This window comes from Talpa occidentalis, unplaced genomic scaffold, assembly GCF_014898055.3.
Source record: "Talpa occidentalis isolate TD23 unplaced genomic scaffold, MPIMG_talOcc4v2.1 talOcc4.3, whole genome shotgun sequence".
Lineage (NCBI taxonomy): Eukaryota > Metazoa > Chordata > Mammalia > Eulipotyphla > Talpidae > Talpa > Talpa occidentalis.
The window spans coordinates 55,018,260-55,306,617 of record NW_023603184.1 but is presented as its reverse complement, the minus strand read 5'-3'; the positions used below and the strand labels follow the sequence as shown (position 1 = coordinate 55,306,617).

At 41.3% G+C, this 288,358-nt stretch overlaps 2 protein-coding genes and 1 long non-coding RNA gene across 12 annotated transcripts; 1 reads left to right on the top strand and 2 right to left on the bottom strand.

The window, feature by feature from the left end:
• Nucleotides 1-74,457: 74,457 nt before the first annotated feature.
• On the bottom strand, nucleotides 74,458-223,804 carry UGGT1 (UDP-glucose glycoprotein glucosyltransferase 1). Of its 4 annotated transcripts, none has more exons than XM_037523151.2 (41): nucleotides 223,740-223,804; nucleotides 171,422-171,557; nucleotides 166,309-166,391; nucleotides 163,982-164,112; nucleotides 158,450-158,562; nucleotides 156,344-156,518; nucleotides 154,300-154,396; nucleotides 153,349-153,427; nucleotides 151,368-151,468; nucleotides 150,200-150,299; nucleotides 149,042-149,102; nucleotides 146,270-146,361; nucleotides 144,869-145,019; nucleotides 141,723-141,842; nucleotides 140,389-140,474; nucleotides 136,657-136,792; nucleotides 134,869-135,000; nucleotides 125,964-126,128; nucleotides 112,337-112,457; nucleotides 109,793-109,891; nucleotides 109,034-109,057; nucleotides 108,384-108,478; nucleotides 106,366-106,572; nucleotides 105,478-105,609; nucleotides 104,609-104,739; nucleotides 100,791-100,886; nucleotides 96,951-97,053; nucleotides 95,662-95,741; nucleotides 94,434-94,623; nucleotides 92,331-92,489; nucleotides 91,733-91,818; nucleotides 89,390-89,474; nucleotides 87,959-88,047; nucleotides 87,285-87,389; nucleotides 85,666-85,750; nucleotides 84,547-84,729; nucleotides 83,350-83,510; nucleotides 81,788-81,902; nucleotides 77,106-77,222; nucleotides 76,498-76,663; nucleotides 74,458-74,691 (listed from the first exon to the last, which is right to left on the bottom strand). In XM_037523151.2, exons 1-41 carry the CDS (start codon nucleotides 223,795-223,797, stop codon nucleotides 74,666-74,668), a joined length of 4,671 nt encoding a protein of 1,556 aa, XP_037379048.1. In that variant the 5' UTR covers nucleotides 223,798-223,804; the 3' UTR covers nucleotides 74,458-74,665. The 4 variants fall into 4 exon arrangements, with proteins under 4 accessions (XP_037379048.1, XP_037379052.1, XP_037379050.1 ...); XM_037523155.1 differs by lacking the exon at nucleotides 223,740-223,804 and adding an exon at nucleotides 176,468-176,505; XM_037523153.2 differs by lacking the exon at nucleotides 223,740-223,804 and adding an exon at nucleotides 176,458-176,495.
• Nucleotides 207,237-212,356, bottom strand: LOC129146616 (uncharacterized). Its single transcript, XR_008553522.1, has 3 exons — nucleotides 210,097-212,356; nucleotides 208,392-208,536; nucleotides 207,237-207,698 (listed from the first exon to the last, which is right to left on the bottom strand). It is a non-coding gene; the product is annotated as an uncharacterized LOC129146616 (long non-coding RNA).
• A 1,880-nt stretch (nucleotides 223,805-225,684) lies between the features above and the next one.
• Nucleotides 225,685-282,956, top strand: SAP130 (Sin3A associated protein 130). Of its 7 annotated transcripts, none has more exons than XM_037523149.2 (20): nucleotides 225,685-225,805; nucleotides 231,751-231,989; nucleotides 232,697-232,855; nucleotides 234,020-234,131; nucleotides 235,805-235,929; nucleotides 237,778-237,902; nucleotides 246,362-246,509; nucleotides 246,664-246,754; nucleotides 246,964-247,068; nucleotides 251,608-251,749; nucleotides 254,436-254,557; nucleotides 256,329-256,631; nucleotides 257,312-257,489; nucleotides 262,722-262,826; nucleotides 266,673-267,031; nucleotides 272,046-272,294; nucleotides 272,464-272,589; nucleotides 280,489-280,592; nucleotides 281,702-281,815; nucleotides 282,053-282,956. In XM_037523149.2, the coding sequence occupies exons 1-20, from the start codon at nucleotides 225,697-225,699 to the stop codon at nucleotides 282,209-282,211; spliced, it is 3,174 nt and encodes a 1,057-aa protein (XP_037379046.1). In that variant the 5' UTR covers nucleotides 225,685-225,696; the 3' UTR covers nucleotides 282,212-282,956. The 7 variants fall into 7 exon arrangements, with proteins under 7 accessions (XP_037379046.1, XP_037379047.1, XP_037379038.1 ...); XM_037523141.2 differs by having other exon boundaries at nucleotides 225,697-225,805; nucleotides 257,315-257,489; XM_037523147.2 differs by having other exon boundaries at nucleotides 225,762-225,805; nucleotides 231,751-231,854; nucleotides 232,772-232,855.
• The last annotated feature ends 5,402 nt before the right edge of the window (nucleotides 282,957-288,358 follow it).

The window sequence follows — 288,358 nt, the reverse complement described above, 5'->3', positions numbered from 1 at the left end:
CTTTCTCTCTCCTGCCTCTCTCCTGCCTCTGCTTCTCTTGGGGAATATCTCAATGCTGCTGCCATGGCCCACAGAAGGAAATAACACAACTGAATATAACAATGTCACAACTGCAGGTGCCCCATCAGGTGAGGCGATCCTAATGGCCGGAGGGCAATAAAGCCTGAAACCATTCACCCTACCCCCTTATGACATCTATGATTTGCAAATATTCTCTCCAATTACACAGGTTGCCTTTTTAACTGCTTCATGGTTTCCTTTGCTGTGCAGAAGTCCTTAGCTCGGCACAGTCCCGCTTGTTTGTTTTTGCTTTTGTTGTCTTTGCTCTTGGAGACAAATTCAAACAAATAATTGTCAAACTGATGTCAGAGAGCTTACTGCCTTTGTTTTCCTCTAGGAGTTTTATGGCTTGGAGTCATGTTCCAGACTTTAATCTCTTGAATTATTTTTTTGTATGTAGTGTAAGATAGTGGTCCAGTTTCATTCTATTTTTCTATGATGTTTTCCCAGCACAACTTATTGAAGAGACTGTCCTTGCCCTGTCGTATATTTTGGCTCCTCTGTTGTCTGTGTGTGGGTTTATTTCTGAGCTATCGATTCAGTTCCAACCATTTGTCTGTTTTTATGACAATACCATGCTTGTTTGATTACGTTAGCTTTGTGATACAGTTTGAAACTAGGAAATGCATCCAACTTTGTTCTTTCTCCATGTTGCTTTGGCAATTTAGGGTCTTTGTTGGTTCCATGAAAATCTTGGGTTTGTTCAATTTCTGTGAAAAATGCCATTGGAATCTTGCTAGGAACTGCATTTGAAAGGGACTGCTTTTGAGTAGTATGCGCATTTTAACAATATGAGCTTTTTCCAATCCATGAGCACAGAATATATTTCCATTTATGTGCATTATCTTCAATTTCTTTCATCAATATTTTGTAGTTTTCAGTGTGCAGTTCTTTCACCTTCTTGATTAAATGTATTTTAGTTATTTTATTGTTTTTGATTCAACTCTAAATGGGACCATTTTCTTAATTTCTCTATTTAATAGCTTATTAGTGTATAAAAATGCAACTAATTTTTGTATATAGATTTTCTTTCCTTTTCTTGTTGAGTCTAGCTAAATGTTTGTCATTGTTTATCTCTTCAAAGAAACAGTTGTTTTATTGCTTTCCTATTGTCTTTTTCATTTCTATTTCTGCTTTGATCTTTCTTATTTACCCCCTTGTACTAACTCTAGACTTCAGTTGTTCTTCTTTGCTCCTATTCCCTTAAGGCATAAAGTTATATTGTTTGACATTTTTCTTGTCTCTGATGTAGGCATTTATTGACATGTACGTCTTTCTTAGAACTGCTTTTGTTGCATCCCATATATTTTCATATGTTGTATTTTCACTTTTACTTGTCTCAGTGTTTTCTTTTGATTTCAATGGGTCAAAGTAGCATATTGTTTAATCTCTATATAATTGTAAAGTTTTATTTTTCTTCTTGTAAATAATTTGTTTCCTACCATTGTGGTTGGAAAAGATGCTTGATATGATTTCAGTCTTCTTAAGTGTATTAAGATTTGTTTTGTGTAACATATGGTCTATACCGTGGAATGGTCCATGTGCTCTTGAGCAGATTAGGCATTCTGTTGATTTTGGATGGGATATTTTATTTATATATATATATTTATGTATGTGTACATATATATATATATTTGTTAAATTCATCTGGTTTAATGTATTATTTAATGTGTTATTTAAAGCCAATATTCCTTGTTGGTTTTCTATCTGGATGATCTATCCATTGATGAAAGTAGAACATTAAGTTCCCTTACTATTATTGTATTTTTGTCTATTTCCCCTTGAAGTCTATTAATATTTACTTTATGTATCTAGGTGCCACAATTTTAATTCACTACAATGTCATTTCATGCAGTTCAGCTTTTTCTAAAATTTCATTGAGCACATCTGTTTGACCAATGGGTATTAGATTTTGTTTAGTTTCCACATGTTTGCAGATTTTCCTGTTATTTTTGTTATGCGTTCCTAGTTTGATTCCATATGGTCAGAGAACACAATGTGTAGAATTTAGTTTTTTAAAAATTTTCTGAAAATGTTCTGAAATTTATCACCCAGTCTGTATCATGTAATTTCCATGAATATTTGAAATGACATATATTGGGCCTCCCCGGTGGCGCAACATTTGAGCAATGCGCTGCAGCGCCAGTTTGATTCCCCGCCAGCAAGAGAGAACCCCACATGGCACAGCAGAACTCTCCTGCCTCGCCCACTGCTCCCCTCAGCAGTGTCTGCTCTGTCTGCCTGTTCTGCTCCCTGCTCTGGCTCTGGTGAATTTTCTCACCCTCCCACGCTTCTGACTGTACCCAGTGCTTATATAAAATATATAAATATATCTTTAAAAAAAAAAAAAAGACATATATTGCTATTGTTGGGTGGAATGGCTTATAACTTTGCCAGTTTTCCATTTGCCCTATCAAATTATTAGACATTGAACTCTCCAACTAATTGTGGATTTCTCTATTTCTCCTTTCTCAGTTTTGTTTCAGGTCTTTTGTCACTGTCTTGTCTGGTGGATACACATTTAAGATTGCTGTGTCTGGCTGGATGTTGACGTTTTATCATTATAGAATGTCTCTGGTAATTGTCTTTGCTCTGAAATCCACCTTTGATATTAATATAACTACCCCTGCTTTCTTTTTATTAGTATTTTCATGATACATTTTTATTCATTCTTTTACTTTTAACGTTGTTATATTTGAAACGAGTTTCTTCTAGATAGTATGTGGTTGGTTTATATTTTTCATTCATTCTGCCAATCTTTGTCTTTTAATTGGTGTCTTTGGAGCACTTAAAATTAATGTAATTATTGATATATTAGGGTATACATCTACCATTTTATTTATTTTTGTTCTCTTTTATTTTTCTGTTTTATTTTTCTTACCTTACCTTACTATGAGTTACTTGCTGTAGCATTTCTGTTTATTTTTTTTTAAGATTTATTTATACAAAAACTGGGGTACAGTCCAGGGGCATGGGAGGGTGAGAGAATTCACCAGAGACAGAGTAGGGAGCAGAACGGGTAGACAACCGAAAACACTGCTGAGGGGAGCAGCGGGCAACAGGAGAGGTCTACCGCACCATGTGGGTATTTCCCTGGCTGGCTGGGAATCAAACCCGCACTGCAGAGGCTGAGGACAGTTTCACAGCACTGCTCTCAACCCACTGCACCACCAGTGAGGCCCAGCCTTTCTGTTTATATGTAGTATTTTCTAATGTTATCTCTGTGTATATAGTTTTTGTAGTAGTTGCTCTAGTATTATATTATATATAGATAACTTATTACAGTCTACTATTGTCATTATTTACCAGTTTAAATAAAATATAGAGACCTTATGTCCCTTTCTGTTCCTTTACTTTTACCCACTTATAATTATCTTAATAAATATTTCTTCTACATACATTTAGAACAATATAAGACAGTTTTATAATTTTTATTTCAGCCATCAAAGTAAAACTTTGAAAACTCCAGAAGATATGGAAAACCCAGAGTACTTACTCTTATTTTTGCTTACCGTTTTTTTTCTTCCTGATGTTCCTTACATCATTCCTATCTATTTAGAGAATTTCCCCTAGTCATTCTTTTAGGGTAGGTTTGATCGTGAAGCTTCTCTTAGTTTTCCTTCACTGAGAATGTCTTGATTTTTCCTTTATTCCTAAAAGATATTATTGCAATACTCTGGTTTCTCTTCAGATCATATAGATCTTTTGCCTTTTACTAAAATATATTATCACACAGTACAATTCTGGGTTGGTAGTGCTTTTCTTTCAGCACTTGAAAATTATTATGCTGCTTCTTTCTGTCCCCCAGGGTTTCTAATGAAAAATCCAGTCATACAAATTATTTTCTCCCCTTTAGATAATGTGCTCCCCCCATCCACCCATCCAGCAACTTTTATGAATTTTTTTCTTTGTCTTGAGTTTTTAGAAATTTAAATTACAATGTGTCTTGGAAAGAATATTTTGTGCTTATCTTGTTGGGCATTCATTCGGCTTCTTGAATCTGTAGATTTATATCTCTTGCCAAATTTTTTTTTCTTCCACATTTTATTTAAATTTTATTTTTTATATTCCCCATACAATTACAACCCCCTTATTTTGACCCCAAGCCCTCCTTTCCCCGCCCCCACCTCCCATTGAGTGTCTCTGGTTCATAGTTGTTTGTTGATTTTGATATTTTCTTTCTTACAGACCTGAAACCATAAAATACATAGAAGGAAATATAGGCGAAACACTACGTGATTTGCACATCAAAGACATCTTTACAGACACATCACCCAAAGCAGTGATAGTGAAGGCAAAGATAAACAGCTGGGACTACATCAAATTAAAGAGCTTCTCTTGCCAAATTTGAAAGGTTTTCTTTTTTTTTTTTTTAAGATTTATTTATTTATTTATATAAGCACTGGGTACAGTCAGAAGCACGGGAGGGTGAGAGGATTCATCGGAGCCAGAGCAGGGAACAGAACAGGCAGACTGACTAAGTACACTGCTGAGGGGAGCAGCAGGCGGCAGGAGAAGTCTGCGCCCCATGTGGGATTCTCGCCAGTGGCTGGGGATTGAACCAGTGCTCCAGAGGCTGCGGGCAGCTTCACAACCCAGCACTCAACTGCTGCGCCACTGGGGAGGCCCAAATTTAAGAGGTTTTCAATCATTATTTCTTAAAGTGTTTTGTCAGCTTTGCTATCTTTCTTCTCTCCTTACAGGTCTCAGATGATATTAATGTAAATTATTCTATTGCAATTCCATAAGTCTCTGAAGCTTTTAATCCTTTAATTCCTTTTTTTTTTAATCTTTTTTTTTTTTTCCTGTGTTGGTTGGATTAGGTAATCTCTATTTTTTTGCCTTCCAGTTCACTGATTCTTTTCTCTGACCCCTCCATTCTTCTATTAAGCTCACCTATTAAGCTTTTGGTTTTAGAGATTGTGTTTTCATACCTGAGATTTTCATTTGGTTCTTATATTTCTATTTTGGGGTTGAGATTCTGTGTTTGTAAACCATGCTTCAAGAGTGTTCATACTTGTTCACGGAAGCATCTTTATTATGGCTCCTTCAAAAATCTTTGTCAGATAATTCTAATACCTCTGTCATCTCAAAGCATGATTCATGATTTTCTATTGAAACCTGGACATTTTAATGTTATATATCATCTGGATATTATTGAAACTTCCTATTTTAGCTAGCTTTCACTGACATTGCTCTGTCAGGGAATAGAATGGTGCTGCCTCATTACTGCCACATCTAGGTAGGAATCTACTTTCCCGTGTGTCTTCTGTTGACACCTGAAGTTGGGGCCTCCTCATTACTTACTCTTATAGGGAAGGAAATTTATTGGTGGCCAATGTGGATAAAAGTCATGCTCTCTAGTTGGCTTTATCTGATCCCACCCTACAGGGAGGTTAGAGTCTTTTTCTCATCTAGGATCCTCACTTGACCTTTGATAGTGGAAAATGAGGTGAGGCCATGGATTTTCTGTTGTATTTGGCTGGAGCAGGGTGGTTATTGCCAGAGTTCTTTCTATTAGACCTGACTGCCTTTTCCCCTGCTCTCTTGACTAAAAAAAAAAAAATACTTTCTTGGGAGTTTTCTGTTTATGCCCGTTGACATTTCTGCACTGTCAAATGCTTCTGCTCCAATTCTGAAATGCATGAGCAAAAAGAAAGTCCAGGAAAACATTACCATGCCATTCCTTGGTTTTCCATGTGTTTTATTTTCTTTTCTTTATCTTTTAAACTCTAGATAAATCAATAAAATATATATGACATAGAGATGTATGTTCTCTATATCTACCTCCAGATCTAGAAAATATCTAACATTTTAAGTTTTACTTAGCAGGAAGAATAGGGAAAAGATGTCTGCTCTATATTCCCAGAAGCAAAAGCTCCTATCTAGAGGAATATGTTTACCATATGTTTATGGATCATGTGAATATCTTCTCTTGTGTGAAATATGGTTTTGTTCATTTTTTAAAATTGAGTTATTTGTCTTTTCTTATTAACTTATAGGAATTCTTTAGATATCCATTATCAGAATCCTTTGTTAGATATATCTTCTACATATCTTCTCCCCATCTTTGGCCTGCCTATCTATTCTCTTGATGAGCTCTTTCATGAAAAGATATTCTCAATTTTAATAAGTCTAAATTATTAACTTTTGTTTTGTAGTTAGTGCTTTTTATGTCTTTTTAGTAAAAAAATTATAAGCAAAAATATTATTTAATACTTTCAGGAACTCTCCTTTAAAAAGATAGGGTGGGACCATCACCTTTCTTTCCTTTGTCCTGCTGCCTGGAACACATATGTGATGACTGATATATCAACAATGGTATAATCTTGGGAGTAGAAGTTACGAAGGAGACCGAGCCTGAAACCCCATGAAAACACCATATTAGCCTTAAAACTACTTCTGAACTTCTTTTCTATGAGATAGAAATAATCTTTCTCATATAAGCTTTTATTAGTCACTACTTTTTCTGAACTTTATCGTAACTGATATATAAGGAAAACTAGCAAACTTATTGATTGCCCTTCTGTTTTCACTGGTTTCAAATTTTATTCTTATGTGCAAATTCTCAGTTTCAAATTTTTCCTAAATCAGTAGGTCTTAAAATTGCCCATCAGAGTCATCTAGTGAGCTGACAAAAGTAGAATACCCATGATTTAGGAGGACCTGAGTAAGAGGCCTAGCCACCCTGTTTTTTAAATAAGATGTGGTCCCTAGGGACTTTCCACAGACTGTCAATGTTGAGAATTTGGCTTCAAATTAATACTTTGTTCTTAGCTGGAAAGTGACTGAGCTTTGGTTTCTGGTGAGAAATTGACCAATGCAAACATTCTTAGGTACAAATAGAATTGAACTCAGGAGTTTTAACTCATGCATTAACGTATAGGCAAAGTCTCCAGTCAACCAAACACATAAATTAACTTATTTAGAGCACTTGGAATCAGGAGCTAGTTGGTCTTGGCTCCTGAGGAATGACCCTGGGTCAAATAAATCATCTGTGAGCCTCAGTTTCCTCCTCTGAAATATGCCTATTAGAGGTAGACTGTCTGGCCCCCAGATTGCTGTGAGGACCAAAGAACAGAATGGATTTTTAAAGGCCTGGGATGTCTCCTCCAGGCAAGTGTCCAACATCTCCACACCACAGGCATAAACAGGTGCTGTTCTCAGTCATGCAACATCCTGAAAGACCATGCACCCAGCCCTGCTCCCTGTGGAGCTTACATTGAACCAACAGATGGAGGCCCATGCCTCCCAGATACCCAGAGCAATGGTTTTTATTTTCTTTTGGACCCAGAGGACTCAGAGAATCAGGTGAAAGCTATTGATCTACTCCTTGGAAAAAGCAGAACACACACTCACACATACACACAAAACATGCACATTGCCTGTGTGTTACGCTGTCACCAGGAAGCCTACCAAGGACTTAATGTGAGAACACTTGCTCTACAATGTGTCACCTCCACTCTGGACAAGAGAGAGTAGCCACTCCAGGCAGTGAGACAAATGCAAATAATGGAAACAGACCTTGAAGGAAGTAATAAAGGTTAAATGAGGCCCTAAGGCTGGGGCTCTAATCTTATCAGACTGATGTTCTTAGAAAAACAGAAAGAGGGGCCTCCCCGGTGGCGCAGCAGTTGAGCACTGGGTTATGAAGCTGCCCGCAGGCTCTGCGGCGCCAGTTCGATCCCTGGATGCTCCCCGGCCACTGGAGGAGGGTCCCACATGGCACACAGACCTCTCCTGCCACCCGCTGCTCCCGTCAGCAGTGTACTTCTGCCTGCTCTGCTCCCCGCTCTGGCTCTGGTGAATTCTCTCACCCTCCCGCGCTTCTGACTGTACCCAGTGCTTGTATAAATAAATAAATAAATAAATAAATAAATAAATAAATCTTTAAAAAAAAAAAAAACCAGAAAGAGACATTGGGGATACATACCCACAGAGAAAAGGCATGTGAGGGCATAGCAAGAGCGCAGCCACCTAGAAGCCAAGGAGAGAGGCCTCAGTAGAAAGCAAACCTGCCAACACCTTGATCCTGGACTTCAGCCTCCAGAACTGTGAAACATATATTTGTGTCTTTGAAGTGGCATTATGTTATGGCAGGCACAGCCAACTAAGACATGCCCGTGCAGCCAAAGGTTGGCTCTGGATAGCTGGGTTGGGGCCCAAACTCGAATGAGGTAGAGTCCCCCAAAGCAGACCTCCAAAGCAGTTGTGGGTCTGCTTAAGTCCCCCAAGAACTTAAGTCCCCCCAAAGCAGTCCCCCAAAGTAGAGTGTTTTTCTACCTCTCTACAGCAGGATCATGGCTCATGCCTTCTGGCCTGGCAGAGGAGGGTCCCTCCAGCATTGGCAACCCCAAATCCAGGCCCTTATCATTCCATCCATAACATCTACACATCTTTCATTCTCCTGCGTCCAATTTGGGACCCACAATTTCTTCCCTGGTTTTTAAAAGGTAAATTTACATGATAAGCTGCACCCAGAAGGAAATTATAACCCCCTTTTAGAAATAAACACTCAAATGAGAGCAAGTGAAGATTACTTATTCAGAGCTCACCACAGCAAACAGCAAAGAGTCAGTCACAATCACTCGCATTTTGAGAGACTCCAAGGCAGGGAGAAGAGTGAGAGAGCTTTATCATGGACTCAAGGGAAGGTTTTGGGTACGCCCCGATTGCAGCAAAGGCTAAGTGCTAAATCTAGGTAGTAAGTATATCGTTCAGCTAACAATTTTTTCGACTAGTATGCAGGTTATTAAAAATTCAAATGTTAGAGAAATACTGGCTCTTCAGTTTTATTTAAATATGGTGCTGACAGTTGTAGAACACAAATCACCAGCTTAATCAAAAAGTCTACAACTTGATTTTTATTAATATGTTCGTAGGCCTCCCTGGTGGCGCAGCGGTTGAGCGCTGGGCTGCAAACCTGCCTGCAGCCTCTGCAGCGCCGGTTCCATCCCCGGCCACCGGCAAGGGTCCCACATGGCGCGCAGACCTCTCCTGCCACCCGCTGTTCCCCTCAGCAGTGTACTTAGTCAGTCTGCCTGTTCTGTTCCCCGCTCTGGCTCTGGTGAATTCTCTCACCCTCCCGCGCTTCTGACTGTACCCAGTGCTTGTATAAATAAATAAATAAATAAATCTTTAAAAAAAATATGTTCGTATATTTCTTTTCCAAGGGTGGGGTCCAGTCAGTTGTGGCCTGTCCATGCTGGACAACCATGTCACTACACTCCAGGGGGTCCCGGATGGCCAGTCCCTCCAAGAGTGACCACCCTACTTCCTGGACCCAAGCATATATCATATTCACACACTCCACTGAGAGCCTAAGCAGTGTCCTGTTGTTCTAGCCCCAACACCCTCCTCTCTCACACATGTACACTCGGCCTCGCTGTGGGGTGGAACTGACCACCACTCCTCTGGGAGGCACCCACTCCTTCTCCAGCCACAGCTGCCCCATCACACTTGAGAGTTAACCAACTCAGCACCTGGCCCTGGGCTTTTTGACCATCATTCCAGAGTCTAGACAGTTAACCAGGCATCCTTATTTGTGTTTCTTTCTGAGTGAATTAATTCATCAACCATGACTAGCTTCAAAGCACATGCAGGGCCCAGTATACCCTCGCACCCCCATCACTACCACATCGGTCCCCTAGATCATAGCAAGGACTTCCTCCCCAGGCTACTGGCTTCCCTCTGAACGTGTGCACTCCACAGTGGTCTGAATGCCTCTGTCAAAACCGAACCAGCCAGCTTATTTCTTTGCTCAAGTTTCTCCAGTAGCACTGAAGTTCTCTCAGAGGAAAAGCCAAAGCATAATCTAAGAGGTCAGCAACTACACCCCATGAATGTAATCTAATCCACAACCTATTTTGTAAAATTTTATAAACTAGAGCACAGCCACTCCCGCTCATTCACTGTCACCTATGATTGCTTTTCTGCCTCACTGATGAAAAGTGGTTCATCAGGAACTGTTCTAGATGTTGCCAGAAATACACAAGTATTCCCATGGAGAGACCTACTTAGAAAGCAGCCAAGGCCCCCAGACAGCCAGCACTACACCGCCAGTCATCTGAGAGTGCCGCCGTGGAAGGAGGGTCCTATAGCCCACCCAGCCTTTGTGTGACTATGGCCCAGCTGACATCGACACCAAGAGGAATTGGCTGGCTGAGCCTCCCACAAGTGCCTGACCCATAGATTCTATAAACATGATCTATGGTTGGTCTATGCCACCGTGTTTGCAATAGAATTGCCTATAATTCCATTCCGCCATGTTCACATGGTAAACACATCTTTAATTACATAAAAACATCTGTACACACGTGTAAAGAGTCAATTAAACACTACAGAAATACATAAACATGGGTGTATTTTAATTTTTTTAAATCCTTTTTATTTTTCTTCTTTGCTTGGCTTTCTCCTCACCCATCTATAGCTTGTCTCCCACATGTTGTCTACTAATAACCTAGTTTGTTTTTCATATATTCTTCATATTTTCCTCCATACTTATGTGTAACAATAGTCAGGCATATATGCTTGTTAATACATATGTCCATCTATACATATGTGTAATAGTTTTGGATTTCTTTACTGCAATATGGGATCCTGTCATAATTTTTGTATCTTGGTTTCCTTACTCAGTGATGTCTCATGAAAAGCCCTGGGAGAGAGCCTCCCTGGTGGCGCAAGGGGTTAAGACGCAGCCTATGAAGCTGTCCTCAGTCACTGCAGCACGAGTTCAATCCCCAGCCAGGGAGCTACCCACATGGTGCAGCAGACCTCTCCTGCCTCGCCCGCTGCTCCCCTCAGCAGTGTATGTCTTCAGTCTGCCTGTTCTGTTTCCCACTCTGTCTCTGGTGAATCCTCTCATCCCCCACACCTCTGGCCTGGGCCTCAGTTCTTAAATGCATGGATGAATAAATCTTTAAAAAAAAAAAAAAAAAAGGGGAAGGGAGGGAGGGAGGGAGGGAGAGAGAGAGGGAGGGAGGGAGGGAGGGAGGGAGGCGGGGGAGGGAGGAAGGAAGGAAGGAAAGAAAATCTCTGGGAGCTGGGCAACGACTTTGCTCCCTCTGTGCACACAGACTTGCTAGCTATCATTTATTTCTTCAAGATGGTCCAAAGTAGCTGCTGGGTCTGGGGTTAGATATATTTTGAATTTTACACTTGATCTTAGCCAAAAGGCCGAGAAGCGATTATTTTGAATTTTAATAGTTGCTTCTCAACAGCTTTCCAGGTGGCCTGATGGACTGTCCTGGAAACACGTGAGGTTTCCGTTGCTGTGGACACAGGCCCCCTAGTGTGCAGATCTCTCACTGACAGTTGTAGAACACAAATCACAGCTTGAATGAAATAGTGGGGACCTGGGGCCTCCCCGGTGGCGCAGCGGGTTGAGCACAGTGCTGTGAAGCTGTCTGCAGCCTCTGCAGCACGGGTTCGATTCCCAGCCGGCCAGGGAGCTACTCACAGGGCACAGCAGACCTCTTCTGTCTCCCTGCTGCTCCCCTCAGCAGTGTATTTCAGTCAGTCTGCTTGTTCAGCTCCCCACTCTGCCTCTCACCCTGCCGCACATCTGGCCTGTGCCCTGGTTCTTGTATAAATAAATAAATCTTTAAAAAAAAAAAAGTGAGGACCTGTTTGCTCCAGGTCCAGACCTGCTCAACACAGCTCTCTCAAATCCACATCCCATTGATTCTCCAACTTTCCTCAGGACACTGCTACATGTGAGGGTGGGGTGGGGAATCCTCCTTAGAGTTTTGTTTTCAGAGAAGTAACACCCCCTCAGTGGTCCAAGAGACAAGGGCAGCTCAGGCCTTCACTCCCATGCTGCCCGTCCACATCCAGGTCCCTCTGGATCTTCCTTGCCCAAAGAGAATGTCCAACACACACACAGGTCACCTCACCTGAGTAGGGCTGTTCCTTTCCAGAGAACCATCCAAACCAGAGGTTCTGAAATTCAAGCTCACAAGCCCTTCAGTTCTCAGAAGTTTTTCACAGAAGAACCACCTGAGGGATCCATTTCAGCAGTAGGTTTAAGTCACTTACATGCACATGCACTGCTGATTTCATGAAAAGTCAAACATAAGTGAATAAAGTGCTGGTTTGTTTCATTCTTTTTTTTTTTTAAAGATTTATTTATTTATTTATTTATTTATTTATTTATTTATCCAAGCACTGGGTACAGTCAGAAGCGCGGGAGGGTGAGAGAATTCACCAGAGCCAGAGCGGGGAGCAGAGCAGGCAGAAGGACTGAGGTACACTGCTGAGGGGAGCAGCGGGCGGCAGGAGAGGTCTGCGCGCCATGTGGGACCCTCCTCCGGTGGCTGGGGAGCAGCCGGGGATCGAACCAGCGCTGCAGAGGCTGCGGGCAGCTTCGCAACCCAGTGCTCAACCGCTGTGCCACCGAGGAGGCCCTGGTTTGTTTCATTCTTAAAGAGCTGCTAGACTCTGCACAGTTTACTTCTCAAATCTCCATCAGACCTGAACACACCAGCCCAGGGGGGCATAACCATGTGATACCTGTACCTACCTTTCCCAAGGTAAGCTCCTCAAAAGGACTTAGTGCCTTCTAAAGGACATGCAAGGAGATTATCCAGAACCCAAGTGGGCTAGGGTTCTGCATCCCTGGAACAGAGAGCCAGCAGCCCAGCAGCTCCTCAGAGGCCCTCTTTCTAGGCCTGTCCACCATCAGCCTGTCACCCCAACCCAGAACCTGCAGGAATCAAGAAATTTGGGAAGTAGAGATGAGTCCTGGCCTGTGGTAGTGGCTACCCAGGGAAGAGCAGGGTTCTGGGGTCACCTTCACATAGATCAGGCACCGGGGTCTATGCACCAGGACCCTAAGTAGGTGTGAGAGTGTCCTCCAATGGTTGTTCTCAGGTCCCCATAGGTGATCAAAAGCTCTTAGGGAGGGCACCCACAAGTGGGAAGGGGCCTGGTAGTGGGACACCAGCAGCCACAGACCCCCACTGTTGTACTGGCTACCACGGGCACTTTAACTGCAGGAACAGAGACCAGATTCCCTCCATCATGCCCAGAAGCCATGGCTGAATCCTAGGCTATCTGTGGCCTCTGGGGCCCTGGGACTGCCGTCCCACCAGGAACAAGCTGGGGATGCAGCCAATGTACTTTAAAAGAAGGGTAAAAGCAAAATAACTCAAACAGAGAAAGACAAATAACATATGATATCACTTAAATGGGGAATACAAACAAACAAAACAAAAATAAGATCCAGAGACTGGTGTGGTCGTTGCCAGAGCAGAGGGGACTTTGGAGGTTAGGTGAAGGGGTCAAGAGGTAATCCCAGCAACATGGCGGCGAGGAGACGCTGCGAGTAAGATCTCCCATTAAAAAAAGTTAATAGGGAGGAAAAGCGGCAGGTCCCAGTGAGAACTGGGACACAGAAGATAAACGGGTGACGCCAGCGAACTGCCCGAAGAAGAAAGTGGCCATAAAAGAGGACCAGAAGGGAGGGAAGCGCAGAACCCTGCTCCCCTCCCCCGCCCACAGAGGCGGCACTCTCCGACCGGCAGAGAGGAGGAAACAACAAACCAAAACGGCCAACAAGAAAAACGGACGCAGCAAGCGGGACTGGGAGTGGAAAGGAACTATTGCAGCCACCACACCCCGTGAACGGGAGCTGTGGAGAACCCTGCAGGATCCGCCTCGGAGGTGAGCAAACGGCTCCGGGCGCCATTGAAGAGAGACCCGCCCCCGGGGAGGAGACCAGCACCAGCACACAGCCCCCGGCCGCCCCATAAGCTTGCGTGGAAAGGCGGCGCGCTGGAAAAACAGGCGCGGATCGCGGTCAGGATTGCGCGGAACAGCGGCGCGCTGGAAAACCAAGTGCGGATGGGAATCAGGATCGCGCGCGGAAAAGCAGTGCAGTTGAAAAGCAAACGCGGATCCAGATCGCAGCTGCCCAGGTCCCGCGCCTGCGACCTAGGCTTGCGGGGAGACGCGCGGAGGCCCTCACTGAGTGAGCAGGCCCAGGAGCCCAGGCACGGGAGCGGGATTCAAAAGGCGCCATTCCCGCGCCACTGAACTGGGCTACAGCCTGAGTCCTGGAACTGAGGGCTTTGGAACTGACACCCGGGGCACGAAACTAGGGGCGTGGGTTCCCCACGACGGTGGGGCACAAGGCAGACACAGCACCCCAAAGCCGTTGAGGCTTACCCTAACATTCCCGCTCTATTCCCTGTCCCACGGGGTGGAAAATCAGCTCCCCAAGGGCTCCAGGAGAGATCTCTGGCGCCACCTAGCGACTTGAAGCCAGCAGAGGCGCCTAGAGGAGCCAGTGGCCAGCTGGGGAGTTAGCCCACGCCGGGCCCCTTCCGACCAGTAGTCTGAGCCCACAGGGGGAGCGAGCACCCACAGCCGGGGCAGACCAGGCGCGCAGAAGAGTGTGCCTGAGTCCGGACGCACAGGGAGTGTGTCCCACATCACCATCTTAGAACAGGGACATTTCTTCAGTAAAGACTACCTGCAGAAGGCTTCCTCAGGAGCCAGAGGTGAGCGGGGGAAGTTCGCCCACGCCAGACCCCCTCTGGCCTGCAGTCCAAGCCCAGAGGGGGAGCAGGAACCCACCGCCGGGGTAGACCAGGTGCACAGGGGAGTGTGTCCCCACATTGACATTTTAGAACAGGGACGTTTCTCCAGTACAGACTGCTTGAAACTGACAGATGACTCCTGGAGGAACCAGAGGAGAGCAGAGAAGCTCACCCAAGATGCCGGCCAGTCCCAACTACACAGTGTCCCAACGCATACGGCAAATTAGAAAACAGACAGTAGGGAGGAGAAGAACCACACGCAACCTAGCAACTCCCCAGGGAAAAAGCACACCACAAAAAGGAAAGCAGCCCCCAGATTGCAACGACAGTAACTTGGAAGAACTTCTGAGCCTTCCAGAAAGAGAATTTAAAATTGCCGTGATTAAAAAACTGACAGAAGTCATAAAGGAAAACAATGATAAGGGAAAAATAATCAACGATCAGAAGAATGCAATTGAGTCCCTAGAGAGGGAAAACAATGGTCAGAAGAATGAAATTGAGTCCCTAAAGAGGGAAGTAAAAGAAATGCAGGAGATCAAAGAATTAATGGAAGAACTAAAGAATTCTGGGAAAAGCAATGAAAGCAGAATAGACGAAATGGAAGAACGAATAAGTAATCTTGAAGACACAGAAATAAAAAGAACCAAAACAGAAAAGGAAAGAGAAGTACGAAGGAAAAAGAACAAAGAAAGACTTCGGGAACTATCTGACTCCATGAGGAAAGGAAATATAAGAGTTATAGGAATACCAGAAGGAGAGGAGAGAGATGTAGGAACAGAGAAAATATTCAAAGAGATAATTGAAGAGAACTTCCCAAATGTGAAGAAGGAGCTGAAAATTGATATACAAGAAGCAAGAAGAACACCAAACTTCCACGACGAAAGGAAAAATACAGCAAGACACATAATAGTAAAGCTCCCAAGAATCCAGGACAAGGAAAAAATAATGAAGCTGACAAGAGGGAAGAAACAGATAACATTCAAAGGAAAGCCAATCAGGCTGACATCATACTTCTCCGAAGAAACACTACGGGCAAGGAGAGAATGGAGGGACATAGTCAACAGACTCCAAGAAAACAGATGCCAACCAAGAATTCTCTATCCCGCAAAGCTCTCCTTTCTCTTTGAAGAAAGAATATGGACCTTCCCAGACAAACAGAAACTCCGGAATTTCATTGCAACTAAACCCCCACTCCAAAAAATACTACAAGGAGTCCTAAAGCCAGAACCTCAGAGGGACGAATAACAATGAAAGAAGGCCAAAAAAAAAAAAGTTATTAAAAGAATAAATAAATAAAATCAAAGGAAAGACAAACACAATGGCAAATACAGATGCTAACATATCAATATTAACTCTAAATGTAAATGGACTAAACTCTTCAATAAAAAGACACAGAGTTGCAGCCTGGATTAAGAAACAAAACCCAACCTTTTGCTGTCTCCAGGAAACACATTTAGCTACAAAAGATAAAAATAGGCTCAAAGTTAAAGGATGGAAAACAATCCTACAAGCAAATGGACCAAAAAAGAAAGCAGGAACAGCTATACTTATATCAGATAAAACAGATTTCAAACTCAAAAAGATAAAAAGAGACCCCAATGGTCACTACATTATGATCAAGGGGACAATACTTCAAGAAGAAATAACACTCATTAACATATACTCACCAAACGAAGGAGCACCAAAATATATCAGACAACTGTTATCCTCTCTGAAAACAGACATCAGAGAAAACACATACGTAGTGGGAGACTTCAACACACCACTATCAACAATGGATAGATCAACAAGACAAAAAATAAGTAAAGAAACCAAAGCTCTAAATAAGGACCTAGAGCAATTGGGCTTAACAGACATCTATAGAACACTAAACCCCAAAAAAACAGAGTACACATTTTTCTCAAGCGCACACGGAACATTCTCCAGGATTGATCACATACTGGGGCACAAGACAAACATCAACAGATACACCAAGATTGAAATCATATCAACCATCTTTTCTGACCATGAAGGCATCAAACTAGAAATAAACCATAAAAAGAAGGCAAGGAACTTGCCTACCTCATGGAGATTAAAAACCACACTACTGGAAGACCACTGGACTAATGAGGAGATCAAAGAAGAAATTAAAAAATTCTTTGAATTGAACGACAAGGAGGACACCAATATCCTAAATGTATGGGATGCAGCAAAAGCAGTAATAAGAGGAAAATATATAGCAATAGAAGCTCACATCAAGAAACAAGAAAGAACTCAAAGAAACAACCTAATCTCGAAGCTCAAAGATCTAGAAAAAGAACAACAAAAAACCCCAAAACCAGTAGAAGAAAAGAAATAATAAAAACAAAAGCAGAAATAAATGAAATTGAAACTAAAAAAACAATCCAAAAGATCAATGAAACCAAGAGCTGGTTCTTTGAAAAAATCAATAAAATAGACAAACCCCTAGCCAGGCTCACAAAGGAAAAAAGGGAGAAAGCACAAATAAACAGGATCATCAATGAAAGAGGAGAAATCACAACGGACACAGAAGAAATCAAAAGAATAATCAGTAACTACTATGAACAGTTATATGGAAACAAGTTTAACAATCTAGAGGAGATGGACAAATTCCTACAACTCTACAATCACCCAAAGCTAGATAAAGAAGAAATAGAACACCTAAACAGACCAATTACAAGCAGCGAAATTGAAATGGTAATCAAAAACCTCCCCAAAAACAAAAGCCCGGGACCTGATGGATTTACAAATGAATTCTACCAAACATTCAGAGACGAATTAGTGCCTATCCTTCACAAACTCTTCCAAAAAATTGAGAAGGAAGGGACAATACCAAACACGTTCTATGAAGCCAACATTACACTAATACCAAAACCGAACAAGGACAACACAAAAAAGGAAAACTACAGGCCAATCTCCCTAATGAACACTGATGCAAAAATCCTCAATAAAATTTTAGCTATCAGAATCCAACAATGCATCCATAAGATAATTCACCACGACCAAGTAGGATTCATTCCAGGGACACAAGGATGGTTTAACATCCGAAAATCAATCAACGTTATCCAACACATCAACAAAAAGAAATATAAAAACCATATGATAATATCAATAGATGCTGAGAAAGCTTTCGACAAAGTGCAACACCCATTCATGATAAAAGCCCTTGAAATTCTTGGGATACAAGGAACATACCTCAACATCATAAAGGCCATCTATGACAAGCCAACAGCCAGTATCATTCTCAATGGTGAAAAGCTGAAAGCAATTCCATTAAGATCTGGAACAAGACAAGGATGTCCACTCTCACCACTGCTTTTCAATATAATACTGGAAGTCCTAGCCAGAGCAATAAGACAAGAGAAAGACATCCAAGGAATCCAAATAGGAAAAGAAGAAGTCAAACTATCACTATTTGCAGATGATATGATAATATACATAGAGAACCCCAAAAACTCCACAGAAAAACTAATTCAACTCATCAATCAGTTCAGTAAAGTGGCAGGATACAAAATCAACACGCAAAAGTCAGTAGCCTTCCTATACACAAACAATAAATCTGAAGAAGAAGAAATCAAAAAAACCATCCCTTTTTTATTGAAACAAAAAAAATCAAATATTTGGGAATAAATCTAACAAAAGAGGTAAAGGACCTATACAAAGAAAACTATAAAACACTGTTAAAAGAAATAGAAGAAGACACAAAGAAATGGAAAGACATCCCCTGCTCATGGATTGGAAGAATAAACATTATTAAAATGGCCATCCTTCCAAAAGCAATATACAGATTCAATGCTATTCCAATCAAAATTTCAATGTCATTCTTCAAAGAAATAGAACAATTATTGATGAAATTCATATGGAATCACAAAAAACCCCGAATAGCCAAAGCTCTCCTGAAAAAAAAAAGAAGGGAATGGAGGCATCACACTCCCAGACTTCAAACTCTACTACAAAGCCATAATCATCAAAACTGCATGGTATTGGAACAAGAACAGACATACAGACCAATGGAATCGAATAGAAAATCCAGAAATAAACCCACAGATTTATGGTCAACTAATCTTTGACAAAGGAGCAAAGACTATGCATTGGAGCAAAGAAAGTTTGTTCAATAAATGGTGCTGGGAAAACTGGGTCGCTACATGCAAAAGAATGAAGCTTGACCACTACCTCACACCATACACAAAAATCAACTCAAAATGGATTAAAGAACTAGACATAAGACCTGAAACCATAAAATATATAGAAGGAAATATAGGCGAAACACTACGTGATTTGCACATCAAAGACATCTTTACAGACACATCACCCAAAGCAGCGATAGTGAAGGCGAAGATAAACAGCTGGGACTACATCAAATTAAAGAGCTTCTGCACAGCAAAAGAGACAATAACAAAAACAAAGAGAAACCCACCAACTGGGAGAACATTTTTGCACCCAACACTAATGATAAAGGACTGATCACAAAATCTGCAAAGAGCTGATGAGACTCAACAACAACAAAGAAAAGAATCCAGTCAAAAAATGGGCAGAAGAGCTAAAAAGAAACTTCTCTGAAGAGGAAATGCAAATGGCCAACAGGCATATGAAAAAATGTTCAACATCACTTGTCATCAGGGAAATGCAAATCAAAACTACCATGAGATACCATCTTACACCAGTGAGAATGGCACATATTAAAAAAACTAGCAACAACAAATGTTGGCGAGGGTGTGGAGAAAAAGGAACTCTTCTGCACTGTTGGTGGGAGTGCAAACTGGTCCAACCACTGTGGAGAGCTGTGTGGAGATTTCTGGACCTACTAAACATAGAGCTTCCATATGATCCAGCAATTCCACTCCTAGGTATTTACCCAAAGGACACAGAAACATCAATTCCAAAGAACACCTGCACCCCTATATTTATAGCAGCACTGTTTACAATAGCTAAGCTTTGGAAACAACCCAAATGCCCAAAAATAGATGACTGGATCAAGAAGATGTGGTACATATATACCATGGAATATTACTCAGCATTCAAAAAAGATAAACACATGCAATTTGCAGCAACATGGATGGCGCTGGAAGGGATCATGCTCAGCGAAATAAGCCAAAAAGAAAAAGAGAAATACCGGATGGTCTCACTCATAGCAGGAATCTAGAAAACTTAAATAAGGGACCAGGAAAACGAGTAACTATAAGAAAGTGAAAATCAAAATCAACAAAAAACTACGAACCAGAGACACTTTTAGGGGGGCGGGGGTGGGAGGGGAGGGATTGGGGTCAGAATGGGGGGGCTGCAATTGTATGGGGAATATAAAAATAAAATTTATTATTAAAAAAAAAAAAAGAGGTAATCCCATGATAAATTAGTCCTGAGAGTGTCATGTACAGCAGGGCACCTCCAGTTAATAATACTGTAGAACAGGCCAAGTTATCAAGACAGTAAATCCTAAAAGTTAATTTTGTAACATAGCAGATGTTAACTAGACTTTGAGAGATCATTTTGTGATATATACAAATATCAAATCTCGATGTTGTACACCTGAAACTAATATGTTACACATCAATTATATCTCAATAGAAGATTTTTAAGTGTTCACAGCTTTTACAAAGTAAATAGTATGCTTATGTAAAAATAAGTAAGTAAAAGAATGATTAGAAAGAAGAAAAGGTAAATAACATTAACAGTATTTATTTTTGAGATAGGAGTATGGGTTCATTTATTTTTTCTGCATGTTTCAGATTTTCTCAAATCTATTGTTCATAGTATTGGAATTCCTAGCTAGAGCGGTTAGGCAAGGGAACCATATAAAAGGAATCCAACTTGGGAAAGAAGAAGTAAAGCTATCATTACGTGCAGATGATACAATAGTATACATAGAGAACCCTAAAGACTCCATGGAAAGCTAATTAACACAATAAACCAGTTCAGCAAAGTGACAGGCTACAAAATCAATCAACAAAAATCAATCGCCTTCCTATATGCAAACAATGAGCTAGAAAAAGAAGAAATAAAGTCATCCCATTTACAACTTTTTTAAATTAAATACTTAGGAATAAACCTAACAAAGAGGTGAAGGATCTATGCAAGGAAAACTATAAAACATTGTTAAAAGAAATAGAAGGCACAAAGATATTCCCTGCCGATGAATTAAAAGAATCAATGGTGTCAAAATAGCCTTCCTGCTCTGTGGGAGCCTGTATTATTGTGTGCCTCAACTATTCTGTGTCTTTGCCTTGATTATTCTTTGCTTTGACTGTTCTGTGCCTCTCAGTGTGCAGAAACAGGGAAAATTGATAAAGAATCTCTCAGGGCACAAGTCCTGGCATGAGGAGCTATACATGGTGAAAAAGCATGTGCAGAAACAGCAATAGATGTTATGGCTAGAGTAGCAAAAACACTGAGGCTTCCTTGTCTCTCTCCCTCTTTTCCCAACCTTGGCTGGGGCCAGCTGTTTCCCATTCGCCTACTTGCTTCTTTAATCTGTCTGATTCTAAATAAAAACGATACTGCCCTTGGAGCTGGGCTGCACCATCATGGTGTAGTCCCTCTAGGCTTCTCATTGTTCTGCACATGGACTCTGAGTAATCCTTTTTTCATCCCATCATCACACATAATGAGACACTACTCTGCGGCAGCCTCTGCCGCTGAACACCAGTGAACTTACTGGAAAGAGGGAGGTTTTCACTCAGACACATCCGAGTGAGTAAGACCCCCTTCCCCTGTGCGCTGGACTGGACAGTCAATGACGGGTAAGATCGGGGGCAGACTAAAGAAGGCACTGGCCAGCCTCATGTCTGTGACTCCTGACGACCTAAGACAGGCGCAGTCCCCGAGGGGCTTCATCATGATAAACTTTGGCGTTCAGATCAAACAAGGCACACATGCCTATAAGCCTAATTTAGGCAACAAGCCCGCAGTAATTAACCCCTCCTTTGATGGAAACAAGGCTGCTAAGAACGTCACCTGCAAACAAGCCTGATGGAATTACCTACAAAGCAGTTTTACCATTAATCAGATAGCCATTGTTTCAGAATAAGTAGCAACCTAGCAACCTGTCTATAATCATACTACTTTTTCACTTACTTTGCTTTTTCTTTATATGTGTACAATCAGTTTCAGGAAATGCATGATAAAGAAAATAGTGTGTGGCAATGGTAGTTTTATAATAATCATAATACTTCTCACATGAGACAACACCATAAAAATCAAAATGCTTACGTAGAGAATATATTGCTCGTGATTACTAAAAGTAGGAGGTGCCAGTAGGTAAATATTAATGCTTTTTGATCATTGTGGTTTTGGGATACAAATCAAGAAAAGCTAGCTTAAAGAATGCTGTTCGGTGTAGGCAAAAACGATTGTGTAGATTCAGTACCTGGAGATTGTTTACTGTGCCATGTCATGGAACAGCGATCACATGCACATGAATAATGAAGTAGATGTCTTATGCCTTACAAAGTATTTTATGCTGAGAAAGAATTAAATTGTATGAAATCATCTATTGTTGGAAATGGTATAAAAGTGTATGATGATTTTGAGCAAATTACATTCAGATCTTCACTCTTGAAGTGTGTCTGTCTGTCATTTGTGTGTCTGTCTGTCATTTATGCGCCGATTCCTTGAGCATCCTCACAGTTTCTCAATCCTGAGACAGTCCTGCAAGTCTACCGCTGTGTTGGCCCGCGGCACTACTCAAAGCAATTTACAGATTAAATGCAATCCCAATTAAAATTTCAATGGCATTCTTCAAAGAAATGGAACCATTATTACTTAAGTTCATGTAGAACCACAAAAGACCCCACAATAGCCAACATTCTCCTAACAAAAAAGGGGGGAAATAGTGATATTACACGTCTATACTTCAAACTATAATGCAAGGCCATAATAATTAAAACAGCATGGCATTGGAACAAAAACAAACACACAGACCAATGTAATAGAATTGAGAGCCCAGAAATAAAAACATATATGGACAGCTAATCCATGACAAAGGAGTGAAGGCTATACTGTGGAACAAGGAAAGCCTCTTCAATAAATGGATGGAAAAATTGTACTGCTGCATGCAAAGGAATGAAACTAGACCACTATCTCATACATACATGAAAATCAACTTAAAGTGAATAAAAGACTAGGGTGTAATACCTGAAACAATAAAATACATAGAAGAAAACATAGGCAAAACACTCCATGACATAAGCTCTAGAGATATTTTTGTGGATTAGTCCTCACAGCAGAGAAAACAAAAGAAAATATAAACAATTGGGATTACTGACAGACTGAAAGGCTTTTGCACAGTGAAACAAAATGTAAACAAAACAGAGATACCCTACTGAATGGGAAAAAATATTTTCACACCTGTAGCAGCAGGATGGGCTGGAGCAGGATCTCTATGACCCAAGCAGACAGGATAAGGAGGAGTCCTGGAGCCCGCATGGCTTTTGCAGGCTTTTATTGGGATTTACCAGATACACCGCAGGCAGGGATGTGGGGGGCGGGGGGGAGGGTGGTGGCAGGAGGCTGGCAGGCCTCCTAGCCCCTGGCAAATTTTCACTCTTCCTGGGCTCTCTGGCATTCTCTCGTGGCCTCTACTTCTCTGCTGGTTCTATTCCCGTTTCTCGTTTGTTCTCCTTAGAGTGGTTCTGCTGTTCCACTGGTGTCCCCATGACACCACCTTTTTTATGCCCAATCTCTCAGCCCAGGTGTATCCACCTACGCATGCCCACACCCCACTCCAGGTGCCCGCCATCAGGCATGCATTCAGGACCGCAGATCCATCATCAATCCTGACGATGGGAGGGCAAAAAAGCCTGACACTTTTTTACTTTACCCTACAACACCATACTTTGATGAGGAGCTGGAATCTACAATATAAAAAAAAAAATCATACACCTAAACAAAAAGAAAACAAATATTGAAAAAATGTGCAGAAAAGCTAACTAGGCATTTTTCCAAAGACATCCAGATGGCCAACAGGTGCATGAGAAAATGTTCATCGTCACTTATCACCAGGGGAATGCGCATCGAAACCACAGTGAGACACCACCTCACACTAGTGAGAATGTCCATATTAAAAAGAGCAGAAACAACAATTGCCAGCAAGGATGTGGAGGTTAAAAAGGAACCCTAAGAGTTTCCCATTGACGGGCATGCAGACTGATCCAACCCCTATGGAAAACAGTGTGGATGTTCCTCAAAAGACGAAAAATGGATCTGCCATGTGACCCAGCCATTCCACTCCTAGGGATCTACCCTAAGAAAACAAAAACACTAATTCAAAAGGAAATCTACACTCCTATGTTTACTGCAGCAGTATTCACAATAGTCAAGTTATGGAAACAATCTAAGTGGCCAAAAACAGATGACTGGATCAAGAAGATGTGGTACGTATACATAATGGGATACTACTCAGCATCAAAAAAGATAAACTCAGGCCATCTGAGCCATGTGGATGGAGCTAGAAGGGATATGCTAAGCAAAATAATCCAGAAAGAGAAAGATAAACACCAGATGGTTTCACTTATATGTGTAATGAAAAGAAATTAAACAAAGACAAACATTAAAGCCAACCATGGAGAGCTGAGGCATGGGGAGGGGGCGGTGAGAAGGAGGCAGGAGAGCACAAAGGACTGGGGCGCACTGGGGTCCTCTGGCGTCCTCTGGCGGTGGGAGAGCCACGGTAACCACACTTGAGGGGCAAGAAATCCAATTACCCTCAAAATCTGAACAAGGCTGTAAAACAATGGTAGGTCATTTTTAAAAATTAAGTCTAAAACAAAGGAAAAACAAAGCACATGCTTTCTCTGTAATAGCTTTTCATCAGCATAAAAATCTCTTGCTCTGAAAAAAAAAAAAAAAGTTCACTATTACCACAGCAATGATTGCCTCCCAACACCCTGCATTCCTCTTCATCTCAGAGGACAGAAGTCCAAGAAGGGGATGCTCAAAAAATCAGATGCCTCCAGATACCTGGTGAGTGGGGCAAACCGAGAGCAGAGCTGAGCACAGGGAGTGGTGGCGACTTAAGAAAACCAACCACTGTGAAAGAAGCAAGCACCGGGGCCTCCCTGGTGGCGCAGGGGTTGAGCACAGCGCTGTGAAGCTGTCCACAGCCTCTGCAGTGCCGGTTTGATCCCCAGCCCCAGGGAGCTACCGACATGGCGCCACAGACCTCTCCTGCCTCCCCCGCTGCTCCCCTCAGCAGAGTGTTTCCGTCAGTCTGCCTGCTCTGCTCCCCGCTCTGTCTCTGGTGGATCCTCTCACTTCCTGCATCTCTGGCCTGCACCCCAGCTCTTGTATGCACAAATAAATACATCTTTAAAAAAAAAAATAAGAGGGCCTCCCCGGTGGTGCAGCGGTTGAGCGCTGGGTTGCGAAGCTGCCCGCAGCCTTTGCAGCCCCGGTTCGATCCCCGGCTGCTCCCCGGCACGCAGACCTCTGCTCCCCTCAGCAGTGTACTTCGGTCCTTCTGCCTGCTCTGCTCCCCGCTCTGGCTCTGGTGAATTCTCTCACCCTCCCGCGCTTCTGACTGTACCCAGTGCTTGTATAAATAAATACACAAATAAATCTTAAAAAAAAAAAAGAAAAGGTGTGAACTTCATCACAATTAAAAAAAAATAATAAATAAACAATCACCTCCCGGCTCCAGCTGCAGCCCTGGTAAGCTTAAAGCATCATTTAAAAAAAAATAAAAATAAAACCAACCCTGGGGCGGCTTGAAGGGAGCATGGGAGGGGCCCAAGGTGAATCCGCAGCAGCACGGAGGGGCCTGGAATGAGGCCAACGGGCTGGGGTGCCCCCTGCCGGCCGTCCCACCCCCCAACCTCCCCCATCCCCCCACCCCCCTCCACCTCCCCCCACCCCCCACTCTCCCCTCCACCTGTAAGGAGAGACTCGTGGTGAACGGGGCGCCTTCAGCCCATCCATCCTGTGAGTGAGCCTGGAAGGGATCCGCATCTCAGACTCCTGCAGGCCTGCAGGTGCCCCAGCGCCTACAGCTGACCACCGCCTCATGGGACACCCAGCCAGGGGCAGCCCTAAGTGGCTCCTAAACTCCTGACCAATGTTAAAACAATAAATGTTTTTTATTTAAAGTGCCGTGTTGGGGTCATTTATTATGTAGCAACAAATAACTAACATAGCGCTCTTGCCTTGGCAAATGGCTTAAATATGACACAAAGTGCACAAAATATACCAGGGGGAAAAAAAAAATCTATAAAACGGGTTTCATCAAAATCAGAAACTTTGCTCTTTGAAAGAAGCTGCAACAGGATTCCAGACAAGATGATTGTAGGGTAAATGCTTCGGTAAATGGTTTCCAGGCTTTGCCGCCCTCCCACCATCAGGATTGCCCTGCCTGATGGGGCACCTGCACTTGTTACATTGTTATAAACTGTCTTGTTACTTCTCTGGGCCATGGAAGGGGTACTGAGAGAGTCACCAAGAGAAGCAGAGGCTGCAGAGAGGCAGGAGGGAGGAGGGGAGAAAGAAGCCAGAGAAGCCCGGGGTGAAGACTTGCCGGGGGCTTGGAGGCCCCCTCCCACCCCGCACCTCTGCCTGCCGTGTCCCTGGCTGCTGCAGTGCATGTGAAAGCTCAATAAAAGCCTGAGAAAGCCGCCAAGGGCTCCAGGACTGTCCTTTACCCATCTGCCGGATCAGAAAACCTGCTCTGTGCCCATCCTGCCTGTAGAGGCAGGACACAGTGCAGGTTTTCTGACCTGGCAGACAGGTAAAGGAGAGTCTGGAGCCCTCAGCTGCTTTTCAGGCTTTTATTGGTGTTTACCAGGTACACAGCAGGCAGGGGTGCTGGGGGGCAAGGAGGCTGGCAGGCCTCCCAGCCCCCAGCAAGTCTTCACTCTACCTGGGCTGTCCGGTCTCTCTCTCACAATGATGTGACACCACTTCTTGCTGTTCCTTCCACTGAGGACAACTGAAATCCTGGTCATAGCTCCCCTGTCTCGGGGCTGCTGTAACAAACACCAAAGGTTGGGGAACTTAAACAACAGATGTTCTCACAGTTCTTGGGGCTGGGAAGCCCAAGACCCAGGCCATCGGCTCTGGCGAGAGCCTGCTTCTAAGTGCAGCGGCTGCCCGCCTGGGGCTCTCCCTGCGCCTCTCCTGGTGTGGGCTTCTGAGAGGGGAGGGCAGAGGGAGAAAGGGGGTGACCAGGAGGGGAGAGTGTAAGGGCAGGAATGGACACAGTGCAGGTTTTCTGATCCCATGCAGACCGGGTAAAGGAGGAGTCAGAGTCCTCAGTGGCTTTAGCAGGTTTTTTATTGGGGTTACCAGGTACACGGCAGGCAGGGGTGCTGGGGGACCGGTAGGCTGGCAGGCCTCCCAGCCCCCAGCAGGTCTTCACTCTGGGCTCTCCAGCCTTCTCCCGGCTTCTGCTTCTCTTGCTTCTCTCTCAGCTTCTGCTGCTTCTCTCTCGGCTTCTCTTTTGGTTTCTGCTGGCGTCCCCGTGACGCTGCCCTTAAAAGCCCAGTCTCAGCCCAGGTGAATCCCATCTACCTCTGCCCACACCCTACTCCAGGTGCCCGCCATCAGGCATGCATTCAGGACCGCAGGGATCCATCATCTATCCTGATGGCAGGAGGGCAGAAAAGCCTGACATTTTTCCTTACCCTACAGAGAGTTCTGGTATTTCTTCCCAGGTCAAAAGGATTCTGAAAGATGGAAGCTACTCAGTGGCAGCCGACAGCCCAGGGCAGCCCAGAGACAGCACTTTCCTGCCTGGCAACTAACAGTGGACAATGGTGGGGAGACATGTCCCCCCTCACCCCCCCCACCCCGCCAGCCCAGCAGCAGCAGCAGCAGCAAGTGGCTCTGGGTAGAAGGCTCCTCCCCACACACGGGCCAGCAGGCGGCAGCGCCCAACTAGTAGCCACCCGCCCAGCAGATGCCCCACAGGTATGTTCTCCCCCGCCACCCACCTGCTGCTTTAACCAAGGGGAGGCTGGGGAAGTTCGGCTTCCACCCACCACCTTGTAGGGTAATTATCAGGCTTTTCTGCCCTCCCGCTGTCAGGATGGCTGATGGACCCCTGTGGTCCTGAGTGCATGCCTGATGGTGGGCACCTGGAGTGAGGTGTGGGTGTGCACAGGTGGGTGCTCCTGGGCTGACACTGGGCTCATAGGGCAGCGTCATGGGCACACCAGAGGAACAGACCACCAGAAGGAGAACAAGCGAGAGAACCAGCGGAGAAGCAGAGGCTACGCAACAAGGCCTGAGAGCCCAGGAAGAGTGAAGACACCCAGGGGTTTGGGAGGCCTCCCCAGCACCCCTGCCTGCCGTGTGCCTGGTGAACTCAATAAAAGCCTGAAAAAGCCACCGAGGGCTCCAGGACCCTCCGTCACCCATGTAGGGTAGGTAAAAGGTATCAGGCTTTTCTGCCCTCCCGCCATTAGGATAGGTGAGGGAACCCTGCGGTCCTGAGTGCATGCCTGATGGCGGGCACCTGAAGTGGGTACACCTGCGCTGAGAGCCTGGCCTTTTAAGGGCGGCGTCAGGGGCATGCCAGCAGCAGCAGAAGCCGAGAGAGAAGCCAAAGAAGCAGAAGCCGAGAGAAGGCTGGAGAGCCCAGAGTGAAGACCTGCTGGGGGCGGGGAGGTCTGCCAGCCTCCCGGCCCCCCAGCACCCCTACCTGCCATGTACCTGGTAATCCCAATAAAAACCTGCAAAACCACTGAGGACTCTGACTCCTCCTTTACCCTGTCTGCTGGATCATAGAAAAACCTGCCCTGTGTCCTTCCTGTCCTGCCTCTACAACCCGTCTGCTCAGATCAGAGATCCTGCTCTGTGCCTTCTGCCCCTACACACCTATGAACAGCTGAGACTCCAGAGTTTTCCCACCCCCTAGATAGTACTTGTGGAGAACAAGTAGGAAGTTTGGCTTCTCCCAATCTAGGGGCAGCAGGCAGTGCCTCTCCGTCTTCCAAGCTAGAGGAGGTGGGAGGAGCTGGGGGAGAAGGAGCAGCAGAAAGTGACCCTTGAAGTCTGCTTTGGATATAGTGGGCAGACAGCTGGTTGAGCCACATGAGAAGCAGGCCGGAAACCCGCATCAAAGGTTTAGACCCAGGTTTTCAAAGCAGCCTTTGAATAGCACACGAACAAAGTAGACCAGAGTCGTGCTATAAAGACTCAAAAACAAAATTGTCATTAGAACGGGAGCTTGAAAGTAGGCCAGACGCAGCACAGTGACCTCACCAGTGACGAAGGGAAAATCCAGGATTGGCGTCTATTAGGCTAACATGGAGTCTTGAGGGCCAACAAAGAGTAATAGAGCACAAATTAAAGCCACCAGGGGGCCTCCTGGTGGTGCAGAGGTTAAAGTCTCAGCACTATCGAGCTGTCTGCAGCCATTGCTACCTGAGTTCCATCCCCACCAGGGAGCTACCCACAGGTCTCAGCAGACCTCTCCTGCCTCCCCGCTGCTCCCCTCAGCAGTGTATTTCAGTCAGTCCACCTGTTCTGTTCCCCACTCTATCTCCGGTGAATCCTCTCACCCCAACCCCATACCTCTGGCCTACACCCCAGTTCTTCTATGCAAAAAAATTTTTAATAAAATTATATTAAATATATGATACAGAGGAAACTGAAACTGCCAGGCTCCCTAAATCTAGCAGACACTTCTGTGAAATTGTGTGTTGGAGCACTGAGAGACTATTGCCCACCCTTGTGGAAAAGCACCTTGCAAATAAAAGGACCATCCACCCCATCACCCGAAGGACAATGGACATGTGGTGCACATTTAAATGTCAGCCAATCATCATTTTGACAAACAACCTCTGTGCTGGAAATCCCCTCTGTGGGTTTTAAAGCTGCCCACAATTTGGAGCTCTGATCAAGTGTCTGCGGGATATGGTACACCCAGGCTGCAGTCTTTAATTTTGACTTGAAATAGAAGTTTTCCCTTATTCCTAAAAAGGCCTGAATTTTCCTTAGGTAACTACTGGCAACAGAATTAGGTAACCCAACTAAGACTTCCAAGTAACAGTTCTCACAACACTCACTTAAATCAGGAGAACACCCTATTAAGAGCCATACCCATTGTCTGCAGGTACTTTACCATCACTACGCAGTATCATTTTTAGCAAACAAGTTGACAGAAATAGTGTATTTTTGTCTTTACTTGAAAGGACCACAGTACACCTGAACAGTAACACCCAGGTGTACACCAAAAGTCCAAGTTCTTAAAGTGGAGTTGGAGGACATTGCCTTCCCCCACAATTCCACATTGATTCAATATGTAAATGGCCTCCTTATGGTCTTCTGACCTAGAAACAAATCAGAAAGACAATTTCTACCTCTTGAATGCCTCGGCCTATAAGGTCCATTAAATATCAAGAGAGAAACTGCAATTTGGTCTCAGTCAGATTAAATATTGGGACATGTTATGTCATCTCAATGGCATCTTATAGACCCAACCCCCATCAAAGGAATTCTGACCTCTCCAATGTCCCAAACCAAGAAGATTATGGAGATTTCTCAGCCTCACAGGATATGTCAGGCCTGGATCCCTGGATTTTCCTTACTGGCTAAGGCTCTTTATCATTTTTTTTTTTTAAAGATTTATTTATTTATTCATTCATTCATTCATTCATTCATTCATTCATTCATTTATTTATACAAGCACTGGGTACAGTCAGAAGCGCGGGAGGGTGAGAGAATTCACCAGAGCCAGAGTGGGGAGCAGAGCAGGCAGAAGGACTGAAGTACACTGCTGAGGGGAGCAGCGGGTGGCAGGAGAGGTCTGTGCGCCATGTGGGACCCTCCTCCAGTGGCCGGGGAGCAGCCGGGGATCGAACCGGCGCTGCAGAGGCTGCAGGCAGCTTCGCAACCCAGCACTCAACCGCTGCGCCAACGGGGAGGCCCTCTTTATCAGTTTCTTAAGCATGAACAGTCTAACAATATTCCATGGACCTCCAATGGTGAATATGCCAAAAAAAAAAAAAGTGGCAGAGATTGATATATGTATATCAGATAACACAGATTTCCAGCTAGAAAAGACAACAAGAGATTTAAAGTGATTAAGGAAACAATATGTCAGGAATATTAACATTTATCAATATATATGGTCCAAAATAAGGAGCATCAAAATATATAAGGCAACTATTGTCCAATCTGAACACAGACATTAGCAGTAACACAATATTGGTTGGGGACTTTAACACTCCACTTTCATCAATGGACAGATCAACCAAACAAAAAATAAATAAGAAAAAAAAGTCTTAATCAAAGAATTAGACTCTAAGGTGTTAATATTTATACTTATATATAATTCTTTTGTACTACAAAAAAAAAAGTGCTCATGAGACATTCCCCAGGATAGACCACAAAACAAGTGTCATTAAGTTCGTGAAGATTAAAATAATATCAAAAATGTTCTGTGATCACAATGATACTAAACTAGAAATCAAACACAAAAAGAAAGGGGAAACATTTCCACGATGTGGAGATATGGAGACTGAACAACTCTAGACTGAATAACTATTTGGTTAATGAGGAAATCAAAGCAGAAATTTTAAAACACCTTGAGACAAATAAAAATGAGACAACCTACCAGAACCTTTTGGATAGATCAAAAGCATTATAAGCGAGAGCATTACTAAGCATTACACAGCAATAAGAGCCCATATCAAAAAAGAAGATAGAGCTCAAATAATTAATCTTACTACTCACTTTAAGAAACTAGAAAAGGATGAGCAATCAAAACCAAAACCAGCAGAAGGAAGAAAATAATAAAAATTAGAGCAGAAATAAATGAAACAAAAATTTAAAAGGCAGCCCAAAAAGATCACTGAGACCAAAAGCTGGTTCTTCAAAATTACAAATAAATAAATAAAATAGAGCCTCTAGCTAGGGTCAAAAGAAAAAAAGGAAGAAAACTAGTAAATAGAATCTGATGGGAATGCAAAATGGTCTAACTCATCTAGAAAATCATTTGATGGCTTTTTTTTTTTAAATCAGCCTAAACATATACTTACAAAACAATCTAGAAATTGCACTTTTGGACATGTAGCCCAAAGAAATGAAAAATTTTGTTTACATAAATGATCATTCAACTTTATTTGTAGTAGGCAAAAATCTAAAAACAACTGAAATGTCCTACAATGAATGAATGGTTTCAAAATATCTGCTACATTTATGCAATGGAATACTATTCAGCAATTAAAAATAACTACTGATACACACATCAACTTAAATGAAACGCAAGGGAATTCTGTGTAATGAAAAAAGTCAATATCATACAATATGATTCCATTTTCTGTGTGATAACATTTTGGAAATGTCCATGCTATAGAAATGAAATACAGATTCATGGTTGCTAAGGGACAGGGGCCAAGGTGGTGGCGGTGAGAGTGACTGTAAAGGACAGTACAAGGAAATTTCTCATGGTGATGGAACAACCCCACACCCTGATGGTGCTAGTGGTTAGATAAACATATGTGAAATCAAATTGAATATAACTACACACACACACACACACACACACACACACACACTCAGGTGTATATCAAACTAGTGAAAGCAAAGAAAGTCTACAATCTAATCAACAGTACTGCACCATGTCAGCGTCCTGGTGTCAATATTTTACTGTAGTTATAAAACATGGCGCGGTACGTAGGGGAGAGGGAGAAAGGTGAATGGGACTCTGCATTATTTTTCAACTTCCTGTGAGTTCTATTAGTTATAAGTTATAAAATAAAAAGGCAAATCACAAATGAGAAATATTTGTTACAAATGTTTGACATGGGCCACCCTGGTGGCACAGGCGGTTAAGTGCCGCACTGTGAAGCTATCTGCAGCCTCTGCAGCACGAGTTCCATCCTTGGCCAGGGAGCAACCCATATGGCACAGCAGACCTCAACTGTCTCGCCAGCTGCTCCCCTCATCAGTGTATTTCAGTCATTCTGCCTGTTCTGTTCCCCACTCTGTCGCTGGTGAATCCTCTCACCCCCCACCCACATCTCTGGCCTATACCCCAGTTCTTGTATGCATAAATGTCTTTTTTAAAAAAAAAAAAAAAAGTACATTTTAGAGAACAAAAGAGTGTATCCGGAAACTAAAAGGAGGATAGCAGAAATAGAAAATTAGTGGTATAACTAGAAGTTGGGGAAATCTCTCAAAAGTAGAACAAAAAGAAGGACATAGAAAATGAGAAAGAAAATTAAAGAAATAAGGCCTCCCTGGTGGCTCAAGGGGTTGAGACGCAACCTATGAAGCTGTCCACAGCCTCTGCAGCACGAGTTTGAGCCCCGGCCAGGGAGTTACCCACATAGGGCGGCAGACCTCTCCTGCCTCACCCGCTGCTCCCCTCAGCAGTGCATTTCGTCAGTCTGCCTGTTCTGTTCCCCATTGTCTCTGGTGAATCCTCTCCCCCTCCTGTGTCGCGTGCCTCTAGCTTGTACCCCAGCTCTTGTATAAAAACAAATCTTTTTAAAAAATGTTTGACAAGGACTTGTGTCTAGAGGAAATAACTACATCTCAGAACTTAGTAAGAAGACAAACAGTCCACTTTTTAAAAAAGAACGAAATGTTTTAATAGACACCTCAGCAAAGACGACCTTCAGATGGCAGCGAGCACATGAGAAGAGACTCAGCATCACTAGCATTAGGGAAATGCACTATTTACAATAGCTAAGCTTTGGAAACAGCCCAAATGCCCAAAAATAGATGACTGGATCAAGAAGATGTGGTACATATATACCATGGAATATTACTCAGCATTCAAAAAAGATAAACACATGCAATTTGCAGCAACATGGATGGCGTTGGAAGAGATCATGCTCAGCGAAATAAGCCAAAAAGAAAAAGAAAAATACCGGATGGTCTCACTCATAGCAGGAATCTAGAAAACTTAAATAAGGGACCAGGAAAATGAATATAAGAAAGTGAAAATCAAAATCAACAAAAAACTATGAACCAGAGACACTTTTTGGGGGGTGGGGGGCGGGAGGGGAGGGATTGGGGTCAGAATGGGGGGTTTGCAATTGTATGGGGGAATATAAAAATAAAATTTATTATTTAAAAAAAAAAAAAAAAAAAACCTTGCTCCCTGCTGTGGGAATTTAAAAAAATGAGAGAGATCATTTTAGAAGCCGGCTTTGTAGATTGGCGAGTGAGCAGACCTGCAGGAACGCCCCAGCGGCGGCTCCCCAGCGCCCCCCCGCACGCGCAGGGCCCGGCCCGGCGCCCACGGCGCGACCGCAGGGCTCCCCCGGGCGAGCGGGGGGGGGGGCTGCCCCCGGGCCGCGGGCCGGAGGCCGGCAGCCCCCGCTCAGCCCCACCGCCCACCGGCCCCTCTCAGGGGACGGAGTCTAGAAAGTTCCACCTTCCACCCTCCAGCTCGCCGTCTGCGGCAGGCGGCGCGCACCTTCCGGGGCTCCGCGGGGCCGGGGCCGGGGCGGGCAGCGCGGGGCTGGGAGCCGGTTGTGGGAGAGCCGGGGGCGCGGGGAGCCCGCCGCCAGAGCGCGCGGGGGCCGGGATCGCGCGGATCAGGCGACGGAAGGAACGAGCAGGCGGAGTCGGGGGCGTCGGAGGGAGGGCGCGCGCCCTGCCCGGCCCGGGAGACCCCCGGAGGCGCAGGTGCCGGCCTCGCCCGCAGACCCGGCCGGGCTGAGGTCGGGGGCCCCGCCCCGTCCTTCTCACGGCGCGCGCCGCGGGAGGCCGGCCCAGGCCCGACCCCGGCGGCCCAGCGCCCCCTCGTCCGCGGACTTTCCTGGTCCCTTTATAAAAACCCTGCAGGTCTACGCAGGAGGCGGTGTCGCCTGCGCGGGGCGCCCCCCTCCGCCCGGCCCGGCGCGCAGCCTGCGGACCGGACGGCGCTGCCCGGGGCCCAGACGCGCCCGCGCCCGCCCACCTCTCCCGGGTCCGCCTGTGCCGGGGCCTGCGCCAGGGGCGGGGTGGGGCCGGGGCAGGCCGAGCCGCGGGGCGGCGCTCGGGCCCCCTCCTGGTCCTGGAAAGGGGGCCTCGCCGCGCCCCAGTGAGTGCAGCGCTCGCCCTTCGGCCAGGACGGTGGAGAGATGCAGCGCCCGGCCAAACCCGCAGCGCCCTCGCCGGCAGCCCAGACTCCCACAGCCTCCAGAGCCTCCGGCATCATTTCCCTCCTCAAACTGGGGAGCAGTTGTTTTTTTATTTTTTAAGATTTATTTTTATTTATTTATGCATACAAGAACTGGGGTGGAGGCCGGAGGTGTAGGCGCAAGGAGGGGCAGAGGGTGATGAGAGGGTTCGCCAGAGACAGAGTGGGGAGCAGAACAGGCGGATCTGCTGAAATACACTGTGGAGGGGAGCAGGGGGTGAGGCGGGAGGGGTCTGCTGTGCCATGTGGGTAGCTCCCTGGCTGGGCTGTAACTCGTGCTGCAGTGGCTGGCACTACCTTGAAGCGCTGAGACTTGAACCCTGCACTACCAGGGAGGTCAGAACTTTTTTTTTTTTTTTAAGATACTCATTTATTGCTATTTCTGGAAAACATTTTGCAACATACATTGTTTCTAAACCTTAAAAATTTGCAAACCTTTTAACCCATTTTAGATTTTACTCTAGGAAAACAATTTAACTGTTTGTTTTTTTTTAAGATTTATTTATTTATTTATTCACGCACTGGGCACAGTCAGAAGCGCGGGAGGGTGAGAGAATTCACCAGAGCCAGAGCGGGGAGCAGAGCAGGCAGAAGGACCAAAGTACACTGCTGAGGGGAGCAGCGGGCGGCAGGAGAGGTCTGCGCGCCATGTGGGGACCCTCGCCAGGGGCTGGGGATGGAACCTGCGCTGCAGAGGCTGCAGGCAGCTTCACAGCCCAGTGCTCCACCGCTGCACCACCAGGGGAGGCCCTTTAACTGTTTTTTAAAAATAGCACTTGGCAAAGTATTCTGTGAAAAAGTGGAAATAATAAAACATGTTCAACAAAATATAGGAGAAATACGGGGACATACTCCCAGTCTCAAATGCCATAGTCAGTCAAATATCTTCAAGAGTCACAATAAAATCAAAACATCCTCTGGCATCTGAGGGCTCAAATGCAGTCTTTTTTTTTTTTAAGGAAATAAGTGTTTTGGCAAAACAAGTAGGAATTGAGTGAAGGGAAGTGGAGGGGGACAGGAAGCCCTGAAGGCCAGGACAGAGGCCTCCACCAGCAGAGAGGCACAGGGGAGACCCATGTGTGGAAACAGGTGAATAAGCCTGGCCTTGCGCCTCTTCAGCTGGTACTGTGGATGGAAGGTTGCAGGGCAAGTATCACAATTTGAGGTTTGCACACATTCAGGAGAGAATTGGGGGCAGAACAGCACATGGGGGAAAACAAATTGTGGGGCCAATGCTTTGAAAGTTTCAACATGGAAAACAGTCATAATACACAGCTTGTTGCAGCAGTCAGTGAATTCAATTGCTTTTGAGTTAGTCAAACTATTAAATTACTGCATTCATCTTCTAGGGATACCATAAAAAATACCACAGACTAACTGGCTTAGACAACAAAAATTTATTTTCTCACAGTCCCAGAAGCTAGAAATCCAAGGTCAAGGTGCTGGTGTGGCTGGTTCTGGCTGTAGACAGCTGCCTTCTCATCGTGTCCTAATGTGTGGCCTCTCCTCTGCACATGCACATTGCTGTGTATCTCCGTCTTCTTATAAGGACACCCATCTCATTGGATTAGAACCCACCCTCATGCCCTACTTTAAGTCCCTGTCTCTAAGCACAGCCACATAGGGGTCAGGGTTTCAATATGTTAATGAAAGTGGCAGTCACCATACTTGGTGACGAAGATGGGGAAGGAGGCAGGCAGGAGCCGTAAACTAATCCTCGGTTACCACGAGTATCAAGAAATAATGTGTGAATACAGCTGAAGCTTGAGCAATGTGAAGATTAGCTTTGTCGACCACTGTGAAGTCAAAAATGTAGTTTGTGGTCGGCCTTCCTTATGCCTGGGACCCGCATCCATGGAGTCAGCCAACCAACATCCATGTTTGACCACATTCACAAAAGCAGAACCCACAGACAGAAAGAATTCCAAGTATAAGTGGATCCATTCAGTTCAAACCTTCACTGTTCAAGGATCAACTGTTTATTCTTGAGAAACTTGAGGTGGAATGAGGAACAATCACTAGTTGAAAAATATTTGTTTCTGGGTGGAGCAGAATGAGCTAGCAACCCACTGGTTGTCCGCATACATTTTTAAACACTATGATTTTTTAAACTTTTGTAGTAGACACGGTGGTGGACTTGCCAAGAGTCACTCCCCGTATCACCCAGCTCCCCTGAAAAAGCAGCAGTAAAACTGGGGAATTTACTTCAGTTCATGGAGTGGATGTAACTGATTCCCAGTAACTGACTTTGGAATAGGAAGGCCTGTCCAGTCTCCCGGAAAGGACCCTCCTGACAGGGCTGTCAGTGTGAGAAGCCACATTCTCTTCCCATGTGGACAGGAAGTAGGTAGCCCCAAATGCTATGTGTGGCTCGCTTGATACAAAGCAGATGTGGCTGACAGCATGGAAAGACAGGGAGAGCCTGGGGCCTTCATGATGTCTTTGAACACCCAATCACTCTGCTGGGAGACTGGCCACATTCTGACTTCTCATGTATGATCAAATACATTGTCTTATTAAGTAGCCAGCCCTGGTTCCTCCTATCTGCTCCTAAAAGCACCTTCAGAGTTTAAAATTGCTATAATTAATAGTAAAACTGTCTTTTAAAAAGTAGTATACAAGGTTCTGGTATGTTGACTGAAATACTTACTGCTGTGATAAGAAAAGGTAAATAAAGGAGCTTGATTTTCAGCATCAAAAATGAGGACTAGAGAGAGTTCTGGCCAGCCTTCCAGCAAGATGGTGTACAGGGAAGACCTTGGGGCAGCTCCTCCCCACAGATACAACAAAACGGTTTACATATATGTAAACTGTCCTCAGAAAAGGGCAGAGGACAGGAGGAGCAGCATTTTCACAAGGAAAAGCAACCGAAGACATCGGAGAGGCTGGGAAATGCTGAAGGGTAATCCCACCTAGAACACCAGCAGGCACCGCAACCCCAGAGATGGCAGGGCAGCAGGGGTCTGGGGCCACTTTCTGGGGGCTCAAGGACTTGCCCCCACTTTGGACACCCTGGTCCCTCGGAACCACATTAAAAAGGGAAGCACCAAGTGTGAAAAACAGAGTGGTCTTCCTGTGGGAAATAATCGGACTCTGGGGAGTAGACTCAGCAGCATGCCGGGCGTAGAGCACACGCCTTGTTAGCAAAGGATTTGCACTTGGTGAATCTCCAGGAATAAGGAGGAGGATGGTCTCCCAGTGAACGGAGATGCTGCTGGTGCCCTTTTCCAGGGCCTGGATGTGCTCTCTTCTGCTTGCATGGCAGATACCGCACTGGTGGGAACCAAGCAGTAGCCAGGGCAGAGAACAACACACCCTGTAACCCTGTCATCAGACACCCCTGAGCACTGCCAAGGGGGCGCTCAACCAGGGGCATCAGCAGCTTGGGCACACCACCCTCAGCTGCAGGGAGCAGGGAGCAGAGTGCAGCCCAAACTTGGTGGTGGAGGGGGTGGGTTGTCACCAGAGGGCTTCCTTCTGTGTTACATGAAACATCTTTCCCAGCTCCCAAGGCTATTGCTGGAATTTTGTTCACCTGCTTTCTTGCTGCCTTTAGTCCAAACTTAAGGCCCCCAGGTCCTTGCAGTTCGAGCTTGCATCTCTGGGACAGGACTGATCGCGGAAGGTGTTGGGATGCCGTGTAGCTCCCTCCCAGCCACAGCTTCCTCCCAGGACTGAGGCAAGGGAGGCAATTTTCTATGGTTGGATTCCACAGTCCCTGATAAATGCCCACCCTAACAAGCCTGTGGCCATGGCCGGGACTGCTGGTTCTGAACCAACAACTTCCAGAACACATCTCCCTGCCTCTGGGAAAATTCCAGTTTGCAGAATCTACTGTGATGGGAGCTTCTTTGTAACTGAGTGTCGGGGTTAGCCTGAGGCTGCAGCAAAAGCGCTGACAAAGGAACTTTGGAGGGGTGAGGACAGAGTGGTTGGACATCTCTTTCTCAGCTTGATCACCCATAGCCCCTACAGAGGCTTGAGCTCTTGGCATTTTAAATAGTGACTCATTCACTTCCCACGGCCTGGGCTTCCTAATGCCCCAGCTCCTGCTCTGTGCCAGCACCAGAGGCCCAGTCATTCAGACAGGTGCAGACGCATCAGCCTATAAAGAGATACCTGGTAATCCAGGCCAACACCTTAGAGTGTTGCAACCTATAATCTTACTACAAAGCACATTAAAAAGAAGGAAGGAAAACTGTTTAGCCTAACCTATAGAAATAAACATAGACTATCAAAGTAGAGAAACAGAGGATTATACACATCTGGGGTGCAAATGATGGAACAAAAATAGCCCCAGGGAAAAAATATTAATGCTGCAGAATTAGGTAACCTAACTGAAGACTTCCAAGTAACAGTCCTCACAACACTCACTGAAATTAGGAGAACAATTGATAAACAAGATGAGATTAAAAAAAAATACAGAGGAGGTTTCAAACAGAAATAATAGAGCTAACTGAAAAATTCAATAAAGGAGCTCGATAGCAGACAAGAAGTAGCAAGAGAACCGGTGAGCTGGAAGCCAGGGTGGTGGAAAATACCCATGCAGGCCAGAAAAAAAGAAAAAATAATTAAAAAATATGAAGACAGCATATTGAATATCCAGAGGAACAACATTCACATCATAGGACTTCCAGAAGAAGGATGGAGAAAGGAGTAGATATCTCATTTGAAGAGATAGTAGCTGAGAATTTCTCTAACTGGGGAAGTAAATTCAAAAGAGTTTCAAACAAAGTAAGTCCAAACGGATCCATGCCAACACGTATTATGATTGAAGTGGCAAAAATTAAAGGTAAAGAGAGAATTTTAAAATAATACAAAAGATTAAAAATAATTTGTTAATGGATACACAAGATTAAAAGATGTAAATTGTGACATCAAAAAAAAAATGGATGGGAGTAAAATTGTAGAGTAACATGTTGTTATCAACTAGACTACTATAAATATCATTTGTTTCTTGGTAACCACAAAGCCAAAACCTATAATTGATACACAAAAAAGAAAGGAATCTAAACATATCACAACACAAAAGATCATAAAATCACAAAGGAAGGGAGCAACAGTAGAATGACAAAACAGGCAGGAAAAAACATGTAATGTGAGTAAGAACACACCTCCCAAAAGCTACTTTAATAAATAGATTAAATTCTCCAAGTCAAAGACATAGGCTGGATGGATTTTTTAAAAATTAAATAAATAGCTTTTAAAAACCTGTCTACATGCTACCTGTAAGACTTTCACTACCTGTAAGTGACTGAAATTGAAGGGGTGGAAAATATTATTCCACACAAATAAAAACTATAAAGAAAACTAGAATAGCTATAGTTTATCACACAAAAGAGTCTTTAAAACAAAGACTGTAATAAAGGACAGAGAAGGTCATTATGTAATTGAAGCAGGATCATTCCAGCTAGAGGATATAAAACTTGAAATATGTATGCACCCAACACAGAATCGTGTATGTATGATAACTGAAATTTTGTCAAGCATCTTTTCTGACCACAGTGGTATAAACCAGAAGTCAACCACAAGAAGAAAACTGAAAAAAATCCCAAACACCTGGAGACTAAACAAAATGCATTTGAATAAGTCTTGGGTCAATGAGGAAATCAAAGGAAAAAGCTACATGTAAAATAATGAAGTTAAACCCATGTTTTATACCATATTCAAAACACTAACTACAAATGAATCAGAGGCCTAAATATAAGAACTAGAAACAGTAAAACTCCTAGATGAAAACATAGAAGTAAATCTTCATGGCTTTGAATTTGGTGATGGAATGTACGTTTGACAAAGTATATAAACAACCAAAGGAAAACAGATAAATTTAATACCATTTAAAGCTTAAAAAGTTGTTGCTTCAAAAAACAAAAGCAAAAGGATAACTAAGAAAATGGAAGAAAATATTTGCAAATTATGAATCTGATTAGAGCCTTGTATTTAGAATATATGAAGAACTCTTTCAACAAAATAATTTTTAAAACTCACAATTTTAAAAATGAGCAAAAACTTTTTCCAAAAAAAGATATACAAATGACCAATAATCATGTGAAAAAATATTTAACATCATTTGTCATTAGGAAATGCAAATGAAAACCAAGATGAGATATCACTTTATACTCCTCAAAATGGCTGTTTTATTTTCTTACATCGTTGTTCATTTTTGTACAATATTTGATTTCTCCCCCCTAGTGTAGCACCCATAAATCTCCCACGACTATATGTGCTGTGAACTGTCACCATAGTCCCTTGTGCTCTTCTTCCCTCCCGTTTTGACCCCTCTCCCTCCCTCCTGTCTGCCTGAGATCTATGGTTTGCCTGAGCAAGTTTTGTCTTTTTGACCCTTGATTCAGTTTCCCTATATTCCACCTATGAGTGAAACCAACCAATATTTTTTTTCCTTCTCACTTATTTCGCTGAGCATGATCCCTTCCAGCTCCATCCATGTTGCTGCAAATGGCATGAGTTTATCTTTTTTGATTGCTGAGTAATATTCCATTGTGTTTATATACCACATCTTCTTGATCATCTATTTGGGGACATTTAGTTTGTTTACATATCTTAGCTATTGTAAATAATGCTGCAATAAACATAGGAGTGAAGATTTCCTTTCAAATTAGTGTTTTTGTGTCCTTTGGGTAGATCCGTAGGAGAGGAATTGCCGGGTCATATGGTAGCTCCATTTTTAGTAGACTGAGGAACCTCCAGACAGCTTTCCACAGTGGTGGGACCAGTTTGCACTCCCACCAGCAGTGCAGGAGAGTTCCTTTTTCACCACATCCTCACCAACATTTGTAGTTGCCAGTTTTTTTTTTTTTTAAATATGTGCCATTCTTACAGGTGTAAGGTGGTATCTCAATGTGGTTTTAATCTGCATTTCCCTGATTATAAGGGAAACATTTTTCATATGGAGCATTTTTCATATGCCCGTTGGTCATTTGCATTTCCTCTTTGGAGAAGTATCTTTTAAGTTCTTCTGCCCATTTTTGATGGGTTTACTTTGTTTTTGTTGAGTTGTGTGAGTTCTTTGTAGATCTTTGTGGTCGGTCCCTTATCAGTTGAACGGTGTGCAAAAATTTTCTCCCAATCAGTGGGAGAATGTTTTGGTTAATGTCTCTTTTGCTGTACAGAGGTCTTTTACTTATTGTAGTCCCAGATGTTTATCTTTTCCTTCACTTTCTTTGCTTTAGGTGATGTGTTTTTAAAGATGTTACTGAGATGCATGTCATGTAGTGTTTTGTCTGTATTTTTTCTTCTATATATTTTATGGTTTCAGGTCTTATGTCTAGTTCTTTAATCCATTTTGAGTTGGTTTTTGTGCATGGTGTGAGGTAGTGGTCAAGCTTCATTCTTTTGCATGTAGCGACCCAGTTTTCCCAGCACCATTTATTGAACAAACTCTCTTTCTTCTAGTACATATTCTTTGCTCCTTTTTCAAAGATTAGTTGTCCACAAATCTGTGGTTTTATTTCTGAGTTTTCTATCCAATTCCATTGGTCTGTGTGTCTGTTTTTGTTCCAGTATCGTCAGTTTCAATTATTATGGCTTTGTAGTATAGTTTGAAGTCCAGGATTGCGATACCTCCATTCCCCTTCTTTTTAGTCAGGAGAGCTTTGGCTATTCGAGGTTTTTGTGTCTCCATATGAATTTCATCAATATTTGCTTGATTTCTTTGAAAAATGTCATTGAAACCTATTGGAATAGCATTGAATCTGTATATTGCTTTTGGTAGGATGGCCATTTTGATAATGTTAATTCTTCCAACCAATGAGCAGAAGATATGTTTCCATTTCTTTGTGTTTTATAGCTTTATTTGTATAGGTCCTTCACCTCTTTTTTTAGGTTTATTCCCAAGTATTAGATTTTTTTGTTTCAATTATAAAAGGGATTTTTTTATTTCTTCTTCTTCAGATTGATTGTTTGCATATTGGAAGGCTACTGATTTTTGTGTGTTGATTTTGTATCCTGCTACTTCACTAAACTGGTTTATTATTTTGATTAGTTTTTCTGTGGAGATTTTGGGGTTCTCTATGTATATTATCATATTGTCTGCAAATAGTGATTGTTTTACTTCCTCTTTCCCTGTTTGGATTCCTTGTATGTCTTTTTTTTGTGTGTTTTTTGGTCTTATAGCTCTGGCTAGGACTTCCCACATTATAGTGAAAAGCCATGCTGAGAGTGGTTATCCTTGTCTTGTTCCAGATCTTAAGGAAAAGAATTTCAGTTTTTCACTATTGAGAATGATACTGGCTATGGGCTTGTCATATACGGCCTTTATTATGTTAAGGTACGTTCCTTCTATCCCAAGAATGTCAAGTGCCTTCATCATAAATGGATATTGAACTTTGTTGAATGCTTTCTCAGAATCTATTGAGATAATCATATAGTTTATTTTTTTTATTTTTGTTGATGTGTTGGATTACATTAATTGATTTTTAGATGTCAAACCATCCTTCTGTCTGTAAATTTCTTTTGGTATTTTGATAATGGAATAAATCCTACTCAGTCATGATTTTTTGATGCATTGTTCGATTCTGTTGGCTAGGATTTTATTGAGGATTTTTGCATCAGTGTTCATTAAAAAGATTGCCTGTAGTTTTTTTTCTTTTTTCTTTTTCTTTTTTTACATGCTGTCCTTGTTTGGTTTTGGCATTAATGTAATGTTGGCTTCATAAAATGTGTTTGGTATTATTCCTTCCTTTTCAATTTTTGAAAGAGTTTGTGTAGGACAGGCACTAGTTCGTTTCTGAACGTTTCTGAACGCTTGGTACAATTCATTTGTAAAGCCGTCTGGTCCTGGAATTTCTTTTTGGGGAGGGTTTTGATTACTGTTTCAATTTCACTGCTTGCGATTGGTCTGTTTAGGTATTCTGTTTCTTCTTTATCCAGCTTTGGATGATTGTAGAGTTGTAGGAATTTATCCATCTCTTCTAGATTGTTGAACTTGTTTGCATATATAACTGTTCATAGCAGTCTCTGATTATTCTTTTGATTTCTGCTGTGTCTGTTGTGATTTCTCCTCTTTCATTTATAATCCTATTTATTTGTGTTTTCTCCCATTTTTTTCTTTGTGAGCCTGGCTAGAGTTTTGTTTATTTTGTTTATTTTTTCAAAGAACCAACTTTTGGTTTCATTGATCTTTTGGATTGCTTTTTTAACTTCTATTTCATTTATTTCTGCTTTGATTTTTATTATTTCCTTTCTTCTACTGGCTTTGGGTTTTTTCACTGTTCTTTTTCCTCTTCTTTAAGGTGGTAGATTAGGTTGTTTCATTGAGTTCTCTCGTTTCTTGATGAGCACCTGTCTTGCTATATATTTTCCTCATATAACTGCTTTTGCTGTATCCCATATGGTCTGGAGAGTTGTGTCCTCATTGTTGTTCATCTCAAGGTATTTTTAAATTTCTTCTTTGATATCATTGATCTCATTGATCCAATGATGTTCCAGTAGTGTGGATTTCAATCTCCATGAGGTAGGAGTGTTTGCTTCCTCTTCATGGTTTACTTCTAGTTTGATGCCTTTATGGTCAGAGAAGATAGTTGGAATGATTTTGATCTTAGTGTATCTGTTGATGTTTGTCTTGTGACCCAGTATGTGATTGAGAATGATCTGGAGAATGATCCATGTGCACTTGAAAAAAATGCATACTCAGATTCTTTTGGGTGCAACATCCAATAGATGTCTGTTAAGCCCATGAGGTCTAGGTCCTTATTTAGAGCTCCAATGTCCTTGCTTAGTTTTTGTCTCTTTGATCTACCTATTGGTGAGAGGGGTGTGTTGAAGTCTCCTAGTCCATATGTACTTTCTCTAATGTCTGTTTTCAGAGATGACAGTAATTGTCTATATTTTGGTGCTCCTGTATTTAGTGAGTAAAAGTTGATTGTGTTATGTCTTCTTGATGTATTGTCCCCTTAATCATAATGTAGTGACCATCTATGTCTCTTTTTACCTTTTTGTTTGAAGTCTATTTTAGCTGACATAAGTATAGGTGTTCCTGCCTTCTTTTTTGGCCCATTTGCTTATAGGGTTGTTTCCCATCCTTTTACTTTCAATCCATGTTTATCTTTTGTAGTTAAATGTGTCTCCTGTAGACAGCAAAAGGTCGAGTTCTGTTTTTTAATCCATCCTGCTACTCTGTGTCTTTTTTTTTTTTAAATAATAAATTTTATTTTTATATTCCCCCATACAATTGCAAACGCCCCATTCTGACCCCAATCCTTCCCCTCCCGCCCCCCACCCCCCAAAAAGTGTCTCTGGTTCATAGTTTTTTGTTGATTTTGATTTTCACTTTCTTATATTCATTTTCCTGGTCCCTTATTTTAGTTTTCTAGATTCCTGCTATGAGTGAGACCATCCGGTATTTTTCTTTTTCTTTTTGGCTTATTTCGCTGAGCATGATCCCTTCCAGCGCCATCCATGTTGCTGCAAATTGCATGTGTTTATCTTTTTTGAATGCTGAGTAATATTCCATGGTATATATGTACCACATCTTCTTGATCCAGTCATCTATTTTTGGGCATTTGGGTTGTTTCCAAAGCTTAGCTATTGTAAACAGTGCTGCTATAAACATATGGGTGCAGGTGCTCTTTGGAATTGATGTTTCTGTGTCCTTTGGGTAAATACCTAGGAGTGGAATTGTCTTTTTAGCGATGAGTATTGTCCATTTACATTTAGAGCTACTATTGATACAGTGGCATCTGTATTTGCTATTTTGTTTGCCTTTTTGTGATTTTAGTCCTTACCTCATTCCTCTGTTGGTTTTGACTTTAGGGTTTCTTGTAATATTTTTTAGAGTGGGGGTTTAGTAGTAATTAATTTCTGGTTGTTTTGTTTGTCTGAGGTTTTTATTTTTCTTTCATAGAGGAAGGAGAGCTTTGCAGGGTCAAGTATTCTCAGCTGGAATTTGTTGACTTGGAGTTTGTTGAATATGTCACTCTATTCTCTTCTTGCCTGTGGTGTTTCTTCAGAGAAGTCTGATGTCATCCTGACAGGTTTTCCTTTATAGATTAACTGCTTCTTCGCCCTTATCAGTTTCATTATTTTTTCCTTGTCTTGGACTCTTGAAAGCTTTACTACTATGTGTCTTGCTGTAGTTTTCCTTTCATTGTGGTAATTCAGTGTTTTTCTCACTTCTTATGTGTCTATTTTCATGTGCGTCATCATTTTTGGGAAGTTCTCTTTGGTTATCTCCTTAAATAGTTTTCCAGTTCCTTGGTCTCTCTCCTGACCTTCTGGGATTCCTATAACCCTTAAGTTTCCTTTCCTCGTGGCGTCAGATAGCTCTCAAAGTGTTTCTGCATTGTTTTTCCTTCATATTTCTCTTTCCTTTTCTTTCTTGGTTCTTTTTATTTCTGTATCTTCAAAAATACTGATTCATTCTTCCATTTCATCAATTCTGTTTTTATTGCTTTTCCCCCAGTTCTTTAGCTCCTCCATTAATCTTTTTTTTTTAAGATTTATTTATTTATTTATACAAGCACTGGGTACAGTCAGAAGCGTGGGAGGGTGAGAGGATTCACCAGAGCCAGAGCGGGGAACAGAGCAGGCAGAGTGACGAAGTACACTGCTGAGGGGAGCAGCGGGCGGCAGGAGAGGTCTGCACGCCATGTGGGACCCTCGCTGGAGGCCGGGGATATAACAAGGGCTGAAGAGGCTGCGGGCAGCTTTGCAGCCCAGCGCTCAACCGCTGCGCCACCATGGGAGGCCCCTCCTCCATTAATCTTTTAATCTCCTGTATTTCTTTCATTTCCTTCTTTAGGGACTCAATTTCATTCTTCAGATCATTAATTATTTATCTCATATCATTCTTTTTCTTTTTGTCTTCTTTGTGTTTTTAATCATGATTATTTTAAATTCTCTACCTGGAAGACAGAGTTCTTCCATGTCATTGTTGTTGAATTTGGTGGCTGATTTTCTTTTTGTGGAGTGTCCTTCCCCTGAGGTCTTGCTTGGTTATTTGTGTTTTTCCTTCTCCCTTTTGCTTCTTTCTTAATTTATTCTATGCATTGGAACACTGTGCAGCTAGTACTGATGGGCATCTCTTTGGGGTGCTCCTTCTGGGATGTTGGAAACTGGTGGCCAGATCGAGTCCAGCACCGTCACACCAAAATTCCACTAGGGCAGTGGTACTATGGCTATGGTGATGGGCGCTGTCCCTAAAAATTCCCTCCCTCTTTATTTACTTAGTCTTGAGGTCCCTGTCCTGCAACTCCCTGTCTTGCAACAATGGCACCTGGGGTGCACTTTCCAGGCACCCACCTTTGCGGCAGATCCCCCACTTGGCTCCAAATCACTGGATGGAAGAAAATCACTCATGTGTAGTTTTCAGCTCACCTCCGCCTGCAGAACTTGCCCTCTCAGTTCCGCAGAGGTTTTGTGGGGTCCCTGATCAGCAACTCCCTGTCTTGCAACAATGGCAGCTGGGTGTGTTTTCCCAGTGCCCACAGTCCACCTTGGCAGCGGATCCCTTATTTGAGCTTTCCCCCTTTTTTTCTTTATGAGACTGACTAGAGGTTTGTCTATTTTGTTTATTTTTTCAAGAACAAGCTTTTGGTTTAATTGATATTTTGGATTTTTTATTTCTATTTTGTTTATTTCTACTTGAATTTTTATGATTTCCTTTCTTCTGCTGGCTTCTGGGTTTTTTTGTTGTTGTTCTTTTTCCAGTTCTTTGAAATGGGAGATTAGGTTGTTTCTTTGGGATCTTTCTTGTTTCTTGATGTGGGCTTGCATTGCTAGATACTTTCCTCTTGTTTCAGTTTTTGCTGTGTTCCATACATTCTGTGAAGTTGTGTCCTTATCATTTGCCTCAATGTATTTTTTAATTTCTTTTTTGATTTTATCACTAATCAAGTGATCTTTCAGTAGCATGTTCTTTATTTCCATGTAACGATGGGTTTCCTTGCTTCCTTTTTGTAGTTGATTTCTAGTTTGCTGCATTTGTGGTCAGAGAAGATAGTTGGCATGATTTCATTCTTCATGTATGGATGATGTTTGTCTTGTGGCCCAATATGTGGTCTATCCTGGAAAACAGTCTATATGCACTTGAGAAGAATGTGGATTCCGTGCTTTTGGAGTGCAGTGTCCTACAGGCCCAATGTCTGTTAGGCCCATGTGGGGTAGATCTTTATTTAGGGCTGTTGTGTCCTTATTTATTTTTTGTTTCATAGACCCGTGTCTTGGTGAGAGTGGGGTGTTGAAGTCTCCTACTACGACATATGTATTTTCTCTAATGTCTGTTTTCAGAGATGACAGTAATTGTCTAATGTGTTTTGGAGCTCCTTCATTTGGTGATTGTATATTAATGTGTGTTGTGTCTTCCTGGTATATTGTCCCCTTAATCACTGCATAGTGACCATCTCTGTCTCATGTCACCTTTTTAATTTGAAGTTTATTTTATCTGATATAAATTTGCTACTCCCTGTTTTTTTTGGGGGGTCATTTGCTTGAAGAATTGTTTTTCAACCCTTTACTTTCAATCTATGCTTATCTTTAGCAGTTAGGCGTGTTTCCTGGAGATAGCAGAAGGTTGGATTCAGTTTTCTTATCTAGGCTTCCACTCTGTGTCTTTTTATTGGTGAGTTTAGTCATTTACATTTAGGGTGATTATTGATACATAGATGTCTGTACTTGCCATTTTGTTCATCATTACATGGTTCTAGTCAATACTTTGTTCAGTTCTTCCTGTTAATTCTTCTGTTGGTTTACATTTTTAGATATATTTTGTAATAGTTCTTGGAGAGGGGTTTTAGTAGAAGCAAATTTATGATGATTTTGTTTGTCTGAGAATGTCCTTATTTTTCCTTCATAAAGGTAGGAGAGCTTTGCAAGATAAAGTATTCTTGGCTGGCATTTTTTATCTTAGATATTTTAAAAAATATTACTCCATTCTCTTCTTGCTTGTGATTTTTCAGAGAAGTCTTATGTCAGCCTAACTGATGTCCTTTATAGATTATCTGTTTCTTCTCCCTAGTCAGCTTCATATTTTTTTTTTGTCTTGAACTCTCAGTAGCTTTACTATGATGTGTCTTGCTGTAGTTTTCCTTTTATTATAATAGTTTGGTGTTCTTTTAGCTCGCTGTATGCCTATTTTCATTTCCTTCCTCAGATTTGGGAAGGTCTTTGATTATTTCCTTACATACATTTTCAGTTCCCAGGTCGCACTCTCTTCTCTTTTTGGAATTCCTGTGATGATTATATTTCCTTTCCTCATTATGTCAGATAAATATCGAAGTGTTTCTCCATTCTTTCCCCTTTGTATCTCTCTTTCCTTTTCCCTTTTGGTTCTTTTTATATCTGTGTATTCAAGAGAACTGATTGGTTCTACCATTTCATCTGTTCTATTATCATGGCTTTTCCCAGAATTTTTTAGCTTCTCTATTGATGTTTTAACAGCCTATATTCTCTTTAATTCCTTTTTCAAAGATTCTAATTCTTCCCTTTGTGTCTCAAGTCATTTTATTTATTTATTTATTTATTTGCTTTTCTGCATTTACTTTTAAATCTTAGAGTGTTTTCATTATGACAATTCTGAATTCTTTATCTGTCAGGTAGAGAAATTCTATGTCAGTGTCGCTGGTTCCTGGAGACTGGCTCTCTTTCAATGATGTATTGTTTCCCATTGTTTGCTTTCGGGTTAGTTCTATGCTTGGGGCCACTATGCCACCTGTCCTGGCAGGCATGACTTCTGGGTGCTCTTACCAGTGTGTGGATGTATCTGCCTTGTGCCTGAGGCTGCTGATGGCTGATGTGGGCGGGTGGAACTCCAAGGTGCTGCTGATGGACACTAGGCATTGACACTGGGGTGGGGCTTGGGCATAAAATGGCTATTTTAAAAAAGGAAAATAACAAGTATTGGTGAAGATATGGAGAAATTGGAATCCTAACTCATTGTTAATAGGAGTGTAAAATGATCTAACTGCTATGGAAAATAGTATGGCAGTTTCTTAAAAAGTTCAAAATAGAATAACCACATGATATATTTTTTTAATAAATTTTATTTTTATATTCCCCATACAATTGCAACCCCCCCCCATTCTAACACCAATCCCTCCCCTCCCACCCCCCACCCCACAAAAAGTGTCTCTGGTTCATAGTTTTTGTTGATTTTGATTTTCACTTTCTTATAGTTATTCATTTTCCTGGTCCCTTATTTAAGTTTTCTAGATTCCTGCTATGAGTGAGACCATCCGGTATTTTTCTTTTTCTTTTTGGCTTATTTTGCTGAGCATGATCCCTTCCAGCGCCATCCATGTTGCTGCAAATTGCATGTGTTTATCTTTTTTGAATGCTGAGTAATATTCCATGGTATATATGTACCACATCTTCTTGATCCAGTCATCTATTTTTGGGCATTTGGGCTGTTTCCAAAGCTTAGCTATTGTAAACAGTGCTGCTATAAACATAGGGGTGCAGGTGCTCTTTGGAATTGATGTTTCTGTGTCCTTTGGGTAAATACCTAGAAGTGGAATTGCTGGATCATATGGAAGCTCTATGTTTAGTAGGTCCAGAAATCTCCACACAGCTCTCCATAGTGGTTGGACCAGTTTGCACTCCCACCAACAGTGCAGAAGAGTTCCTTTTTCTCCACACCCTCGCCAACATTTGTTGTTGCTAGTTTTTTTAATATGTGCCATTCTCACTGGTGTAAGATGGTATCTCATGGTAGTTTTGATTTGCATTTCCCTGATGACAAGTGATGTTGAACATTTTTTCATATGCCTGTTGGCCATTTGCATTTCCTCTTCAGAGAAGTTTCTTTTTAGCTCTTCTGCCCATTTTTTGACTGGATTCTTTTCTTTGTTGTTGTTGAGTCTCATCAGCTCTTTGCAGATTTTTGTGATCAGTCCTTTATCATTAGTGTTGGGTGCAAAAATGTTCTCCCAGTTGGTGGGGTTCCTCTTTCTTTTTGTTATTGTCTCTTTTGCTGTGCAGAAGCTCTTTAATTTGATGTAGTCCCAGCTGTTTATCTTTGCCTTCACTATCACTGCTTTGGGTGATGTGTCTGTAAAGATGTCTTTGATGTGCAAATCACGTAGTGTTTCGCCTATATTTCCTTCTATATATTTTATGGTTTCAGGTCTTATGTCTAGTTCTTTAATCCATTTTGAGTTGATTTTTGTGTATGGTGTGAGGTAGTGGTCAAGCTTCATTCTTTTGCATGTAGCAACCTAGTTATCCCAGCACCATTTATTGAACAAACTTTCTTTGCTCCAATGCATAGTCTTTGCTCCTTTGTCAAAGATTAGTTGACCATAAATCTGTGGGTTTATTTCTGGATTTTCTATTCGATTCCATTGGTCTGTATGTCTGTTCTTGTTCCAATACCATGCAGTTTTGATGATTATGGCTTTGTAGTATAGTTTGAAGTCTGGGAGTGTGATGCCTCCATTCCCTTCTTTTTTTTTCAGGAGAGCTTTCGCTATTCGGGGTTTTTTGTGATTCCATATGAATTTCATCAATAATTGTTCTATTTCTTTGAAGAATGACATTGAAATTTTGATTGGAATAGCATTGAATCTGTATATTGCTTTTGGAAGGATGGCCATTTTAATAATGTTTATTCTTCCAATCCATGAGCAGGGGATGTCTTTCCATTTCTTTGTGTCTTCTTCTATTTCTTTTAACAGTGTTTTATAGTTTTCTTTGTATAGGTCCTTTACCTCTTTTGTTAGATTTATTCCCAAATATTTGATTTTTTTTGTTTCAATAAAAAAAGGGATGGTTTTTTTGATTTCTTCTTCTTCAGATTTATTGTTTGTGTATAGGAAGGCTACTGACTTTTGTGTGTTGATTTTGTATCCTGCCACTTTACTGAACTGATTGATGAGTTGAATTAGTTTTTCTGTGGAGATTTTGGGGTTCTCTATGTATATTATCATATCATCTGCAAATAGTGATAGTTTGACTTCTTCTTTTCCTATTTGGATTCCTTGGATGTCTTTCTCTTGTCTTATTGCTCTGGCTAGGACTTCCAGTATTATATTGAAAAGCAGTGGTGAGAGTGGACATCCTTGTCTTGTTCCAGATCTTAATGGAATTGCTTTCAGCTTTTCACCATTGAGAATGATACTGGCTGTTGGCTTGTCATAGATGGCCTTTATGATGTTGAGGTATGTTCCTTGTATCCCAAGAATTTCAAGGGCTTTTATCATGAATGGGTGTTGCACTTTGTCGAAAGCTTTCTCAGCATCTATTGATATTATCATATGGTTTTTATATTTCTTTTTGTTGATGTGTTGGATAACGTTGATTGATTTTCGGATGTTAAAACATCCTTGTGTCCCTGGAATGAATCCTACTTGGTCTTGGTGAATTATCTTATGGATACATTGTTGGATTCTGATAGCTAAAATTTTATTGAGGATTTTTGCATCAGTGTTCATTAGGGAGATTGGCCTGTAGTTTTCCTTTTTTGTGTTGTCCTTGTTCGGTTTTGGTATTAGTGTAATGTTGGCTTCATAGAACGTGTTTGGTATTGTCCCTTCCTTCTCAATTTTTTGGAAGAGTTTGTGAAGGATAGGCACTAATTCGTCTCTGAATGTTTGGTAGAATTCATTTGTAAATCCATCAGGTCCTGGGCTTTTGTTTTTGGGGAGGTTTTTGATTACCATTTCAATTTCGCTGCTTGTAATTGGTCTGTTTAGGTGTTCTATTTCTTCTTTATCTAGCTTTGGGTGATTGTAGAGTTGTAGGAATTTGTCCATCTCCTCTAGATTGTTAAACTTGTTTCCATATAACTGTTCATAGTAGTTACTGATTATTCTTTTGATTTCTGCTGTGTCCGTTGTGATTTCTCCTCTTTCATTGATGATCCTGTTTATTTGTGCTTTCTCCCTTTTTTCCTTTGTGAGCCTGGCTAGGGGTTTGTCTATTTTATTGATTTTTTCAAAGAACCAGCTCTTGGTTTCATTGATCTTTTGGATTGTTTTTTTAGTTTCAATTTCATTTATTTCTGCTTTGGTTTTTATTATTTCTTTTCTTCTACTGGTTTTGGGTTTTTTTGTTGTTCTTTTTCTAGATCTTTGAGCTTCGAGATTAGGTTGTTTCTTTGAGATCTTTCTTGTTTCTTGATGTGAGCTTCTATTGCTATATATTTTCCTCTTATTACTGCTTTTGCTGCATCCCATACATTTAGGATATTAGTATCCTCCTTGTCATTCAATTCAAAGAATTTTTTAATTTCTTCTTTGATCTCCTCATTAGTCCAGTGGTCTTCCAGTAGTGTGGTTTTTAATCTCCATGAGGTAGGCAAGTTCCTTGCCTTCTTTTTATGGTTTATTTCTAGTTTGACGCCTTCATGGTCAGAAAAGATGGTTGATATGATTTCAATCTTGGTGTATCTGTTGATGTTTGTCTTGTGCCCCAGTATGTGATTGATCCTGGAGAATGATCCGTGTGTGCTTGAGAAAAATGTGTACTCCGTTTTTTTGGGGTTTAGTGTTCTATAGATGTCTGTTAAGCCAAATTGCTCGAGGTCCTTATTTAGAGCTTTGGTTTCTTTACTTATTTTTTGTCTTGTTGATCTATCCATTGTTGATAGTGGTGTGTTGAAGTCTCCCACTACGTATGTGTTTTCTCTGATGTCTGTTTTCAGAGAGGACAACAGTTGTCTGATATATTTTGGTGCTCCTTCGTTTGGTGAGTATATGTTAATGAGTGTTATTTCTTCTTGAAGTATTGTCCCTTTGATCATAATGTAGTGACCATTGGGGTCTCTTTTTATCTTTTTGAGTTTGAAATCTGTTTTATCTGATATAAGTATAGCTGTTCCTGCTTTCTTTTTTGGTCCATTTGCTTGTAGGATTGTTTTCCATCCTTTAACTTTGAGCCTATTTTTATCTTTTGTAGCTAAATGTGTTTCCTGGAGACAGCAAAAGGTTGGGTTTTGTTTCTTAATCCAGGCTGCAACTCTGTGTCTTTTTATTGAAGAGTTTAGTCCATTTACATTTAGAGTTAATATTGATATGTTAGCATCTGTATTTGCCATTGTGTTAGTCTTTCCTTTGATTTTATTTATTTATTCTTTTAATAACTTTTTTTTTTTGGCCTTCTTTCATTATTATTCGTCCCTCTGAGGTTCTGGCTTTAGGACTCCTTGTAGTATTTTTTGGAGTGGGGGTTTAGTTGTAATGAAATTCCAGAGTTTCTGTTTGTCTGGGAAGGTCCATATTCTTCCTTCAAAGAGGAAGGAGAGCTTTGTGGGATAGAGTATTCTTGGTTGGCATCTGTTTTCTTGGAGTCTGTTGACTATGTCCCTCCACTCTCTCCTTGCCCGTAGTGTTTCTTTGGAGAAGTCTGATGTCAGCCTGATTGGCTTTCCTTTGAATGTTATCTGTTTCTTCCCTCTTGTCAGCTTCATTATTTTTAACTTGTCCTGGATTCTTGGGAGCTTTACTATTATGTGTCTTGCTGTATTTTTCCTTTCGTCGTGGAAGTTTGGTGTTCTTCTTGCTTCTTGTATATCAATTTTCTGCTCCTTCTTCACGTTTGGGAAGTTCTCTTCAATTATCTCTTTGAATATTTTCTCTGTTCCTACATCTCTCTCCTCTCCTTCTGGTATTCCTATAACTCTTATATTTCCTTTCCTCATGGAGTCAGATAGTTCCCGAAGTCTTTCTTCGTTCTTTTTCCTTCGTACTTCTCTTTCCTTTTCTGTTTTGGTTCTTTTTATTTCTGTGTCTTCAAGAGTACTTATTCGTTCTTCCATTTCATCTATTCTGCTTTCATTGCTTTTCCCAGAGTTCTTTAGTTCCTCCATTAATTCTTTGATCGCCTGCGTTTCTTTTGCTTCCCTCTTTAGGGACTCAATTTCATTCTTCTGACCACTGTTTTCCCTCTTTTGGGACTCAATTTCCTTCTTCTGATCATTGCTTTCCATTATGAGTTCTGTCATTTTTTTAATCACGGCAATTTTAAATTCTCTTTCTGGAAGACTCAGAAGTTCTTCCAAGTTACTGTCTCTGCAATCTGGGGAGTTGTTTTCTTTTTGTGGTGTGCTTTTTTCCTGAGGAGTTGTTAGGTTGCGTGTGGTTCTTCTACTCCCTACTGTCTGTTTTCTAATTTGTCGTATGCATTGGGACACTGTGTTGCAGGCACTGGCCAGCATCTTGGGTGAGCTTCTCTGCTCCCCTCTGGCTCCTCCGGGAGCCATCTGTCGGTTTCAAGCAGTCTTTACTGAAGAAAGTTCCCTGTTCTAAAATGCCGATGTGGGGACACACTCCCCTGTGCGCTTGGTCTGCCCCGGCGGTGGGTTCCCGCTCCCCCTCTAGGTTTGGACTGCAGGCCAGAAGGGTCCTGGCGTGGGCGAGCTTCCCCGCTCACCTCTGGCTCCTGAGGGAAACTTCTGCAGGCAGTCTTTACTGAAGAAATGTCCCTGTTCTAAGATGGCGATGTGGGACGCTCTCCCTGAGCGTCCAGTCTCAGGCACACTCTTCTGCGTGCCCGGTCTGCCCCGGCCATGGGTGCCCACTCCCCCTGTGGGCTCAGACTGCTGGTCTGAAGGGGCCTGGGGTGGGCTAACTTCCCAGCTGGCCACGGGCTCCTCCAGGAGCCTTCTGCCAGTTTCAAGCAGTCTTTTCTGAAGAAAGGTCCCTGTTCTATGGGGTGTTAGTGACTTTTTTTCTGGTCGCTAGGTGGCGCCAGAGATCTCTCCTATTGTTCTTGGGGAGCTGTTTTTTTCACCCCGTGGGACAGGGAACAGAGTGGGAATGGTAGGGAAAACCTCGACAGCTTTGGGGTGCTGTGTCTGCCTTGTGCCCCACCGACGTGGAGGACCCATGCCCCGAATTTCATGCCCCGGGTCTCAGTTCCAAAGCCCTCAGTTCCAGGACGCGGGCTGCAGCCCAGTTCAGTGGCCGCAGGAATGGCGCCTTTTGCACCCTGCTCCCGTGTCTGGGCGCCTGGTTTCTGATTACTCAGTGAGGGACTTTCACCTCAGTGAGGGCCCCCCGCGCATCTCCCCACAAGCCTAGGTCGCAGGCGCGGGTACCTGGGCAGCCGCGATCTGCGTTTGCTTTTCAAGCACGCCGCTTTTCCGCGCAAGCTTACCGGCCGGCCTGGTGCTGTGTGCAGGTCTCCAGAGTCTGTTGTTCTCTAATGGCGCCCGGAGCCATTCACTCACCTCCGTGGCGAATCCTGCAGGGTTCTCCACAGCTCCAGTTCATGGGGTGTGGTGGCTGAAATAGTTCCTTTCCACTCACAGTCCAGCTTGATGCGTAGTTTGTTCTTGTTGGTTGTTTTAGTTTGTTGTTTTCCTCCTCTCTGTGGGTCGGAGAGTGCCGACTTTGTGGGTGGGGGAGGGGAGCAGGGTTCTGCGCTTTCCTCCCTTCTAGTCCTCTTTTATGGCAACTTTCTTCTTCGGGTAGTTTGCTGGAGTCACCCGTTTATCTTCCGTGTCCCAGTTCTCACTGGGACCTGCCGCTTTTCCTCCCTATTAATTTTTTTTTAATGGGAGATCTTACTCACAGCGTCTCCTCTCCACCATGTTGCTCCGCCCCCATGATGTATTTTTTTAAAACTGTTTATATTCCACCAACCTTATTTCCATTTTCTGTTTAAGATCCTGTGGGAGAACATCTTGACCCCTCCGTAGTTGTTCCTATACATTCAATGATCAGAGCATGGGAGCTGCAGAGCTGACCTCGATGGCAGGCTGGGCACCCCAGTCTTCAGTGGGGCACTGCTGGGTGGGCACAGAGGGCACCTCACACCTCCCGACCCATCTGCAATCTCAGTAACTTCAAGAGCTGGAGCCATCTATTTACCCTAAATTCTTCTTGGGTCACAGCCTTTTCGTCAGCAGCCGGTGCTTATTTTTAAGTCTCTTCAGAATGTGTTCTCTGTGGAAATGGCGATCTTCGGAGGGTGTTCCAGGAGATGGAGCTACATATGCACAAAACCTCCCAGCCAGCATCCACCACATGAGACCCCTGAGTGAGCTCCTTATTGCTCCAGGGGATGGCAATGTTTCCACATAGCCTGAAGGTCTGTCACACAGCAATGGTAACAGGTTAATATGAGGCACCTCTGAGCAGCCAAATGTCACCCCGGGATCGGTGACCAAGAGAAGACTTGGCTCTTGGAAAGCCTCCTGCATCTGGTTAGTGAAGATTCCAGGAGAAAGTGGCCAGCAAGAGGCATGGCTCCAGGGGCAGCAGCAGACTTCAGCACAGCTCACTGGCCAGTGTTCCTAGACAATGTGACACTGATATCGTCACACAGAGAGGAGCAGGGCTGTGGTCCCTCAGCCCAGTCCTAGCCTCCCCCACAAAATAAATAGGATAAGCTGACAGATACCAGACACTGTCCACTGCCCCACCCAGCAAGGGTCAGAGGGATGAGCCAAGAAGCCCTGCTTCCAAGCAGGGAATGGGCTCTTGAGACCCTCTGGTCAAGACTGAAAAAAAGGACTCAATAGACACTGTGTTACCGAACGCCGGCCTCAGTTTCCCTCAGCCAATAAAAGGAAACTAAGTTTGAGGAAAAGGAAAGTGGTTTTATTTGTCGACAAATGAGGAGGGAGGCAGACTCATGTCCGAAAAACCACCGTCCTGCTCTTTGGCAGTGGGCAGGGGTATTTATACAGGGGGAGATGGGTAGGCATCCGCGAAGGGGAGGGGGAAGGGGTCTGCACAGAGACAAGTGGGCGCCAGCTCAACAGGGAGATGGATGGGTGTCAGCTCATTCATCTTAAGGGAAGGGGAAGGTGTCAACTTGTTTTCCTTAGGGCGAGGGGGAAGGGTCTACAGGGAAACCGGTGGGCGCCAGCTTTTTTTTTTCTTCCCAAGGGGAGGGGAAGCTGCAACAAATGGGAAAGACAAGTCATCAATCCTGTTAATGCTAGATAAGGGGAATTGCAAAAAATGGGGGAAAGACAAACTTGTTAACTGTATCAACTGGTGAGTATGGGTGAGGAGTCAGGCTTTATTCATTCATGAAAGAAGAAGGAAGAGCACTCCAGGGATAGGTCTGGGCATGAGAGACAGATGTGAGAAGGTTCCAGGGCTTAGGCATCTGTAGCTTTTAGGACTTGGATTTGGCAACAAAGGAAATAAACTTTCCTGACTGAGAAAGCAAGACAAGGGGACTTGGCAAAAGTCCCTTTTGGTTGCTGATTGTAGGTGCCCATCAGCTGCAGCTCAGAGGTCGTGCAGTGTCTGACTGTGTCCAGGTGGCATCTCCTGGAGGCCGTGTGCCCGCAGATCCAGGTTGAAGTAGTCTGGTCTCAAGGTCTGTGACTCCCTTTTCTTCTCGGTCTTTTAACTCCCTTTTTCCCAGGCAGCAACTTTATAAGCTGTGGAAAGATGGCTTAGAAATGCCCAGGCTGGAGGAAATTTATGGGTGGGGGGGGTAACACATTGAACCAAGTAAACTTACAGCAGAAGGTGCCCAGGCCTGAAGCCATCAGGTTTTTAAACTCTCCTTTACCAGCCCAGGCCAGGAAAGGCCTTGCAAAAGTTTTGTCCTTGGTTCCTGTTTTGTCCTTGTCTTTCCTATCCAGGACCCTTCCTGTCTCAACCAGGTTTTTGTCAGCACCAGTGGCATGACTGGTTCTCTTCAAATTTGAGGTAAAATCAATTCACACCAGAGCCAGTGGGAGGAACTTCCCTGTCAGAGCCTGTCGGTTATCTGCGGAAAATCTGCCCCCAGGTGCACACTGTTCTGTCAGCACGGGCAAGGGAGACCCTGCAAGCTGAGAGGCAAGATGTCCTTGAAAGCCCTCTTCCTCCAGCTCTGCCTCAAAGAGCACAAGAAGTACCAAATCCTCTGTCAATGTAGCCACATTCTCCAGGAGATGGAAGACTGTGTCGGCTGAGGAGAAGTCCAAGTTTGAAGATATTGGCAAGAAGTGACAAAGTTCATTATGAAAAGGAGATGAAAAATTCTCCTCCTCCCAAAGGTGATATTAAAGAAAGACAAAAGAATCAAGTGCTCCTGAAAGGGCTGCATCTGCCATCTTCCTGTTTCTTTTTTCAAGATTTATTTGTTTTTATACAAGAATGGGGTACAGGCCAGAGGCGCCGGAGGAGACAGAGCGAGGAACAGAACCAGCAGAAGGACCGAAACACACTGCTGAGGGGAGCAGCAGGGAGACAGGAGAGGTCTGCTGCGCCATGTAGGAATCTCCCTGGCCGGCCAGGAATCAAACCTGCCCTGCAGAGGCCCGCGGACAGCCCCACAGCGCTGTGCTCAACCGCCTGCGCCACCAGGGAGGCCCCTCTTCCTGTTTTGCTCCAAACATGGCCCAGAGATCACAAGTGAGCACCCCGGCCTATCCACTGGGGGACGGCAGAGAAGTTGGGTGAAATGGGGTAAATACCTATGAACAGAAAGCAGCTAAGCTAAAGCAGAAGTATGCAAAGGACACAGCTGCAGACCATACCTTTCACAACGGTGAAGCAGGAAAAAAGGGCCTGCAGCAACAGGCTCAAAGAAGAATGAACCGGAAGGTGAGGGGTGAGGAGGGAGACAGCGATGATGAGCAGGAGGCTGTCCCTCAGTGGGCAGGCCTGGGCCAAGAATGTGAGCTCAGTATTAGCTTCAGTGGAAAAACTACAGATTTTGTACAGCTGATAAGATTATTTGTACAGAAAGTACTTTTTTTAATATTTTATTTTATATAATTCTTACATCATTTTTCATTTTTGCACAATGTATACATTTTCATTTTGGTTATATTCCCCAAACAATTGCGCCCCCCTTATTTTGACTGTAATCCTTCCTTCTCCCACCCCCAATGGAATATTACTCAGCCATCAAAAAAGATAAATTCATGCCAACATGGATGGAGCTGGAAGGGATCATGCTCAGCGAAATAAGCCAGAAAGAAAAAGAAAAATACCAGATGGTCTCACTCATAGCAGGAATCTAGAAAACCCAAATAAGGGACCAGGAAGTACTTTTTAAAAAATGCAGGTTGTAGCTTTCTGAGAGGCTGCTACATGGTTAGATCTTAAAGTTTCTGATGTTGAATGTTTCTAAATAGTGAAGGTTCCTTTAAGAGCTTGCCCTATGTAAGGCAGCACAGCAAACTTGTTGGAATGAGTGATGATAAAAAATGTTGGGTTTTTTAAAATGGTACATTTGGGTTTTTTTTTTTAATTTGAAATACAATTAGGTCTATAAAAACTTGTGCCATAAATGCCGCCACTTTTCCTTTTGTGGATGTTCGGTTCCATTTGGAAGACAAGACAGTGCCGTGTAAGCGGGTTGCTGCCACAAGGATTTTGAAGATCTCCTCCTCCTTCTTTGGTGGGACTTCAAGTGCTCCAGACAGTGTGAGGTTCCCCTTTCAGTTGCCATGGAACTCGCAGCCACACACTGTGGACCCCGCCCGGGGAAGTGCAGAGAGGCCATTCCTAGATTTTTACCTGAAAGAACTCAAAACGGAGACTTAACCACACATGTTCAAAGCAGCATTGCATGTAAGAGCCAGAAGTCAGAAAGAACCCAAAAGCCCATCAGCAGATGAATGGATAAAATGTACATACACGCAACAGAATATGATGTGTCCTTCAAAAGGAATTTAACACTGTCACAGTTATATGCTGTGGATTAAATTGGGTCTCCCGGCACCAAATTGCTGTGCTGAAGCCTCCCCTGGAGTGTGATGGTAATTGCAGGCAGGGTCTTCAGGAAATAACTAGCTTTAGATGAGGCCCTAAGGAACCTCTTCATGGCGTTATGCCCTGCAAAGTGAGAGAGAAACTAGAGCCCTCTGCCTGCCAGGTGAGAACACAGTAAGAAAGCAACCACCTGCATGGCAGGAAGTGTCCTTAGCAGAGCATGACCTTGCCAGCCATGGTCTCAGAGTTTTCGTCCAGAGCATGCTGGGTGATGGATTCAGTTACGGCAGAGCAAGGTTTCTAAGACACGCTCCCGAAAGGGGCGGAGGGGCCGGGGGACGAGATCCCAGGACACACCACAACGGCCACCCACCTGCCGGGCTCGAGGGCAAGAGAGCCGCCCCAAGCCCCTCTGCTGCGCCCTCGCGCATAATTGCAAGAGACGGCAGGCTCCGGGAACAACAACTATGGGGTTTATCTTACAAACAGGGGAAACAGAGCTGACTGCAGCCCCAAGCGGCTGGTGTCTCACCCAGATAGTGTCCCCCAGAAGTGCAAGCAGCGTGCCGGCCACCTGTCAGCAGGAGAGCTGGACAGCACTGGCCGGGAGAGATGGTCCCCGTTGGGCCCCTGAGGTGGTGTTGTTAGGGGAAAAAGGCTGTCCCAAAGCTAATTCCATACAGGCTTTGTGGACTCCACCCCCACTCCAGTGTTAGGGGGAAAAGGCTGCCCCAAAGCAAATTCCATACAGGCTTTGTGGACTCCACCCCCACCCCAGTCCAAAGCCAAAGACACTGGGAACTCTACATCCCATCACCACCCAAGGGAAGGTGGCTGGGACCTGAGGGTGGGGTTAAGCAGCCAGGTGGATACAAAAGGCAGACATGTGGGCTTTGGGGCTCTCTCCATTTTGGGGCCCTCGGCCAGCTCGCGGCGTCCGTCTAGCTCTGAGAGCGACTTTGGGTTTCCAGGTCGTCGGATCGGGTAGGACGCATTAAAGACTTTATTTCCCTATTTTCTCCCTGAGTTGTTCATTTTCCTTATTTCTTTTTCTCTTGTAAATAAACCTTTTATTAACCTTTTGCGTGTGTCTGTAGTAGAGTATTCATAAGTCCCTTTAAAGCGCGCGGGTGAGGACCCACAGCCAGGAACCCGTTTAATATCGGGGTTGCTCTATAACAGTGTCACAGACACCCAGTGGGCACAGCTCTCGTGACACCGGCCCGGAGCGTGGGGCGCTCCTTCCAGGAGATGTCAGAGACAGGACCAGAGGCCCAGCCCTTGACAGAGGCCTTCGGCTTCTCTGCCTCCCTCCAAGGTCGGATGCGGGATGTCGGCTGCTGGTCCTTCTTCCCTCCTCTTTCTTCAGAGGCCACGAACAGAGTCTGGAGGCTGGTTCAGAGAGTCTCCCAGCGCCGTCTGACCCCGGCTTACATCCTCTTTCGGGGTGCCCCACCCACAGGTCTGATTGGACCATTTAGCTCCAATCAGATCAGTTGGCTCATAGCTCACACCAGATCAGTCCAGTCCATGATCCGGGCAGCGAGGGCAGTCGCCGGGCTCTGAGGAGCCGCAGGTGAGGGAGCCGGTTCCAGCACCGTAGACGAACACTGGGGATATTCTCCTGAGTGAAATAAGCCATACACGAAGGGGTAAATACTGTGTGATTTCTTTTAGTTGAGATACGTAAGAGAGTCAAATTCAAGAGACAGAAAGTAGAGTAGAGGTTGCTAGGGACTGGCGGGCGAGGCTCGTCCAAGGGTGCCAGTGCCCGCCTGGGGTGTAGAAGGCCCGCACATCTGCGGTGGTGATGCTCTGTCCACCTTGCTGATATTTTCACAGAACAGCATTGATTTTTCCCTATTGTTTTTCTACTCTGATTCCTTTATCTCTGCTCTAATCTTAATTTCCTTCCTGCTGCTTGTTTGAATTTTGGTTTGCTCTTCTTTTTCTAGTTCCTTAAGGTTAAGTTGTTATTGGGCCTCCCTGGTGGTGCAAGGGGTTGAGCGCAACCTATGAAGCTGCCTGCAGCCTCTGCAGCAGGAGTTCCATCCCCTGCCAGGGAGCAACCCACATGGCACAGAGACATCTCCTATCTCGCCTGCTGCTCCCCTCAGCAGTGTATTTCAGTCAGTCTGCCTGTTCTGCTCCCCACTCTGTCTCTGGTGAGTCCTCTCACCCCCCATCTGCACCCCAGCGCCTCTGGCCTGTGCCCCAGTTCTTGTATACATAAATAAATGAATCTTAAAAAAAAAAAGACCAATCTTATTTTAAAAAAAAGATTGTTATTAACTTCAAATTTTCTACATTTACTGCTCTAACTTTCCATCATAGCACTGTATGCCATATGTTTTGAAATATTGTGTTTTGATTTTTAATCTCGCTTTTAATATCCCTTGATATTTTTCCTTTGACTCTTTGATTTCTTAAGAATACGTTGTTTACTTTTTGTGAATTTCATTATTGTGAAATTTCCATTTTCCTTCTGTTGGCTTCTAGTTTCATTCCATTGTGATCAGAAGTAACTATGTATGATTTAAAATGCATGAAGAATTGCTTGATAGCTTAACATATTATGTGTCCTGGAGAATGTTGCAGGTGCTCTGAGAATATGTATTCTGCAGTTGCGTGCACTGTTCTATTTATGTCTATTAAGTATATTTTGTTTACAGCGTTCAAGTCTTCTGCACTCTTGTAAGTCTATCTGATCTATCCACTTTTGAAAATAACTATTGAAGTTTCCAACTATATTTACAAAACAGTATTTCTCCTTTTAGTTCTGTTCATTTTTGCTTCATATATGATGGGGTCCTATTGTTAGGTGTGTACAAGTTTCTCATTGGTATGTCTTCTTGCTTAGTAACAATTTATCAACATGTAATATTCCTCCATGCCACCTGTAAACTTTTTTGAATTAAAGTCTATTTAATCAGACTGTAATGTCTTCTGTTTACTACATGCATGAAACATCTTTTTCTATCCCTTTACTGCCAACTTCTTTGTGTCTTTGTATCTGATGTATGTCTCTTGTTGACAATATATAGATTATGGTTTTCCCCAATCTGTTTCCTCCTTTAAATAGGACTTCAATCCATTTACATTTAGATATTTGTTTTGTTATAGGTTTCACTCCTCAAATCCTCTACTACTGAGTTTTTTTATTTAGTTAAACGTTTATTTGAAGTGTCCATTTTATTTCCCTTCTTTCCTTTTCTATATCTATGATTTTAGAAGTATTTTTATCATGGTTATCTTGAGGGTTCAAATCACACTTTTTTAAAAAGATTTATTTATTTATGCATACAGGAACTGGGATACAGGCCAGAGATGCTGGGGGTGAGAAGATTCGCCAGAGACAGAGTGGGGAACAGAACAGGCAGATTGAAGTACACTGCTGAGAGGTGCAGCAGGTGAGACAGGAGAGGTCTGCTGCGCCATGTGGGGAGCTCCCTGGCAGGCTGGGGATCCAACTGGTGCTACTTTTGTGAATTTCATTATTGTGAAATTTCCATTTTCCTTCTATTGGCTTCTAGTTTCATTCCATTGTGATCAGAAGTTACTATGTATGATTTAAAATGCATTAAGAATTGTTTGCTAGGGCCTCCCCTGGCGCAGCAGTTGAGCACTGGGCTGCGAAGCTGCCTGCAGCATCTGCAGCGCCCATTCGATCCCTGGCCACTGGCGAGGGTCCCACATGGCGCGCAGACCTCTCCTGCTGTGCCCGCTGCTCCCCCTCAGCAGTTTATTTCGTCAGTCTGCCTGTTCTGTTCCCCACTCTGGCTCTGGTGAATTCTCTCACCCTCCTGCACTTTTGACTGTACCCAGTGCTTGAATAAATAAATAAATCTTTAAAAAAAAAAAAAAAAAAACGAAAGGAATTGTTTGCTAGCTTAACATCTTATGTGTCCTGGAGAAGGTGTCCTGGAGAGGCTGCTGATTGCTTCACAGTGCGGTGCTTAACCCTTTGCGCCACCAGGGAGGCCCTCAAATCACTTTAAACAACTTAGTTAGATATGTTACATAACAACTTAGTTTGATTATACAAACATTTCAATAATGTACACCCTGCTCCTTTATACTTTATACTTTATACTTCTCAGTATCTTCCCCTTCATATAGTTCTGTCACAAATTACACTTTTTTTTATCTGCTGTGCTCATTAATGTAAATTTTATTTATGTTTGCCTTTTAAGTCATGAAAGAAAAAAAGTTATAAAATAACTTTTTATAATACTGGTTTTTATATTTACCTAAGTAGTTACCTTTACCAGTGTTTATTCCTATGGCTTTGAGTTACTGTCTAGTGTCTCATTTCAGCCTAAATATTCTCCTTAGCATTTCTTGTAGGGCAGGACTAGTGGTGATGAACACCCTCAGCTTTTATTTATCTAGGAATACGTTCGTTTCTTCAACAATAATTTTGCTGAATATAGAAATCTCAGTTGACAGTTGCTTTTTTCTTGCAAGACCTATTATGTTGTCTCGTGCCTTTGGCGTCCATGATTTCTGATGAAAATGTGACTATTAGTCCTTTGAGAAACTTTCAGATGATGAGTTTCTTTTCTCTTGTTTTCAAAGTTCTATCCTTGGGGTCTCACCATTTCAACTGTGTGCCTTGCTGTGGGTGTCTTTACATTTATTGCTAAGCTTCTTGAATGTGTGGATTCAGGTCTTTCATCAGACTTGCATGTTTAGGGCCATTATTTCCTCAGTTACCTTTTCTGCATTTCCCTCACTCTTCGCCTTCTAAAATTCCTGTAATGAATATTTTGGTACACTTGATGTATCCTATAGGTCCCTCAGAATCATTCTGAGCCCACCATGGAGACAGTCAGGCAATCCGATCAACAGCGGCCTTGGTGTCCCGGGCCTGCCTCGTCGTGATACCCGCACTACTGCATGAGGAGTCAAGGAATTCTCTGCTGATTTGTGGATAGCAAATAGGTCACAGTTGCCCACAAGTGGCCAGCTAATAACCAATCCATAGGAACCCACAATCAAGCAGTTATCTAAGAACAAATTCTTCACATTTATAGCCCCAACGAAGGAAAAACAGAGCCCTCTCTGTACATCTCCTGGCAGATGACACAGGATAAATTACTGCCACATAGAACCAAAACCGGGGCAGTGACTGTGCCAGCTCCTCAGGCATCACCGCAACAGCCCAACGACACAGATCAGTACATCTGAGGACAGGTTACCACTGCCCACCCTGGCATTAGCCAGCTGCTCCAGGACCGTAAACATTCAAGGTCATTTTGAGGAATGGGAAGCATTAGTAGGCTCCCGTATGCCGCTCATTTGGAAAAGGTCAGTGCAGCCTCTCCCTCCATGAAACACCCCTGCTTGTGTGTCCAGATCCCAGAGTTCCGAAATAGTTGATTCCAGTTGATCTTTCCAGCCAGTGGCTCCCCCAGTGGAGTAGCCCACCTCTGGATCTTTGTGCTCTGCTGTTTTCCACGTCATCACTCCTACTCCATGTATCTTTATTTAATGTTATGAAAGTACCATTTGTCCACATCCTTGCCAGTGTTTTCTCAGGTAGATGTAGGCACCACAGCACTTCCACCACCAAAGCTCCCACAGTTCTCCACCAAAGTCCACTGTTTTCTCACACCCACACTCACCCCTCCCCCTCTAAAAGCTGCAGATTTGCAGTGAGCTTTCAAGGGTTAGTTTTAAAGTTTGTTTTTGTCTGACCCTGTGTTTGTTTTTTCTATATCACACCCATAAGTGACACCACCCATTATTTATCTTTCTCTTTCTAGCATATTTCACTTAGCATTATGCCCTCTAGCACCACCCATGTTGCTAAATGGCATGAGTTTCTCTTTCTTTATCACTGAGTAGTATTCCATTGAGTAGTATTCCACTGAATAGTATTCCAGTGGGTCCTCTTGACCCACTCATTTGTTTTTGGCACTGAAGTTTATTTCTATATCTTGGCTATTATAAATAATGCTGCTATAAACACTGGAGCAAGTTTCCTTTTGAATTAGTGTTTTTGTATTTTGGGGGGTAGATACCTAGGAGTGGTATCATTTTTAGTCATTTCAAACAACTCCACAGTTTTTCATAGGGGCTGAACCAGTTGGATGTCTTCCTGATTGACTTCAACCATTATAAAATGTTCTTTTTTTCCTCTGGTAATACTCATTGTCTGATTTAAATAATCACACCAATTTTCTTGATATTAGTGTTTATTATATGGTATATTTCTTAACTTTAAATTTTTGATTTCTATTTAATGTACATCCTTGTATATTGATTTTTAAAGGTCATCAATAATGGAATTATTGATATATTTATTTATTTTTAGAGATTTATTTTTATTTATTTATACAAGCATTGGGTACAGTCAGAAGCGCGGGAGGGTGAGAGAATTCACCAGAGCCAGAGCGGGGAGCAGAGCAGGCAGACTGAAGTACACTGCTGAGGGGAGCAGTGGGCGGCAGGAGAGGTCTGCGCACCATGTGGGACCCTCCCTCTGGTGGCCGGGGAGCAGCTGGGGATCGAACTGGTGCTGCAGAGGCTGTGGGCAGGTTTGCAGCCCAGTGCTCAACCGCTGCGCCACCGGGGAGGCCCGAATTATTGATATTTTTCAAGTTTATTATTTCCTTTCTTACTATTTGCCTTCTCTGTAGTTGTTCCTTTGTGCCTCCTTTGCTGCCTTTATTGGAGAAATGAAATTTTAAGATCTTTAATTTAAAAATTTTAAGCATTTAATTCTATCTCTTTTTTGTTGTTTTGGTTATAAGTGTTTTTTTAATGGTTGTCTAGACAAAACAATATGGTTCCTCAGCTTATCATAGTTGATGATACCATCATAGTTCATTTACCATCATAGCAATTACATATTATGTCGGAAACTTTCAACTCCCATCCTTTGTACAATTATCATACACTGGGCCTCAACATTGTAAATCTCATAGTATATAGGCATCACATCTGTTTTAAGCAATCATGGTTTCTTGTTCCCAAAATTGTGGCTGCATCTTTTCCTTTTTATCAGTTTGAAGAAATGTTACCTTGAAATTATTTTATTTCATTTTCTTTTTTTTTAAAGATTTATTTATTTGTTTGTTTATTTATTTATTTATACAAGCACTGGGTACAGTCAGAAGCGCGGGAGGGTGAGAGAATTCACCGAGCCAGAGCGGGGAGCAGAGCAGGCAGAAGGACCAAAGTACACTGCTGAGGGGAGCAGCGGGCAGCAGGAGAGGTCTGCGCGCCATGTGGGACCCTCCTCCAGTGGCCGGGGGAGCAGCCGGGGATCGAACCGGTGCTGCAGAGGCTGCGGGCAGCTTCGCAACCCAGCGCTCAACTGCTGCGCCACCGGGGAGGCCCTCATTTTCATTTTTGAAGATGATTAACTCTGACAGCCTTTTTTTCTTTCAGCACTTTAAAGATGTTATTCCACTGTCATCTGTTCTCCATTTTCCTCATGAAAAGTTAGCTATTGGGCCTCCCTGGTGGCTCAGCAGGTTGAGTGCAGCACTGTGAAGCTGTCCGCAGCCCCTGCAGCGCGGGTTCAATCCCGGCCAGCCGGGGAGATTCCCACATGGCGGAGCAGATCTCTCCTGTCTCACCTGCTGCTCCCCTCAGCAGTGTATTTCAGTCAGCCTGCCTGTCCTGTTCCCTGCTCTGTCTGTAGTGAATCCTCTCACCCCCACACATCTGGTCTGTACCCCAGTTCTTGTATGTATAAATAAATAAATCTTTTTTTTTAAAAAAAAGTTAGCTATCATTTTTCCTGGTTATTTTTTAATGATTTTAAGCATTTGCTTATGACATGCTTAGGTGTGATCTTCCTTTTTATCAACCTGCTTGCAGGGAAGGGTATAGAGGAAGTGAGATGCAGCTCAAGAGAGAAGCCAGAAATTTTAGTTTGTCGTATGCACAGTTCACACCACACAAGAGCGCTCAGGAGCACTGGGGCTGGCCCTGGGAAGAAGGCAAGGAGCGAACTATGGACAAGAACCTTTATGGTGGTTTATCCAAAATAAACGGGTACGGCAGGATGAGGAGGCTTAGCACGTGCTAATTGTAATAATTTAAGCAGGCTTTGGCGCGTGGGCGCTGTCCCTGGTTGACTGGTATCTGGCCTTGGGGCTGTTAGGGTGTGTTTACTGGGCCAGAATGTGAGTCCAGTAAGCGAGGTGGCTGACGATATGGACTTAACTGGCTGTTTGAGAAAACTGACTAGGCTCTAGCCAGGGTCTCAAAACTAGGTCAAGACAGATTTTTTACAGGGGTCACTGAGGATCTTGGATCCATTAGTTGATGTTTTTGATAACCACTTTGAAAACTTTTGGACAATATTTCTTCAAATTTTATTTCTCCAAATATTTTCTTTTCTCCTAGGTTACCACTTAATATTTATTATACCACTTGATAATGTCATCAAGGTTATGTTTATTTTTACAATTTTTTTTTTGCTTTTCAGCTTGAATAATTTGTATTAACATCATTAGTCCTCAAGTTCACTGATCCTTTGTATTGCAGTGTTTAATCTAACCCACCCATGAAATTAGTTTTTTAAAACTTCATCTCTCCTAAAATTTCCCATCTCTTTGTTCTTTGACTCTTTTCAAATAGATTCATTAACATATTTGTAATTATTTTTAAATTCTTAATTTTAAAATCTTGATTGTCCATGGGTTTCTTTTGAATTTTCATGTCATATATTCCTGCTTATTTTTGCATCCACTTTTATGTGACTTTAAACTGGACAACCTGAATGATATATTGGAAAGTTTCAGTAGGCAGTTATGTTACTAACGGTTACTAGCTACCTTGATTCTTGGGCTTGATTTTTAGGACTTATTAGAGTGGGACTATTTTAGTGTTGCCCTTAGTCCTAAGGGTTAGAACTAAATTCTGCGATGAGGTTCTAATTCTAAGGGATGGCTCTCTTAAGTCTCCAATCGAAAGCCCAAAATATTTAACTGCCTCTTTACCTTGGTAGGACGTAAATCCCAAACTTCCCTCACCAACACCAGGTATTTGTTAGAATCTCTGCTGAACTTTTCCAGCCTTCCAGCTATTGCTTTCCATTGGGCCTCTAGGAATCTTGCGTTGTTCAGGCACTATTTAGTAGTCAGCTGAAGATGTGAGAGGAATATGTAAGGCAAATTCAAGGTTCTTTGTCTTTCTCCTTTCTTGGATTTCCCTCTTCAATTTTCAACTGTTCAGATAGCCCAGAACTCTGGGCTCCTCCGTATAGTAAGACTGCTACTTTTTGTTTTATTCCCGATGTTTCTCTTCTTTCAGCCCCCTCCAGTTTTTGCCTGTGTCTGATCACTTTCCAGGGCATTTCATCAGTGTGTGAATTATCAACAGGACAGTTAGTTTGCCATTAGTGAAATCCAGACTATAATTAGATGTTCAGTTGTTGTACAAAATAAAATCCAGCTTTCCTTCTATTTGTCTGGGTGATGGTGACAAAGGTGTGTTCACGTTGAGCAGTCTATCAAGGTGGTGTGCACGTATGTACGTGTGCTATATATATCAATCCAAAAGCAATTTCATGTCTCCCAGCTTAAAACTCCTCAGGTTTCTTGTGGTCCTAGGATCAAACTCACTCACTTTCCGGACCTCTTCTGGCCATGATAAAGATTCTCTGTTTCCTCCCGTTCTCCCCAGCTCCCTCATCCTTCATGGAGAACTCTTCTTCCTCAAGCCAGCTTTACTTGGCCACCAAAGCCACCACCTAATGGGCCCTCTGCTGTGCTCTCGTGGCCCCAAGTTCCCCTCCTTGACGTCCACCTCAACAAGAGTGCTCATTGCACTGGCTGGCAGGAAACAGAGCTTCCACTCGAGATGTATCCCCAGAACAGGGGTTACAGAGAATCCCCAAAATGAACAAATTCCATGCTGCCCATCCTGCTACGGTTAGCACTGCCGGGGATTTTTCCAAGGTTGGGAATCTAGAAGAGGTATCCTGAGAATCCAGAGAATCAGCTGCAACAGGCCCCCATACCAGCATCAGATGCGAGAACTGCTGCTCGGGCAAAACCATTTTTTCCCATCTGGGCCGGTTTCTTCTGCAGGTGAAGAGGAGGAACTCTGAAAAACAGAATGACTGCCCAGACAATTTTAAAGAAGAGAATGGAAAGTTTATTTTGTCGCATAGATCTTATTTTCATTACAATACCAGAAAATTCATTCTCTGCTCATGTCAGGTACAGAGGGCTCTGCAGACATTTGGAGCCTGATGGCTTTCCCAAGCAAGGGGCACCTCCTGGACCCATGCTGCATTTAATAAAACAGGATCACAGTAAAAAAGAAGTTATAAAGGAAGCTTTTTTAAGTATAGTTTCTTTAAAAATTTTAACATCTTCATTTTTTCATGTTAACCTTATTACCAAATATAATTGGTAGGAAAACATGGTACTTGATAACCTTTTTCTCAAATCCCCTTAGGTGAATGTAATTTGCTACTTTGATTTTGAAGAGGAATTATGCCCAGTTCCCTTGAGATCTAAATGATGACAAGTAAGGCCATGCACACCTTATAGGCGGGAAGACCTTGGATCTTGGTGAAATCTTCCACATTTGATCTCGGCCTTGTTAGGTAATTGGGAGACTCGGGAGAAGCCTCTTGCGTGCAAAATCATTACCATGGAGTTTAAGCTCTGTGGACCACCTCTGGGGAGCATGCAGCTGTTTGGAGCTGATTTTGTGGTTTGTTTTTATAAATTGTCAGCACTCAATGAAACCTGAGGGGAGAGAGCTCGCCTCTCAATGCACTGACCGACTACCACCCAGAAGTGTCTGTTCTGTATTAGATCAAGAGATCAAAGAACAAATAATGAAAGAGAATTGGTATTCTCCAGATACTTTGAAATATCAATAATAACCTGAGTTCATGGAGCCTAATTTGCTTGAATTCAATCTGATAATTACCAAAGTCCTGATTATGATCTTTTCCTTACTACATCAAGCAGGAAAAACATGAATTTAAATAAAAAAATGTTACCCACCAAACTCGACATGTGATAGATGTATTTGATTAACTAACCATTCCACAAGCGTCCCCATAAAAATCAAACACTTCAAAAAACCAATTATTAAAATCACACAATGGAATATTACACTTAAATAACTTAAATAACTCACCCTCCATTTTTTTGTTACCAAGAAAAAATTCCCATAATGTAGTTTTACCAAAATATTTACATTTCCATGAAATTTGATAGCACGGTACTCGCATTTTATTCAGGAAAAACACATTAGACATTCACTTCTTAACTCTTGAATTATTTCTTTTAATCATTCATGACAATCTTAGAAAAGGGCTGCTTTCAGTACCGAGATTTACTCATCATGGGGGAGTTGGGGAAGGAGGAATCATTTTATACTCATTGCTCTGAGAATGGGGCCTGACCCATTCTAAAAGACCATGCCAGTAAAGCATATCCAGCTAAAGAAACTGAGATTTCCTTGCTCCCTATGATCTAGGCCCTATGATCTATGTTCAGAAAGCTGCACCACCAACCCTTGCTCTCAGCCCTTCACACAGTGGGGCTCAGTCCCTGCAACCAGAGAGGAGTTGCATTCGGGCAGAGCCTTAACAGGATTAAAATATGAGAACTTAGGGACAGCAGAGTAAATTAATCTCCATTCTTGGAAACTACTTCTCAACATAGATAAAAAATTTGCTCTTCGAATAGCTGAGTTTACATAAGGGCCTACAGGGACAGGTGTGCACTTAGTAGACATGTAAACATCTGTATGTTTCCATTTGAAATGCCACACTTGACAGACTCAAACTTTATCAGCCTTAAAGAAAACTAACACATCATCACTTTCAACGTGTAAGTACTGAGTACAATTAAAACAACTAAAAACCATAGCCCTGCAGTCCTAGCAGCAGGCTGTGTGCCTGAGCTTTGATCTCAATCAAATACTGCTGTTCATAGAACATAAAAGTTCACACTGCAGTATGTTATTCTGATGTGTCACAATGTTTCATTTCACTCTGGCAGGGATTCGCAAAGAAAATTTTCCATTATGGCATGATGAGAGAAAAATAATTCATTACATTTAAATGACAGCTAAAAACAATGCACTGTGAACAGTTTCCAGATCGCTGATTGTTTCAGTGCAGCCAACTTAGTGCTTTTCAGTCACAATTTGCTTTCATATAGCAGGGAAAAGAGACAAAGCTGACCAAGACTAGATCTTAGACATAACCATTTCATAGAGCAGTAGAAGCTTATCACTTGAACCAAGAATTACTGGCAGGAGGAGGACCTTAGATCATTCCAGAAGCATTTGGGTCTTGCAAATTCAGATTCAACTATTAATAAGACCGACATTTCAGATGGTGACAGGTAAAGGGCAATGAGGACATACAAACTACACAAAAAACAGGCTTTGCATGGCACCTTCTTCACATGGAACAGGCATGAAAGATCTGGTGGGAAGACATGGAGAAACGTGCCCAGTCCCATATCCCAAGGGAACCAGCATTTTAAAAGCACATCCAGTGACTTCAGTATTTCCTGCTCAGCCTCCCAGGATATCATCTGGGAAAATGCCCAAGTCTTCCCATGGTTGTAGACAGAAGTGCCAGCAGCAGAAACCTCTCTAAGGCTTAACTAAGCCTAAGCTGAATCTTCAGCACATGTTTTCCACTCCTACTGACCCTATACCTTCAGTTGCTCTGACCAGTAAAGGACAGGGGGAGTGAGAGGGTGGGAGGTGGGTCATGCTACAGTCTTTGTCAAGAGCAATGATTCTGAAGAACCTTTCTAGCCAAATTATCTAATCTTTTGAGCTCTCTCTCCCTAATTTTTAAATGGAATTTATGAAATCAAACTCAAAAGCTCCTTCAGAATGACAAGGAGACTCCTAAGCTATATTGTATGCATGAATTAGAAAAAATATATTACTTGACATTTGTGGTAAGACTCGTTATTTTTTAAAAGACCGTAAATCAGTCTTTTTGAAGAGTGGAGTCACAGCTATCCATGTGCACCCCCTCTTCAGATCTTTAAAAAGAAAGCCCAATATGAAAGACAAGAACTCCCATGTATTAGGAGGCACAGCCCATGAGTGCTCTCCCTTCAGCCTGAGCAGGTGCAGGGAAGGGCCTAGGGTGTCAACCCATGTAGGCAAGAACACACCTGAAGACTCCTTGCAGATGTCTCCCAGCACTGCAACAGCAAAGGCTTCCCCAGGACTATTCTGGACTATAGAAGTAAAAGGCAAAATGCAATGACTTAATGAGCATGTGGCATCAGAACAGGTGGAGCACAGCTATTTCTGCAAGCCAAAGGCAGCCCACGGCACTAAACTAAAAGAACAGTGTCTAGAAAAACATGACACACAGTCAAACTCTCTCCTGTTTCAGATCTGGGGGGATTTTGTAGAGGAAAGTCAGAGCCACTCTCCCCTGGGGCAGAGAGAGAAAATTCTACAGCGGAGGAGAGGAGGAGAAGGCAAATGCTGTGGTGACCTACCTGAAGAGCCGGAGCCCTCTACGTCAGACCACCTGAGTGCTTACTATGGCTGTATCCAGGAAGGAAATCCATAACAGACTTTTTTTTTAAGAAAGTGGGAAGAAATAGCACAGACTTTCAAAATAGAAAAATTGTTTACAAAACAATTACCTAAAAAGTTTGCCATGGTTGGGTGGGGAATAAAAGTAATGCTTTCCTCTCAAATGAGTCACAAATGGATGGTATTTAAAAGAGAACGACCAATTTCTGGTCTTCTTCACCGTCCCGTCACCCCCACCCCCACCCTCGCCCGAGGCCCCAGAGCCCTCCTACTCCTAATATTTTGCCTACATTCATCCCAACCCACCCCCTATCCTGTCTCAAAATTAATTTGCCCCAAGTCAACCCTGAAGACAAATGATTATTGGTTGGGTTTCAATTCAACAAAGAGCCTAATGCTTGGGAAGAGAATGCAGGAAGGGCCCAAGAGCACTGGCTGGAACCTTGAGGCGCATGAACCTTGGACAAAGCTTCTGCAGGCCCAATAGAGGGCACACCCGTGCCACTGTGCCAGCTGCAGACTGAGCTCCAGGCAAGTGAACTGAGGTAAGAAGAACATGGTGGCTCCAGCTGGCGGCCTCCTTACTAGCACAGCACCTGCGTGCTCATGGGCGTGGGTGCCACAGGACTCACTTCTTCCATTTGCCTTTGCTACTTCCTCTCTGGTGAGAAGACTGCTCTTTACAGAGTCCCAAAATATGGGCCATTTCTTTTTCTGAGGTACAAATTCCTATAGAGTCTTAATCCCAAAGATCCAGAGTTCATTGGTGTGCAAATGTCAAAATCAAATGCTCAGAATCAAAAGGTGTGGCACACCTGTCCAGCCAGTTTATCAGCAGTTGTATTAGACAGATCAGAAAAAAACTAGCATTTAATATAAAAACTGTTTTTCAAACGGTGTCATTTCCTATCCTTCTCAGGAGATCATAATTCTTCACGTGTCTGAGGTCCTATGGGAAAGAAATTTGATTATTGTCAAATTATAAAAAATATAGGTCAGGCATTTTCTGGCACTGTAACCTATCACTTGTGCCCCCACCTTCATTTTATCTCTTTTACAAATGTTTAGAAACACTGCTTTGACATGTATGTTTAATATTTTGAAAAGAAAAACAAAATAAAAAATTTTATTTTTAAGAACACTGAAACACTCTGAGTGGTCTTCACAAGCACAATATTTACTTCCAATAAAACTGTATGCATTTTCAGTAAGGATTCTTCTTTTCCCATTCAGTAATATATAAAGATTCCCTATATAGAACTGTATTTCTTTTATTATTCTCTATTCATAGATGCTTAAACTATTTTTTAATGCTTTTATTTATAAATAATAAATTTCTCCGTGTACATAACTTTTCTCTTGTGTTGATTATTTCTTTAAAATACATTCTCAAGAGAGGAATTAATAAAAAATAAGCAAAAAAAGAGAGGAATTACTAACGGCATCAATACTTTAATGGCTTCTGATGACTGAAGTAATGCTTAACAAGGATAGTTCTAATGCACAAAGCTTCAGCAAGGTTATTGGACACAAAACAGTTTCAACACCATCTCCCTAACAAATGGCATTATCAGTATGTATATTTTTCTGTTTTACATATTAAAGATAGATTCATTTTATTAGTTTCCTCAAACTTGTTCATTTGTATTTATGTCTATATCCTTTGCCCATTTACCTATGGAAATCCTTGAGAGTTTAATACGTATTTAATTTTATGGTGAATAGCCAACATTGTAGTTACAATATTTAATATCTTGGTATATTCTTCCGGATGTTTAGGTGAGTAACTCAAGATCATTGCTCTGTAATTGCTTTATTAGAATTAGTTTTGAGCTGAATAAATGTTAAAATTCAGAGCTGAGATTATTAATAGTTTACAAAAGGTCACTAATGTATCTGAATTATTTTTTTTAAAGATTTATTTTATTTTATTTATTTATTATTTATTTATTTATTCATACAAACACTGGGTACAGTCAGAAGCGCGGGAGGGTGAGAGAATTCACCAGAGCCAGAGTGGGAAGCAGAGCAGGCAGAAGGACTGAAGTACACTGCTGAGGGGAGCAGCGGGCGGCAGGAGAGGTCTGCGTGCCATGTGGGACCCTCCTCTGGTGGCCGGGTAGCAGCCGGGAATCGAACTGGCCCTGCAGAGGCTGCGGGCAGCTTCGCAACCCAGCGCTCAACCACTGCGCCACCGGGGAGGCCCTCTGAATTATTTTTTTCAACTAGATACCATCTGAGATATATACGTAAGAAGGAAAACACATGAAAACTTAGTCCTTTCTAGCTTTGGCCTAAATTAAATACAACCTCTGCACCCCCACCCCAATGTATTTGCTTAAAAGAATACGTTTTTTAAACTGGTATGCACTTTGTCTTGATTCTAAATGTGTTCATTTACCAGTGGCTAGACAGAAATAATGAAAAACCAAGGAATCTTAGATCCTCAAAATACTGTCAGGTTTGGCTTATGTATCATAAAACTTGTGAACCTAAATAACAATAATCAAAATCACAGCATCCTTCCCTCAAAAAAATGGAAAAAAAAATAAAAAGGGTGGCAACTGCATTAATAAATCTGTTAGAAGACCAACTGAAAAAGTAAAGTGAAAAATATACACTAGTTGCTGTCAGCATAAAAGAATTAATGCATGATTCTTTTTATTCCTTTCATTCATAATTCTGTCATCTTTCCAAAAAAATCAAAAAGTAAAAATGTGAAGAAGTACTTAGAAAGTCACGGCTTTGGACTTACCTTTCTGACTTGGCTCTTTTGTTGTCTCTATATATAGTGCTCCTTTTTCTTTCTCCTCCTGAAAACGGATCTGTAGCTGTTTGATCTCTTGATCATAGTCCTGCCATTCTGGGACAATTCGAACAGCAGCTTCCAGCTTGGGTTCTTTGGTCATTGGATTATTACACTGTGAAAACCAAAATAATATATTTACACTGAGTTGAAGAAATGGTATGTTATATAGAAATTTAAAGATGTTTCTGTTCTTGGGTTATAGGTCCTAAATAGGCCAATAAAACAATACTCTGTAAACAAGTGATATACAAGCAGCAATAATCTACAGTAGTGCTTGTATAAGCCTCTACAAAGAAACTGTGGTAAGCTATGTGAAGGCAAAAAAGAAAGTCATTTGGAAAAAATCACATGTCAGAGAGATGATGTGGAACACAATGGCATCTCCAGGGGTTGTAAACAGTCAAAACAGCCCCATCAGACACTAAGATTCAGCTTCCTGATGCAAGTTGAAAAGAGTCCTTAAATATACAGCTACAGACAAAAACTAAAGAGTCTGCGTATCTAGTCATACATCACACTGGATCGAGATGCAGGAGAAGCCACAGGCAACTTACCAAATCAATGGTTTTCGCCCTTTTCTTAGAGGCGTCATCACACCATGTTTCACACCAAAGCCATTCTTGAGGGAGGGACTTAATTGGCACCTGATGGATCATGTTATTGGGCAAATCCTATTTGGTAAAGAAAACAAAACATAATAATCTAAAGTTTGGGGGAAACTCAAATAAATGCATAGCAAATTAGTGATGTTAGCTGTTCGTTGCACTTTCTGATCACCAATTTTTAAAACTGGAAGACTTCAGTTCTAAAACCCTAGATAAGCTATAATATTTATGGTGTTTTAACCACAAAATTTAGAGGACACATATAACATCTAACCATACTAAGTACCTAAAAAAATTTATTTGCAATTGGCAAATAGCCCACACCTAGACTGCCCTCCTTCAGGGCAATCTGAAGAAAAATATTGTTGCCTTTTGAAAGTCATCTAAAAATGGAGTGTGGTTCTCAATTTTAATGGTTTTATTTAACTTCCTTCAGTTCTGAATCCACCTTGTCTACAGAGGCTTGTTCCAAGTAGATGAATTCAGCCCAACATGTTTTCTATGCAACTCTAATCTAAGCATTGAAGCTTTTTTATCAAGAAACTTTTTGAGTTTGGCACAAAAAATGTTCCATTGTCCTAAGACACAAATAACCAATTTGATACAGCAATTCCATGCCTGGGTATATACACAATAGGAACTGAAACAGAAATTTATGTCCCAATGTTTATAGAGGCAGTATTTGTAATAATCAAAAGATGAGAAAAGCCAGATATCCATTAATAGATGAATGGATAAACAAATATGGTATATACATACAAGGGAACATTATTCAGTCTTAACAGGAAGAAAATTCTAATACATGCTACAACATGGATGAAACCTGAGAACATTATGCTAAGTAAAAAAAGCCAAACACAAAGAAAAATACTGCATGGTTCCAAAAGTACGTAGGATAGGCAAACTCATACAGACAGAAAACAGAATGGAGGTCACCAGGAGTTATGGGAGAAAGGAGAAGGAAGGATTTATTATTTAATGGGTATAGCATTTCTGTTTGGGATTATGAAAAAATTCTCAGATGGACAGTTGTACAACACTGTAAATATACTTAACACCACCAAACTATACATTTAAAAATGGTTAAAATGGAAAATTTTACATTATGCATATTTTACCACAATAAAAATGATAAAGTTAAAATAAAGACACTTTCAGACAACAAAACCAAAAGCTTGCAGCAACCTGAGGACTATCTAATTATCAATAAAAATGGCTGGATGTCTGTAAAAACAGTGAGTTTTGTGGTGTTTTAATTAACTGTACTCCCATTCTCATGCTCCCCATGAGCCTCAAAAAAAAAAATTCAGCTTGTATTCCCAAACTGGAGAAAAGAGGACATGGCTGCTGGTTTTCTGAAGCTTTATTCCTAAGCAAAGTCACTATTTGACTTGATGGTGTGGATTCCTGGAAGACTGCACTGTAAAAGGCTTGTCTACTCAGATTCACTTGAAATTGTACAATGCTAAAAGTGTCCCCATGGCAGCATTTGTTGGATATATTAAGCTTCCTGAGGTTGCCTGAGGTGGAACAAAGAATAAGTTAATTACAAATCTTAAAAGGAATGGCTGAGGGCCTCCCCGGTGGCGCAGCGGTTGTGCACTAGGCTGCGAAGCTGCCCGCAGCCTCTGCAGCACCAGTTCGATCCCCGGCTGCCGGGTGAGGGTCCCACATGGCGCGCAGACCTCTCCTGCCACCCACTGCGCCCCTCAGCAGTGTATTTTGGTTCTTCTTCCTGTTCTGCTCTCCGTTCTGGCTCTGGTGAATTCTCTCATCCTCCCGCGCTTCTGACTGTACCCAGTGCTTGTATAAATAAATAAATCTTTAAAAAGAAAAAGAAAAAAAAAAAAAAAGGAATAGCTGAGCAATGGGATGTTCACAGGTGGCATGAAAAGAATCCACCTATTGCTGGGAATCTAAGTCATGTAAGGCTGTCCACATGCTCAGGGCTGTGTACATAAGAAAGACCTAAAAAGGCCCTCTCTAACCAAGAAGTAAAAACTAAGGTAGAGATGTAAACAACCTGACTGACTACTGAAGCTGTCTCCCAATATGCACACAGAGGCCTTTGCCAAAGACTAGGAGTTGTAGTGGTTCTGAGCACTTATGGAAATCTCTGTCCAATTCACAACCTGACCACTAAGTTAATGAGACAGACAAAAACACAAACTTCATAGCACAAGATTAGAAGTTACAAAACAACCAACCACTAAAACAACATTCAGCAACAACAAACTCTGTAGTTGTTACACTGCGTTATTTGACATGTTCCATTTTCAACAAAAATAGACATAAAAAATGGGAAAAAATGGAAGCAAGTATGATACATAAAGGGGAATGAATGCAATCAACAGAAACTATACTTGTGGAGGCCCAGACACTGGGCTTACATGACAAAGACTTTAATTCAGGTATTTTAAATATGTTGAAAGGGTCAAAGGAAACTACGTCCAACAGAGGTAAAGGAAAGTATATGTTTAAAAAAAAAATTCTCTTAATAAAGAGAAAAATATAGAAGAACTAAATAGGAAATCTGGAGTTGAAAAATAACCAAAATGAAAAAATCACCACAGGAACTCAACCACAGAGTTCACAGAGTTGAGCAGGCAGAAAAAGAATCAGCAAACTTGAAGACAGTCAACTGAGATTCAGTTGAGTGAGAAGCAGAAATGAAAATGAAGAGAAACAGAGAACTTCACAGACCTGTGGGAAAGGATCAAACATACCACATACACATCATAGGAGTCCCAGGAGAAAAGAGAAAGGGGTAGAAATAATATTTGAAGAAATAAAGAAAACCTCCAAACTTGATGAAAAACATTAATCTATATATAAAGCAGCTCAATGAAATCCAAGATGGGAAACTCAAAAAAGACCTACATCTAGACCATCATAATCAAATGATAAGGAACCTTAAAACTTGTAAGAGATAATAACCTGTCACAGACAAGTGAGCCTGAAAATTTACATCTAATTTCTCTTCAGAAACCAAGGAAGCCACAAGACTGACATTGTTTCCAACATGCTGAAGAAAAAAACTGTCAAGGCAGAATTTTATAACCAGTGAAAATATTCATTCATCAAATAAAAAAAAGAAGAAATATACACATGCTCTAAAAGTTTGTAGCTAACAGAGCTACCATATCAGAAATATTATAGGGAATCCTTCTAGCTTAAAGAACATGAGGCAGTAACTTAAAACCACATAAAAAGTACTTCATAAAGAAATAAGGAATACCAGTAAAAGTATACAAATAAATATAAAAGATATATCTACATATTTTTTGTTTGGCAATCATATCACCCCCCACCCCAAATTTGTAGTTTAAAAATTGTAAAAGCAAAAATCATAAATTCATAAATCTGTGTCAATGGGCATTATAACATGTAAACTGTATGACAATAACATTATAAAGATAGGCAGTGGAGTTATAGAGGAACAAAGTTTTTGTATACTACTAAAATTAAGTTATCAATTAAAACTATTAGATTATCATAAAGTGTCAATGATAATCATGAAGACAACCACAGAGAAAATAACTAAGTAACACAGTGTAAAAGAGACAAGAAAATTAAGACAATACTCTAGAAAATATATATTCAACATAAAAGAACGCAATGATGTAAAAAAATGACAGACACAAAAGACGTAAGACATTTGGAAAACAAAAAGGAAATGGCAGAAATAAATGCTATCTCACTAAGCATTACCCATGGAAGACAAAAAGGAAAATAACCCAAATGTAGACTAGATAAATACAACATAGCATCACTTCACACAACAACATGGGAGAATCTCACAATTACAATGTTGAGTAAAAGAAGTTAGAATTGTAAGAGTACATCTTTCACGAGGCCCTCAAGATAGGGCGAAAACAACAGGCAAAACTGTATTTAAGGAGACGAGTTTAGATAATAATTCTATAATGAAAAGCAGTGGGTTGATCAAAAAGACAGAATGTCAGATAAATTTGTTAGAGATGAAAAGTGGCCTCTGGGATGCTAGTAATGTTCTATTTCTTAAACTGGGAGGTGGCATTTGCTTTATAGTAATTCACTGATACATATGAATATGTACGTATTTGCATATTTTTGAAAATTTTTATGGGTGCTACATGTCGCAAGAAAGTTTTCAAAATGTATAAACAAAACAAAATATGTAAAACTGTATCTAAAACAAACAATAATCTCACCTCTAAAAATTGTTCAACATAAACAGTAATTCAGCTAAATCTCTTTAAAAAACACTATGGTTTCTGACATAAAAGGGAAATTGTGATACTGTATAGTGAATACTGTATAGTGAATACTAAGCTAGTTAGTTCCTAAAGAGAAGCAAACTGACCCTAGAAGGGAATGAAACCAATTAGTTTTATTACTAATTAGTTTTAGTACTAATTTGGAGAGGCAACATCCTCCTTCCACCTCCCTTCCCAAACAGGTCTAAGACATTTTTCACTACTGTCTTCTCTTGAGGACAAATAAAAATATCATACATACACAATACATAATTCATTTCCATGAAGTAACAAAACACTGTCCAAGAGGACTGAGGTGCACATAACACTTTATTTCTGATACAACATTGTGCAACACTGAAAGTGTAAACAAAAAATACAGCTACTACTTACTTGATCCAGATTGGAAAGGCTGTTAGGATCCTGACTTAGACCTTGGTACTGTCCCCTGAGTCTGTCTCCAGCAGCTATTTTCCTAAATTTCTTCAAATCCACGACATAAAGTGCACTGAATAAAGAAGATCCATTTGTTACAACCATGGGGCAGAAGAAATAACTAAAATGAATAATGGATCAGATCACTAGACAAACACTCTTGCTTAACTCTGAGAAGCTGAGACCCTACAGTGGAATTCAGGATCAGCATGTGCTACTTCAAGATGGCTAAGGAAGTTACCATAAAATCCATACTCTTGCGACCACAAGCTCATTTTGTCCTTCTTTTTCTTCCAAAGGAAATAATCTCTGACAAAAAAGATTTCTAGAAAATTTCAGCAGATTAGGTAGTTACAGTAAGTGATAATCATTAGTCAACAATATTCTGATGTCTTCAATGTTGCAGAGGGAGGCCTCCCTGGTGGCGCAAGGGGTTAAGCACAGCACTATGAAGCTGTCCGCAGCCTCTGCAGCACAAGTTCGATCCCCGGCCAGGGAGCAACCCACATGGTGCAGCAGACCTCTCCTGTCTCACCCACTGCTCCCCTCAACAGTGTTTTCAGTCAATATGCCTGTTCTGCTCCCCACTCTGTCTCTGGAGAATCCTCTCACCCTCCCGCACCTCTAGCCTATACCTCAGTTCTTGTATGCATAAATAAATAAATCTTTAAAAAAAAAAAGTTACAGAGGGAAAAGCCTCCGTGTTGTAGTAGTTCTTTTAGAGCAAAAACATAAAGTTTAACATTGTAATTGCCATAACACAACATTTTCTCTATACACGCTGCTTCCTACAAACCCCCTTGCCCTCCAAGTCTGCCAAGTCACATTTTGCCCAGGTAATATAAATTGATAATGAATCTAACTAAGTATTCATTAGAAATGTAAAAAATGCATATACTGTCTGACTAGAAGTTCTACTTCTAGGAATTTTTCCTCCAGGTATACTTGCAATATACAAAATAATTTGCTATGATATTACATGCCATAGCAAAGGACCATAAATAACACATATATGGGAATAATAGGCAGTCTCCCTCTGTATAGTGATAAGATCCAGTAGAGAGATTTAAGTAACAAAAAAGCAAGGTACAAAACTATAAATAGGATGATATATTTTGGGTGTAAAAATAACTTATATTTTGTGTAAAAATGAACACAGTTGTTTATGTAAGAATTAAACTCTGGAAGGACATACAATAAATTAATGGACGAAGTTTTACTGTGGGAGTAAGTAGGTAAGAGACAGGAATGCTTTTTCACTGTATATTTCTCATAATTCTTATTTTTGGACCACATTAATGTATTATCTATGCACAATTTTAAATACACAGAATTTTTAAAAAAGGAATACCAAATCTGACTGTAAAATTGAGGCCAAGAGTAGGGGAGAGAAAGGGTGGAAAGCAAAACAGGGAAGGTGCCCAAAGGATGATGGTGAAGGACTGTGGTTAGTGGTGGGCATGGTGTGCTAACATACTCTGAAGCAGTGTGCAGTATTGGGAGTACTCCCTTTTCAGTACCTGATATGATACTTTCGTCCAGCTAAATGACTGGCCCAGTATCCCGATTTCCAGAACCGGTATCCATCCATTTCTCTTCGACTATCACAGAAAGGAGTATAACCATATGGGGCACCATCCAAATTGAAATCTCTTAACTCTTTCAGATCTGTTCGTACAATCTGGATTAAAGAAGATCATAGCCCTTTGTTAAACAGTCACGTAGAGAGCAGCTTCCTTGAAATGTACTCTCATAGAAGGCACCGTGGAGGGGAGCTCAGCTCATAGAAAGCACAGGGCCCAGCAGTAGACCCACTTTGAGACTGAATTCCTCTTGCCCTCACTAACATGTAAACTACTCAGACTAGACTTGGCACAGCATTTTAAGTAGCAAAAAGAGTAGAAATTAAAGAAACTTACATTGCTTAATATCTCTGTGGCCCCACCTATGAAAGGAGATCATGATAATACCTATCTCACAGTATTGTTAGGAAGACTGCATGAATTAATATATGAATCAAGAGGCACTGTGATGCCTGGTATATAGTAAATGCTCAACAAGAATTAATTTTCCTGATATTAAAATCAGGAAAGCATGCTTCAGGTTGAGCAAGTATGACCGAAGCGAGCCAGATGAGGCAGTGATTTCCAAAGAGGTGCATAAAGCCTTTGTCCGAATGACTTTTACACATATTATATCACTCCCAGAGGATTCGGCCAGTTCAGGGAAAGGGGGAAAGCTGTAAGGCAAATTTGTATTTATACTTTTTTCGAGCTCACCTGCTCAAAAACTACAGCGTGTTTCCTTTAAGTCAAATCCTGACAGCAGGAAGATTATCTGAAGAATTCCATGTTATTAAGGCCAGGAGCTACCTGAATTGCTTCTCTCTTACCCATGTCAATAACTCCTAGCTTTTGGGAAATAACTGGAGATGATGGCAAGCAATGTTAAACTTCAACTTTCTAATTTTCAGTTCTTATATGTTAAATGAATTAAACAAGATACGAAACTCCATGATGTAGTCAAAACTATGTAAAAAGGCATAGAACAAACAACAGGAGATATGACAAATGTAAATTTTAAAAGTAAACACATCTGGATGATAGCTTTCCACATTATCTAAATAATGTAAAGTAAGCACGAACTTTTCTATAACTGGAAAATTTTAAGATCATTTAAGAAGGAAAACTGCTCAAGCCTGGCCCTTAAGAACTTACCTGATCAGCATCCACAAACAAGAATTTGTCAACAACTAGCGGAAAAAGCACATCCAAGAAGAGGATCTTGTAACCCCAGATGATGCGTTGCTTTTCAGTCTGTTGATGAAGCCACCGGGGCCATTTGTACTGAACAAGCTCATATTGGAAGTTGTATTTATTTGCCATGTAAGGTATGAACTCCTATTTTTAGATACAGGGAACCACAATCATTTACTTGGTTAAGAAAACTGACTTATAATGTAAGTCAACAACCATCACAATTTTGAAACAAGTAAAACACATTTACTGTAACAATGGACCTATCAATGTGACCCCAACTCACCTGTGACTCTTAAAAATGGACACATACACACTTTTGCCAAATCCCCATTTCTTTACGATTTCTGATCATCACATAAAATGACAGAAATCTTTAAGTCCTTTAGATAACTAATTTATGTGTGTGTAAGGGAAATAGCTTTAAATTTACTTGTCTAAGCATAGTTTCATTAAAACACTTTTTGAGCTTAATTTTAAGCCTTTCTCAAGGGTAGGTCTAACCCAGGGAATGACATGGCAAAGTCAAATACTCTGAACAAATCTGCTGTCATTAAGTCCTTCAGATTCTATGTACAAGTATTTTCAGGGGACCAGAAGAGAACTGCTTCTATGAGAGATGTTACTGTACATATTAAGATCTACAGAATAACAACAAAAGAAGATGCAGATACATCCATTTAGATGACAAACACTAACATTAAGAATACAGAAAACTTTTCAACTGTGTTCTCTGTTCTGAATAGATGAAGCAGGACTTCATACATGACTGAGTTCACGATAAAACTAAGCATTGCCCTCAAACTAAGATGGGCATAATTTGAGGGAAACAAAGTCACAGCATCGATATATTGCAAATAACAAAAGACTTTCCTATGTTATCCAAGCTTCAAAAGTATCATATTTTGTGTTCAGTTTTATAATAGCTGTTACCCCCAAATAGACCAGTCTGAAAGAATAATCAACATAGAAATTTACATTTGAGTTAGTATATCCTAATAAAAGGAAAATCTGTAATTACACTGATAAAAGTAAAAAAAGGCATATTATACTACATTTTTCTTTTCCTGAACAACAAACCTTAAATGTGGGGGACAAATAATTCTTCAAGAACCAGAATTTCACAGGGGTCTTGGTATTCTTCAGTACTGAGAGCATCATTATGCTGTCAAACAAAAGCAAATAGCAATAATAACTACCTCCAATACTTTCAAATCACAAGTAAAGTCAATCATGAGACCACCAAATGTTCTTCAGGGCAGAGCCAACTCAGTTAGGGAGGGACCCTTAAGAACGGCAAATCGCACTTACTCCTTCCTATGAGGTCATCACTGAATGGAAAATGGGGAGTATTTCTCACTTGTAAAAATGTACCTAACTAATAAAAGCAAATGTTTTAATTATATTACATCTTTAAATAAATTGCTTGGGGGCCTCCCGGTGGCGCAGCGGTTGAGCACTGGGTTGCGAAGCTGCCAGCAGCTTCTGCAGCGCCGGTTCGATCCCCGGCTGCTCCCCGGCCACCAGAGGAGGGTCCCACATGGCGCGCAGACCTCTCCTGCTGCCCACCGCTCCCCTCAGCAGTGTACTTCGGTCTTTCTGCCTGCTCTGCTCCCCGCTCTGGCTCTGGTGAATTCTCTCACCCTCCTGCGCTTCTGTCTGTACCCAGTGCTTGTATAAATAAATAAATCTTAAAAATAAATAAATAAATAAATAAATAAATTGCTTGATGAACTGATCTGTTAATTATAGTACAAATGAACAATGGAGATTGTGGTTAACTATTTCAATCTAAAAAAGAAACCCACTAAGTCACAGCAGCTCTGTGTGATGCACTCCTCCCAGGGCCTACACTGGCGAACCCTGAAGGGAGGAGAGCAGTGAGTGGTGAGGGGGCAGCAGAGAGTGCCAATATCAGGATTCCCTATTTTGCAAACAAACAGAAACCACTATTATGTCAAGAAGTTTAATTAAATTCCGTTGTTACTAATGTATGATATTACTATTTAGGTCAGATACTATTTCTTGGAAATAAAGGGTTCCACATGATTAAAATATCATTATGATTTTTTGCTATTTTACATTTGTAGTGAAAAGTTCAAAGTAAAAAGAACCTTGGCCATTAGGAAAGTCCCTCTCAAGAGAAGGCACATCTCACAGCCCAGCATTTTAGATCACTAGCCACAGGCACTCCCAAGGGCCTTCCTCTGGTCACTAGCCCTACTGACTAAGTGTGGCCTCTACTGACTAAGTGACCTCAGGTGAGTCCCTTCACTCCTAAGTCTCAGTTTGTCCATAACATATAGATCTTCTAAGGTGAGAACTAAGATCCCTCCTGGGTACAAAATCCAGTGAGTCCTGGGAGGTCCACGGTCCTGTTCCACTTCTCTTCTCTATGTCCCCATCCCATTTCTGGTTTGAGGAGTGCTTGGTAGCCAATTAAACACCATCACTTACAATGTGGGCGCAGTGCTATTAAAGGTTTATAACCATGTAATACGCATAGAAATGTATTTACTGCCTAGACCTATACCACAAAACAAACAAAATCGTATGTGGTAATCTACTCACAGTCCTCAGAGTGCTTCAAATACACAGTGGGCAGAATCCCATAAAATTTTTACCACTAAGAATATTATGATATTCATATTCATTTATATTCATTTATACATATATACTGACTAACCAACAAGACTAACCGAAGAAATCGTTCATAGAGATGACCAGATGCAACAGAGAAAATATTGATGATGTCATCCTTATCTTGTTTTATATCCTCAGTCTTCTGTCCTCCTGAAAAGCCCCTATAATCATAAACATAAAAGCGAAAACATTTGAAATGGTGATGCAGATATACACACCTTTAAGAGGAGAGATACTGGAGATGGTGCTTTCCATTCTTGTTCCCTCCCTAGAAGGCAGTGCAAAGGTGGGGCACAAGATAGCCCCTTGAACTCGAAAGTGTGCACAAGAAAGCAAAACCAGCTCCCAAGATAACAAGGATGCGGCCCACAAGATCCTGTGTTGCTTCAGGAATAGACCAAGCACAGGCTATCCCTAAGAATGCTATCAGTACAATGCAAAGTAAACCCAGCAGCTATCAATCAGTTTCCAAAAAGGAATCACCCTCTCATGAGGGTGACTTCTTAAGAAGTATAGAGTAGAAATTACATGGCCATGAAGGGATATTAACCTCTTCAGGTTAGTCAAGAAATATTCATTTACTTTTAGCTACACAGAGTAGAATTCGGCCACACAAGAGCAGAATCTAAAAAGCCCAGACATGATTATTATACTCACAAGAAGGAAGACTGGAGCTTATAGCTCAGTTTTTCCTTAAAAAGTATTACTTTTTTAAATGATGCCAGTTTACCATTTGAAGGAGTCCCAAAATCCAGCTTCATTCTCATTAGTTCCATCACTCAGCAAATCTTCATTCACCATATCTGCCTTCTTCTGAACCTGCAATCACAGGATGAAACTTGTTCCTCTTACTGAGTTTAACAGGCATTAACTGATTTTCACTGCATGTGCATTCAGAGTATTGTCAACACTACGGAATTCATTCTTCCACAAGCAAGTACAACCACGCAGAGTCTAGACAGAGTCAACAGTCATATTAAAACCTATAGTAAGGGACAGCAACCTCTTTTATTTAGACAATAACTGTTTTCAGCTTGAAAGTGGACAAAGAGCAGCAAATTCAACTGTGTAGGAAATACAATCCGAGTGAGAACAGAAGCACAATTCACTAAGCTCATGAACTCTAACTGTCATGAAGGAGCTATTTCATGTCACAGCCTTTTCCCAGGGCTCACTAGTACAAAGATAGGTTGAATCTTCTCTAGAACTTAGAGACTATTTTCTGCTCAACCATGTGCGGCTGCTTTAAATTATACCATGTATAGCAATTCTAGTATCTTGAATTTAAGATACTGAATGTCAAAAGAAAGACAGAAGTAAGTGAAAAGAAATAAATAGCGCTACCATTTATTACTGTTGTTGAAATTTTCATTGGTATTGTCCCAATTTTCTGAGAATAAAAGTATCCATAATAATGTGAGTCATGGCTATATTAACAATAATCTCTAAGAAAACTATATATATAAGGGGTCCTCCCTGATGGTGCAAGGGGTTAAGATGCAGCACAATGAAGCTATCCACAGCCACTGCAGCACAAGTTCGATCCCTGGCCAGGGAGCTACCCACATGGCGCAGCAGACCGCTCCTGTCTTGCCCACAGCTCCCTCAGCAGTGTATTTCAGTCAATCCACCTGTTTTGCTCCCCACTCTGTGGTGAATCCTCTCACCCCCAACACCTCTGGCCTATACCCCAGTTCTTATATGCATAAATAAATAAATCTTTAAAATATATATATATAAAATAAGATTTGTATTGCTCACTGTGATTACACAAAAGGTATAGTTTCTCAAGCTGAAGAAAACACAAACTCATATTTACAACAGACATTTTACATTTAAAGCAACATTCCTACCAATAATACACTAAAATTCCAAAATTAAATTAAAGTTTTAGGCTGATTTCTTTGTTTCCTCAGCTTTACTGAACTATATCAACAAATAACATTGTATAAATTAAAGGCATGCAACCTGATGATTTGGGATGGGGATATACACTGATATAATTACCACAGTATTATTACTGAAGTTAACACATCTATTACCTCTAATAATTTAGGTCTGGTTTCAAGATACATATGTCTTCATAATAGCTATCAAATACCAGATTTTTGCTACTTTTCCTAACTATAAAAGAGTGGCTACCTTTAAATGTCAAACTCACCTTCACTTTAATAATTTTACTCTTAAAGTTGTTGAGGACAACAACAACTTCATCAGCATCAGGTGGAGAATCTGTACCATCATGACTTAGAGAGAAAAAACAGAAAAAATAAGATAGATGTTAGTTAAGTCATAATTCTCAAAATGCAATAAATGGTCTGTCATCAATCTGCCATATCTGTACACCATCTTCATCATAAAGAAGCTTTGCAGATTTTATGGGCCTCCCTGGTAGTGCAGGGGTTAAAGACACAGCGTTATCAAGCTATCCCCAGACACTGTCAACCACTGCAACATGAGTTCGATCTCTGGCCAGGGAGCTACCCATATGGTGCAGCAGACCTCTCCTGGCTCACCCGCTGCTCCCCTCAGCAGTGTATTTCAGTAGATCTGCCTGTTCTGCTCCCCACGCTATCTCTGGTGAATCCTCTCACCCCCCACACCTCTGGCCTGTACCCCAGCTCTTGTATGCATAAATAAATAAACCTTTAAAAAAAGAGAAGCTTTTCAGATTTCAAATTATTTTCTCACAAGCTGTAGGAAATCCCTTCAAACTATACAGAAGCTCTCGATGAATATATATACATATATATACACATATATGTGTATATATATCCATTCACAGTACAAAGTTCAGTCTAGAGTCCTCCTTCAAACTGCCTTTCACTTTGTGAAGAGCATCAGTGCTAGAGGCACAGATGAACACTAAACCACCATTGGTCTGAAATGCTACCTTACTTACAAACTAAAAAAATTAGTTTTAGCCACAGTTTATAAAAACACAATTGATTTCATAAATTAACCTTGTCTCCTACAACTTTGCTAAACTCATACTTTGGTTATCATGTTTTTTTTTGTTTTTTAATATAATGCTGAGGAATTTCTATAGGTGATCATGTTGTCTGTGAATAAAGTCATTTTTCATTCTTCCTTTCCCAAAAAAAAATAAAAACCATCATTGGTATCATGAAGTCTCCAGTGCCTTCACTAACAGGATGCCTGGGGCGCCTCGGCACTGGAAATACTTCACTTCTCTTTAAGCAAGCACCAAAACAGGGCTCTATCTTGGAGTTTTGCAAAGGCATCTACCTATTCTTCTGTCTGGAGGTACAATACTCTAGAGTATGCCTGCACTCAATATGGTGCCAATATTTTGGAGGAAGAACTATCATAAGCTCTATTTGCAGGCAGACAGGACAGAGGAGCAAAAAGATAAATTTAAAAAACCAGCCAACTGCAAGGTCTCAAATTTCCAGTAAACAATTTTCAAGATGTTAACTGCACAAAGCCACAGTAACAATTCACTAGACTCACTGTCATCCAGCTGAGTTCTCAAGGATAGGTAAGATTCTGATGGAGAGCATGAAATAGCCAGAAACCTGGACTCTCCAATGGGAAGCACAGAAGGAAGGAAACCCTAGACAGAAGAGTGGCCAGCAAGGGCACGCAGAAGGGACAGGGTTGAGGAGGACAGCAGATACACTTTTTATGACAAATTCTGTCAAACCATGTCTGGGGGAAACATTATTTGGGAAAAAATCTACTATAAACAAGGAAGATGTTATTGTAATACAAGTGTTCAATATCCTGGGTAAGAAATATGCAGAAATCTACATTGCTTTCCTGGGTGTTGACTAAGATCCGATGGAGCTGAGATGAGGACACATGAGGGTGTTTTAAATAAACTCGCATGGAAACCACTTCCTAAGTAAATTGAAATGAAGTCTGTTCACATAGCTTAAAATTAATTTAACTTATGTTAAGCAGAATTTAGACTGTATTTTTTAAAAGGCAATGTAATGTTAAACTAACAGTCACCCGCAGTAAACCTTAAAGCAAAAGCCTGGTTATTGAAAAGATGCTCTGGGAACAACCCCCTATCACAGACCAGAAAAGTGCCAAGGTTTGTTAATCAAACCATACACGTGCTGTGGCCCTCCAACTCATCAAGGGTAAGCAATAAACTGTGTACAAAAGTTTGATTTTTTTTTCTCCTTTTGTTTGTTTTTTTTTGTTTGTTTTTCTCCTTTCTTGAAATGACTCAGTCCCTTGTCTGCCTATGGCTTTCATCATTGTGACAGAATGCTTTAATAATAGCAGACAGCACAAGAAAGACTAGAGCGCAAAACTTGACTTCTTACCAGTATTTATTCCACTTATTATTCAATTATACACCCTAACAATTATTCCATATTTAATTTCCTGAAAAAGCACTATTTCATACCATTACAAATTAAATTCTTACTACCTGGCTAATTGCCAGTGCAGTCTTCATACATATTCATTCTAATTGCAAAATTTTCTAGGAAAAAAAAAAAAAAGGACCTGTATCATTTAATCTTACCTGTAGATTCTGTAAATATCTTCAGAACGTCCCTTCCTTAGTCTGAGAATCCAAGCTCCTGGATTAGCTTTTAACTGGAAGTAGCCCTAGGACAAGAAGATAAATTTTAGTTCACTTTGAAGCATCAATTTCTGTGGGGCACTTATTTTTTTTCCTGAAATATCAGTCATCCATATTTTAAGATAGTCAATAAATCAGTGCAACTCTTAAAAAGAAATGCAAGCACAAGAAATACTAGCAAAATACAGGCCAGTCATTCAAGAAGCCCAGTTGTACTTGGATGAAGAATCAGTGTGTGATATGTGAGTTAAGTTTTAAACCTCCAAAAATAGAAAACCACTGTCAACTCCTAAGCAATGCATTTCAGGGGACAATGTGGTTAACACAGAATATTCCAGCATGTTTTCTTTTAAGTTGACATGTATAAGTTTCTTTTATGTGGAATGTTTAACTTTAAGTGAACTAATGAGTTTTATATTGACCAAATTCAATCATGAATTTTTATGTCACTCATGCTCACAATGCTAATGGCTCCATCAAAATTGTAGTACCTGAATTAACATGATTCACTATCACCATCTGAAGTACGACTATTTACCAGATTGGCCATAACAATGGTATCCACGATGACAGGGTTGGTTGAAGTTCCTAATGTAAACTGCAATCCTCGTGGGGGCTGGCCTGTGGTGATGTCATAGCAGTGACCTTCTAGTAACAGGTACTCCAGCTCATATTCAGCAGCCACTATACTATCCACCTGCAAAATCAAAATTACATTACTTTAAGACTTCTTAGAAATAAAAAGAAACTTTTTAAAAATTTATTTATATACATTTTACATTGTCATTCATTCTCCTCTCAGGTGTAATCCCCATAAAACGACCACCACAGAAATACCTGTGGACCATCACCACAGTCTTTTGTGCTTTTCCCTCCCATGTTTTGACTCCTCTCCCTCCCCCTCCGAATGTCTCCAAATTATAGTGTGCCCACTAGTTGTGACTTTTCTTTTGCTGATCCCTTGTTTGTTTTCCCTATGCTCCTCCTGTAAGTGAAACCATCGATATCTTTCTCTTTCCTTTAAAAACTATTGATACATGCAAAAACATGGATGAACATCAAGTACATTAGACAAAGAGGATGAAGACAGACATACAGTGCAACCCACTATATGATCACCTTAATAAAAATTCAAGAAATGACAAAACTATAGTGACAGAAGGCAGGCCAGTCATTGACTGGAGCAGAGATGGGGGAGTGGGTCTGCCTGCAGAGGGACTGTGGCAATATCTTAGAGTTATAGAAATGCTCTGTCCCTTGATTGTGCTGTATGTAATTTTAAAACCAGAGGTGGGATAGAAAGAGAATCGGGAAAAAGGAGGTTATTTAAGGAATTTACTTTAAAAGTACATAAGTACAAAAGGAGAAGACAAGAGTCTGATGTAGGAAGGTGATTACCAGGAAAAAACACGCAAAACTAACTGCCTAAAGTATGAACACAGCTAAAGGCTAAACAATGGACAAAACCAAATTCAATCCTACATGGATTAACTTAAACAAGGAAAAGGGAAAGCAATGCAAGAGATCAGAGAAAAATGCAGACTCGTTTTGGCCTTCAGAATATAGCTGAAAATATCACCGTTCTAAATGCAAAACTCCAAAGTGTATTTAATGGTTCCAAAATGATATACAATCTTTCATGTTCTGCAGCAACAGTTGACATTATTGCTGATTTCTTACCAAAAATATGATATAACTGCCAGGTTTTAGGGCAGTTTAGCTTTAGGAAATTAAAGAATTTATATCCCAAGCTAGTTCATATTTGACTTTATAACCCTATTTAATGCCAATAAACATACTCTTTAGAACTTAACACGTTACTGCAATACTAAACTCCAAAAGGGTAATAAGAGCTAAAAGAGAAATCTCCACATGCCCATCACATCTTAGGCTCCATTTTCAGTGGAAAGCAGAGAAACAGGAGGAAGTCTAAGAACAGCAAAGACACAATCTATTAGCTGAATTACAAAATATGTGATTCTATTTTTTTTTAAGATTTATTTATTTATTTATACAATCACTAGGTACAGTCAGAAGCGCGGGAGGGTGAAAGAATTCACCAGAGCCAGAGCAGGGAGCAGAACAGGCAGAAGGACCGAAGTACACTGCTGAGGGGAGCAGCGGGCGGCAGGAGAGGTCTGTGCGCCATGCGGGACCCTCCTCTGGTGGCCAGGGAGCAGCCGGGGATTGAACCGGCGCTGCAGAGGCCGCGGGCAGCCTCGCAACCCAGCACTCAACCGCTGTGCCACCAGGGAGGCCCAAATATGTGATTCTATTAAGATGAAATGTCAGAGAAGGCAAATACACAGGGATGGAAAGAGAAGTGGTTGACAGGACAAGGGGAATAGGGAGGGACTACTAATGGGCATGGAGCTTCTTTTCAAGGTGATGAAAACACCCTGAAATTAGACAGTAATGGATGTGCAACTCTGTGAATACAGTAAAACTGCTGAACTGAATTCATTAAAGGGATGAATTTTATGGTTTGTGAATTAGATCTATATGAAACTTAAAATAAAAATGCAATACCCAAACAGTGACATCTCAGAGGCCCACCCAAACTGTGGTTTAGTCAGTCCATTCAATCAGACTCAACAAATACATCTTAAACATGATTAGACACTTGGAAGCATATTCTTACCTCTTCTAAGTAAATATTATCAAGATCATATGGCGTCCTGACAGACTCTACCATCCAGCTTTCAGGGGTGTTCAAGTTCAGAGTAAACAAAGGAGACTGTGGCATATCCAAAAATTTTGCTATTGGACCCTTAGCAAAGCTATGTTCTGAGGTGAAAGAAATCTCTGGTTCTAATATGTAACGGTAAAAGCTGAAATTGAAAAGAAAAATGTTAGTTTTTTGGTACAATCACAGTCCTTGCGTTTACTGGCATCCATCCATATGTTTGCCACACAGGTAAACAACTTAAGACAGACAAGGTTTGTATGACTAGAAACTAGATTTCCGGGCTAAGAAAAGTGTTTCCAAAACCATCTCTTACCCTAATTACACTTCCTGTGTTTGTTACAAATGAAGAGTAAGGTTATAGGACTGAGAGAGGTCATTTCTTCCAATGCTACTGTGTGTTGCAGCAGTTGAGATCACAAGCATTTCCTGGTAACTTGCCTTGCTTTGACAAAAACATCTCATTTTTATCTTAAAATCCTAAATAGTGACTGGGTTCTCAGGCAAGCCCTGAAAACACAGTATGTAAAAGTTTAAATATGTCTCTTATACAAAGACAATTGTATAAGAGCTGTGAAACTTTCAGTCACTTTCAAACAGTTTTAATTCACTTTGAATCTAACCTATAGAACCAGCACATATTTTATAGCCTCAACAAGTGCCACACTATTACTATAAATGGTTTTTATTAGCTCTTTTCGAACATGACCATTCCAGACAGCATACAGCTAGCCCTGCCTTGCTTTTCAAGATTCATGCAAATGAGCCTTAGCAAATTCCTTCTGACATATATTCAGATTTGAAATGCTCTTCTTTTGACATGAGAAAGTATAGGTATGTGTCTTTCTGCACCATAGCATGTTTTAACTTAGTAGGTAATTTTAATAGCTACATTGATCTAAATGTTTTAAATTAGAGAATTAAATGATTCTAACACCACCTCACCCCCTCACCCAGCAGCACAGTGCAAGCAGACTGGTTGAATACCAACTAAAGGTGCCCAAGTCCATACTAAGTTGTCAGAAATTTTGATTGAGCCAAAATTTAGCAAAAGTGAGCATTCAATAAATGATCCTTTCAAACATGGTGTCCACAAATAAACTCATTTGATCCGTAATATTCACTATCAGCTTTCAAATTTAGCATATTTTTTTATAATTGATTTCTTAAGCAGTTTGTTTACCTTTTCAAAGGCATGTCGGAAAGTTTTGATTGGCAGTTCATAAATACTCTTAGATTCATGTTGATCAGCTGAGTTAAAACCTAAAAGTAAACCAAAATACAAAACATAAAATTTTCCCCATAGAGACAATGGTTGATATTTGAGACATTTACAGTTCTCTTCAGAAATTTATCATTTGACACTGACCTGACAGGCTGTTTCTTAATATCTCAAGAAAAGATATAAAGATAATAACTGCCATAAAATCTGCACTGGAGAAATTTCTGGCAACTACAACTCTAATACACAATGTGAATCATACATATCATTGGGCCAAAAACATGGGAAGGAGGTTATAGTATATTTTGCTCCCCACATGTACAGCGAAGCAACAGATAAAGGATAGCTACATACACAAGAAAAACTTAAAAGGTTCATCGGTGCAGCTTAGATACTGCAAAATAAAAATGTATACATATACACATGTACACAAATATCCACAAAAAAAGGTTGGCTGACTATACTTCAACAAAACTTCACCTTAAAAAAATACAACTAAAAAAATGTTGAGGCAATTGTGTGTGGAAGAGCTCTTTTGAATCTTCTTAAAATTGTAATAGCTTAAACGTATTTAAAAGACATAGTGCAATTAAGAAATGTGTTATAAAAAAGCGAAAATAATAAAGCAGAATTCGCTTGCCTTTTTACCTCATTACCATTATAAATCAAAATGTGGCATAAGTCAATTTCATTCAAAGACTTCTTCTAAGTGAGGATGACACACTTTTTAAAAATTTACATGCGGGGACCTCCCTGGTGGCACAGGGGTTAAAGATAGCACTATTAAGCTGTTGCCAGCCACTGCAGCACGAGTTCAATTCCTGGCTCAGCCAGGGAGGAACCCACATGGCGCAGCAGACCTCTCCTGCCTCACCCGCTGCTCCCCTCAGCAGTGTGTTTCAGGAGACCTACTTGATGTGCTCCCTACTCTGTCTCTGGTAAGTCCTCTCACCCCCCATACCTCTGGCTTACACCCCAGTTGTTGTATGCATAAATAAATAAATCTTAAAAATAAATAAATAAATAAAATTACATGCAATAGCCAACCAAACTTGTATCAACTTTTTAAGGTTATGAAGTTGTTCTAAAAACCATTCAATTTATAAAAGCCATATGCTCTGCCCAAGTTGCCAACACCATTTTCCAAGGCCCTTTGGAGAGAACTAAGGGAACAGTGTCACTCCCAGAGAGGTTAGGCCATCTGACCACTGCAGAGTGATGATGTCAACTGCCTCTGCAGCTGTCCCTACCAAGAGCAATGGGGCAAGTCTCTGTGCTTCTCTGGTGACAGGGTCAATGACAGCCACGACATCAAAGTACGTCTCCCCTTCCTTTGGGCTCAGTTTAATTGCGCTGCAGAGATCAAAAAACAAGAAACATTAATCTAAAGGAAAACAAGAAACCAAGTTAACTTGTTTTTATTTTTATTTTGGTCCAACACCACCTATCAGCCCTTTTGACATTTCAAAAATAACTTCAGATCTAGAATGACGAGGCTATGTAGTAGTCAACTACGTGATCATGTCTACTTCAAAGTTAGCAAAATCCTCTAACAATGCAGGTTCACTCAAAATGGATCGAAAAACATGTGAAGAGAGAAAAATCATCTTGAAGTTGTATTTAACCAAACACTGTTAGAAGCTTCTGGTGTTAATTTTTGACAGTTATAGAACATTTTGCCAATTTTTATTTTTTGGCAAGAGGGTATGAGGAAAGTGAAAATAAGCTGATCTTTTTTAATAATCAAAAGGAGCACAGCATAGCAAATTTGCAAGACAGGAAAAGGAAATACTCAGAACGTCACCATCTCTACCCAACCACTTGTGGCGTATTTCTGAGTCCTCAAATGTCTACATAAAGATCAGCAAGGGCCTCCCCGGTGGCACAGTGGGCTAAGCACCATGCTGTGAGGCTGTCTGCAGCCTCTGTGGCGCCAGTTCGATTCCCAGCCAGCCAGGGAGAATCCCACATGGTGAGGCAGACCTCTCCTGTCTCGCCCGCTGCTCCCCTTAGCAGTGTATTTCAGTCAATCTGCCTGTTCTGCTCCCTGCTCTGTCTCTGGTGAATCCTCTCACCCTCACACGACTCTGGACTGTACCCCAGCTCTTGTATAAATAAAATTAAAAAAATAAACTTTAAAAAAAAATAAAGATAGCTATAACTTGAGAATATTGCAAATTTTATATAAATTACCTTAATTTCCCCATCACTTTATCACAATGATTTTTTTATTTTTTTTTAATTGAGGTAACGTTGGCTTACATTATTATTGGTATTTTGTAAGCATAGGATCCACATTCCCTCCAGTGTCGCCACTGTAGCCTCACAAAGATTTTTTCCATGCTTTTGCACACAAGATACCCTAACTAAAAAGTGATCTTCTATTTTTGCAAGTGAATCTGCCATAGCTTTACTTAAGTTATTCCTTGTTGCTGATATTTAAATTACTTTCAGCCTGTAAATAATTGTGTACATCCAGCTTTTCTTATACTTGCAATTTCTTCAACGCTGACCAAGGCCTAGACATGAAATGACTAAGTCACAGGACACAAATACTTTTGCAGCCAATATATATTGCCAACCACATTTTCTGAAGAATTAAACTAATTTACCCAAGGCCAAGAAATGAGTTTCACCACATCACTGTAAGCATTCAGACATACTTTATCTGTTCTTAGTCAGTGAAAACCAACAACTGGCTGATTTCAGGTTGCACTTCTAGGATTTCTGGGGAGAATGTTTATTTCTGCATTCTCCAGTTATAAAGCCTCCTTTTCTTAAGTTACAGTAAGCAACTTAAGGGGAGCAGGAGGGCATCCCTGGTGGCGCAGGCAGTTGAGCACAGCCCTGTGAAGCTGTCCACAGCCTCTGCAGTGCGGGTTCGATCCTGGCCAGTCGGCAAGAATCCCACATGGCAAGCAGACCTCTCCTGTTTCACCTGCTGCTCCCCTCAGCAGCGTATTTCATCAGTCTGCCTGTTCTGTTCCCCGCTCTGTCTCTGGTGAATCCTCTCACCCTCCCACACATCTGGTCTGTACCCCAGCTCTTGTATAAATAAATAAATCTTAAAAAAAAAAAAAAAAAGGAGCAGGAGCCTCTGATACATTTTAAAATGTATCCTTGAAGGATTTAAAAAATACATCCAATTTTCCCTAAACATTGTTTAAATCAATGCTTATTTTTATTTGCTCTGAACAATATAATGTACCAATGTTAACCACTACTCTTACATGCAAGAACATTTACTTACCCAGTGGGATAAGAAAAAAAGTACGAAATAGCATGTAACTAATAAACTTGGGAAATAATAGTTTAAATGGTGATAAAGTTACTGCTTTGGAAATACAGCTGACCCTTGACAACAATGGGTTTGAACTACATGGGTCCATGTAGACATGGATTAGCTTTCTATCCAGAGTTCCACATTCACAGATTAAGCCAACCCTGGTTATCCAGGTTAAATCCATGGATGCGGAGAGCCAACTATAAGTTATGTGAGGAATCAAGCGCTCAGGGGCTGGTGCCCATAACTCCCACCCGCTATACCACCTTGTCCAAGGGTCAATCATCATCAGAAAAGCTTTGTGAATGTACTGCAGCAGGTGTCATCAATTTTTGGTAATATTAATAGTTCCATTTGTCAATTATGATTCCAAACAATGAATTATATTTTACTCTAATATAGCCATCCTCAAGAGTAAACTGAGAAAGCACAGGCCAGTTTAACTTACGTTGAATCTATTCTAGACTAAATCAGAATAGTAAAGCAGCAGGTTGCAGTCTTGTGCTCCTAAAGCCTCCTTGGTGATTCTAAGCTTCAATCAAGATCTATACTTGCCTGGTAAGGCGAAAGTCGCATACATCAACTGTTAGAAGTTCTTCCTAGAGACAAGTTAATCTGAGGTCTAACCGTGAGGAAACAACCCAGATTGTGTAACACCTCACACGACTACTGGCTTGGACTCTTGAAAAAGTCATTATCATAAATCCCTCCCCACAAAATTTTTATTTTTTTGTGGGACCCTTACCAGCGGCCAGGGAACGAACCGGCACTGCAGAGGCTGTGGGCAGCCTCGCAGCCCCGCAGCCCAGCGCTCAACTGCTGTGCCACCAGGGGAGGCCCTCCACAAAAAAATTTTTTAAAAAAGAACTCTTCTGAATTAAAGGAGACTAAAACTAAAGAGACACAACCAACTGCAAGGTGTGAACTGGACCAAAAAACAAACAAACAAAAAAAAAACATATTTAAAGGCCATTATCAAAGCTTTGGACAAATATGAACATGGCCTATGTATTACTGAGCATCACTGTTATCAAGGTATGCTAATATACTGAGGAGAAAGTCCTAGTACTGAGGAGATATATGTGCTGAAGGATTCCGGTACCATGTATCATGAAGTCTGCAACATATTTCAAACAGTTCAGAAAAACTGAGTTTGTGAGCATGAAAATATACAATTGAAAACAAAAGTTTCCGATGATGAAGGACATGTATTGTAACAATTGGTTTATTCCTTGATATCAAAAAATTACAACCAGGGGGCCTTGCTGGTGGTGTAAGGAGTTAAGGCAAGGAGTTAAGATGCAACCTGTGAAGCTGTCCGCAGTCACTGCAGCACAAATTCGATCCCTGGCCAGGGAGCTACCTACATGGCGCAGCAGACAACCGCTGCTCCCCTTAGCAGTGTATTTCAGTCCCTCTGCCTATTCTGTTCCCTGCTCTGTCTCTGGTGAATCCTCTCACTCCCCGCACCTCTGGCCTGTACCATAGCTCTTGTATGCATAAATAAATACATCTTTAAAAAAAAAATTACAACTGATGTGTTTCATTAGATGCCTTCTAGTTCCTAAAAGGGTGCATTCAGAACTATTTCAGATCTATTTAAAAATAAATTGCAATTTTTGTGCAATTGAGATCTGTATATGAATTCTCCTTAATATTATGTATATAACTGCAGACCAGATAAATTTTCCCATCCTGTAGGAACTTACATATACATTTTATATGGAAAAATAATGGAGCTAAAGTCAAGTTAATCAAAAGAGTTTAATATTCAAAAATATGTACAAATTCATTATTAATTCTATACCTGTGTTTGTCTTCAAAAAACTGGTATTCAATCCTTGTATCACCTTTAGGTTGAGCTGACAGGAGAGCATCCACCTTCATTACCAAGTTACTAGCCCTGCAAGAGTAGTTGGTGAAAATTTAGCATCTCTTTGACTGAAGGTTTTCCCAGTTATTGCTGAACACAGTATCATTAGCCTAAGAACTGAACAGCAACAAGGTGGTCTCTGAAAAAAGCACAAACTTTGTCCAAATAGGCATGAGAAAAAGTGCCAATTTTATAACTAGTAGTTTTAAACCCATGGGAAAGGTACTGGCTTTTCTATATGTGAACTGAAGAGAGTACCTACTCCAAATGGCTCTTGTAAACGTTGCACTGGCTAAACATATATAGCAGCTAGCTAAGGGTTCAGCCTATAACAGCTATTTATATTCTCCCTCACCCCCTTCTACCTAACTCTATTACTTTTTTCACGATTATTAAAATAATTCACTGGGAAAACATTCAGGAAAAAAATACATCAGGGGAAAATTGAGATACACATAATACACAATACCATTAAGAAATAAGCATTAATAATACGTTGATGAGTATTCTTCTATATTGAAAAACGTGTAAGAAGCTGTAGTATATATGCACAATGGAATATTTTTCAGCAATCAAAAAAGATAAACTCATGCCATTCACAGCAAAGTGGATGGAGCTAGAAGAAATGATGCTCAGTGAAATAAGCCAGAAGGAAAAAGAAAAATATCGGATGATTTCACTTAAAGCAGGAATATAGGGGAACCAAGTAAGACATCAGTGTAAAAAAATAATAACAGTACAAAACACAACAAAGCAAAAACAGACAATTATAAACCAGAGACATCCTGCAGGGGAGAAGGGAAAGGGATCAGAGGGAGGGAGGAAGGAGCACGGGGGACTGAGGTGCTGGAGCATGGATGCATTGGAGAAGGAAACTCTATGGGGACTATACCTGGGGGGAGGGGGAAGCAAACATTGTTTAAAAATGAACAATGATGTAAAAATACATAAAAATATACAAATATAAATATAAAAAATGATAAACGTGTACATATGGAAACAAAAGTAGGCTTGTGTTATTTGGGAACCTGATTATTTAACAAAATACTATAAACATGTCTTTGTTGATAAATAAGTACAGGTATATCTATATTTTTAGTAATTGCACAAAACTGTATATTTATGTTATTGAACATCTAGGTTGTTTTCTATTTCACTATTATAATCAGCACTGTCGTAAACAACTTAGAAAAGCTTTCTCTGTTCCTTCTAAAGTTGGTTTTTAACCAAAGAAGATCTTGAACTAAATCATGAGAGATTGAAAATAAAGCCTTAATCTCTTAAGCCAAGTACTAAATTCCAAGAATTCTAAGAGTACTTGTGAATATAGGGGGAACTGGAATCAAGCCCGTTCCCTCTGAATCAAACAATTACATCAAATTACCTCTTTTGGTTCAACTTCTCAATACTGAATACATATAATACAAGTCATTTGTTTTTGTGATGTGTTAATACTATCACAAAACATGTCAAGGGACATTCTGTTATGTGGCCCAAGGTGAACAGGCAAAGACAAAACTTCCTAAAGGCTCATGAAACACCATGATCTAAAAGCCAACAGCTGAACTTTAGGAGTTGAGGACAGTCTTGTGGCCGCAGCTCTGGGGCATGAATGAAAGCTGTGGCTATCATAGGGGACCACTCCAAGGTGGAGCAGCTGTGGCACTAATGAAAACTCTAAACAGGTAAGGTCATTCTGAGAACCTTAATAGTTTTAGCAGTAATCTTCTGGGAGTCCCCAAACTACCTTATTTCCCCTAAATTCACCCAGGACAGACTCAGAACCATATCTGCTTGATAAAAGGCAACTCTTTTGTACATGCCTGTTAACTCTACAGTCCATAAAAACCCCAAAGGGTTCTCTCAAAGTCTCCACAGGGAGAGGGAATAACTCAATGGCACACCATACCCAGTCTATGCCCATGACTTCAAGTCATGACTTTATTCCAAGTCATGGAATACCTCCTGGCCTGCACCAAGGAAGTACTCCACAGGCCAGACCAATAAGGTAAATGGGAACCTCAAGACCAATAAGGTAAATGGGAACCTCTTTGTAGTCCCAATAATGGCTGAGATGAAAACATGTTTCTTCCCATATCACGTAAGACTTGACAACAGGACTACTTTGGCAGCTACCAAAGTCAACATTTCACTAAGACATGTATTTTGAACTCTGTAGCATGATGAAGTCTGGAAAGGGGAAGAAAAAAAAAAGGTAGAACTTAAAATTTCATATCCTGAAACTACGCATCAAAAGAGACCATCAAGAGAATGAAAAGTCGGACCTCCCCGGTGGCGCAGCGGTTGAGTGCTGGGTTGCAAAGCTGCCCGCAGCCTCTGCAGCTCTGGTTCTATCCCCGGCTGCTCCCCAGCCACCGGAGGAGAGTCCCACATGGCATGCAGACCTCTCCTGCTACCCACTGCTCCCCTCAGCAGTGTACTTCGCTCCTTCTGCCTGCTCTGCTCCCCGCTCTGGCTCAGTGCATTCTCTCACCCTCCCGCGCTTCTGACTGTACCCAGTGCTTGTATAAATAAATAAATAAATCTTTAAAAAAAAAAAAAAAAAAAGGAGAATGAAAAGGCAATCCACAAAATGAAAAAAAAAAAAAATTTGCACACTATAATCTGTAAGAATAATATCTAGAATATGAGAAGAACTCCTACAGCTCAAAATCATTTAAAAACGGGCAAGATATTTGAATAGACATTTTCCAAAAGATATACAAATGGCCAGCAAGCACTTAAAAGATATTCAACATCACTAGTTATTAAGGAAATGCACATCAAACCACAAGGGACAACACTTCACACCCACTAGGACAGCTAGTATCAGTAAAATCAAAAAACAAGTATTGGTATGTATGTGGAAAAATTGGAATCCTAATTAGCAATGCTGGGAGGAAAAGGTGAGATGGGAAAAGATTCTGGAACAGGTATGGCTTTGGTACCTTAAAAATTAAACAGAAATACATCCTCTAACCTCACTCTGACTTGATATTTAATGCAGAAAGCATTTTTTTGTTTAGGTATATGATTACAGGTTCCAGTTGTGCATGAACCAGTTACATGAACCAGTCAAATAATTTACTTTCTCCATTAAGAGAAGTAACTCATTAAAATACATTGGCTGGTAGTTACACTGAAAGAATAAAATGAAAACAAAACCAACAATAACTGACTCATTATCACCTTTAGAGCATATAAGAGAAACAACTCATTGTTCCACACTGGGAAGTAAAGAAAAAGAAGCATTTAACTTGCTTTGCCTTTTCTGTGTGAAATAAAGCAGAAAGGTAACCAAACAGATAACGAGGGAAAGAATCTATTGATATAAGTATTCCAAGGTAATAAAGTAATTTGCCACTCAACTTACATGTTTGAAATTTTTCACAAAGTTAAAAAAAAAAAAATTAAAATGGGGAGAATTAATTCAGTTCTTTAAGCAACTGGCTACAAAATAAATTACTTTGTTTCAAGAGTAGCATAAATAAATACTTGAACAACATTTTTTTTGTAATTTTTACTTTGTATTAATTAGTCTTTTTCCTGGTCCCTTATTTAGGTTTTCTAAATTCCTGCTATGAGTGAGACCATCTGGTATTTTTCTTTTTCTTTCTGACTTATTTCACTGAGCATGAACATTATATTTTAAAGCTGGAATAAAACATGTTGAAATAGATAGCATGAAGAAAATTCAATTAACAGAGCCCCTATAACACAAACTCAGTAATTTCTTCTATGGAAAAACTTACACATCTTCTTCTACCCGGAGTTGCTGAATATGAGATTTGATCTTCTGTCCTGAAGTTTTTAAGATGATATTTTCTAGGAGGTGGAAATCATCTTGATTAAAGAGTTCACTATCCTCCAGTGGCCCAATGATCTGTAGGGAAGAAGAGCAGGATGATTAGTGCTGGAGGGCTTTCTGAACTCAAGAAGCAGTTATAAGTCCTCTGCTGTCCTCAGGCTGTCTTATAGCCAGCCAAAGACCTGAGACATATATACATCTAAATAAAATTGCAATAAAGTAAAAATGAAACCCAAGTCAATTGCTCAACTACATGTCACAATATTTTTACAATAAATAAACTCTGAAGTAAAATGAAACAGCAACAGTTTTAATTAAGTCTCAATGACTATACATAACAAAGCCAAAATAGAAATATAATGGTAAACATCAGAAATTTTACCCTAAAAATTTAAAGTCTGTTTGGTATGTCTACCACAGTCTCATTTCAGTGGTTCAATGAAATATTCCAAGCCTAAACCAATTAAATGTATAGTGGTTGTACAAATCATAACCATGGTTCCCCAGGGGACAAGCACTTCACGTACAAAGGCCTTGCTGATTTGCATTCTGACAGCCACCACTCATCATCTTACAATGGCAGGACAAAATTATACAGCAAGAAGGTTTTACACAAAGACCTTTATGTCAAAATGAGCAAACTTCCTTTGAAATAAGGGAGCAGAAAAATATCACCAGCACTGCACAAGCCCTAATCACCTTGGGAAAAAGAGTAGCTGTATTTGAAGAGTTACTAGCTTCACAGGAGAATGCTGCCAAGACTGTTCACTGATCTATTTTGAAGCCAAGCTTGTCTCAGGACAAAATCCTCACCCGTCCATTGCTGACCACGGCCCTCTGTCCCTTCTTCATTTTCAGAACATCCCTGCAGTACATGGCATGAGACAAAATGAAATCCATTTCGGAAGACTCAAAGACCTCTTTAAAAAGACTGAAATCCATGCCCTGGGAAAGTAAGTGTTATTAAGGAAAAGTAACTGTTACTAAGCAAGCTGTAAAAATGCATAATCATGATGAATGAATAAATACACTTTTTAATGGAAAGTAACAACTAATTTTAATAACTAATATTATGATGTCTCAATTCTCCATTTTTCCCTTCAATTTTCCCCCACATTCCCACTTATCAAATAAAGATTATTTCCTTTCATATCCTAATGTCAGTCATTCAATCAGCAAACTATTCTTCATGATAACCTGTATTCTGCATCTTAAATTTGACTAATTACATGTGAGTCTTTTTTCTAGCATAAACATCAAGTATAGTCATCATTTTATAAGCAACTTTAAAATTATAAAATGTTTAGTACAGATATATGTAACATACAAATAAACAGGAGCATGTACTGGAAACATATTAAGAACTCATATGCCTTTACCTTGTAAGAGGATTAAATCTCAGTTTTTTTGCTCTATAAAAAAATCAACTATGGTCTCTCTTTTAAAGACCATATAAATAAATCAAAGGTTTTGTGCTTAAAATACACAGAAACTTACATCATGCACATCTTGAAGCCTAGCAGTTTAGAAGTAATAAAGGGAATATGGCAGAAATGTTATTTATTGGAAAGATTCTTCCAAATTAAAAAATTTCCTCTCGGACTCAGAACTAAAATCACAAATCCTGATCATGAATAGGACATATCAACCCACAGGAGTGATTGACAGAACAAGGCCACCTCAAGCAGCACAGAGACTTACCCCAACAGAGAACTCCCCAATGTCAGCTCCTGCAGCCAGAGCCTCTGCAGTCTCCTCTTTAGCCATTTTTGTGATAAAGTTCTTAGCAGAGTTGGAGGTCTGCGTTTGGAGAGCTGCCCAGATTGCTCTGGAGATTTGAGAGTTTTCATAGCTCACATCTTCACTGGGATTATTGATGATGCTTATTCTAACATTGTTACTGGATTTCTATTTACAAAATAGGAAATAAGTTATATGGCAGATTTTTTAACTTCAAAAACAACATTAACATCAGTTATTTCCTTAAGCAGTACATAATATCTCTCCAAAAGCCTTCAGTAGTTCCCTGCATACAGAATAAAATTAAAATGCTGTCTAGCCAGGTATTCAAACTCCTACATGAACTGGGCCCCAGCTACCTTTCAGCTTCATGTCTCACCATCCCTGAAAAAGGACTATTACATACCATCAGTCAGTATTTCCCCAACACATTTTGATTCTAATATACACGATGCCTCCCAATGGCACAGAACCCCATCTTTCCTTTTTTAAGGCCCAACTATTATTCAGGACTTTGTTTAAACCCTTCTTCAGGGGAGGGAGGGAGAAAAATAAATCCTTCTTCATTCACACAGCCTTTCCAGATTTCTAAAAACAATCCTTCCTTGGGTAAAAAGACAAGAATCTATATAGGAGAAAGTATTTGAGGCCCATAAAACCAAAAAAGGGCTTGTATCAAGAACATAAATTCTCAAGACAAGCAAATATATTTACAGCAATCTTCAAAATAGCCCCAAACTAGAAATACCCCAATTGTCCACAAAATAGATTATACAAACAAAACTGTGGTAGACATAAGATACAACACTACACATTGCAAACTAATTACCACTACTTATAATGAATTTCAAAAATGCTGAGTAAAGAAACCAAACACAAACACATATTACAAGAGTCCACAGAAATAAAGGCACAGAGGCAAACCTACACTGCGATGCAGGTACAGGGAAAGTGTTGGGAGCAGTGATGGGCCATAGGCGAGTACTTTCAGGAATGGTCATTTCCTATTACTTGACCTGGGTAGTGGTCACGTGGGTGTGTTCACTGTGTGACACTGTATCCCATGGCCTGTGCACTTAGTTTGAGCTTGTATTTTTACTTCAATTAAAATATTTATTTAAAAATTTCAACTCTACCTCCCTGTAGCCCCCCGCATCACACAAGACTCACGCAAGCAATCCCAAATAACAGAGTCCATTCGAGTTGGACTGTCTTACACATGCAGCAACTGTTCTTCGCTACCCCCACTGTGGATTTAACTTAAAATTACGCACAGAATCTACTCTGTTCCCTTCACAATGAAGGCACTCAACATATTAGTGAAGTCAGAATCACCTGGATATGCCAGTATTTCAGTAAGCCTTCTTGGAACATAAGGTTTCTAGGGGACCCCGGAGGGCTAATGAAATCTGGATGAAGACCCACTCTGAAACTACTCCAGAATAGGAATTGTAATGTTTCATTGTCTAACAATGACACTGCTAGAAGAGTCCATTTCTTCTCAACTATTCACCATTGAAATTCACTCAAGTTCTACAATTTATGTGCTACCTATCAGACCATCCATACATGCAGATGCCTCTGCATGCGTAAATCAACTTCTCTTCTGCTCGTACTAATGTGTCTATGTGTATTTACCCCACTTCCGGCCCTCACTCAAAATAAGGACCTCATCTCTCCCATAAAATATACAACATAATGTTTGCAGCATCTCAGTAGCAAGAATATAAACAGTGATACAATGAAAATTGGTCTATAAGGACTGCATTTTCCCCCATTCCCTTAAATAAAACCAGAGTACTGCAGTCTCCTCTCTTTTCTCAGTGGCTGGCAGATCTCTGCAGAAACAAAAACTCCTTTCCCTCAAGGACTAAGAAAGCAGGAATCCCACCATCCCATATGTCAATAGCATCATCACACAGATGTTCATGAGGACAGCTACAGTCTCAAAGATACAGAATCCAGTTATAGATACTTGCCTGATGTTTAATAGCATCATACAATAATTGTCTTCCAGAAGGGCTATCAAAATCCCCAACAATCCAAAAAGTTACTGGCCTAATAAAAGAATCATCTGTAGAAAATTAAAAAAAGAACAAAACACCATACTGAGTTGGCGGGGGGGGGGGGGGGGGAAGCATTTCTGTGTTTCAATGCTGTTATTAAGCCAAACAATTTCCAAAAACCATGCATAAAATAAGAAAATGTTAAGTTTAATAAAGATTAAAAACAAAACCAGTGAAATTTCTATATTAGAACAAAAGCAGGATAATCTATGTGGCTTAATTGCAAACTAAGAACATGCACTTAATATTCTATTATGGTTTGGGCATCTGTTAGAATATAAATTGAAAAACAACTTTTGAATGTCTGGATAGCATATTAGCACATATTAATTATCATATCATATTATCACATTATCACAAATTAATCACATTAATTTATAACTTTTTGAAATATAATTCTTTGTAAACATATATACGAAATTTATCTACATTGATAAAATATCCGCTGTTACAGACAGGTTTTCAGAAACATTCCAATGAGTACCAATAAATTCTGAATTACAGTGATGCCTGAAACCACATAAAATAATTAAGGAATAGGACATTCTGATGTTGAAAATTACCATAGATTTCCTTGGAGGACATTCCTAGACAAAGGTAAAGGAAAAAGAGTAGAAGGAAATAAAATGTCATGTCTATAATCGATGCCTATTACTAAGAGCCAAAAGCTTAAATAATGATTGACATATTGGTGTTACAGTACTGTCCAAACCCCTTAGAAATAAATTCTGTGTGGAACTAAATGGAGCAACTATCTGTACTTATGCATACCTGGGAAACCAGAAAATTTCTGGGGAAGAAGACTGAAAAAAATAACTTCCTTAACAGTCAGCACTTTGAAAGGACAAGAAGTATGACCAGAGGGGAAAGCACCGGACAGTCATTAAAAAGATAGTGTTTATACAAATTGTAGCCTACATAAATTACTCCACAATAAAATCAGTTTAAAAACTCACATAAGGATTTCTAGAACTAAATTTATCTTATAAACACTAAAAAAAACCAAAAAACAAAAAACCAACCCAAGATTATCAGTAAAGAAGCAGGTCAAACCAATTTTCAGTGTATTAATTCATTTTCACATCTATTTTTTTCATTTTAAACCATGAACACTTTTTCCTTTTGACTTCACTATCTAATATCTAATGTATAAATATAACATTTTTTAATTTTTGAAACTACAGAAAGAATTAATTTTAAATAGTTATAGCCTAGATTCAAATCATAGGAAATAATAAAAGAAAGTATGGAATCTCTGAATTATTTTTAAAAATACTAAAAAATAAATTCTTTTAATTCAAGATAATCCTAAGGTATATTACCTTTTTTTGTCAGATATTTCATACTATTGGCTACAGCAGCAGTCTTGTCTGGGGAATCCAAGACAGAAAATCTAGCATAATGATCCACAAAAAAGTTATCTGGAAAAAAAATTGAAAAGATTTATAATTAATATATCTAAATTCAATCTAATATTAATATTCAACTGATCATCTAATTTGACCAGAATATGGGATTAATAAAAATACATAAGCAGAATAAATTTCATGTTATTGAAAAGGTTCACATGATCCTATACCTCATTAATCGCATCTAAAGAAAAAGCAAATTAAAAAATGTACCCATCTCACATAATTTGCATACATGTACCTGTCAGTTTAATGGTTCAAATTTATTCCATTCCCACTCTCATCACTCTACAACTAGAGAATGATTTCTTAAAGAGATCCCCAACTCCTTGATTCCTTTTCTCCTTGCCATAGTCTACCCACCCAAGTGAGCTCTTTCCTATCCTACTGGGAGATGCGGGGAAGAAAGACTCACTAGAAGAGAATATATAAGAAAACTCTGATTTTCATGTCTAACAAAATAATGTATTTTTAACTTTAACTGAAACAAAAAGTCATTTGCATTATTTTAGAGATCTATCTTCTCTGATTAGTGCCACAGGCAATACTCTTATTAATTATTTTCCCTCACATTGCTCTTGCTAAAATTCCTATTTCATCACGTTGTTTCTTTGCTCTAAACTACCCAGTAATTTCTTCCTACCTATAAAATGTCTCCAGTCTATTATCATAAAACCTCTATCCAGCAGTCTACTCAAACTTGTGCATTATACCCCAATACAAATACCACTCTTCTCCCACTTTCCTCCAAGCACAGCTTGCTTGCCCAACCTCCCATCAACTTGTGCATTCACTCACCCATCTATCCCTTCGTTCAACACATTGAGAGCTTACTATGTTTTTACCCAATATTCTAGTATAGGAAAACAGGGTAAATGAGGTAGACACAGCCCATGACAGGAGGAGAGAGCAAGCACTGAGGCTTTAAAACTGAGTATCCATCTAAAAAGGTCCCAGGACACCAAGGCCAAGAGCAGTGAAGGTGACGGAGGGAGGAGCACAGGGTCAGAAAGACCGTCAGCTGCTCTTTCACTGAAGCTGCAAATGCTCGCAGGCAGGCTGCACCTTTGCAGCCATAGGTCAGCATTGTCTCATAGCTGATTACCCTAAAACTCAGTGAATAGAGACATCCAAAAACACAGAACTATTTATGTCCTTATTCATGAGTACCCCAAAGATAACTCTTCACAGTTTAACTTAAAATGATGGAGACAACAAAAACTCATGACAAGGTCTCAATACTGCTTGCCTTGCTCTACTAAAACATGTGATAAAAAGCTAAACCTAGCTGTGTAGAAACAATTTAACTCCTTTCTTTTTCAAATATGAACATAGATGTGTCTTTCTCTCAGCCTATGAACATTTCCCTCTTACTAAAAGAAAAGGAATTCTGAATTAAGTGCATTAAAGATAGTTGCTATAAATAGATTTATGTATTCATTACACTCAACTACAACAGCAAATGTACTTGGTTTTGACTTCATCATTATTCTCGTAATTTCTTCCCCAGTGAGATTTCCTGGGCAAGTGATGACAGCTCCAACTTATTTCTAGCTATTTGCTAAAGTGGCCATCAGCATCTCCAGAGAAGTAGTAAGGAACAAACTGCACCTGCACTTAACATATCTAGCTTGCAAAAGACAATCTTGTGGAAACAACTCACAGCGATCACTTGAAGAATAGATAAGCAAAGTGTGGACCATCCATACAACAGAATGTTCATCAGCCATAAAAAGGAATGAAGCACTGAGACAGGTTATCCATGGATGAACTTTAAAAACAATATGCTAAATGAAAGAAACCAGTCACAAAATCTTTCAATTAATGAAATATCCAGGATAGAAAAATCCATAGAGATAGAAACTAGATTACTGGTTACTGGGGACAGGAGATGAGGGAAATGGAGAGCAAATACTAGAGGGTATTATTTATTTTTGGGGTGATGATCACATTCTAAAATTAGATAGTGCTGATGATTGCAAAACTTTGAGAATATGTTAAAAATCATATACTTTAAAACTGAATACTTTTAAAGTTTGAGTTTTATGCCATATACACTATTTTTCAGTGAAGCTTTAGCTTAAAAATAAGGCGCTCTTAGGTTCTCAGAGTGAATGGTCGAGATATGTTGACTGATTTCAAAATGAGGATGAAGAAAAAGGTAGCTGCATAAGTGCTTCTGAGTGAAGGAAAGTCAACAATTCAGGATCATTTTTATCATCTAATGCCTGTGTAGTTGGCATTTAAATGGCACTGAATATTTTATAAGGATTTTCTTTCCCTTTGGAGTACACACTTGTGAATTTAGAAGATTCTATTATAAAATCAAGGCTCAATAAGTTTAAACATAAATCTGTACCACAATTTTGAGTAATCTTCTGAACACTACAATCCACTAAATTTAAAGACTTCAAGCAAAAATCAAAAAAAGTCCAAAATTGTTCCTAAAATGCTTACTGGTTGCTGTTAAATCCAGGTATTCTCGCTCTGCTGTCAAAATCCTAGAATTGATTCGTGGAACAACATTTGGTTGATTCATGATATACTCTACCACATCTTGATCATGAGATAGTTCACCCTACAGGAAAAAAAGAAAACAGGGTGGGTGTGGGATGAGCATTAAAAAAGGGTGATCATTAATAATTTATTAGAAACTAAAAAAAATCATTAACTCTATAATACTTTCTTATTTATTGATAATAGCTAAAAACAGAAGTTGCCATATTGCAGATCCTTGTCATTGCCAAACATAGCTTAGCACATTATGTATAGTATCTCTAAGTCTTTCAATAATGTGAGGCATATGTTATTGATATTCATTTTAAAGAGGAGAAAGCTGACACAGAAAGATAAATTAACTTACTCAAAGTAAGGGATAATGAAAAGTGAATATGAAATGCAAAGTCAAGTATATTGGACCTCTCCACACACCACTGTGCTTTGCAAATTAGTTAACATAAACAGAAATTCATTTTTAGAGCTGCTCATACTTAGCTTTTCTCTAAAGAAGAAATCCATGGCCTTCTCTCAAGCAGTTAATATACTTTGTAAATAAAAATCATTCCAACAACTTGGATGGAGTTGGAAGGGATTATGCTCAGTGAAATAAGTCAGAAGAAAAAAGAAAAATATCAGATGGTTGCACTTATAGGACAAATAGAGGGGAACCAAATAAGGAATCAGGAAAAAAATAACAATAATAAATAAATAAACAAAATCAGAGGCATTCTGCAAGAGTAAGAGACCATGGTGATGGTCCACGAGTGAACTGGTGGTGGGAATTTTATGGGGTCTACAACTGAGAGGAGAAAGCAAACATTGTACAAAAATGAAACAATGATATAAAATATATATAAATAAATTTAAAAGATTAAAAAAATAAAATCACCCCAAGCTTTTTTCAATTTTAGGCATCCAAGTGACCCTAAACTTTCGGGGTCACACTGGAAGTAAGAGAAATCCACTTATCATTAATTCTTCCTTTTCATATCCCTCATATTTTAGAAATAGCTGTACTTCATGAAGTAATCTCAGAGACAAGAATAAATGGCTGTGGAAATTTGCAAGTTGTCCACACTTAAAGTATCTTAAAATTATATATTTAAATGACTTTCAAGAGAAAGAGATATGAATCAAAGATACAGTCAAGTCTAAAGGATTCTAATTAGAAATAGCGGTTATTTATCCCAAGAGAGATCACACATACACAAATTCTCAAATTATAAAATGATAATGAGCACATGAACCAACCACATAGCTCAAGAAACTTACAAAGGTACTGAGATGACTCAGTAGAGGAGGAAGCCCATGTATACAGCTCTGATTTCTATTACAAGTCACACTAATTCCAGTCAGAATCTCATATATCTCATGGAGGGCAATCTGACAAATTCTATCAAAATTGAAACTATTCTACATAACTTTCGAAGTAGCTCATCTATACTGTGCAAGGTGCACACACACATATGCACGCACTTTTCAGAATAGGAATAGCCAAAAAGAGAGCAGAATAAATGGTTTATAGTTTCCCTTTATTTATACCTCTATAACCATTTTCAATTTCACAGCATTTACATATCATATCTTTTTACAGTGATTTTAGTTCAAAATTTTAAATGTACCTTACTCTTTACCACAACTACCTCAATAATTGGTACTGAAAGAAATAAGGTACAATGATATAAGTAGGTAGGTAGGGAGAGATAGACAGATATCAGAATATTCACTGTAAATAGAAGAATGAGAAAATATTCCATGCTCATGGGTTGGGAACATTATTAAAAATGGCTATATTATCCAAAGCAATACACACAGATACAATGCAATCCCTATCTAAATTCCAATGGCATTCTTCAGAAACAGAACAACAACAACAAAAAAAAAAAAACACTTGAAATTTATTTGGAACTACAGAAGATCACAAAGAGCAAAAACAATCCTGAGGGGAAAAACTGGAGATGCCATGCTCCCCGCATTTTGATTATATTACAAAGTGTTATTAATCAAAACAGCATGGTCCTGGAATAAAAACAGATACACAGATCAATGGAATGGAAATGAAATGTGAGAAATAAATCCACCCATATATGGACAACTAACTTATGAAAAATAAGGCAAAAGCACACAATGGAGGAAAGAGGGGGGATAAGGAAGAGGAAGAAGATGAAAGAAGAGGAAGACCAATGAAGACAAAGAAGTAAGAAGAGTCAGCATTTTTTTAAAAATTTATTTATTTATTTATTTATTTATTTATTTATTTATTTATTTATTTATTCATACAAGAACCGGGGTACAGGTCAGATGTGCGGGAGGGTGAGAGGATTCACCAGAAACAGAGCAGGGAACAGAACAGGCAGACTGACGAAATACACTGCTGAGGGGTGCAGTGGGTGCAGCAGGAGAGGTCTGCACGCCATGTGGGACCCTCACTGGCACTGCCGAGGCTGTGGACAGCTTCACAGCGCAGCGTTCAACCACCTGCACCACCAGGGGAGTCCCAAGATTCAGCATTTTTAATAATAGTAAAAATCTAAAAGCAACATCCAGAATTAGAGGAATAACTGCTCATTCCTTAAAATGGGATACTATGCCACATTCTAAAAGTACCAGGAAAGAATTGCTTGTTCAGAAATGCAAAGCTAAGATATATTACTAGAAAGGTCAGGTAAAAATGAGCATGTGAGTATACGCAAATACACACACACACAAAGATACATGACAAATTTCTCTATAGATTGAGTTAGAGAAGAACTTCTAATTACATACTTTAATATTTTCCAGAATTTGGTATTTTCTAACTCTGTATAGTAACAAGTTATTTTCCGTAACAATATTTAAAATTAAAACTTTTTATCTAGACCAAATTGAACTTCTCACTGGCAATACAAGGGAAAGCAGAGGACAACTAGATTCTATGTGGGCATGATATTTGAAACATCATTCTTTTTAAAAAGAAATATGCACATATCTGAAAAATAAGATAAAAAATCTTCCAAATTTTTACATCCAACAATGTTGAATTAACTTTTTAATGGGGGCTAGAGAGCATAAGTTTTTTAGCCATCTTTATCTTTTCACTGATTATCACTTACAGAAAGGAAAAATTTCCTTAACAAAACTGCTAGGACCTATCCTTATTCATGAGAAGATATACAATGGGATTTAGCCAATGACTTCTTTTTCTGTGTGAATGTATTAACACTTAGCACAATCAACAGCTACTTTTAAAATTCTTTGATAACTTTTTTTATCAAAGAAATCTAACTTAATGTAGGACAAACATCTAGAGGCAAGGTTTTGTCACATGAAGTCATGTCCCCCTCACACCCCCTCCCTCCCTGGTGCCCCAGGCCCCTGAGAACAGGCTGTAAACCCCTGGTTTGCTCCATTTACTTTAGAATTTACAGTCATGTAAATTCTCCACATGTAATTAAATTTGATGTTTTTTCTCCTACTAATCTTTCTGATGTTAATTTATTTGCCTGTCCAACTCTAGAAGTCAAAGAGCCAGAAGAGTGGGGGAATTTTCCTGAGCCCTGACAAGACCTGAAAAACAGGGAAAAATATGACTGTGGCCAAATTCAAAATGAAAACAAAAGAAATGATTAGAAATAACACTGTAAATCATGCATGTATATGGTCAGATTATGAAAGAAAATGTAGACAAAGGGGCGACTCTGGGAACCCCGAGGGGGAAGCAGCCATAAGGGGATGAGGAGAGGCTCAGCCCTGCGGCCCCCGGAGCCGGCGCCCACAGGAGGATGATGAGGACGACGAGAGCCAAGCACCGACACACAGGGCAGGGGTGGACAGATGCCCGGGGCCGGGGTGGACAGACGCAGGGCAGGGGGTGGACAGACACACAGGGCAGGGATGGACAGACGCGCAGGGCCAGGGTGGACAGACGCAGGGCAGGGGGTGGACAGACGCACAGGTCAGGGGTGGACAGACGCGCGGGTCAGGGGTGGACAGATGGCGCGGGTCAGGGGTGGACAGACGCGCGGGCCGGGGTGGACAGACGCGCGGGTCAGGGGTGGACAGACGCGCGGGCCGGGGTGGACAGACGCGCGGGTCAGGGGGCCGGGGTGGACAGACGCGCGGGTCAGGGGGCCGGGGTGGACAGACACGCGGGCCGGGGTGGACAGACAAGCAGGTCAGGGATGGACAGACCTACGGGGCCGGGGGTGGACAGACGCGCGGAGTTAGGGGGTGCACAGGAGCCGCTGCAGGCCCTGTGCCCGCCGTCGAGGAGGACACGGACCCGCTGAGAGACCCGTGAGGAGCCACGGTCAGCCGTCGGGGCATGGGGAAGCCGCTCCAACAGCAGAGGGGCCGCGGCTGCCCAGGTCCCCGCCCGAGGCTCGAGGGGGGCGCGGGAGCCCTTGCAGCGGTGAACGGCCCCCCTGAATGTCAGAGCCAGGTGCCCGGCATGGGAGCGGGCGCGGAGGGCGCACTTCTGCAGACACTGACCTGCGCTCCCGCTGCAACCGCACCTGAGGGCTTCGGAACTGAGTGCCGGGCACGAAATTTGGGCCTGGGATCCCCACGACAGCGGGGCACAGGGCAGACACAGCACCCCATGTTCTTGAGGCACACCACACCACCCCACTCTGTTCCTCAGAGACCCACGGGGGAGACGCAGTTCTGGAAGGACACTAGGAACGATCTCTGGTCCACCTGGTGACCAGAACACAATCACCGACTCCCTAATGGTTGGAAGCCAGGGACCCCAAAACAATCTCGGGCTCTGAGAGGGTGGGCCACGCAAACGGGGTGAGGAGGGAAACAAGGCAGGGAGCAAGACCCCCTACTGGAACCGAGAGCCAGGCGCAGGATCCAGGCATGGGGTGTGCCATAGCAGCAGGCACTGCACAGAGTAGCAGCTGGCATTTTGGATCTGATAGCCATGGAACTGAGATCTAGAGTGCAGAATTCAGGGTGCGGGATCCACACAGCTGCAGGCACAGCACCAGGTGAACATGGGCAGACACAGCACCCTGCATAGGCAGTAGCCCCTGTGTTGAGGTTCCCCCCCTCCCATTTTCTCAGAGAACCACTGGGAAAAAGCACAGGTCAGCAAGTACAGGTCTCTGGCGTCACCTAGTGACCAGAACAAAATCACTAACTAGCTGATTCCCTGCTGGAACTGAGTAAATACAGAGGGAGGGAACTATAAGGCACACTGCCCAGTCACACAGCATCAACTCCCTCATGAAGCTTTGGCCTACCAGTGCCAGACTCCGTCTGGGAAACAGTTTCCGACACCACTGCAGGAGCACCCCAAAGAGATGCCCACCAACACCAGTGGCACAACGTCCCCACTCATAGAACTAATTACAAAGCAAACAGCAGGGAGAAGGAAAAATACAAACAGCCAAGCAAGCCCGCAGGAGGAGGCCACACCACAAAAAGAAAAAGTCACCACAGCTCAACAATGACATGGAAGAACATCTTGGCCTGTCAAATAGAGAATTAATGATCATCATAAAAAGCAGAAAGAAAACAAAAAGGAAAAAAATGATTTGAGACAAATAATCACTGAACTGAAGAACAAAATTGAGACCTCAAGAAAGGAAAGAAAAGAAATGCAGGAGATTAAAAGATTACTAGAGGAGATAAAGAACTCAGGGAAAAGCAATGAAAACAAATCGATGAAATGAAAGAACGGAGTAGTACTAGCGAAGATACAGAAATAAAAAGAGCCAAAAGAGAAAAGGAGAGAGAACTGCAAAGGAAGAAGTATGAAGACATTCTTCGACAATTATCAGACTCCATGGAGAGAGGAAATGTAAGAGTTATAGGAATTTGAGAAGGTGAGGAGAGAGACAAAGGAACTGAGAAATTATCCAGGAGATAATTGAAGAAAACTTCCCAAGCATGAAAAAATAGACAAATAAAGACATACAAGAAGCGAGAACACCCAATTACACAATGAAAAGAAAACTACAGCAAGACACATAATAGTAAAGCTTGCAAGAGTCCAAGACAAGGAAAAAATAATGAAACTGGCAAGGGGAAGAAACAGATAACTTACAAGGGAAAACCAATCAGGTTAACTTCAGACTTTTCTGAAGAAACACTACAGGAAAGAAGAGATGGAGTAACATATTCAGCAAACTTCAACACAGCAAATGCCAACCAAGAATACCTTACCCTGCAAAGCTCTCCTTCCTCTAGGAAGAAAAAATGTGGACCTTCTCAGACAAACAGAAACTCCAGAAATTCATTACCACTAAACCCCCACTCCAAAAAATTCTACAAGAAGTCCTAAAGCCAAAACCAACAGAGGAATGAACAAGAAGAACAGAATAAAGCAAGGAATAAAATCACAAAGAAGACAAATCAATAGATTCTGAGAAAGCATTGACATGGCAAATACAGATGCCAACTAGTCAATATTAACTCTAAATGTAAATGGATTAAATTCATCAATAAAAAGACAGTGTAGCAGGCTGGATTAAAAAACAAAAAACAATCTTCTGCTGTCTCCAGGAAACACATTTAACCACAAAAGATAAACACAGACTAAAAGTAAAAGGTTGGAAAACAATCCTAGAAGCAAATGGGCCAAAAAAGAAGCAGGACAGCTATACTTATATCAGATGAAATACACTTCAAATTAAAAAAGGTAAAAAGAGACAAAGACAGACACTACATTATGATCAAGGGGATAATACACCAGAAAGAAATAACACTCATCAACATATACTCAGCAAATGAAGGGGCACCAAAATACATTAGACAATTACTATCAGCTCTGAAAACAGACATTAAAGAAAATATATATAGTGGGAGACTTCAACACTCTACTCTCACCAATGGACAGATCAACGAGACAAAAAATAAAGACACTAGAGCCCTAAATAAAGACATAAAACCCATGGACTTAACAGACATCTATAAGACACTGCACCCAAAAATATCTAAGTACACATTTCTCTCAAGCACGCACGGATCATTCTCCAGAATTGATCACATACTGGGCCACAAAACAAACATCAACAGATACATGAAGATCAAAATCATTCCAACTATCTTCTCCAATCATAAAGGCATCAAACTAGAAATAAATCATGAAAAGAAAACAAAGAGCCCTCCCAATTCATGGAGATTGAAATCCACACTACTGGAAGACCACAGGACTGAGGCGATCAAAGAAAAAATTAAAAAATACTTTGAGTTGAACAACAAGGAGGACACCACTTTCCAGAACGAATGGGATGCAGCAAAAGCAGTAATAAGAGAAAAACATAGCAACACAGGCTCACATCAAGAAATAAGAAAGAACTCAAAGAAACAACCTAATCCCACATCTCAAAGAGCTAGAAAAAGAACCACCAAAAAACCCTAACGCCAGTAGAAGAAAGGAAATAATAAAAATCAAAGCAGAAATAAACGACATGAAAATTAAAAAAAAAAAAAAAATCCAAAAGATCAATGAAACCTAAAGTTGGTTCTCTGGGGGGAAAAAAAAAAAACAGAGTAGACAAACCTCTAGCCAGGCTCACAAAGAAAAAATGTGAGAAAACACATATAAATAGGATTATAAATGAAAGAGGAGAAACCACAACAGACTCAGAAGAAATCAAAAGAATAATCAGAGATTACTATGAACACTTATATGCAAACAAATTCAACAACCTAGACGAGATGGATAAATTCCTAGAACAATATAATCATCCAAAGCTGGACAAAGAAGAAACAGAACAACTAAACAGACCAATTATAAGCAGCGAAACTGAGGTAGTAATCAAAGCACTCCCCAAAAGCCCAGGTCCAGATGGTTTCACAAATGAATTCTACCAAACATTCAGCAGTGAATTAGTGCCTATTCTACACAAACTCTTTCAAAAAATTGAAAAAGAAGGAATACTACCAAATACGTTCCATGAAGCCAACATTACACTAATACCAAAACCAAACAAAGACGGCACACAAAAAGAAAATTGCAGGCCAATCTGCGGCAGCCTCTGCCGCTGAACGCCAGTGAACTTACTGGAAAGAGGGAGGCTTTCACTCAGACACATCCGAGTGAGTAAGACCCCCCTTCCCCTGCGCGCTGGACTGGACAGTCAATGACGGGTAAGATCGGGGGCAGACTAAAGAAGGCACTGGCCAGCCTCCTGTCTGTGACTCCTGACGACCTAAGACAGGCGCAGTCCCCGAGGGGCTTCATCATGATAAACTTTGGCGTTCAGATCAAACAAGGTCTACATGCCTATAAGCCTAATTTAGGCAACAAGCCCGCAGTAATTAACCCCTCCTTTGATGGAAACAAGGCTGCTAAGAACGTCACCTGCAAACAAGCCTGATGGAATTACCTACAAAGCAGTTTTACCATTAATCAGATAGCCATTGTTTCAGAATAAGTAGCAACCTAGCAACCTGTCTATAATCATACTAATTTTTCACTTACTTTGCTTTTTCTTTATATGTGTACAATCAGTTTCAGGAAATGCATGATAAAGAAAATAGTGTGTGGCAATAGTAGTTTTATAATAATCATAATACTTCTCACATGAGACAACACCATAAAAATCAAAATGCTTACGTAGAGAATATATTGCTCGTGATCACTAAAAGTAAGAGGTGCCAGTAGGTAAATATCAATGCTTTCTGATCATTGTGGTTTTGGGATACAAATCAAGAAAAGCTAGCTTAAAGAATGCTGTTCGGTGTAAGCAAAAATGATTGTGTAGATTCAGTACCTTGAGATTGTTTACTGTGCCATGTCATGGAACAGCGATCACATGCACATGAATAATGAAGTAGATGTCTTATGCCTTACAAAGTATTTTATGCTGAGAAAGAATTAAATTGTATGAAATCATCCATTGTTAAAAAAGGTATAAAAGTGTATGATGATTTTGAGCAAATTACACTCAGATCTTCACTCTTGAAGTGTGTCTGTCTGTCATTTATGTGTCTGTCTGTCATTTATGCGCCGATTCCTTGAGCATCCTCACAGTTTCTCAATCCTGAGACAGTCCTGCAAGTCTACCGCTGCGCTGGTCCGCGGCACCAATCTCTCTAATGAACACTGATGCCAAAATCCTTGCCAACAGAATCCAACAATGCATCAAAGGGATAGTACACCATGATCAGTGGGATTCATCCCAGGGGCACAAGGAGGCTTATCATATGAAAATCGATCACTGTGATCCAACACGTCAACAAAAAGAAAAACAAAAGCCATATGATCAGATCAATAGATGCTGAGAAAGCATTTGACAAAGTCCAACATCCATTTATAATGAAGGTCCTTGAAATTCTCGGGATAGAAGGAACATACCTTAACATGATAAAAGGCATATACGACAAACCACTACCAATATTATTTTCAATGGTGAAAAGTTGAAGGCCTGTCCTTTAAGATCAGGAAAAAGACAAGGATGTCATCTCTCACCACTGCTCTTCAATATAATACTGGAGGTCCTAGCCAGGGCAATAAGACAAGAGAAAGACATACAAGGAATCCCGATAGGGAAAGAAGAAGTAAAACTATCACTATTTTTAGGCAATATGATAATACACATAGAGAACCCTAAAAACTCCACAGAAAAACTATGAAATAATCAACCAGTGCAGTAAAGTAGCAGGAAACAAAATCAACATGCAAAAAACAGTAGCCTTCCTATACACAATCAATCTGAAGAAGAAGAAATCAAGAAAACCATCCTTTTTATAACTGAAACCAAGAAAATCAAATACTTGGGAATAAACCTAACAAAAGAGGTGAAAGACCTATACAAAGAAAATTATAAAATATTGTTAAAAGAAATAGAAGACATAAAGAAATGGAAAGACATCCCCCGCTCATGGATTGGAAGAATTAACATTATTAAAATGTCCATCCTACCAAAAGCAATATACAGATTCAATGCTATTCCAATAGAAATCTCAATGACATTCTTCAAAGAAATAGAACAAATGCTGATGAAATTCATATGGAACCACAAAAAAACACAAATAGCCAAAGCCCTACTGATGAAAACAAAGGAGAAAAGAGGTATCATACTTTCAAACTTCAAGCTATACTACAAAGCCATATTAATTAAAACTGTTTGGTATTGGAACAAAAACAGACACACAGACCAATGGAACCAAATAGAGAGCCCATAAATAAAGCCGCACTTATATGAACAACTAATCTTTGACAAAGCAGCAAAGAATATTCAATGGAACACAGACAGTTTGTTCAATAAATGGTGCTGGGAAAACTGGACCACCACATGCAAAAAAATGAAACTAGACCACTACCTCTCACTGTGCACAAAAATCAACTCAAAATGGAGAGAACTGAACATAAGACCTGAAACCATAAAATACAGAAGAAAATATAGGTAAAACACTACAAGACATACATCTCAGTAACATCTTTAAAGACTCTCACACAAAGCAAAAATAGTTGAGGAAAGGATAAGCACCTGGGATTACATCACACTGAAAAGCTTCTGCACAGCAAAAGAGACATTAACCAAAACAGAGAGACACCCCACTAACTGAGGAAAAATATACCCCAGACAACTGATAAGGAACTGATCACAAAGATATACCAAGAACTCACAGAACTCAACAAAAACAAAATAAACAATCCAGTCAAGAAATGGGCAGAAGAACTTAAAAGACATTTCTCCAAAGAGGAAATGCAAACGGCCGACAGGCATATGATAAAATGTTCAACATCCCTTATAATCAGGGAAATGCATATCAAAACCACATTGAGATACTACCTTATGCCAGTAAGAATGGCACATCAAAAAACTAGCAACAACAAATGTTGGTGAAGATGTGGTGAAAAAGGAACTCTCCTACATTGCTGGTGGGAGTGCAAACTGGTCCAAGCACTATGTAAAGCTGTCTGGGGGTTCCTCAGTCTACTAAAAACGGACCTACCATATGACCCAGCATTTCCACTCCTAGGGATCTACCCAAAGGACACAAAAACATTGATCCAAAGGAATACCTGTACCCCTATGTTTATTACAGCACTATTTATAATAGGTAAAACCTGGAAACAACCCAAATGCCCAAAAATAGATGACTGGATCAGGAAGATGTGGTACATATACACAATGGAATATTATTCAGCAATCAAGAAAGATAAAATCATGCTATTTGCAGCAACGTGGATGGAGCTAGAAGGAATGATGCTCAGTGAAATAAGCCAGAAGGAAAAAGCAAAGTATTAGATGGTTTCCTTATCACAGGACTATAGGGGAATCAAATAAGACATCAGTTGTAAAAAAAATAGTAACAGTACAAAACACAACAAAGCAAAAACGGACAATTATAAACCAGAGACGTCCTGCAGGGGAGGAAGAGGGAAAGGGATCAGAGGGAGGGAGGGAGGGAGGAGCACAGGGGACTGAGGTGATGGCGCACTGGTGTACTAAGGAAGGAAACTCTATGGTGACTACTTCTGAGGGGGTGGGGGGAAGTAAATATTGTTTCAAAATGAACAATGATGTAAAAAATTTTAAAAAATTAATAAAAAAAAAAAGAACAGAAGAATCAACCCATGTAAAAAGTGGGCAAAGGACACAAACGTGCATTTCTCCAAACAAGTTATACAAATGAACAATAAACACATGACAAAATACTTAGCTTCACTAATCATTCAGGAAATGCAAATCAAAACCAAAATGGGATAGCACTTCACACCAACTAGAGAAACTGTAATAAAAATAATAGTGTTGGTAAGGATATGGAGAAAATGGAATTTTTGGAATGTAAAATGATATGGTTGTTAAAGCATATAGAAATGTGCTTGGCAGTTCCCCAAAATGTTAAACATAGAACTGCCATGTGATCTAGCAATTCCACTTCTAGATATACATCCAAAAGAAATGAAAGCGGGAACATGAACAGATATTTGTACACCAACATTAAACATTACTCACAAAAGCCAAAAAGTGTGCACATCCAAATGTCCATCAACATATGAGTGGATAAAGAAAATGTTGCGTGCGTGTGTGTGTGTGTGTGTGTGTATATGTATCCTTCAAACTTTACAGCAGGAAAATTCTGACACATAGTACAACATTTATGAACCTTAAAATAAGCAAGATACAAAAGGATAAATACTGCATGATGCCATTTATATGAAGTACCTAAAACAGACATACCCTTATAGATAGGGATTAGAATAGTGGTTAGCAGTGACTTCGAGTAGAGAGCAACGAGGACAGATTACATAATGGACAGTTTCTGTCTACGATAATATAATAAAGGAATAAATATTCATGATGCCTAATTGAGCAACAGTTTCTTTAATAGGACAAGCAACAAAAGAAAGGAAGTAAATTGAACTTACATGTAATTAAAAATATTTGTTTTAAAAATATTTCAATAAAATGAAAAAGACAAGTGACAAAAATGGGAGATGTTTAGAAATCACACATATAGAAGGGACTGGTATCCAGAATAAAGAACACTTACAACTCAACAATAAAAAAAGCGAATAACCCAACTAAACACAGGTGAAGAATTTGAGCTGACATTTCTCCAAACAAGACATAAACAGTCAATAGAACAGAAAATATTCAACGTTATTGATATCGGAGATGTGCAAATCAAAACCACACCGAAATACCACTACACACCCACTAAACTACAATCAGAGACAGACTGGCTAGAATGTGGAGAAAGTGGACCCTGCATACATTGGTGGTAGGAATTTAGGAAAGGTGCAGCCACTTTGGAAAACAGGCTTCAAGCTATTAAAGACAGAATTACTACACAAGTAGGCAATTACACTCCTGGGTATATACCTGAGATAACTAAGAAAATATGTCTACACAAAACTGTGTACACAATTAGCTAGAGCACCATTATTCATAATAGCCAAAAAATGGAACATTCAAATATGTATTTATTGATAAATTGATAAACAAAATGTACATATTCAAGGAGTTATCACTTGCCCATAAAAAGGAATGATGTACTGACACATGTTCCAAGAGGGAGAAACCTTGAAGGCACTATGCTAGGTAAGGAATATCAAGCACAAAAGACTGCAAGTATGAATCCATGCATATAAAATGTGCAAAAGAGGCAAATCCTAGAGACAAAAAGCAGATTCACTGTTGCCAGGGGTAGGAGGAAAAATGCAAAATAAGTGCTCCTGGATGTGGAGTTTCTTTGGGGGATGTTAATAATTTTTGAAATTAGACACAGATGATAGTTGCATAACTCTATATACACTAAAAACCTCTGAATTGTTCGCTTTAGAAGGTTCAGTTTTATAGTATGTGAATAGCTCAACTATAACTACAAAAATCTTTCAAGAGTCAAAATTCCTAACAATTAAAACAAATGTATCTTATAACTAAGTTCTTTAGACTCCTTTAACATTTAATCCTAAAGCCAATAAAATTAGCAATTCCAATTACAATGTACAGAAGGGTTCATTCGTATTTTCTTTGTCACAGAAATTTCTGGAAGTCTGTAAACCAACCATAAGTGATAGTTCAAAAAAAAAGAAAACAGTAATATTTTAAAAGAATTTTACTGCCTGCTACAGAAACTACAAAAATGTGAGTAAACCATTCTCTTTCAAAATCAGGCTTAAAATACCACTCACCAAGTATACTGCTCTTTGGAAGAAAGTGGTAGTCTCCAGGATCTTGTGCATTGTGATGGTTTCCAACTCATCAGGATCTAGTTGTTCCTTTTCAAAGGGCATTCCATTGAACAGAACAACAGGCAATGGACCAACTCCAGTCTGCTCATAGTAGTTTCTTGCTTCCTGAAATGCAAGAGACCACAAATAGCACATTTTTGCCCTTCATGAAATAAATGAAACAAAGGATATTTTTCACATATACATGCCCTAGAAAGGGAAAAAATAAAGAAAAAAAAAGACAAAAAACAGAAACATGGTCACCAAGCAATAAATAAAGAAGTGTCTTTTTAAAAAATCCAAAGTGAGGGCCTCCCTGGTGGCACAGGCGGTTGAGCGCAGCGTTATGAATCTGTCCGCAGCCTCTGCAGTGCTGGTTCGATCCCCACCAGCTGTGGAGCAACCCACATGGCCCAGCAGACCTCTCCTGTCTCGCCCACTTCTCCCCTCAGCAGTGTATTTCAGTCAGTCTGCCTGTTCTGTTCCCCGCTCTGTCTCTGGTGAATCCTCTCACCCTCCCGCGCCTCTGGCCTGTACCCCAGTTCTTGCATAAATAAATAAATCTTAAAAAAAAAAATCCAAAATAAAATCTTTGTTAACATTTTACTAGGTAACTCTAACATAGAATTATTGGGTTTTCAAAAAACCAAAATGGGATGGGAAAGGCAGATAATTTTAAGCAGCCTAGGCTACACAACCTGAACTACACATACTCTAACCTGGACTACAGAAAGACTGTCCTGCCATGATGTAAATATTCTCCCTGGTCTGTAGCCACTAGACACAGGTGGTGATTTGGTGACTGAGCAGTTGAAATGAATTAATTTACACTTAAAAAGGCACACATGGCTAGGAACTATTACAATAGGCAATATAACTACAGACTACCATAAATTAGCTTCCGGTTTATCTTTTAAGTATCAGACATTTATAAGTATTAATAGCAACATTTCTTGCTCACCCAAAAATAAAATCATTTCAAAAGAATCTATTTTCCTAGTTTTACTTTCAATGTGGAAGTACCACTCTCTAATTATTAGATCCTCAGGACATTTGGGAATCTCACAACACCCTTGCCTTGATAGTATAGGTCTACTTGAATAGTTAGGAAATTGAGAGGCTTAAATACAAATAGCACGGGGCCTCCCTGGTGGCGCAGCGGTTGAGCGCTGGGTTGCGAAGCTGCCCGCAGCCTCTGCAGCGCCGGTTCGATCCCCGGCTGCTCCCCAGCCACCAGAGGAGGGTCCCACATGGCGCACAGACCTCTCCTGCCGCCCGCTGCTCCCCTCAGCAGTGTACTTCAGTCCTTCTTCCTGCTCTGCTTCCCGCTCTGGCTCTGGTGAATTCTATCACCCTCCCGCGCTTCTGACTGTACCCAGTGCTTATATAAATAAATAAATAAATCATTTTTTAAATAAATAAATAAATACAGATAGCATGATTTGTTAATATGGGAAGAGCCCCTAAGTCTGTACAGACATTGAAAATAGCCACATATGAAAAATTATTGAGGAGTTAATCCAATTTGATTATTCAGCAAAATCAAGATTTCAATACATAAAAGACATGTAAAAATATCTTTTCCCAATTTATCCACTATATTCAATGTTTTTCAAGTAAATTTTTCTGCTGTAACAATCATCCACAATTTTGAAAAGTAATATATGTACTCTTTCTTCAATGGGATGAAAGAAAACCATGGTTAGGGCCTCCCTGGTGGCACAGCGGTTGAGCGCTGAGTTGCGAAGCTGCCCGCGGCCTCTGCGGTGCCGGTTCGATCCCCGGCTGCTCCCCGGCCACCGGAGGAGGGTCCCACATGGCACGCAGACCTCTCCTGCCGCCTGCTGCTCCCCTCAGCAGTGTACTTCGGTCCTTCTGCCTGTTTTGCTCCCCGCTCTGGCTCGGTGAATTCTCTCACCCTCCCGCGCTTCTGACTGTACCCAGTGCATGTATAAACAAAACAAACAAACAAACAAACAAACAAATAAAACATGCCTCTATTAAAAAAAAAAAAAAAAAAACCATGGTTAAACATTTTCTAAATATGAATTAGAGAAAATTCCATTAATTTCCTCTCAACCTTAGTCTGCAAATTTTACAGTCCCTGAAAATATTGTCTTAATCATCCACATTTGGGTAATTCCAAGTTTTTTTTAATTTTGTAATTCCAAGTTTCCACAGAAGTTCCAGCACACCACTGAAGCAAAAAAATATCAGTTTGGACATGCTGGAGGGTAAGAGGAACAGTCTGACTTCATTAACATCACCTTTACCTGAAGGCAATGTAGCATGGCCATGATCAAAAGAAAAATCTCTTGGACTTGGGATTTCTCCATGGGGGATCAATGTTAGCGTGCTACCTCCCAACTATGTGGGATGCTATCAAAAAACAAAGGCCCATTTCTCTCTCACACCCAACCAGAATACTGAAAGAAACTGCATGATTGGGGAGAGGGACATAGAAAGAGGCTGGTAAGGCTGCAGATGGTTCTCTCAGAGGGTATTTAAGGGAGATGTGGACTCTGTCAAGAAACATACTCATTAGCTGCTAGTGAATGAAACCCATACACAGATCCATCTGGCCCACTGGCACCCCCAATGTTTCTATAAATTCACCCACACACATCCCCCAGCTTGTGGCCAGCTCCCCTTGTGCATTTCCAACAGTGGCAGTGAGTAACCTTTCCCAAGGAAAGTAACCTTTCCCAAAAGACTAGTGATCACACACAGAAAGTCAGCTCAAATCTGTGAGCCAGCCCAGATCTTTAAGACAGAGAGCAGAGAAAAAAAACTTGTTCTTCAGTGCTACTTTGGAGAAAACAAAAGGCGGTAGTTAGTACCAAACCTGTTGCACTATAGAATAAAGAGAAATCACAAATGTTTAATAATTCTGTGCAAGCGCAAACAAGTATGGAGCATGTATATCTACAGACAGACAAAGTTTCAGAATTCCTCGCAGGCTTGAAACTTCCAAAGGCAGTTAACGAATGGAGAAAGTAAGTGTTAATTCAAATGCAAAGAAAAAGCAAGCAAAACTACAAGAAATATACAAAATCAATAATGCCTGACACCACCAAAGGGTCACAATAATATTCCAATAACCAATCCCAAAGACATGGAAACCTGAGATTCACTCAACAAAGAATTCAAAAAAGCTGGTTTAAGGGAAACAAATTGAGCTATAAGAAACACAGAAAGATAATTCAATGAAATCAGGAAAATAAAATTAGAAGTTTAACAAAGAGATAAAAATCATAAAAATGAAGCCAAAAAAAGGTTGGATTTAAAAAATATAGTGGGTGAAATTAAACAACATTAACATCAGAATGGATCAAGCAGAAGAAAGAATTTATGAGTTAGAAGACAAGAACTTTGAAATTATCCAGCCAGAGAAGAAAAAATAACGAATGAAAGAAATGGTAGATAGTAATACCAACTGAAATCATATGAAAATATACAACACACTGGTAAAAGTACATAGTCAAATTCTGAATATTCTAAAACTGTAAATATGGTGGCATGCTAGCACTTAACTCAAATAAAAAGGTTAAAGAACAACAGTATTTTAAAAAAATAACTATAATGATTTGTTGATGAATACACAAAATAAACTGTGACTTCAAAAACAGAAAAGGGTGGGGAAAGCAAAAGAATGCAGTTTGTAAATGCACTCAAATTTATCCATGTAAAATACACTTTTTTATCTATAAGATTTTTTCAATGAAATATTTTATGTAAGCCTGATAGTAACCACAAAGCAAAAATCTACCGTAGATTCACAAAAGATGCAGAGGGAAAAAAATCAAAGTATAAAACCACGGAAAACATCAATTCACAAAGAGAGGAAGCAACAGAGGAAGAACGGAACAAACAAGGAAAATTACAAGAGCAAGAAACTAACAAGATGACATTAGTAAATTCTTTCCTAGCAATAAATACTCTGAATGTAACTGGATTAAATTATATAATTATAAGACATGGAGTGGCTACAAAGGTTAAAAAAATTAAAAAGATAAAAATACATTCTGCCCATAAAAGAGTCACTTCAGCTTTTTTTTTTTTTAAGATTTATTTATTTATTTGTTTGTTTGTTTATTTATTTATACATGCACTGGGTACAGTCAGAAGCGCGGGAGGGTGAGAGAATTCTACAGAGCCAGAGTGGGGAACAGAACAGGCAGACTGACGAAGTACACTGCTGAGGGGAGCAGCGGATGGCAGGAGAGGTCTGCGTGCCATGTGGGACCCTCGCCAGCGGCCGGGGATCAAACCGGCACTGCAGAGGCTGCAGGCAGCTTTGCAGCCCAGCGCTCAACCACTGTGCCACCGGGGAGACCCGAGTCATTTCAGCTTTAAGGAATCATGAAGAAATATAAAATCTGGGTACATCATTAATAAGTAAGAAGTCTGGATCAGTAAACAAAACCTCCCAAAAAAGAGAAGTCGGAATTAGTTAGTTTCTCTGGTAAATTCCCCCAAATACTTAAAAAAGAATCAATGACAAAACTCAGACTCTTCCAAAAAGTTAAAGAAGTGAAAATACTCCCAAATTCATTTTATAAGACAAGCATTACCCTGATACCAAGGACAAATAAGGACATTACAAGAAAAATGCAATCATTACAAGGATCATAAATTAAAGTCAAGTGGGATTTATCTCTGGGACATAAGGATGATTTAAAACACATAAATAAATCAATGTGACAGATCACATTAACAGAATAAAAGATAAAAAATCATATGATCATTCAATTTTGTAGTAAATTCATTCACTTAATGAATTGGGTTCAGGAAGAACATACTTGCACATAAAAAAAAGACTACATATGATAAACCCACACCACTCTAAAAATTAACTTGAGACTGAAACATAAGATTGAAACTATAAACCCCTAGAAGAAAATACAGGGAAAAAAGCACCTTATCTATGCTTTTACCACAATTTTTTAGATGTGATAAAAAAAGAATAAGCAACAAAAGTAAAAACAAAGAAGTGGAATTATATCAGACTAGACTGCTTTGATACAGCCAACAAAATAGTCGATGAGAAGGCAAAAGAGAACATTTGCTAATCATGTATCTAGCAGAGTTAATAAAAAATACTTAAGAAATTCACGCAATATGAGCAAAAGAAATGGAGATACCTTGCCATTAAACAGCCAACAGGTTTATTAAGAAGTGTTCACTATCACTATCATCAAAGAAATGCAAAGCAAAACCACAGGGAAATATTTCACAGCTGCCAGAATGGCTCTCATCAAAGACAAGAGGTAACAAGTGCTGGCAAGGAGGGGGAGAAAGGAAATCCTTATATATTATCAATGGGAAAGTATGTTGGTGCAATAAAATGGAAAAACAGTATGACTGTTTCTCAAAAATTTTTAACTACAGTATGACCCAGTAATCTCACTTTTGGGTATGAATCTAAAGGAAATGAAGTCAGGATCCCTTAAGAGATATCTGTACTCCGTTATTTACAATAGTCAAGACATGGAAATGACCTAAGCAACTTAAATGTCCATCAGCAGATGAGTGGATAAAGAAGATATGCTACAGATATACTAGAAATATTATTCAGTCATGAGAAAGAACAAAGTCCTGCCATTTGCAATAATATGGATGGACCTTGAGTGCATTATGCTAAGTGAAAAAAGTCAGACAAATCCTGTGATGTCACCTATCAGGAGTCTATAAATACCTCAACAGAAAGTAGAATGGTGATTGTCAAGAGCTGGAGATAGGGGATGGGGGTAAATGCTGGTCAAAGAGCACAAACTTCCAGTTATAAGATGAGTAAGTTCCGGAGACCTAATACACAGCAGAGTGATTATACTGAATACTGTATCATTACTTGAAATTTGCTAGAATGGAAACCTTCTAGCTGGAAAAATAGTAATTATGTAAGGTAATGGAGGCATTACGGAATACTACTAGACAATCATGTAGCAAATCAATACACTGCACCTCAAACTTACACCATGTTACAAGTTACAAGTAAACCAAATCTCAATGAGGAGAGGTGCAAACCCCTAATCAACTGCTTTAAAAAAAAAAAACCCCACAAACACTAGAGCATATAATCAAAAGCAGAAAAGGGAAAGAAGGCAAACAGCTGTGATCCTTGTGGAGCCACTGGCTCCTGGTATGAAGTGTTGACAGAAAGCCAGTTTTTAATTACCTTTGTACTCAGTATCAATTTACACGTATAATAAATCTAGTTTTTTTTTTTTTTTAATTTCAGTTATCCCTGTAAAATCTTTTATCCACAGGGTAAGCAGGTGTCACCGCCCACCCTCTCTAGAAAACCTTCAATAATCACCAGTTTCAAATTGTCCCAGCTGGCAGAGTTGGCCCTCCTTCCACGGGAGCTCCACCTGCAAAGCCCAACACTTCTCACCCCATGATCACCAAAACCCTACTACTGTCAACATGTGTACTCCCCCACCCACTCCCTAGGCCTTGTGATGCCCTAAAAATAGGCACCACCTCTTGTTCAACTTTCTTGATCAAGGCTGAGATCACCTGTGTTTAAAATTAAAACTTTATTCCATATTTCAAAGTATTTCAGAAGATTCTCTAATTGTTAAATTCTTCTGTTTAAAACCTGAAACCTGAATACTAATGCATGCTGAACTCTTGCCTTGGTGAGCTACTCTCATGCACTTCTGCTCCCTCATCTGAACTATATGCTTTACCAAACATCAGTTGTATCTATTCCCAATTACCTTTCTTAGTGAATTAACATAACACTAAGCAAACTAATAAAATATGAATGCAAAAACAAAAAGTCTCCCCAAGAAAACAAAGGACTAGAAAAATTCAAAAAGGTGAGAGGCTTAAAAGAAGTGCTGCCGAATTAGGTGTAGTCAACTATAAAAGACTTAGAAGAGAGATTATAAAAACCTAGAAGAATGTTGTTATCAGATGAAAGAGAAATTATAAATAATTTATGAGTACAGATTCTAAAGAAATGATGGCTCAAACCTCTAAACAGAAGAACCAAAGGCCTTGGCCTTCACTTCAAATAACATGGTAAATACACTTTTATTGTTCTAAATTTAAATGTTTCAGAAATATATTTTGATGCCTTAACAGTTTTTTTCTCAATAAGCAGATTATCACATTCTTGCTTATAAAAGATACAGGCACTGATTGGAGCAAAGAAAGTTTGTTCAATAAATGGTGCTGGGAAAACTGGGTCGCTACATGCAAAAGAATGAAGCTTGACCACTACCTCACACCATGCACAAAAACCAACTCAAAATGGATTAAAGAACTAGACATAAGAACTGAAACCATAAAATACATAGAAGGAAATATAAGCGAAACACTCCATGATATGCACATCAAAGACATCTTTACAGACACATCACCCAAAGCAGTGATAGTGAAGGCAAAGATCAACAGCTGGGACTACATCAAATTAAAGAGCTTCTGCACAGCGAAAGAGACAATAACAAAAACAAAGAGAAACCCCACAGAATGAGAGAACATTTTTGCACACAACACTAATGATAAAGGACTGATCACAAAAACCTACAAAGAGCTGATGAGACTCAACAACAACAAAGAAAATAATCCAGTCCAAAAATGGGCAGAAGAGCTAAAAAGAAACTTCTCTGAAGAGGAAATGCAAATGGCCAACAGGCATATGAAAAAATGTTCAACATCACTTGTAATCAGGGAAATGCAAATCAAAACTACCATAAGATACCATCTTACACCAGTGAGAATGGCACATATTAAAAAAACTAGCAACAACAAATGTTGGCGAGGTTGCGGAGAAAAAGGAACTCTCCTGCCCTGCTGGTGGGAGTGCAAACTGGTCCAACCACTATGGAGAGCTGTGTGGAGATTTCTGGACCTACTAAACATAGAGCTTCCATATGATCCAGCAATTCCACTCCTAGGTATTTACCCAAAGGACACAGAGACATTAATTCCAAAGAGCACCTGCACCCCTATGTTTATAGCAGCACTGTTTACAATAGCTAAGCTTTGGAAACAACCCAAATGCCCAAAAATGGATGACTGGATCAAGAAGATGTGGTACATATACACCATAGAATATTACTCAGCATTCAAAAAAGATAAACATATGCAGTTTGCAGCAACATGGATGGAGCTGGAAGGGATCATGCTCAGCGAAATAAGCCAGAAAGAAAAAGAAAAATACCGGATGGTCTCACTCATAGTAGGAATCTAGAAAACTTAAATAAGGGACCAGAAAAAAAAAATAACTATAAGAAAGAATATATGAAAATCAACAACTATGAACCAGAGACACTCTATGAGGGGTGGGGGAGGGGGCGAGGAAAGGAGGGCTTGGGGTCAAAATAAGGGGGTTGTAATTGTATGGGAAATATAAAAATAAAATTTAAATAAAAAAAAAGATACAGGCACTGTATTGGAATGTCACAAGAAACACTTGTCTTTAGGTAAAAACTTTTAACTACTTCCCTATATCCTCATTACCACACTTTGCCATTTTATTATATTTATTAATACGTTTCCACCTTTAGCCTAAAGAACCAAATAAATGATACACATTAAGTTATATATATCCTGGCAAGCATGTATCAAATACTTTCAGACATTTTATTAGGACATTTCACATAGGTACTACCACTACATCAAAAAAAGGAATTTATTTTCAGCATAATAGTTAATAGGCCAGCTAAAAATCAATGGTATCTTCACAAAATATAAACCACATTTACTAACACAGAGAAGTGGTCTGGTTTTGAACATACTAAATGGTACATACCTAAAATACTTTAACCACCACACTTTCATCAATAGCCCCTGCAAAGAGAAGTTAGTATGGTGTGGCAGTCATGTAAGAAATGCTGAATGATTTTCTTACCTTCCGATTCTGATCGTAAGCACTATCAATACCCAAAATGCTGTTCACTTCTACATATGGATATTTCTTCTCCAGGACACTGACTACATGTTCAACTTTCACTTTTTCACCTGTCCTCACTTTGTTATATATCTAAAAAAAGAAAAACCAGGTATTAATCTTTTAAGTACAAATTTCAAAGTGTTGATCATAAAAGATTCCTGAATGAAGAGGAAATATGGCTATTTTTAAAAGGTCAAATGGGACATGTTAGCAACTCTCCCTTTTCCATATACCTTTTTAAGATGCCTTCCTACATTAGAAATTACTTATTCCTAGTGACCCAATGAGTTCACAGACACAAAATCCCAAATGTAAATATGTAATAATACTTATTTTTTAAATTAATAGTTACAAGTAATTTTTGAGTATTTATAAGTATTTCTTGATAAAAGAATTTATGCCCATGATATTTAAGGGGAAAAGTTGCAAAATATGTATGGCTTCATCGATTTTTTAAAGGCTGACATAAAACAAACAATAAAACTATGTCTGAACATGTTCAGTTACACATTGAGGCCACACGGCACCTTTGAAGGGTGGATGCCTTTAAACAGTTCTCACAATCCCTCTGCCAAAGTCATACTGACAACATGCAATCATCACTACTGATCTGCAGACTCCCCTTTTTCCTCCTACACTCAACTTCCCACACACAGAACTGTCCATGGTCGTTGGTGAAGTGAAGTCCAGGAGCAGCCATAGCCAGCGTGTTTCCCACACTGTATTAATGTCATCTGGGTGGTGGTGCTCCCTCTATACTGTAAGGTCTCTGAGGACAGGGATAAGGCCTGACTCATCTTTGTATCCCTCACAGCTGGCCTGGCAACTGGTGGATCTATAATACATGCTAGCTGAATAAATGAAAACATCTTTAATGAGAATACCCCTGACTGAATCTCTAAATAATAAACATAACATACGAAACAAATAGCAGGTTGACACCGTGCTTACAGATAAAATATAAATGATGAAAATCAACTGCTTTAAAGATGGTTTTTCAATAATTACCACTAAGCCATAAGCAAAAGAACTGCTATTTATATTTTTATGTTCAAAACTAGGGAAAACATAAAACAAAGAAAGTTCTTTGTTTAACCTACAGTAAATATCTTAAATATATATATATATATATATATATATATATATATATTTTTTTTGTGGGACCCTCGCCAGTGGCCGGGGATCAAACTGGCACTGCAGAGGCTGCGGGCAGCCTTGCAACCCAGAGCTCAACCGCTGTGCCACCAGGGGAGGCCCTCTTAAATATATTTTTTAAAAGTCAGAGCTTTTCAGAGTTTCCAGTTAAAATGGAGAGAAACGGGGGGTGGGGGAGGGAAGGTGGGGTGGAAGCCTATTTTATAAAACAACATCACATTTACCATAAGATATTAAATAGTGATCTCAAATGACCAAAAGGCAGAAGACCTTAGACTTAATACATTAGCAGGCCTCCTAAAGAAGCTCAGCTGAAATTACAGCAATCTGTTATTAATGTCAGTGAATCAATGAAAACAACTCCTAAAATATAAAACAGAATTACAAATAAGTCATCTTATTTTTTAGCTTAACAGAAATATAGAATCCTATTAACATTTTATTTCTTAGAGAAAGTCACATTAAATTAAAAACTTATCTGATATTTTGAATGAAAACTTAAAGTGTCATCTGAGGGGAGAAATCAAATGCTATACAAAAATTAACAACAATATAAGAAACAAATTTAATAATGCAAGTAAGAAAATTTACATGTGTCAGAGTTTGGAAGGCATGATAATCATCCACTTCTTGGGCAACATAATTATAGGCTCTCAGAACAGCCACTCCAGCATCTTGCAGCCCATCAATATCTTCAGCATCATTAACCACAAAGATCAAACCAAGTCTGGGGGAGAGGAGGAGAGCAAAAAAGAAGAAACTTAGCTCAAAGAACATAACCAGTTAACAGGAATGGCAAACACTTGTATCCCACTCATAAATTGTAGCTAATATAGGAAGCTATCCTCCGTCAGCACTTTTCGCGTCCTGCTCCAATACAATCAGCAAAGAAAGACATCCATCACTTACTGAATAAAAACGCAGTTTCTGAAGGGTAGTTTTAACTTGTCAATTTTTAAAGTAAACTGTTTCTTTTTTTTTTAAAGATTTATTTTATTTATACAAGAGCCGTTTCCACATTGTGAAATAAAGCCTTTACTGACAAGAAGGGAGAGTACATTTACAGTTTTAGACAAAGATTGTTGTATTTTCAAACAAAAGTTAGCAAAAAATTTTAGAATGTGAAAAACAGAGAGGGGGGTTGAGATTTAACAAGCAATGTGAGAATCATAGGTAAATGGAAAGCATAAAAATATTTACTACTGTCCTTCAGCAAAATGTTGCAACTAAGATTAAAATTTCTACATTTTACAATTTTAAATAAAGGAATAAACCACAAAGAAATACTATTACAAATCTGCAAACTAGGAAGAAAAAAACCTGCACCGGCTAATAAAGCTTCCATGTTAGAGCAAGAACAACGCAATGGACAACAAATGGGGAAAGCAACTGTACACCCTTTTGTAAAGTAATAAATCTACACAGAGACCATGTCCGCTTCACAGAAACTAACTGAAAATGAATCTTAGACATAAAAGCAAAATATGAAACCAGAAAATAATATAGAAGAAAATTTAGATGATCTTGGGTTTGGCAATACTTTAAAAAAGCACAGTCCAGGAAAGGAAGAACAGACAAGTTAGACTTCATTTAAATTAAGAACTTCTGCTCAATGAAACTACTATGAGAATGAAAACAAGTCACAGGCTGAAAAGAAATTTGCACAAAACATCTCTGATAAAGGACTGATCCAAAATATACAAAAAATTCTTAAAACTCAACAAGAAGTTTAAAGGGGGCAAAAGATCTGAACTGGGCAAAAGGTCTGCATCTGAATTGGCACCTCACTAAATAAGACACAGAGTTGGCAAATATGACCAAAAAAGATGCACCGTATCATCTGTCATCAGGGAATAGCATGGTTAAAACCATAAGGAGATGCCACTGCACACCTGCGAGAATGGCCAACACCCAAACACCTTAACAAACACTGGCAGGAAAACAGAAGCGCTCATTCACTGCTGGTGGGAATGCAAAGTGGCCTGACCACTTTGAAAAGCAGTATGGCAGTTTCTTATAAAACTAACCACATTTTTACCATCAGATAAAGCAATACTGTTCTGCAGTAGTTGCCAAAATGAGTTGAGAACTTCTCTCTACACAAAAACCTCACAAAAATGTTTATATCAGCTTTATTCATAATTGGCGAAGGCTAGAGAAAAGGACAGCTGTTAACAAGTGACTCAATTTTTTTTAATTGAAGTAGGTTTTACATTGTAGTTATTTTACATTGTAGTTAGTATTTTGGAAGTACAGGATCTCCCCCTTCAGATGTAGTCACAAATATGATATATCCAATAATGAAATATTATTCAATGAAAAAAAAATGAATTATCAAAGTGCAAAATAACATAAATAAACTTTAAAATCACACTGCTAAAGTGAAAGAAGCCACTTAAGACATATCAAAATTCTGGAAAGAGCAAACTATGGAAAAAAGATCAGTGGTTGCCAGGAGTCAGAAGGACAGAAGGAGAGAAGGAGGTACAAACAAGAGAAGCACAGGGAATTTTGAGGGCAGGGAAACAAATCTGAAGATACTGTAGTGGTAGGAACATTCATCACAAACCACGCAATTTAAAAATGAGAACAACAGACAACAATGAACCCTAATGCAAACTACGGACTTTAGTTAATAATAAATAATATTGGTTAATTAATCAACACTGCTCTAAAAATAATGGCATAGCCTAAAAATTTAAATAGTTAATAACATACCAAACATCACATTCTCAGTAAATAAGTATAGAGTATGTGTACGCATGAATGGGAGTGGAGAGAATGTTTGTTTTAAAATAAAATTGTCTTGGGGATGGTGCACGGGTACACTGGTGAAGGAAATTCTACAGGGACTACACCTGAGGCGGGGCAGGGGGCAAATATTGTTTAAAAGCAATGATGTAAAAAATAAATATTTAAAAATAAATAAAATTGTCTTTTTTAAATCCCTCTTAAGACAGATATCATAAAGTAGGCTCCAGACAGAAATAACTATTATTCTCATCAAAATAAAAATAAGGGTTAAAATCGCATTATCTCCTCACCAAGTAATTCCCCTTCCCAAGTTTCTAATTTCTAAAACCACCATCAAAGTTTTTCTGTAGCTAAGCTACAGAAAACAGACTTCTCCAGTTTCTCCCAGGCCCAGTCCCTAATCAACCACCACCAGGGAATCTCTCAGAAGTATCCCCTTTTCTCCTCAGCATATGTCAGCACCTGAGCAAACCACATCAACTCAAAGAAAGCGTAAAACTATAGCCGATCCACCCTGGGTCTTTCCACCAACAGTTCACGATGTGCCTCTCTACCCGCTGCCCATGAGTAAGCACCTCCCCCTCACATATGCTGGTGATGTGAATGCCACATTCCCTCTTCTTGTCCCTCAATGCAATTCAATAAGCACTTAGAGCCCACTGTGTAGCAGGAGCCATTTTCTCGTGTTTTATATTTCCCCTTTATACATGAAATTATCATTAAACTCAAAATCTCTACATTTCCATCTATTTTCTTCAAAGCCTATCTGAAATTCATCTTTTCTGTGAAGCCTCTGTCCTCATGTCTTTCAGTCTATAATCTTTTATTTCCCTGAAATTCAAAAGCACTTATAGCTAGTAAGAGATAACTTAGTACTTGAGCAAATATTTTCTTAGTGTCTCAAAGTACGCAGTGTTTTTTTCCAAGAAAGTGAGAATGTAGCTTATGTATCATCCACAACATTTAGCTCAATGCTGGGTATGAAACATGTATCTTTTGTAGTCTAAAGAATGTTTTCTTTATTTTCATGTTTTCTAAGATTCGAATTTTGTTGACATGTAAAGGTAGCAGATATTATTTAGAAGATAAAGTAGACTATCTTAATAGTTACATGTGAAACCATAAAATATTTTTAAAAGGCAGAGTTTTCGGTAGTCAAGTGAAATACAAGGTATGTTTGCATTAGGAAAGGATATATATACATTTAGTCCTTGACAGTCTATCAAAAATTATTGGCAAAGTTCTTTGGCTCTACTGAAAGCATAAATAGGCTTTTGATGTGGACAGTCACCTAGAAAAACGGCCTTTCACTGGAAAGCAAGCTGAGACCACAAACTATTTGTACACAGGCTATTTATTAACAATTCATTGGCAGTAAACTTCTAGTCATTGATAATCAAATTTTCTATACTAAAAGATACAGCCTTCATAGTGAGTAAAAGATAAACCTGCCATTACGATCCCCACTATTAATTACCCTACGATTCACTACCATCACACTTGTATTGCAGAATGACAAACAAAACCTCAGCTAAATTAGCCATATCATCAAGTCAATACGAGTGTTACCTTAGTGGAATATGATTACTTAGGAACATCTCAGCTGTGTTAATCAATTCTGCTGTGGTATCATGAACAGGATCAACTATGAAAACCTACAGAGGGAAAGGAAACATGAATATTTAAGGCAATGTCACAATATACTTAGAGCAATCTTCAGGCAGCCACTCTTGAACAACATAAAAGAGTTCTACAAGAGCAGTTAGTTTATGTTCAGAATGTGGGGCTGAATGGTGAAGCATTTTTCCTCATGGTTTTATGTCAGTAACATGGGAAGGGTATGGCAGATGGCTAGTAACTCTTCTTGTACCACACCTAACAAAATCTAAGTTTTATTAACCCTCCCACTTTAGAAAATAGAAATTACCATTTTGTGTATTAAGGATCTCTGATTTAAGAATTCATTTAAAACTCAAGTTTTAGACCACAATAACTCACGTACTAAGTTCTCATGGTGTGTTTAAAATGTAAAAATGATAGTATCTTCATTTAATAAAGCTCAGACAAATGGTAAAAGAGAAATTTAAATTTTAAGCAGGAAAAAAGGGGTTTCAAAAGTGAGGAAAGTAGGACAATTTCCCACATAAGTCTAAGGAAGCCAACCTTGGTACTAACCTGGTCCCTGTCTTCTAAGGAGCCCCATGAGGGAAAAGTAAGAAATGAGAGGGGAAAGGGTCAACTAAGAAACCTCTTCCTCTCTGAAGTATGTAAGTAGATACTTCTTATCTCTAAGAGATAAAAGCAACAAGTAGGAACTGACACAAAGTTCTCTTTAAAAGAACAAATTGAGGGCTTCCCTGGTGCCGCAAAGGGTTAAGACACAACCTATGAAGCTGTCCACAGCCTCTGCAGCACAAGTTCGATCCCCGGCCGGCCAGGGAGCTACCCACACGGTGCAGCAGACCTCTCCTGACTTGCCCGTTGCTCCCCTCAGCAGTTTATTTCAGTCAATCTGCCTGTTCTGTTCCCCACTCCTGTGAATCCTCTCACCCCCACACCTCTGCCTGTACCCCAGCTCTTGTATGCATAAATAAATAAATCTTTAAAAAAAGAGAGAGAATAAATTGAGCTATTAAATTTTAGGGAATGAGATATTAAAGAAAAACAGTAGCAACATCTTCATTTTATCAGTAAAATAGAATACTATCCTAAAACTTAAATAACACAGGCAAACCTTCAAGTCAAGGAGGAGAAACATTCCTGACGTGTTTTTAGAGAAAGGACACATTTACTGGTGATAGTGGTATGGAGCAGCTAGTAAAGATGTGAACATTCTAGATATGACAAAAAAGGTAGGGCGAAGGCAAGACAGTTCATGGTCAAACAACAGGAGTTTTACTAACCATGTTATGCAAATTTTTCCTGATCTGCCGAATAACACCAGGAAAGGTAGGTCGAAGCAACTCTTGTAGATTAGAAGGCCATGAATTATATCTGCTATCAACCTCCAGGTTGTTGATCCACTAAAAAATAAAAAAAAAAAAAAAAAAAAAAAAATACAACCTGACACATACATTTTAGTCACCATTAGTGAAGTTTGCAGAAATAACAATAAGATTTTTAAATTATTTTTAAAAAACTCAAAGGAAAACACCATTTTCAAAAATAAACACATTTTCAAAAAAAAAACCACCATTTTCAAAAATGAAAGCAAGTCACAGAACAGAAATCTGTAATCTACAAAGCCCATTAACGCTGGGTTAAGAATAGGTACTGAGGGGCCTCCCCAGTGGTGCAGCGGGTTAAGCGCAGCACTGTGAAGCTGTCTGCAGCCTCTGCAGCACGGGTTTGATCCCAGCCAGCCGGAGAGACTCCCACATGGCACAGCAGACCTCTCCTTTTTCATCCGCTGCTCCCCTCAGCAGTGTGTTTTGGTTGTCTGCCTGTTCTGCTCCCCGCTCTGTCTCTAGTGAATACTCTCACACTCTTGCACCTCTGGCCTATACCCCGGCTCTTGTATAAAAATAAATAAATCTTAAAAAAAAATAGGTACTGAAATTTAATATATCAATAAAAAAGGCAAACAACCTATGAAAAATGGAAATGAATCAATAATCTAAAGCAGAAATATACAGAAGTTCAAATGAGCAATTAACACAAGGAAATACATACTTCTTTTCATGAGTAATCTGATAAACTAAAACAATGAAACTTCACACTCATTAAACTAAAAAAATTTAAGTTTGTTAATATACAAGAATGGGCAAATATACTAGGTGGTGAATTTTCACCCATTGATGGTATCTGAAGGAGTGAAAAACCTAATGAAACTGAAGATTTTATTAAGACCTACCACTAAGTACTCCAGTTGTAGGGGTCAAGCCCAAATAAATTCTCACAAGTATGCACAAAGAGAGAAATATAAAAACAGCACTTATAGTATTGCTTATAACAGCAAAAAGTCAGAAACAACTTAATGTCCACAAAGAGAACAAAGGATAAAGAAACAATATGCACCATTATACAAAAGGGTCAGGAAGTAAAAGTGTGTATATATTCTCTTGTTCATGTAATCAAGAGAGTTTCCTGGAAGGACTCACATGTAATTGGTAATACTGCTTCTGGGAAGAAAAATGGGACAACCAGGGTATGAGACTTAATATATACCCTTTTGAATGTCTTAATTTTTAAACTGTGAAAGTATGGATGATTTTTAAAGATAAGTAAAATATACGATATGCTATGATAAACAAAATTAGTATGTGTCAACCTACACAAGTCTTGAAAAAAATCAATGAGGAATAAAGGAAATTGATGAAGGATACTGATGTGGCATTATTTAAGTTTTTAAAACATGCAATGGGAATAAAATGATAAAATAAGGAATAGAGGAACACACACCCATTTCAGAAGAGGAATTACCTGCCGGGATGAGAGAGGTAAAATAAAGAATGCTTTGGCTAAAACATTTTCCCTCCAGGAAAACAACAGATTGACACAAATGATTACATATTTTTTAAAGATTTATTTTAATTATTTATGCATACAAGAGCTGGGGTATGGGCCAGAGGTGTGGGGGAGTGAAAGGATTCACCAGAGAGAAAGTGGGGAGCAGAACAGGTAGATCTTCTGAAATACACTGCTGAGGGGAGCAGCAGGCGAGACAGGAGAGATCTGCTGCGCCCTGTGGATCACCTCCCTGGCCAGGGGACAAACTCATGCTGCAGTAGCTGCCCAATAGCTTGATAGCGCCGAGACTTAACACCCTGTGCCACCAGAGAGGCCCCAATTAATACGTTTGGTAATATGGTTAATTATGTTAATACTTTACTATTTATAATTAAAAACATTTTAAAGAGAAAAATAAAATAGTATTCATCAAATTAACAATTACATAATCAAGTAAGACTCAGTGATCTATCGCCTACCTAATTTCACTTTCAAAAAATTTCCTAGGGCCTCCCCGATGGCGCGGCAGTTGAGCGCTGGTTATGAAGCTGCCCACCGCCTCTGCAGTGCCGGTTCGATCCCTGGCCACCAGGCAAGGGTCCCACAAGGCAGGCAGATCTTTCCTGCTGCCCGCTACTCCCCTCAGCAGTATATTTCGTCAGCCTGCCTGTTCTGTTTCCCGCTCTGGTGAATTCTCTTACCCTCCCGCGCTGCTGACTGTACCCAGTGCTTGTATAAATAAATAAATCTTTAAAAAAAAAAAAAAATTTCCTTAACAGGGCCTCCCTGGTGGCGCAAGGAGTTAAGCACAGCACTATGAAGCTATCCGCAGCCTCTGCAACACGAGTTCAATCCCCAGCCGGCCAGGGAGAAACCTACATGGTGCAGCAGACCTCTCCTGTCTCGCCCGTTGCTCCCCTCAGCAGTGTATTTCACCCAGTCTGCCTGTTCTGTTCCCCACTCTGTCTCTGGTGAATCCTCTCACCCCCTGCATCTCTGGCCTGTACCCCAGCTCTTGTATGCATAAATAGATAAATCTTTAAAAAAAAAATTTCCTTAATATAAATGCAGTACAGAAACCAAGAAAAAAGAACTCATGTGCCTAGATGTGCTCAGCACATCTTGAACATTAATCTCATTTTTATCCAACCGCCTGAAAGAGCCCCATTCCATCCAGCCTCTATACAGACAAGGAGACTCACAGAGCAGACACTGATTTATATAAATCCTTTATAGAGAAAATGTCTAAGTCCTTTTAAAGAAGGCAATTGGCTGAATCATAAGGACATAATACTTGTATGTAACAGGGAAAATACAAACAAAACACTTTCCCAAAAGATATTCAATTGAATGACAGAGTGGCTACAAAAAAGTGGAAATATCACTATATCACATTAAACATTTATAATTCAACTTTCTGCAGCATTTAAAGTCTACTTTATTATGAAGACATCATCCCATATAAGCAGTTGTTGAAAATCTTTGATGCCAATGAAAGAAATGATTTAGTAATAATTCACCTCGCATAAAAGACAAAGGGGAAAATCATAATAAAGCAACTGGCCAGAATGCCCTTTGGACACTCAACCAGAATACCTACTGAAATAGCAGGACTCCTGATGTCCACGGCGTAGTCGGCATCTGAGGGCTGGATGTTCAGTTTCAAAACATTGTGTAGAGAAAGGCCTTCTATTCCCAATCTATGCAAACCTTCCATTACCCGAGCTTCATTCCTCAATATATCAAACAGACTGAAAAAAACAAGCAGATATTTAGTAAAAAAGACTTTTTTAAAAACTCTTCACCATGAAAGAAATGTATCCATTCAATTTCAATGCCATATCAAGTTAATTGAGAACTCAAAAAAGGATGTTTTTTCCCCCTTGCTTCATATTGTCAAAGTATATAAAACAAAGGAGGCAGGATTGGCTTCTTGGTTCATTTTTATTTTTACTGTATCAGCATATACATTGTTGCAGAAATTATCTCTAAATATAAACACCTACTTTGGAATGAAATAATCCTAAATATGCATTTTACACTGTTTTTTTAAAAACTACTATAATATATTACTTCTTACAGTTACACATGAATGTATAATTATCTCAAAATAAAAAGTGTACTCAAAAAAATATTACAATACATAAGTTTAATATATATTTCAATATCAGGTCCCATGTACACAGGCACACACACAAGATGCCACAGAAACAGGTATGGGGGAATTGACAACCACTTAAAGGTTTTGCCAGGGGAGGTAGAAAAGAAAGGGAAGAGGAAGAAATAGGGCAGGATAAAGACTATTTCCTAGTTTCTTTATCTTTGCATTATTAAAAACCACTACAATGAGCAAGTACGAAGTTTGTAATACTCTGAAAAAATAAAGATACACTGTTTATTAGAAAAGATAAAAGCAAATATGGGCAATCTTTTTTAAAATGTCCTTGGCTAACTTTTCACTAGCTCTTTAAAGCAATGATGTGAAAAATATCTTACTATGGAAACTGCTTCTTCTGTAGCATTAGCAATAGCTTTTGCTTTTATTATTATGAACCTATAGTGTTAACCGTGTCGACTGATTCTAAGGATAATATCTGAATTCTACCCTCGTGTTCACAAACCATTCTCTCAAAAATTCCTAAGGATAATTTAGAGCAATTTTCATTTGTTTTATTTTGATATATGTAACAAAGAAGATCTGCCAAGATACCAGATGCAACATTTTAAATAAATCTACCTCACTACCCAAAAGCAAAAAAGAACTTGCTCTTTTCTCTTTATATGGTTAACAGGAGAACTATGGCTCTAAAAGTGTGTATTGCAAGATACCTGGGCCTTAAATGTTCATTACGATAAAAAATGGTAACATGTCATCCTGTCCACCCCTATCAGAATATGAATTACCTAAACACACTCTCTGGACCTGGTAAACCATCAAAGAGGAACAACAGTCTGAACATGTCACATTATAAAAACTTCTGAGAGAACAAAAAATTCATACCTGAATATATCCTGTGTATCTAAATCAATATGCAGTCCATTGATAAATAGTGCTGAATCTCCAGGCTGTAATCCTAAAGTTCCTTTGAAATACTAAAATATATATTAAAAAAAAAAATTATTAAGCCAGAAGAGAATATTTAACAAGATTTTCAAGTTTCTGGCTTTGTTCTATGTGCAAATGTTGACATCCCCTTATTTACTACAGGAAACCCTAAGGCAGGGCAAAGAGATATTTTACGACCTCCCACAGACCCTTCTTAGCATTCACTACACTAGTGAAACTGCCACTTGCTGTGACATCTACCTCTCTGTTGGGAGTAGGACACAGAGGGAGATAGTTAAATAAGACAAGGGTTGAAGGTCATTTTTCATAAAAGAAGACCTGTTACTCCCCTGTTTGTGTTGCCAACCAAGGTTGTAACAGTAGTGAATAATAACTAGACCTTCTTGATAAAGTCAAGGAATCTAATCTAAGAAGATTTTAAAACCCCACACCTCCCTAAACCTTCAAAGCGAGGTACATGTAGGAACACTGAGTTGCTATTCAAAGAACAGCACCCTAAATGCAACCTAGCTCTCCAAAATTGGTCCTTCAACTGCTGCTTCCTGAGGAGGTGGCCCCTAAGTAATCTCTGCAGCTCAAGACCTGCCTGACCCATCAGAAACACAACTTTGACACCAACTTCTGTTGACTTATATAGTTTAACTCCTCTTTCTCTACAGGGAAACTGAGACTGTTACTTATTATTCTTATCCACATAGTAGAGAAGAGAAGAAACTAATCAGATACTAGGGACAGAATTTAGTTGTCTAAGGGCTGTGGAAGGAGGACAGGGACTGTGGAGCTTCCTTCTTTTCTCATTAGTCAGTAGATGAAAGGAAATAAATTTTAAGAACTGGTATTACATGGGAAAAAACACAAAACCAAACAATAAGGAAGCCATGGCTTTTCTTTCTTTGTCCTGCCAGCATTAAAGGGCAAACAGATAAGAGGATAACAGACCTTTATGCCAATTGAGAATGAGTATTTCTTACCTGAGAGAGAAAAACTCATGTCCAATAAACTCCCAGGTTGCAAATACAGCACCCTATGACCGTAAGAAAGACTAGTTCTGAGCTAGTAAACACAGCTCAAATCTATTTCTAGATCTGGATGCTGGTAACATATTGGTAGGTACATAGGGTAAAAATTCATCACAATAAAGATTTAGGATGTGTACACAAAATGTACAGTAGAGAGATTTTTTAAGGCATATCAAACTGAAATATCAGAGCACTAGGGTCAAAGAAAAAGTACCTAGATGATTGCAGAAAGAAACACTAGATCACACACAATGGCTTCAGACTTAACAGCCACAGTGGAAATCAGAACTCCTAGAAACAATGCCTTCAAACTGCCAAGTGACTTCCAATGTGCAATTCTACACCCGTTATCAATAAAAACAAAAAAATAGAAAACTGATTTCTCAAGATAGTGGAACTGACCTCACAAGTAACACTCATGAAGAATGATGTGCTGCAGCAAAAAGGGGAGTAAACAAAAAACAAAGAAGACCTGAAATCCAAGAAATACGAGATCCAACAAAAGAAAAGAAATGAAAGGAAGGTCCTAGGATAGGTGGTACCCACCAAACATAAAGAACAAGTCCATCAAAAAGCAGTTCAAAAACAGATAAAATCGGGCCTCCCCTGGTGGCGCAGCGGTTGAGCGCTGGGCTGCGAAGCTGCCCGCAGCCTCTGAAGCGACGGTTCAATCCCCGGCCGCCAAGCGAGGGTCCCGCATGGCATGACAGACCTCTCCTGCAGCGCCTGCTGCTCTCCTCAGCAGTGTATTTCGTCAGTCTGCCTGTTCTGTTCCCCGCCCTGGCTCTGGTGAATTCTCTCACCCTCCTGCGCTTCTGACTATACCCAGTGCTTGTATAAATAAATAAATCAATCTTTAGAAAAAATACAAACACAGATAAAATCAGGGGCCTCCCTGGTGGCACAAGGGTTTAAACACTGCACTATGGAGCAACCACAGCCTCTGCAGCATGAGTTCGATCCCCGGCTGGCTAGGTAGAAACTCACATGACGAGGTAGACCTCTCCTGTCTCACCTACTACTCCCATCAGCAGCGTATGTCAGTCTGCCTGTTCTATTCCCCACTCTGTCTCTGGTGGATCCTCTCAACCCCACCCCCACAGCTTTGACCTGTACCCCAGCTCTTGTATGCATAAATAAATAAATCTTAAAAAAAAAAAAAAAAAAGATAAAATCATGCCCCCCCCCAAGAAAAATACAGGGAATGTGGAGAGATGGGATAAGTGTCCATAAAGAATAGTGGTAGACATGAGAGAAGCAATAAAAGAAAGCTAAACCTCAACCTATCCTTATACTAGGAAATCAAAATATAAGATCAGAAATTAAAAAATTAAAGTACCAATTTAAGCTAGCTAGGAGTCTAGAGATAAGTATCAAAAGAAGAGTTAAAATCTGAAAGCCGATGATTCTGGAAAGGGGACGTAAGACAGAATGAGACAGGTTAGGGGGTGCTATTTTTCTAAATTAAATAGTGGCATCTTTTGGTATATATTGGATATATTCATATCCAACTTTGACTAATAACTAAAAATACTTCTTAAAAAAGATTACATAAATGAATCAAAATACCACCATCTTTGATAAAAGAAGAATCTAACTGTTAAAGGTCACTGATAGAACTCAGATTGCCTCATCTTTAAAGATACACTACAAAACAAAATTTCACTATTTTTCCACTGGTTTATACCTTCTGATTCTCTTCCACTTCAGTTCTAAGTTCTGAGCTCACAGCTGTTTTAGTTATTGCTCTAAAGAAATAAAAACATTGTCAGTGTTTAGTTTAACATTTGATATAATTGTCTTCTTTCCATATATTTTAATATGAGACAATACATTGCTCGATAAATTACCAAAAATGGGAAAAAAAAACATTAAAACTTTACAATTAATATATCTAATATATCTAATATATCTCTGTGCTCAAATGTGCATATTTTTTCATTATTGCAAAATTTAGCATCAATGGCATTTCAAGCCAAGTGCAGTAATTTCCAAGAGCTTAGTTAAATGCATGTAACTCTATTCCTGTATCGCTCTCTACTGCTCATAGGCTAAAAGATAATGCTAAATAAATTAAAGCAACAAAATGAAATATTCATGCTACTTAAGCACTTATGGTAGAGGCAAAACCCTATATACATATCTTCAATACATGCTGAACACTAAATGAGAATGTACTGTGAATTTTAAGTTCTGACTAAGACTAACCAAATAAACTTATTTATAAAATATCTCACATCAGAAGACAAAACACTTCATTAAGTGACTCAAGGAAAGCACTGGCATGCAAGTCATTAGTTTCTACAAGGCTGATTTTTAAAACAATTTTACCTTGAATTTATGAGATATGAAAGACCATTTTACAATTGAAGGCAATATCAGAAAAGATGCTATTAAAATCTTATTCTGTTAGTATGAACAAGTCAGCCTCTATGACTCGTTTTTTCGAGATGAAGATGACATATAAGAAACTTTAAAAAACACTACAGTCCACCCCTGATGCTAGATGAGTTACATCTGCACACATTAGACTTTGTTAATTCATTCAATCCTAAAAGGTAGGTATTGTTATTTCCATTTTACTGTTGAGGAAAGTCAGGTAAGAGAGGTTATTTATTTGCAAAGGTCATACAACTAGCTTAGCAGTACCAAGAGCACAACCTAGACCAGTCTCTTCAACAGCAAAATGGAGGGTCTTGCCTTCTTAGAGAGATAGCACCATTAGCGGTATAGTGCTGGTAATAAGAAAACTTTTACTTTCTGAACATTTTCATATTTTTAATTGCCTCATTCTTCACATAAACTTGAAGATAATTAGGCTGTTATTAAGAGATGAACATCTTACCTGGCTTTGGTAGGAAAATTCTGACTAAGATCCTTCATCACCACCAAAGCCAACTCAATAGGAGCAGCCAAGATTCGTGCAGCAGTCTGGAAACTTAGATCTGAAACAATGCCAAATACAATTTAAAGTGTATTAACCCAATGCAAGAAGAAATGGGGGAAAATCACATATATTTTCACTACTTTCTTGGTAATTAAGAATGCTTTTGAACACTACCATTTCAGAGTGCACAAGATTTAATTTCCCATTAATCATTTTATAGGTCACGACAATGTTTATTGTTCCTTGCCATTCCTTGATCTACCTGCATAAAACACGAGGACATAGAATAACAAATTCAGCACAGGATAAATCCATCTCAAATCCTTTTCTTTTTTCTGAAGTTACAATATATCACCAAGTATAGCAAAACACTTTAGAAGTCAGGTTGGGGGAAGAAAAAAACTTCGTAGTTTTGGAGTAGAAAAAGAGGTATGTAACTTGCCATACCGACATGCTTAGAACATTCAATAGACAGAATGTTTAAGAAAGGTATTCATACAGAAATGTAAAGACTAAGACAAACATGTTTCTAGGACTATAAGCTTGTGGATCTGGCCACATAGAGGAAGATTTAAGACTCATTTATGTACAATACTTCTGCACAGAACTATCTATCCACAAAGGACTTACTTCCTTTCTTTACTGATTAATCATAATCACTTTATTCTGAAAATCTGTGGTTCCTCAGAATCATGAGTACAAAGACAATAAAATTCAAATTCTACCTTTCTCTTAAAACCACAAAATTAAGTCAAAAAGTCAAGTCAGGGCCTCCCCGGTGGCGCAGCGGTAGAGCGCTGGGTTGCGAAGCTGCCCGCAGCCTCTGCGGCGCCGGTTCGATTCCCGGCTGCTCCCCGGCCACCGGAGGAGGGTCCCACATGGTGCGCAGACCTCTCCTGCCACCCGCTGCTCCCCTCAGCAGTGTACTTCGGTCCTTCTGCCTGTTCTGCTCCCCGCTCTGGCTCTGGTGAATTCTCTCACCCTCCCGCGCTTCTGACTGTGCCCAGTGCATGTATAAACAAAACAAATGAACAAACAAATAAATAAATAAATAAAACATGCCTCTATTTAAAAAAAAAAAAAAAAAAAAAAAGTCAAGTCAGTGATTCCTCCACGTTTTTACTACCTTGCAATTGCCAAACTTTTAAAGGTGCCATTTCATTGGTGCTCTCCACAAGATGCTTTCTGAGTTCTTTCAGCTCTCCCGCCAGGTGAGGGTGCAGGTCTCTAAAAGACATACACAGTCAGTCCTTTTTCATGTGTCTTTTCTTTCTGAACACAAACATAAAGTTGGTACCACCTTGTCTTCAGGATTTTCACCTCCTACCAACAGGAAAATTCATACAATAAAGGAGGGAAATTAAAGTTTTGCTTCTCTTAAAAAATAATATGGAAAATTACTAAAATTAAAAACCATAAAATTTACAGATGAAAAAATGAGTCACTCTAATAGTGGGTTCTCTGCGGGGAGGGGGGTAGAGCGCAATGGGACTGAGACTGGGGAACTGAGGGGACCTCAATTCTACCAGTAGTATATTACTCACCTTATCTCATTTCTTAAGTAAAAGAAGGTGTACCCTGGAGAAAACACTTGATAAATAGTACTTTGGAACAGAAAAGCAGGATGATAGTAACAATCAATTCTGGATGGTAAGAACATGAGTGTGTATTATTTTAATCTCTACACTTTTCTGAATATTTTTAATTTCTCAAAATAAATCAGAAATACACTGCTGCCAGTCTCAAAAGAAATTTCTTTCCAATAAACCTTCATAAATCCTTCAATCAAGCTAGCCAAGATTATTAAATGTTGCTTAGCTTTACCTTGAAATATAGTACATTCTACTGAAAGCTAGTAAAGCAGATGATCAGAGGCAGATACACATCATTTAGATCTGACAGACAGCTGGTTGCAAGGGCAGTTCTGTTCTAAATGCTACAAACTGAGAAATTCTTAAATGTAACATGCAAAAAGGTAAAACATTTACTCAGATCCATCATCTTCCAACCAATCCATTTCTAACAAGTTACTACAATATTCTTCATTAAAAAGGCCCAATTATTTAGGATAACTGAAAAACTACTCTGACTGTCCTAAAAAGAAACTGTCGACAACTTCCAACATACTACCTTGTACCATAAAAAGGGATCATAATGCTATCAAAAAAATAAATAAATAAAAAAATTATGAATATGAAAAGGGACTCTGGAAATCCAGGTCCAGTAACAATGAAACCTGATTAGATACTAATGACACCAAAAACCGAGGTCAAACACAAAGAATTATACACACTTAGGATGATCTCAACATGTCAACACTAGCTCATTACAAACTCAAGTGATAGCATGATCAAGTTATTTGACTCAGCCAAATATAAAGATGTGATATATGAGACTAAGCCTTCGTATACTATTCTATGAGATTCCTTTTCTAAAAGGCACACTCTAGCTGTCCTAACATTTTCAGATAAAACAAGCACAATTCAAGGTTCTGGACATTTACCAAGTCATAATGGAAATAAGTATATTTGAAAAATGATCTGAGAGGACTTTTAGCTATAAAATTCTATGACGCATTCAAAAAATGTTTATGGAATTTTCTTCTGAAAAAAATCTTCCATCCTTTCACACAAAGCAAATTCTGATAAAACGTATTTCCATTGAAGTTGCAGAAAATCTATTTCACATTCTACTATACCTCGTCTGTGTTTTTTCAAACTATGTTTTGCACAAACAGCCATGACCTCTAACTCAAAATACATTTGATTTTTTTCACAAAAAAAAATTGGGTGAAACAATTCAATTTCTCCTACTACACTAATCAAAAATGGTACATAACTTTATGCCATCAAAGGTAAGGCCCAGAAAAGGAAATCAATCTAAGTGATAGGCAGGCAATCATAGTATCATTTAAGAATAATGCAATTCAGGACAACTCAAAGTCATAAACTATATTATAAATTAAATGGCAATCTCTTCATGTCAGGTTACAAATATAAAATGCTGTTAGCAGAGTTTTAACCCAAATAGTAATAAGCGAATACTTACAGTGAAAGGAAACTCAGAAATTTAGAGAATAAGGGTATTTGCTAAAAAAATATCTATACCTTAATTTTCCAAAAAGGAATCCTTGAACTTCATCAATAGGATCATTTTCACCAATCACTGTGGTGTTTACTTCAGTTCCTATAAAAGCACAGCAAGTTCAAACCTAATCACTCAGATTAAAAACAAAAGTTATTAAACTCAAAAAATTTGAATGTAAAACGATTAGAAACACCTGAAAGTATAATGCTATTTAAAATGTTGAAATTCTTTTGTAGTAGTTCTGTAAATATACAAAATAAATGTTTTACCATTTCCTTTGTTCATGACTGAAAAATGTGGGTTATTTCTTTCATATGCTAAAAATTTCAAAATAATTAATTTTAAATTATGAACAATGGTTCAAAATTCTGCAGAATATGCAAATAAGACAACTTGCTAGTAAATAAAATTATTGAAAACAGAATGATGTGGAACTAGGTTTTCTTCCATTTTCCCAAACTGATCATTTTTATTTAAAATGACCTAAAAAGGGAAACTTAAAAGACCACACATAAAATTTGTGATTAAAATAAGGAATTCAAAATGACAACAGAAAATATCCACTGTAAACAGCTCCAGTACAGAAAATGAAAACCTAAAATTAATTGCTAATGGTTAGGAGAGTTTAAGATTTCACACTGGAGAACATATTAATGGCTATTTGTGAACTACGTTACAGCAGTAACAACAGCTACTACTTACTAAACTTTTTTGATGCAAAAACTGTGCTACATTATTTATACATCTTTTCTCCCCACAAATACTTTGAGAAGTTATATGTCACTTTCTGCACTTTACAAAGGAGAAAATTATGATCTACAGTATTTGCTTAAGGCCCTCCAACTCAGATGTACCAGAACCAGGAATCAAACAGTGTCATCTTACTCCTAAATTCTTTTTCATTAGGGAAACAAATTCCCCTTTAACACGTATTTTAAAGAAAACACATTGGTCTTAATTTACAAATTCACCTTTCACCTGAGTATCATCCTTGGCCTTGTACTCAGTGCTCTTAATGGCCAATTCCACACCATAACCAGAGAGATAAACGGGCTCCTTCCTGGGATTCTGCAATTAGAGCAAGTATTCCACCATTACCACCGAAATCTGCACGTCTTCACATGTCACAGTGTACAGGCTGTGACAGTTAGTGTCACCTAGTCACCACCGAGGATTATACACCCAAAATGCACTTAAACTTCCATGGAAATCCTATACTCATTCAGATTTTTGTATCCTGCCACAAGCATGGTAACGGGAATTGCAAGGTTGAAGCAAAATCAGATGAAGGGGCAGGTAAAGGGAAAAGGTAACCAAACCATGTAAAGACATGGAAAAAGGAGGGGAAATGTCAAAGAACCTGACAGCATGGTTGAAAAATGCTAAGACGTCAAGCCCAGAAGTGATTTACTGGGATCAGTGTGTGCACAGCAGCACCCCCTGCTCAGCACGGAGTAGCTTTCAAGGGCCACAGCAGATGCCAAAAACTGAAAACAATATATTTCTTGGGTTTTTTCCTATACATATCTATGATAAAATGTATAAATTAGGCCCAGTAAGAAATTATCGACAGTAATTAATAATAAAATAGACCAATTATAAAAATGTACTGTAGTTAAGTTATATGTCTATATGCTCTCTCTCAAAATACTTTATTGTACATAATATTTTCAGACTACGGTTGACTCTGGGCACCTGGAACTGCAAAAGTGAAACCAAATATAAGGGGAAACTGGTGTATATATACATTTTTTATTTAATTTGCATGTCTTCAGGCAGGTATGGTTTATTTTTATAATTTGCCTCCTCAAGAGGATGGTCACTTGCAGACCTAGCTTTCTGACATTTATTTTCAATAAATCTTTCTTAGAGATAACTTTTCAAAAAATCTATCACTGCTGATCTAATAATTTAACAAAAATACTTCCAGACACAGACCTTTGGACCGACTATGAGACACCCTTACAGTTGTAGAGAATACTCTTATTTTATTATTAATACTTTGATTTGTGTTTTTCTTTATGGTGGTTCTTTGCTAGCTCCATCTGACTGTAGGAGCAACCCTCTTTCCTAAGCACAACCACGCTGTTTCTCTGGGATTGGTGGACATGTGCAAACATCAGATGAGGCTGGCAATTACTTTTTACTGTCTCGGGGTCAGTCACTTCCTAAGACTTCATATCTAATTATTTAAATTTGAGAGTGGAAAAATGCATGGCATACCTAATTCTTAGAACCAACTCCACAAACAAGGAAAGGTTTGTTAAACACTTAAAGTGTGGCTTGTTAGTCTTAGAACGATGACAGGACATCACCCATCCACCCCACCCATCTGGCTTAAAATACCATTTCTTTTTATGGCCTTCAGAGTAACTTTTATTTTCACTCTCTCTCATGAGTTAAGGGTGTTTAAAATAAATAAAATAAAAATTTTACACTACTTGCACAGACTTAACACACAGTATTTACTGAGTTTATTATGCACAGAAACTTTGAAAGGTAACAATCTTTACATATAAATATTTTAAATACTATTGTTACATAAGATTTTAAAAACTTAATTTTCAATCAATTCTATCTGATTTCACCTCTGTAGAAATCCTCCCCATCAAATGACAAGATTCTAGAAAAGAAAGTTTGGAAAGGAACTGAATTCAAGAATTAGTTCCATAGTATGACAACCATATTAAATCTAGACCAAATGAAAAATAATTTACAGGGCCTCCCCTGGTGGCACAGCGGTTGAGCGCTGGGTTGCGAGGCTGCCCGCAGCCTCTGCAGCACCAGTTCGATCCCCAGCCACCAGCGAGGGTCCCACAAAAAAATAAATAAATAAATAAATAATTTACATGGTTCATTTTGAAATAGAAAATAAACTTTATTAAGTCATTTTTTAAAGTATAATTGATATATATTTCTTCAGAAAGATAAGCAGAGTAGCTTCTATGTGCAAATATCAAACTTGATAAAGTACCCCAAAAATGTAGTTTTAGTTATAAAATAAGCAATACTTACAGATACATAGTGTCTGAGTATGTAATTGATTTTGCCTGCATTGCTTTTTGATATAAGTTGGAGATGGAGATTATAAAATTCCTCATAGCCAATCTCAGAGTAGAAAATCACCACTGGGCTTTCAGGATCAGCGGAGGGATATCTGTGATCTCCTTTGAACAATAAAGGTTTGGGTCTGAAAATAAATATTAAAAGCTTAAAACGTGAAACTTACAAAAAAATCTGTAAACATTAAAATTGGCACAAAATGTAGCTATGATGATAAACAAGAATTATAAGCATCTTATTACAGGGTATCACAGTCTTATTTTCAGTTAATAGGAATTAAGGCAGGGTTGAGTCTTACTTGCTCATGATTAAAAAACAAAAGTATTCATATAAATAATGGCTATAAAATGTAGACTTTGATAATTGTTACCAATTCCAATGAGGATAAGGAGGCAGGGGGAAGATTAAAGAAAAGGGATATGTATCCAAATCTCACCGCTAGAACTTTAGTAAATTATTCTACCATTATCAATAGGATATAATTATCCTTTCATCTGAAAATATTACAAAAAATGCATAAAAACAGAGGGTTAGTTAAGCAGATAACTTGCCAATGATATTGTCTTCACCTCTGCCATTTCTACTACTGTGATCTTCCTACTAATGGATTTAACATTTTCATTTTCTCATAAATTTTAAAACTCTCTAAGAATGGCATCACGATGCTAGTAGATTTAATGCAAAGACTTCAGGACTTAAGAATTCCACTTATAATAAGCCATTCAGCAGAAGGTAAAAATACATGAATAAAGATGTTTATTCTATCCTTACTAGAATAGAGAAGAAGAAAAAAAACTTTTGGAACATCTTTAAAAACCATCAGTAAAAAATTTTAAAAACGGGATATTCTTACGTTATTATGCATGTGATAACAATGAGGTACACCTACATGTATGAAATGCAAGGTACTCTGTATAAAAATAACCACAGGAAAAAAGTTTAAAAGGATCTGTACAAAGCCATTTAAAACAGTTACCACTGAGAAGAAACACCATTAATCTTTATAAAGTTCTGCATTATTATTGTAACAAATTAAACAAAGAACTTTATTTTAAGGGCCTCCCTGGGGTTAAGTCTCACTGCTATCACCACTACAGCCTGAGTTTGATCCCCAGCCAGGGAGCTAACCCACATGGCGCAGCAGACCGCTCGTGTCTCACAGGCTGCTCCCCTCAGCAGTGTATTTCAGTAGATCTGCCTGATCTGCTCCCCACTCTGTCTCTGGTGAATCCTCTCACTCCCTGCACATTTGGCCCACACCCCAGCTCTTCTAGACAAAAATAAAAATAAATGAAAAAATTTTTAAATGCTTATAAAAAATAAAAGAACTTTATTTTAATCAATCGATCTTGTTCTCTTCAATGGAACACCATTTTACCAGGCAACTATCTCCCAATGTCCAGGCCTCACCTGGACGTGCACTGTAGTTTTCAGGTGTGAGCAAAGGGACTGCACAGATCATCTCACTAAAGAAGAATCCTTTTGCCCTAAAAAACCCTTAGTGTTTCTGAAATACAAAGCAGCACTAGGGAGATTATTGCCACCATTTTTAAAACATCACTACAGGAGCTATGAATAGGTGACTACTCAAGGCAGACAGCACAAGGGTACAGACTCTGTCCACAACAGGAAACCTACCTTTAAGTAAAAAAGCAGGTTTGCTAATTACCACTTTGATATTCAAATTAACCTTGTGATTATGTCTTAAACACTCTCTTTTGTCTGGAACTAACATCCTGAGAGATTATCATCATCACTTCAGGCACTGGTTTTAGTACAAAGAGTATTATTTACTAAGTTGATGACAAAGCCTACGTGATTTCTCAGATACAGTCATTACTAAATAATAAAAACATCAAGTAATTTTATCACCTCCATTTTGAAATGAGAAAATAATTTGCCAAAATTCACAAAACTATTTTAAGTGGTGAAAATGAAATTCAAACCTAGTCAGTCATCCTACTCTAAACCATCATACTTACAGACTACATAAACCCATAGACTTTAATGAAGAACTAGAAAATATGTGACATGTATACAAAGAAACACACAATTCACCTTTCGGATGCTGTCAGCAGGAGAGTCTCAAGGGTATCAAAATCACAAGTCTTCTTTCCATGGACTGAAAAAAATGAAGTACATCCTTCTGGTGGAGGTTCATCAGTGGCAATCTGTAATTTAAGATACAAATCATTTTTTAAAATCATATCTAACCAAAGGCAAGATAAAGACATGAATATTCTAAATAGGTAATTAAATTTTTTTAAAGATTTATTTATTTATTTATTTATTTATTTATTTATTTATTTATTTATTTATACAAGCACTGGGTACAGTCAGAAGCGCGAGAGGGTGAGAGAATTCACCAGAGCCAGAGCGGGGAGCAGAACAGGCAGACTGACGTAGTACACTGCTGAGGGGAGCAGCGGACTTGGCAGGAGAGGTCTGTCGCACCATGTGGGACCCTAGCCAGCGGCTGGGGATCAAACCAGCGCTGCAGAGGCTGCAGACAGCTTCGCAGCCCAGCGCTCAACCATTACATCACTGGGGAGGACCAGTAATTAAATTATAACAAAACATCAGTCAATGAAAGATCCTTCAATAAACGCAAATATGTGAACACACTTTATGTGACAGGCAAGTAAGAGATTTCCAAGTCAGTGTTAGCTCATTCCATTCTTCCCACTATCACCCCATGAAGCAGGTGTTATTATTATGCCCAAAACAGAACTTTAAAATTCTATCTCAAAAGATATCACAAGATTGTCAGGGAATACAGAACGTACTTAGTAAAAAACTGAACTTACAAATGTCAGTTTTAGGTGCCAAAGAATAACTATTCCAATATTAAGTAAGTATAACATCAAATTAACATGACACACCTCACAGAAATAGGAAGAATGACACAGAATCTAAAAAAAAAACTGTAAAAAGATTACAGATAGAAAGATAAATGATCTAAAGAGCACCACAGATATCCAAGGGAAAGACTGAATGAGTTTATGTTTAGATTGAAATGTATTACTTCAAGGCATAAGACAGAAGTCAGTCAGCTACTTTAATGAGAGGCACATTAAGAAGAGTGAGCATAATGAGATAGGAAAGGAAAGAAAATAATAACAGGCACTCGTGCATGCCTTGGTGTTATTTATGTAATATATTATGTAATATATTAAAACATCCTTCTCTATAAATGCAATTCAAAGAATTAAGAAAAATCAGAAAGAAATGGTAAGACTACTATAAAAAATTGACATTAAATTTCTTCACTGCATTCTTCATTTTTTGCAAACTATTACAAAATAATTATCAAAAAAGAAATGAGTAATATAATAAACTCTTATGTACCCAAGACCGAGCTTCAATACTCATCAACTAACATCCACTTTATTTCCCCCACTTTTCTACCACTCTGTTGGGTCATTTTGATACAAATGCCAAATAACATTTCATCTCATTTGTGATGTTCCAGTATGTTACAATAAAAGAGATTTTTAAAAAACATAATGCCATTATTACATTCAAAAAATTAATAAAATTCAGTATAGCTGGTAACTGGCAGCAATTTTTCAATCTTCCCACATTACCCCATAAAAACAGAGCAACTAAGTAAGTAAAAACAAAACCAATGGCCCACATTAATGACAAAACTAGCTGAAAGGAAAACACAAAGAGCATGATCAAAGACGATGAAGAAAGCAGAGGGAAACAGAGATTCTGATGATCCTGAATATAAGAAAACCCCAAAACAGCTCACAAGTTTCCACTATAGAGTATGGTGGGCCAGAGAGCTTTTGTTCAGCCGAAAATTTGGTGAGCACAGAAAGTCATGGTAAAGTTTAAAGGTATTAGAGCAGTTTAGACACTCAACTCTCAAAATTCACAAACTTGGACTCCCTTCTAGGACAAGGACCACTCCTAGGAATCTCAGAAAGAGTAATAAACTTTGAGTAGAACAAAGCTGTAGAGACAAATGAAAGAGATAGTCCAAATAAAAGCACAGGTCAGGAAATCTCAAAAAGCAAGTCACCATTTTTATAAGCCATATTATTTTAACAATATATAAAATCAACAGAAGAGGGAGTCATGCAAACCTCTAAAAAATAAGGAAAACTAACGTCACATTAAAATGAGCAAGAAAATCTCAATGTCGAATCCCCTACGCAGCTATTGTAAGAAAAGGAGCAAAAGAACACCCTTTTCCTTACAAATGAGACATCTGGGCAGCTAGAGAATCTGTTACACCTGCACTGTCTAATACAAAAGCCACATGCTGCAGGTAACTACTAAGGTCTTAAAATGTGGTTATTGCCACTGAGAGCTAACTTCTTTTCTTTCATTTAACTTTAAATGATTTACATTTAAATAACTGCACATGACTAATGGCTACCATACTGGATAGTCGGACACAACGGAAAAATCGTCATAGAAATGAAGACTAAATTAGAAAGAGCACAAAAACAAAGAGAATAAATAACCACTTTGGACAAATAGAAAAGGAAATAAAGAAAAGAAAGATTCAAGAGAAAGTGACAAACAACAAAGTTGGACAAAGAAAACTCAACAGATAATGATAGGAGTTCTTTAAATATAAAATGATTTGAAACACTGTAGTAAAGAATCACATAGTATAGTTGAGAATATTGACCCAGAACTAGCTATCTCATAGATAATGACTATCAAAATCAGTAAGCTATATTATGACTATAAAGAAAAAAATCTTCTGAGCCTCTAGACAAAAAAAGAGAGAGACTTTTAAGGGAAATAAAATTAGATTATCATCACACTTTTCTGCAGAACTTTATGCTTAGAGAAAATGGTATAATGTTTAAGACAGAAAGAAAACATGAAACAAAGACTTTATATCCAAACCATTGTATAAATGTGCAAAAACTGAGAAAATATGTTTCCATGAGCCCTTCTTGAGTAAGCAGATGTCAGGTAGATCAAATGAGCAGAGATGTTTGGCAAAAGCACTGGTGGTGAGTATTAAAGACACTAATTATTTACAGGAAAAAAAACTAAATGAGGCCGAAAAGGAAACAGTATAATGTTAAAGTAGAATATAATCATTTTTTAAATAGGAGCAGGGAGAATGGGAATCACTAGGCCAAAAGTAGTATTTTTAACCTTTCAGTAAATGTAGTTGCAGCATATATGACTATTATGACTAAGGCTACTGCATACATAACATGGAAAAACAAAATTTTTTTTTTACATTTTTTTAACATTTACAAAGTATTTATCTGCCAAGTTATTAATATCCTGAACACAACAAAAATAAAAGCCTATTCAAAATAGGTAAAGGTCTTAAATAGACGTATCTCCAAAGAACATAGGCAGATGGCACATTAAAAGATGCTCCACATCAGGCAAATGATAATCAATACCAGGAGACACAAGTTACCACCCATTAGGGTGCCCATTGTTAAAAAAAAGAAAGAAAAAGAAACAGAAAATAACAAATAATGGCAAATAATGTAGAGAAAGTGGAATCCTGGTGCATTATTAGTACGGATGTAAAATAGTACAGTCATTGCGGAAAACATTTTGGCAGTTCCTCAAAATGTTAAACACAGAATTACCATATGATCTGTGAATTACATTCCTATGTGCATGGCCAAAAGAACTGAATTCAACCAGATATTTGTGACCCAAAGTTTCATGGCAGCATTATTCAAAACAGCCAAAACACAAAATCCTGATACAACATGAACTGATCCTCAAAAATACTGTGTTATATGAAATAAGTCAGATACAAAAGAGACAAATCATCAGATAATTCCACCTATATGAGGTATCTAGAAAGGATAAATTTATTGATACTTGGGGATAAAGGGCAATGAAGAGTTATTATCAGATGGGTATAATTTCAGTTCTGCAAGATGAAAGTTCTCAAAAGGACATTAGTAGTGGTTGTAGAATAAGAACACACTTAAAAACTGTATACTTAAAAATGGTTAACATGATAAATTTTTCTGAGGTATATTTTACCACAATAAAAAAAAGTTGAAACAAAAATTAAATGTTCAAAGTAAAAGGATGTTCATTCAGACACCTGGTAAACCAGGAAAGAATCAAGCATGTATTCTACCTTCCCTGTGTGACCAGTATGCCAAATACCACCAAATGAGATGTCCCTTTTTATACCATATTCCAGTGACAAGTGGAAAATAAAAAGACAGAATGACAGTTCCCACTCTGCAACCTCCAAAGAATTAATGGATTAATAAGCATACAGTAATAATGGTAGCTAAATCAAAAGAAAAAAACAGACATGAGGAGCTCCTCAAGAAGAATGGAACACTACCTACAGACTTGCCAAAGGGATGAAACACAATTCTGATAAAGCCTCAGGATCCAGTTGCCAATTTTAGGGAACAAATGAATAGGTGAATTATATTCTAAGTAAGTGAAGAACAAAATATTGTTTAAAAAAAATTATAGGGCAAAGTCTATTATTCAACAGAAAAAGGATGAAGGGAGAACTGGATAGGACTAAACTTTTACTGTGTGAGATGCACTCTTGGGGGAAAAAATAATAAACACAGCAAGTGATTCTAACAGAAATGGGAAAAGTGGTTCCTTTGGAGAACAAGACATCTGTGATGGGGACAGGATACCTGGCAATATTCTATCACTTGAACTGGATGAAAGTTACAAGGATGTTCACCTTGTAATAATTCATTATACTGTGTACTTCTTGTGAGTGGTTTTCATAACCATTGTATAACAAGAAGTGGTTTTAAAATTAACAATTCTCCTATATAAACTATACATTCAGTATACATACATCTTTTTCTTTTTTTTATTTAACAACAGGAGTTTGTTCAACTCAAGATCCACACCTTGTATTCAGTTGACATATTTTAAGTCTGTTTTTATTTCTCTTTGTAACTTGTTGAAGAAGCCAAATCACTTTACTACCAAGTTTCTGGCATTCTGGATTTTCTTGACTCTGTCCCCATGATACTACTTCCCATTTCTCATCCCCTGTATTTCCTGTGAATGGCTCTTAAATCTAGAGGCTGTGATCAGAACTAGGGTCAACTTGTTTAGTGAGCTTAACCTCCTAGACTATGTTGTATAAATGAAATGTGGCAGTCCCTTTCTGGGGTGGTTTCTTTTCTGAAGCAAAAATCAATGCAAATTATATGTTTAACAATCTGTGACTTGGGGCCTCCCCAGTGGCGCAGCGCTTGAGCACTGGGTTGCGAAGCTGCCCACAGCCTTTGCAGCGCCGGTACATGGCGCGCAGACCTCTCCTGCCGCTATCTGCTCCCCTCAGCAGTGTACTTCGTCAGTCTGCCTGCTCTGCTCTCCGCTCTGACTCTGATGAATCCTCTAACCCTCCCATGCTTCTGACTGTACCCAGTGCTTGTATAAATAAATAAATCTTTGAAAAATAATAATAATCTGTGACTTGAAGATTTAACATCAGATTTACTTATTATCCTTAAATTATAGATCTTAGAAAACACCAGGGAGGAGAATTACAGCTCTCTAACAAAAGGCCAAGACAACTGTAATATATGCGATCATGTTTTACAACCCCTAAAAAATACAGTTATCTGTAAACAATGAATTCACCTGCTGGAAGGCTTGAATTGTAGCCGAGTAGGATCGAAGAGACAGAGAAAATTTCAACAAATTCTGCTGTAGAGGTGTCAGAAATTGAAATGCAGCATCCAATATTTCATGATAATAGGAATAATCAGTACCTGCCAAGAAAGAATATTAACCAATCATATATCACTAAAGGTATCCAAATAAGATAATTCATAAAGTGTAGAGTTATATATTACAAAGATATGATGGCGAAATTTTACCACTACGGTGTCCTGAACTACTACCAAATGCTTAGCTTAGAAGTCTTTCCAGTACACTGTACAATTGGACTGTTCTCTCTTCTTCCCTTTGTCCAGTCTATTCACCCCCTCTGGACTGCTATATTTCCACTTACCTGGATGGATAACCCTACCTATTTTCTCAGGAAGAATTCCTTAGTGAGAGCACCTACTCAGGGAAGTCACCCCCAGTCCCTACCTCATGTCTCACTGGACTAAGCGCATCTCTTCTTGGTTCCCGTACTTCTTCGCTCACCTCTTTTGTTTATCACAGCCTTTACTAAATTCACTAGCTAACCCATCCCAAATAGTCTGCCCCCACAGGCAGAAGCCATGATTTATCTTCATATGCCAGTGCCTAGCACATTATTTACTCAAATAACACACAAAACTGAACAGTGTGATACAGCAGTACAAGATATTAAAGGATGTTGATAACTATAGTTTGGGGAGAAGAATTTAAGCAAACAATTGGAGCAAATTGTTTGGGGGGTGGGGGAGGGTTATCTGGGGAAGTTCACGGGACACCAGCATGAAAAACTCCCAGAATACATTGTTAAATGAAAACCACAAGGTACACATGTATATAGTAAGGTATCTTTTTTACTGTAAGAATGAGAAATAAGAATGTGTAAGTATTTGTTGTTAAAAAAACACTGAAGACTAAACAAATTGATCTAAATGGTTATAAAATGTGGGGGAGAAAAAGAAGGAATAGGGATAGGACGGGAACAAGATTTTATAGTCACTTCTATAGCTTTGACTATTAAATCACCTATTATCTATTGCAAAAAACAATTTAAGAAACATGTTACTATTTTAAAAAGAAAAATATAGGGAGGGGAGGGATTGGGGTCAGAATGGGGGGATTGCAATTGTATGGGGAATATAAAAATAAAATTTATTAATTAAAAAAAAAAAAAGAAAAATATAAAAGGCTCACTACTTCATTAGCATATTGTAAATAGAAAAAACACCAGAAAGAAATACCTCAAAATGTTGCCAGTGAGTATCAAAATGTTAATGGTGAGTATCTTTGGGTAGTGGCACTATGAATAATACGTCAAAGAAAATATTTAACATATTTTTATGATCACTTCCAAGAATTCATACTCCTGTAACTTTAACCACTTATAGTGAAGAAATCTCATTTTAAATGTCAGAGTTCAAATTACACTATAAACCCACTTTCACCAACTTGCTTCACAAAATTACATACTAAAAGTAAAATGAATTTTTGAAGCTGAAACAGTTCTAGTCAACTCTAACTTACATAGGTAAAACTGTCAGATGCTTGTTCAAGCCTTTACGTATTTATATTGCCAAAAAAAAAAAATTCAGATTTAACTTTTAAAATATGCATTGTTACTAAAAATCAAAGCTAAAAATCCATTCAGTTAGATACTACTTTAAAATTTTCACATATTTCCTCTGCAACAAAGACTTTTACCTGTTGGTTTAACAGTCTAGCTTTTAGTTACTCATGTATTAGCATCTTTAACTACTAATGTTTTTACTCTATATAGCTTATATTGAATGAGAAATTGGTCATGAGACTAAATTTCATAAACTGTAAGCAAGTGATAAGAGTTTACACTGTCATTAATTTGACACCCTGACACTCAAGGTGTGAGTGGATGGCAGGCATAATAATGGAAAACATTTTGGATGGCACTTACTTAATGATAGCAAACTTAACAGATAATAGATCAATTGTGCAATTAGTTAACAAAAAAAGAGTGAATTAAATCACATGGCTATTAAATTAATATTAAATGATTGTAAATGAATTTGACTTCCACATAATATTCACATGACAATTTAATAAAAGAAGACAAAAGAAAAAAGAGGGGGAGAGGAATCAAGGTAGTGGTTATAGCCAAAGTAACATATTGCTTCAAAAATAATTATTAGTTTGTGTTGGTGCAGCTGGAAACGATCACAATTCTAGTCATTAAAGATAAAAATGTTTTCCATTAACTTCCATGCCATACATACTGTGAAAAAAACAATGTTTTTCTCATATTTTCCCCGACACCAAAGTCAAAGAAGCATTTGCTTCAATTTTACCGTGATGATATGATGATCCAATATTTTGACTGGCTTCTACAAAATTCCAAAATTTCTCTTGACTGTCTTCTGCTAAAAACTCACTGAGAGAAAAGGGGGAAATATCAGAAATGAAACAACTTAATAAAATTTTCTAATATAAGCTATATCGCTAAAGAGAGTAAAAATGTTTTTAGGTTTCCAAATGTCCAAAGTTTGACTTTTAATTTATAATATATATACTATACACAAAAATGTATAATATATATATCTTTTAATATAAGTACGTCTTACTAGCTTACTACTAATTAGTTTAGTAGCATATATTCACTTAATAGCTTAATACATATCCTTACGAAACCTAAATTAAAAAAATGCTCTAACAGTAAAGTCCCAATATAAAGACCACTTATGAACCCCATCTGTGACAATGCTAGCCGCTGTGGAAGCAGAACTGGGAACTGGTAATCTAGTACTCGTCCTGCTCATTTATTTTCTTAAATACCTTAGAAAGAACAAAAATTATATTTTGCCTAAAGTTCTCCCGAGAAAAAACATGAACCCTAGAAAATTTTCTAGGAGACTAACAGTTGTAATCTTTTAACATCTATAAATGCACATTTTCTTTTAAAGATTTACTTATTTATATAAGAACCGGGGTACAGGTAAGATGTGCGGTAGGGTGAGAGGATTCAGCAAAGACAGAGTGGGGAACAGAACAGGCAGACCAACCGAAATACACTGCTGAGGGGAGCAGCAGGCAAGACAGGAGAGGTCTGCAGCGCCATGTGGGCATCTCTGCAGCCAGCAGGGATCGAACCGGCACCACAGAGGCTACGGACAGCTTCACAGCATTGCGCTCAACTGCCTGTGCCACCAGGGAGGCCCTATAAAAGCACATTTTCAAGATCACCAAATTTTAATTGAAAGTTAGCGATGATCTAATAAAATCATGTCTTTTTTTACTACTCACCTAAAATAATAGCCATTCTAAATTTGCCTTCATTAGCTAGGATAAGATCCCTACAGAAAATGCACGTACTAATTGAATGACTCTTGTATCATTATCTTCTGCTCTGAATCACAATATTAAAGCAGTGGTGATATTTCTCTGTCTTAAAGCAAACTACGGATCTGGATCTCAGCTTACCTAGCCAAAGGAAGACTCCCATTACTTGTTAACACTGGGATGTACAACTCTCACTCTACTCCACAACTAGACACAGAAATATGGAAAAAATAAGAAACACTTCCTGGTAATGCACAGGTCTCTAAAAATAGATTTCTGAAATTACCCATTATCATTAGTGTTAAGACTTTTTATTGCCTCGAGTGCAGCATTCTTCTAGGCTTTCTGCAGTAACTGAGAGACACCACAGCCTTACAATAGCTTAGAATCTAAGAAAACAGGTATTAAGGCTAGACTAAGATCATGCTAAACACATTAAGACTAAATTCATAAAGATGCATTCAGAAGACGAGCTAGCAGAAAGGAAGAAGAATAATATACTCATCAACTGCAGTGGTAAGAACAAGGATTCACTGAAGCTAAGACCCTCCTGTAAAGACCTTAAGCAAATAAATATACGCTTTTCAGATAATTACAGAAAACTATTTGAAACATATTTTTTCATCTGCATAACATATTTGTTCACTGCATAAGTGAAACATTTTTTCACTGCATAAGTCATATAACATTTAAGTCTTAAGATCCACTGAACTAATCTAGGAACGATAAACACAATACACAGTACCATTAAAAGAACACTGGGAGCCGAGGAGGGCACTGGACTTTGGTGGAGAATTACTGGGTTCTTTGCTGATGGGTTTGTTGTGGTGACACACATCTGAAGAGGTGTGAACCTATACCCCTAAATCATAAAGTGGTATAAACCAACATTACTTCAATAAAAGATCATTTTTAAAAAAGAACACTGCCATTTCTTTACTGTAGACTTAAGTTTATTCACTTTTTGTCCTAAGTTGTATTCTGCCTCTTATACCTACTCCACTGAATAAAAAGTTCAACAGACTTACAGACGAACTATGTCGCCTGGGATTTGCTTTAATACATTCAGCAGAGAAAGGGAGGAGGGTGGTAGGGGTGATGGTTATTCAACTTGAGTTTGCAATTTTTAAAACTCGTCAACAAGTGGAAGGAGAGCCCATTATACCATTCTCTCCATTCATAAGCACTTTGAAATGTCAAAAAGTTTTTATCTATGGCAAAAGAAAAGAAAAACTATTAACAACCTGAGTGTATATCAGGTAGCATAAATCAAGTATGTATAAACAATTAGCAAAAAAAAAAAATAGTGAACCTGTTTTCTTAGATTTCCAAAGTTATTGTGGGAAATCAGAATTGGTCTTCCTTCAGCACAGAACTAAGAGAATAGCAATGACTCTTTAAGGAGGGTCTACCACATGACAGGTGCTATGCTCAATATATTCACTTATGTCCTTAAATCCTCACAGTCACTCTGAGTTAAAATCAGTTTTTGAATTAAAAAATTGGTTTTAGAGAAATTAATTTTTATGGGCAGAAGTGAGTTAATGAAAAATCTGAAGCATAAGCTCACATCTGTTTGTTATCTGTACATGTGCATTCTTGGGCCATGTAATATCTAGTGCTCAAAAAATTATTATTCGTTCCAATTTTAACAATAGGACTTAATTTACACAATATTTCTGTTAAAAATTATAGCCACTCACAACATATTCAGAGTTGTACTTCAATTAAATATAGTTCATGGATAACCACAAAGCTACAACACCTTCATTAGCATCATGTCCAAACTAAAAACAAGTATTTTTAGTTCCTAAGGGCTAGATGCAAGGAAGGCAGAAGGTATGTAGCAGCTGCATGCCTCGATGTGTGGAGAAAGACGGACCCCTACTCTCACCCAGTGCTGCCATCCACCATCATGACCTGCCATGGGTTGGGAGGGATAACTGGAGGCCTCCCCAGCTCTGGAGGTAAATGTGGAGTGGTTTCCACAAGCCAAGCTTGTTTTTGAGTTGTCTACCTGTCCATAACCTTGCAAATTTTCTGCAAATAGTCACAGAAGAGAACTAAAAAATATGATCTAAAACTGTAACAACCTGGGGATATCATGAAAAGGGATGATGTTTGTGATGGGGAAGCTGGTGAAGGAAACAGTATACAATACTCTATGGAGATGAAAGAAACTGAAAAAAAAACTGATGATGGTTGACAATCCTAGCATAGTGTCTCAAAAGTCCATACTGATAGGCCATAATAGTCTTTTAAGACAATGTACAAAAAAAACAAAAAATTAGTGTGAGTGTAATGGAATGAAATTCACTTAAGAATGTTAAACAGAGTATCCTAAGTCACTGGTCATTGTTAACTGTACAAAACTGTTTAAAAGTGACAGTATCAACATGGATGGCGCTGGAAGGGATCATGCTCAGCGAAATAAGCCAGAAAGAAAAAGAAAAATACCGGATGGTCTCACTCATAGCAGGAATCTAGAAAACTTAAATAAGGGACCAGGAAAATGAATAACTATAAGAAAGTGAAAATCAAAATCAACAAAAAACTATGAACCAGAGACACTCTATGGGGGGTGGGGGGTGGGGAGGGGAGGGATTGGGGTCAAAATAAGGGGACTGCAATTGTATGGGGAATATAAAAATAAAATTTATTTAAAAAAAAAATAAACACACACACACACACACAAAGTGACAGTATCAGTATATCTCCATGACTTAGATTTACACCACACGAAACATCATAAATAAGGTTAGCAAACAGGAAAAGAGAGCTGACTTATCAGAGTCCTGGCTTGGACAATCCAACATCTCAAATGCCCTTCGGTCAGTACACCTTGAGAACTACCCTAAATCTATAAAGTTCTAACATCTGAGGAACGGCAATCTATCAATTTTATTATTATAACATGACCATGAAATACATGCATTGGGTTTCTTTTGTTTGTTTTTGCCATTTTGTCACTGAGACAAGGGAGGGAGGGACAGAGATGTGGAAGAAACAGAACAGAAAGAAAGTCTGTTCAGCAAAATGTCTGTGGGATCCTCAACAGGTCAAGACCAGCTCCCATGTGTTCCACTCTCCCACTGGGCCTCTTATCAACACCAAATGAGGCTGTTCCTTAGGAGATGCAACTATTCATATACATAAGCAATGTAACAAAACTCTTCATTCACAGTTCTCTAGGAAGTAAAGGGTAGATATTAGAAGATGAAATTTTAAGTTGAAGATAACAAAGGTAGACTACAACATTAATGAAATAGTGTGACAGTTCAAATGCCTAACACTATCAAATACTTGCTATTTAACCTACAAAAATGTATGCTTTACAAAGTCTCTCTGTAAGTCCTAACTATATTTGAGATACAAAAATAAGCTTCCATCTACAAACATTCAAACACTGACTAAAAGTACCTGGTTATATTTATATTTTGAACACTAACTCAAGAGTACATTTGGAATACAAAATTTCCCAAGAAACCATCGACTAGACTGTATTTTATGGATTTTAAGACACTGTTGGTTTTAATACATATCGTCGTTTTATGAAACACTAAGAATGAAAAATACTCCCAATTTCAATTGTAAGATAACATCTGAGTTTGATTAACATGCATGCTGATTCTGGGTATGTTCACCTGCAGAACATGGACACCTCAAAGCAGATAACATCTGGCCATTTCCTCAGCTTCCTCCCTATACTGTCCTCTCTTCGGGTCTTCCTCCAAGTTCTTAGGAGGAGATAACCTCTTTTGTCTACCTTGCCAAATTCTCTTCCTTTTATGAAACACCTCGTAAAACCTTCAAAGAGTAAAAAATTCCCTTAAATTCAACTTCTATTTTTACCACTTTTATACTTTTCCTGGAAGACAGCATAATATTTTAAACATAAATGTATTAAATTTAAATTTAATACATCTGTCTAAAGAAGTTCCTATGTATCTCTGTGACTCAAAGGCCTAGGAGCCTTTGAACAGCACACAGAGCACAGTGCACACTGAAAGAGGCTCTTATTAAATGGATTCGATGATGATAATTCCCCTCCCTAAAAAGCTTCTGAATATTCACAAAGCCTATGTCTTTGGTTCAAACATGTGAAAGAGAAAAATGTCTTCTTACCTGGCTTCCAATAACAATGGAGTGGAAAACCATTTTGATGTGAGAGAGGTTGTAATGGCTTTTGAATCTGCCTTTACTGATGAAAGCAGCCACAGTCCAATGAATATAATCAGAAGTCCCATTTTAAAGCAAATCCCTAAAAAGGAAAAAAAAAAAGTTTTGCCATAGAAATGTTTAAACCTGAATCTTAAGACTTAAGAGACACAAAGTAACACGAACATTACAGAAAAGAAATGTTTCCTAAATATAACACACCTAACATCTAGATAGTGTAATAGACATTTGCTGAGTGACTGAAATATCACTAAAGGTGCTATGAAAGTTACCAATATCCTGCTTGATATTAATACACAGTATCTCTAAAGAACAATGGTTAAATAAAAAATAAATCATACCAAATAGAAAAGTTACTTTTAGAAGTCTTTAAGTTCAGGTACCGACAGTTTCTTTGAAAATAAAACAAACAAACAAAAATTAATATGAACTTCACATTTAGAAATAGGTATTTTAAAAATCATTTGTAAAGACTGGAGCAAAGCAAACTAGACCATTAACAATGGATCCTGGCTTGGTGGGGGGAAGAGGAAGCAGAAGACATGGTTCCTTTTCAGAATCTAGCAAAAGTTACTGACATTGCCTGTAGTGATACAAGCAAGGGCCAAATTTTATATACAACTTTAAGAACACTATCATGACTATTCATGGATACCCTCCCCTAAATCCAATGAACTGAAGCCTCACAAACCTGCTCTGCATGATAGAACAAACATGGTTAGTGAAAAGAGAAAACCTTTTAAAGTCAGACTTCAATCAATTCCTGAGAATGCTACTTACTACTAATTTAACCATAAGCATGTTACCTTATAACTTCTCTAAAATAGGGACAGTACTTACAGCAGACAAGTGTCACCATGGAAATGAAAAGGCAATATGAAAATTACTTTTAAAGTGCCAATTGCAAGAACAGAATTAATTGTTCCAGCAAAATATGTTATCATAAGGAAAAAAAGCAATCTTCTAAATTATAGAATAGTACACCATCACTATTACATGGCCTCAAAAATGCACCTTTGTAAATACAACCTATGTGATTTGCAGGGGTTGGAAAAAAATCAAAGCACACCATTCCCCCCCCCCAAAAAAAAAGTCATTAAGTTTCTAAACTAGTGCCAGAGTATGTAACTTATTCAAGAAATCTTATACTACCACTATGTTTATGATTTTTCCCGAAGGGAGCTGAGGTGGGTGATGTCCCAAAGGCAGTGCTTCTAGATGAGAGAGTGAATGACACTACACAGCAACCTGAGGTGGACACTACACCAAGTGTGGAGAAAAGTCAGACAGTGACAGGAGGCCCCTGAGGAAACCTGGCATTTATTGAACAAATACTGTGTCAACTGCTCCAGTGCAGCTGATTATCCCCTTAGCATACAGCCACCCTGGCAGCTGCAGTTCCTTGAAGGTGCTGCCCGGATGTAATTTGTCCAACACAGCTAATAGCACTGTGCCTGGCAAATAGAAGGTACTCCACAGATATGGGACAGAATGGCTGAAACACTATCATTCCCACTTTAAAAATAAGAAAATAGATGCTCAGAGAGGCTAAGTAACTTGTCCGGCTAACAGCAATGCTTGGAACCCACACCTGTCTGTTTTTAAAAGTTCTACATGCTATCTCCCCTGATTCTCCAAGCTTAGAAGGGGTAAGAATTTATATTCTGATCCAGAGAGAGTAGTGTGCTTTATTTTCAAAGTCCAAGAATTTTCTAGGGACAGAGTCATTGGTACACAGGGAAAGAAACAGTTTCAACCTAAAAGCCAAGGTGTAGGTCTAATGCTGGGACCAACGTAAACTGAACCACCAGCCTGACACATCCATTCTTGGGCTGGCTTTGCAGACTGAATGTGAGTTCCTCATGAGCTGAGTTTTATCTGTCATGGTCACATACCTAATTTAGCATAGGGAAAAAAAAAAAAAAAAAAAAGAAAATAACAAAGTTCTCAAAATAAAATACACAAATCAGGCTTCATTCATTAAGAAAGGAATGAGGGCCTCCCCGGTGGTGCAGCGGTTGAGCGCTGGGTTGCAAAGCTGCCCACAGCCTCTGAAGCGCCGGTTCGATTCCCGGCTGCTCCCCGGCCACCAGAGGAGGGTCCCACATGGCGCGCAGACCTCTCCTGCCGCCCGCTGCTCCCCTCAGCAGTGTACTTCGGTCCTTCTGCCTGCTCTGCTCCCTGCTCTGGCTCTGGTGAATTCTCTCACCCTCCCGCGCTTCTGACTGTACCCAGTGCATGTATAAACGAAACAAACGAACAAACAAATAAATAAATAAAACATGCCTCTATAAAAGAAAAAAAAAATTAAAAAAAAAAAAAAGGAATGAAAACACCTGGAAACAAAGGAGTGTGGCATCCAAAGAAACCTACAACTTAAGGGTAAAAATGAAAACTTGGGCTTCCCTGGTGGCCTAGGGATTAAGTGTCAGCACTATCTATCACCACTGCAGCCTGAGTTCTGTGGCCTGAATTCCAAGCCAGCCAGTTCGCTAATTCACATATGGTGCAGCAGACCTCTCCTGTCTAGCCCACTGCTCCCCTCAGCAGTGTGTTTCAGTAAATCCACCTGTTCTGCTCCCCACTGTGCCTCTGGTGAATCCTCTCACCACCTGCACCCCTGGCCAACACCCCAGTTTTTCTACGCATAATCTTTTTTTTTAAAAAATGAAAACTCTACGTACCGTGACTCACCCAGAGATGTTGCACTGTTTTAAAACAGAGAAAGAGAATTCTTGGAGCAAGGTAGAGCACCATTAGAGAGGAGCAAAGAAGGAAAGTTACTCATCAGGTGCATATTTCCCACCCTGCCCCCACAACTGATTCTACAGGGCATGCCAAAGGAAAAGGTTGTACAAAGAAGCAGAGATAAGAGCCTCAGTGAAGTAGTCTTTTGTTTGAGGACACCTTCATTATATAAGTTACGTGATCACTCTGAGACTCATAGTTTTTTAAGTGTTGCTTACAGGTACGAATAGTCTCAGATATGGCTTCGGAATCTGCGGAGTGGCATTGCATGATCACAGGCATAGTACAATACTTGCAGTATGATGGGTTAAAAAAAAGAACAGTTCAAGTCGCAGGCCCAAATACATCTCGGTAAGATCTAGTCTGTGATTAGATTTTCTTAAAGTCACCCTCTCTTGGTCACTGATTTACAATAAAGTACTGGAAATAGCAATAAAAATTATGCTATGGCAAACACATTTCACCTTTTAGAAAAAGAGGCATAAAATCCTCACCAACTAAGTCATCACCAACTTTTTCTTCCTTTTTAAACTTAATAAAGCTAACAAGCTCTTTTAACAAACAACTTGGGGGCCTGCCTGGTGGCGCAGCAGTTGAGCGCTGGGTTGCAAAGCTGCCCCCAGCCTCTGCTGTGCCGGCTCCATCCGGGGCCGCCCGCGAGGGTCCCACTTGGCGGGCATACCTCTCCTGCCGCCCGCTGCTCCCCTCAGCAGTGCACTTCGTCAGTCTGCCTGTTGTGCTCCCCACTCTGGTGAATCCTCTCACCCTCCTGCACTTCTGACTGTACCCAGTGCTTGTATAAATAAATAAATAAATCTTAAAAAAAAAAAAAAAAACACAACTTGGGGGTCCTCCCTGGTGGCACAAGGGGTTAAGTCTGAGCACTATGAATCTATCACAGCCACTGAGTTTGCTCCGCAGCCAGGGAGCTGACCCACAGGGCCCAGGGAGCTGACCCACAGGGCCCAGCAGACCTCTCCTGACTCGCCCGCTGCTCCCCTCAGCAGTGTATTCAGTCAGCCTGCCTTTTCTGCTCCTGGCTCTGTCTCTGGTGAATCCTCCCACCTGTCTGCACCTCTGATCCAAACCCCAGCTCTTGTATGCATAAACAAATCTTTAAAAAAAATAACTTGCACCCTGTGAATTTACAGCCAATCATCCGAGTTTCAACATGTATGATAATGACAAGGAAAAATATTATAAAGTATCTTTCTTGAGAAATAACTTCTCAAGTAACATACATTTATACCTGTTAGCAAAACCTTCTGCTGCAAACCACATAAATCTAATTTCTAACAAAGTAGTAACTATAGTCTGATATGAAAATGATCTCAGGTAACTGCAGGAAAAAAAACTAACAGAATTTTCTCCACCGCTCAATTTATTTCCCTCCAGTTACACGTGCATGGCAAAGGCGCCAGTCTAGTACACAGAGCAATGTTTCATCTCCTTCATAAAACTGTTTCTGCTGAGCTTATTAAAAGCAAGTCAAATGGAAAGGCTGCCCCGCTCCAGATTCCATGATCGACCCTCACAAACTGCTATTTTAAACGCCCCCGACCACTGCGGATTCCCAGGAGAACAGCGCGGCGGGCGGGCGCCGACCCCGGCCTTCCCCAATCACGCTCGAGCCCGAAAAGTAGAGCGACCCGGAGCGCCCGGGGAAGGCAGCCCACACCCGGCGCGGCGGGCGGGCCCCGACTCCCCCGCGCCGGGCCCGGCGCCCCGAGAGGGAGGCGCCCCGCGCCGCGTCCCGCTACGGGAGGGTCTGCGGGGTCCAGCGCGTCTCCCGCCAGTTTCGCCGGCGATGGTGTCAGCGCCCCGGGGGTGAGGCTTGGCGAGGCCCGCGTTCCGGTGCCCCTGGGCGCGGGGTACCAGGGACTCGGGGTCTCGGGGCGCGGCGTCCCGGGGCACGGGATCCCGGGTCTCGGGGCGCGGGGTCTCGGGCGCGGGATCCCGGGATCCCGGGGTCTCGGGCGCGGGGTCCGGGGTCTCTGGGCGCGGGTCTCGGGGTCTCGAGGCGCGGGGTCCCGCGGGGTCTCGAGGCGCGGAGTCCCGGGGTCTCGGAGCGCGGCTGGGCGCGTCCTGGCCCCGCGGGGCGGGCGGCGCGCAGGGGCTCGGGCACCTGCGAGAGGGGCGCGGCGGCGCGCGGGACCGCAGGCAGAAGGGAGCTCAAGGTGACCGGGCCACGGAGCCGCTCGCACCCCAGACCGCCCGTCCGGACCCCACCTCACCCGGGAGCACCTGTCACCGCGCGGCCGCGGCACACGCTCCGCTCGCGCCTGCCCGCCCGGCCCGCCGGCTCCTGCGCTCCGCGCCGCGACGCCGCCGAGGCGGGTGGGGCGGCGGCTGCGCCAGTGAGCGGCCGACACGCGCCTCTCCCGCTCCGCTCGGGGCCCGGCACAGCGAGGCCCCGGCGCGCCGCCGCACTTCCGCTTCCTGGTGGCGCGCTCGGAGGACTTCCGGCCACCGAGTGGGCAGCACGGCCCAGAGCGACCCCGGCGCCATCTTGTGTCCGCGGCGGCCCTTTTGCCGTCGCCGCGGCTGTGGGGCCCGCGGGTCCCGGCGGGCTGGGCCGGCGCGGGGCGCGCCGCTGAGCCCGGAGGCTTCCCAGGCGGTGACGCCGGCGAGGGCCCCAGCCTGTGGCCGCTGAACTCGGTCGCTTCCCACGGGTTCCTTCGGTAATCTGAAGCCCCTGCCCGCCAGGGAGGCCCCTTCAAAAGTTCGTTTAAAGTGTCGAACTGGGGCCTCCCCGGGGCGCCAGGGCGCTCACCGCGAAGCCAGCCGCAGCTCTGCAGCGCGGGCTCGAGCCCCGGCCAGGGCGCTACCCCGTGGCGCCGCAGACCTCTCCTGTCTCATAAATAAATAAATCTTCAAAAATAAAAAATAAAAATTTTCATATGTGTCAACACATAATGCAAACATAAGGTACAAAAAAAATAAAGCGTGAAACTGACTTGATTATATGACACAAGCCTCCTTTCCCCCTGAGAAGGCGAGAACAAGGACTAAAAAGTTCTTTCTAAATTTAAGGGCTGCATATGTTTGTGCTGTGCTTTAGAACTTCGTAGCTGACGATGGGATTTTCGCTGAAAAAAAGGAGTTAAAATTTTAAGGAATGAATGAAAGCATTTTAAGATCCATTTCTTAAGGGAGTTTTTGTGTTATCTTTTCATTGTGTTTTTTGTTCGTTTTAATCACGTCAAGAGATGCATTAATACAAAGGATTTGGTTTTAACTCACCACATCACAGCTTTTTTTTACTTTTTTGTTTCTTTGTTTTACTTGTTCTTCATGATACATGAACACCATTGTTTGCTTGCTCACAACATACAACTGATAGTGCACAGCTTACAAGAAAAGTTGCCTTTCTCTCTAAACCTCTCTATGAAAATGCAGTGGTATTCATTTTAACAAAACTAGGTTTTGGATGTTTTTAACTTTGTATTTTCAAATAATTACAAATTCACAATAAGTTGGAGAGAGAGTACGGAGAGATCCCATGGGCCAGTCACCAGGCTGAAAATAACTATAGTACAATATCAAAACCACAAAATTGGCGTTGGCACAATGTATATGTAATGTTCTGACAGTTTATCACATGTATAGATTTGTGTAACTGTTATAGGACAGGGAGAGGGTCAGCCCAAACCCTGCAAACCTGCCTATTCTACATGGGTTCTGCCATCCGCCGCATCAACACAAAACATAGGAGACTTTAATGGGAAGGAACTTTAATAAAACTAGGAAACAATACAGGAAAGGCAAAGAGTCTAGTTTCTAAATGAAGCATCCAGAGTTACCCGTCCCCTCGTGGGTAAAAGTCCATCCAAATGGGATTGGCCCAGAACAAGGCCCCAAAGCCTGCCACAAGTCTAAAGCATCTTCCTGTGGGGACCCACAGAAAAGGGTCACAAACAACCGGACAAGCCCGGAAGGAAAAGAGCAAAATCAACATCAAGATAAAAACTGCCATTGTCACCTCCCCACAGGTCTCACCCACATCTGTGTCACCCAGTCCACGACCAAAAGACAAGCGCAGTTTCTTTACGTGTCTCTAGGATCCATGCGTCTCCTCCAGGTCTCCTGGCTCCATCCTGCTTCCTTCCTTCCTCAGTCTCTTCTCCAGCTTCCCCTCTTCCTGCTCAGCTCCACCCTTCCTTGGGTGGGGCAGGGAACCTGGAACCTCCCCCTTTCCTGGGGACCACCCTGTTACAATCCCCCCTTTTAATTTTTATTCCACCATATCTATGGTGGCACAGATGTCATGGTGTAATCATAGGAGACAGTCTTTTTTTCAGGGTCACAATGTGTGTAAGAGAAGCAACAATTAGTCAGCAGCATTGTCCATGAATGTCCAGTATGACAGTTTCATTACTTAAAAATAATCCATTATCCAAGCCAAAAGAAAAAAAAAAATTGGAGCATTGGCTAAAACAAGATAGCAAATATATCAAAATCACAGGGAAAAAATGTCAAAATGGTTCAACTTATGCAAAAACGAATTTTCTCAACCTTGATCCCAAACTTTAACAGCACAGTAAAAGTTTGCAAATTAAATCTACTTTTAAACCATTTTTCTATTTTTGCATAAAATCACAGGGCAGAAATAACTAACAGCAATTTTTTAGCTGGCTTTGTTGAAATACTCCATACAGGATCAGAGCGAACCGGTGGCATCCAGTCGATGCAGGCTTCAGGTATAAAGTTGGTCTCATCAGACTCCACCTGGGCTTTCCTCTTCTCGAGGGTACCAGGGCATTTTCGTTGGCCGGGTTGTCCAGTCCTGCCAATGGAGGCAAGCTTCCTCACCTTCTTTGGAGGTCTCTGGAACCCTACAAACAAGGCAAACAGGTTCTCCTCTTCTTGGTTCAGCTCTTTTTCAACTTTCCGGAAGAACTCCACACAAAGCCACACAATCAAACTCGCGTCCAATTTTCGTTAAAACAGACAAAATCCCTATGGAAGTTATGCAAAAACAGACTCTGAAATAAGTAGCAAAAATTACTACCACTATTTGTATGCTGTGTTGGTATCAAGGGGAGAGAAAATGTGACAAGTTAGCTTTGCTGGAAAAAAATTACAACCTTTCTGCAGATCCTGGTTAGTCAAAACAAAACAAAACAAAACAAAAATTTCGTGGATTCAGGACAGAATGCATAAAAAATTTCCAGTATTATGTCAAAGAAACCTTAGTAAATGTCAGGTGTATTTCCAGGTCCATTCAGTCCTTTGTAGGAAAGTTTTTTACTCTCAACAGTTCCATCAATAGGAATCTGTTGAGACCTTTTCTCCATATATTTCCGGAAACAATTTCTGTAGGTGTGAAACAATTGAATTATACAATATTACGAGGTGACAATCACCATTGACAATTTACATACATACCAGATACTACTGTTAACATATTGGACATACCAAAGTTTTTTACCATTTTCCCAAGTGACAATGCTTCCCTTCCAGTTTTACCTCATTAGGTAAAAGCCAAATAAAACAAATTCATCTAGTGCCTTCCCAGGAGGAAAGGGAGAAACTTCGTGGAGTGTCTCAGGAGCTCTACTGAGGTTCCACAAAATTTCCTTGCATCAGTCAAATGACAGGCTACCAAATTTGTACTTGAATTTAGATTTCTGGGAAGCTTTGCCATAAATATCAGAAAATTAACAGAAACAACAATATTTAATGTCTATGAAGGCACCGGCTTAGTTCAGTAGCACAATGTTGACAATCAAACCATAACCTTTATTTTTCTCATGACTGGAGACTTTTTTTTTTTTCAACTTCTATGGGCACCATGTATACCAATTTGTCAATCACTGGAGGTCAAGACAGTTAGACACAAGGACATACAGACATACAACATATAGACAAAGACAGTTTTTTTTTTTTTAGTTATGCCATGTAGAATATGTTATGTAACTGCAGTTTTACTCCATAGGCTCAGAAAAAAAAATATCAAAGTCCAAAAAAAAATGTGGAGTGTTGCTGGCAGAAAAATTTCCAGTTGTCATCCTGCAAACCTAAGACTTTGGAAATAGGAAGGAAAAGTTTTATTAATCACAGGAGTTACATGACCTTGTTTATCATCCTAGGGTTTTCAGTGTTGAAGACTTTTTGTTAGAAGTCAATCCTGGGGTATTCTGTACAGCAACTGAAAGAATAAAAGTTAACTTTCAAGCAAAGGAAGGCATCTCTTGTTAGCCACCAAGCAGGCACTCCTTGGGTTTCCTGGAATAGAACCCGAAAAAGCAAAATCAAAATTCAGTAATTAACTTTCAATTAAAAGGAATCATCTCCTTACTTCTGTTAGCCACTCTGGGACAGAAGCTGAAAGAGCAGATTAAACATCTAAGCACAGATTTACACCTCCCCACACTAGGGAGGGACAACAACAACACAGGTTATGAAAACCTGGTATAGTGTACATGATGCACCCTAAGAGTGCTTTCCACAAACAGACCTTCCGAAGTAGGAAGCAGAAACTTAGAATCTTGTCTTACACCAGCAATTGAACAATCCAGTATTCAAAAATGGCAAACATGCCCAAAAACAATTGTGTAGACAAAATTCACAGTAGCAAATCCTTTCAGACTCAGACAAAATCTTGTTAATTTTTCTGATCCAGACTTTGCAAAAATTCAAGTTATTTCCAAGATCCATCAAGGATACCAGCGATTTAAAAAGTTACTGCTTAAAGGCTACTCTTTCCTTAACACCCAGGCATCATTTGCTAATTAAAAACACCACCACTCCACAGTGTGGCTTGCAAAACCGGTCAGACACAGGCAGGAAGTAGTCAAAGACAAAGCACAATACCACTGAAGAACCATTATTGCCTTTAGAAATGCTAATGAGACAGCAGAGATTACAAAAAGAAAGAAAAAAAGTTCCAAGTGGCCTCAGACGCCATCTTTGATCTGGCCACAAGGTCCAATGTACTGCCTAATCTTTTGAGTAAAACTGGCACAGAACATTTCCAACAAAATCAAAATCTCTTAGCAGTCACTACAAACAAAGTACACACAAACACACAGAATCTTCACAAAGCCCAAGCCAGTTTTTCAACAGCAAATCGACATATGAAACAAACACACCGGAGAAACCAAAAATCCATTTGCGCTTATGGTAGCTCAGTGCCATAGGGAACCCCAAATTTAAAAAAATGGGGCTGACTAACCACGGATGGCTCTGTCCTAAATCACGTTGGACGCCAAATCTGTTATAGGACAGGGAGAGGGTCAGCCCAAACCTGCAAACCTGCCTATTCTACATGGGTTCTGCCATCCGCCGCATCAACACAAAACATAGGAGACTTTAATGGGAGGAACTTTAATAAAACTAGGAAACAATACAGAAAGGCAAAGAGTCTAGTTTCTAAATGAAGCATCCAGAGTTACCCGTCCCCTCGTGGGTAAAAGTCCATCCAAATGGATTGGCCCAGAACAAGCCCCAAAGCTGCCACAAGTCTAAAGCATCTTCCTGTGGGACCCACAGAAAAGGGTCACAAACAACCGGACAAGCCCGGAAGGAAAAGAGCAAAATCAACATCAAGATAAACAACTGCCATGTCACCTCCCCACAGGTCTCACCCACATCTGTGTCACCCAGTCCACGACCAAAAGACAGCGCAGTTTCTTTACGTGTCTCTAGGATCCATGCGTCTCCTCCAGGTCTCCTGGCTCCATCCTGCTTCCTTCCTTCCTCAGTCTCTTCTCCAGCTTCCCTCTTCCTGCTCAGCCCACCCTTCCTTGGGTGGGGCAGGGAACCTGGAACCTCCCCCTTTCCTGGGGACCACCCTGTTACATAACCACCACCACAATCAAGATGCAAACCAATCCCAAGCCCACAAAGATCTCTGTTGAGTTAGAGGGAGGGAGGGACAAATAGGTGTGGCGGGTAGGATTTTTAGGGCAGTGAAATTGTTCTCTAAGATATTCTAGCAGGTGCATGTGGTTGTACACTTGCCGAATCCTCACACAACCCTATACAAATGATGGACTTTGGGGAATAATGATAAATTAATATATGTTCACCAACTGTGGCAAACTCATAACTGGTGGGGATGTTAATAGTGAGAGAGGCTTAGGGTCTGTGTGGGTGTGAAGGGGTAGGGGTTAAGGTTTTATTGGAACTCTTTTCTGCTCAATTTTGCTATTAATCTAAAACTGCTTTTTTTTAAAGTATATGTAAAGGGGGGATTATAAATGTTAAAGATAAAAAGAGTGTAAGAGCTAACCTAATTTTTTATATTCATGTAAATCAGGGACAATAAGACTCAGACTTTTTAAAATAAATAAGAGTTTTACGAAATAATTAAGCAAGTGGGTCTTTTTTCCCTTAAAATTTTGCCTTGGTAAAAAGTCTTGTAACAAAAAAAAAGGTCCAAAACCCAGATTGTTTGATTCTGAGATGAGGTTTATTCATCTGTAGCAACAGCATTTTAATGAAACAATCAAAACGGTGTTTAGAATACAGTAGCCAGTAAGTCCCACAGCTCATGCTGTGACCTAACACTCATAAACGTATCTACAAAACTGAAAAAAAATGTTTCATGAAACATAATTTACACTAGCACATTTGATCATGTAAGTTCATATCAACTATTATTCTATCCATATTGTAGGGTAATTTGAAAGTTATCAGGGTTTTTCACCCCTTCCTGCCGCTAGTGTGGATGCCCGAGGCCAAGAGGAAGATGCGCAGGCACAGGGCGCCTGAAATGGTGGACACCTGAGGCCATAGAGCACAGGGCTCGCACATGTGTGAATGCTCATGCCTGTGCCTAGAGGAGGGGGGATAAGGGCAGCACGGCAGCAGCACGGCAGGAGGAGCACTCTGAGGCAAGCCCACGAGAAGACACAAGTCTGAAAACAGCAGAGGCGACAGAAAGAGGGCAAAGATGCGTGGGGGTGGGAGACAGGAAGGTCTGCCCCGCCCATGTCTGCCTCCTTGCATGCCAGCCTCCCTGCTTGTTGTGCCTTTGTACCTGCCTCCCCAAGAGAGCGGTGAAGTCTGTAAAATCTATCCAGGGCTCTCGTTTCCATCTGCAGAATTGACAGTGAATCTGCCCTGTGTATGCTTGCACAACATACATGTGTGTGTGTGTATATATATATATATATATATATATATATATATACAGTGTATTTCAGTCAGTCTGCCTGTTCTGTTCCCTGCTCTGTCTCTGGTGAATCCTCTCACCCTTCCGCTCATCTAGCCTGTACCCGTTCTTGTATAAATAAATATTTTAAAAAAATTTTGAAACACTGTAATTAATATATATCCTTTGCACTGTCTCATTCTCTAACTTGTAACAATTGGTGTCAACATTTTCTCAGTACTGGTGTTATAGGACAGGGAGAGGGGCAGCCCAAGCCCCGCAAACCTGCCTATTCTAAATGGGTTCTGTCATCCGCCGCATCAACACAAAACATAGGAGACTTTAATGGGAAGGAACTTTAATAAAACTAGAAAACAATACAGGTAAGGCAAAGAGTCTAGTTTCTAAATCAAGCACCCAAAGTTACCCGTCCCCTCGTGGGGACACATCTGTGTCACCCAGTCCACGACCAAAAGACAAGCGCAGTTTCTTTACGTGTCTCTAGGCTCCATGTGCCTCCTCCAGGTCTCCTGGCTCCATCCTGCTTCCTTCCTTAGTCTCTTCTCCAGCTTCTCCTCTTCCTGCTCAGCTCCACCCTCCCTTGGGTGGGGCAGGGAACCTCCCCTTTTCCTGGGGACCACCCTGTTACACTGGCAGTTTTAGAGTAAGGATAAGTAAAATGTACTGATATCTTCTGTTCTTTTTTTTTTTAACACAATAAAACAAAACTACCAAGTAACAATCAATAGGTAAATGTATGTGTATTATCTATAGTTTTATCTTTATGGCATCTTTTTTTTTAACCAACCTTACTGGAAAGAATTTCTTCATGTCCCTCAAGTTACTCTTTTTTAAAGTTTGTACATTTCTCCCACCACCAAACTTGTATGCCCTTTTCCCTTTTCCTGCCCCCTCCTTCCTAATTCAGAGCTCTCATGATGTTTATTAATGTCCACTAGTTTTTATAAATATTTTATCAAATTGCTATGTAAATATCCAGTATTTATCATTCTGACTAGCTCTCCTATGCCTAATTCTCTTGAACTCCCTCCATTTAGTTAAAAACAGCTGAATTTCATCTTTCCTTATAATGATATTGCACAGTAAGGATATGTTATTGACCTCTCCATGGTTGTTTTGCTTATTGCCCAGAAAAACCAAAGATTGATCCACAAGGAATTTTCATGAAGGAAGTTTTATTCCAGGTAGCCCTACCATAGGGCACATGCGGAGTTAACTCGGGAAAAAGCAGTCTCCCAGAGCCATCATTGAAGAGGGCAGATAAAGACGAAGACAGAAGGGTTTCTTGTACAAGCTCAAGGAGGCATCAGCTGGTTTAGTCAACTGACAGCTGTAGACGTTTTCCTTCTGAAAGGCTTTGTTGTTCTTTAACGGGGTTGTAACTACTCCTAGATGGTTTCTGAGGCACAGGTGTTGTTAATTACCTCAGATGGTTATAATTTCCCACCTTTCACTTTTTGGAGTATTTTAGTCCTAAAATTCAAGGGGAAATTGGGTTATCATTCTCTTTAGCTGCTTCCTGCTGAAAAGGGGCAACAGCCACCTGCATATCAAGTAAAATATGTGAAATATTGGACGTATAGCTGTAAAGGCCAGGAATGGCCACTGAGGTTTTCAGATCTAGCAGACCGGGTAAAGGAGGAGTCAGAGTCCTTAGTGGCTTTGCAGGTTTTTTATTGGGGTTCACCAGGCTTATGGCAGGCAGGGGTGCTGGGGGGGCCAGGAGGCTGGCAGTCCTCCCAGCCCCCAGCAAGCCTTCACTCTATCTGGGCTCTCCAGCCTTCTCTCAGCTTCTCTTCGGCTTCTCTTTCGGCTGCTGCTGCTGGCGTCCCTGTGACGCCACCCTTAAAAGCCCAGTCTTAGCCCAGGTGTACCCACTTCAGGTGCCCTCCATCAGGCATGCATTCAGGATCACAGGGTTCCCTCATCTATCCTGATGGCAGGAGGGCAGAAAAGCCTGATATTTTTCCTTACCCTACAGTCCACCCCCTCAGGGTTTTCTGCCATATAGTCTTCATATATACAATTTAGCAAACATAAACAATGCAGCCATGGCCCACAAAAGCAAATACATCACAATATAACAACAAAATACAACAGAACACAAATAAGTCCAAGCAGGGCCCCAACCTAGTGCAAAAGACAATTATTGGTACCAGCAGATGAGCCACCAAATCTGCTGCCAAAGGCACTGCTCATACGAGGAAGGGGAATCACTCACGGCATCTACTATATCACACCAGGAGCCGTCAGGCTTCCTGGTCTTCTCTGACTGTAGTCTCAGCTACAAGCCACACACAGCATCCACCCCCAGGATGCATTTGCTCTGGGATTGGTGATTCTATACTGTTGGGGGTAATCGCCAACCCTCAGGGTTTCTGTCTGCAGTCGCTCCAACACTCGGCCTTCATAGCCACCCATGCGACTCGCAGACCCCTGCACTCAGGCCAACCCACTGCACAAGCACCTGGGTCGGGGATCCAAACTCTACATGCGGCTTGGGCTCCACCCCAAGCCACGTTCCCCACCCGTCCCCCAAGGACAGGTTCCTCAGCTCCTCACCCTCACTCAGGAATGAGCAGGGCATCCCCCACAGGTGATTTTACGAGACTCACAGTTCTTCAGCATACTCAGGCTGCTTAACAGCCGCTCAGGGCTTCTCAACTTAGCATCAGCACCAGCTTTGCCTTCTCAGTTGGCTTTTCTCCTCCACCTGGCTGCTGGGCATGCACAGGCTGCTTTTGGCCATCAAGGCCCACTGGCCACCCCCAGATTCTCAAAAAAAAAACATAACCTGCCAAGGTCCTCCGCCTTCTGGCGGGATTGTCAGTCCAAGTTTATCAGTCCATGTCCATCAGTTGAAGTCCATTGGCCTCTCCCTGCATCAGCACCAGCGAGCGCTGAATCGTGGTCCTCTCCTCCCCGGCGATTCTGCTGCCTCAGGGGTCATTGGCCGGTCCTTTTGGGTGTCATTGGCTGGTTCTCTTGGGCGTCTCCTTCACGCCAGGTCTTGTCCAGTAGCTCGTGGACGTATCCATCTTCTGTATCGCCATGGCGCCTCCAGCGTCGTCACAGGCAGTCTTTTGATCCTTAGTCCCTCCAGGTCTTCGGAGGGCTCCGATACCCATCTACATGGATCTTGCCGACTTCCGCCAATTGTAGGGGCAGGACTGGACCACTGAGCAGGTTTCCTGATCCCATGCAGACCGGGTAAAGGAGGAGTCAGAGTCCTCAGTGGCTTTTTTGCAGGTCTTTTATTGGGGTTCACCAAGCATATGGCAGGCAGGGGTGCTGGCTGGGGGGCTGGGAGGCTGGCAGGCCTCCAGCAAGTCTTCACTCTATCTGGACTCTCTGGCGTTCGTTCTGCTGCTTCTCGGCTTCTCTTTCGGCTTCTGCTTCGGCTTCTACTGCTGCTGCTGGTGTCCCCGTGACACCGCCCTTAAAAACAGTCTTAGCTCAGCTGAATCCCATCTACCTATGCCCACACCCTATTCCAGGTGCCCGCCATCAGGCATGCATTCAGGACAAGGATCCATCATCTATCCTGATGGCGGAAGGGCAGAAAAGCCTGATATTTTCTTTACCCTACACAGGGCTTCCCAAACTTAGCATCAGCACCAGCTTTTGCCTTCTCAGTTGGCTTTTCTCCTCTGCCTAGATGCTGGGCATACACAGGCTGCTTTTGGCCATCAAGGCCCACTGGCCACCCCCAGATTCCCCAAAAAACATAACCTGCCAAGGTCCTCCGCCTTATGGTGGAATTGTCAGCCCATCAGTCCAAGTCTATTAGGCCTCTCCTTGCATCAGCACTGGTGAGCTCCAAATCATGGTCCTCTCTATGCTGATGATTCTTGCTGCCTCAGGGGTCGTTGGCTGGTCCTCTCGGGTGTCTCCTCCTCCAGGCATGGTCTTGTCCTATAGATCCTGGACCTTGTCCATCTCCTGGGTCGCCATGACGCCTCCAGCGTCGTCATAGGCAGTCTTTTACTCCTTAGTCCCTCCAGGTCTTTGGAGGGCTCCATACCCATCTGCATGGATCATCTTGCCAACTTACGCCAATTGTAAAGGCCAGGAATGGCCGCTGAGCAGGTTTGCAGATCCACCAGACCAGGTAAAGGAGGAGTCAAGGGTCCTTAGTGGCTTTGCAGGTTTTTTATTAGGGTTCACCAGGCATATGGCAGGCAGGAGTGCTGGGGGGCCGGGAGGCTGGCAGTCCTCCCAGCCCCCAGCAAGTCTTCACTCTATCTGGGCTCTCTGGCCTTCTCTCGGCTTCTCTTCGGCTTCTCTTTCGGCTGCTGCTGCTGGCATCCCTGTGACGCTGCCCTTAAAAACCCAGTCTTAGCCCAGGTGTACCCACTTCAGGTGCCCGCCATCAGGCATGCATTCAGGATCACAGGGTTCCCTCATCTATCCTGATGGTGGGAGGGCAGAAAAGCCTGATATTTTTCCTTGCCCTACAATAGCCTAATATGTAGACATCATATTCATATCCTTATTTTGAAATAGTTCAGATCAATTAAACAGTGTGTCCAATTCCTGGAGGTAGTTCTTTGGTACGTGCAAACACTAATAGGAGGCATTTCCATGGAAACAAATGAAAAGCGAAAAAATTGAAGGTCAAAGTGTAACCCGTGGCTGAAGCCAAAGACTGTTACAGGTGGTGCCCCCTGGAGGGGGGTGCTGGTGAGGATAGATAGCCCCAGGGAAAATGCTAAAAAGTATTTGTAGGGTAGAGAAAATATCAGCCTTTTCTGCCCTTCCGCCATCAGGATAGATGATGGATCCTTGTCCTGAATGCATGCCTGATGGTGGGCACCTGGAATAGGGTGTGGGCATAAGTAGATGGGATTCAGCTGAGCTAAGACTGTGCTTTTAAGGGCGGCATCACGGGACGCCACCAGCAGCAGCAGCGGGAGCAACAGTAGAAGCCGAGGCAGAAGCTGAAGGAGCAGCAGTAGAAGCAGCAGAACGAACGCTAGAGCACCCGGATAGAGTGAGGATTTGCTGGGGGCTGGGAGGACTGCCAGCCTCCTGGCCCCCAGCACCCCTGCCTGCCATATGCCTGGTGAACCCCAATAAAAAACCTGCAAAATCACTGAGGACTCTGACTCCTCCTTTACCCTGTCTGCATGGGATCAGAAAACCTGCACTGTGGTCCAGTCCTGCCTTTACAGTATTGCATGTGGGGGGGGGGAATGGAGAAGAAATATAAGGGACTGCAGAAGGGGGCACAGATTGATTCAGTCTTCAAGATTCAAGGCTATTTTGGATCTTCAGCATTTGGGGTCAGTGGATTCAGACCCTTACTGCACTGATCTTCCAGAAGGCTACTGTGGGCCTGTTCAGCAGGAAGGGATGGAGCAGATTCTCTATGACCCAAGCAAACAGGTCAAAGGAGGGAGTCCTGGAGCCCTCGGTGGCTTTTATTGAGTTTACCAGGTACATGGCAGGCAGGGGTGCCAGGGGTGGAGGCTGGCAGGCCACCCAGCCCCAACAAATCTTCACTCTTCCTGAGCTCTCTCGCGTTCTCGCTCTGCTCTCTCATTCTGCTACTCTTTCTCTTTCGGTTCTCTTCCTTCTGGCGTCCTCGTGACACCACCCTTTTTTTTTTTTAGAAATTTCTTTCTTTTTTTTTTTTTTTTAAGATTTATTTATTTATTTATACAAGCACTGGGTACAGTCAGAAGCACGGGAGGGTGAGAGAATTCACCAGAGCCAGAGCGGGGAGCAGAGCAGGCAGAAGGACTGAAGTACACTGCTGAGGGGAGCAGCGGGCGGCAGGAGAGGTCTGCGCGCCATGTGGGACCCTCCTCTGGTGGCCGGTGAGCAGCCGGGGATTGAACCGGCGCTGCAGAGGCTGCGGGCAGCTTCGCAACCCAGCGCTCAACCGCTGCGCCACCGGGGAGGCCCGTGACACCACCCTTATAAACCAGTCTCAGCCCAGGTGAATCCACCTATGTATGCCTACGCCCCACTCCAGGTGCTGGCCATCAGGCATGCATTCTGATAATCACTTACCTTACAGGGCCTCTGGATGTGGAGGCCTCTAGCAGCCAACCTCAGAGAGGAAAAGTTCGGAGGCTTTGAAAATAGCCAAGCAACTGAAACTGTTTCTGGTTTTGCTGCTGTTACAGCCTGGCAGAGAAGGCGAAGACCTGGAGCCAGGCGCCTTGCTGAGCTGCATGAGTGTGGCCATTTGTAGGGTCATTCAGCTGCTGCAGCTGCTATCTTGAGTGTCGCTTCACTGGTGCTGCGCTGGAGCATCCCAGAAGCTCCAGGAGCATGTCCTGTTGTGTCTTCTGCTGTCCTTGTGAGTTGGAGCCTGGCCTGTAGTCTGGCTGCCACATGCTCCAGGTCAGGAGAGGTAGGAAGATGCCATTTTGGGCACATGGCCTATTCTTCAGGAGAGGAGCCCTGCGTCCTCAGTGGTGGGAAGACACCATTTTAGTTGCTTTTGTTTAGGACTGAAAAACACTGAACACTGCTGCTGGTGAGGTAAATGGCCATTTTTGGCCTCTGGGTTGAAGTAATTTCAGATGGAGTTAAGAGTAGACAGGTGTTTCCTGTTTGCAGTTTGATACCATCGGGTATTTAGGGAAAGAGCAACAGTCACTTATAGTCACAGCCAGATATCTGGTGGTCTCTGAAGTTAACAGTTTCTTTTTTTTTCCAGTTAGCATGGTTTCACAAAAAGACACTTTTAATTTTCAATTCAATCCAAGCCAAAAAGATTGGGAGTAAAACTATAAATGTTAGTATGGAAAGCTATAGTCAGGTGTTACAAAAAGTCAGGCTACAGTGCAGTACACATATAAAAAGTAACCAAAAGGATTGGAATTTGAAGTCCATAAAAAGATTTCTTCATCTTCACTCCATTCTACCAAATGATCATAGTGAAGCTCATTTGCAAATTAGGTCTAGTTTCAATAAATTTCACCAATTATTGGGGTTTTTTACAAAAGCAAAATAATACTAAAGTATAACCATATACTTTTGAAAATCTTGCTGCTACTTTTAATAAGGAGTCTTAGGACTTGGCATCATACTAATGTCTCACCATCAAACACTGCCTGCAAAACCTGTGTCTTTATGTAAGTTCCACTACTCTCAGGGTATCCAAAATTTTCTGGGGCTTCTGAGCCTGCCCAGGAGTGAGCTTCCTTATCCTTTTCCTGGTAGACCTGGAATCCTGATAGTAAGGCATTTAGCCTGTCATCTCTTTGAAGACTCTAAGAGATGAATTCCTAAAAACAATCTGGTCTTAAATTTGACATTCTAATCAAAGCCATAAAAATACAACCATGTTTCCAATTCTATTATGAGAAAAATATATTCTTTTTAAATTTATGTAAATAAACACTTTGCATTGACAAATAAGAATATTTAATGAAGGTTTTCACATTTTTGCAGTGTCAGAAAAAAAGGCAAATGTTTCAGTTCTGCTCAAAAACAGATGCAATTTACAAAAGGTCCTAATCAGGTTTTTTTTAAGTCTTATTTCTGGAGACACAAAACAAAAACAGTAATATTTCAAGGAAAAAAAGTTAATTCTATTACTTCTCCACAGCTCATTTAGAAAATCTCAGTCTCTTGTAGCAATATTTATGTCCAGTTTTTCCATAAACACTGTAATTTTTCATTTTCATTTCCATGACAAACCTGTATTTCTAGAGTATTTGTCATAGCCCTTTTCTGCAAATTACTCAATACAAAATAAGTTCTGTAAATGTGTTGAGCTTCAGCAACAAGCTTGCCCTGTTATTGATGGGGGAAGATGAGAAAACAAGTCATGAAGCCCATATGTGGGGCCAGGCACAAGACTTTATTACAGCAACAGGAGACACATGGGTAGTAACAGTGGCAATGTCCAGTAGCAACAGCACCCCCCTCAATTGCCCCCCGCGGGCTATAGCCCCCAACTCTCCCTCCCCCGCCCCAGCGAGTGTCCAGTGAGTGTCCCCTCCCCCAAGAGCATTGAAAGGAACATGGAGTAAATCAGGCTCTGTTCCACCTTCCAGAGGCCTTCCAGACACCAACATCTGGGCCAAGAAGCTGATGATCACAGACTACCTCTGGGAGAATTGCACAACAAGCCCTATTAGCTTTTCTATTATTTTTAGACAAAGTCAGCATAAGGCCAAGTCTAGGCCTAGTTTACCCAAGTTTTCCGTAACACAAGTTAATTTATACATGTTTTGTGAACTGTACAGCAAGGTTACATATTTTGTACTGCTTTCCCCACATGCAGACCACATCTCAAGTTTACGTGTTATCGACTAGGCAGCCTGTGCTGGAAGGTCACAGCAAACAACACTCTGAGTAACTCTGAGAAAATTCTGTTTTCCCATGGGCCCTACAAAATGGCAAAATATTTTAAATAACTGTAATTAAAAGCTGATTTTAACACAATTGATAAAGAAGTGTGATCAATTTTGTGACATACAGTATTTTAGAAAAATCAAAATTGACAAGTGACGATCTTATATCATAACTTGTTAGACTTAAGAAGTTCATGTGATTTTTAGAATACTTTTCTTAATATTCACATACATGCTAAAAGAGTTTACTATTTCTCCTTATGACTATGCTTCCCATGAAAATTCAGTATACCTAAATTGGTCCAATTTAATATCTCTTCCCACGGGCAGCAAAACTGGCCGAGGACAGAACCCAAATAGTTTATGGGTCGCTCTCTGAGTTCTTCACCAACGCACACAATTGCAAGACTACTCAGGCTCAGAGTACAACAATAATGGGATTTATTTAACAAACCAAGGAAAACAAAGAGTTATTACCAAGACCACAAATGGCCACTTACCTCACCCAAAGCAGTGTACACTGTTTTAGGCCTTTTTTTAAAAAAGATTTATTTAGTTATGCATACAAGAGCTGGGGTGTAGGCCAGAGGTGCAGGGGGTAAGAGGACCCATCAGAGACAGAGTGGGGAGCAGAACAGGCAGATCTACTGAAATACACTGCTGAGAGGAGCAGCGGAGAGACAGGAGAGGTCTGCTGTGCCCTGTGGGTCACCTCCCTGGCCAGGGATCGAACTCATTCTGCAGTGGCTGCAGATAGCTTCATAGTGCTGACACTTAACCCCTTGCGCCACCAGGGAGGCCCCAGTGTCCACTGTTTTAAAGGCCTAAACAGAAGGATCCCAAGATGGCTTATTCCCACCACTGCGGATCTGGATTACGTGGCAGCCAGACTATAGGCTGCATGCTCACAAAGATACCAGAAGATACAACAGGAAATGTTCCTGGAGCTTCTGGGATTCCCCATTGCAGCACCTGTCAAGCGACACTCAAAACAGCAGGAACAGTGGCCGAACGACCCAACCAGCAGCCACACTCACGCAGCTCAGCAAGGCATCCAGCTCCAAATCTTTGCCTTCCCTGTCAGGTGGTAACAGCATCAAAACCGGATACAGTTTTAGTCACTCGCCTACCTGCAAAGGCTCCAAACGTTTCCTCTCTGAGGCTGGCTGCTGGAAGCCTGCAATAGCCTTCTGGAAGATCGACATGGTGGGGGCAGAAATCGCTGACTCCAAAATTGCTAAATCTGGAATCGCTGAAGATCCTCAAACACTGAATCCTGAACACCGAATTCTGGGGCTTGCTTCTGCAGTCCCTTATATTTCTTATCCATTGCCACCTACTCCAAAATTCAATACTTTGTTTGCATTTTCCTTGGGGCTATCCATTCTCACCAGCACCCCCTCCAGGGGCACCACCTGTAACAGTCTTTGGCTTCAGCCACTGGTTACACAATCTGCCACTGTTGATTATAGTTTAAGAATACTTATGTCCTTTTAGCTAATGAGAGAAAATTAAAGTTTGGTTTCACATAAGTACATTATTGATATTAAAGTTTAATTTTTTGATCCTTGTAGGGAGTCATTTGATTTCATTCAGCTTGGCTACATAAAGTTTAAGATCCCATTTTCAAATCTTTATTTTTTTTTAGAGGCATGTTTTTATTTATTTGTTTGTTTGTTTGTTTGTTTTGTTTATACACGCACTGGGTACAGTCAGAAGCGCGGGAGGGTGAGAGAATTCACCAGAGCCAGAGCAGGGAGCAGAGCAGGCAGAAGGACCGAAGTACACTGCTGAGGGGAGCAGCGGGCAGCAAGAGAGGTCTGCGCGCCATTTTCAAATCTTTAACACATTCTTTTGCTTTTCCATCTCTCACATTATTCCATTCCAAAAATAACCAATTTCATCTTGAGGTTAAATCTTTCTAAAATACTTCACTTCTTATTGTAGGGTAAAGAAAATGTCAGGCTTTTCTGCCCTCCCGCCATCAGGATAGATGATGGATCCTTGCAGTCCTGAATGCATGCCTGATGGCAGCACCTGGAGTAGGGTGTGGGCACTGTCCTTTGATGCTGCTGTATCACTGTCATTTTAGTATTGTTTTAGTACTTTTTTATATTATCCCGATAACTGCCCTTTCCAGAATTTCACAGGTATGAAATTTATTATGTAGCCCTTTTGAACCTGGCTTCTTTCACTTAACATAATAAATTTGAGATTCATAGATACTGCAGAAAACAGTAATTCATTCCTTTATATTACAAAATAGTATTCCGTTGGATGGTTGTACCACAATTTATCCATTCACCAGTTTTTCAACATTTAGGTTGCTTTGGTCACATGAAATAGAACTAGTGTAAGCATTCATGTGATCATTTATTGTGAGCAGTTGTTTTAACTTAATTTGGGTAAATACATAGGAGGACTATTGCTGGATGATATTTTGAATATATATTTAACTAAAAGAAATGGACAAAGAGTTTTCCAGAGTGGTACAATATTTAAGCAGCATTCACTTTCTTTAATTAGGGAGAGCCTAAATGTAAGTATGTCCCTAAATTTGGCCCCCTCACCTGGCTTCACTCATCTTACCTTCCCCGAACCTGTCTTTCATACATCTAGGACTATTCAAGTTATTTATTATTTCTTTTATGAACATTGGTAATTTGTGACTTTCCAAAAAATTATTTCTTCTAAATCATGTGTCAGGAATATTTTTGTATAAAAGACCAGATAGTAAATACTTAAAAGCTTTGCAGGTCACATAAATTCTCTGTCACATTTTTTTCCTTAGCAAATTGTTTATTGGTATTATATCACAATGAATGACAAAATAGTATTATTTAAATTTTTGGACTTAATTTTTACCCTATTGAAAGTATCTTTGGAGTAGGAGAAAAATAAGATTTTGTTTTCTGATAACAGCAAAGCTGTCATAATCAGATTTGGGCAGTTAGTTCAACATTTTCCTCAAAGCCACAGTCCCCATGCCCTTTGCCAAATATTTACAATATGCTGTATTCCCTGTGCCCAGAATACTTTTATGGCCTGAAGTAGATACAATAAAATATTTATTGATGAATAAATCAATTTCAATACACTTCACTTGAAGGCATAATATGGCTCTTGTTATCATACCTCTAGTACTTATGTTGAGAATCTTAATTTTTCCTTCTTTCCAATTTGATAAATGAATGTCTTCATTGATTTAATAATCCTTTTTACCCTCTGTTCTTACCCAACTCAGTTGCCAATTGCATCTTGGTCATCTGCCAATCCAGGTGGTGGCTGTTAGAGTCCCACCAATAGTGCACAAGTGTTCCAATTTCTTCACATTCACCAATTTTTACTGTTTTTATTGGTTATTTGCTATTATTTATTGTTTTTCCTTTTTTGGGTAGCAGCCATGTGAGTGACTATGCAGTGGCATGTCATGGTTTTGGTATACGTTTCCCTTATTCGTTATGTTGAATATAAGTTCATGTGCTTATTGGCTATCTTATATCTCTTTGGAGAAATATCTATACAAGTATTTGGCTCATTTTTTTTTATCCATATTGTTTTACATTGAATATGCTGACAGTTTTCCTTTTTTTCCCCTTTCCTCATTTTTGAATTGGGTTGTTGGTTTTTATATTGTTCAGTCTTTTTTTTAAAGATTTATTTATTTATGCATACAAGAACTGGGGTACAGGCCAGAGGCGCAGGGGGTGAGGGGATTCATCAGAGACAGAATGGGGAACAGAACAGGCAGACTGACTGAAGTATACTGCTGAGGGGAGCAGCGGGTGAGACAGGAGGGGTCTGCTGCACCATGTGGGTAGCTCCCTGGTCACCAGGGAACTAACTCCTGCTGCAGAGGCTGCGGACAGCTTCATAGTGCTGTGCTTAACCAGGCCCTATATTGCTGAGTTTGTAAATAGGGATATTAATCTCTTGTCAGAGACATGATTTTCTAATATTTTCTCCCATTTGTGGGTTTTTTTAAATTTTGTTGATTTTGTCTTTTGATGCACATTATTTTTTAAATTTTCCTTGTGTTATTTGTTTATTTTCTTGTTGCTATTGCCTGTGCCTTTGTTGTCTCATACAAAAAATCATTGTAGGGGGCCTCCCTGATGGTGCAAGGGGTTGAGACACAACCTATGAAGCTATCCGCAGTATGAGTTCCATCCCCAGCCAGGGAGCTACCCACATGGCACAGCAGACCTCTCCTGTCTTGCCCACTGCTCCCCTCAGCAGTGTATTTCAGTCAATCTGCCTGTTCTGCTCCCCACCCTGTCTCTGGTGAATCCTCTCACCCTCCACACCTCTGGTCTGTACCCCAGTTCTTGTATGCATAAATAAATAAATCTTTAAAAAAAAAAAGAGTGGAAGCCACTAGGTCTTTGATATACAGCTGTCTGCTAAATTTTGTTCACAACAAAGCAGTTTGAATATAAGCATTAATTTCAAATAAAAGATGGTGCTCATCTTTTAGTTTTTTTAAGTATGTACACAACAGTGCTTATAATGTGCTTCCATCTCTATAATAATGCAAAGGAACTGCTGGCACACCCAGAGCTGCATGGGTTTAAACATATAACTTGTAAAGATAAGCAATCTTGGGAATGACACAAAAATAAAGCTAGTCACATGGTTTCCTCTGTGGAGGGGAATAAGGAGTTGAGAGACAGGCATGGGAGGGAAGCGATGTGCTGGACTCTCTTTCACACATGTGGATGTATTTCCTATTCAAAAGAACAAAATGCAAAACAGAAAGATCTGTGGGTTATTTGCGCGTGGGAAGCCCAGATCCTGAGTGTCTGGCTTTTTAAACAGAATCAAAACTTGGTCCAGGTGAACCATAGAAAAACAGCCCCAAGCAACCACCAGCACCTGGCGCCTGCCCCTGTTGCCACACCTGCCTGTCTCCCCGCTGAGTGACTTTGGGGCCACGTCCTTTGGAGGCAGGAACTATAAGAGCAAATCTTAAAGCATTAAAGCTTTGTAGGAAAAGTTCTTATTCTCAAGAGATGCATATTGAAGTACTTTAGCATGAATTTGCTTTCCAGTGGTCCAAGGGGAGAGACGGGGCTGTATAGAAACAAACACAATCTCACACACATGGATGGGCAAGGGCACGAAGTGGAGTGTTAGAAATTATTGTGCAAAATATAGAAAATGGGCCTCCCCGGTGGCACAGTGGTTGAGTGCTGGGTTGCGAAGCTGCCCACAGCCTCTGCAGCGCCGGTTTGATCCCCAGCTGCTCCCAGGCCACCGGAGGAGGGTCCCGCATGGCACGCAGACCTCTCCTGCCGCCTGCTGCTCCCCTCAGCAGTGTACTTCGGTTCTTCTGCCTGTTCTGCTCCCCGCTCTGGCTCTGGTGACTCCTCTCACCCTCCCGTGCCTCTGGCCTGTATCCTGGTTCTTGTATGGATAAATAAATAAAACTCAAAAAAAAAATATATAGAAAATGGTTGAATCCAGGTGGGTGAAATGTATCTATTCATTATGCTTCTCTTTTAACTCTTCCGGGTGTTTGAAAAATTTCAAAATTTTTATTTTGAAATAAAGAAAGAAGAATAATGTGTCCAAGAGTTTCTTTAACAATCAGTTTAAAGGGAAAAACAAAACTAAACACAAAGTCAGCCTTTGTTTATTCTAGATAGAAGAGATTAGAGATTATCTCTAATAGATGAGATTAGAGATATATATTTGTCCTAGGCAGACTGCTTTCAGGACTCACCCACTGGACCTGTGTGCCAAAATCTAAAGCTCCCTTGAGGGGGTGTGTGCTTGGGTACTGGGGGTGAGGCCAAGCTGAGCCCAAGCAGTCAAGAATCTATCTGCATTATGACCAATATATCTGTAAATGTCAGGGGGCAGAAGCTGGTGGGAAGACAGACCCAATAGGAAAAACCCAGTAGGGTAACCCTGCCCGAAGTTGCCCAAAGGATCTCAGTATTGCATCAGCAACATCACATTGATAAAGAAAAGAAACAAGGTTGGGGGGCAGGATGTAGGGTGCAGAATGCTGCCCGAGATACAAGTTCCTGGCCTTTTTATTGACAGAGAAAAGGGTAGGTCCAACTAAACACTGGATTTAGGGCTTTAGGGAGGGTTGAATCTGATGATATACTCCAGACCCCCATGCATGACTCCAATCTTATTAACAAAGCATTCCACTCACCAGTCCCTGCTGCCCAAGTAGAGCAGTTATTGGACCCCAGGTGTCCCCGGTCATACTTGAGATTTACACCTACTGCCCCAGGGTGATCAAGTGTCCTGCTCTTGTCTAACTTGGAAGGAGCCTTGGACACCTCACATCAGGAAACTTAGGATATGCGGCCGTGACATTCCCCGGCACAGCCAGTGATCTAAGAGTTCTTATATTTCCTGCCGGCTGAGCTACTTCCCCTCTTCTTTCTCGTTCATGGGGATCCCTCTAGAGGTCAACATGTGCCACTGACATCTGGGCAGTGTCAGCTGAGCTAGCTGCAGGCTCTTTGTAGGATGATCTCTCCACAAAAGGAGTTGGTTAGAAGGGATTCATTCAAAGGTAGCCCACCGGAAGGAAGGTATCTTTCTGTTCTTTGTTGAAGCGTGGCATTTCCGCTTGTTGGCCAGGCAGGCGAACTGCAGTGGGAGGGCTGTGTGCGTGGGGAACAACAAGGAGTGAGGGGATCACTGTGAACCCGCAGATGGGGTGTGCAGGGACATGCTGTGGCAATGGACATGCCCCATCCGGCCACATGCTGCAAAGTGGGCAGTGGAAACTTGGACACGTGGATCTAGAGGGCTACAAATTCAGGACATGAGCCAGAGCCTCTATGTAGGAAATAATGTGGTCAGAGAAGCCAGTCAAACACTCAGGAGTGAGGAAGAAGTCTATTGGGCCCAGAACTGAAGGGTTCCCCATTCCGTGCTTCTGCTGATAGTCAACGTTTTCTTTTTTTTTTTTTTTTTTTTTTTTTTCATTTATTTATACAAGCACTGGGTACAGTCAGAAGCGCGGGAGGATGAGAGAATTCACCAGAGCCAGACAGAAGCGCGGGAGGATGAGAGAATTCACCAGAGCCAGAGCGGGGAGCAGAGCAGGCAGAGGGACGGAAGTACACTGCTGAGGGGAGCAGCGGGCGACAGCAGAGGTCTGAGCGCCATGTGGGACCCTCCTCTGGTGGCTGGGGATCAGCCGGGGATTGAACCGGTGCTGCAGAGGTTGTGGGCAGCTTCGCAACCCAGCACTCAACCGCTGCACCACCGGGGAGGCCCGATAGTCAACGTTTTCTTAACAGCCCTTAGCTCTTTGGGGGCCCTTGTGGCCCAGAGGGGCTAACAGATGGGTCCTCAGCAATCTTGTGAGTCCGTTTCCTGGGCTAGGTCCCAAGGCAGGGCCACTCACCTTGAGCTGCACAGCTAGTGCAGAGGGTAAGCAAAGAGGAGTCTTTGGGAAGATGCCAAGTCAAAGTTAGAACCAAAGAAGTCCTCAGTTAAAAAAAAAAAACAAAACTGGTCAGGAGAGTCCTAGTGATATCTAAAAGGAGGGAAACCAAAGAAGAAGAAGAAAAAAAAAACAAACAAAAAACAGAGAAGAGAGATGCCACATAGGGGAGTTGGGACCTGAGTCTATAAAATTATGGCTGTGGAGATGTTCTCCACTACCTGCTGCAGGTGCCCTTTAACAATCTCATGGGCATCTCGGAAAGATGCTCTTAAATGCATCAGATAAAATACCTAGGGTTCCAAAGAAAACAAACTATATACCAACATGGCTATTACCAAAATATATTTTAAGGGCCTCCCTGGTGGCGCAGCGGTTGAGCGCTGGGTTGTGAAGCTGCTCGCGGCCTCTGCGGTGCCGGTTCGATCCCCGGCTCCTCCCCGGCCACCGGAGGAGGGTCCTGTGGACTTCTAGTGAGTCCGAACCTGGGACGCGACGGTGAAGGAAATCAGATATGGGGGACTGTCATGTCTAGCATGCAGCAAATCTTTATTGTCTTAGTGCTCATTATAAACTATTTTAATTGTAGCAGGTGTAACTTCAAAGCATACCACATAATGATAACATGTATGAATGATTAGTCTATTTTCTTACTGTTATCTATTTACTTCAGACAGTAGGGTACCAGGCGGTTAGTTCTCACACACATAATCTTTTCGCCTCCTAGCCAGAGCCTGGGAAGTTTGCTCATTATTTTGTTGTTGTCAAACTGTGGAGATGTATGCAGTTCACTTCCAGGCTCTCAACACCAAGTCCTGTCACCCAGAGGTTTTCCTCCGAGATGCATGTGTTTTCACATGCCTTAGGGACTCAGGTCAAGGCCCTTCTGCTCACTGCGCAGGATCTCTCCATTTTATTATTCTCAGACTGTGGAGATGTAGAAACCCAACTCCACACAGGTCACTTTCCAGGTTCTCAACACCAAGTCCTGTCACTCAGAGGTTTTCCTCCGAGACACATGTGTTTTCACATGCCTTAGAGACTCGGGTCAAGGCCCTTCTGCTAACTACGCAGGGTGGCCGCCTCCAACAGGTCCCACATGGCACGCAGACCTCTCCTGCCGCCCACTGCTCCCCTCAGCAGAGTACTTTGGTCCTTCTGCCTGCTCTGCTCCCCGCTCTGGCTCTGGTGAATTCTCTCACCCTCCCGCGCTTCTGACTGTACCCAATGCATGTATAAACAAAACAAACAAACAAATAAATAAATAAAAACATGCCTCTATTAAAAAATTTTTTTTAAATATGTGCATAGTAATATGTGTGCATTTTTACTAAAATTTAAGTAACTAGTTCTATTAGTAAATCTAATTACCAACATACTTTCTTTAATAAATTTTTACTGAAGTAACAGGGGCTTATAACAATACCTTACTTCCAGCTGTACTGCTTTATACTTCAACTTCTGTGTATGCATCACGATCACCCCCAAAAGTCTAGTTTCCATCCATCACCATAGAGGGTGAGAGGACTCACCAGAGACAGAGTGGGGAACAGAACAGGTGGATCCACTGAAATACACTGCTGAGGGGAGCAGCAGGTGAGACAGGAGAGGTCTGCTGTGCCGTGTGTGTCAGCTCCCTGGCCGGGGATCAAACTCATCTAGCATAATACTTTCAAAGATCAGCCATGTTCTCACAATGGGCAATGTTTTATCTTTTTATAGATTACTAGTAGTACATAGTATATGCATACTATATCTTCTTGATTCACTCATCTATCAGTGGGACCAATATACTTTCCAGATAATGATTGCTGCAATTTGTATTTAGAGAAATAGTTTATGTAATGCAATATGAAAATATGTGATTTCTATTGGTGACAAATTTACAGGTACTGCTAATATTACCAAAACATGTTACTTGCATTTATAATTGAAGAAAATGTTCATTTTCCGATTGACATCAGTAAAAATAACCACATTCTTTTCTCCCATCCAAGTTTATACAGTAAATTCTATCCCCAGACATCACTCTAGAACATTGCTTTAGAGTCATTTTCATACACTCAGAAGTCCATTTCTTTTCCCTAGCATCTGTCCTAGGAAAGGTAGGGTCAGTGTTTGCCAAGTGGAAGGTTCTATTTCAACTTGTTAGGGGCAAAGGATATCCTGAGCTAATTCCATGCAGGCTTTGTGGACTCCACCCCCACTCCAGATCAAAGCCATCAGGACATCGGGAAAGACGAATCCCATATCCACCAAAGGGAAGGTGGCTGGGACCTGAGGGTGGAGTTAAGCAGCCAGATTGGGTATAAAACCAGACATGTGGGCCTTGGGGTCTCTCGCTCTGTTGCTCACCTCCTGGCTTCACAGGTCCTGGCTCCCGGCCAGCTCTCAGAGCGCCATTTGGGATTCCAGATCCGCGGATCGGGTAGGACGCATTTAAAACTTTGTCTCCCACTTTTCTCCCTGAGTTGTACATTTCCTCATTTGCCCTTCCCTGTAAATAAACCTTTTATTAACCTTTTGTGTGTGCCTGCAGTGGAGTATTGATAAGTCCTTTTAAGTGCGGGTGAGGACCCACAGTCAGGCACCCCGTTCTGTATCGGGGCTGCCCTGTAACAAACTAACTTGTTTCAGAGGTAGGAGGAACAATCCTTTGTTTTTTCCGGCTTACTGTCTTTCAAATATTTGACTTACATCCATGATAGGAAATGTGTCTTACAGATAAGAGTTGACGGGCTAGCTTCTGTGGAAAAGAGAAACTAATATCTCTTGAATTATTTCTTGAAATATATCAGACACCATTGTAGAAGCTTTACCAATGTCATTTATTAATCCTCACAGCAATTTCCAGAGACAAGCACTAACTAACCCTACTTTACAAAAGAGGAAATGAAAACTAATACACAACATACTGCAAGCGTGCTCGTCTCTAAAATCACGGTGTCTGCTACTCTCAGGCTACAGAGGTTGCGGAGAAAGTCATTTTCTCTGCCCTCAAGGAGATTCCAGGGAAATTAAATGTACTCAAGTAATTGAGTAAAACAAGATAGGAAGTAACAAAGGTTTCCAAGTTTTTGTAGAAGAAACTACTCCTTGGTAAGAAAAAGGTGACTGGATGGATCGGCCTGAGTCTAAGCTAATAATAAGAAACCTGACCCAATAAAAACTAAACTTCCAACATAAAAGCCAAAATTGGGATTTACAAAAATTTCTGCACCTATAAACCAAATAAATAACCTATGAGTAGCCTGTTTATATGTGCTTTGCTATAAATGTTTTGTTTTTTTTTTTTTTTTGAGAATATTCACTTTTCTCCTTGATAGTTTACAGGCTGAAAGGGAAAAACTGGACATCACTGAGGTTTGATACACAATTCTAAGAATTCCAGATATGTAACAGAGATATGTTATGTCAGACACACAAGCCCCATGCGTATGGAAAGAGAAAGAAATGTATCTTACACATACACATACACACCCACACAATTGACACTGTGTCATAGGTAGTGCATGTATAGTGTATTGCTTGCCTGTGCTGCCATAACAAAATATCCCCGACCATGTGACTTAAGCAGCAGAAATTTTATTTTCTCACAATTCTGGAGGCTGGAGTTCCAAGATCAAGAAGTTGGCAAGTGTGGTTTCCTCTTGGGGCTCTTTCTGTGGCTTGCACACAGCTTTTCTTCTGTGCTGTATACCTCCCTGCAATCCCTCTGCCCTTATCTGCCCTTCCCATAAGACCATCAATCAGATTGGATTAGGAACTATCTTAACAGGCTTCACTTTCTCATCTTCTTAAAGGCCCTATTGATTTTTACTAGGTCAGGGATTAAAATCGAGGTCCACACAAGTAGACCGCGAACTGTGAGTAGCATAGCAATACATTCTTTTCACTTAACAACTGAAAATTTTTCATCTTACTTAATGTCTTACAATCATGCTTCAATGTAAGAAAAATCAGCTTATTCTTCAGACTCTACATTTAATTCAACTATCAGCCAACGGATATTTTATTTAAATATTTTTCTTTTAACATTTCAAATTGTTCTTGGGCAAAGCAACAAACAAAAGTTTGCAGCTAATGTAACAAAATCTCTAATTGTGTTTGTTCAAAATATCTTCACTGTAGCAGTTTCTTCATATTGTAACCAGGGCAATCACTTTTTGTTTAGGCTTTTTTTTTTTATTTGCTGTAACAATAAATTCTTTCTTTTTTTTTTTTAAAGATTTATTTATTTATTTATACAAGCACTGGGTACAGTCAGAAGCGCAGGAGGGTGAGAGAATACACCAGAGCCAGAGCGGGAAACAGAACAGGCAGACTGATGAAATGCACTGCTGAGGGGAGCAGCGGGCGTGGCAGGAGAGGTCTGATGCGCCTTGTGGGACCCTCGCCAGTGGCCCGGGATCGAACCAGCGCTGCAGAGGCTGCAGGCAGCTTCACAGGCCTGCGCTCAACCACTGCACCACCAGGGGAGGCCCTGTAACAATAAATTCTTTTGAGCCCTTAATTATTTTTGAACATGTGGAAATCATGCCGCTTCTTTGGTTTCAAATTTAATTTATGAAAAACAACAAAAAATTAACTAGTGATGCTAATTTTGCTGCCTGGATATCACCTTTAAAATATTTGCCAAGGGCCTCCCAGCTGGCACAAGAGTTATCCCAGAGCTTTGGAGCTATTGCCAGCCACCTTGGCCTGAGTTCAGTCCCCTGAGTTTGATCCCCAGCCAGGGGGCTGACCCACATATGACATAGCAGACCTCTCCTGTCTCACCCGCTGCTCCTCTCAGCAGTGTATTTCAGTCAATCCACCTGTTCTGCTCCCTACTCTGTCTCTGGTGAGTCCTCTCACCCCCATACCTCTGGCCTATACTCCAGTTCTTGTATGCCTGAATAAATAAAATCTTTTTTATAAAAACTTGTCAAATGACATTGTTTTTCACTTGAAAATGGGATTCTTCTTGCTCTGACATCCCTTGCTTAATTAGCGTTGTTCCTCACCTTGACTTGAATAGGATACAGTCAGTGGGTCCCGTCTCCCATCTGGCTCTTCAGCAAGTTTCTTTTACTTTAATAAAATTTAAAACTTTCACTGCATTTGGCAGCACATCTACAAGAATTGGCAAAATTTATTCAGCTACCAAACTCTCATAGTGTGTTAAGTTAACATTGCTATTAGCAGTTATAGATATTAGTTCACTGTGTTATGTTTTCTGGTCATTTTTACTACTCCTTCAATTCTTTTTCTTTTAATTCTCATTGTTTTCAAAGATTTATTTATTTATGCATCTAAGAACTGGGGTCAGGCCAGACGTGTGGAGGGTGAGAGGATTCACCAGAGACAGAGTGGGGAGCAGAACAGGCATATCTACTGAAATCCACTGCTGAGGGGAGCAGCGGGGAGACAGGAGAGGTCTGCTGCGCCATGTGGGTTGGTTCCCTGGTCAGGTATGGAACGTGTGCTGCTGTGGCTGCCAATAGCTTCACAGTGCTGAGACTTAACCCCTTGCACCACTGGGGAGGCCCTTATTCTTTTATTACACTTTAAGTTTAACTTAAATTGCTAAACACTATAATTTTCTATTTATATAAATTTCCATTTGTAGACAGCACTAATCCTTAAGTGTCATGATAGAGGTCTGTTTTGTTCACTGCTATATCCCTACTGCCCAGAATAATGTCTGACTCACAAGGCATTAGATAAATATGTGACAAATAAACACACGGATGCTCCATATAGCATCTTGCCACATAAGTTGGATAAAGGTAAAGGTGCAAGAATTAGACCTTTATTATTCTCATAAAGTTGGACTGCAAATTATAAAAGTATTCTTTCTACTATTTGTACCATACAGCACATGAAATAGTTACTTAGAGATATTTTAAAATCTATTAATTTATCAAAAATAAAATATCCTATATACATGCATGATGGGCAAGAACTTCTTACATGACCTCTTTGTCACAAGGTGTTTTCTTTTTTATAATTTTTTTCAATTTTTTTATTAATTAATTTTTTACTTTTTTACATCATTGTTCATTTTGAAACAGTATTTGCTCCCCCCCACAAGTGTAGCTCCCATAGAGTTTCTTTCCCCAAGGCACCCGTGCACCATCACCTCAGTCCCCTGTGCTCCTCCCTCCCTCTCTCTGATCCCTCTCCCGCCTCCTCCCCTGCAGCATGACTGATTTATAATTGTCTGATTTTGCTTTGTTGTGTTTTGTACTGTTATTATTTTTTTACACTGATGTCTTATTGGGTTCCCCTATATTCCTGCGATAAGTGAAATAATCCAATATTTTTCTTTTTCCTTCTGGCTTATTTCAGGAATGCGCATCATTCCTTCTAGCTCCATCCACATTGCTGAGAACGGCATGAGTTTATCTTTTTTGATTGCTGAATAGTATTCCATTGTGTATATATGCCACATCTTCTTGATCCAGTCATCTATTTTTGGGCATTTGGGTTGTTTACAGGTTTTACCTATTGTAAATAGTGCTGCAATAAACATAGGTGTACAGGTATTCCTTTGGATCAATGTTTTTGTGTCCTTTGGGTAGATCCGTAGGAGTGGAATTGCTGGATCGTATGGTAGCTCCATTTTTAGTAGACTGAGGAACCTCCAGACAGATTTCCACATTGGTTGGACCAGTTTGCACTCCCACCAGCAATGTCGGAGAGTTCCTTTTTCACCATATCCTCACCAACATTTGTTGTTGCTTGTTTTTTTGATATGTGCCATTCTCACTGGTGTAAGGTGGTATCTCAGTGTGGTTTTAATTTGCATTTCCCTGATTACAAGTGATGTTGAACATTTTATCATATGCCTGTTGGCCATTTGCATTTCCTCTTTGGAGAAATGTGTTTTAAGTTCTTCTGCCCATTTCTTGACTGGATTGTTTATTTTGTTTTTGTTGAGCTGTGTGAGTTCTTGATATATCTTTGTGGTCATTCCCTTATCAGTTGACTGGAGTGCAAAGATTTTTTTCCCAATCAGTGGGGTGTCTCTTTGTTTTGGTTAATGTCTCTTTTGCTGTGCAGAAGCTTTTCAGTTTGATGTAATCCCAGCTGTTTATCTTTGCCTTGTCACGAGGCATTTTCATAAAGCCTTGTGTCATAATACATTTTTACTAATATTTCTATAACAACTCAGAAATTGAAATGATTGCATTACTTCTTTTTCCTTTCTTTGAACATAATTCAGGATGAGTTAATTTTTATTTATGGTTTAAGTTATGAGTCAATTCCCCCCCCCCACAACTATCCAATTGTTTCAGGAACAAGTATTTTAAAAGTGATTTTATTCCCATTGAATTACCTTTGTACCACTTTGAAACACACTTAGTCATATATTAGGGGAGTTATTTCTAGATTTTCTATTCACTTCCATTGAACAACACATCTATCCATACTGCAAAACCACATTGTCCAAGTTACTATAGCTTGAAAGACTTGAATTCAGGGAAAGAAACCCTCAGACTTTATCTTCATTGCCAAGATGTTTGGACTCATTTTAGTCTATTGCATTTCCTGACTCTAAAATGTATATCTCCTTGACAACCATGGAGATGGTATTCATATCTACCATGGTCCATATCTACCATGTATCTCCATCTACTTAAAGGTGCGCAGCTTGACCATTAAGCCCTCACCAAGTTGGACTGAAAACTCAATCAGAATTCTCATATGTATATACATGTCCATTTACTTTTGAAAATTGACTTGACAATTTCTGCCAAAAAAAAAATTTGCTGGGGTTTCATTGTGATTTTGCTCAATCTATAGAACAAATCAAGGAGCCCCTTAACAGTTAATCATCGAATCCAAGTTCAAGGTATATATCACTATTAATTTCATTCTTTCATTTCTCTTAGTACATCTTATGAGAGTTCACTTACGTAGGTCTTACATACATTGTTATGTTTACCCCTGAATATTTTAAATGTTGCTATTTTATTTTATTTTATTTTTTTTTAAATAGAGGCATGCTTTTATTTATTTATTTTATTTGTTTGTTTGTTTTGTTTATACACGCACTGGGTACAGTCAGAAGCGCGGGAGGGTGAGAGAATTCACCAGAGCCAGAGCGGGGAGCAGAGCAGGCAGAAGGACCGAAGTACACTGCTGAGGGGAGCAGCGGGCGGCAGGAGAGATCTGCGCGCCATGTGGGACCCTCCTCCGGTGGCCGGGGAGCAGCCGGGAATCGAACCGGCGCCGCAGAGGCAGAGGGCAGCCTCGCAACCCAGCGCTCAACCGCTGCGCCACCGGGGAGGCCCTAAATGTTGCTATTTTAAATGGCAAAAAAATTCATTTTCTGAAAGTTCACCTTCAGTTTATAGATATACAATTGGCTTTTATATAATGACCATATATTCAATGATCTGGCCAAGTTCACTTATGTTGTTGTTGTTCTCTGGTCCTGTAGATTTCCAGAATCCAGGCCCATTTGATTTCACTCCCCGGCCCATAGGCACTTGAGGGAAGCCAATCCCCTGTCCCCATATGTGCCATCTCAACTTTTCAAGGCTGCAGTGATCAAGTGATGCAATGGTGGATCAAGAGTTCAAGTCCAGCATTCATTTTTGTTGGGATAATACAGACGCACCATTGCTACAATGGACATATTATTTTTGGTGGGCAGAATTCATAAAATGAGAAAAAATAAAAAACAAACATTTGTCAATATTGTAAAATGTCTCTCCATCCCCTCCACATTTTGCTTTCAGTTCCTCCACTCAGAAACCTTGGGAGTGTCTATTTCTGGCACCCAGAGGGCTTCTCTGCCTGTGTACGTGCCCCTGGTCGGTGCACTGGTCAAGAGAACTGGCTAAGGACTTAACTTCAGCCTGGTAAGGGACTGAACTGAAGTGCTTTCCATTTCTCTTCCACAAATCTGGGACATAGCCTGGCTCCTGACAAACTCTCGTGCCTCCCTTTTCCCATGTCTTTTCTTGCGTCCCTGCTCAGTTCCTTCCTTCCTCCCTCCCTCCTTCCCTCCCTCCCTCCCTCCCTCCCTCCCTTCCTTCCTTCCTTCCTTCCTTCCTATCTTCCTTTCTTTCTGTCATGGTGGGCAGTATGACATATGGGAGGGGGCTAGGATGTTGTCAGAGCTGAGGGGTAAAGAACTAAAAGAGCAGCAAGGGTGGTTGAGGAACAGTGAAGGGATTAGAGATTGAGCCAAGAAGGTAAACAGAGGAGCTAACCAATATCTGGTTAATGGTATTATAGCCACAAAGAGGTGACTATTGAGGTAGATGAAAATAGCATGGGCATGGAGAAAAAGAAAGAGCAAGGTATACTCACATGCTGAGAGGCAGCATTGCCAGCTTGAGAGTCATCTGAAGACACTTCACAAGAACACTGGACCCCAAGAATCAGGCCTCCAAAGGTGACTATCACGTTAAGTTGGTTTCTCTTAAAGCAGGTGATTTTTCTTAAGGTTAGCTTTCTGGAAAAAGAGGGCTGGGCATCGGATTTTGAGCAGGACATTTCAGGTATTATGAGAGAAGCCAAATGACTTGGAGATCTGTGAATGAGGGAAAGGGTAAGGCCTTCACAGATTTGCCAGGTCCCCTGTATTTCCCCTTGTCCAGATCCAAGAGAGCTTGCCACGGAAGTCTCTGTGGATCACCTGCTTCCTGAAGGGACTGGACCCAACTCGAGCTTTCACTGACCAAAAGTATGATCAAAGCTGAGCAGTGGGAACCCTTGGGGGCTTGCAAAATAAAGCCTGTAGGATGTGCAGGGACAGGCTGGAGCACATCTCTGCTCCTGGGCGAGCACCTACTGTGCACCTCTGTGTGGTGGGGAAAGGGAAGTAAGGTATATGGGAATGGGTCACAACCTCACTGCTTGGGGGGCCTTAGGTCACAAGGCCACTAGGTCAAAAGGAGCCCGGGGGCATGAAAAGGTGTCTGGAGTCATTCGAGAGTGGGGGTGTGAGCCAACCCTGCCACCTGTTGACCTGCCTGTTCCCTGATGCTGTATGACCTGCCACTCACGGTGTGGCTGACATTCACCATGTTAAGCTCCAAACGCCCAGCCTCTTCCTGCCTTTGTGGGGGTACCCCACTCCAGTGCTCTTGCTCTGCCTTTCTAACTTCCCCTTCTAGGAGCAGCCTCAGTTCTGCCATCCAGTGCAATCTAGCCTGATGCCTCTGGGAAGCTGATCTGCCCATCTGCCCCATGTCAGCTACTAGGGCAGCTCTGCCAGTGAGGCTCACCAGAAGAGGAAGTATCCGAGCCAGTGTCAGAGAGCTGAATAGAAGCAAGGTTGATCTAGAAATCAGTTCCTGGAATTCTGGGGATTAATCGGCATGTAGAACAATGGCCCACGAAAGATGCCCACACTCTCACACCTGGAGCCTCAAAAGGCAAAAAGGAACCTACAGCTGTAACTACAGGTGTGGACTTTGAGATAGGGAGCGTCATCTGAATTATGTGGGTGGGCCCTGTTTAAGTTTAAAGCAAAAGACCCTCTCCTGCTGTTACCATTTAGATGGGCTAGAAGAGATTCAAAATGTGAGACGGACTCAGACACCTGCTAGCTTTAATAATGGAGAAAGAGGGCCTCCCCTGGTGGCGCAGGCGGTTGAACGCAGTGCTGTGGAGCTGTCTACAGCCTCTGCAGTGCTGGTTCGATCCTGGCCAGGCAGGGAGATTCCCACATGGCGCGGCAGACCTCTCCTGTGTCGCCCACCGCTCCCCTCAGCAGTGAGTTTCGTCAGTCTGCCTGTTCCCCCGCTATGTCTCTGGTGAATCCTCTCACCCTCCCATGCGTCTGGCCTGTACCCCAGTTCTTATATGCATGAATAAATAAATCTTTTAAAAATATATTGGAGAAAGATTTTTTTCATGAAGATGGCACTGAAAGCAAAGAAGGACCTGCCCCTCCCACAGCTGAAGCCAAAGCAAAAACCTTGAAGGCCAGGAAAGCAGTCCTGGAAGGACACCACAACCACCGAAAAAAGGAAAAATAATCAAAGAAGAGGGGTCACGTATCACTCACCTTCCAATGGGCACTCCAGTTCCTAAGGCAGCCAAATATCTCACAAAAGCACCCCCAGAGAAAACAGTCTTGACCACTGTTTTGTCAAGCTCCCCTGACGACTGAGTCAGCCATGAAGAAGAGTGAAGACATGAGCAGATCTGTTCTTTGCAGATGACGCCCAACATCCAACAAGCACCAGATCTCACCAGCTGTGAGGAAACTCTATGACATTGACTGGCCAGGTCAATGGTCTGATCAGACCTGATGGAGAGATGAAGGTATGTGTACAACTGGCTCCTATAACGCTTCGGATGCTGCCAACAAAACAGGGATCTTCGAAATGGAATCCCATGGGCTAATTCCAAATATAAATCTTTTTACCATTAAGCAAATACCGAAGTAAGAAGTAAGAAATGGCCAAGTCATAAGAAACATGGGTGATCCCTGGGCACTGGGAATTGGCCTTAGTTAACAGCAGAGGAAACACAGATTTCAGTCCTATACCCTCAGAGAACTGAATTCTGGCAACAACCCAAATGAGTTAGGAAATGGATGATCCCCAAGAGCCTCCAAAAGGAAAAGCGACCCAATGGACACGCTAATGAGGTTTACGTCACATGGATGACCCCCAAACAGCAAGAGCATCCATGTCGGTTCTTTAAGTTTGTGGTGATTCCACAGCAGCAATAGGAAAAAAATAAAAATTCAGATACATACTGGAGAACACACACAACCAAAGGAAGAGCTGAAGAAGCAGACTCCAGGGTGGCAGAAGGCCCGGCACTGCCAATCGCCTGTGAGTTGAGGCTTTGAGGGGCTGCCCTTAGGGCTGGGCTGCACGCACAGTCAGCGCCTGCGGGTCTGTACACAAGAATCCAGTTCACGGGAGAGAATGCCCTCTCCCAGGGGGAGGCCCGCACCCATCCCGGTGGTCAGAGCAAAGGGACGTGGTTGTCGTTACGCTTGGGGTGTGAGGGTGAGCAGTTCCTGAAAGAAAGGGAAGTGGGTCAGTCGAGACACCAGTCACTCACTAAAATGTTCAGTCCTGTTGTTCAAGAACATTTGAACAAAATTCTAAAATGGAGATTTCTGTGGCCACATGGCCTCAGAGTAAAAATATCCTAATAACGATCACAAATCATTGGTTCTTAGACTCCATCTTCACCCCTCTGAGGGAAGTTTTTTGTCAGTGATGGGGCTGTTTTATTGGGTTCTGCCTACCCAGCTGCAAAGCCTTTCACTCAGGCAGCAGCCCATTCCTTCTAGTTGTTCCATGAGATGTTTGCCATTGTCTTTTCCCTGCTGTCTACTGGGGTGATCTCTGCTGACGCTGCAGATACCACACACAGTAACCCTGTCTCTGATATAGACACACTCAGCTCTACTACTAGTTGCCACTGCCAAATTTCATGGTTGGGGTCCAGGACACTGGCATTGGTTGCCATAGAAACTGCTCACAGCCACACTAGTGGTTTAGTGGTTCCTCGACATCTCAACTTCCACAGAGACTGCAGTGAAAAAAGTTCTTTCTTCCTTTTGTGTTTTTCTCTATTCTTTTGAGTGAGTTCTATGCATATTTTAAATACAACCGGTTGCCTATTGAATAGTCAATCTTCCCTTCTTTCTTAAAAATAGTATGTTTTCAGTTGTTAGCTGTCAAGGTAAAGACCTACATTCCCAGCCTCCTTGCAGCTCAAGGAGGCAATTGAGATAGAAGTGGAGCAGCCTGTATAGCTGCCCATCGTGCTCTTAAAGGAAAGGGATAAGGCCTTCTTGACTCTTTTTTCCTGGCTGGGATGCAGATTGGAGACTGTGGTGTCATAAATAATTTGTCTGGTCCTTGTGCTGGGTTCCTGGCATTGAACTTCAAAGACCTTAAGGATTTCCTGGGTGATAGGAGAGTCATTGTAATAGTAAGGCAGTAACTAATTAGCCTCTAGGTACCTTTAGCATGGGGGTAGAGAACAGGGACTTCAAGCTGTCTGACCACCAGGAATTGAAGACAAGCTGACTTTTTGTTCAGTCATGTGGCCAGTGATTTAATTCCTCATGCCAACATGGTAAAACCCCAATAAAGACTGTGGATATTATTCAGAGGAGCTTCCCAGTAGGAACACATTGTTGTGCGGGGAGGGTGATGCATCCAATTCTACAAGGAAAGGAAATAGGAGCATTTCTTGGGAGGCAAATGGTTCACAAAGCAGCATTATCAGGAAAACCCTTGATGCTATTTAAAGTTATTTAGTGGGTTATTTCACTGAGCATGATCCCTTCCAGCGCCATCCATGTTGCTGCAAATTGCATGTGTTTATCTTTTTTGAATGCTGAGTAATATTCCATGGTATATATGTACCACATCTTCTTGATCCAGTCATCTATTTTTGGGCATTTGGGTTGTTTCCAAAGCTTAGCTATTGTAAACAGTGCTGCTATAAACATAGGGGTGCAGGTGATCTTTGGAATTGATGTTTCTGTGTCCTTTGGGTAAATACCTAGGAGTGGAATTGCTGGATCATATGGAAGCTCTATGTTTAGTAGGTCCAGAAATCTCCACACAGCTTAGGAGAGTTCCTTTTTCACCACATCCTTAGCAACATTTGCTGTTGATTGTTTTTATTTATTTTTTTTAAAGATTTACTTATTTATACAAGCACTGGGGTACAGTCAGAAGCACGGAAGGGTGAGAGAATTCACCAGAGCCAGAGCGGGGAACAGAACAGGCAGACTGACGAAGTGCACTGCTGAGGGGAGCAGTGGGTGGCAGGAGAGGTCTGCACGCCATGTGGGACCCTCGCTGGTGTCCGGGGATCAAACCGGCGCTGCAGAGGCTGCAGGCAGCTTTGCAACCCAGTGCTCAACCACTGCGCCACAGGGGAGGCCCTGTTGACTGTCTTTTAGTATATGCTGTTTTCGCTAGTGTAAGTGCTATTTCATTGTGGTTTTGATTTGCATTTCCCTAATTACAAGTGATCTTGAACATTTTTTATGTACTTGTTGGGCATTTGCATTTCCTCTTTGGAGAAGTGTCTTGTTAGCTCTTCTGCCCATTTTTTGACTGGATTGTGTCATGTGAGTTCTTTGTAGATCTTTGTGATCAGTCCCTTATCAGTGTGAGTTCTTTGTTAGTATTGAGATAAAAAATTTTCTCTCAGTCAGTAGGGTATTGCTTTGTTTTAGTTAATGTCTGTTTTGCTGTACAGAAGCTTTTTAATTGGAGGTAGTCCCAGCTGCTCACCTTTTCCTTCACTTTCTTTGCTTTGGGGGATATGTGTTTAAATATGTTACTGAGGTGTATGTCATGTAGTGTTTTACCTATATTTTCATCTATGCATTTTAAGGTTTCAGGTCTTATGTTCAATTCTTTATGCATTTTGAGTTGGTTTTTGCACATGTGAGCTTCATTCTTTTGCATGTAGCAGTCCAGTTTTCCCTGCACCATTTACTGAACTAACTGTCCATGTTCCATTGCATATTCTTTGCTTCTTTGTCAAAGATTAGTTGCCCTTAATATGTGTGTTTATTTCTGGGTTTTCTATTCAGTTCCATTGGTCTGTGTGTTGTTTTTGCTCTAGTGCCAAACAGTTTCAATTATTATGGCTTTGTAGTATAGTTTGAAGTCTGAGAGTGTGATACCTCCATTCTCCTTCTTTTTAGTTAGGAGAGTGTTGGCTAGTCATGGTTTTTTTTTTTTTTTGTTCCATATGAATTTTATCAATATTTGTTCTATCTCTTTGAAGAACGTCATTGATATTGCTATTGGAATAGCATTAAATATGGAAATTGCTTTTGGTAGGATGGCCATTTTGATAATGTTAATTCTTCTAATCCATGAGCAGGGGATGGCTTTCTATTTCTTAGTGTCTTCTATTTCTTTTAACAATGTTTTAAAATTTTCCTTGCATAGTTCCATCACCTCTTTTGTTAGGTTTATTTCCATATATATCATTTTTTTTGTTTCAATTATAAAAGGGAAGGTTTTCTTGATTTCTTCATATCGATTGTTTGCATATAGGAAGGCTACTGATTTTTGTGTGTTGATGTTGTATCCTGCTACTTTGCTAAACTGGTTATTTTGATTAGTTTTTCTGTGCAGTTTTTAGGGTTGTCTATGTATATTATCGGGTTGCCTACAAATAGTGATAGTTTTACTTCTTTCCCTATTTGGATTCCTTGTATGTCTTTCTCTTGTCTTATTGCTCTGGCTAGAACTTCCAGTATTATATTAAAAAGCAGTGGTGAGAATAGACATCCTTGTCTGTTCCAGATCTTTTATTTTTAAAGATTTATTTATGTATGCATGCAAGAACCAGGATACAGGCCAGATGTGCGTGGGGTGAGAGGATTCACCAGAGACAGAGTGGGGAACAGAACAGGTGCATTGACTGAAATACAACAGGTGAGACAGGAGAAGTCTGTTGAGCCATATGGATTAAGTCCCTGGCTGGGGATTGAACTCATGTTGCAGTGCCTGCAGATAGTTTCGTAGTGCTGAGACTTAACCCTATGCACCACCAGGGATGCCCTTGTTTCAGATCTTAAGGGAAAGGCTTCCACCTTTTCATCATTGAGAATGATAGTGACTATGGTTTTGTCATATATATGGCTTTATTATGTTAAGGTATGTTCCCTTTATTTCGAGAATTTCGAGGTCTTCATCATAAACAGATGTTGAACTTTGTTGAATGCTTTCTCAGCATCTATTGATATGATCATGTTTTTATTTTTCTTTTCATTGCTGTGTTGGATCACATTAGTTGATTTTTGGATGTTGAACCACCCTTGTGACCCTGGAATAAATCCCATTTGGTCATGGTGAATTATCTTTTTGATGCATTGTTCGATTCTGTTGGCTAGGATTTAAAAAAAAAAATTATTTACTTATTTATTTATTTATTTATTTATTTTATTTATTTATATAAGCACTGGGTACAGTCAGAAGCGCGGGAGGGTGAGCAAATTCACCAGAGCCAGAGCGGGGAGCAGAACAGGCAGACTGACAAAGTACACTGCTGAGGGCAGCAGCGGGCGTGGCAGGAGAGGTCTGCACACCATGTGAGACCCTTGCCTGCGCCGGGGATGGAACCGGCACTGTGGGCAGCTTCAGAGCCTAGCGATCAACCACTGCACCACCAGGGGAGGCCCTTGGCTTGGATTTTATTCAGAATTTTTGCATCACTGTTCATTAGAGAGACTGGCCTGTAGTTTTCTTAAAAAAAAAAAAAAAGATTTATTTATTTATGCATATAAGAACTGGGGTATAAGCGAGAGGATTCACCAAAGACAGAGTGGGGAGCAGAACAGGCGAATCTACTGAAATACACTGCTGAGGGGAGCAGCAGGAAACAGGTCTGCTGTGCCATGTGGGTTTCTCCCTGGCAGGCCTGGAATGGAACTCGTGCTGCAGTAGCTGGCAATAACTTGATAGTGCTGTCTTTAACCCCTGCACCACCACGGTGGCCCTATAGTTTTCTTTTTTGTGTGTTGTCCTTGTTTGGTTTGGGTATTAGTGTTATGTTGCCTTCATAAAATGTATTCCTTCCTTCTCAATTTTTTGAAAGAGTTTGTGTAGGACAGGCATTAGTTCGTTTCTGAATACATTGTGGAATGCATTTGTGAAGCCATCTGGTCCTGGGCTTTTGTTTTGGGGGAGGGTTTTGATTACTGCTATAAATTAACTGTAATTGGTCTGTAGGTGTTCTAGTTCTTTATCTAGCTTTGGATGATTATATAGTTCTAGGAATTTGTCCATCTCATCTAGATAGTTGAACTTGTTTGCATATAACTGTTCATAGTAATCTCTGATCATTCTTTTGATTTCTGCTATATCTGTTGTAATTTCTCCTTTCATACAATCCTATTTATTTATGCTTTCTCTCATTTTTTCTTTGTGAGTCTAGCTAGAGATTTGTCTATTTTGTTTATTTTTCAAAGAACCAACTTTTGGTTTCATTGATTTTTTGGATTGCTTTTTTAACTTTATTTGTGCTTTTTTATTATTTCTTTTCTTCAACTGACTTTTGGGGTTTAATTCTTTTTCTAGTCCTTTAAGGTGGGAAATTAGGTTGTTTCTTTGAGTTATTTCTTGTTTCTTTTTTTTTTTAAGATTTATTTATGCATACAAGAACTGGGGTACAGGCCAGAGGTGTGGGGGGTGAGAGGATTCACCAGAGACAGAGTAGACAGAACAGGCAGACTGACTGAAATACACTGTTGAGGGGAGCAGCGGGTGAGGCAGGAGAGGTCTGCTGCGCCATGTGGGTTGCTCTGCAGCCAGCGGGGATTGAACCGGCACTGCAGAGGTTGAGGACAGCTTCACAGCACCGTGGTCAACCACCTGCACCACCAGGGAGCCCCTTTCTTGTTTCTTGATGTGCGCCTGTATTGCTATATATTTTCCTCATATAACTGCTTTTGCTGTGTCCCATATGGTCTGGAGAGTTGTGTTCTCATTGTTGTTCATCTCAGGTATTTTTGAATTTCTTCTTTGATCTCACTGATCCAATGATGTTCCAGTAGTGTGGGTTTCAATCTCCATGAGGTAGGAGGGTTTCTTGCTTTCTCTCCATGGTTTACTTCTAGTTTGATGCCTTTGTGGTCAGAGAAGATAGCTGGAATGATTTTGATCTTAGTATATCTGTTGATGTTTGTCTTGTGACCCAGTATGTGATTGATCCTGGAGAATGATCCATGGGCGCTTGAGGAAAATGTATACTCAGATTCATTTGGGTGCAATATCCGATAGATGTCTGTTAAGTCCAGGAGTTCTAGGTCCTTATTCAGAGCTCTAGTGTCCTTGCTTAGTTTTTGTCTCTTTGATCTACCCACTGGTGAGAGTGGTGTGTTGAAGTCTCCTACTACGTATGTACTTTCTCTAATGTCTGTTTTCAGAAATGATAGTAATTGTCTGATATATTTTGGTGCTCCTGTATTTAGTGAGTATATGTTGATTGTGTTATGTCTTCTTTATGTATTGTCCCCTTAATCACTACATCTATGTAGTGACCATTTATGTCTCTTTTTACCTTTTTGTTTGGAGTCTAATTTATCTGACATAAGAATAGGAGTTCCTGTCTTCTTTTTTAGCCCATTTGCTTGTAGGGTTGTTTTCCCTCCTTTTATTTTCAATCCATGTTTATCTTTTGCAGTTAAATGTGCTTCCTGTAGACAGCAAAAGGTTGAGTTCTGTTTTTAATCCATCCTGCTACTCCATGTCTTTTTATTGATGATTTTAGTCCATTTACATTTAGTTAATATCGATACAGTGGCATCCGTATTTGCTATTTTGTTTGCCTTTTTGTGATTTTATTCCTTACCTCATTCTGTTCTTCCTATTCATTCCTCTGCTGGTTTTGGCTTTAGGGTTTCTTGCAATATATTTTGGAGTGGGAGTTTGTAGGAATTAATTTCTGGAGGTTTTGTTTGAGAAGGTTTTTATTTTTTCTTCATAGAGGAAGAAGAGCTTTTCAGGGTCAAGTATTCTTGGTTGGAATTTGTTGACTTGGAGTTTGCTAAATATGTCACTCCATTCTCTTCTTGCCCATATTGTTTCTTCAGAGAAGTCTGATGTTAGCCTGATTGGTTTTCCTTTATAGGTTAACTGTTTCTTTGCCCTCATCAGTTTCATTATTTTTAACTTGTCTTGGACCTTTGGAAACTTTACTATTATGTGTCTTGCTGTAGTTTTCCTTTCATTTTGGTAATTTGGTGTTCTTCTCACTTCCTGTATGTCTATTTTCATTTCCTTCTTCATGCTTGGGAAGTTCTCTTCAATTATCTCCTTGAATAGTTTCTCGGTTCCTTAGTCTCTCTCCTCACCTTCTGGGATTCCTATGACACTTATATTTCCTTTCCTCAATGTGTCAGGTAGTTCTCGAAGTGTTCCTTCATTCTTTTTCCTCTGTACTTTCATTTACTTTTCTTTCTTGGTTCTTTTTGTTTGTATCTTTGAGAGTACTGATTCATTCTTCCATTTCTTCTATTTTCATGGCTTTTCCCAGAATTTTTGAGCTCCTCTGCTAATCTCTGGATATCCTCCAGTTCTTTCACTTTCTTCCTCAGTTCACTGATTACATCTTATCTCTTTCTGGTTTTACTCTTAACACTTTGTTTTCATTATGGCCTTTTTGAATTCTTTTTCTGTTAGGTGGAGATAGTCTTCCATGTCTGTATTATCAGGTTCTTGAGGTTGACTTTCTTTCTGTGTTGTATTGTTCCCACAAGGGCCTGCTTGATCATTTGTATATTTCTTTCTTCTCATTGTTATCCTTTGGCTTTGCTCTGTTTGTAGTGCTCCTGTACCGCTGGTGCTGGTGGGCATGACTTCTGATTTCTCTTGCTGAGGTGTGGATGTGTCTGCCTAGTGTCTGAGCTGCTGTGGCTGGTGGGTAGAGGTGTAGGTGAGGGCTCTTGTAGCTGCCCCTTCCTCTCTCGTTAGCTGTACCCCTGCTCCAGGCAGGTGGTAGTTCCCGTCGCTCTTCCCAGGGTGTTGGGGGTTACCAGACTTGGGAGTTGGGGGTTCCTGCAGTTCCCACCTATAAGTCCAGACTCTTCTATTAAGGTAGGTGCTGTTCTGAGCTCTGCTTTGCTCCAGGAGCCCCTGCTTTTCCAGCCCCCACCATGTAGGATGGGACCTGACGTCTCAGCCTGTGGTAGTCGAGAGCTGCATGTGGAGTGCTCCACCTGCAGACACATGCTGAGGCCAGGTCCACTCGGAGGTGCGATGCGCTTCTCTGCTGAGCTGCTGGGTCCCTCGAGGCGTGTCTCAGAAGACCAGGATGGAAAGGGAATAAGGAGTGAAAGAAGGGAGAAGAGGAAAGGGGCGGGTGACCAGGAAATGTAAGGAATGAAGGTGAGAGAAGAAAGAAAGGGCTAGATGCGGGGAGAGGAGAGACTGTAACAGAGAAGAGGACGCGGTGGCAGCGATGTTAAAGGAGAGAAAGAAGAAAAATAGGATGGTGCAGTGCAGTGGATTGAGTGCCGCGCTGTGATGCTGTCCGCAGCCTCTGCAGCGTGGGTTTAATTCCCGGCCGGCAAGGGAGCTACCCACATGGTGCGCAGACCTCTCCTGTCTCACCCGCTGCTCCCCTCAGCAGTGTCTTCAGTCCGTCTGCCTGTTCTGCTTCCCACTCTGTCTCTGGTGAATCCTCTTCCCCCCCACCCCCTCCCCGTGCCTCTGACCTGTACCCCAGTTCTTGTATAAATAAAATCTTAAAAAAAAAACAAAAAATGCTAAAAAAATAGAAAAATAGGTGAATTAAAAAATATAAATACAAAAGGCGGAAAGGAACAGCAGACAACCCACTGACCAGTGAGCAGACAGAAACAGATGGGGGAAGAGTCACTTCTCAGGCCTCTGAAGTCCTTGCTGTTCTGCCTCGTCCCCTGGGGGTGCCCTAGGCTGAGTATGATGGTCTTCCCAGGGGTAAAAGAAACAAGCACAGAAGGGCAGGGAATGAAGTGTGGGTGTGGGTGAGGGGGGGTTGGCACTCTTTCTGGGCCTGTGAGGTGGTTGGGCAGGTGATGGAGCTCCTCCGGCCTCCTTCACCTGAGGGCTTGGGGTACCGAGAGGCCCCCATTGTAGGTATCAGGCCTTTGAGGCTCCTCTTGATGTCCTGCCTGCTAGTAAGTGCCACCAGGTAAATGGTCCCAGCAGTCTCCAGGAGGGGGAAGGGAGGGACACGCCGTAATAAAGGGGACCAGCACCTGGCCCTGTGTGCCTGTGCCATGTGCTGCCAAGCCTCGTTCATCTACCTGTCACTGTCTGGACTTCTCAGATGTCCCAGGATTCTTGGGGTGACATTGCCTCCAAGCTTTTCCTCCTTTTCTTCTAAATAAAGTGATCTGGCTTGGGGGGGAGGGGAGTAGGGGTCTAATGATTTCTCTCCTTCCCCTCTCTTTTCACATTTCCTCTGCATCCGGGCAAATCACCAGATTTACCAAGTTTGTCTAACGTGTCTGGGTCCCGCCAGGAACTCACCATTATTTCTCCCTGTCAGATTTTTTTTTAAAAGATTTATTTGTTTGTTTGTTTATTTATTTGTTTATTTATTTATTTATTTATACAAGCACTGGGTACAGTCAGAAGCGCGGGAGGGTGAGAGAATTAACCAGAGCCAGAGCAGGGAGCAGAGCAGGCAGAAGGACCGAAGTACACTGTTGAGGGGAGCAGCGGGCGGCAGGAGAGGTCTGCACGCCATGTGGGACCCTCCTCTGGTGGCCGGGGAGCAGCGGGGGATCGAACTGGCGCTGCAGAGGCTGCGGGAAGCTTCGCAACCCAGTGCTCAACCGCTGCGCCACCAGGGAGGCCCCTGTCAGATGTTTTTATGGGAGGGCTTGAGCCTGGCATCCCTTCATCACCACGTTGATCTGAGCCAAGTGATAAACTCTTTCTGCCACCAGTCTGACTTGGTTTTGTCAAGGGACTGACACACCAGATGTAGAACATCTTAAGCAGGATGATAGCAGCTCTGTGCTCCCTTTCGGGAGCATTATAATGGTAAGACTAGAGCTTTCCTGAGTTCTGTGAGTCATCCTAGCAATTGCTGATCAAATTAATGGGAACACCTGAATTTTTGGCCAGTCAGAAGTACAGGTAGCCAGGAAACCCCCTGAGTCAGGTGACACCTGAAGTGAGAATAGCTTTGTGGAGGACTTTGACCTCAACCTGCAGGGCCTGTGTTGGCTCTGGCTGGTCATGATCAGGATTTAATTGAAGTTCACTGCGGGTAAAACAGAGACCATGGCTTGAGTTAGTGCTGTCAACTTGGATCATGAAGCAGTAGACGAAATTTGAAAGAGCAGAAGTAGTAATCATACCTTTATAGATTGTACAATCACACCTTATTAACACTACAATGCCTACCTTCAGCCTCCACATTTGGCTATGAGAAACTCACTAGAGTTGATGCAATTTATCAAGTTAGCTTTATGCATGCCTGTAAAGGAGATGGATGTTCATTCTGTCTCTGGAAGAGTGAGTTGCAAAGGAAGACCCATGAGGCTCCTGGTAGGTTCCAGAGTCTGAGTTAGCAGGTTATTCTGGCTCCCTAAGAGATCTTTCTCCATCTCCCACCTACTGCCTATCAAATTGGTCCCTCTCTGTTTCTTCTTCTAGAAGCACTCTGCCAGTTGTCCCTGGAAATTCCATGCTGTCATTTTCTGTTTTATGACTTCAGCCTGTTTTTGGTGTAACTTTCGTATAACTTTCATGGTACTCAGGTTTTTCAGCTTCTGTTCCTTCTACTTGTCTCTCCTCAACATTTGCAAATTCTGGAGAGAATTGAGAAGGTTGGTTAATTGTATTCCTCCTAGTTTGCAGATAACTTTCCTTCCAGATGGCCTAGAACAGCTACACTAGAGTCAGAGATGACCTTACTCTTGAAGTATTAGCTATTGTTGTGTAACAAATTACCACAAAGTAGCAGCTTAGAACAACCCACATTTATTATCTCAGTTTCTGTGTATCAGGTGTCTAGTGTGTCTTAGCTTACTCTGCTCAGCCTCTTAGTTATAGTTATAGCTAGGCTCTCATCTGAAAGTTTGACTAAGGGAGCTTCCAAGCTCATTCAGATTGTTGGCAGAATTCATTCTGTTGCTCTGTAGGCCTGATCTTCTTGCAGGTGTTTGGCTGGAAAACACCCTCAACTCCTAGAAGTTGCCTGCAGGCCACCTGCAGGTCCTTATTGCCGGAGCCACATGGCAGCTTCATCAGGCCCTCTAGGAATTATGCAGGGGCATGAACACCAGAAGGGGGATCATGAGGGAGAATAGAGATGCTGAGTTTGGCTTGGGTAATAAACAGACAATGATTATAAAAACAATGAATGTGAGTAAGTTCAAAAGCTTCACATCCCTTCTATGCATGACTCATTTAATTTATATAGTAACATTGAGATAATTATTGGCATTCTCATTTTACAGATGAGTGAACTGGAAGGGACTAGGGTTTCTATGGATGGAGAGTTGGGCAAAAGGGAGTTTTAGACTTAAAAGAACAAAAAATTCATTATCTCTAGAGCACCCAGGCTCTGACAGACTGAGAGTCATCTGGAATCAGTGGCAAAAGCCCACCAGAATGCCTCCAACCTTGCAGACTACCTGCTGACACTTGCCTGACCACCACAGGACATCTGCATTACCAGCTTGTACTCCTTGTGGGCAAAGGGTAGTAGTTACTTGCCCATCTTTAAGTAGTCATCCACCAGAGGTGGCATCTGCTGGCCCTTTGCTCAATCCACCGAAACTATCACGTGCAGACTACATCATTCTCAAGAAACCAATATACTATTAAGTCCTTGAAACTGTCAAGGGGCTCTAATACCTGAGACAATTTCAGACTGACCAAAACACAAAAAAGACTCAGTGAGTGGGAATTTTAAACCCTAACAATAAACCATCAGTGAAATTATTTCCTCAATTGTCCACTTCTTGAGGCTATTTGAGGTCCACTATTTGAGGCTATTGAAATAGTGGTGAATAAAGTAGCAGAAACTGTTCCTAGGAACTAAACAAAATCAAGGTTTCATTCATGTACCAAGGATGTGTGACTATACTGTTAATATTTAGTGAATCCTTCCTTTGGTAAGCAATTATAAAGATGAGTGATTTCTATTTCTACCTATTCCAGAAAGAATACATGGAAGACAGGTTACTGCTATAACAGAGGTACTAAGTTTCCACAGAAGTATCCAGTTGGGTGGGTGAAGGAGAAGAATTCAAAGAAGGCTTCTTGGAGAAGACAAATAATTTTCTTTTCACTTGGGCATTGTACAACTGGCTGTGCTCTAGTAGATGACTGCTGAAAGGTTGAGTAAAACCCCTGAAGACAAACTGTGGAGAATTGGTGGAAACTATTATTAAATCCCTTGCAGAGGAGGGGGGACAAAACTATTATGGGCCTTAATACTACACTTAGGGGGATTGAATGTATTCTGTATTCTGAAGTTATTGGATTATCATGGATGGGAGGGATACTCAGCTTAGTACTTTAGAGAAAGAACTCTCTGGAGGACAGAAAGAAGAAATTTGAGAGGGGGCAGCACCACTGTTGTTCAGGTAAGAAATAGTGAAAGCTTGCTTAGGCTACAGATGTAATTGGAAATGGGGTACAAAAGTTACTTTTCAAGATGAAAGAGTGGAAAATAACAAGAATAAAACCAAAGACACAAAGAATAATGATGTCATTAAGCAAACCCAGAAATCAAGAGGAGGAACACATAACTGAGGCAGATGAGTAATGGTGTTCACTATGTTGTGCTTCGAGGGTTTGTAAAACCCACGTATATGGATTGGGATAGCAGGTGGGACCGTGGATGTATAACTCAAAGAGAAGTCACCACATAGGTTAAGCTTTGAGTCATTTTCGAGAATATAAGACACTGTGAGGAGCGTGTGAAACCAGTTAGGAAGAGAGTGCAGCACTGAAAGAGGTTGGAACCTTGAAAACGCTACACAGAAGTGTTATGCTTTGGGCTGCAGACAACCGCACGGAAGCCAGGAAAGCTGGAAAGCAAGTCACACGAATTTTTGGGTTTCCCCACTGCCTATGGAATTACGGTTACACTGATGTTTCTACTAAGTGTGCACTATTATGTCTAAAAAATGCATGTGCCTTCATTTAAAAACTCCTTATTCCTAAAAAAAAAAAAAAAACCACCGCTCACCATTCGTCGAGAAGAGTCCATGCCCGGGTCGGTGAGGACGCCCCGGCCCGGCAGACATGACGCGCCCCGCCCGCCCGCAGACGCGGGGGCCGCGCCGAGCCCGGAACGGGGCGGGGCGCTGCAGGGGCCCCGGAGCCGGGTCCTCGGGGACCCCTGGCGCGGCCAGGCCCGGCGGGGCGCGGGGGCCCGCCGGGCCGTCCCGTCAGTCACGCGCAGGGCTTTAGGATGTTTATTTCTCGACGCTGCCAGAGCCGGGGTCCGGGCCAGAGGTGCGGGGGGCGCTTTAAGGACTCAGAGGTGCTGGGAGGGAAGGGCTGGGGGGGCGCGGGGCGCTCCGTTCCCTCCGCCGCCCCCGCCGCGGCGCCCCGGAGGCGGGAGACGCCGTCCCGCCGCGAGAGCCCGCGCCGCCCCGGCCCCCGCCCCGGGCTGTCCAGGCGCGCGGGCGCCGGCGGGCGCGGGCGGCCCCGAGGCGGGAGCGCGGCGGCCCCACGAGGCCAAGCCCGGCCCTGCCGCGGGCCCCGGCTCGCTCGAACGGCGCCGCGCTCCTCGTCCGCGCCCCGCCCGCCGCGGGGGTCCAGAGTCCCGGGGCCCCCGAGGGCGGGACCCCGTCCCCGACGGGACGGAGCAGCTGCCCCGACCCCGGGAGGCGTGTGAGTCGCGCGGGGCGGCCCGGACGCCCCGCCCAGGCCCGCCCCGGGCCGCCGGGACTACGTTTCCCGGAGGCCTCTGCGGCCCGGGGGCGGGCCCTCCGCTGTGCGCTTCACGGCGAGCTGTGACTGGCCGGTCCGAGGAGGGCGGAGCCTGCACTGGCCAATAGGCGCGAGGCTCGTTACGGCGGCGGAAGCGGCGGCGCTGCTGCGGGCGGGGGCAGAGCGCTCGCGCCCCGGCGGCGGCGGGTCCGGACCCGAGGACGGCGGCCCAGCGGCGGGAGCGCACGGAGCGAGCTCGGCGGCGCGGCGGCCCCTCGGCGCAGCGCGCAGGTAGCGGCGGGGCGCGCCCGGGAGGCGGGGCGGGGGCGAGGGGCGGGGCGGGCCCGGGCTGCGGCGTCCGTCCCGCGCGCGTCCCCGGGGAAGGGCAGCGGCGCCGCGGCTGCTGCGGCTGCAGCTTGGGCTGCTCGGCTGCGGGCGCGGCGCCGGCCCGGCAGCGGCGGGCGGCGGCGGGGCCGCGGCGGGCGGCGGGCGCGGGCGGCGGGCGGGGGCGTGGCGGGCGCGGGCAGGCGGGCGCGGGGCGCGGGCGGGCGGGCGGGCGGGCGGGCGGCCGGCCCAGGGAGTTTGGCTCCCGGAGCAGTTTAAAGTGACTCCCCACATCCGGGCCCTGCGCCCGCCGCTTTCAGAGCCGGCCGGGGCGTGGCCTCCCGGCCCCGCCCCCTCGCTGGAGCGCGCCTCTCCCGCTGCCATTGGCCCGGGTGCCAGCGCTTCGGGCGGCCCGGACGAAGCTCGCGCCTGATTGGCTGGCAGGCGGCGGGAGGGGGCGGGACCGTAGCGCTCCCGCCGCCGCGGATTGGCGCGGGCCCCGGAGTGACGCGCCCGGCGACGGGCCAATGGGCGCGCGGGGGCGGGCTCCGGGAAAGGGGCCGGGGCGCCCGGCGGCGGGGCGCGGGGCGCGTCTTCCCGGGCCTCGGGCTCCCGCGCCGCCGCCGGCATGGCCCCCCGCGGCACCCGCGCCCGGTGGCTGCAGGGGAGCGGCGCGGAGCCCCGGAGCCCCGGCCTTCCGGCGGCCGGGGGCGTGCCGCGGGGCGCCCGGGGCTGGGGGACCGGCGCCCCCAGAGCCGAGGCGGCCCCAAACGCGGGGCGCCGGGGGGTTGAGGGGCGCTTGGGGGGCGGGGACGCCGGGGAGTGAGCGGGGCGCGCCGGAGAACACCGCCTGTGCCTTCCCGAGGGGAGTCGTCGGGCCCGAGGACGCGCGCACGCCCCGTCGCCGACCCGCCCGCCCGCAGCCGCGACGCCCGCGCCCGGAGATGAGCTCGCAGCAGTTCCCGCGGCTCGGCGCCCCCGCCGCGGGGCTCGGCCCGGCGCCCGCGCAGATGGCCGGCGGCGCCCCGGGCCTGCTGAGCCCCGCCGCCGCAGGTGAGACCCCCCGCCACCCCCGCGCCGTGGAGAGGGCCGCCCCGCCCGGCCTCCGCCCCAGCGCCCTGCCCGGCCTGAGGCCCTCGCTGCGGCTGCAGCTGCTGCGGGGCGCCCGGCTCCCGGCCCTCCGCCCTGCCCTCCGGGGGCCCTGGGCCAGGCCGTGGCGCTGTGGGCGGGGGCTGCTCGCGGTGGGCTCCAGGGCAGGGACACCGCGGAGCCGCCCCCGCGGAGCCGTGCGGGCTACGGGCCTGCGCTCTCGGCCCAGCGTCCGCTGGGGAGGCCTCCGGACACTCCCCCGGGTGTCCAGGTCGTCGGGGGACGTGAGCGGGAGGCCTGGGTTGCTCCCCCGCCTCGGAGCCCTCGCGCGTGCAGCCGTGTGCTCTGTGGCTCCGCTGCCCTCCTGCCGGCGTAGATTTTGATACAGGTTTATTTTAATTCTTTTTCGCCTTAAAGTAACTTCCAGCTGCTTTGTTCCTCCTGCTTAGTAATAGCGCCTCATGTTTTCAAAATGCGAGATAAAAAGTCCCCGATTTTCTTGAGTTTGGTACTTCAGGTTCTGTCTTCCTTCTTCCACCGTCCTCACCTTCATTTCTAATCTGTCAGATTCTTGTTCTTCCTTGGAACGTCACCTCCGATGTCACTGCGCCTCAGCCCCAGTCCAGGCCCGCACGCCCCCGAGTGACAGCGCCTGGGTGTGTGCCCTGGCTGCAGTGTTGGGCACAAAGAGGTGACCAGCAAGTTCTGGTAGACCCACTTCAAGTTTTTTAATCATTAAAATATATTTTGCAGTATTTTCTCTTTGGTGTAAGTTGACAACACAGCAGTTAAAGGAACGCAGCTAAGGGGAATAGTTTTGAACATTGATTTTTAAAGGAATTATACTGCTCAATTAAAATAGCCAATAATTTTCCTCAAATTTTGATAAAAAGGAAGTCATTGATAGAGACCAAAGTTGTCTATAGCTTTACTAGTAGGTAGAATGTGTTTTTACCTTTAGTGGCTCTTGAAAAAGAAAGTAGAAGTTATCTATAAGTAGATCTCTCTCTATAGTTTTTGTTGTTTTTTAACCAGAAAACATAATTTGGAATCCTAAGCATATCATGATTTCTAGTACATGTTCACAGTATGGCTTAAAATCTCTTAACTAGTGCTTTAAGATTTTTTTCTTTAGAGAAATAACTTTTCTTAGTTCTTTAGAATTCCAAATGTGTGGAAAGAAATGGTAAAAATGATAGCAAAAAGAGTTTAATGGGAAATGATCAGTAAATTTTTTCCTCAATGAAAATGTCAAAAATCAAAATCTTTCTGGACAAATGAGTTTTGAGGAAAGTATAAATTGTTTACTTCCTTTAAAAACATAATTAAGGGAAAATCTGAGTAACGGGGAAAGAGAGCTGGGGTGTAGGCCTGAGGTGCAGAAGAGGGGTGGGTGAGAGGATTCACCAGAGACAGAGTGGGGAGCAGAACAGGCAGATACACGGAAATCCACTGCTGAGGGGAGCAGCAGGCAAGTCAGGACAGGTCTGCTGTGCCGTGTGGGTAGTGCTGGACAGGTCTGCTGTGCCATGTGGGTAGTGCTGTAGTGGCTGCCTATATCTTCATAGTACTGAGACTTAACCCTTTGTGCCACGAGGGAGGCCCCACAGCAGTAAAGCTTTTTATTCACAAACAGCATGATTAGATATACAGAGAATCAGAGAGAATTTTAAAAATTGTTAAAAAGGTGAATTTTGAAAAAAAAAAAAAAAAAAAAGGTGAATTTTGTAAAGCTTGCAGGATAAAAGTTCAATATACAAAATCAATTTTATTTCTAAAAGTAAATGAAAATGAAAAATTTAAAATGTCTGTTACATTAAGACACAGCCTATGATGCTATCCACAGCCACTGCAGCATGAGTTTGATCCCCAGTCAGGGAGCTGCCCATATGGTGCAGCAGACCTCTCCTGGCTCTCCCGCTGCTCCCCTCAGCAGTGTATTTCGGTAGGTCTGCCTGTTCTGCTCTCCACTCAGTCTCTGGTGAATCATCTTACCCCTCATGCCTCTAGCCTGTGCCCCAGATCTTGTATGCATAAATAAATGTTTAAAAAAAAAAAAAAACCATTTGTGAGAGGAAAAAGATCTAGGTAAATGAAAAGATTTGTCATGTTAGTGGTTTGGAAAACTCTGTATTTTTAAAATACCAGTTCTTCCCAGAAGGATCTGTATAAATTTAAAAAAAATCCTAATCAAAATCTCCTCAAACCTCTTTGTAAAAATTGACAGCCTGAATCTGAAATTTGTGTTTAAACCAGATGACCTGGAGTGGTCCAAGCAATTTTGACACAAAGAAGAAAATTGAACCACCCCACTACCATATTTCAAGACTTACTGTATAAATAACCAAGATAATATGATACTGACAGAAAGATAGAAAGATAGATCATTTTAACAAAGTAAAAGACCCAGAAATACACTCACATGTAATGGTTAATTGATTTTAACAAAAGAAATGGTCATCTCTTCACCCAGATACTAATTTAACTCCACAATGTCCATATGGAAAAGAAGTCATCAGCCTTAACCCTTGCCTTGGTCATATGCAAAAATGAACTCAAAATGTATCATGGACCTAAATGTAAAACTTAAAATTTCTAAAAGATAACATAGGAGAGACTGAGACATTGGGGAAAATAAAAGTTGCTTAAGTCATAAAATACACTAATTATAAAAGAAGCAAGTAATGCATTGTGCTTCATCAAAGTTAAAAATGGGTGCTCTCAAAAGATGCCATTATCAAAATAAAAAGACAAAGTACATGCTAAGAGAATACGTTTGTGACAAAAACATTTTGAAAGACTTAAATTACGAATATATATAGAACTCATAGCTCAGTAAAAAGACACACAGCTTGATTTTTTTAAATGGGCAGAATATTTTAATAGACACCAAATAAACTATATAAATGCCAGAGAAACGTGAAAGATAGTATTACCAATAAGTAGGGAAATGCAAGTCAAATGCACAGTGAAAAACTACACATTCATTTAGAGTGATTGAAATTAAAGATGGATAATACTAAATTTTGATGTGATTGGGAGCATGTACAACTCATACATTGTTGGTGGGAGTGGAAAATAAATCTAGCCACTTGAGAAAACAGTTTAGCAATGTCTTATAAAATTAGACTCAAACTTACTGTACTGCCCAGCATTCTATTCCTAGATATTTACCCAAGGTAAAAAAAAAAAGTATGTCATACTAAAAAATACTTCACTTTTTGTGGAAGCTTTATTCATAATAACCCTAAACTGAGAACAACCCAGATTTTATCACCTGTAAGTAGATAAGCAAAGTTTGGTTTATCCATACAATCAAATACTACTCTGCAAAAAGAAAAAAAAGGACGGGGGTAGACTACTGATTGATACATGTGAGAACCTCAGCAACATATTGAGAGAGAAGTCTGCTACAAAGAGCCTTGTATTGAATGATTCTATTCTTTTAAAATTCCAGCAAAAACAAAGCTGTAGTGATAGAAAGTGATCAGTGATTTCAAAGGACTAAGGATGGGAGGGAGGGAGCAAGGGAGGGGTAGAGTTGACTGCAGAAAGAAGTGAATGGAAAACTGTGGTGTATCATGATTGTGTTGTGGCTACACTACTTTACACTTTTGTGAAGATGATCTAATTTTACACAAAGTATTAGTGAAATTTGTAAGTAAATTGTACTTGAATAAGCTGATGGAATAATGGACAAAAGATATAATCATATACTTCACAGAGGAAGATATATGAAATGTGGCCTATGATCACATGAACAGAAGTTCAGTATTACTAGTCATCTTGGAAATGCTCATTAAAACCATATAAAGATAACCCACTATACACCCACTAGAGAGACTGTCTATCAAGAATTGATGAGGATGCTCTAAGACAAGACACTGCTGATGGGACTATAAGATGGTACAGCCATTTTTGAAAGTTCATAGGCAGTTACTTACAAAGTTAAACACACATACCATTTGACCTGAATTCTACTCCTAGGTGGTAGATGAGAGAATTTGTAAAAAAAAAAAAATCATTGAGCTCTGTAATCTTAGATTAGCCATTTTTATTATATGTAAATTGTAATCCTCAATAAAATGGTCTGGAAAGTCAGTGTATTGCAAAATGCATAAATCTTTACACCCAGCACTTGTACGCTTGGAAGTTTTTTCTTGAGATCATGAAACAAGGGCACAAAGTACATACAAATATTTAACCTGGAGTTACTGATGAAAGCAAAAATTTGTAAATAGAAGCCTGTGCCTGATAAAATGGATTAAAAAGCTGTGATGGTCTGATACATGTATGCAATGGAATTCCATTTAGCATTTTTTAAATAATGCAGTATATATTTCATATTATTCGTCATTTCTACTCCTGGGTTTATATCCAGTATCTGCATTCACCAAAAGAAACATACAAGAATATCATTGACACTTTTATTCAAAATAGCAAAAAACTATCAGTGCCTATTAATTGCATAGTGTGTAAGTCATCATTCATACAATGGCCTATTTGCATCGTTGGTAATAAAAAAATTACGCCTATGTGCGGTAACATGGGAATCTCATTCCTATACAATAGGATCTATTCCTTTATGACTCTAATATTCAAAGATAGGCAACAGTAATCCATAGTGTTAGAAGTTGGGGTAGTGAGTGGAATGGGGCTGAACAGGTGGCTTTTGAGAAGCAGTAATGTTCTATCTCGATCTGAGTAAGTGCACTTACTCAAGTATACTTAAGCCTGTGAAAGTCCATTGAGCTACATAGTTAATATTTGTGTACTTGTATTTATGAAAGTTTTAGTTCAATAAAAAATTAAAACACTCCCAGAAATAGATGGGAAATGTCTGAAGGCTTTACTAAAATATTAAATATTGGTGTCTTGGGGGCATAGATTTGGGAGCAGCTTTACTTTCTTTGTAGTGCTCCAAATAATACAAATTATAATTTTTATGTCCATAAGAATGTTAGTGTTATTTCAGAAAAATTATGAATAAGACTAAATATTTTACAAACTCAATTACATTCATTTCTGAATGTTTTAAATGTAAAATTTAAATGTTACTTGTCTTTATGGCCCATAATTCCAAAAGAAAAAGCATTCAATGAAAAGTGTCCCCCCAGTCCTATCTCGTAGTCATCCACTGTCTTTCTCTCCAGTTAAGATGATTTTGATATGTTATCCATATTCAAATGTAAATACATACGCTTGTATGTATTTCATTTACTTTTTCATTCTTCTTTTCATTTCTGTATCCTTAAAGGCTTGCTTGTTTTATTTTTACAGTTTTCATAGTTTCTTGTGGGAGTATGCTTATATAGCTCATACCCTATTGATTGACTTGTGGGCTTTCTTCAGTTCTTTTGCTAGTATAAAAATGCTGAGACCAGTAATCTAATGTATAAATGATTTTACACATTTGCTATGTATCAGTAGGATACATTCCTGCAAGTGGAATTGTTGCATATCCAAGGACATGCATTGTAATAATCATAGAGATTCCCATGTTAATTCTGCAGGAATTTGGACTGAGACATATGTTTTGAAAAATTACATGTTCTTGAATATAAGATTTTCATTATCCTTCAAAGGCTTTTGAAATTTTTAAAATATTTAAAAAAAAATATTTTTTGTATTGTACTTCAACTACATGAGTTCATTTTAGGTAGTTGTCAGCCTCTTTGTTCATAGGAGTGGGCAAACTACAACATTTAGAACAAGTTCTGTCTGCCACAAGCATGCCTTTTGGATATGATCTCCATATGGGATTGTAATGTCCATTTCTCCTTGTTAAGAAGTTTTCACAAGGACTCACATTTATCAATCCTGAGAGACTCATGACTTTCTATGTGCTGTTGCATCAGTTAATGTTGGAAGGCTGTGACGTGCTGTTTTACCCTTAATGTTTTTCCTAGTCAATGAAGAATCTAGTCGAGATGCTGAAGTCACTGCCAGGGAGCACATGGGTGGTTCCAGCAGCTCCCTACAGTCCCGAGAAGAGAAGCAAGAGCCTGTAGTGGTAAGGCCTTATCCACAGGTGCAGATGTTGTCTACACACCATGCTGTTGCATCGGGCACACCTGTCACAGTGACAGCCCCACCAGCACATCTGACGCCAGCAGTGCCACTCTCATTTTCGGAGGGACTTATGAAGGTAACGGAGAGGTTTAAAATTTCACATTGAACCACAGCTAAAGGCTGGCTAATATTCCTGACAGTTTTCACGAAGTCATAGGCTCATGTTATTTTTAACCTATCAATTCAGCTTTTCTCTGTAACTCAGAGTTGTGCTGTTCTGCAGTGCCTAGTCTTGTGTGGCAGTTGGCATCACAGGATCTTTTCTAGTATTCACTCAACATTGATTTTATTCACGTTATGGGCGTGTTAAGTCAGTTTTTATCTTGGAGTGATACTCCAAGGTGTGTTTTAATAGCTTTCTAATAGGGGGGTATTGAAGAATGTCACCTGGTGTATTACCTTGTAGTTATGTTTCAAGGCACTGGTGGTTTTGTTTACTTCTGCCCAAACTTGGGAGGCAGCATTGTCTAGGAGAAAGAATTAGGCTCCGAGCTATGCAGATCTGGGCTTTCTTCCCAGTTCTAGTTTTTGCTTTCTTCCCAGTTCTAGTTTTTAACTGTGTGGCTTTGAGCAACTCACTTGGCCTTGGCTTCGTGTTTCCTCATCTGTAAAATGGAAATGCTAGTACTTCAGCAGAAAAACTCTGATGCTGATATGATATGTAAGGCTTCTGACATCTTTCCTGGCACTTTGCAGGTTTAATTTGTAGACTATTAACTGTAGCATAAAGTGCGTCACTGGTAAAAAGCTACTGATGTGTTTCGTGTGGTTTTCTGTTTGCAGCCACCCCCGAAGCCCACCATGCCTAGCCGTCCCATTGCTCCTGCTCCACCTTCTGCCTTGTCACTTCCCCCCAAGGTTCCCGGGCAGGTTACCGTTACCATGGAGAGCAGCATCCCTCAAGCTTCAGCCATTCCTGTGGCAACAATCAGTGGACAACAGGTTTTTTTCCTCTTAAATTGCTGGGTTTTTTGAACTGAGATGCCAAACTGTTGATTATAATTTATCAAATGCCAGCAGTATATTAGGCACTGTACTAAATAAAATATTTTGTAGTCACTGATATCTTTAAGAGGAACATAGCAGGTTTGGGAGGGAAGGCCCGCTCCAGGTAGTAGAAGTCCATGTACTTAGTGGCGTGCTATGTATTGAGCACCTACTGTGTGGGGGGCACTAGCCTCAGTGTCAGACAACAGTCTGGCTAAGAAAGGCCAGGTCTTCGAGGGGCTCAGTTTCTAGTTGTGCTGGGTAATGGGGGGGTGAGAACAGCCTATAGCAGTGTTTCACTAGGTTCTTCTCTGAGGAGTGTGAATTTGCATCTCTTGGATGGGTTTCCTCAAACAGCCCACCAGTCATGAAAATTTATTTTCAAGTCTCATGTTCTAAGTTAAAAAAAAATTTTTTTTTTAGACTTAACAGTCTTACTCTATAATAGACATTTAACTTATTTAGTTAAATTACTTCCAGTTGGAGGGGAGGGGAACAGACCTGAATCTCAAAACTTTCCCTTCACGTGTTCACGAAAAAAAAAAAAAAAGGTATTCCAAAAAGATGCACTATAGTTTACCTTTTTGTCATACTGCTAAAAGTACTGGAACCCCCCTACCTGAGCAGCACTGGCACCTGCGTTGGGAGAATGAATGGAAGGGACATTTCAGGGGTGATTTGTAGATTTGATAGGGGAGTACCTGTCGGATAATTTTTTTTAGAAATTCTGTATAGCACAAAGAATGAATGAATGCAGTGGCATGTACAGGAAATAGTGAAAATAGGAAAAAAGCTTCAACAAAGGCAGAAGAACAAGTATGGCAGACTAATACTGAGATGAGTGTGTCCAAAAGTGGACAGTGAGGTATGTCATCTGTTCCATATCTAGCAGCTCACTGGACTGGAGGCTGTTGGTGGGCCCTCACAGTCACTTGCACAGGTCTGTTGGCCTAAAGCAGTATGCTGTGTAAAAAAGACAGCCCAATATTCTTTCCCTTGGGGTGCTTACTACCTGAAAGGAACAACATTTGGAATCAGTTGACATCCTAGAAGCAGTGGCTAAGTTCCACTGGCTAAGACCAAACACGTGAAAATAACATCACATCCTATTTCTTGCAGGGACATCCCAGTAACCTGCATCACATCATGACCACGAATGTGCAGATGTCTATTATTCGCAGCAATGCTCCTGGACCCCCGCTTCACATCGGAGCTACTCACTTACCTCGAGGTAAAGACTGACCGTTTTGTTCAAACTCTCAAAATACATTGACATTTAAACATTTGGTTGAAGATATGGTAGCATAAAACATAACCAGAATCAGTTAAAGTTGCAAGACAGCAGAAGGAAGCGGTGTGCATTTTTAGCATGGTCTAATATGTGCTTATTATAGTTGCTGCACTGCGTGAGAGAGAAAAAGTGTGTGTGTGGGCCTCCCCGGTGGCACAGCGGTTGAGCACTGGGCTGTGAAGCTGCCCGCAACCTCTGCAGCGCCGGTTCAATCCCCAGCCTCCGGCAAGGGTCCCACATGGCGCGCAGACCTCTCCTGCTGTGCCCGCTACTCCCCTCAGCAGTGTACTTCATCAGTCTGCCTGTTCTGTTCCCCGCTCTGGCTCTGGTAAATCCTCTCACCGTCCCACACTTCTGACTGTACCCGGTGCTTGTATAAATAAATAAATAAATCTTTTTTTAAAAAAAAAAGAAAAGTGTGTGTAAGTTTAAGGCAAATTTCAAAAATTTTAATTTAAAAATATTCTTGAGGGTCTCTAAAGCATGGTCCAAAAATTGTCCTTTATAATGAAGAACTCCTTAAAACTATGATATTCTAATCATGGTCTTCAGTTTAATAAATCATAATATCAATAATGATTTTTTTTTTTAATGCTGAGAATTTTTAACGTTTAGTGATAAGGTGTACTCAATCTTTTTTTACAATAACAGTAAGAAAAATTTATTCTTACAATTAAGTTCTAAAAGTTTGTAAGGTGTTAAATTTAGTGAGTTTTCTCAATAATTTAACTAGATGTTGTTAACTTCTGTTGGAGAGTGTAAAATCATTGTTGGCAAAATCATGGCAACAAATGCAAAACCAGATTAACTTGGTCATAACATAACACAGTGCTGCTCAGAATTGAGCCCGCAAGGGAGTCTGAGGTCAAAACTGATTTCATGTAAATATTAAAGCAGCGTTGGCCTTTTGCCAGTGTGTGACAGTTGCACTGAGGGTGCATGCAGTGGTGGCTCAGGGAACACTCTCTGGCAGTCACACTGCTGGTGCCATGGCCTGATCAGGACAGTGGCTTCACACTGGTTTTCTTTTTTCTTTTTTCTTTTTTTAAAGATTTATTTATTTATTTATTTATGCAAGCACTGGGTACAGTCAGAAGTGTGAGAGGGTGAGAGAATTCACCAAAGCCAGAGCGGGGAACAGAGTAGGCAGAAGGACCGAGGTGCACTGCTGAGGGGAGCAGCGGGTGGCGGAGAGGTCTGCGCACCATGTGGGACCCTTGCTGGTGGCTGGGAATTGAACCGGCAGTGCAGAGGCTGCGGGCAGCTTCGCAACCCAGCGCTCAACCGCTGCACCACTGGGGAGGCCCCACACTGGTTTTCATTGTATGCTTTGCTGCTACATGTGTGCAGTTAAAATACAAAATAGTTTTCCTTAATGTCCTTGAAGAAAGAAGCAATACAGATTTTTAACTATTAAAAATCTACTCATGAGTACATGTTCATGTTCATTTTCTCTTGGGTGATAAAATGGGAACTATTCATACGGTGCTTCAGCTGAATACTGACATACTGAGGTTTAGAAATTATTCTGAAAATATTCTTAGGGAATCTAATTGGAACTATTTAAATTGTGAGCCTGTAAGCCATATTAAATGAAATTTCTTTTTTTCCAGGTGCAGCTGCTGCTGCTGTGATGTCCAGTTCTAAAGTAACCACAGTCCTAAGGCCGACTTCCCAGTTGCCAAATGCTGCTACAGCTCAACCAGCAGTGCAGCACATAATTCACCAACCAATCCAGGCAGGTCAAGGAGATGGGTGGTCAGCTAACAAGTGTAGAGGACCCACTCTAAGTTATTCACTCTGCTAGCACTGTGAGAGCACCTTTGCACTCCAGCAACTTTACCTATACAGTTCATGTTTAGTTGTGCAAAAGAGATACTAAGGGAAGACATTTCGTCAGGAGGAGTTTCGTAATAGGAATTCAAGGAATTGAAGGGAGCAATGCTGTGAACAGTGGTGAGGAAGACAGCGATGGTTACATACAATGTACAGCTAGAACTGAGGGGTTCTGATTTCCAAAGGAGTTAATGAATCCCTAAACATCTTCTGGGGACATCTGTGCTTTTCAAGGAGGTGGTCCAAGGCTTTCAACTTTTTCTTTTTCCCCAAGGAAATCTGTGGTGTACGTATTGGTGAAGTGCTATATGCTATTGCATGGGAGAGTGGTGTGTCTAAATTCAGAACTTGAAGATACGGAGTGTAAACTTGATTTTGTACATAGCAGAGAGTTTTTAAGTATTTGAACTCAGTAATGTGTAATCAAGGAAATGTCTTTGGCAGCTTTACCTCGCTGAATTATATACAGGAAGAAAAAATTCCAGTGCCTTGGTGACCAGACTCATAGTATGTGTGAGAGAGTTGGGTTTAACACAACAAGGGAGAGTGCCTATTAGGATATTGGGTAGGACTTGTCCAGCCTAGAGCTTTCATTTTTAAAAGATTTATTTTACATCTAAGAACTGGGGTGCAGGCCAGAGGTGTGGGGGGTAAGAGGATTCACCAGAGACAGAGTGGGGAGCAGAATAGGTGGATCTGTTGAAATACACTGCTGAGGGGAGCAGCGGGCGAGACAGGCGAGGTTTGCTGTACCATGTGGGTCAGCAACCTGGCTGGGGACTGAACTCACTGCAGTGTCTGCCAGTAGCTTCATAGTGCTGAGGCTTAACCCTTGCGCCACCAGGGAGGCCCCTAACCTTTCAATCCTGTAACCATATTAATGAATTAAAACATCTTGCTGACTAACAAAATAATTTGGAGAGTGGTTAAGCTCCCAAGAGTATATAGGGAGAATTGGAGAAAGAGCAGAAGCAAAACAAGAAACTCACCAATAAGGAAGACAGAACAGTAGTCGTAGTGAGACGACAAGCTGGCCCTGTAGGAGCCGTGGCGCGTGGTCTGGCAGTGAGAAGCAGACCAGGAATGATAGTTTGCTGATTTCATGTATTAAGTCAAGAAAGAGAGGCTACTCAGAAATGCTCAGGTGATTGGAAGAATGGTAGTGGAGCAACAGGTGAAGCCCAGTATGGAACTTGTTTGTCAGGTGAAGAGTTTACACACAGATGTAGTTTGAAGAGAAGTATGTCCTTGTGGAAGCACTCAGAAAGCCTCTGGCCACTGGATCTTCAGCCAGCGAAGAAGACTGTTCCCATGTGTTTGCCTTTTGCACACTGACTTGATGACCTGACAGCACTAGCTCCATCCAGCACTGGCGTAGGCCCTCTGAAGAAAGTTCATCATGGATAGAAGCATAATGCCTGTACCAGGACCAGTAGCAGATCTGTGGGAACTCAGATCAGCAAGAGAGATCCCAGTTTGTACAAATACTAAAACAAAATTTTGAATCCAGTCCCACTTGGAAAGGAGGGACTGTGTACTATGCAACCAAAAAGGGAACTTTTGGGTAATTGTGACTCTTGGTGCTCCAACAACCCATCTGAAAAAAGTATTCCTTAATTAGAATGGCAAGAATTTACTTTCATGTGAGCACAACATACTTATTCTGAGGGTCAAGTTTCAGATTTTGCTTTTAGTGTTTGACTTACTGTGTTTTGTTTTAAATGAATTATTTTTTCTTTTCTCTTGGTAGTCTCGTCCACCTGTGACCACCTCTAATACCATCCCTCCTGCTGTGGTAGCAACTGTCTCAGCCACCAGAGCCCAGTCTCCAGTCATTACTACAACAGCAGCACATGCTACTGATTCAGCACTTAGGTACATGTGGGAGTTTGAAACTAGCTATCCTGCTGTCCTCACTCATTCTCTCCCTTTTCTTCGCCTTCCTTCATTTAATTGAACTGTTGATTGAGTTTTGTTTTTGATAAGTTAGGTAGTGTTCTGGATGCTGAGGATAAAGTAGTGAAAAAAAATAGAAAAAATTCTTACCCTCAAAGTTTTTGTCTTTGGGGACTGCAGACATGCAATAAGAGAAAAAAAAAAATACGTAATACGCACACACTTTTCTGTGCGTGTGTGTGTGTAAGTAGTGTTTTGGAATAGTAAGAAGTGCTTTGTGGGGGAAATAAAGTAGGATGAGTGGGATTTGGAGCGACAGGGCAGGCAGTAATTACTAATTTCCTATAAAGTGATCAAGGAGGGCTTTGTTGATTGATTACACACAAGCCAAAAAGTAAAAGAGGTGATGAAGCAAGTCAGGCTGCTGTCTGGGATAAGAGCATTGTAGGCTAAGGAACAGCAAGGGCAAAGACCCCAAGACAGCAGTATCTTCACCACATACAAGGAACAGCAAGAGGTTATTTCAGGAGGTACCAGACTTCCTGGATCACATCAGACCTTATGACCACGCAGAGGATTTGGACTTTGCTGGGGTACAGTGGGAAGCCTTAGCAGAGTTTGAGTGGAGCAGTGTTGTGACGTTTTACTTATATCAGCCTGCATGCTGAAGAGTAGACTGTAGAGAGGCATAGTTGGAAACAGATTTTTTAGAAGAGTATGGCAAGAATCCAGGAGAGGTGATTGTTGGAGGTGGACAGACATGGTTAATTCTGGATAGATTTTGGAACTAGTCAAGAGTACTTCAGAGGAATTGCACAGGATGGTGTGAGAGAAGAGCCATGATTAAGCCAGCTCTAATTAGCCTGTACGGTAAGGAGTTTGGAGTTGTGTTAACTCAGATTGGAAAACAATGGGAAATATTGACCTGGGGGAGGAATTTCAGGCTTTGTGGGCATCTTAAGGTTGTACTGACTTCTGTGCATACAAATGGAGATTAAAATAGGTTAATATTTGAGTCTGTAGTCCAATGAAGAGATCTGGAGGGGATAATCTAGGAAAACATTATAGATGGGAAAGCGAGAAAATGGCTCCCAACTGAGATGGCTGTAGGGGGAGAGCAGTATTCTTAGGGGAGAACCCTGAGGGGTAAAGAATCTATTCAGAGAGCTAGAGGATACAAGGGATTCTGCTGAAGAAAGATAGTCCAGAGGAAAGAGAGGAAGGGTTGATGTTTGGAAAGAGGGAAAAAGTACATTAAGAGATTGATAGAGCCATACACGAATAAAATCTTATGGATGAAGGATTATCTAGGATGCTGCTTTGTGTGACACAATAGGGATGAAGACTTGATTCCCAAGCCCTTTAGTGAAGATGAGGCTATGAAAATTGAAGTGGGCAGTGGGATAGGAGTCTTACCAGGAACACACAGCTCCAGTGGTCTTTCCTTATTGTTGCCATTGGTTATGTGGAAGCCAGGAAAAGAGCCTTCAGCAATACTAACAGGTAATTTACGGAGCATAAGAAGGGATCATAGGCATGGAGAACAGAGCTCTCAGCAGCTAGAGAGGTTCCCCAGGACTTAATTACCAGTTGGCAGGGGGACAGAGTGGTGAGGAAGAGGGAGAAGTCTGAGATACCTTCATGTTTCTCCCTGATTGGACTAAGTCAATGAAAAGGAAATGAAGGAAAGAAAGCTGTTTTCAGAAAGAAGGTTGAGTTTGTGGTACTGAGTTTATCTGTGGAATCATCAAGTGGCTATTGTCTACATGGTTGAAGAGATACTTAAATCAGAAATAAATGGGTTTATTAGGAGTCATCAGCATGTAACCACACTTCAAACCTTGACCCTATAGGGAATGAATAGCGTGAAAGAGGTCCCAAACAGAACTCTGAAGAAAATATTTAAATGCGGAGTAGTGCCTCAAACTTAACCTTTAAGCATTAGCTCTACCATATAGTAACATGTGATCCTATACAAGTTTCTCAACTTCCCTGACCCTTAGACTCCTCTTCAGGAACAGTTTACTTTTTGGTAATTGGATATATTGCTTGAGGTATAAAGAGATAATTGCCTAACATACTGTGAGTTGTTAATTTTAACTTCATATTACCTTTAAGGATTAATATATTCAGATGGTGTAAGAAAATTCAAAAAGTATAAATACGTGTATAATAACTAGGGTTAGGTTTGGTTTTTTCAAAGTCTGTTTCTTCCAGATAATATTGTCGTACACTTTCAGCATACACCCTTGTTACAAATAATTGTGTTCCTCTTATGTACCAATATCTGCTTTAGGGTATAGCAAACCTAATTGAATTACACAGACAGAAACCCTAATGAGTGATTTTTCTACATATACCTGTAATTATGGTAAATCTCCAATATGTACCTTTGAATTCTGGAGATAGACATGATAAACAGGCCTATTTCCATAGAAAAAATGGAAAAAATTTCAAAGCCCTATTTCCCAGAAAAGCACCAATGTTTCCATTAAATTTGACCAAACTATCAAAGATCAGATAAACCAGTGATAACTGTATTGGTTCAAGACACAGAAAAAGGAAAATTTCCCTCAAAATTTCAGTGTTAAATCTTACTCCTTCTGTTAAATAGATTCAGTACTGCCAGACAGGTCTTTGATAATTTTTCACTTATAAGTTGATTAAATGAAATTGTCTCTTCAAGAAGGGCTTCCAGGTGCAACACTTTGAGTTTTTGCATGCTCAAAATAATTTCCGCCAATGTTCTTAGTTTGTTAATAAAATATTGTTTCGCTTTTGTGATCTTTCATGAGTATTTTCTAAGTCCTTTTCTTCTGCCTTCCATAGCTAGACAGTGCTGTGGAGAAGTCTGAGGACAGCCTGATGATTTTTAACCCCTTAAAAGGATATTGATTGCCTTGATATTTTTGCCTTAGATTGTTTATTTATCTTTGAATTTTGGCAGCTTTAACAGACTGTGCTTTATAGTGACCATTATGTATTGTTTCATTCTGGAACGATGATGTGTCTTCTTGAAATATAGCATGAAATTATGAAAAGTTTCTTGAATTGTATCTTTCTGGCTGGGGATAGGGTGCCCAAATATGTGTATGTTGGATCTTTTTGTATGACTTCCTTATCTAATCCTTTTTTAATTTTTCTACTTTCAATTCTGCTTGTTTTCCTCACCATCTGCTCTGTCACTGAAATTTCAATATTGTCTCTCTCGTGTTCTACTTTTAATTTTGCTTTTATTCCTGCAACGGTGAGTGGTTTTCTTTGGCTTCTCTTTTAAGCTCTGCCCGTTTATTTTGTCTCCTGTTATTGTCATCTCTTCCACTGAGCTCTTACATCTTTGTTTTCATTTCATTAAGTTTTTAAATTTATGGCACAGTTGTAATCTGTTTGTTGAATGCATTTCTAGTGAATTTCCCCCATTTTGCCATCTTTTTTCTTATGGCATTTTTAAATCAATCCTGTGCTGGTTCCTTTAGAATTTTTCCTGGTTCCTTTACAGTTTCTGCTGAACTGGCTGTTTGCAATTGGCTTTTTGTTGGAGGCTGAGCTATATACTGGTTTAGGAGAAATTTTCCTTAACGATTCCGTATTCCACATTTCTGTGGCTGTTCTCTCCTGCTGGTGAGGTAGACTGCTTGAAAATGGCAAGGTTTCTCTCTTCCCTGGGTCTTACTAGACAACTTTCCCAAATGAACTTACTTTCTATCTGTGTAATTCTTAGTGCAACTCTATACCCGCGAGTCCTATTTCACTGTCAGAAAAGATTTTGGTTTCCTTTGTCAGAGTGTACGCCTCTCTTTGGAGAATTACACTTTTCTGCAGTTGTAGCTGCAGAAATCCTCTCTCCTTGGGTTCCTGTGTTGTTATCATTGCTTTGGCAGTTCTGTTGTCTATTCTGCAGTTTGACGTTTTAGATGGCTCGTCATTTTGTGAAATACAGGGATGCATTCCTCCTTGTTTTCCTTGTTACTGTTCTCAGAGAGAAGTAGAAAGTTTGAAAATGGCCGTCTCTGCTTGGATTACTCCCCCCAAAACAAACAAGGACCCAGCTGATCACTGGAGGGTGTCATAACTACTTTCTGTCAGTTTTCTCTGTTTTAATCAAAATCTCTCATTTTCACTTCTCAGTTGCCCCAAATTTAACTAGTGAGAACGCCTTCAAACTGGCACAGGTGTCCTTTTGCTAACTCTCCTGTTAGTCAGTGAGCACTTTCTTGTCTCTGATTCATAACAAATTGAACTGTTTTTTTACTTCCTGTTTCCCTTGTCTTGAAATTAGTTATCTCTTTAAGGATCCTTGGTTCCTGTTAATTTGGAACCCAAGATCTGATTGCTTCCAAGGTATTACTACTTTTGGGCTTTTCCTATGGACAGAAGTAGTCTGTGTAGTAAAGATGGCTGTATCTTCAACCTGGTATTTCCAAATAAAATTTAGCCATACAAACTTTTTGTTGCTTTCTTAGATTTTTTTTTTTTTTTTTTGGCTAAAGATTTTTATTTATGCATACAAACACTGGGGTGTAGGCCAGAGGTGTGGGAGGGCAAGAGGATTCACCAGAGAGTGGGGAGCAGAACAGGCAGGTCTACTGAAAAACATTGCTGAGGGGAGCAGCGGGAAGACAGGAGAGGTCTGCTATGCCATGTGGGTTAGCTCCTAGACCGGGGATTAAACCCATGCTTCAGTGGCTGGTGATAGCTTGATAGTGCTGACTACAACCCCTGCGTCACCAGGGTGACCCCGCTTTTTTAGATTTTATAGCAGCAGTTCCTTAAATAGCATCACTTCATTCAACATCATTTTTATAATATGGATGAGAAAATAATTCCAGCTGACATTGAAGAAAACAGTATTATTTAAGAACCTGCTTTTGTCAGTTTCCAAGAACCTATTAAAGACATTAAATGAGGAATTACTATATATTTGTGTATCTTTTACTCTGAAAACCATGTTTCCTAAAGATACTAAAATAGCTACCTTTCTTCATAATATACAAAAAATATTTTCAGAGTTATAATTCAGAGTCCTAACTTCCTTGTCTTAAATTAACCCCTTGTTTTTGTAGGTTATAACTAACAACAGGACTACTGAGTAAAGTTTAACATTTCTTTACAGTACTTTTTATCTTCAGAATAGACCCAGAGTGGGAAAGTGCTCCAAAGTCATTTGATGTGACTTTTTTTCTGTGGGATATAGAATAACATCTTTTTTTTCTTAATTTACATTCACATACTTCCAAATTATAAACATATAGAAAGGTATACAATGAGGAGTATCCAACTCCGTTTTCTTATGCCTTTGCTTTTAAGGTAACATTTTAGTAGTTTAGTTCTCTTTCCAGTATTTCTTACAATTTAGTAATTATCGTAATTACAGTTATAATTTAATAGGATTGTTTGTTTAAATTTGTTTTTAATTTTAGGATTTTTTTATTTATCTTTTTTAAAGTTGTAAAGTATTTTTCTGGTGCACGAGTCTAAGTTATATCCATAGATGGACTCATGAGTATCCTTGTCCTTTGCCAAGTTACCTCATGCTCTTGGTAGCTCACCATTGACTTACCCTCTAATTTGCCCTCACAGAGTAATTTTATGAGATAAAATAACTTTTATGTATATACAGATAAGCACAGAATATTTTCTTTTTTTAACTTTGACATATGCTGTTGCATGTTTATAATGGTATGTTTCTGAGGTGTACTTGTGGGAGTGGGAATTGTAGGTCAGAGTAAAGGCAGTAATACCTACCTCAGATATCATTTTGAGGAGTAACTATTAATATGTGTAAAGCACTTAAAACACACCTGGCATGTAATGTGAATTATTTAATATTAACATTTATCATTGTAGTGCTATATGTAGTACCACATACAGACTGTTATAGTCTATTTTCAAAAGCACTTGAAAACATATCTAAACATCTAATATATGTAATCTTTTGGGGGTATATTTTTGTAAAAACTGAACCTCTTAAAGTGTAAGTTTGAATTGTGGAGATCCTTTCATGGTGATTTGTTGGCATTCTTCTTTGTTACTAGATCCTTAAATTGTTTACATAATTAGGTTCATCCATCCTAATATTTGTTACTGTTTCAGTTACGTATCTTTGTGTCTCTGTATATTCTTTGTTGTAAACACCAGGAGTGATGGTTTTCATGGCACTGTGCTTGGTTACCTGTATCATCAGCTATTAAAAATCCAGTCTCCAGGGCCTCCCCCGGTGGTACAGTGGTTGAGCACTGGGCTGCCAAGCTGCCCTCTGCTTCTGCAGTGCCAGTTCCATCCCCCTCGCTGCCAGCGAGGGTCCCGCATGGTGCACAGAACTCACCTCCGCGCCCACTGCTCCCCTCAGCAGTGTATTTCGGTCCATTTGCCTGTTCTGTTCCCTGCACTGGCTCTGGTGGTTTCTCTCACTCTCCCGCGCTTCTGACTGTACCCAGTGCTTGTATAAATAAATAAATAAATAAATAAATCTTTAAAAAAAAAAAAAAATCCAGTCTCCAGCAGTCAGCTTTCCCCTCAGTGAGTTTCTCTAAGTTCTGTGGTTTCATCTATTGCCAGATTTCCAGCTTTCCTTTGAACTTCAGCTGTCTACCATTTAACTCGCTTTCTGCAGCTAAAGGATAAACTAAATAAAGAGTTTATAGGTTTGTAAACTCTATTCTCTGCTGTCCCACTGGGTCTGATTTCAAAGCATTTTGGGGAAACCATTGCATAGTTCAGGTCTCATGGAGTCTCAGTTGAGTTTTCACCCTTACAGCTCACTTACCTGGCTTCCTTTTTCCTGACTTATATTTACATGGTTCCAAAATATAAAAGCATAAAAAGTTGTACAGTAAGGAATGTCATTGTTCTCTCTCCCCACCCGTCAAGTTCTTAAAATCCTTTCCCTTTGCCTTTTCTAGTAAATTTTTGGGTATCTTTCTTGTGTTTGTTAAATTCATATTCAGTTGGCATTCTTTTATACATTTTACCCAAAAGATTGTTTGATTCATCTATTCCTCTGCACCTTACTTTTTTTCACTTAACAGCATATTTTAAAAGCTTTCCATTTTAGTATATGGAGTGTTTCATTATTCCTTGTAGCAGTAACAGTGTATAAATGAATTTGAGGCATTTTCCAGTACTTTATTATTTTAAATAATAAATAATAAAGTGCATTGAATGACCTATCACTTGTGTCATTATGTATGTGCGCAAGGATATTTTGTAGGATGAATTCCTAAAAGTGATCAGAGTACATGCAATTCTAATTTTGATACCTACCATCTACTTTTATACCAATTTACACTCCTAGACTATTTAGAAGTGCCCAATGTTCTTGTAGCTTGAACAATAGTATACATTTTTGGATTTTTATCAATCTGATAAGTGAACAATGATAGTGTTTTAAATTAGTGTTTTAAATTACATTTCTTTTCCTGTGAGTGAGAATGAGCATCTTTTCTATATTAATAGGCCATTTGTGTTTTAGTGAACTAGCTAGTCATGTCCCTTGCCTGTTTTTATTAGACTGTTATTTTCCTCGGATTTTTCTAGGAACTCTTAGTACAATAAGGTTATGCTTTCCTCTTTGAGTCTTTTGACTCTGGTGTGTTTTGTTATGTAGAAAGTTTGCTTATTCACTCAGAGTCAAATTTACTGATCTTTTATAGCTTTTAGGTTTCAGAGACTTTTAATAGAAAGATTTCCCCAAGGTTATAAAAAGAATTGTATGTTTTCTTCATACATTTTTTAATTTGCCATTAAATCCTTGATTCTTTTTGTTTTTGTCCCATGTACTGTGTGAGGTGTGGACTCTTTTTTTTTTTTCCCCAAGTGACTATGTGATCTTCCCAACATGTTTTTTAAGTACTTCATTCTCCCCTTCTGCTTTGAGATGCCAGTTTTGTTTTGCTGCCAAATTTTCTTGCCATTATTGCAGTTTCAGTGGCTAGCTGCCAGTTAATTTTACATGCTGTGTAGTATCCCTTCTAATAATTAGACAATCATAGTTACAAATTTTTATCTGGTAAGGAATGACAAAACATTGGAGTTGGGTTCAGTGCTTCATGGTCACAAGTTAAGCTTTTGTTAATCAAAGTTGTATGTCATCTTCCCTCCTAACTTAAACTTAATATGGATCTTCATCTTTGCTCACGATGCAGTCTGTCCATTACAGCAGCGCTCACTGTAGAGGTGCTTGAGTTGATTAATTACATTGAGGATGGTAAGAATAGCCAGTAATTAATTTATTCAGATCATGGTGCTCATTGATATTTTTAAAATGAGTCTTGAAGCACTTTGAGGAGAGAAACTCAATGGTTCTGCTGTGGATTTCACATACTTCTAAAAAAATTACGACTGTATGACTGTGATCTCACATGAAATCGTTAATGGCTTGTCTCCCTGCAGTGTCTGGAGACAAGTTATAAATTATAATGTCTTTTCTGCCTTCTCAGTCGGCCAACTTTGTCGATCCAGCATCCACCGTCTGCAGCAATTAGTATTCAGCGTCCTGCGCAGTCACGGGACGTGACGACAAGAATCACACTGCCATCCCACCCTGCATTGGGGGCGCCAAAACAGCAGCTTCACACCATGGCACAGGTGAGGCCAGAGGCAGAAACCCTCTATATACTCTGTGGGCTAAAGCATATGTAGAGCCTCCTATGAACCTGACAGTATTAAAGGCGTGATGGCTTTTAAACTGCAATGGGAAACGTTCTTATTCATAACTCTGTGTTTGGGGTCCCCCTCCCAGAAAACCATCTTCAGTACTGGCACACCAGTGGCTGCAGCAACAGTAGCTCCTATTTTGGCAACCAACACCTTGCCTTCAGCAACCACAGCTGGTAAGTTGAATGACCAGTGTTCTTCCTGCTCAGAAAGATTGAGGTATAAGTGATACCTTAATTCTTCAAAGCTCGGCTTCAGTCAGAGAAAAAGAATCGGCTAGAAAAATTCTTTCAACTTAACCCAAGTGCTTTTTTAGGTTTTTGAGATTCTGTAATGTGTGCAAGGAGACCATTGTTGAAGAATTTCCTTTTTTCTCCCATTTCAGGATCTGTGTCACACACACAGGCTCCCACAAGTACAATTGTTACCATGACAATGCCCTCACATTCATCCCATGCTACTGCTGTGACCACTTCAAACATCCCAGTTGGTAAGTATCATGCAGCCTTAAAACACTAGCTTGAAAGGACTTCTTTAGCCCCTCTGAATGGGTCTTCATGTTGATAGCTAGTGCTGGGGGGTCTCGTTGTTGATTCTCTAAGCAATGCTGAATTTAGCTTTTAACATTTGACATACAGATTCAACATGGACAGTGGGGGGAGATAGGGTTTAACGATCTGTGAGTGCTCAGAGTATACTTAACTCTACTTTTGACTCATTTATCAAATTTTACCTCTTCCAGGGGTACCTTTTAAAGAATCAAGTTTTAAAATATATTGAAACTGACATAGCTAGAGAAGAACAGGAAAACAAGAAAGAAGCAAAGGTCTGGAATGCAGAAAAAATTGTACACTGATAGATTACTCAGGAAAAACCCTGGATAATGCAACTCTGGGAAGAGTACTAATCCTCTGGGCAGTTAGCCTGGCTACTCATCTGAGTGCTCCCTCAATACTGCATGGCCATCCTGCTTGACTTTTATTCCCCTTTTAAATATGTTTGTGTTCTATTAAAAATATATTTAGTGTTTCTGGCGATTAGGTCCTAGTCATCAAGAGCAGATATTGGTAAACATTTTCGATAGGGCTGGACAGTAAATATTTTAGGCATTGTAGTCCACATTGTCAAACTGTGGACAATGTGTAAACAAATGGGAGTGTGTGTTTATTAAGACATTTTATGGGTGCAATCATTTGAATATGATATAGTTTTCATGTGTCATGAAATATTCTTTCGAATTTTTTCCCCAACCTTTTAAAAGTATGAACCCATTCTTAGTTCACAGGTTATGCAGGAACAGGCAGGTTAGGTTCACAGGCCAAGGTTTACCAATGCCTGTTCCATGGGCTGCTACTCATAAGCCTATGAGGCAGAACAAGCCTCTCTTTAAGCCATGAACCACAGGGTTAATACCTGTTTTTACCTTTGCCTCTGTTCTGTACCAAAGAGCATGTCATCTTACTGTCTCCACGCCTGAAGAGATCAGATAGCTGCTATATATTTACTTTCGTGTACTTTTAGAAGTAAGACTGATTTTTGTGAGAGGATACACTGAACTGTCAGAAATTGGGTTATCAGACACAAAGTGTGGCTCCCCCAGCTGTGGTATCCAAACACTGTGGTGTGCTTTTTCACCCCCGCTCCCTGCTTCACTGTGTGAGATAGGCTGCAGCTTCACAGCCTTCTTAAGCAAACTTTAAGGACACTTTTCTAATGTCCTTAGTGTCTAGTTTCTAATAGGAGGACCAGAGAGATCCTAATTTCTCTTGTACGTAACTGGGTCCTACCAGCCCTTAAACTGTTACCAAACCCCACAAAAGCTTGTAGCAGACAGAGCACTGCTCACTACACTTTGGTATCTGAGAGACCAAACTTCTCTTATATTTGTCTGATGAAATTTCACAACTCTCTGAATATCGTCTTGGCACGTGTGTGTGTGTGGTTAGCATTCATATACTAGTTGAAAAAGATAGTTAACAGGAATAGTTGTCATTTCAAGCCATTTCCTGACTGTCGCTAAAAGTAGCCTCAGTTTCCTTGCACTTTAATGGCAGAGCCAAGCCCATTCTTCACCTTTACAGTCTAGAACCTCACTAGGGTCTCTGTAGATATGAAGAAAGCCAAACTAGTAAAGAAGGGGTAGTGTCTCACATTAGGGGCTCTCTGGTGTCATGTTGAACTCTCTCTGAAAAGAATTATTTTATAGATTAGTAATTTTTACTAATGCGACTGTATCTGCCTAAGAGATCACACTGGGAATAAACTCAGTAAAAAGTACCAGGAGACAGAAATAGTTTATTTGTTGGCCAAAACCAGCAACTTTTTTACCCATCCTAAGTCGTTACATTACTCAGTTTTAATCTTCTCAGCTTGTTTATCTTTTAATTTTAATCATTTCCTAATTTCAGATAAGAAAATCCGGCAGAAGTATTCTAACAGATATAGTATCTATTATATAATGTGGCTGTTTTTGTCCAGGTCCCATGAGCTTTATGTTCTGCTTTTGTTTTCCTCTTTCATAATAACCCAAATATTTCTTTGCCACATCATCGTGGGATCCCTGTACAAAGTTACCTTAGTTGAAAAGGGAAACTTGATAGTAATTCTCAAATTGATTTTCAAATTGAGGTGTAGGAGATATATTGAAATCATTGCTGAGTGGTACTTGGTATAGATGAGATTTAATATAGAATTTAGCCATTATTACTAACAGGAATGTGTTAAGATAGGGAAAAATACCCAATTAATCACAAGCAGAGGGATTTTGCCTCTAATGAATGCTAGTTTCCATCCTCATTTTCTCCAGCCCACAAGTAACAGTGATCTCCAAATTATAAAAAACAAAATCAGGGCCTCCCCTGGTGGCACAGCCGTTGAGCTCTGGGTTGCGAGGCTGCCCGCAGCCTCTGCAGTGCCAGTTCGATCCCCGGCCACCAGCGAGGGTCCCACCAAAAAAAAAAATAAATAAAAAACAGACTCAGATAATCATAATCACAGCATTCAGTAAATAGCCATAGTCTTTGGATATAGTATTATGACAACTTATACTGATTTCCGCAGAATATTTTTTAGTTGATTTTTTTTCAATGATTCAGAATATATGGCTTTTTAATCAGAAGAAAAATAAAAATAAATTCATGGGTGCGTGTTTGGTTGCCAACCACTGGTTAGTTACTCTTCCAAATGACAGCTGCGTTCCTGTTGGAAGCATTGTTTTTTTCACCCTTTCACGGGCACGGTGAACACAAGGCCTGGTTGCTTTCCGCTTGGCAGCCGCTCTTCTATGGCCACTTCTCTCCACATCAGCCAGTAGAAGTGAGCGCCTGCAGTGGGTTTGGGGGGGGTCCCAGCGGTCATCCCGCACAGGCCTCTCCAGCTGTGTTGTTGCAGAAGGAGCTGCACATCATGGAGAGTCTGTGCTGCTTCCCTTGGTGTTCTGTGCTCTGTACATGGGGCAGCATGGTGACCTCTTCCTGGCCTCTAGTGTCTACTGCTGGTGTGACTCGCGTCTAGATGGAAGCTGTTCCTCTATATCTGTGATGTTTTTCTCAAATTTCCTTCGCAAATTCCCAGACACAGAAGTAATAGCTTGACAATAACCGTGAAGTATGTCCCAGTTCAGCTATATTTTCTAAACAAAATTTGATTGCAAATTGTGGAGAGTAGACTTTGAGACTCAGAATTAATTAGAACTCTTTGGTAATTTTGATTTTGCTGTAAAGTATTACATAAAATCATTGACATTCAAAACATCGTAGACATTACTAAGTGATAATCTTGAACAAGTCTCCTCACAGATGAGGAAACTGATGGGGAATTAAATTAATTGATTCATTACTAATTAGGGAGCCTGGAGTAGAATCTAAGGTCCTTTTTCTATATGTTTGCTTTCTAAACTCCCCTTCGTTGTGTTTTTTTTGTTGTTGTTGTTGTTTTGTGGGCCCCTCGCCAGTGGCCGGGGATCGAACCGGCGCTGCAGCAGCCACAGGCAGCCTCGCAACCCAGCGCTCAACCGCTGCGCCACCAGGGGAGGCCCTTCCCTTAGATTTTTAGGCTTTATTTTCGACCATAGAGACTTCGTCAGATTCCTATCCTTGGTGTTCTTGCCCTTGCTCTTGGGAGTGAGGCTGTGCATTCATATCCACAGGGGGGTTTTGTAATCTTTACCAGGCAATGTGCAATGGCTTTTTTTTTCCATTGTGCAAGTTTGAGAGTTATTTTTTAATCACTTGATTACCTTAATGACCTCTTTTGTAAATTAGAGTAAGGCATTCAGATATAAATCTGAGGATCATCTTTCGTTTACTAGTAAATGGATCACTAAGGGCCTGTGTGCTTGGTGTTAGTCACCTGTGTAGTCAGAACAATTTGTAAAACAAATTGAAGGAACACCAGGACAATCTGTCTTCACCATTTCTGTATTCAAAATTTTATTGTTTCTTTTTTTAATTTAATTTTTTTTCTTTTATTAAAAGGTCTTCTAGAAGCTAGATTCCTAGTTATCTGGTTTTTTAATTTTTTTTAAGATTTATTTATTTATTTATACAAGCACTGGGTACAGTCAGAAGTGCGCGAGGGTGAGAGAATTCACCAGAGCAAGAGCAGGGAACAGAACAGGCAGACTGACAAAGTACACTGTTGAGGGGAGCAGTGGGCGCGGCAGGAGAGATCTAGTTGCGCCATGTGGGGCCCTCACCTTGCCGGGGATGAAACCGGTGCTGCAGAGGCTGCGGACAGCTTCGCAGCCCAGTGCTCAACCGCTGTGCCACCAGGGAGGCCCGTTATCTGGTATTTTTATTAAAAGATTTAATATTGCATACTGCTTTGACAAATACCAACAATATGACTATATCAGTGGATTATCGTGTGAGATAATTCATTTGAACCTTATACTCTCATCTTTCATTTTTCATTTTTATTAAAACTTTAGAAAACAGGCTTCTTATTTCTCTTTGCATCCTTAAGATTGCTTTGGCATGCCAGTACAAGCATATGAATGGTAATGAAATTGGATTTCACTTCTTTGTAGCTAAGGTGGTCCCTCAACAGATCACACACACTTCTCCTCGGATCCAGCCTGATTACCCTGCCGAGAGGAGTAGCCTGATTCCCATCTCAGGACATCGGGCCTCTCCAAATCCTGTGGCCATGGAAACCCGAAGTGACAATAGGTAAGAGGGAACAACATACCGGTTACGCTACCCCACTGTGTCCTCATTCTTCTTTGCCCTATTGGCATCATTATTTTTGTTTTGTATGTTTATTTCGAGAGAAAAGGTATGCAGCTACGTGACCATTTCTGCCTACATGCTTCCATTCTTGTCTCCTGAGAACAGAGACTCTTAGGTCACCCAGTGCAGTGACCAGTTACCTGAAACCATTCTTATTCTTGTATTGACATTTTTGAAGAATCTAGATAGGCCAGTTATTTTTGTGGAAGATTTTTCAATTTGACCTGCTCAGATTGTTTCTTCATAGTGAGTTACATATTTTTGGAGCGAATACCACTTAGGCACTATCTTTTTGCCATTGTTATTATGCGCTTTCCCTTTGTCCCATTGTTAGTTATGTCAACATTAATTATTTAGTGGAGGTGATGTTTGCCAGATGTTTCTACTACAAAGATAGTTTTCTCTTGTAAACAACTAATCTGTGTGGAAATAATTTGAGACTTTGTCCTGTTCCCCAATAAACTTTCACTCAATAGTTTTAGCATCTATTGATGATTCTTGACTGAATCACTTGATGGTTGCAAAACGATGGTTGCAAACTAGTGATTTTTGCTAAGTATCATATCTTTCATGTTTATCAGTTATCATTCATGTCCCCAATTTTTTTTTTTTTTTAAATCAGAATGGACTTTAAAGATTTGGGGTTAATTTTTTCCATAATCAAAACAGTACTGTCTTCTGTTTCAGTGTTCTGGTGACTCTGACTTAGTCCTTGAGGGCCCACTTATCCTGTGGGTTTGTCATGCCCCATTGTTCAAGCCCTTCTTGATGTCCCACCAGAATAAAACATTCCTGGGTTCTTGTGATTTTGGTCTGTCTGAACCCTGGAATCTGCCATTTCTGCAACACCCCATGGTATCTTTTCATTATTTAAATACCAAGATCGAGGCATTCACTCTGCTCATCTAGGCCCTTTCAGCAGGCAGATGTAGAAGTGTGTAACTTTTCAAAAAGAACTACTGCATGCAGATACCTCTGCCTCACCCCCTTACCCCCACTTTCCAGATTTCTGCCTCCCTTCTCCCGCAGTGATAACTTGCTACAGTACATGGAAAATAGTTTCAGAATTGCATCATTGATAAATTTCTTAACTTGATTATCATGGTATGTAGGAATGCTTATAGGGTTTCAAACATTGATCTGTGGCCGTCCCTCTTGCTGAACACATCTATTAGCTCTAAAAGTTTGAAGATTCTTTTGTATTTCCTATAGATACAATTTTTATATTAATCTACACATAAGGACATTTCTTCTAAGGACTGAGGGAGCTTTTTTCATTTCCATTGTGTATATTTTCGTTGTTGTTGGCTAAAACTTCCAGGATGATGTTTAATAGAGCAGAGATATTGAGCATCCCTGTCTTATTCCTAACTTGAATGGGAATTCTGAAAATTTATTAGAGAATTTGGTAGAATATAGGGAGCACAGTGAAGTATGGTGGTGGACGACCATGGATGAGTTGATGGTGGGTATAGTACAGTGAGGAATACCTGGGAGGGAGGAATCTTATACTTCCAACAATAATGTAACCCAACATTCATTTTCAATTAATTTAAATTTTTTAATTAATTTTTAATTTGGTAGAGTACTATTTTTAATTTGAAAAACACAATTTTTTCTTTCCTGTCTTCTTAAGCATTTACATCATGAGTCAGTATTGAATACTGTTAAATATGTCTTGTATACCTCTTGCAGCATTGCAAATGAGTGTTCCCTTTACTATTTTCTAATATCTAAAACATTAATAGGATTTCTGATATTTAATCATTTCTAAATTTCTGTGATAAACCATTATTTGGTCAATATATTTAATTTTATGTAATGAATTCAGTTTCATGTGGGAATTTTTTTCATTAATGTGGACTGAGAGATTTGTGTTGTGTATAGCCTTTCTCCTGCTTTTCCTGTCCAGTTTTGGTAGCAAGAATACTTAGAAAGTAAGTGGATCTTGTCTCTTTTTGCGACAAGATCAATTTCTGTATGTTTGGGATTATCTGTTTCTTGTATATATATGTTTAATGATGTTTGTCAGTAAAGCATTCTGAGTTTAGTATTTCAAGTAGAATTAAACAAGGAGGAGCTTTGACTACTGGGTTTTCTTTTTTTTTTTAGTCCAGTTTAGTAATTATTCTCTGTATATTTTTACATGTACTTAGTATAGTTGTTTATAGTACACTTTTTTTTTTAAGATTTATTTATTTATTTATAGTAGCACTGGGTACAGTCAGAAGCACGCGAGGGTGAGAGAATTCACCAGAGCCAGAGTGGGGAGCAGAACAGGCAGGCTGACGAAGTACACTGCTGATGGGAGCAGCGGGCGCAGCAGGAGAGGTCTCTCGCGCCATGTGGGACCCTAGCCGGTGGCCGGGGATCGAACCGGCGCTGCAGAGGCTGCGGGCAGCTCGCAGCCCAGCACTCAACTGCTGCGCCTCCGGGAAGGCCCCACTTTTTTATTTTTTAATTATGACTTTCTCTAGATGCATGTCCTTTGATCTAGAAGTTTGGGACATAATTTGGGAAATGTTGATGTGGCAGCAATGTGAAGAGCATTTGAGAGATAGGATCATTAGAAGGTAAAGAGGAAAATAGACCCTTTTGATTCATACTATTTGTTTTCTATCAATAGACCATCCGTTCCTGTTCAGTTCCAGTACTTTTTGCCAACATACCCACCTTCTGCGTACCCGCTGGCTGCACACACGTACACCCCAATCACCAGTTCTGTGTCCACCATCAGACAGTACCCAGGTATGAGCCTCCTGTTGAGTTGGCTTAGCATTTTAATTGTTGCATTTAATGAGCTAGACGTTGATCAGTGAGTATGTCTAGTATGGGATTTAATAATCCCAGCTTCTTTTTTCAAGTTCAGGTTATGCTAACATCTATAAAAAAGATTTTTACTTACCATCTTTGCATGGTTTTATCCCACCCTAAGGATAATTACATTAGTGATTTTTGCTAGACCTTAAAATAGTAGTACAGTTAAAATGGACAAAGCTGTACTTTTATGGGACTTGTCTCACTTTGTAGGATACCTCTTTTTAGTTTTATTTATGCAAGAACTGGGGTACAGGCCAGAGGCGCAGGAGGGCAAGAGAATTCACCAGACAGAGCGGGGAGCAGAACAGGCAGGCGGACTGAAGAAACTGCTGAGGGGAGCAGCGGGTGAGGCAGGAAAGGTCTGCCACGCCATGTGGGTTTCTCCCTGGCGGGCCGGGAATGGAACCCGCACCACAGAGGCTGCGGATAGCTTCACAGTACTGCGCTCAATCCGCTGCTTCACCGGGGAGGCCCGTCTCTTTAGTTTTAGTTATGCTCTACACTCAGCATCGTAAGTGTAGATAGTGTTCTTTTTCCAGACAAAAGCAATAATGCTTAGAGCTAAGGGTTTGTGTAATCTTTTACTGTGGGACCCTTAGCTACCTTTTCTAGATTATGGGTGTCCTGCTGTGAAATCGAGGATTATAAAAGGGCTAGCTAGGGGTGACCGCAAAGCTGGCAAATGAAGACAACGTTTTGTTTTACTACTTTCCCACTGGTAGATTTTATGCAATCAAAATGCAAACCAAAGATTTTTGATGCAAGCTTAGTGTCTGAATTAAGCTACACTTTAAGAATAAAATATATCCTGGATTTTGAAGACTTGGTAATAAGCAAAAGAGAATATAAAATATCTTATTAAGTTAATTTTTATAGTGATCACATTTTGAAGTAGTATTTTGGATATTTTTAGTTAAATAAAATGTCATTAAAATGAATTTGACCTGCTGCTTTTTACTTTTTTAATGTGGCTGGCAAATTTTAAGTTGGGTATTTAACGTATTTCCCTTGGACAGTGCTCTAAAATTGTCAAATACTCCAAGGTATTTAAGTAGCTTTGGGGATATACTCCTCGATCTCTGAATTGCTTTGATAACCCAAAAAAAAAAAAGTCTTTTGTGTTTGTTTTTGTTTCATAAGTAGTGCGAAATCCCTTTTTTGTTGCTTTCTGGAAATCATTTGCAGTTTTGTTGGGTGTTAATATGCATAGTAGAATGTGTGTTTGTCTTGTAGAAAAAAGGGCAAATTTCTTATTCTCTCCACAGTGGATTTTTGAAACTTGAAATTTATAACTACTATATTTCAGAAATGCCCATGATAGTGGTTCTGTCAATTAAAGATTTCTGACCTGGAAGCCATGGCTATATCTCAGAAGCTTGAGGGTTTTTGTTTGTAACCTCAGAAGTCTTAATGTTAATAATTTGACACAATTGTCTTGCCCACATTTAAAATTGGGTATTTTTTTTTTCCTTGTTTTAAGTCCTGTTCCCTGTAGTACAGAAAGAGCATACCAAAGTGGCAAGCAGTTGAGGGAGGAGGGGAGGCATTCCGTATGTATAGTTTTAAGTAGTGCTTTTTTCTCCTGAGGATTCAGATGGTACCGTGAAAAAGTTCTGTTCTCACTTCAGTTTTTCTCTTTATGCGAACTATATCATATCAGAACTAATAATTTTGTAGTCACTTTATGCACCATTTTTAGTTTCAGCTCAGGCTCCAAACTCTGCCATCACAGCTCAGACTGGTGTTGGGGTGGCATCTACAGTCCACCTAAACCCCATGCAATTGATGACGGTAGATGCATCTCATGCTCGACATATCCAGGGGATCCAACCAGCACCCATCAGCACACAGGGAATACAGCCAGCCCCCATTGGAACCCCAGGAATACAACCAGCTCCAATTGGCACACAGGGAATTCACTCAGCAACCCCAATCAGCACACAAGGACTTCAGCCTGCACCACTGGGTTCTCAGCAGCCTCAACCTGAAGGAAAGACTTCAGGTAATTTTAATTCTTTGCCTGATACTTCTTGTGTAGGAAAGAAATACATGTGGGTTTAAATCCTGGTTCTGCCCTTTACTGACTTAGTGGTCTCAGTTAATTTCTCTAGGCTTTAGGTTCCTCTTATAATACAAGTAGCTTAGAACTTCCCTGTCAAGTTCATTATAAGAATTAGAAATTACATTAACATCCCAATTTGCTATTTGGCGAGATACATTTTATAAAGAGCTCTTAGTTGAGACAACAGATTTACCCAGTAGCAGTAGTCTTCTCATAGTTGAAGGTTTTCTTCAGAGTTGCTTGAAAAACTGTAGAACTGAGATGCACTGAAATGTTTGGAATTGAGCATCAGCATGTTTTACAAAAACTGTACAAGAGTATTTCTCGAAGCATACTATGTACTTTATGTATTTTTTCCTCATTTGTTAGTAATTTCAACTATAAAGCAAAGAAAATTGTTTATGGATCATGCCTCAGTAGACTTAATAACTCCCACTTTGCCATCTGGTTTTTGGCAGATAGACTTTGTGCTCCTCCCACCCCTTCTCGAAATTAGGCAGTCATAGCAAAGGTATTCTGGTTCTGGTGATCCAGTCATTTTTCTTTTACCTTATGACATTTTAGTAATGTCTTCTATTTTTCTCTCTCCATTGTTCTTTCCTGCCCCCTCTCTCCTTCAGCAGTGGTGTTGGCTGATGGAGCCACAATTGTAGCCAACCCTATTAGCAGTCCATTCAGTGCTGCTCCAGCAGCAACAACCGTGGTGCAGACCCACAGCCAGAGTGCTAGCACCAGTGCTCCAGCCCAGGGCTCATCCCCCCGGCCAAGTATACTCCGGAAGAAACCTGCCACGGATGGGTGAGTAGACACACAAGTGCCAAGTGGCCACTCTGGTGCTGACTATAATTGGTAAAAACAACAGGCACTCTACTAGTGCTGGCAGTAAATTGTAATCGCTCCTCTTTTGTGGCATTTTTTAATTTCTTCCAAAGTAACTTGATCACAGGGTTCTTTAATAGAGCCTTGCTGAGCTCAGACTGCAGGATGCACAGAGCCCCAGAGTCACTGGAGTGTCAGTGTATAAGCATCTGTTGAGTACAGTTGTGGCTGTTCTCTGGTTCTGGAGATTTCATCTTAAAACCCCTGAAGAGCCTTGTAGTGAACACTTTCGGCTTGTTTAGGTGGGACTACTAATGTGTGCCACATGAATTACTGCTCAGGGCAGGCAGCTTCCCATAGGCATTAAGAATCATATTTGACAGCAAACAGCATTCTGTGTTGCCATCTAAGCCTCTGAGTTGATGGGTCATAAGCAGCACAGTATGTGTTACGCTTTTCTTAAAAACTTTGCTGGTAGGAGGTGAGCAGTCACATTTGAGACGGGAGTTTCTGTGGTTTAGCTGAGCTAATAGTATCAACATCAGCAGATTAAAGCCTAGCAAGAACTTACTGCTGGATCTGGACAGAATTTTCAGATGTGCAGTGCTTGCTTAGACCAGCCTCTGTTTTAATAAGTCAGTCCATGGCATGGTGAAATATCCGTTAATGAAAACACAAGGTAAAGTTTGTAGTTAGGATGGTAGAACACATACTTCTAAACTTCCTTTCAAAAACTGTACAGAACTTTAATAAAAGGACTTAGCAAAAATTATAAACACACAAGGAAGGAGAGATGAAGGATACAACAGCATCAAAACTTTGAAGTTAAGAGGTTAGACAAGTGATGGCTGTGAGGAAACTGAGTGTTCAATCTGCAGAGGAGAACGTTGAGGGCTGTCCTCACTTAAATTGCTGAATCTTCAGAAGAACCATGAAGAACTGGGCATAAAAGAAGCTGACTGAAATCTGAGTGATAAGAGCCCTACACCTGCCTGTTTACTCACACTGTGGTGTGCATTCCCCGCTCCTCCACACTCAGCCTGCTGGATACCTGCAGGCGGTCCATTGGAGCAGCCATGTAATGGAGCCGTGAGCACATTCCTGGAAGCAAAGTAGTGATCATGCATTTCAGAATGCTGAGGCTTCACACCAGCTCTCCCTTCTAGCTGACAGAACCCCAGCAGGTGAAGTTCACTGCAGGGACAGAAAGCGAAGAGAGGACTGTTTCCCTGCATCTGTTCAGCCCAGCGGGGCAGACCTGAAGATCCCAGGGCTAGGGGTTCCCTCCAGACAGGGTCAGATCATCCTGCAGAGAACCGTAAAGTCCATAAGCCCTTCCGCAAGCTCAGAACTTTCAGGTAGCTTCTTAGTACCCCTCGTCATCATGGACATAAAGCCACAGATACCTGAGGGGCCTTCTAATAATGTAAGATCGAGACTACAGCAACATGCTTTTAAAAGTACTGAGGAAAATAGAAGGGTAGGCAAAGACAATAAAGCACACAACCAAAAAGAAAAAAAAAATAACCAAGATAGAAGCTGTCAGTGACATCTTCCATGAACGAATGAAAAATTGCATCCACAAAAAGGGAAGGCCACACTGCACAAGGTATATTGAGAGGGCCTCTCTGTGGCACCGGGGTTAAAGACAGCTCTAGCAAGCTATTGCCAGCTTCTGCAGCATGGGTTCAATCCCGGCCAGCCAGGGAGCAACCCACATGGCGCAGCAGACCTCTCTCTCTCTCCCCCCCGCCTCCCCCCCTCTTATACCCCAGTTCTTGTATGCATAAATATCTTTTTTTAAAAAAAGTATATTTTAGAGAACAAAAGAGTGTATCCAGAAACTAAAAGGAGGATAGCAAAAATAGAAAATTGGTGGTATAATTAGAAATTGGGGAAGTCTCTCAAAAGTAGAACAAAAGGGCCTCCCTGGTGGTGCAGCAGTTGAGCGCCGGCCCGCAGCCTCTGCAGCGCTGGTTCTATCCCTGGCTACCGGCGAGGGTCCCACATGGCGCGCAGACCTCTGCTGCGTGCCCGCTGCTCCCCTCAGCAAGGTACCTCAGTACTTCCTCCTGCTCTGCTCCCCGCTCTGGCTCTGGTGAATTCTCTCACCCTCCTGCGCTTCTGACTGTACACAGCGCTTGCATAAATAAATAAATCTTTTAAAAAAAAAAAAAAAGGTAGAACAAAAAAATAGAAAATGGGAAAGAAAATTAAAGAACTAGGGCCTCCCTCGTGGTGCAAGGGGTTGAGACACAACCTGTGAAGCTATCCACAGCCACTGTGGCACAAGTTTGATCCCTGGCCAGGCAGAAGCCCACATGGCGAGGCAGACCTCCTGTCTCCCCGCTGCTCCCCTCAGCAGTGTACTTTGGTCAGTCTGCCTGTTCTGCTCTCCACTCTATCTCTGGTGAATCCTCTCACCTGCCACACCGCTGGCCTGTACCCCAGTTCTTGTATGCATAAATAAATAAGTCTTTTAAATAAAAAAAAGAAAAATAATTAGTTCTTACCTTTAATTATGGGATTTCAGCAAGAAAGGAGATGGGCAAGTCATTTAAAAACAAAATACACAGAAAATTGTCCAAACTAGGCCTCCCTGGTGGTGCATCGGGTTGAGTGCAGCACTGTGAAGTTGTCCGCAGCCTCTGCAGCACGGCTTCGATTTCCGGCCAGCCAGAGAGATTCCCACATGGTGCGGCAGACAGACCTCTCCTGTCTCCCCCATTGCTCCCCTCAGTAGTGTACTTTGGTCCTTCTGCCTGTTCTGATCCCTGCTCTGTCTCTGGTGAATCCTCTTGCCCTCCTGTACCTCTGGCCTGTACCCCAATGCTTGTATATTTAAGGAAAAAAAATTTACATTTGAAAAAGTTTCACGTAACCAAATTATTCTAGACACAGTGAAAGGTTTGCCAATAACCAGTCAGGTGTTAACCTTTACATTTAAATTAATCTAAGTGAAATATCATTAAGATTTTTGTTTTTTTGGCTGCACTTGCTACCCCTCAAGTGCTTAGTGGCTCCTGTGGATGGCTAGTGGCTGACATGCTGGACAGAGCAATTCTAAATGCTTAGCCATTCAGGTGTGACTTCCAAAGATGGTTGTATGTCTGAAGTTTCTGTCTTTAACTTCATTAGCATTATGAGACCTCAGCCAGGCTTCTCAGTTGCTTGACTGCTTCTCCAAGTACTGGTCCTCCTCAGCACAGAAGTTCAGCCTGCTTTGCTTGACCTTTTTCTGTCCTCAGTGTATCACAGTCTGTCACCTTTCTGTCTCACTAGCAGCTGAACCTGCCTTTTCACTTGTCTCCCTGTCTTTCAGCGACCCTTCTCTCCTCTTAGTCAGGTTCCAGGGCCAGTTTGCAACCATTTCCTTGCACACTGCCTCAGCTTCCTTGCCTTCTTCACTTTGTCAAAACCAGAATTAAATCACTTAATTTTTGCTTGCAGATTATGGCAAGGAAGGCAACCAGGTTGACTGGTCTAGTTTCACCTCGCAAACCTCCGGCAGGACCTTACAGACCTCCACACACATTTCCACTAAACCACTCTGTCTGCTGGGCGGTTGTTACACGCTTGCCTCGCTCAGAACCTCACACCTTCTCCCTGGGTCACTATAACTGATGATTTTGCTGCCTTTGTTTGCTTTTAAGAAAATGGAAACAACTAAAAGAACTCTCCGGCCTCTAGTTATCACCTTCTCTAACCTGCTAGCATCTGTACCCCTGCTCTGCTTCACACCTGTCACTGTAGATGGACTGTAGGGGTTCTCCCCACAGCACCTGAGAGCTCCAAAACACTAAGCTCCCAAAGCTCTTGTCCGTTCACCTCCTCAAGAACAGTGCTGTAGCGTTTGTCCCTTTCTTCTACACAATCATCTTTTCCTTGCTAGTGGGACATTTACAGAGAAAGTATAAAGATATCATTTCTTATGTCTTTAAAAAACTCCTTATGTGGAGTCACTTGGTGCCACTATCTACCTCATTGTTTTATTTATTTATTTTTTTTTGCTCCTATTTGCAAAGAAAATAAAAAGTCCATCTCTCATTCTTTCGGTATTTTCATGGAAGTATGGAAAACCACACAGATAATGTGTGTACAGCATAATGGGTTAGCACAAAGTGAACACAATGTACAACTCTATAGGGCAAAACAAAAGCCAGAGCATTTTCAGCACTTTCTTCCAGAGGTAACCAGCCATTTTTCCTCTCCATCCTATTGGTTGGTTTTTCGTCTTTCTGAACATACACAGAATTATACATTACCCGTTTTTTTTTGTGAGTCTGTCTTCCTTCACTTGGTTTCGTGTGATTCATCCACATTGTATTTTTTTGGTTTTGCATTTTGTAAAATTTTTATTGAATTGTGATTATAATTTTTTATTGCCATATAAAATGCCTTTATATAGTAATAACCATAGTTAATCCAAGAATTTTTTTATTTTTCCAGTTTTTGGCCATGATATTGTCCTGGGCATTTTTGCGCATCATCTTTGATGCATACATAAGTGCATTTCTTCTGTGTACCTGCTGGGTTGTAGGCTGTGATAATGTTCAGCTCTGGCAAGTACTGCTAGCAGATTTTGCAAGGGCTTGTCCCCATTTATGCACCCATGGGTGGATTCTAGCCATTTTCTCTTGAAACCCACTCTCATCTTAAATTTGCGCTTACCCCCTTGACAAAACTAAGCATGTCAGGATGACTAATGGTTTCCATTGCTAAAACCAGTGGTTAACTCTTTGTCTAAGCCAAATGTGGCCTCTGCTGCGTAATGCAATTAGTTGGTCATACCTTACTCAACTTTTTCCACATGATCTTGCGCAGGTCATCATAAATACATAGACATATAAACACTTACTGTGGATTTAAAGTTTAATATTAAGTAGAAAGAAGATGTGGTATGCCCGAAGAGGCAGCTGAAAGAGTCACAACAATTGTTTCTTGAGAGAGATGAGTGTGTGAAGAGAGGTGGTGGGGAGCTCTGGAAAAGGGATCTGCTATATTTTGTCAAAAGCCTTTTAGTCCTGTTTGACTTCTTTAGTTGCGTGCCTATATTTGATAACATTTTAAAATTAATTGAAAAAACACTTAGGAAATACAGTGCTTTTATTTTACTATAGGGTCTGCTAGTAAATGTGTCTTGTATTTCTTGTCCTCTAATGCCCTCTGCCCTCTGATAGCTGTTATCCGGGTTTGTCTCTTATTTTTCAGAATGGCAGTTCGTAAAACCCTCATTCCTCCTCAGCCTCCTGAAGTGTCTAGTCCTCGAGTGGAGAGCTCTATGCGGAGTACATCTGGGTCACCTAGGCCTGCAGGGTGAGAACATAAATGTTCTATCACTCTTCCAGCTGCACGTAACTAGAGAGGAAACAGCCTAATGCGAGTGACAAATTTCACATTGTTTGCCTGTGTGCATCTTTTATAATGTACTCTCTAGCCCCGGGACCTGGATGTGTTTTTCTTTTTATTTATTTTACTGAAGTGCCATTGTTTTATATCCTTGCTAGTGTTTTGTTTTTCAGCCTCTGATCTTTATGTACAAAATGGAGAGCCTTACAGTATTTACTTCAGAGGAGTCGTCTGTATTTAAATGAGATTACGCTTTCAGAACATCGCCTATCACAGTTGTTACTGATGTCCAAAAAAGACCATGACAATAGTTAACACATGTTTTTTTTTTTCCTTTTTTTCTTTATAGTCTTATTTCCAAATAATTGGGGGGGAGGGGAGTGATAATACTTAAGTAAAGTGAAAATCATTGTCCTCTTTCTCACCGTGCCAGGCCCACTCTCTCGAATATAATCTATTATTAACATAATTGCCAACAGTTTAGGTATCTTTCCACATCTTTTTCTACATACACATTTAGATACCTTGATTTTTCTTTTTAATCGAGGTAACAGTTTTAGGGGTATAGGGTCACACCTCTTTGAAGGTCTGTTCCCACACCATGCACACCTCCCACCAAAGCACCGAGTAACCCTCTCCCCCTTCCATTGGGTCCACTCTACCTTTTGTTCCCCTCTGGCAGTCTCTGTCCTGCAGATGCCAAGGGTTTGTTTTGGTTTAGTTTGATAGTCTTAAAAAACAGAATCTTGCTGATAAGAATGTTCTGTATCTTGCATTTTTACCTATCCCAATAATAGCCTAGCATGTGAATATACTTGAATCCATTTCTTCAAAAAATTTCAAGAAAAAAGTTATGTGTACTGTTTTAGAATTTGGAGATTTATAAGAGTGACTAAAACGAAGTGTCCATTTTCCTTCAGTTTACATTCCAGTGAGTATAGAGAAGTAATAAATATATGAAGAAAAAGAAAGCAGTTTAAAGGAAATACAAAGTGAGGGGAGGAAGAGGTCTCCACTCCTTACAGTAAGGTTTCTCGTGTAGAAGTTTAAAAGCCTGAAGGAAAAGCCCTGTGCACCCAGTGTTGGCCTGTGCAGGCTGAGGGAAGAGCAGGGCCAGGACTGGGACGTGGGAGAGCTTGTGATCATCAGTGCAATAGTGCAAAAATGTGCCAGCCCAAGCCGTGCATGGGGTCTCAACGGGGGAAATTATGATTCTTCTGAGACGTTTAAAATATTTGTGGAAATGTTTTTAAATGTCAGTTATCATAGCTAAAGAAATGAAAAAAGTAATAAAATTAATATTGATGCAGTACACTGTAATCTTCAATATTGAGAAGTAAACTTTTTGTTTCTAGAAATAAAAGCAGTTCAAGAGCAGTTGAAACAATGTTTGTTTCCCATTGGCTTGGTAAATTGTCACACCCCTTTGTAAGTTTAGATCTGCTTCTGATGAGCAGGAGTTTTTCCAAAAGGGCAGATTTATTATAAAAAGGAAGAGTAAAGGACACTTGCGCAGACCCAAGCAGACAGAAAGGGCTGCCCCTGGAAGGGACAGGTGTGCTAAAAGAGAGGCCTGCATGGTCATAGGCAGACAGTTTGATGGGGAGAGCTGCCTCTGCTGCTTTGCACAGGAGGAAGGTTGGTGAAGAGAAGCACTTGCATCGGCGCAGCTGGGCAGGAGAGCTGCTGCCTCCAGGAGCTCCTTTAATGGGAACTTTTTTTGTCCATCGCCTCCAGGGACATCTTCATTCTGTCCATCAAAATCATCACCACCTTAACTAGACCTTGGGGTCTGGCTGCACGTTTCACAACAGCCTCTTTGTACTGGCAGCTTCTGTAGACAGCTTAATGTTAATCCCAATCCGTGCTCATTTTTGAAGCAATGAAATCAGTCTTACCTTTTTTTTTTTCTCATTCTCCTTGTAAAGGCCAGTTTCAGCGTGATGACTAACTTAACACTTTGGCCCCCAATGATTGGGTTTTGTTTTTTTTTTTTTTAAAGTTTTCAAGGTAGAAGTAAATACTCTGTTTCACCATAGAGATTTTCTGTTTCTACTGCACTTCAAATTGTCATTTCCAATCTGTACCTGTTTGTAGCATAATGAAATATGTGTCTCCATTTTCTCCACATTGTTGCCAACAGTAGATATTAAGTTTTTCAAATGTAATATTTTTAATTTTTTAAAATGTTTTAATAAGCAAAGTAATGTACGAAGTCGCTTTTAAAGTGCTAGAAAAGGGGCGTCCCTGGTGGCACAGGCAGTTGAGCACAGCACTGTGAAGCTGTCCACATCCTCGGTGGCGCCACTTCTATCCCGGCTAGCCGGGGATATACCCACATGGCATGGTAGACCTCTCCTGTCTCCCCCGCTGCTCCCCTCAGCAGTGTATTTTGTCAGTCTCTCTGTTTTTGTTTTTTTAAAGATTTATTTGTACAAGAGTTGGGGTACAGGCCAGAGATGCGGGGGTTTAGAGGATCCACCAAAGACAGAGCGGGGAACAGAACAGGCAGGCTGACTGAAATCCACTGCTGAGGGGAGCAGCGGGCAAGACAGGAGAGGTCTGCCGCGCCATGTGGGTAACTCCCTGGCTGGCCGGGGATCGAACCGGCACTGCAGAGGCTGCGGACAGCTTCACAGCGCTGTGTAAAACCGCCTGCGCCACCAGGGAGGCCCCAGCCTGTTCTGTTTCCCACTCTGTCTCTGGTGAATCTTCTCACCCTTCTGCACATCTGGCCTGTACCCCGGTTCTTGTATAAATAAATAAATCTTTAAAAATAATAAAAAAATTATGCGCTAGAAAAAAATGTCCTGAAGGAGAAAAGCACATTGAAGCATGAAACTCTGTCCCTTGTAAGCACTAACATGTATGGAAATATGGTGAGATGGGGGTATTTGTAAAGAACCTTCCCTGGACTTTATGGTGCCAACAAGTTGTAGAGGCAGGGACCACGCAGCACTCATTCTGGCCATACGTATTTGCATCAGCAGTATTTATGGCACCTAGAGGAAAAGAACATTTGTGTTGTGAAAAATAATGAGCTGAAAGCAGGACCCCCACACTCCCACGCTCAAATAAAGGAATCTCACGTAAAATAGCTGCTTTTAGAAATAGCCCAAATCATTTACTGATGAGTAATAAAGATTGCTATGAATAGAACTAAAATAGTAGGAAAAGAACAACAAAATATCCTAGTTTGTTCACAAAGAACACTCCATGGAGGGGACAAATGAAATTTATAATAAAATATTTGACTATGAATTTAAATTATGTAATGAAGTGACCATCACCTCTATGAATGGAAACAAAAGGATGAAATGCAAAGACTTCCAGGAGTAAATGATGAAACATGACATAAGTTAACACAGCTCAGTAAGGAACTAGGAGAAGCCGTCACAGATTGAAGGCAAAATTAAAACAGAAACTATGTAGACATTGAAGATAGAAATGAAAATTTAAATACTCAAAAAAATTTTAAAGAGAAAATTAAAATAGCCATTCAGGCATATACTGTGATATAAAATCAATCATATACAACATAACCTTGAAAGATTGCTTTAACATGTTTGTGAAGAAAATGTCCTTTTTAAGTTAATTTTATTGCTGTTTATAAAAATTTGGGGTAAAGCAAAGGGAATTTTTAAAAATTTTGAATTCCCGTTAAAAGGTCAGCTTTTAAGGTCAAGGAATAGAGCTTCCTTTTTTCTGTGTTACACCAAAAAAGTTGGGCAAATAAATACCCATCTGCTAAGATGTTGCGTATTAAGGCAGTTTCCTGTCATTTGTTGTATCATTTTTGCCTTTGTCTTTCAGTGCCAAACCTAAGTCAGAAATCCACGTGTCGATGGCCACGCCAGCCACTGTGTCCATGGAGACTGTGTCCAGTCAGAGTAATGACCAGCCCACCATTGCAGTCCCTCCCACCTCGCAGCAGCCTCCACCAACGATTCCCACCATGATCGCAGCAGCCAGTCCCCCATCACAACCAGCAGTGGCCCTTTCCACCATCCCTGGGGCAGTCCCCATCACTCCCCCCATCACCACCATTGCAGCGGCCCCGCCACCATCCGCAGTCGTGGGTGGCAGTCTCTCCTCTGTTTTGGGGCCTCCTCTGCCTGACATAAAAGTTAAAGAAGAAGTAGAACCAATGGACATCATGAGGCCAGTTTCTGGTAAGTTCATTCAGAGAACACGTTTCTTTGTCAGTTGCTTCTTCCCCCTTTTCAGAACCCTTGACCCTTAGCTAGGAAGCCCTACTCCTTTATGCCCATTTTAAATTTGCATTTCATTGGTTTTTAATACTTAAAAGAAAGCATTCAGCCGCTTTTGAAAACAAAGTATTTGCTGCCCTTTTATTTTTTCTTAGCAGAATTTAAAAAAAAAATTACTGTTTCCCTAAGAACATCCTTAAATGTAGCTTTTTGGTAATTAAGAAAATACTTCCATTTAAATGGGTAAAGAACTGATCATAGCTAAGTGCTGGTTATTTACAATTTATTTCCTGGCAATTTTTCTTGCCTTGTTATGCAGTAAAATAAAATGTATGTTGTTGAAAATACTCTCGATAAGCTTACCCATGATTAGTAAAATATTAAAACTACATATTCTGTTTCCTCATAAATGTCACCTTTGTCAAAGGAAAGTAACTTTGGAGATTTTCTGTTTCTACGTTTTTTATAATTGATGGTAGAATCTTGTTTTTCCTGACTATGAAAGCAACATTCATTGTATGGAATTCATGAATTACAAAGTCAAAGTGGAAAGCAAGTTCATGTGCTCATTGCTCAGCATCACCCTCTCACCATTTTGGCAAGAAAGTTTCTATTTCCCATTCCATTTTTTAGTAAGAGCTATGGTTGTGCTCTATCTATGGTTTTTAAAACTGCTTTTTTTTTCCCCCTGCTTATTTCTTTATTTTCATTTATTATGCTTTAACGTATTCTTCTGTAGTACCCCTAGTTAGCCTCAGCACTTCCATCAAATGATTCCATGTGATCTCCCTGGTGGCGCAAGGGGTTAAATAAGCACAGCACTGTGAAGCCATCTGCAGCCTCTGCAGCACGAGTTCCATCCCCAGCCAGGGAGGTGACACATGGTGCAGCAGACCTCTCCTGTCTCGCCCGCTGCTCCCCTCAGCAGTGTACTTCAGTCAGTCTACCTGTTCTGCTCTCCACTCTGTCTCTGGTGAATCCTCTAACCCTCGCTTGCCAAATTTCTTTGGCAAGAAATTTTCTTGCCAAAATTGTGAGAGGGTGATACTGAGCAGTGAGCACATGGGCTTGCTTTCCACTTTGACTTTGTAATTCATGAATTCCATACAATTCCATTCCCCCGCACCTCTGGCCTGTACTCCAGTTCTTGTATGCATAAATAAATAAATCTTTAAAAAAAAAAAAAGGATTCCATGGATAACCCAGGAGGAGAAGGTAAATGTTCTGTTTTACTGTTCACCTACTCTCTCATTTATCTAGTTCCTGTTGTCTCTCAGTGCTAGGAAGTGCTGCCTCAAACTATTGGGCTCGGTACCAGACTTGTTTTGTTTTTTTTTTTAAGAGTGACAGCTCACATTTGTTTAGTTTTTGGTTTTTTTTTTTTTTAATTAATTAATTTATTATTTATAGAAGCACTGCGTACAGTCAGAAGAGCGGGAGGGTGAGAGAATTCACCGGAGCCAGAGCAGGGAGTAGAACAGGCAGAAGGACCGAAGTACACTGCTGAGGTCTGTGCGCCATGTGGGACCCTCGCCGGGGATCGAACCGGCTCTGCAGAGGCTGCAGGCAGCTTCGCAGCCCAGCGCTCAACCGCTGCACCACCAGAAAGGCCCATCAGACTTGTTTTCTTGCGCTTTCCACCAGGGCAGTGATGATACAGCCTTACCTAAAACAAGCACTTCTCCATCCTCTTGAATCTTACTTTCTAGTAAGGATGACAAACAGTAAAAGTGGGGGCAAAACATAAGAGGAAGTGAGGGCTGGAGCTATGATTTAAAAAGAATTCTAAAAGGAAGGCCTTACTGGGCCTCTTCAGTGGCGCAGCAGGTTGAACGCAGCACTGTGAAGCTGTCCACAGCCTCTGCAGCGTGGGTTCGATTCTCAGCAGGCCAGGGAGATTCCCACATAGTGCAGCAGACCTCTCCTGCCCTGCGTCAAGAAGATGTGGTATATATATATACACAATGGAATACTATACAGCAATCAAAAGAGATAAACTCATGCCATTCACAGCAACATGGTTAGGGCTGGAAGGGATTATGTTCGGTGAAAAAAGTCAGAAAAAGAAAAATATCGGATGGTCTCACTTATAGGAGGAATATAGGGGAACCAAATTAGGAATCAGGGAAAAAAATAATTATAATAAATTAAAAAAACAAAAATAATCAGACTCTCTGCAGGGAAGGGAGAGGGATCAAAACGAGGAAGGGGAGAGCACAGGGGACTGTGGTGATGGGGCACGGGTGAACTGGTGGTGGGAATTCTATGGGGACTACACCTGAGAAAAGAAAGGAAACATTGTAAAAAAATGAAAAATGATGTAAATATATATATAAATAAAAGCAAAAAAAATAAAAACAGATCTACATAAGCCAAAAAAAGTAATCCTCTCAGTTCTGCTTTAAAATTATTCTGACGTCCAACCACTTCACGTAGGATTGCTGTTATTCCAGCTTAAGCTTTCATTGTTCCCTCAATTATGAAAACCCCCCTGATTCCATCCTTGTTCCCAGGCTATTGTCTAGCAGCAGCCAGTGTGGTCTGTTTAAAATTGAAAATGAATGCGAAGGCTCTCTCTGCTCAAAACCTTCTAAAAGCACCAGACCTCGCAAAGCTTAGGTCCTTCCAGGGTCCTAGAGGAACCATCTATTTTTGGACATTTGAATTGTTTCCATAACTTGCCTATTATAAATAGTGCTGCAGTAAACATAGGGGTGCAGGTATTCTTTTGAATTAGTGTTTTTGGATTACTTCAAAGGTTGGATGTTGAGTGTGAGAGGATGGCATCAGGGTCAAACTACAAAGTTTTTAGCCTTAGTAATAGGAAGCATAACGTCTTTGTTAGCTGAGATAGGGACAGGTTGCAAAAGGAACTGTGTTTTGTAGGACTAGAAAAGGAAGGAACTGATACAATATTTGGGAGTAATTGCTATATGTATAAATTATATTTGAAGTGTCAAGCCTGAATAAGATCACCTGAATGCCAATAAAAAATAGAAGCAGTTGTGGCCTGGCCCCTCGGGCACTGTACTATTTCTGAGCAGGAAGAGGAGGCAAAAGCCAGCAAAGAAAACTGAACAAGGAGCCAGCGTAGTTGGAATAGAACTTTGGAGTTGGTGTTGTCCTGGTCAGCTAGGGCAGAAGTAGTTCAGAGAAGAGGGAGTGATGAGTTGGGTCACATGCTTCGTCAGATCAGACAAGGACTGAGCGTGACCACTGGGTTTAACGACACAGAGTTCGTGACGATCTCGAAAAGACCAGTTTTCATCGGGTCCGTTGGTCAAAGCTTGGTTGAGAGAGAAAGCTGGGGAAGAAATATTGCAGACAGTGAGTGTAGACAACAGTGGAGGAGTTATAAAACAGATCTACAAAACGAAGTTATCTTTAAGGGGAATAGTATCAGTGTTAGTGGGAATGATCCCGTGAAGAGAAAAGAATTGATGGCAGAAGGGAAAGAGATGAAAGTTCCTGAGCAAACTTGAGAAGGATTTATTGTGTAAGTGACCTTGCTCAAAGCCCAGAGGCAAGGAAATAACACAGCCACAATGCCAGTAAGTGGGTATGTGCGGATTTTCTTTTGATTGCTTCTTGTTGGCTTGGTTTGTTTTTTAATCTAAAAAAAGCAAGGTCATCAGCAAGCGTAAGGGGCTTAAAGGAGGTGCTGGAGGTATGAGGAGGCTTGATAATGTGTGAAATAATCATGTGGAGAATGGATGGTCTTCTCAGGGTAGAACTGTCCTGGAGCAATTAGTAACCACTGGAGATGTGTGAGCATTACGACATGAGAGAGTCAGCTTCACTTTCTGGCTCCTTCGATCTGCCTCGGTGCAGGCTAGTCGGAGAATTGAATTTGAACTACTATGCTTTTGCTAAGTACAACGCAATGCAATGAATACAATTGATGGGAGAATTAGAACCCAGTGATGGGAGAGAGAGAACACTAACTGATGAGTGACAACAAAAGAATTGGTAAGGTGAATTGATATTTTCTGGTGGGTCTAGGGATTGTTGGGGACTGGTGACTTAAGAGGAGTGACTTGGAAAGATGGTGGGGCTGGAGAGTCAGATGCAAGGCATTGAGGTGTGATGATAGTGTAGGGTATGACTATTAAAAGTATAAAGGAGAGGGCTAGGGTGAAGAAATGGTAATGAAAACAAGAGTGGAGATGAACTTACTCATGTTTTGTAATTCCCTGATGTATGATCCATACAAGCACTAACAGATGTTGTCGACTCCATCCTATGAATCCCATTTTTCTGGACTCACTGTACTGTGCTAGAAGTGCTGTGAAGCCAGACTGCATCTGTGTACTGTCCACTCTGCCGCTCCCTACACTATGATCTGTGCAACATTTATCACCTTTAAATTGGGGAATGGTAATCCCTGCTTATTCCGGTTATTTTTAAGACTATGTGAGTTAATGGGATATCTCCTAGGAATTTATGCTAAAGGGCTTGAAAAACAGTGACTTGAACATAGGTTCTATTGTCTCCGTTGAGCAAGTCCTCGGACCGCCCAGGGATGGTCTGTGAATGCCATAGAATTGTTAGGGACCCAGGTTCTACCATCCCTAAGATTTGACCCTCATCCTCTTCATTCAAGGAAGCTCCTGGAACTCTAGCTGTCACAGACAGAAGATGAGGTGTAGACAGTCAGACTTTCTCTCAAAGAAACGTCTTAAAATGCTACAGGACATGTCTGTGTTTACTATCACCAAAGCTAACTGTGAGAGCCTGGTAAATAGTCTTTGCGCTGAGGAGCAGAGTACCCTTTTGAACTAGAGGGGCCCTGTGCTGAGGACAGGGGAAGACAGGAGACACTAGGAAGCAGAGTGCTTGGCCAGTGCAGGCACATGGGAAGACTCAGTGTTTCCTCTTCCCTGCCTTCTTAATTGTGCTCTTTGGTGGGAACAAGTGAGGCCTCCCACGGTGTTTGGGCTTTCACATAGGAGGTCTGTGCTCTTCTTCCTGACAGCAGTGCCTCCGCTGGCTGCCAGCACTGTGTCTCCATCTCTCGCGCTGCTGGCTAACAACTTCTCCATGCCGACAAGTGACCTACCACCTGGTGCCTCCCCAAGGAAGAAGCCTCGGAAGCAACAGCACGTGATCTCAACGGAAGAAGGAGAAATGATGGAGACCAACAGCACCGATGATGAGAAGTCCGCGGCCAAGAGTCTCCTGGCCAAGGCTGAGAAGCGCAGGTCGCCGCCCAAGGAGTACATTGGTACGATCGCTTGGGTTAGCTGCATGAAGCTGCCTTGCTTATGTCGGGGACTGTCCCTGGGGCTGTTCATATAGTCTGGTTCACACGTGGCTCGCTTACTGAGACCATTCCTAGAGGGTGGTTGCGGGTCTGTACTACGCTATTTACCGTCTCCTTCCCTTTTGGATAGATGAGGAAGGCGTGCGGTATGTCCCAGTGCGTCCAAGACCTCCCATTACTTTGCTGCGTCACTATCGGAACCCCTGGAAAGCTGCCTACCACCACTTCCAGCGGTACAGTGATGTCCGGGTCAAAGGTTGGTTTCCCCAGACACATCCAGTGTCAATGCATAGAACTGGTCTTCCACTTGGTTATACTGCAATCACAGCAGGCCAGAAAGACAGCCAAAATTTGTCATTTTCCAAAAAAATTTACGTTTTTGTTATAAAATATTGGGACTTCAGTGTTAGGGAAGATACCCAGTTGAGCATAAACTTTGGAAGTTTGTCTTTTGCCTTAGGAACCTGTATGTATTTATTGAAAACAGTCTAATGAATAAATGACAACATTGATTTTAGTAAAATTCATGATAAACCCACTCCCCTAGTGGTGACAGGAAGAGCAATGCTGGATTGTTGACGTTGTTCACAGTAGTCCCCAGGGAACTCACATGTCCATGTGTCATGAGCCCTGGAAAGTTTATTTTCCAACAGAATTTTGCTGTTGAACTTGAGGCTAGCATTTTAATAAATCCATATATAGTAAAAATGGCTGATAGTATCTTGCAAATACCTATAAATATTCCTACTGATTTAACATGACACTCCATAATGAAACTTGTGTCATTAATCTCAATATAATCAATGCACAGAAAAGTATAGGTTTTCCTTCCTATCTACTTTGAAACTTCTGAGACTTCACTGGAAGCTTCAAGATGATTCAGAATTAGGTGGTACTGACTGATTTCTGTGAGCAGCAGTGAAGGTCCCAACGGTGAGTATGGACTCTGAATGGAAGTACAGAGGTGGCTCTGCTTCCCAGATATTCCTCACAAATATACCAAGGTTTGAAAGATGGTACGATTTACAAGAATCGGAAAATGTTGATATTTGATGGAAGCCAGCTGTGGGCCACTAAGTATCCCTTCACAATACTATGATAGTATTCCCTATCATAGCAGTAAAATTTTTAAAGGTTTGCCTGGTAAACGCTTAAGTTATACTAAAGGATTCTTACTGTTTATTGGGATTCATCATTCAGAAAGTACTGCAAGAAAGGTAATTTTGACAACTGAAAAATATCAGAGATTCCTTAACCTTCCATTTAGGTAGGTATATACAAACTGTCTCCTTGCTCCAAGTAAAGTAACTTCACCTCACTCATATGACTAAGTCAAGATAGATTGCTAGAAATGGGTCAGGTAATTCACAGGAAGGACAAAACAAAAACAGGAACAAAAAGTGTAGGAAACAAACAATAAATATTAGCAGGATAGTTAGCCTTGCATATCAGTGACTACACTAAATGTAAATAATCTGAACATACCAATTAAAGCACAGATTAGCAGAATGGATTAGAAAAAAAGCTCCGAGTACACTCTGCCTATGTAGTCAAATAGAATGATGATAAAAGAATGGGAAGATACAGTACAAAAATAAATCAAAAAAAGCAAGAGCGGGCCTCCCTGGTGGCGCAAAGGGTTAAGCACTGCACTATGAAGAAATCCGCAGCCTCTGCAGCACAGGTTCGATCCCCGGCCAGCCAGGGAGAAACCCACATGGCGCAGCAGACCTCTCCTGTCGCGCCCGCTGCTCCCCTCAGCAGTGTATTTCGTCAGTCTGCCTGTTCTGTTCCCCACTCTTTCTCTGGCGAATTCTCTCACCCCCCACATCTCTGGCCTGTGCCCCAGCTCTTGTATGTATAAATAAATCTAGACTTCATGGGAAAGGATACTAGAATAAAGAAGGACATTACAGATTGATAAAATATATACATAGGCAACAAAAACCAAGAGCTTCAGAATACATGAAGCAAAAAGTACACAAGAAAAGGCAAATGTGCAGTAATGGTTAAAACTAAAACACCACATTCTTGGCAGTTGATGGAACTACTTGTCAAAGAACTAGCCAGGATATTGAAAACTACAAACTAGTGATATCTAGTAGACATTTATGAAACACTCAAACAGCAGTATTTTTTCACGTGCTGACAAAACAGAGATATACCATATCCCAGATTATAAAACAAACCTCAACAAATTTAAAAGACTTGAAATCAACAAATATCTTCCCTGTCTGTAATGAAATTAAACCAATAACAGAGAGGTAACAAAAAAATCTCCAAACCGTGGAAATTAAACAACACACATCTATATAATGTGTCAAAGATATCTTAGGGAAATTGTTTAAAATACATAAAGCTGAATAAAAATAAAACATGACATAGAAGAATATGTGGGAGGCAGTGCTTCCTGGTGGCGCAAGGGGTTAAGGCACAGCACTATGAAGCTATCCACTGCCACTGTAGCATGAGTTCGATCCCTGCTAGGGCACAACCCACATGGCACAGCAGACCTCTCCTGTCTCCCCGCTGCTCCCCTCAGCAGTGTATTTCAGTCAGTCTGCCTGTTCTGCTCCCCACTCTGCCTCTGGTGGATCCTCTCACCCCCCACACCTCACCCCAGTTCTTGTATGCATAAATAAATCTTTAAAAAAAACCTGGTTCTTTGAAGACAATAAACTTAATAAATCTGTAGCAGGACTGAACAAAATAAAAAAGACACAAGTCAGTAATATAAGAAACGAAACTGGCATATCAGTTAGGCCACCATTGAAAGCATAATAATGAAATACTATGAACAACTTTGTGCTCAGAAAGTCAACAACTTAAGATTAAACAGACCAGTTCCTTGAAAACTTCGATTAAACCTCAATCAGAACAAAGAGTTACTGTGAATATTGAGATAAGCATTGAATAAGTTTAATTACAAGCTTCCAAACAAAAATCTCTAGGTTAAGATACTTTCACTGGGAGATTCTACCAAACTTTTAGAGAAGAATCAGCATCAGTTTTCTATAATCTCTTCCAGATATAGAAGGAAACACTTCCAGGATCATTTTATGAAGGCAGCATTTTCCCTGGTTAAGACCAGACAGTGAAACAAATAAAACTGCAGATCAGTATGCCTCAGGAATGTAGATACAAAATCCCCAACAAAATCAGCAAGTTGAGTCCAGTAATACATAAATAGAATTTCACACCTTGATCAAGTGGAATTTGTTTTAGTTATGCAAACCTGGTTCTGTTTTTGAACATCAATGTAACTTACCATCATTAACAAGCTACCATAGTTTCTAGGGCTGCAGATTACAAATTACCACAAACTAGATGGCTTAAAATACCAAATTTATTCCTTCTGAAGTCTAGATGTCCAAATTCAGTTTATTAATGGGCTCTTGCTTCCTCTGACAGTTAATGGAAAAGAATCCATCCTTGCTCCTTTTTAAACTGGGGTTACCAGCAAGCCTTGATATTGTTGGGTTTGTAGCTGCATCACTCCAGCCTCTGCTTCTATCTTTGCAGATCACATTTGTCAGTGTGTCTTGTCTCATTCTCCCTCTCTTGATGAGGACATCAGCCATTGCAATTAGGGTTGTCCTAATTCAGTATGAATTCTTAACTTGATTACATCTGCAAAGGCTCTGCTTCCAAATAAGAGTCACATCGTAAGTCCCAAGGGTTAGGACTTCAACATGTCTTTTGGGAGGAACACAATTCAGCCTACATCAAAAGCTAAAGAAGAAAATCGTGTAAGCATACTGACATGAAAAAGTTATTTGACAAAATTGAATACTTTTTCATGATAAAAACTCAAAAACAGGAGGACTTCCTAGCTTGGTAAAAAGTCTGCAAGAACTTACAGCTAATATTGCACTTAGTGGTGAGACTGAAAACTTTCTACCCGAGATTAGATTTGGTGACTGGTTGATTAAATGAGTGACTGCTGATGGCCTTCACCCTATCACCAAGTGCTAAGTCTCTGATATTACTCCTCAGGGAAGCACAGCTTTAGCTACATCCATAGTCACCCTGGGATGACAGTGGCACTCACAGTTTTGGAATTTGTGCCAGAACACAAATTCCTCTGTACACTAATCCTATCAGATTGTAACTCCTTGACTGGTTTTTGAGGTCAGTTTTTGATATTTTGCCCACAGGAGAGTTCCTCCATCTGTCTTACTCTTTGTTCTCTTCTGCAGATCAGCCACCACCTACAGTCTAGACTATCTTCAGCTGATCTACAAATTACCTCCTACTTGCCTTTCAGTACAGCCCCACTGTACTTGGGAGTACCTTTATATTTGAACTTCATCATTGCACATGGAGTTAACTCCTTTGGGAAGAGATTAGAAGCCACCTGTTTCATGGCCTCATCCTTCCCTGTCCCCCAGATCTCTGAGCCTAGGGCCCTGGTGATAGGGGTCAAGACAAAAGCAACCTTGTCTGTGAGTAACACCCTACTCCAGGAGGTGAGCACCCAGTGGAGGGGAAAGAGAAGTAAACAGCCTGGGTCCTCTTGGCTTCCCCTAGTGTGAAACCACCACAAGTCAGAAAAGATTTCCACTGCCTGAGGTACAGTTTCCATTCCACAAATGGGGCCTGAATGGAAAAAAGGCGCCCCACATCTGGATTGTACATCTGGGACTTGGCTTCAGCAGCAGGTAGAGAAGAGCAGGATGAGACTCGCTGGTGCTCTGCTCCTCCTGAGGAGAGAAACCAGGGAGCTGGAGGAGAGAGAACCCTATGTTCTTGGCTGCAGTAGTCTGGTTGGAGTCTGCATCGCTGAGCTGGAAGAGGGAGTAACAGAGGGGATGATCTTGGTTCAAATACCTCAGACTCACCATTTCTTACCACATTTTAGTAGATTTGCTTGAATAGAAGTTTCTTCATTTGCTGTTTGCCCTTAGGGCCTTTTCCAAAAGTTTAAATTTATATATTTTTTAAAGATTTATTTATGCATACAAGAGCCTGGGGTACAGGCCAGAGGTGTGGGGGGCAAGAGGATTCACCAGAGACAGAGCGGGGAGCAGAACAGGCAGGCAGACTGAAATATACTGCTGAGGGGAGCAGCGGGTGAGACAGGAGAGGTCTGCTGCACCATGTGAGCTGCTCCCTGGCTGGCCAAGGGATCAAACTCGTACTGCAAAGGCTGCGCACAACCCCACAGGTCATGTAACCCCTTGCGCCACCAAGGAGGCACAATTTATTTATTTTTTTAAAATACTACTTTATTATGTTTTTTTAATTTTATTTAAGATTTGTTTATTTATTTATACAAGCACTGGGGTACAGTCAGAAGCGCAGGAGGGTGAGAGAATTCACCAGAGCCAGAGCAGAGAGCAGAACAGGCAGACTGATGAAGTGCACTGCTGAGGGGAGCAGCAGGCTGCAGGAGAAGTCTGCGCGCCATGTGGGACCCTCGCCCAGTGGCCGGGGATTGAACCTGCGCTGCAGAGGCTGCGGGCATCTTCGCAACCCAGCGCTCAACTGCTGTGCCACCAGGGAGGCCCGGCACAATTTATTTTTTAAACAGCCTGGGGAGCAATTTGGTGAACCACTGTCTACCACATGTCACAATTGTCTCTCATACACTGCTGAGCTACTTTGGAAAATAATATGACAGTTTCATAAAAACTAAACATACACTTACCATATGACTCAACAGTTATATTTCTGGGCATTTATCCCAGAAAAAATGAAAACTTCGGTACACACAAAACTCTACACAGCAATTTTTTGGTAATAACCAAAAACTGGAAAAGCACAGATGACCATAAACAGGCTAATGGTTAAATAAACTGTGGTACCATTGACTACTACTGAAGAATGAAAAGGAAAGAAGCATTAATCACGCAGCAGCTTAGAAGGATCCCAGCAAGCATTCTGCTTATTGGAAAAAAGCCATTCTTAAAATGATGCGTCCCTTCCCCCTCCAAAAAGACATACCATGTTATTTCATCGATAAATTATTCTCAGAATGACAAAGTACAAGACAGATCAATGGTTTCAGTGCCCAGTAGGGGCGGGGTGGGGGGGTGACTAAGGTGTCGCTCCAGGGAGCGCTTTTGGTGGTGCAGTTGTTCTGTGTCTTGCTGGCAGTGGGGTTGTGTAAAAGCAGATGAGATGAATGCCAGAACTATCCTCACACTTCCCATCCGTTGCCGTTTCCTGGTGTGGTGCTGTGCTGTGCTTCTGTGAGCTTCCCAGTGAGGGAAGTTGGGTGAGAGGGAGACACTTGACCTCTTTACAATCTCTTTTTTGAAATGCATTTCACGTGGTATACAGTTCACAATTCAGTGATTTCAGTGCATTCACAGAAGCACCACATCCCCAGTCCTGCTAGCTCCACTCACCCTCCCTGGGTGAGAGAGAACCTCTTACCCGCTTTCTATAAATTGGCCGTTGTTGGGCGTTTCATGTAACGTGATCTTCTGTTACTGGTTTATTTCTCTGAACATTATTTTCAGGATTTGTCCATGTTGTAGCGTGTGTCAGTACTTTTCCTTCTTATTGCTAAATACTGTTTCACAGAAAAACTACATTTTATTTATCCATCACTTGGTAGGCATTTGGGTTCTTTATACTTTGTGATTATTGTGACTAATGGTGCTCCTAGCTTTTGTGCACAAATTTGTATGTGGATGCCTGTAACTTATTTCTCTTAGTTATATAACTTGAAATAGAATTTCTGGGTCATTTACTAACTCAGTATTTAACTTTCTAGGAACTGCCAGACTGTTTCCAAAGCAAATAGATCATTTTACAGTCCCACCAGCAACACATGAGGCTCCTCCACAATTAACTGTTTTTGACTTTCGCATCCTAGTGGGTGAGATGCAGTACCTCCTGGTTCTAACTTGCATTTCCCTAATGCAGACGTCCCCTCTGACTGCATACCTACTAAAGTTGCATATCTTTGTGTGCTTACTGGCCATTTGTATATCTTGTTTGGAGAAATGTCTATTCAGATCCTTTACTCTTTTTAATTGGTTTGTGCTTATTATTGAGTTGCAAGAATTCTCCATATGTTCTAGATTCAAGTCCCTAATCAGATATATTGTTATACTATCTTTGCAACTTTCTGTGAATCTGTAATTATTTCAAACCCAAAAATTGTTTAAAATGCTTATAAGGACCTCTAAAATGAAGAGTGTCAGTAGACTATGTCAGTGTCATAGTTATGATATTGCACTGTTTTGAATTTACCACTGGGCAAAACTGGGTAAAGAGTACACAGGCTGTTATTTCTGACAACAGACTGAATCTCAACAAATTTTAGAATTACTTAAATTACATTTATGCTGATATTTGCCTACTAGATAGAATGGTTATTTTTAGTTGATAAGACTTACTTTTTAGGCACTTTTAGACTTGCAACACAATTGAACAGAGGGTAGAGATTTCCCATCATCCCCACTTCCACACACCTGCACAGCCTCTCCCACTGTCACCATTCCCACCACAGTGGTTCATTTGTTACATTGATGAACCTACACAGACATGATTATCACCCAAGTTGATTGTTTACCTGGGGTTCAGTCTTCTTGTGCGTTCTGTGGGTTTTAAAAATATATAGGTGGGGCCTTGTCAAGATTAATTGTTGAATTTTTTAACAATATGTAATGTGTGAATACATTTTAAGTCCTAATAACCAGTAACTAAAACTTCATGGATAGAGATGAATTCAACTTGGGGGAAGCAATCCTCAATCCTGATTTGTCTCTCTAGGTGATACTTTTCATATTCGTTTTATTACATATACATTTTATTACTGGACTCCTTTACCCAAATTTGAATATTATTCACATGTGAGTCCTGTGATTTCTCCAATATCTAGATAATATCAAAGAGCTTCTGGGACTTCATATCCACATGCTTACAAGCATCACACATGAGCAAGGCTTCAACTCACTGAAGACTGTTTCCTCTCCTTAAAAGATTAGAGTATTACTCTCTTTTGAATTGACGAGATTAGCAGAATATGCTTTTGAAGCATTTTTCTAGGATGGGCCCCCCCCCAAAAAAAAAAGCTTTTATTCACATTGTGATCTCTGTAAGGGTCTTAAATACAAAGGGTTAAAACTAGCACACGGTGATTTTTGACTTTATAAAATTGAAATATGCTGTTCTTTTTTTAAAAAAAAAATGGTTCCAGAGGAGAAGAAAGCTATGCTGCAGGAAATAGCTAATCAGAAAGGAGTATCCTGTCGTGCCCAAGGCTGGAAAGTGCACCTCTGTGCTGCCCAGTTGCTACAGCTGGTAGGTGGAGTTCTACAGTGATTATGTCCTGCTGAAGAGAGGGACAGATGCTGGAGATGTTTCAGTTCAGAGAGTTGTTTTTTGGGTTTTTTGTTTTTTTTTTTACTAATTCTGAAACATTCCTAATTAACATGGATAATAGAATTTTTGTGCATGCTAGATATTATTATATCTATTTCATAGATGTAATTATATAGTCTAAATATATTTTAGTTCTGATGCCCAGAATCAAAATATATGGAATAACTGGTTTAAGTTGAAACCACAATTAAAAATGAAGGGTTAATATTAGGTGTTCTCATCACATGTGAAATAGGTGTAGCCTCAAATGTTCTAACCCCTCCACTCTGCTCTGCTCCTTGCCACAGATACCAGATAGGGTTCCCCTTTTCCTTGAGCAGTGGGCTTCATTTCCTGCCAGCTTAAAATATTATTCAAATAATCCAACCACATCCTTCCACAGAAACCAGGGTGTACCTCTCCTTGATGCTGCAAAGCCTGCCTCCTTTAGCCCCTACTTGTTTCTGAGTGCAGCCCCCAAGTGGCCCTGTGTGGTTTGTATGTCCTCTCCTGGGCTGAGTATATTGACTAGCAAACAACAGTTGACCTCATCTGTCCACTGTCAGTAGGTGATAGGTGATCAGCCATTTCCATAACCCTTGGGTGGGAATTTGTTCTTCACCAGTAAGGTGAAGGGGTGATGACCAAAACATCAGGCTCCTGAGGCTTTTCCACCTTTGGAGTATTGATCTTGAGAACATTGTCTGTTACGAGGATCTCAAGAAAAAAAAAAAAATGGTATTCAATAGTTTATGAATTTTGCAGAAAAGCTTATTTCTATGAAACTGTAAGAATTATTTTCGGAGAAAATGTGAATTCAAGGTAGGCTTTACAAGTTATCCTAGATGATAGATTCTGAATTATGACAAAAGGTGACACGAGTATTATTGATCACTTTCCTTGACTGTACCATAATCTGCAGGAGAAAGGATTTTATTACCCCAGTAGTTCTTATGCCAGTTTCCAAAGTTGATTTAAGGTGGGCTTGTTTGCCTGAGGTTAACGGAATTATCTCTAGCATCACAATGCCTTCCCTCTGTGTATTGCAGACTAATCTAGAACATGATGTTTATGAAAGACTCACCAACCTGCAGGAAGGGATTATCCCAAAGAAAAAAGCAGCAACTGATGATGATCTACACCGAATAAGTGAACTAATACAGGTTTGAATGAGCCCTTACCCTTCTAATCATCCACTTCCCGGAGCCATTCACATGAAGTTTCACTTCTCCCATGTGCCTCCCTCATCTGCTGACATCTTTAGTTAAACAAAACCTTTCTACTTCAGCCTGCATTACTAAGAAACACTAAAACTTTAGGATTTTTTGATGTGAAAACCTCAAAATGGTTTCCATACTGTCCTTGGTTAGTGATTGAGGGTATACTGTCTTTTGTTTCAGGGAAACATGCAGCGGTGTAAACTTGTCATGGATCAAATCAGTGAAGCCAGAGACTCCATGCTTAAGGTTCTAGATCATAAAGATCGTGTCCTGAAGCTTTTAAACAAGAATGGGACTGTCAAGAAGGTTTCAAAATTGAAGCGAAAGGAAAAAGTTTAGACTCAGAAGAATCAGGACTTTGAAAACAGAATTTATGAAGAATGATGTTGGGAATGGGGGAGGGTTTTGGTTATTTTCAAAGTGGAACATTGAAATAAAGGAAGCGTTTCACACGTGACAGCAGAGTGACCCATGCCATCGAGTGGCACAAAAGATCTGGGGGAAGTGACACAGTGAACTCCACTCTCTCTGGCACGTTCCCTCATAACCCTGCTGTGTCATGATGGCTCCTGGCACATTGGTGTCCGACAGTTGGCATCAGTGACAGCACATGGCTGGCGTGTTCAGCTTCCCGGTTCCTGAGCTGTATTTATCTGCTGGAGTCCTGCAGAACCCATGCTGAGCCTGGACTGATAGTATCCACTTGGACCATCTGTTGTCTCTACGCTGAGAATCCAAACTCTTCTCCCCACCTTTTTCTGTCTGACCTTCAAATGCCCATGCTGGCCTTTTTCAGCAGTGCCACGGCACCCAGAGACCTGCCACATCTCACTCTCTGAAGGGGTTGAACTATCAATTCTTGTCATTTTTTTAAAGAACCATTTCAAGGTGAAATTGTTCTCGTCTGTCCCGCGTGTGTCAGGTTGGGTTTTGTGGTGGCAGAGCAGGTCCCACCATAGCTGCTCTGAGACCCTTGTTCTGAAGTACGTTTGGGTTCTCTGTACTCCCCTAGCTGGTATGATGCTGTTAATGTATGCACCGCGCATCTCCAGATGTTAATAAAGGACTCGAAGAGGTTTTTGTACATGAGCAATTTGCAACTTTTTATTTAATCAGTGCTGTGCTGATCATTTGTGTGTTTACTGTGGTCTTTCAGACGTGGAGAGTCTGTTCTGTTAAAATTTTATTCTCAGCGTTCCACTTTCTCTGGTATTTTGAAGATGTCTTGATGGTGAAGTCTACTGGCACTTTTTATCTTAAATCCAATTACAGACACACTGTCACGTATAGGCCAGCTCCTGCTGCAGTGGTGGGTGTGGAGCTTCCAGCAGGTGGATGTACTCACAAGGTGATTCTTGCTACTTTTGAACCAGCCTGAGAGGTGAGGCAGCCAGTCCCTTTCCCGTGGACACAACTGTCTCTATCCCTGCTCTCCAGGTGTTCTTAGAAATGTGTTTCCAGTTGCCAACTTGGGGGCTGGAGCTCTTCTCTCTGCTGTCACCTGACAGGTTGAGACAGGAAGTCTGTGCTAGTTCTGACCAGGGCTTGGAAACCAATGCCTGGGCTTCCCTTGGACTACCTCACCTGCGACAGCCTCCCTCTGAGGACTAAACAAGTATCTGATATGAGTTGGAGGGGGTTAAGGGGGCGCCAAGAGGAAAGAAAGCAGACGTTTGGCCTTCCTCACATTAGGTCAACAAAACCCAAGCTACAGAAGTCATCAGAACAATGAAGGCTGCCTCTAGAATGGAGCCAACTTTAAACAATGCTACTGATTGTTCACTCAACATGACATCTCAAGCGACATGCTAGAGAAGGACGGGATTCAGGCACTGGAGACCCTGCATTCCAGCCTGTTCTCTCCAAGTGTCGTCACCTCATAAGTGCAATCTAGGAACCTTGACCAAAGAAAACTTTACAGCGCAAGCTTTAATGTCGGTGTGGGTTAGAACAATTGTCTTCAGTGCTCCCCTACCTCGTGAGGCCGGCAGAATCAGAAGTTGGAATAGGCAGGAGGGATGAATCCTGTCTGTGTACAACTTAGCTGTACTGAGGATTACTTGACGTACGATACACATGTTGAAGTGTAAAATTTGATAAAATTTGATGTTTATACTCATGAAAACAAAGTAATGAAAATACGGGACCGAAAGCTTTCCTGTACTTGCTGTTTGCCCCTTCCTCCCTGCTCATCTCCAGACAAACATTAATCTGCTTTCTGTCACACTAGATGAGTTTGATTTTCTGGAATTTTATATGAGTTAAATCAGTATATTATTTTGGGGGAGGAGTGTCACATTTCGCACCATGGAAAGTTATGCTGAGATTTAATTCATTTTGCTTACTCCAGTAGTTCATTGCTGAGTAGCAAATGTTCCATTGTATGAATAGTCTACAAGTTGTTGATTCAGTTACCTGTAGGAAAACATTTGGCTGCTAGCAGGGTTACTTATTACAGATGACTTTGCACTTTTTTGTTTTTTATATGGACACGTACACAACTTTTCTAAATGGTGATTTTATGTTAGTTGTTCTCTCAGGGATTTATGACCAGGAGATAGTGCTGAGAAGTCTGGAGACTAAGTAGCTCTTGATATGGAAATATAATTGAGGTAAGACTTGAATTTGCCTTCTGTTCTTAATAATGGAAAATCAAATCTGGGGTAAAAAAGTATTATCTGCTATAGAAAATCATTTTTAGGGGGGCCTCCCTGGTGATGCAGGGGGTTAAGTAAGACCAGCACTGTGAAGCTCTCCTCAGCCACTGCAGCACGAGTTCGATCCCTGGCCAGGGAGCTACCCACGTGGCACAGCAGACCTCCTGTCTCCCCGCTTCTCCCCTCAGCAGCATATTTCAGTAGATCTGCCTGTTCTGCTCCCTGCTCTGTCTCTGGTGAATCCTCTCACCCCACCCCCACACCTCTGGCCTGTGCCCCAGTTCTTGTATGCATAAATAAATCTTTTTTTTTTAAAAAAAAAATCATTTTTAGGGCCTCCCTGGTGGTGCAGGGATTAAGTCTCAGCATTATCAAGCTATCACCAGTCACTGCAGCACGAGTTCGATCCCCGGCCAGGGAGGTGACCCACGTGGCGAGGCAGACCTTTTCTGTCTCCTGTTGCTCCCCTCAGCAGTGTATTTCAGTGGATCTGCCTGTTCTGCTCCCCACTCTTGTCTCTGGTGAATCCTCTCACCCCCACACCTCTGATCTGTACCCCAGTTCTTGCATGCAAAATAAAAATAAGTCTTCAAAAAAAATTTTGCTGGTCACCTCAGAAGACCCACAACTGCTCAATCCCAATCACAACTCTTCACCTCCTGATGTTTTTGGAGTCAGTGGGTTTGGGGTCCTGGGGTTCACTTTGGGAAAGGTGTCCCCAGAGCTCCCGTTTCAGCAGCGTGCAGCGAGTTTCTCCATTAGACAGAGATGTTAGTTATATTTAAAGAACAGGTTTATTAGGGAAGGGATAAAACAGTCAAAGACACTTGCATAGACACCAAACGGCAGAAAGAGCTGCCCCCAGAGGGACAGGTTTGCTGAGAGGGGCCTGTGTGGTCGCAGGCGGGGGCCTTGAGGAGAGCAGCCTCCGCTGAGGGAGGTCAGTGAGGAACAGTCCTGACAGGTACAGGTCACGGGCAGGCAGGAGTCTGCTGTATTGCCCTGCGTAGGAGAGAGTGGGTGACAGGAAGCACCGGCATAGTCACAGGTGGGCAGAGGGTCAGCTGCCCCTCGCCAGAGCAGAGACTGCGCCAGAGCAGAGACTGCTCGGGCACAGTCCTTTTCTCTTTGGGAGGCGTCACTCCTCCGTGGGGCGGCCTGTTTGTTGCTGATGTTGGATAACTTGGCAAAAGTAGAAAGGGGCCATGGGTTCCAGGTTGGACCCAATCTCCCCATCTTTCCCCTCAGGCCTGTGCGCCACTCCCTAGAGCATCTGGTCCCGCCTGGGCCTTAAGCCTTGTGATAGGGCACTGGCCTGGGGGCCTTGATTCCCAAACTGGGTTAAAGATCATGTTACATCCCTCTACCGCCACCTTGTGAGTCGGGTTCTGGTCTTGGAACACCTCTCCAGCTTTTTCACTCTTGTCCTCCATCACCTCCCCCCAATATAACTATTATCTTGACTCTTCAAATAATTTTATTGTGGTATATTTATACCCAAACCTTACCATTTTACGCATGTATTTTGACAAGTACATAAACCTAACATTGGAATGAAGACATTAACCCCAAAATCAGTGCCCCTCGTTCTTCAAAATACCCTGCCCCAGCTCCCCAGAGGCAAGTATGCTCTGCTGTGCTAGCAGAGGCGCACCTTGTCTGTTCTTGAACTTCATGTCGTGGGGGTCATGGAGCACACACATCTGGCTTTTTTCGCTCAACATAGTTTGAGGTTGTGTTGGTGGAAAGGATGTCCTGGGCCAACTCCACACAGGCTTTGCGGACGCCACGCCCGCCGCAGACCCGAGCCGCGAGACAGCGGGCTTGGCGGCCCCGTCATCACCGCGGCGGGCGGCCGGGACTGCGGGCGGGTTAAGCTGCCCGGGCGGCTGTAAAACCTGACCCTGGGCCTTGGGGCGCTCTATTGGCCTCAGGGCCCTCTCAGCCGCCCCTGGGGTTCCGGGTTGGGTAGGCTGCGTTTAAGACTTGATCGCCCTCTTTTTCTCCTTGGGTTGCTCATTTCTTCCTTTTCCCCTTCCTTTGTAAACAAACCCTGTATTAACCTTTGAGCGCCTGCAGTCGGGCCTCAGGAAGTCCTTGCGAAGCGCGGGCAGGGGGCGGGGGTCCCCACAGTCAGGCCCCCCGGGTGCCCTGGGGCAGTCCCGCCCCGCGCTCGTGTCCTGGGTTGCTCCTTCTTCCTTCCGGGCGGTTGTCAGTGAGCGCGCCGCCCCGTTCCCCCCCGGCCCGTTCCCCCGCCGCCCCCCGCGGCCGTCTCGAGGCCGGCCCGGTGGTTCTCCCGAGGCCGGCGGCGGCCCGCGCCGAGCACGCCTCCCCCACACACACACGACCGCGGGGAGAAGCGGCGGGGCCTCGGGAACCGACACCTCGGATACGCCGGCGCAGGCCCGCGAGGAGGGGAGCTGCGCGGCCCCGTCGACCCCCGCCCCCGGCGCCCCGGCCCCCCCAGGCCGCGCTCGGGCTACGGGAGGCGCCGAACAGGGGCAGCCAGAGACCGAGGGGCGGTGGGCGGCGGGGGGCGACGCGCCCCGAGGCCGGAACCCCAGGGAACCCTGGGGAGCCGCGGGGAGCTCTGCGGAGGCGCCTCGGGGTGAGCGGCCCGGCGCCTGTGGGGAGTCGAGGGCTCCCCGGAGTGCCCCAGCGGCCCGGCCTGGGGGCGCGGGGAAGCGGCCGGCCCGGGACTGAGGGGGGCGGGGCGCAGGGGCCCCGGGGAGCGGGCGCCCGCGGGAGGCGCCGTGTCTGCCGCGCGGGTTGGGCCCCGCCGGGCCTGGGGGCTCCGGACAGAGACGCGGGGCTCGGAACGCGCGGCCGGGAGCACCCCACGGCGGGCGCGGGCGGACACGGCCCCCCGCCACTGAGGCCCCGCGCCGCCGGAACCCCGCCACTGGGGCCCCCGCGCCCCGAAACCCGAGGCGCGCAGCGCAGCTCGGGGCACGGGGCCTCGCGCCGCCTCCGGCCGGGCGACTCACCCCGTAGCTGAGGCGGGACGCGGGGTCCGGCGCGCCCCGCCCCCAGAGGGTGGCCGCGCGAGCGGGGAGCCGCGCGCAGGATGGGGTGCCGGTCAGCCATGAAGCGGGTACCGCCCGGGGCGACAGCCGGCGTCTCGGACTTGACTTTCCCCCGCCCCCGCCCAGCGCCAGGCCCCCCCCTCGCGCCAGGGCCCCCAGCGCCAGGGCGGGAGCCGCAGGCCGGGCACCGCACCCGGGGGGCTGGGGGCGCACGCGGCACCCGGCTTGATTAAAATCCCGCGTGGAGGCGCCCCCTTCGCGGACAAGCGCGAGGGGCACGAGCGCAGCCTCCCGCTCGCGGACGGGGCGGGGCGGGGAGCCGGAGGGGCTGGGGGCGCCCCCAGCTCTCCAGCGGCCCCCGGCGGGCGTGGCCTGCAGTGCCGGCCTCCGCCTGGGGAGCAGCTCCCGCGCCCCAAGAGCCGCCCCCAGCCCGGGCCCCGCGCCCGGGCAGGGAGCCCGTGGGAGAGGAGCAGCGGGAGCGGGAAGCGCGACACTCCCGGCCCCGGGGCCGCGGCGGGCAGAGGGTCAGCGACCGTCCTGGTTAAAAGCAGAAAGAAAACGGAAGGAAAAACACGAGCTGAGACACGTGATCACTGGGCTGAAGCCCGAAGCTGAGCCGGCGAGGACGGGCGGGGCGGGGCGGGGAGGCCGCGGGAGCTGAAAGACCCGGGACAGGGGGGCGAGGAGGCCGCGCGCCCACACCCAGAGCAGCCGCTGCCGGCGCCTCGCGCAGTTTCTTGTGCGAAACTGGAATCGGAGACGGGCGACGCCGGCGCCCGCGGCACGAAGCGATTCCGTTTCCC

Coding starts and splice junctions, on each gene's coding strand:
- UGGT1 (XM_037523151.2), bottom strand. CDS start 223,797: ATGTCTGCCGGGCCGGGGCGTCCTCACCGACCCGGGCATGGACTCTTC. Junction 108,479..109,033: donor GTCCTCCAAGGAAATCTATG/GTAATTTTCAAC, acceptor AATTTTCTACAG/ATGATTCTTTTATTAGGCCA. Junction 77,223..81,787: donor GCCTTTCCAATCTGGATCAA/GTAAGTAGTAGC, acceptor TTTACCAAATAG/GATTTGCCCAATAACATGAT.
- SAP130 (XM_037523149.2), top strand. CDS start 225,697: ATGAGCTCGCAGCAGTTCCCGCGGCTCGGCGCCCCCGCCGCGGGGCTC. Junction 246,755..246,963: donor GCCTTCAGCAACCACAGCTG/GTAAGTTGAATG, acceptor CTCCCATTTCAG/GATCTGTGTCACACACACAG. Junction 272,590..280,488: donor CAGTGATGTCCGGGTCAAAG/GTTGGTTTCCCC, acceptor AAATGGTTCCAG/AGGAGAAGAAAGCTATGCTG.